This window comes from Cololabis saira, chromosome 15 (genome assembly GCF_033807715.1).
Source record: "Cololabis saira isolate AMF1-May2022 chromosome 15, fColSai1.1, whole genome shotgun sequence".
Taxonomy (NCBI): Eukaryota; Metazoa; Chordata; class Actinopteri; order Beloniformes; family Belonidae; genus Cololabis; species Cololabis saira.
Window position 1 is genome coordinate 18,233,256 of NC_084601.1, and position 251,200 is coordinate 18,484,455.

At 40.8% G+C, this 251,200-nt stretch overlaps 6 protein-coding genes across 8 annotated transcripts in view; 3 read left to right on the forward strand and 3 right to left on the reverse strand.

The window, feature by feature from the left end:
• pef1 (penta-EF-hand domain containing 1) overlaps positions 1–6,630 on the forward strand; it is an 8,684-nt gene extending 2,054 nt beyond the window's left edge. Inside the window, exons 2-5 of the mRNA XM_061740997.1 lie at positions 980–1,256; positions 3,952–4,107; positions 4,632–4,775; positions 4,860–6,630. Coding sequence (XP_061596981.1) covers positions 980–1,256; positions 3,952–4,107; positions 4,632–4,775; positions 4,860–5,089 — 807 coding nt within the window. The 3' untranslated portion in view covers positions 5,090–6,630. The remainder of the gene's footprint in view (positions 1–979; positions 1,257–3,951; positions 4,108–4,631; positions 4,776–4,859) is intronic.
• Positions 6,631–9,031: 2,401 nt separating this feature from the next.
• Positions 9,032–11,224, forward strand: smim12 (small integral membrane protein 12). 2 transcript variants are annotated; one of them, XM_061741929.1, is made up of 2 exons: positions 9,032–9,074; positions 10,154–11,224. In XM_061741929.1, exon 2 carries the CDS (start codon positions 10,175–10,177, stop codon positions 10,463–10,465), a length of 291 nt encoding a protein of 96 aa, XP_061597913.1. In that variant the 5' UTR covers positions 9,032–9,074; positions 10,154–10,174; the 3' UTR covers positions 10,466–11,224. The 2 variants fall into 2 exon arrangements, with proteins under 2 accessions (XP_061597913.1, XP_061597912.1); XM_061741928.1 differs by lacking the exon at positions 9,032–9,074 and adding an exon at positions 9,727–9,923.
• Positions 11,225–19,856: 8,632 nt separating this feature from the next.
• gja4 (gap junction protein alpha 4) lies at positions 19,857–166,285 on the reverse strand. Of its 2 annotated transcripts, none has more exons than XM_061740999.1 (2): positions 166,280–166,285; positions 19,857–22,149 (listed from the first exon to the last, which is right to left on the reverse strand). In XM_061740999.1, the coding sequence occupies exon 2, from the start codon at positions 22,138–22,140 to the stop codon at positions 20,995–20,997; it is 1,146 nt and encodes a 381-aa protein (XP_061596983.1). In that variant the 5' UTR covers positions 22,141–22,149; positions 166,280–166,285; the 3' UTR covers positions 19,857–20,994. The 2 variants fall into 2 exon arrangements, with proteins under 2 accessions (XP_061596983.1, XP_061596982.1); XM_061740998.1 differs by lacking the exon at positions 166,280–166,285 and adding an exon at positions 24,481–24,598.
• On the forward strand, positions 35,953–212,802 carry dlgap3 (discs, large (Drosophila) homolog-associated protein 3). The gene is made up of 14 exons (XM_061741000.1): positions 35,953–36,070; positions 131,661–131,735; positions 185,679–186,620; positions 186,759–186,982; positions 200,611–200,819; positions 202,904–203,006; positions 203,078–203,294; positions 204,612–205,150; positions 206,492–206,586; positions 207,465–207,684; positions 207,898–208,192; positions 208,909–209,000; positions 209,863–210,009; positions 210,566–212,802. The coding sequence occupies exons 3-14, from the start codon at positions 185,753–185,755 to the stop codon at positions 210,869–210,871; spliced, it is 3,315 nt and encodes a 1,104-aa protein (XP_061596984.1). The 5' UTR covers positions 35,953–36,070; positions 131,661–131,735; positions 185,679–185,752; the 3' UTR covers positions 210,872–212,802.
• An 8,122-nt stretch (positions 212,803–220,924) lies between these two features.
• Positions 220,925–227,949, reverse strand: LOC133461145 (tissue alpha-L-fucosidase-like). The gene is made up of 8 exons (XM_061741930.1): positions 227,494–227,949; positions 226,194–226,328; positions 223,789–223,926; positions 223,539–223,644; positions 223,241–223,441; positions 222,920–223,110; positions 221,880–221,979; positions 220,925–221,617 (listed from the first exon to the last, which is right to left on the reverse strand). The coding sequence occupies exons 1-8, from the start codon at positions 227,841–227,843 to the stop codon at positions 221,483–221,485; spliced, it is 1,356 nt and encodes a 451-aa protein (XP_061597914.1). The 5' UTR covers positions 227,844–227,949; the 3' UTR covers positions 220,925–221,482.
• Positions 227,950–230,590: 2,641 nt separating this feature from the next.
• On the reverse strand, positions 230,591–237,991 carry zbtb8b (zinc finger and BTB domain containing 8B). Its single transcript, XM_061741931.1, has 5 exons — positions 237,904–237,991; positions 237,428–237,603; positions 232,983–233,889; positions 232,678–232,856; positions 230,591–231,423 (listed from the first exon to the last, which is right to left on the reverse strand). The coding sequence occupies exons 2-5, from the start codon at positions 237,599–237,601 to the stop codon at positions 231,094–231,096; spliced, it is 1,590 nt and encodes a 529-aa protein (XP_061597915.1). The 5' UTR covers positions 237,602–237,603; positions 237,904–237,991; the 3' UTR covers positions 230,591–231,093.
• Positions 237,992–251,200: the final 13,209 nt, after the last annotated feature.

Genomic DNA, 251,200 nt, shown 5'->3' on the forward strand with positions numbered 1-251,200 from the left:
AACTCGGAATTTGTTGAACCTGCTTCCTGGAATACCCCTCAGTTCAGATCGGTTGATTGCAGACCTTTAGCCTTATAACTAATAAGATAATGAATAAATAAAAATATTTTATTTTACAGTACTATCTAATGTAATATAAAATGTATTGTAAAAATATATTAAACAAAAAAAAAACTCTTCAAACTTTTAGGATTACCCTAATTTGGAGATTATATACTTGAATAAAGGTGGATAAAGTACAAACTCGTGTAAACCAAACACGCTCATGTAAAGATCTACCACTTATAAACCAAGTGCAAGTACTGTTGAGTATCTTTTGATACGTTTCATGCTGAGGGATGTGCCAAAAGCTATACTTAAAGGGGACCTATTATGAAAAACACGTTTTCTCTTGCTTTAACATATATAAAACGGTCTCCCCTCAGCCTGACAACTCAGAGAAGGAGGAAAGCAACCAAATTCTGCAGTGTCTGTACAGCAGCCCGGATGAGCCATCCAGTGTGATGTGGCTTCTACGAGCCGTTCAGATTCTGCTCCCTTTTGTTACGTAACCAAAATGCGATTTACATCGGTTGGCCTCCAATGCGTGAAACCACGCCCACAACTAACTCCGCCGGCCGGAGCTTCCGCCATTTTTTCGTAGCGGTGTATCGCGTCATTCAGGCAGCCAATCAACACAGTGCCTCATTATCATAGCCCCGCCCACTCAGAATCCCTCATAGATAATGAGGTTAGAGAATGGGAAGATAAAGACATGGCTCAGAGGCTGAATTTCTAATTTATTTAGCAAAAACAATCAAAAGCTTGTTTTTAAGACAATCAAGGCCTGTTTAAAATAGGTATTAGATGCCATAATAGGTCCCCTTTAAAGTAGCTTGTATATGCAGGGAACTGAATCATTGAAAACTCGTGGTTTAGCTTGGTTACTGCTTGTGTTTATCACACTTTTAGTGAATAATATCCTTGTTGATCCCTGCAGGGCTATCTCGGAGGAGGCAACCCTCCGCCTAGTGCTCCATACGGCGGAGGTCGGGGTCCCTATGGACATCCTCCTTCAGCTCCTTATGGAGGTGCTGCAGGTCCAACAGCAGGCCATTACGGTGGTTATGCAGCCCAGGCTCATGCAGCCCAGGCTCATGCAGCCCAGGCTCATGGTGGCCAATACGGACCTGGAGTTGGCGCTGCACCTGCTGTACATTACGGGGGCTATGGGGGACAACCTCATGGAGGATTTCACGGACACCATCCTTCTGCAGGTAATGCTGGGATAAACCTCCTGAAGCTCTGCAATCTTTCCCAACATTGTGCCGAGACAAAAACGGGAATATTTAATATACAATAATATTGCATGTTTTCTATTGTTCCCTTTTTTGCTGCTTTGTACTTTTTTTTTTTTTTTTTTATTCTTTTTTTATACCTCACTGTGGGTCAGCGGGTAGAAAATGACTTCTATTCCCAGACCCTCATGTAGATTCAGGGCTCAGTTTGTGCCCTCAGCAGGACCACAAAGCTGGAGTGATGACTCTGGTAACACTGAGTGAGGCCTAAACGCGGTAAGAGACAGATGGGCAAAGAACATGGTTTGTGTGTGTGTTTTCAGCAGCAGCTAAGCCTGCGTAAGTCAGAACCTGATAGTCTGTGTAACCATCTTTACCCTCAGGGACAGAATCCATCAGGGTTCGGCCTTAAATGTCATCTTTCCTTCTCTCCCCATTCATTTTTTCGACAGTCAACCATCCCTCTACTCCTCACCATATTTTCTAAGGCGTCTTTTTTTTATTTTTCATCATGTATTCAGGTGATGCTATTTCCTTCTTGCTGAGGTGACTTTTCCAAGACCTTCAATCAAGTCTTTGCTTTATTTATTGGTCTGGAATATGAGTAGCAGAGGTGTGGAGGGGTTGTCTTCCAGGAAGAGTAACTACTGGGATTATCAGAAAACATTTGTAGTTTACTCAGATGTAATTACATGCTTTTGTTGTAGTAAATGTCAGTGCTGTTAAACTCATCAGGTAACTTGTAACTGGTTGCAAGAATGACATTTTCTGTTTTCATAATATACCATGATGTTTTCCCAAGTTGGCCACTTTGAAACAGCAAAGGCTGAAGCTAGGGCTGGGCGATTTTGGAAAAAAATAAAATCCCGATTTTTTTTTTTTTCTCTGAAAACCCGATTTTCGATTTCGATTTCGATTTTTTTGGTAAAACTACAAAAGACAATGGAAAAAATTGTTTCAAATATTTTATCTTTATTTTTAGAGAAAAATAGCAAACAAATTTCCCTATTGGGAATGAAGTGCAACTGAAAGATACTGTAAATCCTCCTTGAGTTTAGTAAAGTGACAACATTTACAATTTTCTTGACCAAACAAAGATGACTAGACGAGCTCTGTCTGTAATGCAGCCAGCCGCAAAAAAGGACAATCGATTTTCCGATTTCCTTTTTTTAACATCGATTGTGATTAATAAATCAGATTTAGATTTAAAATTGATTAATCGCACAGCCCTAGCTGAAGCTACAGTATGTAGCTTAATTTTAGTTGCACAATGTCAGGCCCTGCATCTTTCAAAAGGATGCAGATTTTGAAAGTAAGTCCTTCGAAGATCACAGGTGACTGGGCGTTGTACCTTCAGGAGAACTTCCTGTTCATGTTACCAGCACTGGTATGTAGGTACTGGTCAGCACTGGAAGCGTGTCTTGTAAGATGGAGGACAAAATTCAGATTTCACATTTTTATTTGTATAGTTGCAAAAATGGAGAGACCACACCACTGGTGTTTGGTCTGATGCTGAGGGGAAAAAAGGGCCTCAGTACATCTGCCATGTCTGCCACATGCCAGTCAGTTTAATGGATCTTAGGATATACTAGGCGGTAGGGCTGCACGATTAATCGTTAAAAAATCGCGATCTCGATTCATGCTTGAACGCAATCTCATTTCCAAATGACGACGATTATAAAAAAATTAAAAAAAATGTATGTTTATTGTTTTTATGTTCAATGTCAGCTGTTACAAAGTTGATGCCAGTCTTTTATCAGGCACCATCATATTTTTTGTAACGTTTACCTTTTGTATCGGCAGCTTCTTAATAGCAGCAAAAGGCAATGGGGGGTTCATCCCAGCCAGAGGAATAATTTGTTGCCTCAGAACTACAGGATCTGTTACAAGTCCCCTTTCTGAAAGGGTTTTCAACTCAGGGAGGAACAAATATTGTTCAAAATTGTTATTATTGTTTAAATTATTCAAAGGTTTGTGTAAAGAAGACAAGAGATGTTTATTGTTATTATATTTTTGTTCAGCTGTTGCAAAGTTAAAGTAATAAGTGCAATAAATTTTATATTGGAAAAAAATTGTGAGAGAATCGTGATCTCAATTCTAAGCAAAAAAATCGTGATTCTCATTTTGTCCAGAATCGTGCAGCCCTACTAGGCGGTGAAGGATGCAACTGATGCAGCCTTCCAAGTCCTAGAATAGGAGGAGTGTTCAAAATGGGACACATTGCATCATGCCACTGTGATAAAACTGACCTTCAAATGCAGGCTGCAAAGTTGCAGCCCGTAAATTGGTTTGAGTCCATTATGGATTTTATTTTCAACTGTCTGACAATATTAAATTTTGGCTTCATCTGTCAATAATGACTTAGTATTGAAAGATGGACATTTCTGTTTCATTTCCAAAAATCTACACCATTTTTTTTTCTTCTCTCTGTCATTATTTGATTTCAATATTTGCTATTTTTGAAAAGTTGGAAACTTAACCAAAATAATAGATGGTATATCTGCTTACATACACGCATATATTTAGAGAATAAATCAAACCAGTTTGCCATTTAAAAAAAGAAAAAAGAAAAAAAAAGTCTGAGGCACCGATCTAAACAACCCATGCTGTGAAAACAGTGAGTCAGAACACCTCTCCTTCCTTCATCTGTCACTGATGTGGTTCCCCTGTGTAGGTGCCATTCCCCCTGGCGTTAACCAAGAGGCGTACCAGTGGTTCCAGAGCGTCGACACCGACCGCAGCGGCTTCATCACCCCAAAGGAGCTGAAACAGGCACTCGTCAACTCCAACTGGTCTGCTTTTAACGACGAAACTTGTCTCATGATGATCAGTAAGTGATTGCGCTGCAGCTGAAGGAAACAGAGTTAGAGAGGTAGTTTCGTGTGAATGGAGGAGATTGAAATGTTTTGGTAGTGTTTCTTCAGGCAAAGTGACACAAATGTAATCCTGTGAAATGCTATCAACAAACTACAGCAAAGAGGAGAGGAGTTGCCTTGAAAATAAAAACGGCAAAAAAAAAAAAAGTATGCTGGTTTCATTCTGAACAAAATTGTAATAAGACTTTTTCATGAGAATTTAGGGGAGCCAGGAGTTATCCTTTAAAAAAACAACAATCGTGTTGTTTTTCTGTGTGATCGTGATCGTGCTTTCATTCCAGTGCTTACATTCCAGTTGCACCTACCGAGCAGTGGCTTATACAAGCTGTTACCATTGAAAGAAATGTGTGAACTAGGCAAGAGTGCTTAGTAAGAACATCCTGGAGTATGTGAGCAAATATTAAAACTGAAGTTTAACTGTAACTGAAAACAACTCTGAGCTTTGTCTGAGCATGCTGCTTTTTCTTTTTCCCGTCAGACATGTTTGACAAGACACGAACAGGTCGGATAGACTTGTTTGGGTTCTCTGCGCTGTGGGAGTTCATGCAGCAGTGGAGAGTGTTGTTTCAGCAGTACGACAGAGACCGCTCAGGATCCATCAGTGGCATGGAGCTGCATCAAGGTATCTCTGCTCGTTGGTGTGTTAAAGCTCATTGTGATAATGTTGTCATCGCTCACCCCATTCCTCCTCCTCCTCCTCCTCCAGCCCTGGCTCAGATGGGCTACAACCTCAGCCCCCAGTTTTCGGAGACGCTCGTGCAGCGCTTCTCCCTGCGAGGCGGGCGCCCCGGCATACAGCTGGACCGCTTCATCCAGGTGTGCACCCAGCTCCAGACCATGACGCAGGTGTTCAGGGAGAGAGACACCAGCATGACGGGCAACATCCGCGTGAGCTATGAGGACTTTCTCTCAGGTGCCATCACAAGGCTCATGTGATCCGCCCTCCATTGACTGTCCTTCTGCACCGTGGATGCGCAGTATCATTCCATGTTCAGGTCCTAGTTTGCTCAGCCTTCAGTGCTTTGCCATAAGTGCCCTCACATGCTGCTCCCTATATCATATAACAGCAGCCAGTACACGACTCAAAAAGCTTATTGTTATAAGTAAACAGAGCTTTACACCATGCACACGAATGAGAGCCAGTGAATATTTCCAAGGCAGTTAAACCTTTCACCGCATGGCTTAAATTTGACCAGGAACTTAACAGCACGCAGCATGTGACTGCAGTTTTTCTTATCTGAATGACCATATGTATCCCCTCTGAACACTCCCAGTTTAACCAGAGATGCCTTGGTAGCTGTGGTAGTTAACAAGCTGCTTGTTTATTTGTACTAGCACTCGATTTCATGAGCAGTTAAACTGAGGTTGTTAAATTTGAAATGGAGTCTATAATCAGTTAATAAAATGTATCAGTTAGGGCTGAATCAGTGTAATGCCTTCAGTAACAATCAAAGTGACCAAAAAGGCGTCATGACTGTGGGGAATGTGAAGCTGATGTCACACTCGATTGAATTATAGAAAATTATTTAAAATAAATCAGCTTTATAGTGAGTTCAGGATTATGGCAAATGTTTATTAACAGGATAGCAACTAATATTACCCACTGCAGCATTGCATAATAAGATACTGATGAATTCAGATGAAAATGTAGGGTGTAGTCTATTAAATGAGCCACAAAAAAAGGTCAGATTTTGTAGTCAGCTTTCAGCATTATTAATTAGCAGCTTTTACATATCATGGATGCAGAACTGTTCATGAGCATCTTTGTAGTTGTAACTTTCAAACTTATATGCAGGCGTTTATGCAGTCTAAAACATGAGGCTTCAGGGTGGGTGATCAAGTCCAGCTGATGGATCTATGGTAGGCTCTTATTCCTTGCTAGTGCAATTAGATTTCTATTTCAAAGGTCACATTTTTCATTTACATCTCTCCCCCTATCTGTTAAATGATCAATTTTTTACCAAGATCTCAGCTAAAATCAGCCAGACCTCATGAGGCAAAAACATTGGCGAGTGCAGTTAACCAGAGACTGATGCAGCTTCACATTCATCTCAGTTTAATTTGCTTGCATGCTCAAAGAGCCAATCCCTGTGCCATTAAGACTATTCAATCTTTTAAACAAAAATTACAGAATGTATTTCCATGCTGTGGTTGCATGTATCATTGCTTTGTAGTTCAGTTTAGAGTATGAACTAAAACTTGGAATTACATCATTTTGTAAAAATATAAACGCATTGTTTTTTTTTCCCATTTGTTTACAAAGAATTGTACATTTTGTCAAATGCAAACTTGTAAAGTTCTGTGAAAAAAAGCTCCTGAATGAAATAACACCTCATGTCTTTTTTTTTTCCGTCCGGTTCCTAAATGGTCTGATTTAATAGAAAATGCACTCTGCCGCGGTATTTATACCGCAGCATTATAAATGTGCCAAATCATTTGTAATTCAATAATGCCAATAAAGTGTTTGTTTGTTTGTATTTATGTGTTCTTGACTGACTTCCATAATGGCCACAGATATAAGTAACGCATATTCTGTCTATAAAGAATAAGCATTGCTTTATTGCAACAGTAATGGCACCTGCTGCCTTGCTGTTGCAGTAATTCAGTAATATACTGCAGTAATGGCTTTTATGCTGCTTTATTTGGCTGGAAAATGTGCCTGATGGTGCAAGTTTGCAACAGTGAAGGTTAATCACCTTTATGATATCTGCAAATGCCTGTCGTATAAAAAATAGGAGCATAACTGTTTTACTTAAGAAAATTATTATAGTTTTTCTTCAACCTGAGGAAAAGTTTGACTTGAGTGTTGTGTTTTGTTGTTGGAACAGAAATCCAGATCCTTGTTGGATCTGAAATCACCAAAAGTCATTATTTTCTGTTGTAGGGTGGAGAGGGGAAACCCTCTCTCTCTTCCACATCTGGTGCTTCTATTTTTCTCACCATCTGTTCCCCTTCCTGATGGCAGTTTGACTCAAGAGCCTTCTACATCATCTGAAAGCACAACCCATCAGATTCACTTGTGAACCCTTATTTCTTTTTTTTTTTCTGGAACTCTTCCACATTCCTCCTTACCCTGCGGTCTAATCCTAATCTAAGTGAAACATTGTTTCATGTGTCTTATTAGTTTCACACCCTGTTTAACGTGTCTGGACCTTTTTTTTTTCTCTCGAGCCACTGATTTGGGGGTTTTGTGGGCCAACAGCAGCAGTCCACCCTTCTTAAAGCTTTCAGCCCAAGGGAAGGCGCGCTGCAGGCTTTTTCTGGCTTATGTCATTCAGCAGTGATTTAACTAAACTCCTGTCATTTTGTATGTAATGAGAAAATTTCCCACTGCTGACCATGCCTGACATCTGTAATTAACTTTTGCAAATGGAGCAGGTCTACAGGGCTTCGGGGTTAGGGGACTGTGACGTTCTGTCAGCCCAAGTCTCTGATGTGGATTGATTAGATGGTTGTACTTTGACATAAATGTTTTGGCAAGTGCAGCTGGAAATCTTGTTGACGAATAAACAGAAACTTAAATAATGTTGATGCTGCCAAGTTCGCTGGTAAAGCAGAACTGGCACAGTGGTGTTGTTAGCCTGCAGGGAATGAACACATTTCTCTATATTTGGCAGGACTGATCTCACGCCAGTCCTGGCAACTACAGAATGGACAGCACAGAGGGAGGAAGTGCTTAAAAGATTTTTTTTTTTTTTAAACATAATCGCCCACGCAAAATCCCATTAATCAAAACAAGTTCAGCAACATTGGAACTAATGATAGCGAATTTGGATATAGCTCCATTTCCCTCTCAGCCCCACTCTTTGCCTGCAGGGGACCATCGAGTCAGAGCTGGTCGTCCCTCCATAACAGGCTACGTTCCAGCCATTATAGATAAACTGTGTGCAGCCCGGCATTGTATTACTTTTATTGAAAACTTTTCAACCATGGGACTAAATAATCAGTGCCACCAATCACATTGAGCTTTGCAAAGTGAACTTACAGTTATACTACCCAGGAACTACCAAAAATAAAGAAAGACTTTCTACCCATGGCCGAGCTTGACAACTAGAGTTTCCTAAAAGCTGAGTGAAATGTACAGTTTCTCAGCTTTCTTTAGAAAAATAACCCACGTCTCTTAAACTGTGTAGCTCTGTGTGCAGTCTTAGAGGTTTTGTATTTATAAATAGGAAATAGAGCTTTTGAACTTAAAGAAATATAACTTGTCATGTAGGGATTGTCAAAGGAAGCGTTCTTGTACTTTATTGTACGACACAATTCTGTCAAACTGTAATGAGGCTTCCCTGACAGGAAGATGTGTGCGACTTCACATTTGATCATAGAACTTTGAACACTTTCTTGTATAAAAGAAAATAGGTCCCTCTGTACAGCATTTCCTTTTTGTTTGGCAGATCTTTTATCATAGTCCTAAGCAGTTTAATGTGTACATAAAACCACATCAAATATATTGTAGTTTACCATGTAACATGGTTAGAAAATTATTCTTAACTATCACAGCATTCATACTAGGGCATGAATAAAGAGTATTTTTTCTTTTCTTTTTTTCAAATAAAAAAAGAATGAAAAAAAGGGTATTTTTTCATAGCCTTCATAGCCTTACTTTCACTTTCATCTTAAATATGACCCTTTTTACTTAGAGATAGTCAGTAGGTCGTCAGTGATAATGCCAATTATTTTTGTGCTTCGATTAAACAAACAAAGAAACAAAAAACAAACCAAAAACAAAAGATAGACATGCAAAGATGTATACTTTTCTTATCTCGGTGTAGTGTGTAATCTGTGTCAGAAGGAGGTGCTAAAACAACAGAGACGAACCTCGAGCTCGATCAGCCAATCAGAAACGAGTTTAGCGATGACGTCAGACCGGAAAGACGATTGGCGGAAGTTGCATGAGAGCAGTCACGTTTTAACTTTAGAGGTGAGTTCACTATTACGAAAAGATCTTATGCCATGGTTTAAATCTAATAAAAGCAAAGCTTCATTTGCTAGTCTCATACGAGCTCTGAAAATGCAGTCCGAAGACACCGTGTTGGTTGTTATGGTTATATATTGATTATATATTGATCAGTTTAGCCGGTTAAGTGTTAACTGCATGGTATTAGCGGTCAGTGCTAGGAGGGCGAACTCCATAACAAATGTTGCTATTTATGTGCACTTTGCTTATGCACGTAGCAAGACCGACGCTTTTCAACTTAAATTCAATAATTCCTTAGTCATAAATGCAAGTTCTTCAGATCGGCTCGCATAAAATTGGTCAAACGATACCGTTTCGTCGTTTTTTAAAGCTAAAAATGATGCAAACCTCACCTAGGAAAACTACTTTTGGGGCTGGTATTTTCAAATTGTGCAGCCTTATGACTGATTGATTGAAGAATTTATTAGAAGAATTGCATAGGATCAGGTACAGTTTCATGACAGTACAGATTCGCTGATACAAAGTCAACTAAAAGGCATTAATCCAAGAAAGCATTACACTTGTTTACATTGGAGACCTTTTTTAAACTCATATAATATTGAATGGCATACGGGTAAGAAGCAGTACTTTGTAGGGAAGATTGTGAAAAGGGGGGAATTACTGTTATTATTTTGACAAAGCTCGTGTCTCAGTTTAGTTTCTCTGTGAGGGTGCATGGCTCCCATGTTGAATGACACCTGATTCTCTGTTAATACCGACTGTTGATGGGTCTTTTGTTCAGACTGAAGAGGAAGAGCACCAGAAAGGCAGACAGGCTCGCTGATCTTTCTGATTGGTGCTCCACGTCCTCTGGTAAACTTGTAGTCATGGTAGAAGTCTGGCAGTATGTGGTCAGATATGCTTATAACCTAAAAAAGTATCTCCATGCATTGTAAAATGCAGTGGAATTTATTTGATGCATAAGATTGTTCATTAATTGATTTAACCACCACAAAACTGTATGTATGAGCGTTGGTCTTTTTTCCTTTTTCTTGAATTGACTTTTGCATTGTGTCTCATTTTTCCTCCCCAACCACACCCAGGAGCCAAAGGGGCGTTTAGTCATGTGGCCTATGGTGTGGGTTGCGATGCGGACCTATGCGCCTTATGTCACCTTCCCTGCGGCTTTTGTGATCGGAGCAGTGGGCTACCACCTGGAGTGGTTCATCAGGGGGACGCCCAACACCCGAGATGAAGAGAGAAGTATCTTTGAACTGAGGGAGGAAAGAAAACTGCAGGAACAAGTGGGTAAAGACAGCACTCAGGTGATCAGCCTTAAAGACAAACTGGAATTCACACCTAAAGCAGCTCTGAACAGGAACCGGCCTGAAAAGAGCATTGGTGTGGCGGATTAGATGTTGCAGCATCACCCAAGGATTGCAAGATTGTGTTCTCAGAGCAAATGGGGCGAACTGGAGACCTTGAGTCACCCAATTCTTTCACTTCTTCACTTACAACCACCTGGAAATATTAGAATTTGTGGATAACTTTTTAGTAGCTGGATCATAAAAATCATATTCTTGTTTTGAATAAGAGCTTCTATGCGTTGCATATGATTCTCTGACCGGTCCTTACATGGTGCACATACTTGGTCCTGCATTGTTACATCATTCAAGCACACCAATTATAACTGTAGTTATTGAACTTTTGGCTGTTTAAGCACGGGTTTGATCTTATCCGAGGTTGTGTTTGATTTAGCTGTCTCCTCGTATAATTGAGAAACCTTTTTTTGTGTATGTCTGTTTTTTGAAAATATATGATCCAGATTTTATTGTGATGTCGTAACGAAGCCAATCATTCATTGAGACAAATGTTTCAAAGTTTCTGTCCTTCTGTAAAATCTGTATGTTCAGATGGAACGTTTGATTGTGGACATGAAAGTGTGGAATAACGACAGTTCTTTGTTGTTTTCATCTCCTGTAACCTTTGATGGTATGTGACTAAATAAACCAGCAGAGTGGGAGCTTTCTCATGAGGAATAAACTGCTGAGGTGTGTTGTTTGAAGCATGCTCATGATACTTTCATTTTAGAAAGTCTGTGTGGGTGGAACACCAAAAGTTTGTAAAATAATTGTATGATGAATAAAGGAGAACTATGTTCATATGCAGAAGAATGTCATTCACTTCTTTTACACGCCAATATCATCTGCTTTCTAATTCATACATAAAGTAAGAGATGTGTTTTTTTTCTACAAAATGAGAAAACGTAAAGCTGTAAGATTTCTTAACAGTGGCTTGAAGGCAACTATTGAGTCATTCTTGTGTCCATTAGTCTATTCCATATTGAGCAGGGGTCATACCAACACGGCAAATGGATATCTAACAATGTATTTTCTGCTGCAAAATGAGAATTAGGAGGATTATTTAAGACAGATAACCGCTTACTGCAATTAAGCTTCCACTAGATAAACATCATAATGTCACACCTTGTGCATTGTACACAGTAATGCTTATTTATAGGGTAGAAACAGAAAATGGTAAACTGTTAGTTCATTAGTGTTAGTTTTCATATGAATCTTTCATTTTGTATCTTTAGTTAAAGATCTGACAGTCAGATTGCATGAAAGCATGCCATTCGCAACATTCAAATATTGAGCAGCAACAGGCAAAACTTAGGTCCTTTTATTAATTTATTAATTAATTGCCGGATTTAAATAGAAAAAAGACTTTATTGGAATTTATTACTGAATTAGGAAAATGAGATGCTGTTGAAACATTTAGTCAGGTCCTGTCCTTTAGCTTTTCCTAGAAGTGAAATCGAAAGTTCTGCAACCTCCCTGTTGTGCCAGGATACGTTCAGCCCCACAACCCTGCCAGTGAAATGAGAAAGATTAAGAGACCCAGATTTCCATTGGCACCTGAGTAGTACATACTGTGCTTTCTGCAGCCGTCCTGAGCCTTTCACTCCCCTTTAGAATTTGCTATCGGTGAAATGAGGCGCTCCATTTCAGTGACCTGAGTTGTGAGTGTGTTACAAGAAACAATTACTTCAAGCTGGTGAAGGTTTCTATTTGAGGATGGAGAAGTGGCGGTGAGACTACAGCGAAGGTCCAGAGTCGACAGGCAGTGTGCTGTGTTTGGGGATGTGAAAGGTGTGTGTGTTTGTATCCCACTGGGAACAATCAGAGGACAGGTCAGCCGTCAAACAATGGCCCAGCTTCTCAGACCTGGACAGTACTGTGGGAACCACTGAAGCTCCTGGGAAAGGGGGGGGTTTGTTGCAAGGCATTCCATTGTTCTTGCTGGATGATGGGGATAATGGGTGTGGGTGATGCTGGCTGTTTCTTTTCTTTTTTTTTTTTAAAGGAGATCCAATCCAACATCCTGAGTGGACAGGCTGGAGACAGCGTTCCCTCTGCTGCATGAACAATAGAGCTGTCTGCCTGCTGGAAGGGTACCACATCGCCTTATTAAACAGCCACACACACATATACAGGCATGCTTCTGTGGCTATCATTTTAAGGACATTCATTCATCATTCATTGAAATTTGACTGGGTGGGGTGCCCTATTTCAAGGACTGGAGTGTGCTTTTCATTCAGTCAGAAGGTTGTCCCTCAGTCATAAGTCACTTAGGATTTAAAATCTGCAGATTTGCAGGATCTGCAGAATTAACATAATAATCCAGGCACTTTGATTCTAAACCAAATGGTAATGATTTCTTCAGGATAATGCTTTAATATTTTCTACATTTAATGGCAGCAGGAAAATCTCATATTACAAATCCATACATATCAGAACACAAGTCGTTGCCATAGTACTTGGCTTCCTTCAAACGTACAAGCCGACACACAAACAGCAGGTGCCCCACTGTTTTTCAGTTTAGAGGAAGAAATAGTCAAAGTTATGACAAAGTTACAGAGTTTTAGAAACTGCTATATGCACTTTTTTTTCTCGCATTTTAGATGAATAAGATTTTGTTAATCTATCACATCTTCACTGATGTGTTCATTCGCTGCTGGTAAATAAGTTCAAAGTCAATCAGAGTTAAGAGTGGTGTTCACTGAGCGACAGCACGACTCAGTGCAGAACAAAAATACCATGTGATGTCCTGAAAAACCAAAACTATAATCTGTCTTTTTTTCCTGGGTTTGTTTTTGCGCTGAAGAGTAATTCACTGCTTTCTCCAGAAACATCTGAATGTGTAGTTCCCGCTCGTGTGTGTATCCAGAAGGAGGACAGCAACGAATCACGTGATTAACCATCATGAAGTCAACTTTATTACTCAGTTGTCGCTTTGCGTTCATTTTTGGAACATATGAAAGTGCTGGATGGATGACGTCAGAAGTGAGATCAAGCTCGGACACTGATGCGATGTTAGTGTTAGCCAGCAGGAGAGACGGCAGGGATATGTGTAAGAAAGAATTAAAATGTTAGCTATCATGTGGTTGATATAATGCTTGTCACTTATGGGTCTTCATGACCTGACAGAGCGGCCTTAATCGGTTGCAGGCTGCAGCCTGTGAGGAAAAGAGATGTTTCCAAGGTCATGTTTCGTGTCCTTGGTTTCTTTCCCAGAAACATGAAACATCAAGGTTTTATGGCTTAAGAACACCACTTGGACATGAGGTATTTTTCCTGCAATTCTGCTCCTGGCTGTACGACCGGCTGAGGGGCATCACTTGCAATATCTCAGGACATTTTTCCACAATATAAGTTTGGTGGTATTCAAATTGACCTATTCTGTCATTGGTCTCTTTTATTAACGTGGTCATTAAAATATCATCATTCTGTAGATCACTGGAGCTTTAAATGACTGAAAGGAAAAACAACAACAAATAAACCGAGAATTATCTAAGTCAACCCTCTTTTTGCATTTTTCACTTTCAATTTTTTATTTTCTTTTTTTCTGACTAGTTTATCGTCTTACCCACAAAATAAGAAAAGAATAAGAGGAATTCTGATGGGGAGATAAACTAAAAGCCAGTTTTTAACATAAATTTAATTAACGTAATGTAATGTAATGGATATTTTACAAGATACTTCTGAGCCACAACATGTGCCATAAATGTTACCATCTCAATAATCCACAATACAGCGTTCACTCACAACAACTGAAAAATATATGAGGTCTGAGTTGATTTATATGATGAAAAGTCCTTCCTCTGTGGGCCTGATTATATGAGTGGCTGTTACTCTTCATAAAACTGACTGTTGTGCCACTATCCACTGCAGGTAAGACACTACCGACTCTTCATTTTTTTAAAGAAAAAAAAAAGGAAAATATCCTTTTAACTGACTTGAACCACAAAGCAGCCGCTTTTTGTCCTTTCCCTCCCACCCGTCACTGGCCCAAGAATGGGCAGGCAGGACATCAGGGTAACGAATGTGTTAAGTACAAAATAATACAACAATGCCCACTGCAGCACCATTGTCAATGTGAACAATCCCTATCTACTAATCCTTGAGGAGAAACGCTGGAACAGGAAACAGATACAGACCTACTTCCCGTCCAGTATATAAATTTAGAAACTGGTCAAAGAATATTTGTGTTGCTTTTGTTGGGTTGAAAGAATACCCAAATTGAGAGCGTGGCACACAAACGTGACATTGTTATGGATACACAAAATCGTGTGTCAGTATTGTTTTTAATGGATGTCAGAAGGGACAGAAATGAGTTGGCACACGTTCGTCCTTTCCTCAAATAAACACACCACAGCGTATCGGTAGACCGAAAAAGTAGTCCTCGCTATGCCAAGGAACATTTTTTCAAACTTCATCCAAGTACTTGGTGAGTGTATCCACCCTGTGGTGGTTATTTTAAGGCCTTTTGGCCCCTACACGATCTGTGCAGATGTGAAAGTCTGAGTTTGGTCATGTTGGTCATTTCTTGAGTGTGTTAGTGCATAAAAGTGAGTTGTTGGCATATTTAGCCAACTTGTTTTGCTGGCAAGAAGAGTGACATTTTGGCCAGGAATGGCGCATAGAGCAGGTGACCCCTTCAGTGTCTGTCCTCAGGTTGCTTCCAGGTACGCCACTAAACCTTCCCCTACGTGCTCAAGCTGCTTTTATGATGCAAAGGCTGGGGCGCCATTAGTAAAGTGGCTCACGCTAAAAATAACAACAATGTTTTGTCACATTTAGCTCTAAATTATTTTCAAAAAAAGTGGTAGGATTTTTGGGAGTCACTTTTAACTCATTTTTAACTTAGAAATATGCTAAATAGTTAAATACAAATATTAAATGTTGTACCTAAGTGTTTAATCTAAACACAAAATCTTAATGTTAAATGTTAAATCTAAATGTTTGGGGTGAAACTAAATATATAGCTAATATGCAAATTCAGGGCAAAAGCTGGAGGATGTCTGACTGTGTTTATAGAATTAAAAGAGTGAATTGAACACAACTTACTGGAAGAAAACATGTATATACATGATTGTTACATATATTACCTAAAGCAAAAACTTGTTTGGTGAAATTACATTTGAAGTGTTCTTTGAGTTTTTCGTGTTTATCGGGCCATGGCAACAATACAATGTACTGTGGCAAGAAATGGGCTGTTGCTCAGTTTGAATGCCAAGTCAGACATGTTAACATGGGCAGTTAATACTTGGCGAGCACATGTCAGGACAGTAAATGGAAGCAAGGACACATATCTGTCTGTATGAAATGGATCAGTGTATTTGTGTACTTAACCTTCGTCTGTTGTTAGGGTCGCCACCGACCCGTTCTTAGGTTTTAAATTCATAAAACTACCACAAAAATGCGTTTATTGCATCAAGGCTTTTTGACTTTGTCAGGAACCTTTATTTCAACAAAATAATATCCAACATTTTTTTTTCACTAAATTATAAAATGCTCTGGTTGAAATTGTTACCTTTTACTTTTTTTCCATTTCCTTGAAGTAAATGGGTCGAAATGTACCCATAACACCATAGATGTTACTATAGTTAATAATATTAAAATGAAAAAATAAATTAAACAAATTTATTTAAGATATGTGTTCTAATACCTCTCCGTAATAGCCAGGTAACACAACAACCTTTTATTTATTCATATGATTCTCTTGAGGCTCATTTTACCAGTTTTTAAAATTGAAATTAAGGGTTAAACTGACAAAAAAAGGCCCAGAGTCCAATACCAAAAATATTAAAACCAATATTTTCATGGATAAGGAAGCCTAACAATGTAACCAAGAGATGAGAAACAAATTCGATGATGGATAATTGCTTTTAGTGTATTTTAGAGATAATTTAAAACACGGGTCAAAACCGACCCGTTAACATCAGAGATGGTAACAGAAAGCTAACACCAGACAAAGGTTAATAACACAGCTCACCTAAAAGGCAGACCGAGGCAACATATCATTCCACTCCCACATCAACGCCACCATCCGGCCTGCCTACCTCCACCTCCGAAACATCAACCGCCTCCGCTCTTCACTCACTCCCAACAGGGCAGCAATCCTGCTTCACTCTCTGGTCACTTCCAGAGAGACCAGGAGGCAGGAGTTCCAAAATAAGGTGATTAACCAAAAGCGCTGCTGAGTAGAGAGAAACGAGAGCGGAGAGAAAAGCCTAACAGGAAACATGGAGGGATGAAACAGTACGGACCAGCAGGGAGCAAGGGAAAGACAAGACAAGATATACACAAAGGGCTTGTGATGCAGACAATCAGGGCAGATGGGAACCAGGGAAGTCAAGGCAGAACTGAAACACAAAGACACGGGTTTCAAAATAAAACAGGAACTAAATAACCAAACCAACATTTTTTTAAATATATATTTTGCCATTATGTCCCCCAGCACTGTTGGGTTCCAGCAGCTGTTGGATTTATGCTCCGACTATGGGGTTGAGTTTGATGTACAGTACAATGCAAAAAAGAGTGTTGTATTGATATGTAAGACCAAGGAGGATCAGATGCTGCACTTTCCAATGTTTTACCTGTCAGGGCAATCCCTTTGTGTATCTAACTGTACAAAATATCTTGGGCACATAATCACTGACAAGATAGAAGATGATGCTGACCTGTACAGGCAGAGACGAATGTCGTATGTCCAAGCAAACATGCTCGTCAGGAAATTCCATTACTGTTCCGATGATGTGAAAGTGAGCTTGTTTCGTGCTTACTGCACCCCTATGTATGCAGCCCCATTATGGGTCAACTACAAAAAGGAGACCCTGCGCAAACTTCAGGTAGCATATAATGACTGTCTGAGGATACTGATGAAAAAGCCCAGGAGTAGCAGTGCTAGTAAACTCTTTTGTGACTCAGGGCTAAGCACTTTACAGGCTCTCTTGAGGAACCTGATGTTTAAGTTTATGTCTCGACTTGATGAGTCACAAAACCGTATTATAATGAAGCTCACAAGCTCGATCAGATATCAATCCTATCTATGGAAACATTGGTATGGGTGCCTTTTAAGACTCTCATGAATAAGAGTATGGTTTTATGTGTTTATGTAGTTGTGTATTTTTTATGTTGTATGTCTTGCTATTGGGTCTAGAGCCCGTAATAAAGTTTATATACAGTATATTGGTAAAACTGCTACATGTTAATTGGGTATAAAAATCAAATGTGTTTCTTTTGTATTTTAGCTGTTGCTTTTCAGAAGTGTTAGATCAAAGTGAAAGAAAAAAAACCTGTTTCATCAGAGGAACATTTAAAAATCTACTTTCTCATTATACATTTATCACAAATACGAAGTTATAACAACTATATTCTCACATGACAACTTAAAACCAGATTCTGTAGAACAGAAATGAATTTATGACTTTACTTTTTAATTAATCTCTTCTATTTCATTCCCTCCTGTGTGGAAATAGATATGAGATGATCATAGATTGAAAACGTAGTATCCCACAATGCATTTCGCAGGGACCAAAAATAATGGATATATTGTTGCTGCAAACTTACGTACTTCAGTTTCGAAACTATCGTTTAAGTACGAGGCGCGGCCTCTTTAACGCAGAGAAACTCAACTCGTGGTGACACTTTCAAAATTCAAAAATTAACACATAAAGCCAGAACTTAAAAACAATCAAATTAACATTAAATTAAAGTACTTTTACCTAAAATAAGACCCGCTGTATTATTGCTCAAGACAAACAGTCACACATAAGAGACACCAAAACCTCAAAGTACATGTCAAATAAAGTTTCTCCAAACAGGTTTTTGTTCTAGGCACTTATTGTCACTATAATAAATATCCTTATGTTAATTTCTCCCAATAAGTTGGTTTCAATTGGTTGTTTTCATTCAGTCGACCTACTCTAAGTTTTATTTTGGTACTTCTGGTTACCGGTTTACCTAATTTTCAGTTTCCCCAAAACATGTATATTTAATATTTAAAACTAATATTTAGATTTTACATTTAACATTTACAGAAATTTACACCACTTTTTTGAACATGATTTGGAGCTAAATGTAACAAAATGTTGCTGTTAAACAGCGTCCAAAAGCAAACAACTATTTTTTTGCGACATGAGTGTACACTCATTCACACGAGTGTAGGGCTGCCTGTCTCTGTGTCAGATGAAACTGCAAGTGGCTCACCAACAGAGCGAGGAAATGCATCAACGGTGACTTCAACAATGTCAGGAAATAGTCACAGGGGCATCTGATCCCTGCAGTTCCCTAAGTAACCTCTGACGAAGACTTTATGGGTACTCTTGATCAATCTCTTCCCATCATTTAACTCCCACTCACTTTATTTTCACAGATTTATAAAAACAAATATCTCTGTTCATCTTTTGTTGTGGCATAGTTTGAAAAACATTCTCAGCAAGCCCATTATAGGAAACAGTCTAGACAGAAATAATAGGCAATCAGAAAAATGAATGGGGGAGTGTCTAATAAATGTCCTATTGTTCTGACAGAGAAGCCACAATAGCTTCAATCAGTACCGTTTAAAGAGTTTTGACAAGCAGCAGATATCCTGCATTCGCTGGTATTCCAACCTGTCTGTTTGTTCTTCTCCCTGAACAGGAGGTGAGAGTTTAGTTTGCGGAAAGAGTAATCTGTGCTTTCATGTGACGCAGCTCCGCTGTTCCGTTGCTGGCTTGGGCTGGCACCAGCGGGCCGATATGGGTCGGCCCCTGCGCAAGCTGTTCCATGACCCCCTGGCTTTTTGTGAAAGCACAGACATAACCAGGCACACTCATGCACACCCACCCAGGCGGAGATAGCAAAACTGGACCTGAATGCCAGCAAAGTTCTTGTGAAAACGGCTTCTGTTTGAATTTTTGAATCTTTCATTTATTTTTCGAAAAAAGAAACTGCTAATTTACCTTCAACTTCGGCCCATAAACCCATTCCTCTGCCAGGACTGTGTTTTCACTCTCCTATAATTATTAAAACTACAAAACATTTTGGAAAACTAAAAGGAAATAGTAGTATATTGACCTTGTGCACATTTCAGTCTGTTTGTTATGAGAGACTGGTTCACTGAAATTTCCCATTAGCCCCCTTTTGCCACCATAACTTCTTACCGTCATGAAGACAGTTTAACATGTCAATGATGAGCCTGTAAGTTCTGCTGTTACATCTCTGAAAAGACATCAAACTGCATTTTATTGTACATGTGCGAGAGCCTTTGAAGACGCCAAGCTCTGAATTTTATCAGATGTGCTATATATATATAAAAAAAAAAAAAGCAGCCAGGCCTCTCTAGGGGATGTTAAGTAAAATGTAAAACACAGCTTCAGCTTGTATGATCTACCGGCATATGAATGATGCAATCTTTTTCTGCATAGCCGGGACCTGGAATGTGAAAACAGGCATTAAATCAAAGCTTTTTACCTCCATTTATTCTCTCAGGAGGCTGTACTCATGATACATAACCCTCATCCCCAACTCTGGATTCCTCTGTTCAATTTGTTACTGTGAGTAATTCAGGTCCTCTTGTTGCAACAACACTCAGAGAGGGGCAATTTGGGCACAAAAGCAATATTTTCTTGAGGGGTACAACTGAAATCTCATCTCATCCCTGCTTTTGCAAAGGAACGTAAATAAAACCATCTATACACAATTTGAAAAGCATGGAGCCTCTCTATGGCATATTTATTATTGTTTCAAAGAGTATAGAAATATATTATATGTTATGTGGCATGTTATGTGAAGATTATGTCATGAACTGAGGATGTAATTGTTAATTATTTATGCTTTGAGCTTTATTTTCTTCAAATATAATAAATATCAGCGCAGGTTTTACTTAACGATGCATAAAAAAGGCTGTTAAAGGAAGTTTTCACATAGTCAGCCGTATCCTTTTGCTGAATTTGTACATTCCTGTACCGCTTTCAGTCCATTCGATGTGCAATAACAATTCTCCCAAGTGCTGCCGTGGTCCTTTCTCCCTCTGTCCTGGTAGCTGAAATAATATGGTCACTGGCAATGATGAGTCACATCCAATCCCACAAATTCCAAACTCTGGCTTCCCCCTTTGCTTTTCGCCTGCCTTTCCCACTCTGCATCGACTTGAGTGACCAGAACTCACTGGGTGAAAGAGGAAAAGTGTATTATGCGAATGCATGCATGCGTGCCTGCGTCCAGGCTGCAATTATCCTCCCGGGAGTTAAGTAGGATCCAGAGAGCGGGACATTCTGTGGTGAGGATAGAGCCACTGCGAGAGGAGGCCGCTCCAAACAGCTCAGGGGGGGGGTTACAGTGCAAATCTCAGGGGAATGGGCTTAAATCTGCATTCCCTCACATAAACACTCCCAAAGAAGGTCCTCCACAGACCCCCGCTAGCGGTATTTATTATTTTTTTCCTCAAGTTCAGCACTTACACTTGAAGCCAAAATGGTTCATTTTGAAGAGATTTGTTTGTCTCTGGGTTCACAGAGGACTCTCTCTCATCTTTTACAGTTTCTAGATAGTATTTTAAAAAGAGAGAGACTTTAGAAGCAGACAAAATGCTTCATGCACATAGACGACATACTGCATCATACGTAATGTTTTTGTTTTGAGTATCCTTTATGAGCATTCTTTGGACTTTTCTTTGGACTTTTCCCAGTGTGGTGTTTCTTATAATGGCATCTAGGGAGATGCGTCTTCCTCATTGCACCCATGTAGTTCACGTAGCTGGGAAGCAGGTCACCTCCAGCCTCTCCAGGTTCCCAGTTCACCTCTATTGTCACATCCTCGTGACTCTCACAGGGATTGGTATCTAATGCGGCCTCATCCTGCGTGGGGAAGCTGGTGTGACTCCCTGGGCCCGTGTAGGCCTGCGGCACCTCCGTCGGAGGCTCCAGAGGCTCATGTCGAGCCGGTACCTGCTTAGGCCGAGGTAGGTAGTCTAGCTGCTTGATGCGGTAGCGTTTCTCCAGCCGCAGAGAAATGGCAAGCATGACCAGATGGATGAGCTCAATGACGTTGAGGAGCAGGGAGATGGCAGCAATCACCTGGATGTAGATGGTGAAGATGGTCTTTTCCGTGGGGCGTGAGACAAAGCAGTCCACCACGTGAGGGCAAGGGAAGCCTGTGCACTCAAACTTGTCCTTAATGAAGAAGCCATCATAGAGGAACCAAAGCCCAGCAATAAATCCAGCCTCAAGGAGAACCTTGAACAGGATGCTGAATGCATATGCAGCCAGCAGCCTCCCTTTTAGTTTAGGAACCTCAACAGAGGCCTTATTAGTTGTTCTACTATTCCCACTGCTCTTGTCTTTCTCCTTTTCTTCTGCATTGCCTTTAGTCACATTGTTATCACTCCTTTTGATCTCAATCTCAATCACTTTTTCCTGCTCGTCATCCTTCCCTTCTTCACTTTTGGGATCCTTCCTGGCCCTTATAGCCACATATCCAAAGTAGAAAATGGTCGGCGTGGAGACGAAGATGACTTGGAGGACAAAGTAGCGGAAGTGGGATATGGGGAACGCTCGGTCGTAGCAGACAGGGGTGCAGCCAGGTTGCTTGGTGTTGCAGACAAAGTCGGCTTGCTCGTCATCCCATGCAGACTCGATAGCAGTTCCCAGCACCAGCATGCGAAACAGAAACAGCACAGTAAGCCAGACGCGACCGATAGCCGTCGAGTACTCTTGGCCGTCCTCCAGCAGGTGCTCCAGGAAGGACCAGTCAGCTCTGGACATCCTCTGCTCCTGAAAGGGACCATTGGCAGATAGGAGTGAGAGGGACATGCAGGAAATTAGATCATATTTAAGAAATGAAGACATTCAAAAATGACTAAGATGACTCTCACTGTTAAGTCTGTTAAAATGACAAAATGTCTAAATATAAATAACCATGAACTCTAACAATAGATACTAAAAGCGCTCGAGGAAATACAACTACAACAAAACCCCACATCCCTGCTTTTCCTACACGTAATTTTCTGATGTGAAATTGAGTTAATGTTTAGTTTTTCATCAAACCACAAACTATTTGACAGGAAAACCGAATCAAAATGAGGGTTTTTGGAAGACCTGCTAATGTTCCAAATATGACAATATTGTTGCAATGTTTTTTGTCTGGACGCCATTTGATGTAATTATTTATACACGGTCTCATGGCTGTTGGTGTACGTGGTGAAAAACAAGCCATCAGGCTAAGAGGCTTATTTGTAGACCTGCATACAAAAATGTGCCAATTCACACCTCTGAGTGTTTATGGCACTAAATCTCAAAATTACACCGACTCCAACTCTTCCAAAATCAAAAATGTTTGGAGGCACCAACAGATTTAACAAGCCAGTCATTGTAGGTGTTTCTGTGGGGAGTCGCTCTTGAGCAATAAGGGTTTTATGCTAGTGAGCAGGCAGATGTTGTTCATCTTTAAAAGACCTGTTGAGTTGTTGATCATGTGAAGAGCAATCCTGATGGATTTGATGGAATGAAGAGTAAGATAATAATTAAACAGCAGATTTGGAGAAATCCAAAGGTGCTCCATATTGACTCTGACTCAACAAAATTACATTAAACTTCATATTTCTATATTAAACTGTCATTAATGTGAATTATTCTCATCTTAGACTGGATGAGATGAAATCAAACTAAGATTTTAGGCTTGAATGGAAAATTGCCTTTAACATCTGAGATCTAAACACCCTCTGTGGTATTTGCTATGGAAGTTTTACGCTTTAGTTTGACACAGCAGCAATTATTTGCCTAAATGCACCATTAAAGCCTTAATAGTTATAGTTTATTTCCATCGTAAAATTCGCCAGGGTTTTCTAAAACACACACTTGCTTCTTCTGTAAGTTTTTCCAACCATTTTCAGAATAAGTGTTTTTTCTTCTTCTTTTTTATATATATATTAACTGGGGCACATGTGCACTGCCGCTCTCTGTTAGTTGTTCCATGACCTCACAGATGTTGGGTGGGGCTCCAGCTCCATCAAGATGAGAGAGGCAAGGCCCCCATACACTAAAGCCAAATGAAATGAAAACATGTGGTACTAAAGTTAGCCTTTAACATGAACAAAAATAGAGCTTGTTTTAACCTTTTAATAGAAAAACTGGAGCAAAGGAATCCAAGAGAGGCTGTTATTAAGTCTACAGTGGTCTGGTCAGCTCTGGTTGATTAAAATGTGCATTTTAAATACAAATGTGTTCGTTGTTGTTACTTGTTTTACATAACGTACTGAAGGCATGTGCACTTGTTCATGGATAACTTCATTAATACTGTACATTTCCAAATTCAATTAACTGTTAATAATATATGACACAGCCGCTCATTGTGAACGTCAGCCCACAAACACTCACGTACGCACACACATGAATAAACATCCTGTGTGTGGGGGAGTTCAAGTATTTCAGTGACACTTGTCTATTTGTTTATACTTTTAATGTTTGTCTGTTATTTCTTCCCCTCAGAGGAGCAGAAAAACCTCTTTATTGGTGAAAATACAAAGTGCTCTGACAGGATGAGACAAGACAATGGGCTGTCAGGGATTTACGGCCCACTGAACAGGCACAGATAACAATAAAATAACTGGACTGTGTGGTCTCAGGGGCTGCTGTTGTTTCTATAAAACATGACACAAAACATCAAGGGCAGACGCTACACAGGTCACAGAGGGAGATGGTGAAAGAAGAAAGTCGGTTTGATGGATACAGAAGTTCATTCTGGTACTATCACCAAGAGGTCACTTTAAAAGTCACACTAGAACTCTCGAAAGCAAGAAAACACTAAAACCACATCTTATTTTTTAGGGTTAATAAATTCTTTTAGCTTCAAAGTTATACAAGTTTAAAGATTCTTCTACTGACTGAAATAAAAGTACCTAAAAATATATTCCTAACAAAGCCAATAAACTATATTATAGTTGATAAAAACGATATTTTATGAACTTGAGGGGTAAAAACCTAGGGGGGAACACGAGTATGGGAATGACTGGAAACTGAACAGAAGAACTAATTCAGTACAAGTGGCAGGACATTTAATGAAGTTATTTTAATTTGATCATGTTTGTCTGTGGAAAGCAGTCCTACCTTTCTCTCTCGTGAAGCTGTGTTGCGTCTCCTTCAGTCTTCCCTTCTCTCCGTGTAGTTTTTCTCCCGAGTCGCGCTCCGCACTGCAGCTGGGCTGCTCTGCCTTCTTTAAAAAGATTCCCTGCGATCGGAAAAAGCTGGGAGAACTTTCCCATGCCTCCTTCTCGGGCCCTCCCTCAGGAACTTCGGCCAGGAAACATTATGGATGAACTCGGGGCAGTTCTGGGTAACTGCGCTCGGATGTGAGGGTATTAACTTGCTCTAAAACACTTCCCATTTGCATTAATTGCGTGGGAATAATATAGCTCGCGTTTACTTAAAGGTTGGAGGTGATTTGGAAGGAGAGCGTGACACCAGTTTAGGCTGAAAAAGATTAGAACTCGAGCACTTTGTTAAATGTCAGATTTTAAATTAGATAATTATTTCGTCCAAACTCAACGCGGAAAATACATGTAACGGTCGCTGTAGCCTACAATTTAGATTAGAACGATATAAATACCACTTTTATTTAAAAAAAAAAAAAAAAAAAAAAACATCCTCCTACCAAGTTCATACATAATCCAAAATAAGATTTTATCCATTTGAAAATATTTTTTGATGGCGTTTATAAGATTTAAGATGTGTTTTTTTTTTATTTCCCACAGCTTTGAAACTTCAGACAATGCAAATATTGCGTTATTTACTGGCCAAGCAGTCTATAATTTTCCGTTGTGCCACATAGAGGCGCCATTTACCACATTATCACGCAGCGCGTGACTTTAATAAAGCGTCTCATTCATGGAAAATTGAAAGGGGAGTGCTTCAATAAATGAATACATCTGAGAAAGAATAAGTGAAAAGAATAAATGACACAATAAAAAAACTGTTAAAGACCAACTACAAGCATTTTAATTAATTTCCACATTCATTTCATCATGTATTTATGTGCATAATTAAACACTTTTTTTTAAGAATGCCATTTATTTGTATTTATCTCTTTAATTTCCTGTAAAGGTTGCTTTTCCCTCTGCCGTTAACTCTGGGCTGATAGGATTTAAGTAACAGTCAAGTGTCTCTGCCATCATTCATACATTATTCATACTTTGATGAATACTTAGTTTGTGTATGTGTTTTATAGTTTTAGTTGATTATTTTTGACTAAGATGAAGATCAGAATACATTTTTATGGTAAATTAGTACAGGAAACCAGTTAATTTCAGTTTAAAAAGGCGTTGATATTCTTTTTTTTTCCAGATACAGTTTTTAGTATTTTGTATTATCTAAATCCTCAGAGGGGTCAAAGCTCGAGCTTAAGACACTAGGTTGATCATAATCATCAGTAAGTCATATAATCATAATAATAATAATAATAATAATAATAAAACATAATTGCAATCATCAAAAAATACATAAAGCAACTCTCCACAGGGCACTCAGATGGGGGCTTGGTTCCCTGAAGATTGTGACAGAATTTTGATGTAGTATGTGTATAAAATGAACTGGGGGTAACATTTTTCATCCTTGATTGGCTTTCTTCCATTGATTGGAAGAAGAGATGCCTTGATTAGGTGTCTATTCTTTGCAGGTTCCAGCTGTGTGTTTTTAGTTTTTACTGCCACACAACATTTCTTTTTTCTTAGCAAAATCAACATGTCCAAGTATGGAGTTCATATTGATAAAACCCTCCTGCAGGATATGTTTTTCCTTGCTCTAAGGTCCACTTGCAGACTTCCCACCTCCTTCCTGTGAATTGAAGGGATTAGAAAATCATTTAGTATGGAAGAGAGATGATGATTTCAAGTCAAAGATGGAGAGAGAATACCATCAATCATAGTTATCACAGTAAATAACACTCAAATTGGCAGTATAGTTGCGAGTGTGACCATGCGTGGTTGTCTCTGTGTGATGGACTGGTGACCTCTGATCTCTCCAAACTATCACTCAATACCAGCTGATAGGCTCCAGCTGCCTGTGGACAAGCTGGGGTGAGTACAGAGAGGATGCGTGGTGGGTTAAGGTCACGTTATGGTTCTGCTATCCAGTTGAGGCGAGAATCACTTGAAAGGCTTACGTGAGTGCATGTGTATGTGGTACACACACCACAAAAGGTCTTTAATACTGATGGCTACAAATGTGCACTGAGCGGTCTGAAAGTTTTATCTGAGGTACGGCCTCCACAGTAGGATGCACTGTGCAAGCAAACTGTGCAGCACGCTTTGTGTAATTACTGAAAGGTTTGTTTTCCTAAATCGAGGCAGGCTGGCAGTGCACAGGCTTTGTTTGCAGATGTGCGTCCATACGCAGCCTGAACAAGCCCAATATGCTGTCAGAGTCCAGATTCTGTGTCTGTCACTAGAATTTCAAATGAATATAATGGAAAACCGTGACACTAAAAACTGAGAAGACAACAACGTCCTTTTCGCGATATGCAAACACAGAGCATACATAATAGACTGCTGGCAGCCAAGATTTTCAATCTTAAATCATTTGTAGCAGAAGCTGGGCGACACGCCGCTATTAGCCTTAAAGCCAGTGCCCCTCTCCCGTCAACAAGAAATTGAAACTGTGATACATTATAAATGAGTGTCTCATTCAAATGTATTCACTTCATGATAAAACAAATTCAAAACCGTTTTTTATTGTCATATGTTGCAGCGCCTGTTCACACGTCTCGTCAAGCCTGCACCAGCTGCGTGTGCCCAGGCCAGTCATCACGTCCGAATGTCATGCTCAGTGGAGAGACAGAGTCGTGTCCTCGCTGTTGTTCCTCGCTGTCACCATGTCATTGTTGCATCAGTACAGAGATTGTAGGACGCAGGCCGGGTCAGTGAACCCGGCTGAAACACAGAGCAGACCTTTATCAAAAGCTGGGAAGATTGAAAGTGAATCATCCTGACAGACCAGAGTCTTGCTCTTTTCTTTGGCCATTACGTCTGTAGATGAATGGCTCGGAGGGAAGTTAGGACAGCAGGCAGACAGTAATAGAACTGCTTCCACTGTGTTCTGGGGTCGGGGCGGGTTCGGGGAGGTGGGATGGAGCACTCCATTCCTCCCCAAATTGCAAGCTTCAGCTTGAATCAGTTCCTTCCCGCAGCACACATTTTACCATTCACTGTTCTGTTTCATGATTGATTCAGTGATGCATATATGAACATAAAGAGGCAAAGCTAACCTAAAGATCAGCCATTGGACCAGGTGGCAGAAGATTTAATCTCTTCGGAGCTTTTTCTTTTTTCTTTTTGTCAATTTTAAAGCCGGAGACAGGGGTATCCTCATGGTTTAAAATGAAACAACAAATGAGTCAATCCATTCACTTGACAGCTTTGGTCGCCTTAGAAAAAGGACAGTGCTGTCAGCCTACAAATCATGCCTGTGTTTGTGTTTTTTAACATGAATAAATAATGGCAGGGGTGCTATATCAGCATTTCTTTGCTAAATGATCAAGTGCAAGCACTGGCCATAGGACAAAAGGCAGTGGACCTTCCACATATTCCTTCTTTACACTCTGACATGAGCTGGTGCAGTGGAGTTAAACTCTATATATCTATATATATATATATATATATATATATATATATATATATATATATATATATATATATATATATATATATATATATATATATATAAAAACATGTTATTAAATATGCCAGCATCTACTTGTTTGAATGCAGGAAAAGTTAATTCATCTCTTATATCAGATATTGCTCAGCTTTTTAATGAGTTAAAGTAAATCACAGTAATCTCGATGCCTGTTGTCAGGACAAGGAAACGTGACCGTTAAAGGAGTGTTTCGAGGAAAGTTTAGTTTAAATGGCAACGTCACAGAAACATTATCAATCCTGATCAAACCCGGAAATATGGTGAACCAATGAATGGGTCTCATTGGATGTCCCTGTGCAAAATGATGTCACTTTAGCTCCTGAGTGGAGTAGATTATTCAAGCAAAGAAAAATGAGAATGAGCTAACATGCAACGAAATAGTGAAACCGGGGGGAAGTATGCAAATAAATCCCTGTTTGAAAGCAAAAGAGTTAGATATATTATTCTCTGTTATTGTCTACCAAGAGTAAACATCCCCTGAGATAGAAAATCTTAGGATGGTTAGTGAATATTTGTATGTTAATCAGCTAAAAGAATCCGAAGACCAAACATTTTGCTGTATGTTGACTACATACAAAAAAAAAAACACATTTGAAAATAGTTTATTTGTCTGTATAGAATCCAAGGATTTAAAGGAAGAAAGTGGTTTAGATGCTGCGCAGCTAAATGGATATCTGCCGGTAACGGTGGCATAACCTGTTATGCTTTGTGACCATGACAACAGGAAAGTTGTCCAAATATGGTAGGAGTTGATTGAGCTTTTTTTTTTAAATATTTTTATCCCCGATTTCTTCCCATTTTCATCACCCAGTGCTCCTACCTAAGTGCACTTAGCTCTCAGGTCTCCTCCTTAACCTGAGGAGTGAGCAGGCCTTGATTGAGCTTTTTAAAGGCTATATAACGCCCAGATCCCGGTGGATTATGTTGGAGAAAAAAACAGAGAGCAAGAAGGAGGAGGTTTCAACCAGTTCTTCTTTGAACCGTCATGAAGAACATGGGGATCACTAGCACATGAAGTAGCTTGGACAGCTAATGAAGACAAATCTATCTATCTATCTATCTATCTATCTATCTATCTATCTATCTATCTATCTATCTATCTATCTATCTATCTATCTATCTATCTATCTATCATGGTTTTGTCACTTCCTGTTTATTTTGAAGCCTGTCTTGTGTTTGAGTTCTTGTTTGACGTTCCTGTTTCCCATCTGCCCTGATTGTCTGCACCTGTGTCTCGTTAGCCCTTGTGTATATCTGGTCTTGTCTTTCCCTTGCTCCCTGCTGGTCCCTACTGTTTGTTCCTCTGGGTTTTCCATGTCAAGTTTTTGTAGTTTTTCTTGGTCATGTTCTTGTTCTGGTTTTTTGTACCCTGCACTGCAGCATTTTTGGTTTTGTTTTGACAAATAAATCACCGCATTGTCACATCCTCACATACCACTCCCTGACAGTATCTATCTAGTATGGTCTAATATTACTACATGTTATCAAGATTTCAGGTGTTTATTTTGTACTAAAATTAAAAACACCCCCAATTTGGTCTTTATCAGTTTTGAATTATTATTACTCTACATTAGGTAAACATTTTTTTAGATATTTTTTAAACTGTATGAATATTCATTGCTATTATTACTATTGATTGATATTTTTATTTTGAACATACACAGACAAAACAATAAATAAAACAGCAGAACAATAAATCAATAACATAAAAAAGAACAATAATAAGCACTTAATAAATGTACCATGGTAAACAAAGTAGAGGAGAATTCATAAATATAATGGCAAATGTGAAAAATGTGAAAAAGGAGTAGGAAGAAGTAAAAAACGTATGAACTCCTACCCTTTGAACTATTTTTTTCAGTGGGACCCTCGTTATTAAATAGGAAAGAAAAGAAAAAACTTGACTTAGGCAAAGGTTGCACAAATCAATAGTAAGAATTTAATAAATATAAATTGTGGTATACCCGAGTATTAATCACCTGAGTTATTTATGAGTCCCTGTATTCATCTATACGTAAAAGCATACATTATTTACAATGTGAATTCATATACAACCGTGTACAATCTTATTCATTACAAACATTCTTACTCAAAGATATTTCTACACACATTAAAGCACACATATACACAGATATTGTTTCTGTTCATATATGTATATTGTTTTGATTGTGGGGGTGGTGCAGAGGTATCAGATTTGTATGTATTAATTATAATACATCAGGCATTAATTGGCTAAAAGGATTGGAGCTGCACTCTGTGAACTGCTTGTTAACTATTGTTGATGTAGTTCTGGACATGCAGGTACGAAGGAACAACGTGAACAGCAAGTGGAGAGTCTCCCAGTCTATGCCAGAATTCAAACACAATGGTCCATCTGTATTCATGGAGATATCTTGGAGATAGTACAGTCACAAGTTTCACTCTGCTACACCTCCAGTTTTACAACAGTTTAACTATTATTTATTGATCGTCAAGTTACACTGCAGACATGTAATTTCCCTGTGGAGATTAATACAGACGATTATTAAAGTAGTTCAGTTGAGTTCATTTCACCATCCCCGAACTTCAAAGTGTTGCAGCTCTTGCTTACAAAAGGTATCCGTCAAACAATCACTGTCACAAGCAACAACAGAAAGGAAACTTAAAACAAAAATAATGCTATTACTTCTGGGGTGATATTAAACTGTGTATTTAGAGTGTGTATCTTTTAGGTGGGTGAGTGCTGCCAGGAGACGGCACAAAAATGTCTCTCACTAAATCAGTCTGTCACGTAAACTGTAAATTTTTCAGCACAGAGAGCGGGGGGCTTCCATCAATGCTCTTGGTTAGTAAAGATGTCAAAGCTACATGAGCTATGGGCTCTGAGCTTTGCAGCTTTGCATGTTGTTTGATGAAATATGCATGACACTGGCAGAGCTGTAGATCTTCTGAAGTGGCTATATGTTAAAGCCTTGTAGTTTGCTGGAAGCGGGTTGATGGGGTATCACACAACACAAATATGGATATTGATATCACGCTAAGCCAACATGGACTCTGTAGCCTAAAGCTGTACACCATATATACTTTTCTTTAGCATTGATTTAACTATTCTTCTCATTTTAAACACCAACAACCTCTGTATTCAGCCTGAGCATTTTCTGGATTTTAATGTGATCTTTGTGTGTCTCTTGGTCTCATTAGGCCAAGGGTCCTCTCACTGACAGACACTATTGATCCACTCCATCTTGGAGCAATGCCAGGAAAGTGCACACTGGCAGCTTATGACAGCTTTATTAGAAAAAGAGGACAGGGTGGATCAGCAAGTGTCCTGACATCATACGATCTAAAGGAGATGAGCCTCAGATTGAGCTCATCATGTTTGATAGGGGATCAATTTAGTGGAGGCGGGTCGATTTGTTTTGTCCAGTGGGAATAGTACTTTGATCACTAGGGGAAGACTTTCTGACTGGTAAGATCACCAGCATCTAATATTTGCTGGTATCTCCCAGCAGAAAACTCAATATAGTGTTCACAAACCTTTTCAGCTGTTTTTAATTATGTTGACTATACATACTAAGATATTTTCAATTGTTCACTAGGTAGGAAATCAGGCCTTCTATGCCATTATCATGATCCTTCACGAGGCTTCACTGTGTTAGAGCAATTTGTTTAAAGATTTCTATGGGTAAATAAAATCACATCTTGTATCCTGTCATGATGGAAAACATCAATCTCTGCCATAATCATGGTGATGCAAAGATGTGATTGTTGATTTCCAAAATGGATTTTAAGTTTTTCTTCAACTGTCATTCCAATATTTTTTTTCTGATATGGAGAATTCCTTGTTTATCCTCAGACTGTTAAGGTACCAATTATACCGACTCAGGTCTGACAAGATTTCAAGGAAAGTACCTGGTACGCAGGAGAAAAAAAAAAATCTACAATATTAAAATCCAAACAACGTGTTGTGACTGGAGGTCATGGCCTTCCAACATTTGGTTTTCATGATAGCTCAGATGAGTTGAGATAAAAACAGATTTGCCGACAGAGCCAAGCAAGTCCTGCAAGTCTCAGCCGTAAACGATTAAACCTGGGTGATGAATGTCCCGCCATGAGAAGCTGTAGCTCATGTTGTGCCATGTTGAAAAAGTGGATATTACACTTTTACCCAGAGTGAACCAATAAATATTCATATGGTTGCCTTCCGATTTGAAGAAGAGTGGGGTTGTTATGAGAAAAAAGTTGGGACAATATGTAAAATGTCAACTAAAAAGAGAAAAAAGTTCTGAATCTTACATTTACTTTGACATGTAATTATTTTCAGACAGTAAGCAACCCAAGATATACATATTTTTTTCCTTGATTGACTTAATAGTAAAATCCATTTTTTTTGTATTTCAGCCTACAGCATATTCCAGAAAAAGTTGGTAAGGTGGCCATTTATTTCTAGTAAGGAGGTGCAATAAAAAATACTGATGTAATTTCAAGCAAGTTATTTTGTACGAAAGCAGAATACGTGAACGCTTGAGTCTTTAAGGAGCAAAGATAGGCTGGTGATCTAAAAAATGCATGAGCATCAATGAAATGTTTAAAAACCAATGTTTCTCACAGAAGGAAAGGGAGGGATTTCATATTTCTCCTTCTAATGAGCAAAACATGATACCATTTAAACAAATCCAGAGGAATTTTGGTCAATAAAAAGGGAACATACCTAAATTGGACACTAGTGACCTCTGAGATGGAACCATCATCATCAATATCTGATGGAATCGCATGGGCAAAACATTAATTTGGGACAACTTTAAAAAAGAAGCAGCCTTATGTTAACCTACAAGCTGTCAAAAAACCTTACTGTCCCAGCATTTTGGGGATGTGCTGCATACCTGACATATAATGGAAGTATATTAAAATGGAAATAACACTCAGGAGAGAAAAAATAAATCTTGGGTTCATACAAAGGAATAACAGTCAAACAAAAATATAAGAACCACTGTGTTTTCCGTTTGTTTGTTATTTGTCTTGTTGTTTTTCTGATTTGAACCTTGTTCCATGGTTGAATGTGCAATTTTCTAGACGTTAGTCTGTGTTTTGCATTAATTTTAATGGAAGGGAATCCTGAACGAATCCTTACAGTAAAAGCTTTGGGGCAAGTGTTGCATTTTCATTGTCCTGCTGTGATGTAATTTGTCAACATGCCCTTCTTCTGCAAACACTGCAAGAGCTTTACTTGCTGTTGGAGCAAGGATATGGCTTATGCAGTTCTCTATCCATCTACTTAATCAGTTCCAATCAACACTTAGATACCTAATAGCACCTGAAGTAATCAAAAGCAACACGACCAGACTGTGTTCATCATGGCAGACAATATGACATGAATACTGTTGAGAGTTTGATGCTACAAATAGCGGTGTTCATCTCTGGTTTAATCCTATTCTTGCTATCACTTTCATGCCTTTACTCACTAATGTGTTGAGAGCATGTAAAAATACTCTCACATATGCATGCAGACAGTTTCACACAGGAGCGTTCTATCAGTGGCACTGACCATGGTGCTGAAACCCAAGACAGCATATGTAACTGAGCTGTTCCTCTTCCACAACTCTTTTTTGAAAATCTAAAAGACTATTTTATACAGGAAGACACTGATCATAAATTTTTACCGATATTTTCAATCCATGGGCACATTCCTTAAAACGATATTTTTCATTATCGCTATTTTTTAACAACTCCAAGATGCTGAGCTGTTGTTGGAATTTCTGCAACTGTAACTTAAAGCGTGGGTCAAAAGCTGCATGATTGCCGGTGGGTAAAAATCACAAGGAAAAACAGCAAGCTATAAAGTAGTATAGTAGAATAATGAATTATGTTTTGAAGGGGGAAAAGTGCTTTAGACGAGGCCTGAGACATTTTAAATATGAAACTACTTATATATCATGAATATTTATCAGCCCCGGAAGAGGAGAACTTGGTTTTGCAAATGAAAAAGGGAACGCGAAGTAGAGATGTTTTTAAACACAAGCCGTTACCAGGAAGGAATAATATGGGAACAATTATCTGAAATCCTATGTGCATTCCGGGTGCACACTTCTCTCAAAACTTAAAGGTGATGGTTATTTTTATTTCAAAAGGCTTTCATTGTTGAGGTAAATGAAACCTAATAGTTGTGTTCTGCAGCACTGGCACCTTACATCCGTCTCAGTGAATTCATTTCTGCTGTATGATGAGAAATTAACTCCAAAGGCACGCTCCAGTGCCTGTGAAAATGAGGCTCTGCATTAGTAATGAAATAAACAAATAAATGAATTAATGAGCAAATGAATAAAATACACTTTGCTAATACAAGAAGCCTTAAAAGGGTGTAGAGCTGATAGATGAGACTGTTAGATGGTGTTTTCTGAGAGCTGAATATAACCATATATTGTATAAGATACCACTCTTGTACAAAAATATCTAGATCATTAAGTTTTCTCATGTGCAATACAACTCTCATGAAATCCTGAATTGCCCTTAAGGCTTATGGAGTATCAATCTTTATTTCCACTGTTGTGATCTCCTCTTTCTCTTCGTTCTGACCCAGTTAGAGAAAAGATTGTTACATTTACCACATGATGTGATGGTATCTTGGGACTGGGCTGTAATATTTAAGTTGATTCATTCATTCGACCCTTTATAACAGACTTAAACCCCTACATTTACTACTCTTGAAGCCTTTTATTTATTTTGTAGTATGGAAATCGATAAAGAAGTATAACTCCCTTCAAAATCCCCCAGTATCATATTGTGTCTAACTAATCAAGAGGGTAGGTTCAAAGTTTGTGAATACTCCAAATCTTTCAGTATTCATGCTTAAGTGAAGACATTGAAACATCTTCAGATTTTCTAAAAAAAACGTCCTAAAAATGGAGATAACTCAGTCAAACAGAAACACATATCGGTCAATATTTTATTAAGGAAAAATGATCCAAAGGAGAATGTAATAAGCCATCTTGTGAGGTACTGCCAGTGTTGTTGCCTGGATAAATTTGATTAGCTTTGCCTGAGAAGATCTTCTTTTTGTCCATCCATCCATCCATCCATCCATCCATCCATTAATTCATTCATTCCCGATACCTGTGCGTTTCATGCCCAGTTATGTCCCTGACCTGTTGCCATTAAAGACGATTGCAAGATGTTTCAGGTGTTTCTTAATTTGTATTATTACTTTTCCAGCCTGTTTTTTCACTCATGGCCCAACTGTCAGTATCATCAATGTCTAAATGAACTAAAATGTTTCACTATTTCAATGGTAAAATGTCTCACTTTCATCTTTGACATGTTTCCTACATTCTGTGAAAAAAATATACATTTATGAAATATGCTAATCCTTCCATCCAGTTTATTTATTTTACATTTTAAACAGCCTCCAACTTGTTGTAATTTATTTCAGTGATTTCTTCATCTTCACTCTGGACTTATAGTGAAAGGTTGTATTCAATCGGAAATGTACGCCAATAACGGGGTTGTAAAACTACAAGAACTACTTTTCTTCTTCCCCACTTAAGATTTATTTATTTTTTGGTCACTGGTATAAATGTTGCCAATCTCATATATTCAAAAGCGCTTTGTACAACCGCACCCTGGAAACACGTGGTGCGCGAGGCTGCCTCTATGCCTGAGTAAAATGGAAAGATAGGTCACTCATTTTTTAATAAAGACAATCCTACACGAGCTGAGACGGATTCATCTGCAGTGTGTTGACCTTGTGTGTTTCAGCGGTCTCGTTTTGGCCCCTCCTCGAGCAGCAGCGAGGGGCAGCCGAGCATCCCTTGGACCAATCCGTTGCCGGTAACATTTCCGAGGGGAGCGAGGGAGCGAGAGGATGAGACGCCGCTGGTCGTCCTGCTGCTTCTCCATCCTCTGTTCTGCTCTACACAGCGACCGGGGAGCTGTGGAATAGGCGTGCGTTACCACCACCACCACCACCCCCCCCAAAAAAATAAAACAATTAAATAACGCATTGAAAACCTCACACCGAAAACTCAACTTTGAGGTAAGGAGACTTTGAAATAGAGGAAGATATGGTTGGTTCTTTATCATTGTTCCTCAAACTCACAGTATCTGTGCATGCAGTGGGGACAGAGATGTGGCTCTGGTCTAAGGTGTGGGAGAACGAACAGATTTGCCGTCAGCTGGCTGACAACTTGACGAGAAAAAAAAAAGAAGAAGTTGTGCAATTTGCATGTCCAGATCGTATCCTTTCAAGTGCACACAATCGGATAAAGAAAGCCTCTTTGGCAGTTTCATTCGAAACGTGCATGGAAAGCAATCCAGTGTTGGCAATCACCGAGTTTCATCCGTGCGTAAATGTGCGCTGACCGTAAAGCCTGAATTATGGTTCCACGTTACACCGACGCAGAGCCTACGCCGTAGGCTACGGCGTACGTCGCACGCGGTACCCTACAGCGTAGGCTCTGCGTCGGTGTAACGTGGAACCATAAATCAGCCTTGAGAGCGCCTCGCTCGAGTGCCGATGTGCGCGTCCCGGAGAGGAATTCGATCCGAATGCGCGAGTTGGTTCGTTTACACTTTAAAACCAAAGCGCACGACAGTTGAATGAATTAAACAGAAGTCGTGCAAGGCGCTTAGAGCAGGGAAAAGAAAGAAAAGAAGAAAAAAAAGAAGATGATTCGGGACCCGCCGGTCCAGGTGGGGGGTGGGATGGTGCTGATGCTGAGGTGCGGGTTTTTTCAGTGGTGCCAGTTCATATCACATCCATTTCACTTGTGTGATTTCACATATTTGAAATATGGTGACCATCTGTTTTCCTCTTAACATCGAGTTTCCCATGAATTTTCTCCCTCCTCACCCCCAACCCCCCCGCCGCTTTATTGCACCGCTTTAATTGGATTTCACGATGTGCCAGAATATTAGACACACCAGGCATAGTACATGGTTCGTTTGATGGTTCCCCCTTTGGTGTGTGATGTGAATTCAGATGACCACATAAGCTAGAGTTGTGTCAGTGAAATGCACATGAAGTTAATTTAATATCTAAGATTCGTCTCTTTTTTCTGTTTATTGGATCCAGGTTGCCGTTTTTTCTTATTGCCTGTGTGTATGGGATGGGTCTGTAGCCTCAGGAAAATGGCTCTGCATCCGCCACACCACGACTCAGAAATCTTATTAAGCTTTCACGGATACCAAGGTGGTAGTGTCAAGGTGGTGTGATTGATCATTCATTCTACAAAAATGCATTACCACAATTTGTAAATAGAGGGGCGGACTTATTATTATCATTTATATTTTAATCTTAAACAAGATGATGTGCAAATTTGATTGTGCAGAAGGAGCGTATAGTTTTCATTGGTGATGCCATCAGTCAGACCTACTTTTTTGCTCAGAATCTATCAGATGTGAAAATAGTGTGATGAAACACTTGTTTCTTTTCTCCAGCTGGACACAAGATTCATCTTGCCTGAACTTGAACAGAAAGGATTTGTTTGACATAGAAATTGAATGTTTTCAAAGAGAAAATGAATCACAGTTTTTACTGCTATGTTTTTACCCACTTTGTTTGATAAAGATTTACTGTAATGTTACACTGACATGTTGTACAGTTACACTTATACATATATTATAAGCTGGAAAAATGTAATGCTACCATTTTGTGTTTGTGTGTGTGTCTGTGTGTGTGGTGGGTAAATACAATCTCTTTAAAACATATCGGCAGTCTTTTTCTGCCAACTAAGATGTTCTCCTTCATGGACCAGAAAAGGCAAGTTAGAATTAAATGACGCTTTCTTTATTTCATGTGGACTAAAAATTACATTTTCTTTTCTTGACACCACCCACCCGCCCCTCCCCACACACATGCACCTTATTTCATTGGCTGATTATTATAGAGACACTCCAAGTTAATGGGGGCAGGATTATGTTCATCTTGCTGTCTGGTTAAGGCCCCTTGCTTACTCATTCTTATACGAGATCTGAGAAAGTGGGAAAAGCAACTTAGACAATGAGAAGTATCAGTATATTATTGCATATGATATAGTCAAAGTGGTTTATAACTTTATGAGTTAATATATAAGACTACAGTACTTATCAGCCAACCAAGGAGTCTACGGCCTAGGGGTACAGCAAGAGTGTGGTTTAAAGCGGTTTTATGTAGCAATACCACTTCTGACCACACGCAGGCACATCGCCCTGACTAAAGGACCGCTGTCAATAAAGTGGTATGAAATTAATAGTGAGTGGCTGGCACATCTTGTAATATAATTTCGTACCACTAGAAGTGCACGTTGTTGTGTCTTACATCTGGACATATTGCATGAACTTTCTTGAGATTTCATATTGATACATAGAATGAGTTTAAGATATCAATATCAACTTGAGAGATTACTCATAATGACAATACTAATATGCTGATATTTAGGGTTTCAATTTGTTAGGGTTTCTATAAATGTTTGAGAATCTATCCGTGGGAAGTTAATTTGGACATTTTGGAATCATTAAAATTTGAAAACAAATTTGAAAACATAGCATAAGATGAAAAAAAAACCAAAACACCTTAAACAAAAATGGAACAGATATATAGTTAGTGAAACAGCTGGAATACCAACAGACGACATGAGAAGATAAGCGCTTCTAAAGGAGTGTGTTAAATCAATCTACAGTGTTAATTTCTGTATGATAAAATAAAGCAGAATAAACAGCTTCATAGTAATGACCTGTCATCATAGTAACTAACGACTTAAATTAAGTTACCTTATATTTAGTGTAGCTGATTTACTGGCTGGCTAACTACAAGCTATATCATATTTAGTATTTATTAGTTAAACTTTAACATAATGGATCAAATCTAGTAAAATCATCCAAACTTATTTGGGCTTAAATATGGAGTACCCACTGATACTTGTGAACTGTGCAGGATTCTGGAAATCTATAAATCTGTGAATCTGATACAAGAGTCCACAGGATAGAAATTCAAGTAGTTTTGATTAAATCTGTCTGTTTTTAAGCAAAATTATAATTTTTCTTTCAACAATCTTCTGCTATAGGTAACTCAGCTCAACTCATCTTTATTTATAAAGCAATTTAAAACAACCACAGCTGAAACAAGGTGCTGTACAGAAATAAATAAAACAACACAGGAACATAAGACAATTTACAAGAAATAAATACTAAAATAATTGTTTATTGTTTTTCAAACTAATTAAAAACAATTAAACAATAACTAAAAACAAACCATACAAACACTAAAACAGGAGCAGAGTCTCATGCTGGGTTGAAAGTCAAGGAATAAAAATGGGTTTTAAGATGAGTTTTAAAAATGGACAGTGATGAGGCAACATGCAGATTTGCAAACATCTACATATATTATTTATGAATTTCTATTGATTGCCAAACGTTCCCATGAGTTCCATGGAAATCGTTTACGCATTTGACTTTTGCACACAGACTGTAGTCAAAGTTTTGTTAACTGGAAGTCCTAAGCCTCAAGTTTGGCGTGCTGGTCACTTGTGTGATGAGTATTTAGGCAGGAAGTTCCTGTATCTGGCGAGCGATCCTTGGATGCTGATTGGACAAAAGCTTGAGGGCATGAGGACAGTCATTTTACAGGAAGTTGGTAAAAAATTTAAAATCTTTCCATGAATTTGAATTTTTGGCACGGTTTGGAAATCACAAACAACACTGAAGTTTACCATGAGCAGATCTTGTGGAGCAATGTGGAGAGATGTTCAGGAAAAAATCCCAAACAGAGGTTGAAAACTTTCTCTCAAAGCCTCAAAAGAAAGCTTTTAATATTAAGTGAGACCATGACTTTTGTACCAAACTTAAGAATCAAAAATGTTCAAGAGATGATTGATTAAATTTCACTTGCTGAAGGCATAAGAAAATATACATCTGCTGTCTTTTCATTTTTAATGATACAACCTAATGATTTTTCTCCACCCAAGAAGCTATTGTGGCTCCAGTAACATTGCGATGTTTTTGTTTTGTTTCTTTTCAATTTATCATGTACGGGCACTGAAATTCCCATCAAAGAAAGGTTTGTGTATTCTGTCAGGTAGAAACTGGAATTGGCCATAACTGTAAAAAGTAGAGAAACTGCTTTTTTTTTAATGGGATAATAGTAATAAAGAACATAGTTTTTAGGTCAAAGCCTACAATATCAGGTTGTTGGATGTCTTTATTGAGCTGGTGAGTTATTATTCCAGCTCAGTGTCCCCTTCATTTCATACCTAAATTGCACTAAAAAAGAGTTCTATTGAGTATTTGTAGTTAATGTCACATATAACAGCAACATTGTAACCCTAGTTCTCTGAGCATTGTTGACAAATGTATTGGTTTGCAGCCCATGCTTGTAAAATATAAAAGCATGTTATCAGATTTTCTTATCATAAATGGCTGCTTTTAGATTTACTATTACTTAATTCTCCAAATATCAGCTGGAACTAATAGAATTTACCTTTCAAGTTCTGTTATCATACAGCAGAAAGCTTAGTGCTGACATCCTGCCGGAACGGGAGAAGTAATAGCGGCCTGCGAGGCAAGGTGAAAGGCTTTGAGTGTTTTCACATCATTACAGCTGCCTCTAAAGCTGACCGCTGCATGGAAACTCAGAGCACAACCGATTGTGTTATTTGAAAGAAAAGCTCTCAGTGTGAATACGGTGCTTTCATTTAAAGTCTGCATGAATGGAAGCTGCTGATGGGAAATTGATACACACACACGCACACACATCCAAGAACATACACGTTTATTTATACACAGAATCCTCATCTCCCTGCCTCAGCCCATGTTTTCTGATTATCTTTCAAATCTTGCAAACCACGTTGAGGCCATTTTGCGTATTCCATATCAATATGGGGCATTTAACTGTTGAGATGGGAGTGTTTGTATGCTGTGTGAATGAATGCATGAACAAACACACCAGGCCAGTCAGGTGTGTTTTATCCACCGCACTTGTGAAGGCCTACAACTGCAGCAGTATCCATGCAGAAGCTGTATCATATCATCAAACCCTCAATTACACAGAGCCCAAAAAATCACAATAAAAAGTAGCGAAACAAAATTTACTTGGATTGATTTCTGCAGCCATTATTCCTCATACTGTACTACACAGCTCAGGTTAGGAGGAGGCTACCATGTCTTATTCATGGTGTAATTTGACTTGCATGCTAATGTCTGGCTGTGGTGATTAACAGTATAATGTTTACCTTGGAGTTAATCGCTTGGTGTAACATTAGTCATTTAAAATGTCGCCTGTCTTGGGGCTGTGTTTTCCTAAAAGATCAAAACAGCAGGGAAGAGAGGAGTTTTTTTTAATTCTTGTCGTTGTGAAACATGGGGGAGCCGAGATGACATGACTAGCTGCTGGAAACATTACTGAAGCTAAAATAAACTGATTTAGTACCAGTGTTTTTTTTTCATATCATATTTTCTACTGTTTTGTACAGTAAAAACATTTTAACTGATGTCAGAACCACACAGGAGGTCCCAAATAACTTTCTGATCTGTTGGTAACACAGGTTAAACAGACAGAAGTTGTTACCATGATTTTTTGTGTTTTTGCTATTAACAGAAAATTCATGTGCATGTTCATATGTTATGTATAACTGATGGCGAAAGAGGGTAATTATTCATGTTCTTGGAGTAGTTTTTTTATGTTTATGTTTCTCTCCTGGCAGAGATTAGTTATTCTGATTCGAATTTGTCATTTAATGCACTTAAGAAATTAAAAATAAGTGAAAAATCATAAGCATAAGTAACAGTTCTCATGAGTAGACTCTAAAAATGAAAAAAAAAAAAATGACTAGGTGATTTATAACTGGCGTGCTGCCCGCTTACTAGGCTGTTTTTATGTGACCATTCCTGCATGCGCCTGGCTGTTTTCCCAACCTTGGCCAGCTAAGTGCATGACTCAAATTGAGGGCTGTTTTTTGTGTTTTGTGTAGTGTCATCTCTCAGACTTAATACTTTCTCACATAGTACCGGTAATAACTTTTACATTTGCATGGAACCTCAAGTCTGTAGGACTGATTTCACATAATCAGTCCTGCATTCGACATTCAAAGAGAAAAGAGGCAGAGGAGATGTGTGTAACACAGCGAACATAAAAAGTATGCACAATTTCATGAAATTGGAGGCTTTTAAAATATAAGGAAATAATGACGAGAACATAAATGTTAGACTTGTTACATCATTAATGTCATATCACAAGCAGGACTGAATTTAAAGGGATTGTGACATGAAAAACACATTTTTCTTGATTTTTTGTGTTTTGTTGGGTGTCTTGACATCAATTACACCCAAAAAACAACGAACTTTTAACATTCAGTGTATTGTGTGCTTTCTGGGATTTTCCGCATAACTATGCAAAAACGGCGCACCTGGTTTGGTGGCGGATCGTTACGTAACGATCCGCTAAATCACCGCCCCCTCCACCCAGCTCCCTGCCTCCTCTCCTCTCCAGTGCACCATAAAGGCTGATTTATGGTTCCGCGTTACACCGACGCAGAACCTACGGCGAAGGGTTACGCGGCGACGCGCACCGTACGCTGAACCCTACGGCGTATGCTCTGCGTCGATTTAACGCGGACCATAAATCAGGCTTAACACGGAGCTGTTTACAGCCTCTTCTGTTCTAATCACCGGAGGAAAACTGCTAAGAAGACCCGCGGCCACTGACTGGACTTAAGATAAGGGGACACTTTATTTACATGCCTTTATTTTTATGATTGTTTGCTGTGGTTCGCCGTGCTGCTTTTCCGTGCATGCTTTGCCTGTCGCTCCCGGCGCCTGTCGCTCTCCGACGCCGCTGTGAGCGTATGGCTGGAGGAGGAGGAGGTTTGGAGGAGGAGCGGAGCAATGATTGACAGGAAAGGGGGGAAAGGAAGCATTTTTCACGGTGCAAAAAAACACTGTAATAAAAAGCCAGGAAAAGAGTACCAGATTGAAGTTTTTCTTGTTACACTCTTTTAGACACATTTGAGGGATGTTGGCCAAGACTTTTAATAGTGTTAAAAGCATGTTAAATAATGATGTCACAATACCTTTAAAGACAATTTACCACAGCTTTATTGTCTAATTCTATCTATCTCTTTTTAAATTCTACCACTGTCTGCTTTGCAAAAAAGTTCAGGGTCCCCTTGAATTGCCAGAGAATCTCCTGCGTACTGCTCTTTTAAAGTCATTCCATAGGTTTTCGATGGGGATGATTGGTTGCTGACTTGGCCAAGATACAGATTTCCTTACCTGAAGCCATGTTTTGGTTGATTTCGATGCATGTTGTGGGTGATTGCCATGTTGGAATGTGAAATTCATCTTTATTTCCAGCTGTCAAACAAAGGACAGAAGGTTTTGCACCAAAATATCCTGGTCTTTGGACCTATTCATTTTCCTACACTATCTTTTGAATCCTGCACAAGAAAAGGCTGTGTAGAACAAGACAGGAGTCATTTCTCACAGAAAAGGAATCAGCAAACCCACCCCAAAAATTAATGAAGTCACTCCAAACCACGTGAGAAAATGTGTTTTGGTCTGATGAGACAGGTATGTTTAGTGCAAAGTCAATACAGGGCAATCTCCAAGGAACGCCATGCCAACAGTGAGGCATGGTGGGAGTAGCGGTATACTTTAGAGCTGCTCTCCTTCAGCTTTGCCAGGGGCACTTGTCAAAATAATCAAATGCAAGGAGTGACCAGTACCTGCCAGTCTGTGCTTCCTTCAGCATTGCTGTTTGCTTCTTGGTCGGCTCCCTGATAAGTTTTCTCCTCGTCCTCCCATAAAATTTGTCGTCTTGATCTTTGCACGTTGTTACAGACATTTCACTAAGACATAAAACAATTGTGCCATTTCAAGAACAAAAGGGCAGAGTCTCGTTTAAAGGGAAGGACACACTGAAACCTGACATGGGAACATCTCTTCCTATAAACACTGAGAATAACTAGCCCCTGATTCATTTAATTTCTGTGTCCCATCACTTGTTTGAGTCAGATATGAAAAAGGAAAAGCATATATAAGTATGTATGGTAGATGGGAAGCAAAGTAAAGATTGCTTCCCTTGCTTTATAGCATCAGAAATGAAAAGCACAATCTTATGTGAAAGCCTTTCTGAATTTGGTCAATATAATCTTTCTATGTTTTAAGCCGTGGTAAAGGTTGTTCAAGGTGGGCCTAATACCACTCTAACATTTCAGTGAGTCTTTTTGTTATTGCTTATTTACTCCAGTGTCAAAAAGGCTTTCCTAGCTCCTCTCTTGCAAAATGAAGCACTGACAGTAGTAAAAGTGCTAATAAAATAGTGAGGGCATGTTTTGTTAATCCAGGTTTAACAGACACATACATGCACATGCTAAGTCGCACCCTTCACACCTTCTCTTTCAGTTGGGTGCACCGTCCCACACATACCATTGTAACCACGGGGGTCCTACTCTAACTAGAGTGTTAGCACCTTGTCTTGACACCTATCCCCCTCTCTGATGGTGCATACATAATCATACCCGCTGTTGTTCTTGCAGGATAACAGGTCCACTCAAAGTCCCCATTAATCGTACAGTACACGCTCACAGTCGATCGAGAGACCTCATAACTTGCTCAAAATGATGTAATGGGTAGAAACAGCATTGTGCAAGCACTAACACTTCACTGCAAATGCTGTGTGTGAATCATCTTGCGGATGGGACCTGAAAGAGAGCTTGCAGGCGAGCAGCAAGGTTAAAGAGGCGAGGGTAATTGCTGTAACCTATCTGGGTGGAAAAATGTTTGCTCGTGTTCCCAGTGTACTGTTCTTTGATGCACTTGGGCATGAAATCGTTCCCCTTTCCACCCAAGCATGCCCCAAGCCTAAGTCCAGCTCCCATCCCTTGCCAGCCGAGGTGGCCTTTCTGCATGCGTGTGCATGTGTCTTTTGTACATCATGATTGTCTGTTTGCTTTCAGTTGCCTTCGTGATTAGTTACTTGAGCGTTTGTGAATGAGTGTGTTTGTCGGGGCTTGAGAGGTGTGGGGGTGGGGCAGGGGTTTGCAGAGGGTGGTTGAGTACTGGGCATCAGCTGGGCCCTTTTCATTCCTTGCTGAATGACATAGTGAGCGCTGCAGTGATTATGGGCTGCAAAGAGAATAGCAAGAGAATCACAAAACTAAAATCAGAGGGAGAACTGGGAGGAATATACTTCAAGTGCTTCCGGAAACATACGAGTACACATTCATTCATTTGCACTGACGAGGAAGTGTGTGTTTTGGGATGGGTACAGTTTTTAATCAAGCTTTCTTTATGATTGATAGACTGGGTTATTCCATTATGAATTACCATGACATGGCAGTTCAGGTCACACTGTAAGGAAACTATGACTTCATCCCTGAATGTGTTTGTAAGTTTTTGAGTTTGACAAGACTAGAATAGAAAAATAACAAACTGCTTCCTGCGGTGTTATGTGCTCTGGAGATGTGTGTTTGCACTGCAGTTACACTGTATATTCTGTGGTGTTTTCAGGAGACATTAACATATTCTGTGCAAGTTTGCCATGACAGTCGGGAAAGGCAAAAGTAAAAGAGGCAGTTGGCACCCAAAAGCGCATTCTTCTTCTGCATGACTGAATAGATACGTCCTACTGTTTTCATGAAAATTGCATACAATGACTCGTCTTCATCAAGACATAAATTGCAGATCTTTACTGGATTTAAAATATTGATAAGTGAAAAAATTAGTGTCTGAAGCCCTAGAAACCATGCGGATATCTCATCCTGAATTGAATTGCTTGGTAGTTGCACCCTTGTACTGCTCTCGGAGAGTATGAAAGGATATGATGCAGTGTGATAAACAGTAATGCTTTCAAGCATTTTGAGTGTAAAACAAAGCAGTATTGTGGTAATGTAAAAGATGACACAATGGCTGTGCTGCATATCACTGGCACATAAGAGCAATGCATAACAAGGGGAGAGAGCACACTGCCAATAACATGGCAAATGTAGAAAATAGAGATGCACCGATTGACCTGCCAGGGACCTGAATTTGACCGACAGATCAACCTCACTTTTTCACCGATTACGTTCCAGTCCATTTTGCACACGGGCCATATAATAAAAATAAGCAAATTAAGCGAGAAAGCGCTGTGTATATAGGAGCAGAAGCAACATGATAATGTGGACATTTTTAATGACCATGAGTTCAAATATTGTTGGAATGATGATCTGAAACGTCACGCCACAGGTTTTCTGAAAAGCCGTTTAGATATCTCTTTTTTGTCGAAATGTGGGGCACGTTATTTTGTAAATTGGCACGTGAAGCCGACTCAAACACGCCCATCTTATGTCAATCAATGTCTGCCGTGGCCACCAGGTCCATCAGCCCCATCCATGACGGAGTAGCTGCTGGCGAACATTTACAGCAGAATTTTCTGATTCAAATATCGTTTTAGTGATGAAATTAGTAATGACTGCTGCGTTTAGGAGACGCCGGGTCTCCGGAGAGTACAAACTGCTGATTGTGTCGCTAAGCTTCATAGCGTGAGGGTGACTGATGAGGAAGAGATGATGGCTAGCCATTGGCTAAGCAGCCTACCAAACAAAAGGCCTTGCCCCACGGTATAAATACATGAATCGCTTTATATTAATTCATTTGAAGTGGTATTAGAGCCTTATTGGATGTGAAATCAAGTAATGAAAAACAAAACTGTTTTTTGAATCAGTATTTATATATGTTTATTTCTGCTGTAAACTTACACATCTTAATATGGAATTCAATAGAGGTACATTTATTTAAAGCAAAAAAATAAATTATGAATTCACCTGATGTGGTACAAAATGATAATAGACAGTAGTCATCATTTGAAGTGGATTAAAAACACACGTTATGAAAAAAAAAATGAATATCAGTTATTGTTACAGGAAAACTTTGATTAAATGTTTTGATCCACTTCAATTGATGTATATCTCAAAAACAACTAGGGCTGTAATCTCCCGGTGGACTGGTCGATTTATTAGTCCATGCGACCTGGCTCGACTAAAATATGATTGGTCGATTCTTTAATTTAATTTAATTTCATCTGGAGGGAAGTACCAAGTTCTAAAGGGAGTGTTTTCAGAGCACACCTCTTTCACAGGTACTGGTCTATCTTTGGACACCCCCGTGTTTTTGCTATTTTGGATTAGCCCAACCCACTGACCAGAGACGGATACACTGTAAAGTAGAAGGACGAGGTCCGGTGATTTGTTGAACTCTATCATGTCATCGACATCTGCAGTGTGGCAGAATTTCATCAAAATAGACAATGGGAAAAAACGTTGAATGCGAACTTTGCAAGCAACCGTTTGGATATCACGGCTCCATGTATCACCTGAAAACGGTAAGCCAACTTGCCTCATCCGTTTTGACAATATGAACATATCAGAATTGTCATGTTTTAATGTTTTAGTGTAATAATTGTTTTGTAACAGAAGGCGCATGCGCCCGCAAAAACGGCGCATCCCGGTGCTGGATGTTAAAGGCTGATTTATGGTTCCGCGTTACACCGACGCAGAGCCTACGCCGTAATAATTCAGGTTTAATAATAATAAGCCTCTCAAACCCAGCTGTGTGCTGTTAACGTAATTAGCGTCGTCTCGCGCTCTCGGAGTGGGACGTTTTATTCAATATATATTCACATTAAAATCTGGCATTTATTTGAGCTCAACCAAAATATGCGTAAGCCCCACTGTAGTTGAACCAAAAAAAACAACAACTAAATACTCGCCGCCACCATACAGCAGTGCAAACTGGTAGTGTCGGTCAATTATTAAAACATGACAAAACAATTGTTTTATATAAATAATGTTGCTCCTATTAATTTCGACATGCTGCGTAATGTTACTCTTACCATTGCTGGTATTTATTATAAATATAAGTTAACGGTTTATTATAAATATAAGTTAACGGTTAACTATAAATATTACTATATACATTGTTCCTGGATTTGCAGGCATTGTGGCCATGAAATGCATCTGCATTTCGTAGCCACAATGTGTGTGAATTTAGGTGAGGTGAACTGTAGAAAAATGTTTATTATAATTTGATATAGGTCTTTTTTTTCATTTTTTTGGTTCAAATGTTGAGACAGGAGGAAGCCTTAAAAAAAAAAATCTGTCAAGTTGTTAATGAGAAACAGGGGTGGGATTAAATACATTTTCTTCTTCCCACTCCCTTTCGAGTGTTGACGAATTAATTTGTATTTTGAACCTGCACCTGATAAACCTGATAAAAGGTATTTGTTTAATTTTATGTTGCACGCAGGTAACTTATGTTATGTTTATTGCTCGAAATAAATAAAATATGAAATGATATGAAATTAATTAGTTCCAGTGCAAAACATTAGGTCAAAAACGATTTAATAGCAAATGGACGATGTCGAAATGTGAGGGCTTCAGTCGACCAATAATTTCTTTGGTTGATTACAGCCCTAAAAACACAGCGGGAGGTTCAGTTATAAAGTCAATATGACCCACTGTTTCTATAATGATGATAACACGTTCCATATAGCTGCAAATAACTACATAATTACTATTTCCAGTAGAAATTATACAGAAACAAATAAAAATATATAGTTTATGGTAAATAATAAAAACCATGATGCAAAAAAAAGTGGAGCTTTAAGTTTAAAAAAAAAATTGGACAATTAAAGTTCCCCCCAAAAAATCGGAACAGGCAAAAATGGCATCCACAGGTCACTCACAAGAAAATTGCAATAGTTGCATATCAGGTAGAGAAAATAGAGCAAGAAATTGAGATGATGGTAAAATAGAGCCACTATTTGATCAGATTTTGACATTTGACAATTTCTGACACTGTAAAACTGTTGATGATGCAAATGAGTGATTATTGAATTGAAACCTGTAAAAAAAACACCAAATTGCATGAGTAATTTTCATTGGCAGGGTGATTGGACATATTTTGATATGTCCCCCTCCATGAAAGGTTGCTAGCATTACTTTATTGGTAAAGGCCTGTTTGAGTAGCCACACTTTCTCCCTTCTCTGTTGCACGCTGGCAAATAAACAGCATTTATGTCTGAAAGCAGCATTTGAAGCTGTAGCCTCACATACCAACCCCATAATTTAACTCAGTGACAGTTTTTTTCTTGCTGTAAATATAAGTTTATGTTGATATATAGCCTATGCTTCCATTTGTGAGGGTGCACAGATACAGTTACACTGAATCATCATTGGAGGAAGGGAGGACTGAACCTTTACATTCTTATGAACAGAATATCTAGAAAAATCTGAATTGGTGAAAGACAAAACATATAAAAATAAACTTATAGATGGGTTTAATTCTGCTCACCAAACTGCTAGACAGAATCTGGTTTTGTTTGTAGTGCTTCTATAATTTGCCATGTTTACAACAGAAAAAGATGCGCATTGCAATTATGCCTCAAAATAAGTGACTCATAAGGACCGTGTGGAAAAATAAATTTTAATATTTTCAATGGACTAGTAACCAAGGCAACTTTGAAAAGATCCAAGCCCAAGAATAAAACAAAGTGAGTAAAAAAGGTTCCTCAAAGGTTGAAGAGTTGGTGGTTCTTGTGACGGAGGGTTTCACATGCACACACACATTTCACATCATTAAGCAAGACTCCAACATTTAAAGTGACATTAATGCTTCTTTTTGAAATCTTGGTGCATAATTGAACATTCAACTTAAAAAAACGAATGTACTTTTGAACAAAATGCAACAGAAAAGAAATTACAGTCTACAGTAACCCATTTTTTGCATCAATTAATAGGTTGAGATTATAAATGATGGGGTAAGTTTTATTCGTCTGAAAAAATGTAATACATAAAAGTCCAGGAGCAAATGTCAGTAATAAAACTGATTTCAACACTGGAATGGGCTTTCAGCAAATATTTGGTGTGAAACATGATAACATTATTAAGGCGCCACATCTCAGAAGTATCTGCTGCTTGGTGTTGTGTATTTTGGGCTCAAGTGATGTATCACATTTCTGAAACTTTTACCTCAACTACATAAAACTGAATTACCCATTTCCTCATAATAGCTTTTTTTTTCTCTCATTGCTGGTTCCATGAAGATAAGACAGGCTGCTGGCTGTGTGCACCTTATTGCCTTTTTTTTTTTTTTCAACGCACTGGACGTGTTTAGTGCAGTGATGTTTTTAATGTTGGATAACGTTTGTTGTCCCAAAGACTTTGGTTGTAACTTCTTTTAGTTTTTCCCCTTAACAAAGATTTCAGTTTGCCATCTTTGGGTATTCTGTACTTGAAAATGTCCAAACTGACATGTTTGACACGACCAGTCAAGCAACTGCATCCTTACTGTATATATGCAGCAGCAGGTTCTGTGTGACGTACTGTAAATGGCACTATCATACGAAGCATGGAAAGTTCTTCATGTGTATCCACATTTTGCTGATTTTGTTCGAACCCTTGGACTTGTCCATGGTCTTGATTACCGGTTAAGATGAGCACGATACCCATATGGGTTATATATTACAGTAAAGATGCCCTGGATTGGAGGCTTTTGGCTGTTATTTCCCAAACCATCATGGTCAGTCAGTCAGTCAGTTTATATTTATGGTATTCATGGTCAGCATCCTGATGATCTTTGTGGAAGACATACAACAAAAGCTGCAACATTATTCTTCCAGTATAAATAGAGTGACTGCAATGAAAACACTTGAAAAATCCTTTTTAGAAAATCAGGCTGATTGATTATTTATGAAATTATCTCCGCTCACGAGAAAGGAAATGGAAATGGCTTTGTGGAAGACTTGATGTTAAATTATATGACTTGCCTGACCGGACAGTTTTGTGCTCCAGACCATGCCACTGATTTGTTTTACCTGCCGATGATGACAGAATGGAGGAGAGCGATCTGGAGGAGGGCAGGAATAAAAGAGGCGGGGATGATAGCCTAATGGAGTGGATGAGCAATTGCATGTGTGAGTCATGATGAAGGGGTGGCAGTCATTTGATGAATGGATGATAGTGGGTGGAATGATGAGACGAGTAGCCTTTAAAGCTACATTGTCTGTTGGAGATTCATTTTATTTACTCCATGTCCTCCTAAAAGAGCTCCTTGCCTGACTTCTGTCATATCCATATTTCCTGTCTTTCAGCTTTTAGTTCTCACTTCACATCTTTAATGCCATGCTTACTCTTCTCTTCCTTTCTGTATAGTTTTCTCTTCTTATATCATCTCCTTGCCTCCTCCCCTTTCTCATCTTCTCTCCTAACATCTGCCTCTTGCGCTGCCTCCATTTACCAGACTTTGCCCACTATACTTCCTTGCCTTACTGTGACCTCTATCTCCCATCCCCCACTCTCCCATACCAATAATAACCTTTCCATCACTCCAACACTTTTCCCCTCTGTGTTTTCCTACCTCTTTTACATGGAGCGGTCTCTTGCCTCCTCTCCGCAGCTCTCTTTCTCTTGTAAGCGGGGCAGGTGGCAGTGAGTACACGCTTTCAGTGGGACATGCCTGTGCTCAGATTTAAATAGATAATGGCAGAGCCTAGTGCTTGTTGGGCCCCTTGAATAATGCAAGAGCTCCTGAAGGCATTGTTGCCAGGCATCACTGATGGTGACATGCATAAACCAGCTCACAAGCTTGCAATATTGATACCTTGCGCGAAAAAGGGACTTCCTCTTTCTCCTATATACTGGCTTTTTACTTTACAATTAAAGTTGGCTTTTATTGTAAAGTTTATTGTCCCCTCGAGACAAGCAGACGTTTTACATGCTTTACCGAAGGGTCATGAATGATGAATCCGTTTCTCCATATTTTGTAACAAAGCTCTAGTATAGTACCCAAAGGAATTGTAATGTTTGCCCACGAGGAGCGGAGAGGGAACTGTTATGTCATTGCTACTGAGCCTGGAGAAAAAGGTTTTTTGATATTTCAGTGGACAAATTAGACTCATACATCACATAAAAAAAAAGTATTTTCTCTTCATGGTTCTGGACTCATAAAAATCTGCATTGTCTGAAAATTTCAGAAAATCATTTTAAAACAGGCATTTGCAAGACTGCGTATCACCACTACACCCCTAAGCTCTTTCTTTAATGTATTATACAATCTCTTTGACATGAAACAAGAGTCATGGTCTCTGAGTTCAATTTTGGGGGGCATATTTAAGTCTTGTTTAGATTGAAGGTGCTTTTAGATTGGATCCCGCTATTATTAAGGGATGATGAACACATGTTTAACCCGCGTTGGCAATGTAAATGCAAGGCGTGTTATTTGTCACCTCGAGCCTGAAGGCGAGTTGAGGAAAAGGAAGGCGAGTCAAGAGGCATTATCCACGAAAGATAAAGTAATCTGTGTGGGCGTGTAGAATGAGGTATTGTCCCAACATCAGCAGGGTAATGTGCGCTGTGAGGACGATGGACGAACATCGGAACGACCCGCGGTTAAGACGACCCTCGGAGGCGAGTTATCTTTGGGGCAGCTCAACACGCCACCCCGCGTTGGTCAGTGTAAAAGGGGCACATGACACGCTAGATCCGCACATTAAACGCAGGGTATTCCTGTTAGTCCACGTTTGTATCCACTGATCAGCCACAACATAAAACCCCTGACAGGTATCGTCAGAAAACATGGCTCGGCTGGGTAAAACTTGCCTCTTGGCATCCATATGAATACAGTATTCCTTCCAGGGTTTCCGTTGTCCGGTAATTGCCGGACTTTGTCCGGTAAAATATGCCGAAGTCCGGTATTTTATAATCTCTCCGGTCAAAATGTCCAGTGAAAATACTCACTGGTGCTGCGGGACTAGAGTCCCCGGGAGTACCGCGGAGGGACACACCGAGCCTCGGTGCCGGGAGGAAGCGGAGCTGCGGCGCCGATATCCACGTGTGCGTTGATTTATGGTTCTGCGTCGCACCGACGCAGAGCCTACGGCGTAGAGTACGCGTCGCCGCGTACCTTACGCCGTAGGTTACGCGCAACGCAAGCTTCTGCAATATTTATTTATTTTTTGAAGTTCGCTCGCGAGTCAATTGACGGGACTTATTTTATTTTAAATACCCTGTTTTTCAATAAAAATACTATTAAATGACTTGCATTGATATCGTACTACTGCATATGATTTATTTTTAACCTCAATACATTCATATATAGCCTATGTGACCGGAATTTCAAACATTTGTCCGGTAAATTGAAACCCTGCCGGTTACATTGTCCGGTGCCAATTTTTTCTAGCGGAAACACTGATTCCTTCCATTTTCAACACCCTCCTAGAGTTCTTTGCAGCTTAATCACACCTTCCAACGTGACAAAAATATTTCCTCCACAGTAAAGCTGCCTCCCCCAGCAGGTCAGCAGAGGGTCCCTCAATAATTTCTTTGGAAGCACTGAAAGAACACAAAACAGTCTTTTGGGACCTGGAACTTGTGCCAGGATGTGTTGCTAACATCTCAGTAACAGAATATCTGAGAGTGTCCTTTTTCCAGAGCCTGAGTGGACAGAGCTGCTTTGGGAGCACAAGGAGGACCTATTCAATAATAAGTGAGTAATTATGGTATGGCTCATTGGCGTTTATGGCCCAGTAACAGCTTCTTACGTGGCCAGCCTGTCCTTGTGCACTGTCATTGCTACCCTGCGTTTCCCGACTTCTTGGTTCTGTTGGATGTCCTTGTGTGTGATGCATTTTCTGCCCAGTAAAGGACATTTTTGCTATTCCTTCCTCCCTGAAAGGCTGTAAGTTGCTCCAGGAACACAGAGTCTTGGTTTAAACTGCTTCAGGTAGAAGGTTCGGTTTCAAACGTGCTGGCTTAAATCTTTCTATCATGAGGTTCTTTTTCGAGTCAATAGAGATGCGTGAGTTATAGGGGTGTAACAATATATCGTACCACGAAATTTCGCGATACAAAAACGTCACAATACGTGTCGTGGAGGTGACAAAGTGTATCGCGATATTGTGTTATTAATATTAATCTATTGTGTTGACTAGAAACGCGCATCCGACCGCGACCACGGCCGCGACCGCATCTCGACCCGCGGACCAAAATCTTACTACGCTCAGAAGAAACTAGTACCATTTTGCGATCCCGTTTTGAGCTCTGAACCTTTACTTATGTAAGGCTGGTGTAGAGTTAAGCCTTACCTTATTAAATTAAACCTTTTTCGGGTCGTGAGTAGGATAAACACGCGGGCAACTTCTGCTGAGCTCCAGTCAGTGTACTTTAAAGTCCGCTCAACAGCGTAGGATTTTAGAGCATCAACACAGCACCTAGTGCTGTATCACTCCGCCCAATCTAAAACATATTAACAACTACAGATAAACTGACTAGTGTCATTATAGTCCCTGATTTACATCAGAATATAAAGAATATATTTATAAAATAATGAACCCTGAATTACCAAAATAAACTTCTTAACAAAAATAAATCTCCTCTTACACTTATAAGGTGAGCATGAATCAATCTTTTTTATGATGTAAAATTGTATGTATTTACTTTTATTTATTTATTTAATTTTAATTGTTAAATTAGAAAGAAAAAAGTCAAATCATACATGAGAGAAACTATTCAGTTTGTGGCAAAATATTTTTACTTGTATGAAACTGAAGATGCATAATGCAAACCTGACATTTACTTTTAGTTCAGTTTGTGGAAAATGGTTGGCCTGACTTTCTCTTTAAAACTTAAACAGTTATAAAGCATTACAAACTGTAACAAAAGGGCAAACACACAGCATTGTTTTGTATTTTGTGTCTTTCAAATAAAAGACAATTTTTTCCAGTCATATGTTCCTCATTCAAGGTTGTTAAAAAAATATTGCTATAATATCGTATCGTATCGTTATCGTGACCTCAATATCGTGTATCGTACCGTATCGTGAGATTAGTGTATCGTTACACCCCTAGTGAGTTAGTTGGTCGACTTGCACTGCATTTGCTTCGGGTGTGAGTTTCCACCATTGTCCACATCTATGTTTTAGTCCTCCAACGTGTCCAATATGTAACCTGCCCCTCACCTAGTTTCAGCTGGGATAGGTTCAAGTGAGTGTAGAAAAAGGATGCATGTATTGAATTGCAAAAACATGTATCATTCGATTTGGCTGTTATGAAAGTAAATGTGCTAATTCTGATGTGGAATTAGTCCTTTAAATCAATCTGCTGTGTGAAATTAGTCAAAAGAGCACGACAAACAAATAGGAAAGTTGGAGGATGGGAGCCACATGCCAATCTCTACGGAAGTCAGGATTCTTAAATTATAGAAAATTAAATGTTGCAGGTTTGTACTCCATAGAAACCAATGAGGAACTTAGCTGTTACTTAGGCTGTTATAAAAACTTAATTATAGACATGATTGTTCAGCTGTGTCCCTTTCTCACGCACTGATGACTATCAGTGTTAGTCATTCTGTCATGATCATTACTCCTCTGAAGTGGGAGCCTGCTCGTCTCATCTGAGATTGGCTGCTTCAGAATATCCAGGCACGATTTGTAATGCCTGTTGTCAGTTCGGGGGATGAAAGAAACAAAACGGGATGCACATAGCTTTATTAAGCGTGACTGGCAATTGTGAAGAAAGTGGGACTTCTTTTGCTTTGCTGTCCTTTCTTGGTTTTTATAATTTGGGAAATGCCTGGGAAAAAAAAGTATTTTAAATGAGGCAATAACAGGAACTGTAAAAAAAACAAAAAACATGTCATTGTTACCTGGCATCCATGCTGCTAGCTATGCACAGGTGCTTGAGGAAAGAAGATGAAATGAAGATTGAAGTTTTTTGTGTTATTTTCTTCTCTGGCTTGTTATTTCTTTTTTTCAGCAATGCTTTTTCCTGGAGGGTGCATCTTAGTCTTCAAGTACACAGGGTTTTGTCCCTCAGGGGAGCATTTTGAGCGTAGCTGCCTTCAGCTGCCTGTCAGAGAGAAACTGGAGAGTAGGAGAGTGGAGACAAAAATGGAGGACAGGTAGCCACTAGACAGTTTGATGATTGGGGTGCTGAGTCACACGACGCTAGGATGACAAGATTGCTGATTTGCAACAAGGAGGAGGGGAAAAAAAGAAGGAAAGGAAGACAAAGGGACTGCCTAAATTAGAGTTTGTAGTTGTAAAGTCTCATTGGGCTTGTTCCTCCTTTAGTGCGTTGCTCACAAAAGCAGGCGCATGTGCAAAATATCTCTTTTTCAGTTTCCCTTCTCCTGCTGTCTCTCCCTGCGGGGGGTCTGTCTTTGAGTCTGTAAGGTAGATGAGGCATAAATCCTTCCATATATCTTGCCATCCATCAAAGGTGTGATACAGTGAGCGCAAGAGTGTCGACTGTCGGCGGCGTTCTCTCCAGAAGCTGACAAATAGGAGGCCTAAAAGCTGCACTCTTACATCTCCAACAATAACGTGTGGCTCGGGCATCATGTTGTGTGTGTGTGTGTGTGTGTGTTGATGGGATTTATCATTGTGCCACATGTTCTCCATGTGCATGTGAGCAGAAATGTCAGTGGCACATTAGCACTTTTCCAGCACGCTACTGCCAGGTCCATCACAGTGATGCTTGGGTGATAGGGCTCCTCAGAAATAACTGTGACAATGGAGAGTGTCATTTTAAGGACATTTTGTGCATCACAAATGTAATTTAAAAAAAACACCATAATAATGTAAGTTTTACATTTTTAAAGAGCTAGGAACTTTGGAAAGATTGAGACGCTTTAATTAAAATGTGGCAAATTTTACAAAAGCATTAAAAGTAATTTGATTAATATTCTTCACCTGACCTGATTCACCAAAACAATAGAATTCATGTATTTTTTACAACCTGACTGAGTGAAGAAGTTGTATACATTGATTGATACAGTGAATATTAGTGCTGGAATGCATATCGACATTTTCTATATGGATTGTGCATAAATTGAGCTCTGAAATTAAATCAAAACTTACATTTAAATCAACAACTGTAGTATAAAGAATAAAACTCACCTGAAACTCATTAAGTGTTTGGTTGATGGTTTTCAAGACACATGCTGAGTGGTTAGCCTACACTAATAATCCTGATTAATTACAGTGGAGCCTGTAGACTGGTTATGTATTATAAACATAAATAAATCAAATGTATCATCAACATGAACAACATTTAGCCCAGAAATTCATATGTTTAAATCGTGTTACATTTTACTTTAAAATATGGCATATTTTGTCAGACTATGGTTTCAAAACTATAGTTGTACGTTTGTTTTGAGAAAGCCTAAAAGTTTGTAATGAATTTCCAGAAAACAAACCCAAACAATATGTCATATATCTAAAGTCACATCAGACACACGCCATCCCAGAGGGGGTTAGGCCTGACTCCAGCTCCCTCCCTCATTTTCCCCCTCAAGTACTTTAAGTGAAAAACAAAACAAAACTAAAATGTGTTCAAATGATTACACATACTCTGTAAAATACATTTTGATGTCAAAAAGAACACAAAAAAAACTTTACTTATTAATTTAGCACGGATCTATCACTTACTTGTGCCTTTGTGAACCAGTTGGATCATCTGTTGTAAATGGTTTATTCCAGCCAGCACAAGTTATATGAATATTTACATAAATATCAAAACATTTAACATAGTTCATGGACAAAGCTATTTTAAGCTTTTTTTTTTTTAGATTAATATGCTACAAAATGTGAGCAGATCTTCATCACATAACGTTACAATAATAGGCTAAATGTGCTTAAGTTCATAACCTGTGAGAAATCCAATTTCCTCATATCTCTACAAGAAGAATTAAGAGAATCCTTGCTGAACCTGCTTTAGCAGCAATAACGTCAAACAAGCGCCTCCAGCAGCTCCGGATCAGACCCGCACAACATTCACGAGAAATTTTGGACCAAGGTTTACATAACTGCCTCTGCTCAGACAAATCTGGAGGATGTCTGGTGTGAACGTCCTTCTTAAGGTCATTCCACGGCATCTCCATGGGGTCACGGTCAGGGCTCTGACCAGACCCCTCCGAAAAAGCAGATTTTCTCTTTCAGAAGAAGTTCTTTGGTTGAATTAGTTGACAGATGGGGGTCATTGTCCTGCTGCATTATCTAACTTCCACTAACCTTCAACTGAAACTGCAGTATCCTGGAGAATATTTTGGTATCTGTGGTCCTGAGGCTGCAAAGCGAGATTAAATCATGATGCTTCCTCCTCCATACTTTACTAGTGAGATGATATATATTTGTAAGCTGTTGCCACACATAGTGCTAAGTGCTCTTCCAGTTCAATTAGTGTCATAAGTCCACTGAATATTTTCTCAGTTTAGTTCGCCAATGCGCTCTTTGGGAAACTTCAGAAGTGCAGCAACGTGTTTTGGGCAATGGAACCCCCCACGGTACTGCAGACATAAGAACTAATGTACTTGACCTTTTAGCAGTCACTCGTGGGATCATTTCTATGTCATCGAGGAAGCAGAATTTTGCCTTTGGCCTCATCATGCTGCACACCTTCTGAAATGAGTACATAGTACTGAAATGTCTCCGTTCATGAATACTAAGTGTGGACTGATGGATACCTGAAATCTTTGAGATTTCTTTGCATCCATTTCCTTAAGCAGATCAGCTGCTCTTGAAAAAAGACATTCCGACTTCTGTAGATGTTTCCAATGAACTTGTGTCTTTTACAAATCAAAGTATCTCTACATAACACATCCAAACATATTTCATTGATTAGACTCCTAATGTGCAATTTATGTACTTTATTTGGCTTTTCTTAAATAATTAGTCTATGGGTTTGATTCCTTTTACCACCAGTACTGTGACTGCTTGATGCATCCTTGATAAAGAACGAGCACATTTTTATCATTTTGAGCATATTGTGCGTATCTGTTTTTGCGATTTAGATGGATATCACACCACATTTTATGGCAAACTAATGCAGGAAACCGGATAATTCCAAGAAGTTCACTTACTTTTTCTTGCCGTTGTAAATACAAAAAGCCCTATTACACTGTGTGTGTTCTTGTCACTGTCTAGGCGACAGCTTCCCCAATGTGTTAATAAGTTTAGAGTTGTTGATTTTTCTGAAAATAGTCTTGGCTGCTGCATTTATGTAACTCCTCGGCAGCAAGCTCATTCAGTCATAGTAATCCTCCCGCACCAGCAGAGCAGCACTCTCCATGTTATCAGTGATTTGCTCCTTCCCAAGGCTTTTTTTCTCTCTCTCTCTCTGTGTGTCTGGTGTGATTTACCTTCTCGCCAGTTATTCCACTGAAGCCCGGAAGGGACAGCTTGTGGTTTCAGATTTTATCACCTAGACTCTGGATAGTCGCAGACTTCATCCTCCATGAAGTGTTTATCACAGACATAAGTGCTGCCTTTTCTAACTGTAAAGTTTGCTGCCTTATTGTGTTCTTAAGCTTCTTGAGACCAAAGTCCAGGTTTTTTATTCCATAGAGAAACTTTAACATGACATATATAGCCTACAATTGTTGTTCTTTTTGGTTAGGAATGCTACACACACCGGACTTCTTTCAGGCTCAGCTTAACTTACAACCAGCCCAGGAACTGGTCTCTGTTGACATTTTGTGAAGTAATTCTCATAATAAGGGCCAATCTAAAGGGTCAATAATCAAGATGAAAAGCGAGTGTGTGCTGAGCTGCGAGCACATTTGAAAAGTGAAGCTCACGTTCACAACAACCTTGCTCTGTAATATGTTTGCTGAAATGGCCCAAATCCTGAGAGAACTACAGAACTTTCTAAGCACTGGAAAGTGTACTTTGCAAATATGTAGTTGAGGATTAGAATCTCCTTCCCAAAACCGATCAATAACTTAACATAAACCAACACAAACAAACAAATTCTGTGTTTAAAAACGAAAAAAAAAAAAATCTCTAACAAATCTGATCCCCCTCAACCCTGTCTGTGCGCTTGCTCAACATGGCACACGATTACTAGTCTCTACAGTCGCTTTTAGAGGCATTGATTGTTTTCTGGAAGCTTTATCCTAGGCTACTACACAGAGATCATGAACTTTCATTAAATTCAATTCATTTTCTTAAAATATATTTTCTATTATTATACAAGTTGTCTCAACAATGGCAGGTAAAAACTCCCCTAGTGAGAGAAAAGCCTTAAGCCAAACAGTGGCAAAGAAAAACCTTGCCACTGTTTGGCAGGGAGGGTAGAAACCTTGAGCAGGACCTGGCTCATAAGGGGGGGGGTGGGGGGAACTTGGTGGGACTAGCTGTTGTTTCTTTTTTTTTGGCACACTAATAATACATGCTGTTACCTGTTTAACAATCGTTAAGACATACTGGTTTTGCACCACCCTAGTATTACCTCAGCACTTGCAGTAATTCAAGAATGACATTCCCACGGCCGTGTTTTACGCTGCCCATTTGCACTGGATAAGCAAAGTCTGTGAGGTGTATGTTTTCTTTTAGATACTTTATTGATCCCCATGGGTAAATTTGGGGCTCTGCTTTTAACCCTAGTTACACAAGGAGCAGTGGGCTGCCATTTTATTCCCGGCGCCCTTTTAATTGTTGTCAAGCCTTTGTGTTTTTAAAACAATTACAATTTAATTGACATAGAAATTGGATTTCAGAAGTGTCTTATTTCAACTAGAATTCAGTGACAACGCGTTACATTTTGACAGGTGGTAAAACCTGAAAATGAAGTATAAGCCCATGTGGTAAGAGATTATATTTTTGCCAAAGATATCATGTCGTAAGTACTTTTTACTTTACAAGTCATAGTTGTGTCTTTATTCGCACTGGATTAAACTCACTGACGTCTTCCATAACTATTACAGATTACAGCACGTCCCCATATAATAGTAGTCCTGTGCAAATAGGGCATAAGTGAGTTGTGACTAGTGACTTGAGATTGGTGGGCGCTCAAATGACTTTCATTTCAGCAAAGTGGATTTCTGATTGCTCGTATTAGATATCCAAGCGTGTATGTGGTTACGAAATAGAAATTCCTGCGGTCAGAACATTGTGCTGCCTGCTTAGGATTTAGGTGCAAATTCAAACCATTTGCACAGCAGTTACAGGTGTATTTGGTATACATTTGCACCTAAATTCTAAGCAGACAGCAAAATGTTCTGAGTGCAAGAATTTGTATTTTGGAACAAAGCTGCATGCTGTGCTACAGTTGTATAGTTGGCATTTTATGGCATTTTCTTTGAATATAACATAGTACATACATAACAACTTGGATTCAATTAACTTATGGGTTTAACAGTGACAGAAAATAAACAATATTTTTACATCCCCGTGTGCATGTCACAAACTAGCTACCGACTTGCAGCAAAGACGTAGCTAGAGCCACCGTCGTCTTCATGTTAGCGTTTCTCGGCTGCTATTCCCGACTGTATTAAAAAACATTCGAGCAACCTCTGCCTGTCAAAGTTCGTAATGAATCTGTAAAATAATTGTGTTTAGCTTCTGCTTTATAATTTCAATTCTCAGTCAAGTGCATGTGAAAGAGGATATTGAATGATGCCAGTAAACCTGCGAAGGGTGAAAATTAAAATCCAACTCGCCCCAACCGGTCAGGCTGCAGTTCATACGCTATGAGGGAAATTTGAAATGCTGTATAAATATGATGACGAATTTAGTTCATGCTATTTAAACCTTTCCAGTTTAGATGGCTGGCATTTCAAGATACCAAAACACAGCCTAAACCCAACTTAAATGACAATCATCTGTCAAATGAGAAATCATATAAGTGAGTACAATCTAAATCAAACATGTAATCCGACTGGGCAAGAGTTAAAAGAGGTCCCGGACATAAGCATTAGATTTAACGCTGCAATTTTGCCAAATGCAGCTTCGGATTGTCGTCTCAAATGACAAGAGACGCATCACTGTCTGACACTACTGTTTATTTGGCTTTCCTGGTGAGAGAACCTATTTAAGTTATGATCATGATTTGGAAGATCATTTGAAGGTTAAATGAAACCTGCGGTGTACAAGCCACAGATGAAATGTGTGGGTTTGCTGTTGAAATCTTTCTGGAAGTAAAACCTTCAGCTCTGAATAACATCACATGACGACTACAGCAAGTCTAATTTCCAGTTTGGGTGAAATGTGGCCAGAGGGCCAGAGACAGCAAGCCTGTGCCAGGAGGAGGGCAGGAGGGTCCCGCAGCTGTCACGCAGCTCTGACCCGTCTGCATACAAGGGGACAAAGATCCAGTGGTATGACATGATACTGCAGAGGACCTGACCTACATCTGGGATGTGTTCGCTTCAATTCATGATGAAAAATACAGAATAGGAAACTATAGTGACAAATGACTGCATTATAACATAATTCTTTGTTTTAATGAAATTAAATGTCAGATTATAGCTTCTTGAAAAAAAAGGAAGTATAGTGTCTTGCAGGTTTTGATACAATAGATGACTCCCCACTGTGGAAACGTGTGTGCAAATGGAAGAAATCAGAAGGCTCTTAAATACACAAGGGATGAGCTCCATTGGGGCACCGTCTTAGCAATTGTACATGCAACTACAAGGGTGCACACACTCCAACCAGTATGACAGTTAGTTGCATTGGCTGGATCCCTGCAGGGCTGCAGGACAGTGGCCATTAGAGACACAAAACAACCAAGTTCCCCCAGCATCACCCAGTAATGGAATACATTTACTCATCCCCGGAGGTGTGTGTGCGCGTGTTTTTTCAGAGTCCATAGTAGCGCAACACTGCATGCACAATATCTGGAAATGCACATTATATGAACTTCATTTGTCTTAATACTTGAATGAATGTGTACCGCCCTTCCAGTCTTGCTGCATGCCCCCCAGCTCATCAGCTGGCTGCTTATCTGGCCTCAGACTGTCAAAATGATCACTGCTCGTGTTTTGCAGAGAGTGAGAGTAAAATAATCTCCTTGAACAAATAATTAAAGAGGAAAAACAGTATTCTAATGTGTCATTTCAGGGTTTGCAAACACTTTTGATTTTTAAACATGTTTTGACATTTTTGAGACCCCAGTAATTAATAAATCCTTGGTTGCATCTGTAATGAAGATGTGGTCATCAAATACGATTATTTTGTTCCAAATTAAGTGGCGTTTGGACGCTTAGATACTGATTGTGATCATTGTTGCATGTTGAGTGCACAAAGCATCAGTAAGCTGTGATCTACAAGCCTTTAATCATTCATCTCACTAATAGAAAACACCTCATCTTCAAATTGCTAGGTTTGCATGGGTTAAGTATCGTTTTATAATGTCAGTAAGAGATATGATTTTTTTTTTTTTTGAGCAGCCAGCAGTTTATAAAATGATGATTGGTTTTGCTGTGTGTGCGTGTCTGTGTGTGTAATTTGAAATTAAATCCCATCGCTCATATCTATGTGTCCAACCTGTCCCATTTATAGATTTCCCTTGTTGTTCTTATTTATTTTAATACGTCTATATGTTTTATACAAGCTACTCTGAGCTCGTGCCTTCTGGCCCATCTGCTCTTTTTCCTTTGCTCTTCTCCTATTCACCATCCTGGTGTCAGAGTCACCGCTTCAGTCCGTTGGTTTTGAAGAGTCTGGGAGTTGATGGACAAGGTGCAGGCCGAGGTAAAGCCCACAGAGGGTTAAAAACAAGGAAAAAGAAAGATGCAAGGGCTCTGGGTGATGGAGAGAGTGGAGGATGAGGGATGAGGGTCACCACGACGAGCTTGGATGAAGTCAGTGGATGAATCGAGAAATGTGGAAGATGTCTGGTGTGAGGGCGAGGTTAAAATAAAGGTGTGTGTGTGCGTGTGCGTGTGCGTGCGTGCGTGCGTGCGCGCAGGGGAGATTTAAGAGTGAGACGATTGGATGTGAACTGTTGAAGAGGGGGGTTAAAGGCAGCAAGATTTTGAGGACAGGGCTGAAATACCGATTTTCTCTTTAAAATATGGCATCGTTTTTTTTCTCAAATGAAGTGGCATAATGCAAAGAGTATTCAATAAGGTTAATTTACATGGAAAGCAGGTAAAATTAGATAAAATTGATACCTTGTATTGCCCATATTGGCTCCGAGAGTGTGACCTTGCACACATGATAACCCTGAGCGTGGGGTTTAAGAGAGTGGATAGTAATGACATTAATCTTCCTCCACAGAGAAAGGTAAACTGCGACGGATCCTGTGGTGGAGGTGGGGGTTTTAAAATGATACAATAACAGCAGTGACTGTGGCAGAAGCAATAACAATAAACCTCTTTCACATTTTTAGCTTACCATAGCAGGAAATGCACTGATGTACGGTAGTTTATAACCTAAGAAACATGCCGGCATTTGTCACAAGTGCACGATGTCCAGCTTCCCTGCGTTGCTCGATGTGTGCACAACTGTGCAATTTTGATCTAAATTTAACTCACTCTTCCATGAAATGTCAAGGTGTCTTGACAAAGACGGTGTTTATTGATCCAACTAAAAGAATAAATTAAATTTAACATTTGAAACAAGTGTGATTGTTAGACAAAACGGATCACAGCCGGTGGCGGTCCAGTCAAAACATCACACGATCAGCTGATTTTCATGAGAGTCATCGTATCAGTTGTGCACAATGGCTGCCTGCATATTTGAAACCACATTGTTACCAAATTATACCTCTCAGGAGAGAAGAGGGATTAACATGATTTCCGGGAGGTTCGTTGCCAGACAGATATTTGAAAAACACAACAACAGCAACAAGAACAAAAAAGCACGATAATTACCTGCTTTGAAGTTGTAGCATTTATTGACATAAGTAGCATATATACATTCAGCTGAAACCCACATGTTGTAGTAGTGACAGCCACATACAACGGCTGCAGAAGGTTATTAGTGTACAAACTGGTGCCAATTTAAACTGGAGAACAAAAGAATGTTTTAGTATGTTGGAAAAATATTACATTGTTTAACTTCTTCATTGGCAGCTGCTGCATAATTAATTGTTCTAGGGATTAAATGAAGTGCCAACACAGCACAGTAAAAGAAATCTCTAATGAAGTTACTCAGCCAGCTGGCATAAATAGGGCCGAGTGTATCTTATAATTTCCCTTAGGGGATTAATAAAGTAGTATTGAACTGTAAAATAATTCACAGTTTACCTGAGGATGTCGCTCTGCTGGTTGAGCTTCTTCGTCTGCCACACTGGCTTTTTTATTTTCTTAAGAAGTTACTCCTTGAGGATAAAAAGAGATATTCACTGAGTGTTGTACCAACTCTGCATACCGGTGAGCAGGCAGCTCAGGACAGCAATGTTATTGCTTCTTTTTGATGACAAGTTGACCGTGGGCTCTGATTCTGTCAACCGGAGTCCATCATTGGAGGATGTATCGGAGCTTTGTCCACAGGGGATGTTATGGCTGAATCTCTTGCCATCGTACTGCCTCATCACCATCTTGGCAACAACAACAACAAAAAACCTGTATGGAGAGTAGGAATGGGTGATATTTTATCACCCATTCCTACGAAGGGTGATTCCTTAGGAAGGAAGGAAATGAGTCTGAAAGAAAGAAAGAAAGAAAGAAAGAAAGAAAGAAATGAGCCTGAAAAAAAGAAAGAAAGAAAGAAAGAAAGAAAGAAAGAAAGAAAGAAAGAAATGAGCCTGAAAGAAAGAAAGAAAGAAAGAAAGAAATGAGCCTGAAAGAAAGAAAGAAAGAAAGAAATGAGCCTGAAAGAAAGAAAGAAAGAAAGAAAGAAAGAAATGAGCCTGAAAGAAAGAAAGAAAGAAAGAAAGAAAGAAAGAAAGAAAGAAAGAAAGAAAGAAAGAAAGAAATGAGCCTGAAAAAAAAGAAAGAAATGAGCCTGAAAAAAAAAGAAAGAAATGAGCCTGAAAAAAAAGAAAGAAATGAGCCTGAAAAAAAAGAAAGAAATGAGCCTGAAAAAAAGAAAGAAATGAGCCTGAAAGAAAGACAGAAATGAGCAAGAAAGAAAGACGGAAATGAGCAAGAAAGAAAGAAAGAAAGAAATGAGCCAGAAAGAAAGAAGGAAATGAGCCAGAAAGAAAGAAAGAAAGAAAGAAATGAGCCTGAAAAAAGAATGAAATGAGCCAGAAAGAAAGAAAGAAAGAAAGAAATTAGCCTGAAAAAAGAATGAAATGAGCCAGAAAGAAAGACGGAAATGAGCAAGAAAGAAAGAAAGAAAGAAAGAAAGAAAGAAAGAAAGAAAGAAAGAAAGAAAAATAACTGTTGATGACGTTTTTGTGTAACAAACATGGTGGATCTGAGAGCGAGATAGATTTATAGTTACAAAGATGGAGTTGAATTGGTATTTTTTTTATCGTTATCGGGATAAATGCCAGAAATTATCGTGATACATTTTTTAGTCCATACCGCCCATCCCTAATGGAGAGTAAAGAGAAGGAGTAATTTAGAAAAGTACAGGAATGAAATAGGATCTAGAACTGGCAATGTTTCTTATGAATTTTTAAGTAGGTTCTAATCTAATATTTACAGTAACGTTATAATACTTGTTCCATTAAGGCATTGCTGTAATGCATTTCTGCATCTCTGTTTATATCCAAAGATGTAGCCAACTTGGTTGCAGTAAATCTACGCAGCACCTTATCTTAGTATTTCTGATTTTAGAGAAAAGCTGACCGCAGCATTTTCTACCCTGTAGGTATGTGCTATCGATTGCCACAAGTAAACTATTGCACCAGAGCAGTCCTGCCTGTTCTGGTGCATTGCTCGTACGTCTCCAGCACACCTGCCGGGCCAGCAGGTTCCTGGCTACGATTTAAGTCCTGTGATGGAAGGTCTTGGAGAAGCTGCTGCAAATTTGTAGACAAGCCACAGCTTTGCATGTTAATCGCTGGCAAACTGCCTCAAAGAATGAGGGATAAGGCTTCACAGCATCACACAAGAGATTTCATTGAATTAGACTTAACAAGAATGAAGTACCTTATTTTTCATTACATTAACTGCAAACAGGTAGCGTACACACCTGTGTCACTGCTGTCGTCTCCGTATAAACCCCTCCACTCTTTCCTGCCACTCAGCCGTTGCTACAGCGGTTACAGCCCCCCCCCACCTTCTCCTTCACACACTTTTCTCTCACTCTGAGGTTCGGTGTAAGTTAAGTCTCGTTTTACTCTTGTTTACAGTAGACTTCGTTGTCACTGGTTGTGGCTTGTGTTGGTCCCTGACACATGACCTTCCTCTCGATATGCTGTCTCTATTTGGTTCTGTCTGGCATTGCCCCATACGGTCGCTTTAACATCGATTACTGCACGTTTTAATAACGCTATGACTTTTACTTTATCTGATAATTAACAAACACTGGAGGATTCAGGTGGACTGATTGTCACGCGCACTTAGGGGCAGAATTACAGGATAACTTATGGATAACGCATCCATACATGATGGATGGCCCATAATACAAAAAAATCAACATGAAGTAATCCCGCAATTAGTGTATTGCTGAATTTCCTTATTTCCTCATTCACTGACTGGAATATGTTAAGCGCTATCAAACTGGCAAGCATCCAGTTTGTTGGAAAACATCCGAGTTCTGCAGCAAAGGGCATGTTTTAAGTCAGTGATTTAAAATGGCATAACAGTGCAACTATGAATATGGAACCAAGCAGTGCATGCAAAGATGTGCACGTTTGACAATGTGCTTTAATTTTTAAACCTTAAGATACTTAAATTTAAGTTTATCCTAACAAATGTTGTTAGAGACCTTAAGAAATGTGCAACTATAAACAGAACCTGAAGTGATGCTCCCTGTGCTCCCAGTCTTCATGCAAGACCAGGATCGAAATGGCAGAATGGCTCCTTTTGCCCATATCTTGTGTTTTTCTTCGAAGCGTGGCATGAATGAGACTGTCAAACACAATCATGTGGTCATTATGATAACAGGTAGCCTCCGTGGGATTAATTTATACCCGTCCATTGAAGCATCACTTCCTGAAGTGTGGGCCATTTGTCCTTGTTTCCTCTCTGCCCTTCTCTTTTTCCTCTCCCTCTCATTTCAGAGTCAGCACAGCCTCGCAGGTCAGTTCTAATTACTGGGGTTCAATTGGAATTGGCTTTTCAATTTTTTGATGCAGCAACGGTGGAAATTGTGAGGAGACAGTCCCGACTTTTTCCCCAACCCGCTGCTTTTTAGCCTCCCGGTATGACTTTATATGCCTGATACATTTCACCTCACTGCACCAATGCTTTGCAATGCAATGCGACTGTGCGGGAGGGAGCAAGAGGAGCAGCGATGAGACTATTACTACGAGACTTTACCATGCCAGGCAAGGCTGTATGCATTGGTGTATTTACACTGTATCTGAATACTTGTGAGTGTGTGTGTAGAAGTGACTTTGTAGAAGTGACAAGTGTACGCGTGGATGATCAGTATGTTACGGAGAGAAAAAACTGAGGGCGAATAGCAAAAAGAGAAAAGAAGCCGTCTCAAAGAGGGATGGGAGTGGCAGTAAGAGCCAGGGCTTTTCTCTTCTGTCTTTCTTTCGGGTCCGCAGTGCAGGAGAAGAGGAGATTAAAGTGGAAACACTGCTTTTGAAGTTGGGCAATGCAGAAAAAGCAGCAGCTACATACGCGAATAGGCCGACACACACACACACACACACAGACACACACAAAGACACAGGAGCTGTTTCCTTAGAGCCGAGTAAAATAAGGGAATATGAATGCTGCTGAAACTCCCTTTGATTTATACCACCATTATGCGATTCCTCACACCATTTTAACATTCTCAACTGCACAAAATAATAATAATCATGGAATTGCATCCCCTATTTAAAAGAAGCCACAGCAAAAAGTCTTAAGTCCCGACTCAGTTGAGTTTGCAGCCGTGGCAGAGGCACACCAGAATAATTACTGGTCCCATATGCCCCTTATTCTCAAGACATGGAACATTTTGGATGCTCCCAACAGTAAATGTAAAACAGTAAACTGTCTACTTTTGATACCCAAAATAAACACAGACCATCTCCCAGATCCAGGGAAGGCCGCCTCGGTGTAAAGCTGGTGTAGAAATGCCAAGAGGTAATTGTAGGAGTAATATTCACACCGGTGAAATGTCAGACTTATCCTTCCATTACTCTCCGACATGCATCCCGATGTCATTCATTAAAAGCGCACGGCCGTTTCCTAAATCAATGGTAAACAACGATCATCGACCGTTTCAAGTTAATGACTGTGTTTCTGCTTTAGCAGGCATTAACATTTTCCTGTACCATCTGAGTGCTTCAGGCACGGGGAGGGTGTGTGTACCCAAGCATACTCGCAGAGCTCCTTCTTCATGTGCGTAGTCGTGTCCGTTCCCAGCTTTCAAATCACTCTGCAGTAAAGGACATCGGCATATGCCAAGAAGTCATGAAGAATGATCAGGCTTTTAATGTCAGATGGAGTCCAGCCAAGAGCCCAAAGTAGCTATGTCCGATTAGTACAACTGATGATTCTCCAGAGCTGGCCAAGGTTATCAAAAGAATGTCCTTGTCTAAGTGTGTGTGTGGGTGTGTGTGTGTGTTCAGAAACTTCAGAAATGTGCAGGTCCCATGATGTAAAAATATTGAAATTTAATGTCCTTGTCATGTCAAATGGTTTCCCATTTAAAATTCTCTGGAGGCGGGTGCAAGTGCACTCCGGAGCTGCTTTCCTACTTGACCTGAAATTCCCCTTTAATGCATGGGAGAAAATAGTGCCAGGCATTCATCTTCTTTGGCCTCATCTTCTTCTTTTTTTTGCACGATGCCCTTCCATTGCTGTTCTCCTCACCCCAGCCTCAGGACAGATGAAGATTTGTTGCATTATTTGGCTACAGAAATCTTATTTTAATTTTCCACCCCTTTTTTCCCCCTGTCTTCCTTTTATATATCCATCCTACCAATAGTTCACACGACATCCAGCTGTTTAAAAGTTTGAGGATTGTACTGTTCTACGCAAGTCCAGACTTAACTTTCATCATGTGTGTCTCAGAAAAAAAACTAAACAAAAGAAACTTTAACAAGTGTTGGATGGTCCAGCTCCAGATTTCTCAATCCAGTCTGTCGTCATCAATAAAACTGTATTGTGAGTTTAATTTTAGCTTCCCAGTGCTCTCAAAGACAATTTCATCTTTAGAAGTGGGGATTATTTTGCCATGTATTTTAGCTTGAGTTGTGAATGTCCTGCACATCTCAAGCATAGAGTTCACTTGGCCATAGTTGAGGGATTCATCCCAATTTTTTGTGGAGCATTGATATTTATTTAAGTAATATTGAGGTGTTTTTTTGGGGGGGGCTAGGATTTTAGTAGCTCTACCTGTTACCTACTATTTCTTCTATTGACCTGAATCACTTTTGTACTGACATTCTGAGCATGACCATAGCCCCATGTCTGGTTGGTTGGAGCAGGGGTACTTAAATATAGCAAATACAACAAAATAATACAGTATAAATACACGCATCATATATCTTGCAACATCTTGTTTCTATCTTCAAAAATGCAGAGCTGTCATATACCTGACATAGCTCTCATGCACCTCATACGGTGTACGCTTTGACAAAAACTGTTTAAATTATTGAGGGCGAAAGGATTAAAATGGAAAGCGAAGAAGGAACTTGTCCGCAAAGAAACGAAGACATAGCGACGGAGGGAAATGAGACTCTTTGGGAATACAAAGAAATGCAGGAGAGGGGCGGAGATGCTGAAAGAGCCAGAGAAGACCAAAGAAAGAAAGGTAGAGATAAGTAGAACATGTAGTTTTCCCCTTGGCTTGTTTGCCTGCTGATGTAAAGAGGAAATGGTTAGATCAGCAGGGGATTTCACCTACACCGAGTAACTAGTTTTGGAAATACACGTGAGGTACACGCATATGTAGATGCACACGACTCATGGGACCGGAAGAGATGAAAAGAAATGCAGGCAGGAGTCGTGCGCTCATGTAGTCCCCATACTCAGGTTACAAGGCTCGATGGAGATGCAAAGGCTGCTGGGCTTTTTGCACTTTGTTAGTCGTGTCAGTATTTATGCATGCAAACGTCTGTGTGCATGTGTACTTTGTATGAGTTTGGAGACAGACTGTGTGTGTGTGTGTGTGTGTGTGTGTGTGTGTGTGTGTGTGTGTGTGTGTGTGTGTGTGTGTGTGTGTGCTGTAAACTGGCAGTGGAAGTCTGACATCCTGCAGTGCTGGCTTTGTAGCACTCAGCTGAACATGGCTGTGGATCAATGTCATCTGAAACACACACACAGACAAACACACACTGCACTCGCACACTTGGACTTGTTTACAGTTTAAACAGCGGGTGGCACGGACAACAGCCACTTAATCCGCAGCCATTTTCACGACCAAATGTGATACCCAGAACTTTTTTTCATCTGCAAAGTACAACATATTCGAAGTCTTCCTGAACTGTAAATTAAACCTATGAGTTATTCAGCATTAAACAGAACATCGTTGGTTAGGTGGTTTTGTTTAACCGAGGGTTCAGGGTAGTTTCACATGGCCTTGGCTGCTGGAATGTGTCTGCAATAAGACATTTTCTTCGGGTAAGTTCTTCGGGTAAGTTACCTCACCGGTGCCCTGAAAAACTGCTTGGTAGGTCGTAGTTTTGACTTGTTGCTGGCTGATGTAGGCAGGAGATGACATTGAGCCTTCTCGATGTTCCCTCTGAGTCTGACTTTTCTCTTCTCATTCTTTACCACCATTACCGCTTGTGCAAACACAATCACAGCAACCTTCTCACCTCCTTACGTGTTTATCTTGTCGATTTAGTTTGCTTTCTTCTGCCCCTCTAGAAATAGGCCTAATATTCCTGAAGCTATCTATCTATCTAGTCTTATTTTAGGTCAAATTACCTGCCAGTGGTGTAAGAAAACATTTCTGGACTACAATTCTTAAAACTAGCAAAGTAGTCTAAAAATTGTCTTCTAATTTTCTTGTAAAAAGGCATTTTTACTTTCTTAGAAATTAGTTTTTGCAGTGTACTTCCGGCCAACTGCTCTCTTGTTAGTTGTAACTGTTTATTGTGAGAAACATTAGCAACGTATCTCAGCAATAGCCACACATTTAGACTGTCCAATCACTTAATAAGTAGCTGGTTGTATACATTCTACTGTTTTATTGTTTTATTTACTTTTAAACAAAAATTATAAGTAAATTAGTTTCTTTCTTTTTTAAATACCAGGACAAAGTCACTGTTTATCTGGCTGGTGCTGTGTATTGATACCTCCACCTGCACCTTGGTGATTGAAGTTGAAGTGTGGGAATGTTTCTGAAAAGGTGTTTTTCTTGGACTGACAACGTCACTTCCACATAGTGAAGGCTGTCAGGCAGCATGCATTTACTGCTGTCCAGCTGTGATGATGCACACACACACACAAACACCCTGGCTGCACTTTCCTTCAGTCCCTGTTCCTGCACCACTGGCCAACGCAGCAGGGTTGCTTTCAAAGCAGTGTGAGTGTTGAGGGGTCAGATTGAGGCTTGCATGTGTGTGAGTGTGTATGCATGCACATGCAGGCTTTCATGCAAAGTGTTTATTGGCAAGATGTTCCCCTCCCACATCTGCGGAGCCCTCATCCTCCGGGAAGCCTCCCTCTCTTTCATCATGGCACATGTTTAAGTGGAAAAAATTAACGGGTGAATGGTATGAAGCAGAAAAGTGCAGATCAGCAAGCAACTTCAGTGACATACAGAGAAAAAGAGAGATTGTAAGTGATCGCGCGTTCGCTAAAGTAAGTCATGTGGCGCGGTGAAGGCTCTACTGGTCACCATAGCAACCCTTTAAAGGCCGATCCCCAATGCAATTAGAGAGGCTTTGAGGCAGCCAGTTTGAGGCTAGAGTATAAAAAATGACGGCAAGAAAGAGTAGACAGACTCAAGGAAAACAACCCAGCTGAATGAATGAAGAACAGCCATTATGAGGCCAAGTGCGTCAGTAATTACACAAGGTAATTGTGGAGAGGCTTCTTTTCTTTCTTTCTTTCTGGCTGTGGGAATTTTAATAATGCTGATGCCACTGGCAAGTCATGTCAATGGGTTTGTAGTTTCACCGTGTGTTTGTGTGAGAGAGCACTGGGGCAAAGAAAAATAAATGTCTTGAGCTACCTATTGCTGCAGATTGAAGACGCAAACTTCCACAAACATGAGGAAAAGACTGAAGGAAAGAGGTAGAGAGAGGAGGCAGAGGTTTAATTCACAGCAGCGCTCAGGGACAAAGTCTTGGCTCAGGCCACCAAAGTGATATTATCATTGGAATTAAACATTCAGAACTCAGTCGCATTATTGCTGGCAATCCTCTCAAACATTATCTAAGCTCATTAAGTACAAAAGAACACTACATATCCAACGTGATAATTATCAATTTCTGTATTTTTCGTCATTATTTTTTAAGTCTTGCTGCCGTACACCACACCTAAACCATGCCCATGCTACTGGCAACACGAGTGACCAGTTTTAATCTTGACAATGTATTCTAATAGTTGGATATATATTGTTTTGTTGATTTTAATTGGAAGAAATTCATTTTTACAGAATTGTGCCAAGTACCGTTGTGTTGTGTAACCATCACAAAGCAAAATAGCTGACTGTTATTACAGTTACAATAATTGTCTACTAGAAAACATGTTGCCCACATCATTCTGCATTATTTCAGTGCTTTGAAGTCTCCGTGGCAACCATTACAGTTTTGAGTCTTCCAAGCTAAGTCTCAGCAGGTGTTACAAAGCTTTGAATGGTTCATCCCTTTCTTTCTGGCATCTTCTCTTCGGTTCTTTCATGAATGACTACCCTTGGGTTTCTCTACATATGCTGTATGAAGTTTAAGTCATGGCTAAGCCACTCACACTGTCTTTGAATTATCCCAGAACCCTTTTTTGGCTGCATACTTTGGCACTGAAAGGTGAAAACACACCTCAGTCTTAGGTTGCAGGGTTTTTTCAAGAACGTCCGAGTCTTCTGAGTCACTTTCATCTCAACCCAACCCCTTCTATTGAGAGGATGACGTTGGCATTGTTGGTAACACATTCATCCTTCCAATATCTATCTCTATGCACTTTTATGAGCCTGCACCTATGCTCACATAAAGCTGCACCTGTCATCCTGCATCCTTGACACCAAGGCAATTGTGTTTCATTTTGAGAGTTCAATCATTGCAATCCAGATGCATCCCCTATGAGTTAGCTATTCCATGGATGCAGCTTAACGCTGTCTCAGACTGCGCCTCGTGGCAGCATTCTTTGTTTTGCTCAAAGGAGGTAGGGGACAGGTTTGTGTGCCAGTAGGCGAAGAACAATACTAGAATAACTTTCACTAAGAGTACCTAAGATAGTTGGGTTTCATTTGCAGGATGAGATGATAACCAGAGAAGCAACTGAATACTGCATTCTTGTTTTTTTTTGTTTTTTTTTTGTTTTTTTTTTTCACAAAATACTTTTATATGTAATTGCATTAAACGGAGGTCTTGTAGTGGGGCTCCTTATACATGGGATTGCTTGATGAATTAATTGAAGAAAGGGTGAGTCTTTTTTCTTCCATATGTATATGCAAGCCCCTCCCATCTTAACTCCCATCAAAAATGCAAGCTAGTTCTATGACCAACATTACACCACCAAGTTTAATTGGAGAGATGGTAGCAGTCAAATATTTTCAACTGCTGGAGCTCTTAAAATGCTGTCGGTTAATAAATAATCTTGTGATATGGGTCATGTGTTTGGGCAATCCCTCCTGCCACTGAAGTTATTTCTAGGAAGGCGTGATATCTATAGGACTGATAAATTATTGGGTGATATGGGAGGAAAACTATGTCATTTTATTAGGTCAGATAAATAAATTAAACCCCATAAATAGATGTAATAAATAAATGAATAAAAATGGTGAAGCTGCTTGCTGACGAGTAGGTCCTTTTAAAATAGGCCGTGTCACCCTCATTACCTCATCTACTGCGCCTCACTGGCAGGACCCAAGGATGGATTTGTGTCTGCCTGACTGGAAACGAGCGCTAACAGTGCAACACTGGATCTAACACAACAGCCTGGTTAGCTTTTTGGGTGGAAGCGGATGAAAACGCTGATGGTGTTTCAAAAGCGTGCTGGGTAACGAGCAAACGAGCAAAGAAGATGGCAGAATTTTGAACAACCAGTCTTAGATCTTTAAAACGTTGTCATGGTAACAAAACAATATGAAGCAGCAACTAGCATCGCTACAGATAAAACGACTACATGGAGTGTTGATGTCCCCGTCTAGCAGGCACATGAACGCTGTAAAAACCATATCTAGAATTGAAAAAATGCCAAAGCTGATGTTTTATTTTTGTTTTGTTTGGTTAGTTTTGTTTTTCTTTTTTGGTTGACATACATACAAGCTTTTAAGCTTTTGGTTGACATACATACAACATACAAGCGGGGCGGCAGTAGCTCAGGTGGTAGAGCGGGTCGTCCAATGAATGAAGGTCGGCGGTTCGAATCCCGCCCTGTCCCAGTTTGCTGTCGTAGTGTCCTTGGGCAAGACACCTTACCCACCTTGCCCCGTGTGAATGTGTGTGAATGTGTATGAATGTTTGGTGGTGGTCGGAGGTGCGATATGGCAGCCACGCTTCCGTCAGTCTGCCCCAGGGCAGCTGTGGCTTCAAAACGTAGCTACCACTACCGGTAAGAATGTGTATGAATGAATAATGACCTCTGTAAAGCGCTCTGGGTGCCTTGAAGGGCGCTATATAAATCCAAGTCATTATAATAATCTAATGATTAATTTAATATAATATAATAGAGATGCACTCATCAGGATTTTGAGGGCCGATCACCAAAATCAGTATCTGCCGATCCCGATATTGCCGATCACTAATCACAGCGTGAAATCCATAAATTCTTCAATATTGTTGTCTCATTTACACAGAACTGACATTGTATTATTAGGTATCAAAATTAAGAGATGAGAAAGTATCATGAATTGACCACTGTTTTGTTGCATGCTGAGGCAACGTGCAATATTTCACACTCTAGAGACTCTTAGAGATAATTTAGACTCATGTAGCTTATTAACTTAAGCTTTCCTGTGGTAATAAATGTGTGTACAACACAACGTGCAGTACACCAACACAGACAACAGTAGACATGTCACTTTCTTAGAGTTGATACAAGTTGTAAACTAATAAACCTTAGTTTTGCTGAGGAAAAAGGAATAAATCTTACAATAAAAAATGAATTATGAATTATTAAGCTTTGTGAAAGCTTTAGCGATAGCATCCACTGCTTGTGTGGAAACTCTTGTGAGTGAAGCACAACTCTTCAGACTAGAACTCCAAATGTCACTTGTGAAGCGACTGACATGATTGTCGACCTGCATAAGGCTTTGGACTGTGTATAGTTTGTATCAGTGAAATAATTACGACGCAGCAGCGCGTACCGGGATCCAAGCAGCTAACGACGCGGCTAAACCCGATGTCTGCTACAATAGAAAGCGGCTGATGGTCAAGGCTTATGAATTCATTACCTTACGATGTAGTTCTTTCTTCTTCTTGCTGTTGCTGCTGTTGTTTATAGGTCTGTTACAGCTGAGTTAGCGGCGTTGCTGCACGCTCCTGTTCTTTATATAGTCCTTGACTTGAGAAACTTTCAAATGTCTTATCAGCTTCGTTGTGTTGAAATTATTTTATAACATTCCTCATCGGGGTATATCCTTTGCACACACTTTGCAAACTGCAAATTTGTTGTCCTATTCGGTAGGGGTGTCACGGTACACACAAGTCACGGTTCGGTACGTACCTCGGTACAGGGGTCACGGTTCGGTACGGGTTCGGTACAACGGGAAAAAAAATACAAAAAGTCCCAAATGTATAAGACGAGTTTTTTCTTCCTTTATTTTGATCATAGCATTTGAAAGTTAAAGTTTGTTCAATTGGCTACAAAACTAAAAAGCATCTCTTATTAAAGTGTAAAATAAATAGAATAAAACATTTAACTTGTGCATTAGTGTTTTTAATTTTACCACGGACTGGTTTATGTGAGCGCGGGATGGGACATTGTAACGAGGCTCGAGCACTTTTAATAAATACTTGAACCCAGGCTCCTCTACTGCTGCATATGGGCAGAGCCGTCTGGGGGCGGAGCATTCTCCATGGGCCCTTTATGACAGTCATTTTAACATTCAACATCATCCTACCCATCAAACTACATTTATTCTCACTTTTATTGAGCCAAGCCTATAGGCCTATGCTGCAGAAAGCAGAGTAAAGTCACAAACTTGTTCAGAAGAACACACACACACACACACACACACACACACACACACACACACACACACACACACACACACACACACACACACACACACACACACACACACACACACACACACACAGGCCTGACAGCTGTCAATCACATGGCTCTGAAAACTCAGGTAGTCACGGACTGACTCAGTTCATTCTTTGATACAATTTAAATACAAAAAAAACATAACTGGTCGAAATTACACAATCTATTTAGATAGATATAGACACAGCGGTCTATAACATAATTTCTGAGCTCTATAACAGAGAATAGACTCGGCGGTCTCGTTCACAACAACACAAGCTCATTAAAATAGGCAGCTGGTCAAGAAACTGATAAATACATTATTTATGAAGGTTACACTCACTCACCAACGGTAGTTGACTCTTCCATAACCCAAAATAATCCAGGTAACGTGGAAAACGGGGTAACATTCAAAACTTTGTACAAATTTAGTCCTCTTTTAAACTTTAGCGCTAATCTCCTTCACTGTGACTGTTAAGGCTGATTTATGGTACCGCGTTACACCAACGCAGCGCCTACGGCGAAGGTTGCGCGTCGCCGCATAACCTCGCCGTAGACTGCGCCGTACCCTACGGCGTATGCTCTGCGTCGATTTAACGCAGAACCATAAATCAGGCTTTACTCCCAATCAGCGCTGGCACATGGCCCTGATGCGTTCAGGACAGTTGTAAATTAAGAATTAGAACATTTTATCGTTATTATAGCCTACAATTTATGATGATATATGAATTGCACATATATTTATTGATATGCACAGACTAGCACACATTTAGGTCTGTAATGGAACGTGACTGTTGATATTTATAAGGGGGAAAAAAAACGATGATTGATTTTTTTTTTTTTTTTTTTTTAACTCAGTCAGACGTATTCGCCGTATGACTGCGTGAACCGAACCGTGACCCCCGTACCGTGACGGCACGGGACGAATACAAATACCGTTACACCCCTACTATTCGGACATTGTAAAACTCCCATACCGGCGATGCCAGTCACGCCCCCTTGGGACACCTCGGTCGGAGGTGTGGGAACGCACGCGCGGGCGGTGGGTTGTTGTTGTAAACGTCATCAGATCGGCCTGCTTTGAACTATTATTTTGACAACGCCGATCAACCGATACGGGCATTATCGGCTGATCCTGATCGGTTGCTGATCGATTGGTGCATCAATATATATTCAATATAACATTTGATTTGATGTGTACAGATACATATCTCATCCTTACACAAGGTTGAATTTGTATAGGTCTTTGCGATTGATAAAGTACTTTAACATAAATCAGTTATAAATCAGTCAAACCCTTTTCTTGAGGGAAGCACTTTTTGTTTTAATTGTGATTTCATATAATGGTGCATTTGATTTTCTGGCTTCATGTGTAATGTGTTTGGATTCTGGGTGTTATTTGCTTTTCTTTTTTATTCAGCAATTAACCAAGGCACTTACATTTGTTTGAAAAGACAAATACACTGGATGCACATGAATTCATTCTTTTCAGTCACAATAAATATATAGATATAGATTTATTTATTTTTATTATTTTTTTTTAGATTTATTAGATATAGATTTCTTATAGATATAAGAAGTATGTATAATTTGGCCAGAGTCACTAAAATATTTGTTTTTTATCATAGAATCTTAGATAATTTAAAAAAAAATTCTTCTGGGTGCATAAACTACAACATATATGAAGATCATATTAGATATAAAAATATGATCTTATCGGTTAACCATGTTGGTATTGGCCATGCAAAAGCACTCTGTTATTGGTTATTTATATATACATTGGTTATCGGTTTTGTCTTGTACTTTGTTGTGCATTCTTAGTTATTTTTTTATTGCTCTTCAACAAAATCGTGGTGCTTTTTTAATTACAGTAGGTCATTTTGACCCACTTTGCTAAACTCTGGCCTGTTTTGGACATATCCTATTGTAATTTGGAATTCCACATAAAAAAGATGACTGCTTTTGAAATTGAGATACAACAGCATTCCATTTTTTTTTAATAAATGTGTAAAAAAGGATGGTATCTGGCATGGCGCGACGACATCCCTATACGTACAGTATGATCATGTGTACCGTCAGAAAAGATGCAGTTGTGCAAGTTTTCCCCTGAGATGTCAGACCGTGCATTTTTCAAGGTGGCATAACATGAAATGGAACAAGATAAAAACACTTTTTCTGACGCAGCACAAGCCCTGCTTGCAGTAGTAGTAGAAAAGTCTCATCATGAATTGCATGGTGAAATATTCTGGAGGCCGGCCTTCTGGGAAGTAAGCTCTGCTGCCTGTTCATGAAGTGAGTTAACAGCAACTCCACTCATGTGAGAAATACTTGATAGGGAAGTGATGAGGATATTTTTTCACTGCACATTCAGGATAAATTGATGGCTTGTATTGCGACCATTGCCTACTGAGTGTTTATAATGTAGCATTTGCACTTCACTGCCCAGATCCTGTGTAACCCCCCCCAGGGGCAATTGATTTCTGCTGCTCTGCTGCCATTTCATGTCTCCATCTTCTCTCGTTATTTTCTCCTATTCCATACTATTTTTTTTCCTTGTGTCCCATCTTCGTATCCCCCTCTGCTCCTTTTTTACTGTTTACGTACTTTCTTTTACACATACATGCCAATGTGTCTTTGATTCTGCTCAGTTTTCATGTCTTCTTTTTTTCCCTTCATTTCATTTGCCCTTTTGCCCTTCTTGCTCCCTCTGGGTTTCCTTGTCACCAAGGCTTGTTTTATTGCCTTATAGAGTTTTTTTTAAGGCCCCCAGCTAGTCTTTGCTTGTCAATTCTTCCCCACATGATTTCCCGGTTCAATCTTTTTGCCACTGTCACTGTGTACTCGGGTTTTTTTTTCTTCACTTTCCTCTTTCCATGCCTCTTGTGTTCACACCCTCCATCTGTCTTATCACTCGATCGCCTCCTTTCAGTCTTCTCTCCCTGTTTGTCTTCTCTCATATTTTATTCGTTGTTTCCAACCCTCTTTGTTTGCGCCTCTACCACCAAGTGTTACCCCTTTTCCCTCTTCGCCGTCTGTCTCTGTGTACTGGGTCCTGTCCCTAGCTCACAGCATGGTTGACAAGTGGATTATCTCTCCAAAGAAACACATAGTCCTCTCCAGACTGCTTTATTTTAGCAGCTACAGCTTTTTTCGTGGCTGTAATTTTTGCATTTGCAGTTTTACTGGCGAGGTGGTACCCCCTGCAAACACCCTGGCCAATATTTACCTGCAGTTTACTCCCTTTTCTATTTGTCCTTTCACATACCTCATCGTCTCTCAAGTGCATCCTGATTACGTGATCTGTATTGTTTAAGGATAATTTAATCGGTTGCATGATTTATCTGCAGTGACTTTCCTTTCAGTCTTTTCCCCAGTGCTCTGTCCATGGCGAAATGTTAATGCGAAGTAGCTGCACGGGGCCCCTTCTGGCATTACGGATATATGAGTTTTCATGTGGAATAAAATGAAAGTGTATTATTCAACACAGGCCCAGATTCGCCCCGGTACGTTATTGGATAGGTTAGCTCAGGTGGTGAAGGCTTTTAAAATGTTGCTCCTGTAATGAATTATTTAGCATTTTCAAAGTGGAACCCCTTCTGTAAAGGTTCAGGCCAGTCACACCTGACCCACACTTCTGTCAGAGAAAAACATCACTTGTGGGACTGTGAACTTTAATTGTGACACTTACTGACATGACATTTTTCACAAGAAGGTACATTAAAGATAAGTTATATAAGTTATTTTATCAGAGATTGACTCTATCGTTGCTTGATTTAGTTTTTTCCACATGGCATGTCTTCAGTTGTTGGTTATGTTTGGTTTTCAGGAGTGTAAAGATTCAAAGCAATATAATAATCACCGGAGTGAAAGCTGACAGTCAGAATGGTGTGCCCCCTCCTTTGGGAGACTGTTATCATATCCCTAACCTTCATCTACTTCAAAAGTTTGGGAAAAGTATTGGGAATGTTGAAAAAGAAAAAACTACTGTAAAAAAGTGGGCTACAGAGTCTGATGGTCAGATAGTCCACTTAACTGAAGCCTTGAGGAATGAGTGAAACAACCTCACATAGCTTATCTGGGAAAAATGTTTCACTTTCTCTTCGACTACAAAATAATAATAATAATAATAATACTGGTATAAAACTGGATGTCACATGTGAATTAAACTGCTGCTCGTCTCCCATGGTTCCTGTTAGCTTCTAGAGAGTAGACGCCAGCTCGCTGAACAAGAATCTGCCTTTTTAGATGCTAAATACTCCATTATGTTTACCCCCCAAAAAGATGTCCCATTTCCTATTATTAGGGCCCGAGCACTTAGAGTGCAAAGGCCCTATTGTATCTGTAGGAATTTTTTTTCCCGTTGTTGTTATCCTCGTTTTTCTTCCGACAAAATGAGGGCCTTTTTGCCCCCTTAAACGTGCCCCAAAAGTCAACAAATTTTGCACGCAAGCCAGGCCTGGCGAAAAATGTGATATTTAATGGTTTGCATTAATGGGCGTGGCCTAATAGCTCAACAGCGCCCCCTAGAAAACTTTGTGCCTCAAGCCCCACAATACGGTTTGACGTACATGAAAATTGGTACACACCTGTATCATGTCGCAACTTAAAGAAAAGTCTCTTGGCGCCATGGCCGAAACTGAACAGGAAGTCGGCCATTTTGAATTAATCGTGTAATTTTGGCGAAATTTATGCCATTCCTTCGGCAGTTAATACGGCCCGAACCGTAACGTACACCCAGGTGTGTTGTACCAGTACATCAAAATGTGCGTCTCGATCCTGCGACGATGGGCATTACTTTTCTCATTCAAAAGCGTTACCGTGGCGACGATAGACGCTAAAAAACGCGCCCCCCCCTTCATCTGATTGGTCCATATTTGATAGTTCCTACTTTCTGCCATAACTTTTGAATGGTTTGACATAAAGACTTGTGGGTGGTGTCATCGGACTCCGTTTTGAGTCCTTGAACATAATTGCTGCCAATAGCCCCGCCCCTTCATCTGATTGGTCGATATCTGATAGTTCCTATTTTCTGCCATAACTTTTGAATGGTTTGATAGAGAGAGTCGTGGCTGGTGTCATCCGCTAAATGTCCAGGCCTGAAGACATCTACATACAAGTCATACAAGCGCTTCCACTGCAGCACGCCTGAACTTGCACCAGGGTGCGAGGGCCGGTTCATCGCTGCTTGCAGCTTTAATTATGATTATTATTTTAGAGTGTTGTTTTATTATTATTTTGTGAAGCTAATTGCCTCAGTCCCAAATTACATGTGTAACGAGCTGAAAATGAACCAACACGGAAACATTGTGATCAAACAGTTAACTTACAGCCTTTATAACTGTGGGTGAATCGACAGATTAAAGTTCGTTTCCACAAGCACGCTCTTTCACAGCGTGAGACGTTGTTTTTGTTTTGCTGACAAAGCCACACAAATAAGCCCACGCTCGCAGTGTAATCCTTGAGTTGGTAAGAGTTCGTGTTTAAAGGACTACATTTACAACAATGTCACAGAACGTGCACATTTTGAGAAATGGACCAGCTCCTTGAAGTGGTCTGTTCAGGGAACCAGCAAATAAGAAAAGGAAAGAATAGTTTCTCATGTTGAAGCATTTTTTTAGGTTGAGATTAAGAATTTGTGAAATCAATTCATTTTATGGAATCCTATTGATTTTTTTGAAAAGTTTTACTCAAGCCTAAAATGATAGCTTTTGTTTTAATAGTATGATTCTCTGGACCCAGACACTCGGATATCCGGATATTTGTCTATGAAGTAGATCGTTTCTTTCTCTATCTTTATCAACTGCAGGGATTCTGTCTTCTCGCTCACCTGCAGCCGTGAAGGCGTCACCTGCGTGCGTTGCTTCAGTTCATTTCAGCTGCTGAGGGGATGACAGCAGGCTGGAGCGCTGGAAACTTCAGCTGGTCGCACACTTTACCTTTAGAGCTTCCACATCAAATTTATTCTCAGAAAAAAATGTTATTTTTACATTTTTTTCCATTGGCATGAAATTTACTTTCCGTGTGGTGCGCTTCTGTTGCACACTCTTGGTCAGTCCCGCACACATTCACACGCCAGGTTCCCTTGGTCACACATTACGAAAAACACAGATTCACATAATCAAGCTCCAGAGGCCATAAATCTGTATTTTGGCCAACTGTTGTGTTCACTGCTGTGCTTGATCTGTTTACATACTCAAATTTTCAGGCCCCACTGGTCTATTTTCGTTAACTGTTACAGTAAAATCAGAATTCCTTCACGATAACTAGGTGAACGCTTCATATCTTCACCTCTGTAATTTGCATACAAGTAGTTTAACGAGCTTCATTGATATATTAAAGCTTTATTTAAATAAATATGTTCTTATCAAGTCCATTCCCTGTTATCTTCCAGCAGGGGATAGGTTTGCTCTCCACTTGATATATGTGATTGTTGCATCATCCTTGGTATTTGCTTAGCACAGCGCACACTGATGTAGAAAATCAAATTCATTATTCAAGAGGAATATTTTCCAAGCCGTGAGACCTGGGGCAGCACACTTGCTCCATGGATTTTTGATACCATGGTTGTGCAGCTCATTGTGTGGGTGAAATAGCGCAACGTGTGGAATTTTTTTTAAAATAAACTCAGTTCGTGCACGTGGAAGTGCAGCAGCGTTAACATTCACAAAACCTTGCAAGCTTTGTCATTACCTAACCACTCCAGCATATGGGTATCTGTGTTAGTTCTTCTGTGCATGCATTAGAGGAAAGGTGGAAGGAGGAAAGAATCCAGCTCAAGGAGCAGAATTTACCAGGAAAACAAAGAAGATGGATAGAAAGCTGCTCGGAATGTAACGACGAAGGAATGCAGAGACCAAAGGATGGAAGGATGGAAGGATGGGCAGGGCGTTTATAACAGGACACAGAGCAAGAGGTATAGACACAAGACCTGTGCTGAAGTCACAGCCTCAGTGAGACAGGCTGTGTGAAAAATTGATGTGCCCTACTTGCAGCAGCTGAGCAGAGACAGGAGCAGCAGACTGGGGGGCTGAAATGATGTCAGATTTTTTTCTTTTCCTTTTAAACTCATCTTTTGTGCATTACATCACAGCAATTAGCTTTTGGGTGTAGGTGTTTGCCCGCGCTCGTTTGTGTTGTATTAACGTGCAGGGCGGGTTTGTTGTTCTGTTTTCTTTTAACGTTGGAGCGTGGAGTTGCCGCGGCTCCCCACTGCCGTTGCCCTATAAATTTTGCAGGCCGAGCAGCAAACCAGCATACATAAAAAAGACTTTCTCTCTTTGACGCACACGTTCGACTGTGGAGTCCCGGGGCACGCAGCTCATTAGCCCATCTCATGCTCTTCGGCACTGTTTGACCAAGCGGAGCCCTTTATCTGCGGCCCTCCTTTTTAAACGAGATGCGGAGAGGAGCCGGTCCCAGAAGGAGTCAGCAGAATGGAAACCGCTGCACGTTAATCAACACTGTCAAACTCCACAAAGGAACAACTAAGGAGCTCGGCCGCTTTAGCCCGTTTACTCCAAGGAATATCTTAATGACCAAAAAGGATTTATGGTGGTTTACACTGCAAGCCGCATATGGTCTGGAGCCTTTGGATTTATGCTGTTCTCAGCAGCCATCTTAATACAGTGGAGTGAAGTGACCATGACTCACCTGAGAGCTGAGATGGCTATCGCGCCAAGCTCGCCCACAGCATTTAATTGTAATTTTCCCACTTGTTAGATAGGTATGAATTCATGGGGCAAATTTATGTACTGTGAAGATTTAGCTTAAAAGAAGTCAATATACTGGATTTCCCTGTCACTCATCCATCCACCTGCACATGGATCTCAATTTTTCACACATTCTCCCACTTCCTGAGTTTTTTGTTATTAATACCTTTTGTGGCCACATGACTGACATTTGTTTGATTGACAGCTCAGTATTCACTCCTTTCATACACAGTTCAAGAAAAAAACATAACCTGGAAACAAACTTTAGGGGGTAGCTTGCCCCTTAAAGCAGCACAAAGTAACTTTCAGCTTTTGTTGAGTTTGGCGGCTCCTTTGGACAAAAGCGGTAGTGCTTTACCAGTAGTGTGGAAGGGTTCCTATCATCCACCTCCAAGTTACATAGTGCCAGTGAAGGCGATACAGACCCCTCAGACCATGACAGAGGTGTCATTAAACCTGTTGTAAGTTGATGTACCATCAATATGACTCTGGAAATATGATATTAAGGTGGAAAAGTTACATAGTGCTGCTTTAAACCATAACAAACATTGTGCCTGCCAATCATCAACAGGGGGGAGGGTTTGTGGTTCTGCATGTGAAGTGGGGAGTGAGAAAGCACTGGAGAGAGGGGGAGGGAGGTGTTAGTGCTCCGTGTTTCAATAGCCCCTTTTACATTGGTGTATACCCCGTTTTTAACGCGCTGGTCGTGTCATGTGCCCCTTATACACTGACCAACTGTTGTGGCGTATAACTGTCCTCTTAGGGTAGTCTTAACCGTGGGTCACGTCTAACGTGGGGTGGCTGATCGTGGGAGGGGTTTGTTGATCACGTAACCTGATTACAGCCCACCTGGAAAGTTTATTTTACTTTATTTATAAATTATTTTATAAAATAAGAAAATGGCCGATGAGAATAACAACAGCAGCAGGACGTCTCAGGTAGGGTCTATATTTGAAGATGAGTTACTAGGGAGACGAGGAGATCCACGAGCTGCTCAACCTCAGAGACAAGCACGCCATAAACCGGCGTATGTCTGGAACCACAAAGGATAGTCCATTTTTTGAACTAGTGGCCACAAAAATGACAAACCGGGGCTTTGAAAGAAGCAAATCAGCCAAAAAACCCTGATGTTCATCCATCCTCATTTTGAAAATGACACCTGTCTGACGGTGTATAAATCTTGCTGATGTGGGGACAATACATCATTCTACACGCCCACACAGGTTTCGTTATGTTTTGCGGATAACGCTTCTCAACTCCCCATCCCTCCCCTTAACTCACCTTCAGGCCCGAGGTGATAAATAATATGCCTTGCATTTACATTGTCGACAAAAATCGATAATCAAAATTGTTGACAATGAATTCCATTGTCGACAATTGTCGCCAGACGTGTTTTTCCAATGGAGTGAGTGAGGCATCTCACTTAAATACAATCTCTGCGAGCGGGTAGCGGTTAAACAAGAATGACGGCGTCCTTTACAGCAGCTGCATGTAACAAAACTTCAAAAGTTTGGGGGCATTTTGGCCTGGATACGGCAAATAAAAAGATTGCAAGGTTTGCAAAGCAGACCTTGCTTATCACGGGAGTACGTCGGTAATGCACGAGCATTTGAAGAGAAAGCAGCTCGGACAGTTGAATGAAAGGGACTCGCCTTGGTAAGAGCGTATTTTGGCTTTAAAAGAGAGCTTTAACGTTATGCCTGACTGTGCCTGACAAAAGTATTTTAAATTAAATGCATGCAGTCCGAAGAAGAGAGCCACCATGGGCCCCTTTCTGCAAAAGAAGCAGACGTGTAGCCCGCAACAGGCGACTGCCCTCACTGAGTCAATAGATGCTGATCTGTGATATGAGGCTCTCCACGGTTGATGGTGACGGGTTTCAACAAATGATACACCAGTTCAACCCAGAGAACGTCCTGCCATCCAGAACCCATTTCACCCACTTGATGGAGAAAAAATACAAGACGTTTTATTTTATTTTATAATTTATTTTTTATATAACACAATTGCCTGTCCTTAAAAAATGAAAAATAACGGACAGAGGTTTATTTATTTATGGATTTATGTCTATACAGACTGATCACTGTGCCTGTCCTTGGTTTATCTATTTTTCATTTGAGTACCCATCTTTCTTGTGTTTATCATTTGCTACATAATTAAAGCAACCTCATACTAAATTTAAGAAAAAATTACTACCGTAATTTTCCGATTAGTCGACTAATCGTTTTAATAGTCGGTGACTAGTCGACTATTAAAATAGTCGTTAGTTGCAGCCCTACAGATTAAATCCAATCAATCCGCAGGTTTAAAGCGGCTAATAGCTGAACTTCGATCAGCTTTGACATGCAGATTTCATTTGTTACGCAAAATCTGTTCTTCCCCTGCAGGGCCCGGCCTGAAAATGTGAACAACTCCATTCACTGACATTAGAGTAATTTCTATTGGGACTTTTACAGGCTGACAAAAGACTAATGTTTCCTATATAACAGCCATGGGCAAATTTGTTGGTACAATTTCATTAAATAAAGTGAAAACTCTAGTTGGTCACTGAAACAATTTGGAAGTTAGCTAGTAAAAATCAATAAAAAATGACAGAATGATACAAAAGATATTATTTGGAAACTGTTAAAGTCAAAATTCAGGGCGTTTTTAACTTCAATATATGATAAACCGTTTTATGTGTCAAGCATTTAGTTGTTAAAGGGTCTAAAGTGGTGACTGTGCTGCTTGGTATCATTCTGTTAACCACACTGAGCATGGACCAGAGAGAGCAGAAGAGAGATTTTTCTGAGGACATCAGATAAAGAATTACAGATAAGACCAGCTTCGTGTCCTTTGACTACAGTAGCCAACCTCCTTGGATGTTACTGCAAAGAAAAATTTGAAGAGATTGATGAACAAAGGCAACAACTTCAAGAGACCCGAGGCAAACTCCAAGGTCAAATACATCAGCGATGTGTGAGAAAGTACATCAGCGATGGTGTGAGATCACACCATCCATCCCTGTTTGAGCGAAAGTGAACAACCGAGGTGGACTCCGTTGTTGAAATCAAATCATGAAGAAATCAGACAGGAATTTGTCCAATTTCCTTTTGACAGGAAACCTTCAAACCTGAGGTAGATGTAGCAGTTTGCTCATGAAGAGAGAGCCAGAATACCTGATACCCATATCACCCATCTCATACCCATACGGACCCCAACAAACAGACTCAGGGACAGCTTCTTTCCCAAAGCTGTGAACTTTCTGAACTCATAAGCTACCTCACACTGTGCAATATTCTTCATCCATTATGTGCAATATTCTTTACTCATTCATGTGCAATATTCTTCCATCCATTCAAGTGCAATATTCTTCCACTCATTCATGTGCATCATTATTCTCTCATTCACTAATTTTCATAGTGCATATATATTTATGTTTCCTGTTTCTCATTTTGTCGTTTACACAGTCGTTGTTTACATTGTCTTTGCATGTGTGCACTTTTACGGAGCTGCTGCCTAATTTCATTGTACCAGTATAATGATAATACAGGCATGCTATTCTGTCTACAGGTGCAGAAGTCTCATTGGGAGTCAAACAATCCGCTTGATTTCGCAACAAAGTATTAAGTTGAGGCGGAAAAGTTGGAAAAGTCATCTAACATTTGAGAAACTTTGGCTTTAAGTGTCCCAGCTTGGGCAAATTCAGCATGTTAGGGGGTACTGGAAGTTCCCAAGAAAAACTTTAAAAAGGAGTGTGAGTGTATCTGAACATCTGTGAAAATGCATCACTGTGCATACATAGCTCAGTTTTGTGCATTTGCTAGATTAAGCCTGATGATATGTTATTAAGTTAGGGTGTTCAACTAGATACTGCATGTGTCACATTGGCCAAATTCATTGGAAATACAATATAGGTTTTTGAAAAAAAACAAAAAACATTTGTAATAGCAATCATAGAATTTTTACTTATGTAATATCTTCAAATTGTTCTCAATGAGGGATTTTCCCAGCAAAACTGGTTTTGGTTAGTTTGTGAAGTTGTGAAGCTGAAGCACAGCAAGGAATCCTCACGAACCTCAATATATCAGTTGATGTACTTCGTGTTGTCAGTTTTTCCAATATTTTCATCATTTGCCAGCTCAACTTCATCAGCTTATTCAGCATTAACTTGCACACTCGTTAAGTCTATATAAAAAACTAAATGATAGAAAATATAACAATATATGCGGCTGTTGTCTCTAGAAAATCTTTATTTGTGTTTTATGTTTGTCCATCTGTGTCTACTTTCAGCGCCCGGTGAACTGGCTTATTGCTCTGCATGTGCAAGGGCATGCTGGGTAATCTAAAGGGGGAAACTGGCACAGGTCAAACAGATAGTGGGGCAGTGTGGAGGGCAGTGTCTGGTGGAAGTTAAACTAGGGATTTATCAGATTCCCAGTGAAAACCAAAAGGCAATGCTTTACAGAGTCCCCCCACCAAAACATATTTGTTCATCTTTAGGTGGTTTGTTTTTTTTATTTATTTTTTATCGATCTGTTTACTTATCCCCACCCCACCCCCCACCTCATGTCTCTTGGATGTACACACTGCCTGTGACTCTAGTCTCAAATATTGCTTCTGTGCACTCGTCCACTGTCCATCGTCCATCTTCATTTGGGCTGTAATAGCATGTGTGTTTTCGATGGGACTTCTATTTGGTAAGTGTATGATCCAATAAATTGCTCTCACAGCAGTCTTTTATGAAACCAAACGTAGAAACAAAAACCCTCCTGGAAAGAAATGTGTTTAGCAGGTCAGCAAGGTTAGTCTGAAAAGCTTTGCGTACACTCATGTTATACACTGCATGGCCAAAGAAAAAAGAAAGAAAAGTGAATGTGTTTATTATTTTTTGGATGACCTTTAGATTTGAATACATTGTGCATCTGCCATGGTAGCACTTTGATGAGCTCATTCAGAGTTGCTTCATTTCTTCTCTTCGATTTTGTAATACTAATGGATGGGTCACACCTCTGAGTAAACTCATTTTTAGCACATCTGGATCCTGAATGGGGTTAAGGTCTGGCTTCTATGGTGGGTAGCAGGGAAGACAAACTCTATTAATTGATAATCAGCTGACCTAGCAAGCAACCCAGATCATAATACTGCCTCCACAAGTCTCGTCATTTAGAACTAGGATACTGTGGAAATTATCTGCTTTTTTCTTTTAAACATTACAGTGGGTTTTAACATCTTTTTGCATGACCACAGAAGCTCGATACTGCAATGCTTTATTGCACAACAACTTTATTTCCCCTTTATTTCATATCAGTTAATGAACACTTTGCTAGAGTAAGACTCTTACCTATTTGATTAGCAAAATCCAGGTAAGGGAGCAGCAGTATGTTCACTTTAAAGAAGGTTTTCGAGGTTGTGGGGAAGACTTATAGGTCTCTGCAAAGAGAGAGAGAAAAGAAAGGTGCAGCCTCAGTTATGTGTGTTATTACTATATTTAACACACACATACAGCGCACCGACCGGAAAGGCGCCGTCTACACACACACATGGCGCGCTGCCTTACAACAACACACACACAAGCATACAAGTGTGCGTATTTAAAAATAGAGCGGGAGCAAAACTTAGTTTGATTGTGCTTTATTTAAAGCAGCACAATGTAACTTTCAGCTTTTGTTGAGTTTGGCGGCTCCTTTGGACAAAAGCGGTAGTGCTTTACCAGAAAGAACACTACATTTCCCATGAGCACCAGCGCGTACTGCCGGAAAGATCCTGTCCCCATTCTTCATTCACTATCAAAACAAATGCACGGGACGGACTTTTAAAACTACTTTTCTGTTTCACCAAGTGAACAGACGGAACGCAAAAAAAAGATGTTAAACTGCTGGAAAGGAACTGGAATTTACTGGGATACCTTAAACAAGGAAGCCAGGGACCGGTATATGGAGAAAATAATGATTATTAACGGTTTGGATCCATATGAAATCCCTACTAAAGAGTGGAGCTCCTCGTCGGAGCTCCCCTCTTTAGTGGAGGGATCTGGCTTAATTTGTGCCGGATCCTGCCGGAACAAGACCCGGTAAGTATTTGATTGGATCCGGCACCTCCTTTTATCCATATTATCTCAGTGTTTTATTTCTCATTGAAGTTACTCATAGATCGCCTGTTTGTCTATTTCGGATGCATTTAATCAGAAAAAAGAGAAGAGGGCCCTTTTCTCTGCGCTCCCGATCTCCTGCGCTGTGCGTCCCGTCACCGTCTCCATCACCAAGCGGTTTCCCAAATCCAACTCAGCCTGGATCATTTCTCGTGTCCTCTGCTTTTTCCCCACATCCAAGTAATGATCTGACATGCTGACATGTTTGCTGCATTTAACACCACACGCCGCTCACCCCACGCTGTTCGCTGTTTGATTGCGTCACCACACGCCGTTATTAATTGTTCGTTTTTTTCCCCACTTATTCCACCGAACACCGAAAGTGTTTTTTTGCTATTTTCGGCCGAACAATTTTGGTTACCGAATATTCGTTACACCGCGTCAATCAGTTTAAGTTTGATTTTTTTGATTGTAAATAAAACTATCAGCCCTAATTCAAATTTCCCTCCATTGAAGGGAAACGACGTGAGTGAGGAGATACCGAGAGAGAGAGAGCCAAGCAGCTGATCAACGCACATTACATGTGCAGCCTATGCATGTTCATGATAATAACTGTGAATAACTGCGAGAAAAGTCGCCGAGCGCCAGCTTGCGCAATCGGGCTGCGGATGAAGCCCAACGGGCACGAGCCGGGCACGAGCGTGCTCCGGTGCTCCGGTGCTCTGAACACTCAGCTGCAGCGCATTAGTTAATTTGTTTATGGGAGTTAAATAGAGGGACTGCTAACAGCTCGTTGCGAGTTCGTCCTGGCTACGTTAGAGAGTATGGTTACTGTTATTTATTCTATTTTTTTTAAATAACTGTAACCATACTCTCTAGCTGTTCTCCTGGTCTCAGCGCGATCGGGCTGCAGATGAAGCCCGACTGGCTGAGTCCTGACACCTCCCGGAATAACAGCAAGCGCAGCGTTCATTTGTTTTACTTCTTTTTTCACATCGGCTGTGAGATGGGCACCCATAGAGTCACAGATCAACAGCGATGGTGATGCGTGGAAAAAACCACAGGGTCACCTTACATAGACCTGCTTCAGCCACTCTATCATCATCTCTTCATCCATCCAGCCCTTTTCATTTGCCTTAATAACTACGTCCGCAAATCACGCGCCCATACTTCTCCCTTTAATGTTCTCATGGTGGCTTCAATTACGTCCGCCTTGCAATAACACACTGGGCGCACTGCGTCATTGGGCGCGCGGCACATTTTGAAAAAAAAATAAGACCTTTATATGCGTTTATATGCGTTTATATGCGGCTAATGGTAATAGTACATGAAATAACTGATTCGATAACACTGTGCTTATGTACAGAGTTTAAACCAAGAATAACATGAACCTGGACAGTTTGAGGTTTAGATCCTGTGCAAGCCATAAAATATGGGATTTGAGTATTTGTAAACTATAGCAGATATAGCAGATATATACTGTGTGTGTGTGTGTGTGTGTGTGTGTATATTATAATAATAATGACTTGGATTTATATAGCGCCTTTCAAGGCACCCAGAGCGTTTACAGAGATCATTATTCATTCATACACATCCTCACTGGTGGTGGTAAGCTACGTTTGTAGCCACAGCTGCCCTGGGGCAGACTGACAGAAGCATGGCTGCCATATTGCGCCAAACTGCCCCTCCGACCACCACCAAACATTCATACACATTCAAATGGGGCAAGGTGGGTAAGGTGTCTTGCCCAAGGACACTACGACAGCAACTGGGATGGAGCGGGATTCGAACCGCCAACCTTCCGATCATTGGACGACCCGCTCTACCACCTGAGCTACTGTCGCCCCTATATGTATGTGTGTGTGTAAGGGATAATGCCCGACGAGGTGTACATTATCATAAATATATGGACGACGCGGGGGCGTGAACCGTCCGACGTGAAGTCCATATATTTATGATAATGTACACCTCGAAGGGCATTATCCTGCTTATACCATACCATAACTCAGTTCCCTTGGTAACGGGAGATATTCTAGTCCGCTCAGCTCCGCTCGGCTATTTCCTTCTCTCTCCTCTTCTGCATCCCAGTCTTCAAAATTGTTAAATTCACCAAATGAATTAAAAGAAATTACGAAATCACTCATGTCGCTGTCCTGCGGTAGCCGGCTCTTCTTCTCTGAATCTCCGTTGCCGTGGTTACCACCTGGCAGTTGATCCAGCGCAATGATATTAATGTTCTCGGGCAATTTGACTGAACTTGTTTTCTAGGTGTAGGTTATCACTTTTAACCTACACCTGCCAGCCAATCAGAATGGAGTTTTCACAAAGACCGTTGTGTGTGTATGTATAAATATGTATGTATGTATGTATATATATATATATATATATATATATATATATATATATATATATATATATATATATATATATATATATATATATATATATATATATATATGGCAGTAACATTTATGACTTGAGTAGTTGTAAAGAGGAATTGTTTGTGTTCTGGAAAGTTTGAACCTGTGAGTATTGTGGCCATCTGTTCATCTGTGAAAATGTGTTTTTGTCATTTTTGTCTTGTCAGTAAGTCTTCTTGTCTATATCACCAGACCAAAGCAGGGCGAGAACTCAAGCTGTCAGTTTTGCTGCCGTCTGATCACAGCTGTAAATTACAGCGTTAATAACACCGTCTTTTCCACGAGTCAGTGACACTGATGTTGCTGAGTAGACCCAGCCACACGTGTACCAAGTTTGTTGTACAGAAATGAAGCAGTATAAATGTCAGCACTTACTCCAGTCAAAGTATTACGAGACATCCTCTTCAGTGAATGTGAGTCACGCTCGAAAGTTGAAATAAAATGTCTTTTATGAGGCATTTATAACAAATACAGCTAAACTGATCACAGGAGCATCCAGGGTGCTTATAATTAATTATAATTATTGAGGTCAAAATATTCGTAGACTTATTTGTTTATTGTATTGTATTGTTTTTATTTAAAAGCCTTAATAATTGTTGCAGTAGAAATGTGGTCCATTAGACACCCTCCCTCTTTGCTATGGGCACCTTGTGACTGTTGCTAGGCAGAAAAGGTGAAGGAAGAATAATTCCTCCAGAAAAAGAGAAAGCAAAAGTTACCCCCTAACCTAACCCTAACCCCCCCCCCCCCCGGCTGATGTTTTCTGCTGGGTGTCAGGTTCAACACACTTTGTGCTGTATGCAGAAATATATCCACATATCTTGCTGTAATGCTTCAATACTAGGGGTGTAAAGATACACTAATCTCACGATACGGTACGATACACAATATTGAGGTCACGATAACGATACGATATTATAGCAGTATTTTTTTAACAACCCTGAATGAGGAACATATGACTGGAAAAAATGGTAGTAACACGGATGCGCGTTACTAGTCAACACAATAGATCAATATTAATATCGCGATACAGTTTGTCACCTCCACGACACGTATCGTGACGTTTTTGTATCGCAAAATTTCGTGGCACAATATATTGTTACACCCCTATTCAATACACAACTCCAAGCAGACACTGCAAGCAAAAACAAAAAGCCTTGTCATCTTAAACATATATTGAGGAATATGCAAGGTGGGTTTGGGAGAGTTTCATTGGGTGTTTTATTCCACAAGGCTCTTTTCTGAAAGCTATGGATTTGTTTTAACCATGTTGAAAACACTCGGGATGGCTCAGAAGAAGCCATTTTTTATCTCCAAGTCCTCTTTAAGCTGCTGTCCTCTCCTCGACTGTTCATTTAAAGATTCGAGGGAGCTTCTTTGAGGCGTGGAGGGAATAATCCAGTGTTTCATAATCCTGTGTGGATGTATGTGCTCAGCTGGTCACTGTCACTCACGTGCATATTGGGATCAGTGCAGCTGCAGATGCACGCCCTCAGACATCTACCTGCTGCACCTGTTTTGCACCATAGACGTGGTCCGTAAGTAAGTGACAATCAAAACATTTTTTTTATTGCAGTCTGAGAGTATTGAGAAATGAATCCTTAAAAGTCTAGCTTTCTATCTCCCTGTGATTATTTTCCTCATAGAAATAAATAAGCCTGTCACTCATCCTTAGCTAGTCACCTACAAATTATATGATTGCATCAGAAATGTTTTTCACACTTTTACTTTGTGATGCAAAATGAATTATTCAAATGATGTCTGAGTGGGGACCCCTCAGGTACTAATGTGTATTTATGTACAGTAAATTATCCTTGAAATTGTAGAATATTGCCAGAAAACTCCTAGTAGTTAACTTTCCTGAATAAATCTGGTCCTGGATTTTGGATAAAGAAAATGCATCCAGAATAAGTTATATTATGATAATAACTATTTATTGCAGCTTTGTAATGCGCAGAAGGTTTTTCTCTTAATTTTCCCTCTTTACTGCAGGATATATGAACCTCATGGATAAGTAGTGTCGCAAAGTTCTGTGAAATTCTCAGTTTTCATGGGTATTAAAAGAAAATATGGAAATTAATGCACATAAATTGGACTTTACCAAAATGGTTAGTCTATTACAAGGAACTTTAACATAGTTGGAAGAAAAAACATCCGTCAGGACGTGCCTGTTTGAGAGCAATCTGGTTGAATTCCCTGGATTGCAGGCAACAATAATTCCTATAATTCTACATATACGAAACCAACATGTAGAAGGTTAGCCATATGACGCTGATCTGCTCACTGCTGCAAAGCTGTTTCTTTTGGGTGGCAAGTTTTCTCATACCATGCAATAACTGTCACGGGTGTGGTTTGTTGAGGACCCATACGCAGGAGAGCAGGAGGCAAGAGTTCACAAAAAAGCAGGGTTTATTCACTTAAAACAAACCAAAAGCGCTGCTGAGCAGGATCAACACGGAGGGAGCAAACCGTACGGACCGACAGGGAAAGACAAGACCAGATATACACAGGGGATAACGAGACACAGGTGCAGACAATCAGGGCAGATGGGACACAGGTGGGGCAGAACTGAAAACACAAACTGGGGGAAATGTCAAAACCCTGACAAGAACGTTGGTTATGGATTGACTTACCTCCCTGAATGACGGGGGGCTCATCTGTGAGTCTCCTATTTTTATTCACTTAAATTTGATCTAACTGTATATCTATGCACAAGTGTTTTCTTTTGTTATTATTATATCAAACCTACACACGTACCCACACTCTAAAAAAGACCCCAGTTCCTCCTAAAATCAGTCAGTTTGAGTGCTAGGGTTTAAAAGTTTAATTGGCCAATGTGTCAGTTGAACAACAAGATGTGTGGACAACTGCAGAGAGACAAAGTGCATCATCCCTGCTGCAAGTTCTCTCAGATTTACGAGCTGTTGCAGTCAAAGATGTCTCTTCTGCCTGATTTTCATCTTCCCTTGTGTCTCTTCAGGGATGAAAACACATTGTGTTGTAGAGGCTGTTCTTTTCTAAGATGCTCACCGCTACTTTCTGTTTTCTACTATTGAAAATAATATGACAACACTCTCTGTTTAGGTTTAAGCTTGAATTAGAATTTCTGCTTCAACACACCTTAATTAGAAGAATGGATCGTCGTCAGCTTGTTATTAAGGCCTGCACAAGTCTGTTTATGACACGGTCATTTATGTCTTGAAGCAGAGAAACATCTAAAACATGAATGCAGCAGCCTATATGATTTTTTTATTTTATTTTTATTTTTATTTTTTTTTACCACGTGTGTTGAATTCATGTAGAGTTTGTTGTTTTCTATTAATTCCCCTCCATACCATGTTAAAATGTCCTACTTTGAATTAGACATAAACATATTTACAGCCTGGTTCTAAAATGATCTTGCTCTCCACATTCATGACGCTTCTGGCACCACTTCAGGTGAATTAAAAATCAATACATTTATTCATAGTATGGGGCATAGCCGTTTTATTGGCAGACAGCTTAGCCAATGGCTCGCCATCCTCGCCTCCTCATCAGTCACCATCATGCTATGAAGCGTAGTGATGAACGGATATTCTGCTGAAACGCCGGCAGCTCCTCCAGCGTTGATCAGCCGAAGGTGCTGGTAGCCACGGCCAACTATGGTCGATTTAGGGTGGTGTGTTCCAGGCATCTTCACGGGCCTGTTTGCCTATTTATCACACGTTTCCCCACATTATGAGAAAAAACAAGCTTTAAAACCACTAACAACACCAGGGATGTCAGTAACATATCCCTCATCCACAAAACTACTTTACTGAACAGGTCTACATTGTACAAAATTGTACATTGTATTTACAAAAAGTATAATAATGTAATAATATTAATAAAAATAATAATAATATGGGTCAGATGTGTTGCAGGCTATACCAGACAAGTTTATGCGACTTCTACTCGTGCAGCCAGTTGGTGTTTGAGCATCAAGCAGTGCGTAAATAACTAGGATTCCCTGTGTACCACCAGGGTTATATAGTGTATTCATACTATCAGTAAGGGTAAAAGACTCATGCATGACTCAACAAAGGTAAAAGTAGATAACCATGCATAGCACTGCAAGAAGTAGCAAGCACGACAGAACCAGAATCAAACGAGAAACACAATTTACAACAGAGAAAGGCTGGATTGATGTTACTACGATATGAGCTTAACGGACGAATGATAGAGAGAATACCTGGGAGTAGCTGTATACAGTACAGTAGAAATTATTATGAAGGCGTAGGGGCGGAGCAAGATGACACGCATCAGTATGGGCTAAGCATTACACAAATAAGGTCACGTGGGGACAAATAAACCCCTCAATTTCTAAATCATAAACAACTGTAAATGCTTGTGGTTTGTTAAGACAAGAGATTGGTGAGTTACAGAGCTAATGGCAATTTAATAACTCTCAGAGCCAGCAGCTACTAATTTTCGCAAATTCCTCCATCTTAAAAGCTCTGCGGCCTCATTTATAAAGTTTGCTTGCACACAAAACAGGGCTTGAAAGATGCGCAAGCCACCTTCTACGCAAAGGTTGGGATTTAAAAAGAAAAAACTAACCGAAAAATCTGCGTATCCCTACGGCAACCCTAACCCTCCAGTAGGAACTTACTTAAGATATGGGGAACTGGCGACGCAGATGGTGAGGTGGTGAAATGAAGCCATATTCATGTCATACTCTTAATAATGTCATCACATATCAGACTTATAATATAATAGCGCTGATCATGTCCCTCTGTGTGTGAAGCTCAGCGTCAGTCAGGACGCTCAGCTGCTGCTGGAGCTGCAGCCGCGGTGAGAGGGCTTGCCACCCGTCCCTTGAAATACGTAATTGTTACATAATTGGGAATTAAAAGTTGCGTTCCGTATTGAACGAATACGGAACGCAGTTTATTCCGTATTTCACAATTGTCCCATGCACGTTTGTCACAAACGCACACACTACTTAAGCCTAATTATACCTAAATTATGGTTCCACGTTAAATCGATGCAGAGTCTACGCCGTAGGTTATGCAGCGACACGCACCTACGCCGTAGGCTCTGCGTCGATTTAATGAGGAACCATAAATCAGCCTTGAGCAGCACTGAGGGGTAGTGGGGCTCCCGTCCCGTCTTCGCACAGGGTGTCTTGATGATTTGTAATTACAGGCTGAGCCTACCGTTAGTTCTTAAACTGTAAAAAGTGGGGGGGACAAAAACATGAGTTTGAAAAGTGGGGGGGAAATGTCCCCCCTGTTCCCAGTGGAAATTGCGCCCTCGCCCCTCACCGCGTTTTATTTTCACTCGCTTTATTTAATACTATTTATATACTATTTATACTTTTACTGTGACCACCAAATAATGTAGTTTTCCTGTCGTCCACCTCATTCACAACATCTCGTTCTCAGTCTCCATGAAATTTATTGGCACGGTGGCTCGACACGTCTCATCATGCGTCTCATTCATCAACAGGCTGCAGGAAGCCGCTGCGCATGCTCAGCAGGCTCATTCATATGCAAATACTACTTTGCATTGCCCATTTATGGTAAAAAGTGGGCGTGTAGAGGGCGGGATATGAGCCGAATTCAGCTGAACAACCTTCCAGCTGGACTGTGATTTATAAAACGAACATTGCGTGCAAGTGTGCGTGCACACGGTTTTATAAATCCAGATTTTTTTTTGCACCCGTCATTTTTGGCTTTTGGCTTTACGTGCACTTTTAGTATGAATCCTGCGCACTCTTTTATAAATGAGGCCCCTGATTCTTTGATGTCTGCGTTGAGTGCAAGCAACTCTACTTCATCTTATTAACCAGTGGAATCTGAATGTTCAAGTGCATTAAAGTTAAAAGAAAAAAACACAAAGAAAAGATGTGTAATTGTTATGAGTGGATGCGTGAGCCTGCAGGGTAAGGTTGTTTACCTTGTGCAGAGCAACATTAAGGTCGCGTATTAGAAACTCTATTCCATCTCATCTTTAGGAAATGAATACTGATCTATTTTTTTCTTTTAAGATGTTTCTGTGTTGTTGTGTGAGCATTTGAGTGGGAGGGCTCCCTGAAGGAAAGAACTCATTCCAAGGCCTTGACTCTCCTTATTACAGCTACAAATCAGACCTCTCACACCTCTGAGAGCACATGCAGCACACGCTTGGGCGCAAAAACATACTCTTGTAGATTTCACTGACCGAGAGAGAGTTTTATTACCAGTCTCAGCCTGCTTCAGCTCCCCTGCTACAAGAGTATTTTCAGTTCTTCTTGCCCCGCTTATTTGATTCATGCATGACGTGCTTGCTTGTACGCGCATGCATTTTTATGTCCGTGTTGCATTTGTGTGCGAGCGTGTGTTTGCACATTTCTGCACGTGTGGGCCCTCTTTGCATTGGTTGGGCCTGTGTACTCAGTTGGGAAAACAGATTGCGCTCTGTCTGGGCAGAGATGTGCAATAAAGCAACAGAGAGGCAACGATCATGTGATATGTTTCAACACTGTTGCCATTTACAGAACATTGCAAGCCTCCCAAATCCACTCTTTCTGTAATATCCCACATGACATTTTGCATATTTTGCACCTGTACAAAAATAATGACATGCAATTTGGCTAAAAGTAAAGGCACCCCACATGTACAGTAGATACTTCCATCAACTATAGTGATTGAGCTACGATTTGCTTACTAAGCCAGCTCTCAGCTCGCCTCCGGATCACAGTGGATTGACAAAAGATCCACCCATAAACCAGGGCGCTAAAGAAGAGGCGCCTTTGTCATCATCGCCCATCTGCTATTGATCCACCAGACCTTTGTCGATCCCTGCAAACTTTTTGTGGTTCTCTGTCGAGAAAACGTGAAGAACGTGAGAGGACAGAAATAAAAAAGTTCATATAAGATGAGATGCCGAGAGAGACCAGAGAAACTGTGTCTACTGCACAAAATTGTGAAGCGGAGTGCCCATTCTGTACTTGAACTGTACTTGAATCTGTTTCGAAACAAAAAGCAGTATTTGTTCTGTCTCTATTGAAGATTAAAAAGTCTGAAAAGTCGGCTGTCTATGGCATTGAATGGTCTGAATAGTGCTCCTTTTTTTCAGTACGCAGTTACAGGCTAAAACACAGGGCTTTCTGCTTCACAGCCATGCAGTGTTTCACAAATGCAGAATACAAGCGTGGTTTTAAACAGAATAATTTATTGGCTAAAACGCTCAGAAAGCTGGCTGTTTGTTGACAGACGCAGGGGTGAGGCTTTCAAAAAGCAAAATTACTTTTTGAAATCACTGAGAATTATTCAACCTCTTTTCAAATTTCAATTTTGTTAGGCAATGCTTCAATTAATAAAGCTCAAAAAGTGTCTGGATAACAGTTTCCAACTTCAATGAAACATGCAAGCCGAGTTTAATTAAGTTGCATAAACATTAAGTGAACTTACCGGTAAGTGTTTCATCTGACTGACCAGAAAGGATCCCTGGCTGGTCCTTGGAGCTGAGTGTGAGATGGTCAAGTACCTTTTACGTTGAACAGAAAGATTTAGTATTATTATTACCGGTATTGTTATTGATATTAAAAAACTGCTGTCCTTGTTCTCCGATATTGGATGGTAGACTTATGATGTGCTGGATGCAGAGATTACACAGACGTCAGTTTTATTTATTTTAAAACACATATCCTTTGGCTCTTGTTCCTGACTTTGCTTATTTATATGCTATTATTATCGAAGCTCACAGTGTCACACGTTTTACTTGAACTTGGCAATAGCAAAACTTTTTTTTCTTTCATTTGTCGCCTCATAGCAGCTGGCAAACAGCTCAGTGTTATATTCCCACGTCAAGAAGAACAGCTTGATTTCGAAATAATTTAATGACCTTTCAAATATTCAGAAATCATTGTCTATCTTTAGATAGGAGCCTGTGATTGTGCTCCTAGAGTTTAAATAAATATGTAACATTTCTGAAATGCATGATTTGAAATGCATTGCCACATCTCTGCGTGTGTGTGTGTGTGTGTGTGTGTGTGTGTGTGTGTGTGTGTGTGTGTGTGTGTGTGTGTGTGTGTGTGTGTGTGTGTGTGTGTGTGTGTGTGTGTGTGTGTGTGTGTGTGTGTGTGTGTGTGTGTGTGTGTGTGATATAGCTAACCTTTCAAGCCTTGCATTATTAACTTATAAATATGCAAAACAAGAGAAATGTTACAATCAAAGGAGGAAGAGCCACCTGTGTGCAGCCACGGTGAGTCCAGTGATCTCCTCTGTCAGCCTGCTGCTCCAGCGTGCTGGAAGCAGAGAGCTGGACTCTGGTGGTTCAGCAAAGTTCTGTGAATTGATTCGGCTAAGTGGTCATTTATTTGAATTAGCTAATAAATACTGCCGCTGAATGGGATGAACACAGTGTTGTTTGACTTCATCATGTTGAGAAACACTTTACTGGGGAGCAGTTTCTCCATTGAAATGAATCCACTACCCCACTAGCTTACTATTGCATGAGACAGTGACTGTGCGTACTATAGTCATTATTTTACACTACATACGAACCATGTATTGAAAGAAACAGTTTTAAAACCATAAACTGTTGGTGTTTGGCATCATATCAGGGACAGGGATGACTGAGAAGTGTTGCCCCAATTAGTTTGATTTATTTAAAATGATCTATTAAACCATTTATTACAAAAAAAACATCTATAACAGGAAGCATTTACTGGACATTATATGGAAAAGGGACAGTACTTTTTGACAAACGTGTTCAGGAATTCTTCATGGCCAGTCAATGTTTAAGATTAAAGGAGAAGAAGGTGATGCCTGAAAATGAGTAAAAATAATGTTACTTTCTAAAGTAGGTAACCAGGGTGCTAACCAGCGTTCTAACCTCCATAAAAGAAACCGGTCCCTGGTGTCATTCCTCCAGGGTAAATGAACGCTTGAACCCACCGCTAACTACAGTTTTCTTCATGTTTCACCTGAGCATCAATTAATCAAATCACTCAACCATCCGTAAATGTGTGAAAAAAGAAAAGGACAGTTACCTATCTAACAGAAATACAGCCGCCATGGCAACACCTTTCAGTGCCTTTTGTTCCCTCATCCACCAACATTGAGGAAACACCACACTAATATTAATCCTCTGTTTCTGTTTCTAATCCATTCTGTTTTGGACTGTAGCTGCCTTGAATGTAGACTTTCTATTTTGACCTGTTTTCTGTGCATAACCGCTTATTGACAACACTGAGTGTGCATGAGATGAATTGATGTAACTACCACGGAAACAAGCAGAAATGGCAGCAAATCATTTATCTTATTTTTTTTAACTGTGCCGCAAGACACCATAAGAGATGATGAGAGAACAGATGATTCTTATATTAATTACAAAAAACATGTTTAACTATTCTTTGCAGGAATGTAAAAAACGTTTTAATTATTTTAATTATCTAAATGATTGTTTTGAAATGATCACCTAATTCAGCATAAATGAGCAGGTGCTAAGGAGCATTTTTTGACTGCTCCTGGAGAAGCTTAGTCGTTGATTATTCCTAGCATGTATCTAGCTGCTCTGAAATTAGAAAACCTGTGTGGATTTGTTCTGCAAAAGCAATTCATCTGTTTGTTAACTCCCTGAAGTCCACGTGTGTGTGTTAACATAAGACAGTAATGTCTCATCCAAAGCAAGCGTGTAAAGGAAATGACAAAGTTAATGGACGTCACCTAAAATGCCAGAGCTGCAGCCGAAGGCTCTGTTCTCCTCATACTACGCAGTATGTACTGCATACTGCTCATGCAGTATGCCACAGCATTCATGGTCACTTTTTGCTTTTGAGAGCTGGAAATAAGCAATAGCAATGGATTACTGTTGTCATCTTTTACTGTTGTTGTGACTGACTACTCTAGTTGTGCTATGTATTATGGGATTTTTGTTTTGATTTTGTTTATGTATATATTTATTGCATACTGCGTGCTATTGTTTCCAACCTGCATACTACATTATCATAACACAGTTTTAAAACATACAATGTGGGAATGGATGGGTGACACTTTGGTCTACATTCATGAGGGTTTGCTAATCTAAGTTAAGATAAACAAAAACAAACTGCAAGTCGGGAAATTATAAAGTAATCTGCTAACACTGGTATACAGTCGTTTTCTTTTTTTTTTGGGGGGGGGGGGTCAATGCTTTAAAACATACTTTAGTGTTTTATTTTACTGTGTCAAGGATTGTAGGAGTTCAATTCTTATTCTGAAAGAGGGGGCGGCAGTAGCTCAGGTGGTAAAACGGGTCGTCCAATGATCAGAAGGTCGGCGGTTCGAATCCCGCTCTGTCCCAGTTTGCTGTCGTAGTGTCCTTGGGCAAGACACCTTACCCACCTTGCCTCGTATGAATGTTTATGAATGTTGTTGGTGGTCGGAGGGGCCGTTTGGCGCGATATGGCAGCCACCCTTCCGTGACTACAAACGTAGCTTACCAACACCGGTGAGGATGTGTATGAATGAATAATGATCTCTGTAAAGCGCTCTGGGTGCCTTGAAGGGCGCTATATAAATCCAAGTCATTATTATTATTATTATTATTATAAAAGATCAACTACAGTAGCAGAGTTGTTTAAACTCTGAGCTGGATCAGTCGCGTGTGTCCTCTCGATATCAACTAAACAGTTAATTCAAAAGGCCACAAATGTCTTTGTAGATTTGAAGAGGTGACGGTAAAGACTGTTTGAGAATGCCTCATAAAATGTGACAGATGTGGAACCAGAAAGGCCTCTGTTGCACGAGCCTGTTAGCACTGACGTCTAACCAGCTGTTCTAGACAGAAAGCAGGTGAACCAAGGCAACGCCTTGTATTATCTTATACACTGACATTCAAACAAGAACTCGGAAGACAGAGTTTGCTGTCCTCTCGGATTCCAGATGTTTAAGCTTACTTGCTTTTGCAAGCAGGTGGAGCAGGAGACCCAGACTTGGCAGAGATTGAGGCAGACGGTACATACTGTACCTCCTTCATAAAAACAGTGCTTCAAAACTTCAAAACTGACACAACCTCACTTTTCAACAATAGGCATAAATAATAGTATGCTAGGAGAGGAAAGAGAAGGGGGAAAGGTAGAAACAGTTGGAAAAACTATATGTGAAAGTGGAATGGAGACAGATTTGGGAGAGCAGATGGTTTCAGCGTTTTGCCTGAGGCACTCTCGCAGAAATGACTACAAGGAAGGAGAGAGATGAGGAAAGATGACGAGTTGAAACACTAAACACACATCTGCCCTTCGTTTTCTCCAGTGTTTTGGGATGGTTGTGAGTAAAGAGGGAACACTGGAGGAGTTTTGGCAGGCATCACCGCGACTATGCTGCAGGCTTCACAGCAGTCATAGCTGACACATGGCATCCATCAACACAGGCCTCACCCTGGACACTTTCTTTCTTTCACCATTTCCTGAACCCATATTCTCAGTTTCCTGTCAAACAGATATGCGACAACATTTAAATGCATGCAAATTTTAAAATGTAGTTGAGTGGGCATTTAGATTGGAAAACAAACTCTAAATCATGCAGCGGAGCTTGGGTTGGAGGAGGCCTTTGACAGGCAGTCTCCTCGCACTCACTTCACCTCAAAGTACGCGCTGGAGAGAAAGCACACACAAACGCGCACAGACACCTCTGTGCTTCCAGCTAAATAAATGGTGATATATAGATGAGTGTGGGGATTCGTTGTGCTGCCATCTGTTCCGACATGAGACAGAGAGCGCGGAGGGCTCACGGTTCATTGAGCTTAAAGTCCATCACAGCATTCAACTCACCTACTGTATACGCTCCACTGACATTGCGAAGGATGTGTGTCTCTGTATGAGAGTGTGTGTGTTGGAAGGACTGTGTAATAAGTCTCGCATTAGAAACAATCATCATTTCCAGCATGGTAATGATGACTCACAGCATTAATCTGTTGCAATCCCAGAAGTTAATCCAAAATCAGTTAGCTGTGTTTTTCTTCTAATTGAAAATCTCCATGTAACGCTGCCACACAGTCAATTTTACGTCACTTGGTTTTGCATTTTCTGCGTCTCTGTGTGCAAGTATACAGCCCAACTGCCTCCCCTTCTCTAGTAAATCCTCGAGTCAGACACCCTACAAACAATCGCCATCCACAGTTACTCTTCGATATTTTATCGCCCTTCTGAGAATTCATGGTAGATGATGGGAATCACATGTTTAGTCGTGTTTTTGGCCCGACAGCAGATAAACGGGATGGAGTTATTGACGGAGACAGCATGATGAAAAGATAAAAGTGTAATAGTACTGTTCATAACTGCAGCCGCATTATTGATCAATATACAGCATTCACAAACACCAGACACACACAAAAGGGGGCTTGCAAAGCAACACAGTCGGATACGAGTCTCATTTGAGAACATGATGCTGCAGTGTTTCTGTAAGAGGCCATCTCCGTCCCCCCCCTCAACTCTTTAGAGTTGGCCTTCACAACAAAGGCTTGCTGCTAATTAGAGACTATGAGTAAGTGACTGGACTCAGGCGTGTGTTTGTGACCATCCATGCGTGTATGAGCTTCTTACACTCAAATGTTGGAGTGCAGACTTCGTTTCTTTCATCATCTCAACCGGACCATTGCACTCTGGTTCCTGGGTGTTCTGCACAACATATGACCTGAAAACATCCGTTGTTTATCTTTCAGGGATGTATTTATCCTTGTTTTTGGTCGCAATTTTTCTTTTCCCACCTCAATAATTAGTTTAGCATATGACTGATGTGCTCGTTTAGTTCTGTTCACATTTTGTCTCCACAGATTAACATCATCAGTTCACTTCAAAAAACCTTTCAAGGAATCTACAGCCATAGACGTTTATTTATTTTTCAAGCTTTTCTAAATTAACTTACTGTGCAGAAGTCCTGTCCTTTCATTTATTGTTGCAGCTACTAGATTTTTTTAATAAGACCAGCCTTTTACACTTGAAGTGTTGTTTTTTTTTGGTGGGGGGGTGGGGGATAAAAAGGATAATGGCTTTCAAAGGACATGGAAACTCCACTTTTAAACCTAATGAATTCATGGCTTTGGGCATATTAGAGAAGAGACTTGGCCAGTTGTAGCAGACGTGAAAAAATAATTACAGCATGCAGTAATGTATCTGTAAAGACAGTTATTTGAAAACACGGCTAAGTTCCAGGATAAAATGACAACTCTCACTGTAACTTACAAACCATTTGAGTTGATATTAGTAGCATTAGTAACTAGGAAGTTCACTTTTTAGCACTGCTTATGAATAGAAGGATAAAGTTGCTCAAAGTGAACACTTACATACAATATTTGAGTAAATGTGCTTATTATTTTCATCCACTCCTAAAAACATTAACACATGGGAAAATGGTCGTCACTGGGAACTTAACTCGTTGCCACAACGATATATATATGTACGTGGTATCTTCAACGGTTAAAAAGGTTATGCCCATGGGACATAATTATTATAATAAAACTCTTTGTAAGACCTAGTCTTACAAAAATATGTGTAAAATACTAATTTTTTGTGGTATTGTTATCAAATTTGAACTTGCACTAGATAAGGCTTCAGGCTGTGGTCTCAGTGTGTTTTAAAGCCAATAAGTCACAGATTCTCTCATCTGCAGACAACTGATTATAAAACAAATTTCCGGCTGAAATAAAAGCCTTCTATTTTAGTGTGTTCAAACTGAGATTACTGAATTATAGTAGCAGTTACAGTGAGTCTGACAGTTGGGGGAAGAACTTCATAGTGTTACCTTTCAAAAGATACCAGAACCATCCATCTACTTCAAACGGTTCAAGAACAGCTTTCAATTTACTTTGGGTATAACTTGGATAGGTGTTTTGGGCGACTTTTACAAGTGCGGGAACAAATGTTTCTTATAATGAGCTTCTTGGCCCTTTGCGGGTATGAAGCCCAATGTTTCCCCAGCGGTTGTGGTTGTGGAGAGGCTGAAAAATGGCCTCTTTTAATTGTTGTATGTTGATGTTCAGCTGTTTCTTGGTCTCCATGGTTGGATTGTTATTTTGCATCTCTCGCTTCATTCAATTTCACTTCTAAGATGTAGGACCTTAAATGTCATTATAACCCGGAGATGCACTAATCTGTAAAAGTCAACCGCGTCTTGATTTACATATTAATCACTTGAATTTCATTTCCTATTGTACAGGTGACTGCACATCTATTACAAAGTAGTATTCAAGGGTGCACTGATGAAAGCACAAATATGAGTACTTGAAGGCTAAAAGTGTACACTTTCAAACCATACTCGTTCACCAAAGATGCATATTCACATTCAAACGCTGCACTTTTAGGTTGGCTTGGTTAGTTTTCCCCTTTAGTGAGTGAAGTATTCCATTATTGAGAGTCTCTCGACCAAATACTCCAAATCTTTTGTGTTGTACCGTCGCTGCAGTGAAAGTTTTCGTAAAAGTTGGAAGGATATACTCAAAAACACAATATGTTCAGCAGTACAAAGTACATCAATTTTGGCACGGGGTTTCTCTTACAAAGAGAGCTTGATTGATCCAATCCTGATGGGATTGTGTGCAGGCTTGTAAAGAAATACCTTTTAGTGTACTTCAAGATGAGATCCGTCCCACTGGATTCTAGTTGATTGTGTCTAAGCGCGTCCGTAGCTGCCAGGAAATGGGACTTGCTGCAACGACAATTGCCTTTGAAAAAGCATGACGCTGCGACCCGGATGAGGACTTTGGATGGCGCTTTAGGCATTGATCTCCCATTTGACTCTCTCACATTGTCTCATACCCTTCCAGGTGAACAGATTGAAACGGTAGAGGACGCTTCCCAAAAGTGAGGAAGATTCTCATTTCATCACGATCCTGCTCTTTAAGGACGCCCGCTGTGAAGTTTTCTGTGAACTTTTCTCAGCAGGATCAACCTTGTCTCAGCTTGAAGCCTGCCCTGGGTGAATTAAGAGAAACTGCTGATACAAAGCTGAAAAAAATAGAATAAGGAAGGTGGCAGGGTGGGGGGTTGGGGGGTAACAGTCTGGTGACTCTGCAATAAGAAAGAAACAGCTCTTGTGTATAAGAAAAGGCATTAATTAAAGGAATGGTAGATACCATTTCCGCACTTTATGTTTCTAAATTGTATTTAAATGTAAAACAGCAGGAGTGGGCTCAATTTAGAGAAAGTTAAAAGCTTCGTGCCTCGGCTGACTGCCAGCCATATGCATATTTGACGGACTGGATCTCCACAGAGGAAGTTATGGGTCAAGTTTACACACTCTCTACAGGGATCCTCAAACACACTCACTGCTTTGCTCCTAGTTCTTAACCTCGGGGCAAGAGATGAGATGAAATCTCTGAGCAGAAGCAGAAAGACTAGAAAAGGTTGAAAGATTGACAAATGCAGACGAAAAAATGTGCAGTAAGCCACATGCTATTTTGTTCACTCACTGCTAACCACTTGCACTTTTCTCCTTTATTCTGTTTTTCTTTTCATTTGATATCCGTTCAATGTCATTTTCTGTCTTTCTTTAGTGCTCCTCTGTTTTCCTTTCTTTAAAAACACAAACAAACAAACAAAAAAATGAATAAAGACAATAAATAACCGAGCCAAGGGCTTTGTTGTGTTGTGAAGGACACCTCTGAGATAGACCCCAGCTGTCAGGGCAGAGCATTGTCAATTATGACTCATGGAGCTTGAAGAGCATGGCTCCTGTTCGATGAATTCATGAAACTGCAAGAGGAAGAGGAATAGCTATGTGGCCTCCAGTATACGGGCTGGATATATAAACTGTGTTGTTTGCATTTTGGATGAAATAATCTAAACCTCTTTATCAATGCATTCCATATTGGGGTGAAAGATTTCATTTCTTATCTGAACTACCACAACCATTTCAGACAACAGCAGCCCAGCAACTGTATCAATTACTGTCCAGGGATTTCAAATAATCAAGTCATGTTACAACATGCAATAATTTAACACATTTCTGGTAGGATTTTGTCAGAAAAAAAGTCCTATTGAAATGGAAACAAGAGACTAAAACTCTGAACACAAACTCTGACAATTCAGAAATGAAGGAGTGCGCATATGTGCAATTTGCGTCCATTTCAAGCCCAGTTGCTAGGCAACCAAACTTTCTTCCAGGAAGTGGTCAGCAATGTTATTTTTGAGTCATGGTCCTTGAAGCATGCTATATTCTGTTCAATATTTTGTCCTTGAACTCGTCACCAAGGAAAATAAAACGTATGGCTTAGAAGATATTGATGAGAAGGAAGTGATGAGCTGCAGCAAAGGAGACAAGAGCATGGGCGGTTCGGGAGAGTTTAAGCTCATCCAGGAACTCTGTTTCTTTCATATCTAAATTTAAATAAATAATATCCATTTTTAGATTTAGAAAAAGTTTGGAGAGGTTTAAAATTAGGACCTTTGCCTGAAAAACAAGACAACGCTTAATTTGTGCAATTGTGAATGAAGTGCAGGTCAGTTTTGGGTTTCCTTGCTCTGAGTTAATGTGAAATAACTGGGAACTATAAACACTGCAGTGTGTGGTTAAGGTTAACCAAGGTTTTTCTCCCACTAGGGGAGTTTTTACCTGCCATTGTTTATGTAATAACTGCTCGGGGGTCATGTTCTGGGTATGGGTCTCTGGAAAGCGTCTAGAGACAACTCTGTTGTATTAGACGCTATATAAATAAAATTGAATTGGTTGTGCCACATAATGTGTCAGAAATGTGTCGACAGCATGGACCAAGCTTCTCTGTTTTCTTGGTTACCAGGGAAACAAATCCCTGCACAGACTATGTAATAAAAGACAATCCTTCTTTCAAATGATCAAAAACAAAGAGTACAGGTTATTTTTTTGTATCTTTTAGTGAGGTTGTGCTTCCTAAACCAAGATCTTTTCCTAAACCTAACCAAGTAGAGTTGGTGGCCGATTCAAACAATTCCCTTATTATTATTGAGCTTCACATTTACATCAAGCCCTAATGTCCAGCTAATGGCTCCTCCAATATCTTTAAACTGCGTAAACATTCATTTTTCCCTTCGTCTCCCTTTGTACTACCACAGTTGAGACTTTGAAAGTAGAGAGCAGTTGCAGTGAGCACACAGTGTTTCCATGGTTCCAACAAGTCATTTTAACACATCTGCCTACATCACATAGTGTAGACTTTTACCATTCCTTGTGTATCGGTGGAAAGACCCAGGGGGATTTGTGTGTCTTATCTAATGCACGCACATACGGATGGGACAGCAATAAAAAAAAAAGGAGTGCAGTACATGATTTAAGCAGTACCCTGATGCTATCGTCGAGAACTGTTCTGAAGAAATTTTGGCAGCGGATGAGAAATGCATGAATTTAAAACAAGCAGCAACATGCAGAGGCGCACACAGCAACCATGGACAGCAATTAGAACTGACAGCTCTCTGTGGCCAAACATACATATTGCATTTGTTTCCACAGAGGGATGTTTCACATCCCAAACAGATTCTTGCCAAGGTCGAAATACGGACTCACATGAGCTGTGATTCAACTGGCTTGTTTGGCCTACACAGTAAGCTGTGAAAATATTAGCCATTACAACGTCCACGCAAACTGTCAAGAGTCAAAAATGGATTCATGAAATGTCACATGTCATCATATTGGAAATCTAAAGTATTTCAGCTTGTGATTGAGGCAGAAATAAGTCCACGGTGTGAGTGACACAGGAGGAAGGGAATGAGATTTATGTGAACACATCGGCGCATGGCTCATGTGGAGTTGCTGACAGTGTGTGGATGTTATCTCTCTGTTTAATGAGCAGATCTCAGGATTAACACAGGAAGATAATGAGAAACAGCATCACAGGAAGAGACAGAGAGTGCCAAAACAGTTGTTCGAAATTTCAGCCCCCTGCCTCTTCGGTTTCACATCAGACTGGCTAGAGCTTCTGTGACCTGCTTTTGGTCCAAAAGGCAAGCTGAGTAGCTGGACTCACATGCGCTACTCATTGCATCATTGGAAATGTTTAGTCTAGCTGAGCATAAACTTTGACGTTTTACACAAAAGATTTACACAAAATGCTTCTCCAGTGCCACGTTTGCTTGTTTTGATTGGAGACTTTTGGTGAGATTGATTTCTAAATCACTATTTCATACAAAGCACAACACTTTCATGCTCTGGCACATTTCACAACAAGATCCGTTTGTTGTTCTCAAATCAGTTTTACAGGCTCCACAATTTCTGATTGTCCCTATAGTTCTACAGTTTACATTGAGCTGAGGCCTGTGTGTGTTTGATCAAAGGCGACCGAAACGACAACTTTGAGTTTTCTCCTGCATCATCAGAAATCCTTATAGCTGGGATGAGTTTTCAGAAGCAGCTGCAGCAAGCAACGTATAACAGTGTAGGAGCTGCTGGTTCAAGTTTGACGTCAAATGAGCTTCTAGGCAGGTATTAGGCCTGGAAGGTAAAACAGCTTTTTTCCATTTTATGTAAGTGTTTTTTTACAAGCAAAATATAAGTCGGACAATGTCACCTGTGAAGCTGTTCCAGTTGGTGTTTTTCTCCTTGCTCACGGGGCAGCCACGCCCCCATCTTTCCCTCTGCGTTTCTCTGCAACAAGGTGAGCTGTACACCTCTAACAAAGTGTTTTCTAATGTGTAGCATTGATGGTCGTTATTTCTGTCTTTAAATTTAACAAAACACTTTATGATGAATTGACTTGTTTTAACGTGATATGTGAGAGAGCAAAGATTATTGGAGAGCGAGAGAGACGTTGATGAGTCCCTGCAGCTGTAAACACATCATGTTCTAATGTCCCTTTATTAAAAGTGGTAAATGTTTTTTCTTTTTTTTTTATTTAAACGAGGCACATACAGCGTATTTCATTTAGTCTGAAAATACTAAGGTTCTTTTCAGCCATCTCCTCCAACAGCAAACGTTTTTATAAAAATCCCTTCAGGATGGAGAGAGAAGAACAGCTTAAACTTGGATATTTAGTAGAAAAATTCTCATGTTCAATTGAAAACACTCAGTGAAAGCTTCATGTTACTAAGTAACAAGGTAGGATCCAGAAATATCGTATTGCAGACAACAGTTATGTGAGAGAAAACATGCCCTCAGTTAGCCCCTGCATAATAACAGGAAATTATAATGCAACAAAGCATTATTCTTGGAACATCCATCTTCTGTTGTAATTGTGAAAGTGTTATTGCCAGGTAACGAGCAGGCAGAGGCAATCCTTTTCTTGCCACCATTGTTGCTGCCATTCTGCATGAACTATGAGAGATCCACAATATGAATTAATAAGCTGAATCCTGTACCTGCCAGTCTTATCAAATATCTGTATCTCTCTCCCCCTCCCTTTTTTCTTTTAAGAGCTTACCCTTAAGTCTTAATATGTTGAGATGGATTACTTTAGATCACATCCAGGTAGTAGAGCAGGAGCATCACAGAACAAATTTTATACTAATCCCTGTATTGCTTAAGGGCAACAAGCCGAGCCGTTAAGATGGAATAGCACAATTGCACAGCCTGCAGATGAATCTCAGTAGGGGAGGAAATGGGTTATATATCTTTTTACTTTGTCTTTTTTTTTAATCCCTGTTCCCCTATGTGTGACTGTCTAAAGTCTTGGTTAACTTCTGCCTTTCTTTTTTCATGTCTTCTAAGCTTTAACAAATTATTTAATGCTGGAAATAACCTACACAAGGCATTTCATCCCCGCAGCATGACTTGACCGGCATTTTCCCGGTTCCTTCACTTAGTTTTGTTCCAGGCACGGTTATAATTTGAAGGGCAGGAAAGCCAAAGGGACAAATGAGTTGGGAAATTAATCAAATGTTTGACAACTGATGGATGTATTGAATATGTGGGAATTAAATTAGTAAAGAAAAGCAGTAAAAAGCAAAATAGGTCATATGTGTATGTGTGTGTGGAGGACACCAATATTGTCAACATTGTCACATCATCTCCAAGGGTAACCGCAGCTCACGGTGCTTTGATGTCAAAGATCACTACACACACACTTACACACACACCTAATGTGCATCAAGACGTTTTGATGTTAGCCAATTAGTGGGAGCGATGGGACAGAAGCGGAGGAAGAGAGATGATGAGAGAAAGATTTTATATTACGACATTTCTCATTGTCAAAACTCTTAGTGCCTCTTTGCTCCCATCTGCCAATTAGTGTTCGGGTGTCCCTCACTTCCTTGCCTTCTGTCTCTCCGCCGGATGTGCATGGAGGTCCTTTTGACATTTACGGCGCAATATAAAGGTTTATAGACTTCCCCATGTTTATTGCTAAAAGCCAAATGTACACCTGCACATGTTGTCAAAAACGTAGGGTTTTTTTTCTAAATGCAGGCAATTTGTCACATTCATTCCCTATTTGTCTCTTTCAGCACGGACCAAGAAACATTGATTATCTCAGGAAAGTTGGAAAAATGTGAGTGAGACACCCTGGATGTGTTCGCATCTATGATGTCCAGTCATGCCGTGTAGGTGTGTGTGTTAGTAGAAAACTGGCGCATCAGTTACCTCACGCCTAACAGAACAGCTGTGACGGTGGCCTTTGGCAAAGCTGATGGAGTGTTTGACATGCTTCGCTGATATGGTGAACATTCGGTCTGAAAGAGCAATAGTCTAACCCAGCAAGGCACTCTCCTAGGTTGATGTGTGTATCACTTTCTTCTTTCCCTCCTCCGCTTAAAGGTCAGCCAGATCTCTGGCTGTCACACAACACACTAATAAAAACACAGACACACTCCAAATCACTGTTCGGATACTCGCCCCAAACAAGCGCACGGTTTTGATGCTTATTAAAGTGTAATTAGACACAGCAACCTATGCAAACAGGAATATGCAAATGGGATTAAAGGCAGCCAGTCCATGACAACTGCTACGCCTTGTGGTTCTGCCGGTGCACCAAACGACAGGCGGAAAGCATGAATGAATAGACTCCCCTGATTTGTTTGTTTTTACTTCTCGTATAGAAGATAAATAAGATAGCTCATCAGACAAAAATAAAAATAAGACAGTTAAATATTCCTCTCAATAATGCCTATCTTCCGATCTGTTTCATCTCTCTCTTTGTCCAACACGTCTTCAACACATCCAACACGTCTGATGAAATACTTTTTGATGATCTGTCCTTTCCCACAACAAAATTTCATGAGTGCTATGAGTGTCTTTGAACACCTTTAAACCTAATTAACACAGGCATACAGAAACTCATTTACTCAGCTACAAATTAGACTGATACGCAAATACACACCCATGTACACACACCTGATTGGCCAAGCTAATTTGCCCAAGCGGGTGCAGAGTGAAAGGAATAATGAGGCTTTGATGACTTCACGTGAAGAGACTCACCAACATCATCTGTGACCTCAGGATGACCCCTCCACACACTCACGCAGTCTCTGCTCTGATTTGTTCACCCTTCTATATCACCCCCACTCCCCCGTGGAAATCATCTCACCTGATTGGCTGATGTTCAGCGTGCTAGATAGAGTGAAAGGGGAACTAATGTCACGATTTGTTGCAGATTGACGCTTGGGAAGTGGTTGAGAGAGGTAAGCAGAGGAAGCAGGATTTGGTGTCATTGAGAGGAACTCAATAGCTGATCCACTCATGCAAAAAAAAAAGGAAAGCACACTTGAAAATTGATATATTTAGAGACAGAAAGAAAAAGATACAGAAAAAAAAAATCCAGTATTTTTTCATTCAGATGAGACTTGTTCAAACGGAGCCAACAAAATGGGCTCTAGTTTAACGTGTCCGACAAAAGGATATATAATAATAATATGAAAAAGCATGAGAAGGTCAGAGTATAAGTTATTCATTTTGCTCATTTGCTGAAAATCAAACTGAATTGAAAAATGTTTCCATCTGACCTGGAAACACCTGACGGGAGTTCCTGTTAGAGATAAAAATAATCACAAAAGCCTTAAAAACTGATGAAACCCGGTTGAAGTTTAATTGCTAGGTACTTAAATTTAAATGATAAAGATAAGTAAGGTTGTACCCCTGGAATGAACCTGTGACATATCAAGGGTATATACCTGCCTTTTGCTGAAGAGAGCTGTGATCGGCTCCAGCAGGTCCCCGTGATCCTAAACAGGAATAATGAGGTATAGATAATGGATGGATCAAAGATAAGTACGATAAAATGAAGATATAATCCGTCAAGATCTTGAGGAGTCTGCTAAACTGTTGTAATAAGTCTTTTCCTGCACATCCATGTGTGAAGATGAGTTTTGTTTCTTGCAATGCTGCAATCTGTCATTTGTCAGTTGCATATCACGGTTCCCACAATATACCGATTTATGGCCTCCTGAAGGTGAGGAACTTGAGGGTATCCTCATCTTGTTATTAATAAATCCCACCCAGGTCCCACCATCTTGCATCATTCTGTTAACATCAGGCCTGGCCTGGGATTAAGCATACCCTCAAATGTGGGTTATGAGGAGGCCAGCCCGACACCAATCTCATGTCAGTTAATGTGCAAACGACAGCCAATGCATTTAACTGGAATAATAAACACGGGGAATCGTGCAATGTAAAAGGGGCTAGTCCTGGTATTGTCGTTTTGGAAGATGCCTGTGTGGTAGTTTAGTATATTCAGGTGGTCAAAATGACCTCATTTGCTGGTACCAATCCATTACAGAAATAACCTGAAACAGACAAAAGGAACATTTCATAATAATTTATTGAAAAGTGACAAATGAAAATCAGACGTTGCTTTTGAGTTGTGATTCAATATAATCATTAAAGCAAACAAACGATGAAACTGATCTGGACAAATGAGTTGGTACCCTCAACTTGATATTTTGTTGTTCAACCTTTTGAGGTGAAGTGATTTCTGTAACTCTCTTTGACACTTCTGTACCTGTAAAAAGGTATTTTGGACCAGCTCCAGCTGTTTCAGGTTTTTTTCATTCCAAATTCAAATCTTTTATTCTCTATAGCAAGCTGAAACCGAAACTTTCAATTAGCCTCACTATTAATTGGTTTTCTTGTAGCTGTTAAGTCCAAATACTTTAAAATGTCTTCCTATGCTGAGTATATGCACTTACTGTAACGATAACCATTGTTGACTTTTGTGCGTAAGATTTCAATATATGTTTTTAGTGATCTATGATCATGATCCTCCAGGAGTTTTATCTGACCGCATTGCTTTGCAAACATATGGCCCTTTTCCACTAGTACCTACTGAGCGCGCTTCTACCCGCCACGCCCCCGTCTTGTGCTTTTCCACTACGGGCCGAGGCGGGTGGAGCCGTGCCAAGCAGATACTACCGAGGCGAGTCGGGCTGAGTAGGTACTAGTGGAAAAGCGGCAATAGTTTATACTGTAACTATGTATCCAGGTTCTAATAATGTTTTTTAAATCGATTTAAATAGTTTTAGCAATATTTGTTTGCTTCATGTGGACCAATACTTTGGTCCTTCTGAGTAACATCTTCTCCACCACCACAGCAAAGAGCCATGCGTTCTGACTCAGCTGTGTAAGCAGAGAGAATAATGGCAGTGTTTCACACTTATTTGGGAAGTAAGATCCAGATTGTGACCTTTTGTTTGGCCAGTCAGTGTATAATCTTTTTAGAAACCATCAAACAAGTTTGCTTTTGCAAGCGTGAGAGTAGTAGAGGAATAGATAAAAGACCATTGTCTTGGGAACTTTTTTTTTCTCAATGCCTTGAACATTGTCTCTTGAACAGGCCCAGGAGATATAGCCAAGTTGACTCAGCCATAAAGCTGCTGGTAGCCTCTGAAAACCCTGTGTATTCTTCACAGAGTGTCATGTGAGATTGCACATAATGGCTTTTAGAAACTCTGAGTTTATAATGGCAGCATTTTACACTTGCAACTGTACGAGCACTTGAAGAGGGATCTCTGTTAGGGATGGACTTGAAGATTGAATGGTGCAGTTCCAACAGCTGAAGTGCTGACTGGTAATGCAATAGTAACAGCTATTGACATGCAGAGTTTAAGTATTTGAATCTCAGTATCAACAGCAAAACGACTGATCCTGTCGATTTGACAATGAGGGCAGCTGAAATGTGGTATTAAATTCAAGCCAGAGACTAAACATGCTTAAAGCATCCACACTGACAATTTACAGCGCTAGCCATACTCTCTCTTTATGGGTAAAAGCATTTTGTTGTTGCAATAACATGGTTACTCTGACAGTGTTAATTACACGTGACCTTGAGTGGACGTTAATGGCAAAGTTGAGCCCTAGCTGTTGTCCTAGTGTCGTATTACCAATTTTGAGTTACTAATGGACATCTTATTCATTACCAATGGCTGACTCTCATGGATGACCTCTGTGCCCATCAGAACACACACAATTGCACATAACTGCACTCATACACACACACGCAGACACAAAAGGGGAAAAACAGCATGCCTCATTCATTTGTGTAATCAGTGCGCCGTCAGTGTATTTGTCTAATGATCCGTAATGCATTAGTCAGTGTGGAACTTGGTCCCGGGTGAAGGGACACGCATAAGAAATTACTCTTAAAGAATCACTCGTGGGCATGCACGCTCTGAATGTGCTCGATGACTCACACTTGGGATGATGATGGATCAGCTGGTAGAGGAGGTTGTCATCTAAATTGAAGGTTAGCAGCTTGATCCTCAGAGCCACTATGTGTTGTAGTGTGCTTTGTAAAACTTGTTATAAATGTGGGGCATTTATGTACAGAAAAAACCCTCTGCATGTCTGACTGACATCAATGAGAGAGAAAGTGGCTGCTTGGAGCCTCTGGATTAACTAATATATTCACCAGCAGATGTGAATTGAATAAATCTTAACTGAAAGTTTTTTCCCAAAAATGTGTTTGTGACCAGAAATAAAAGATAATGTGAGGAGGCTTTTATGGGGCTTTTACGGAGGTGAAGTTAAATTTGAGGTTGTTGCTGTTTTGTAAAAGCAGCTGCCATGTTTTGCTCTGTTGTGTCACGTTTGCCTAACGATGTTGATGTTTAATGATGATAGTTATGGTGACATTCAGCAGCTCCATTCATACGGTCACAAACAGACAAACATTTGAAAAGATCTACTGTACATACATCAACTAATGATATTACACTTACATGGGAATCACATTTAGTTTCATTTCCGTGTGCATTTGACCTTCAAATTATTTCCATTCCCTACTCACAGGAACACGGTGTAAGATTTAGTGGCACCTGGTGGTTAAGATGCACATTGCATCCAATTGGATCCTCCCCGATAATTTAATACCAAATAATCCCCTTAGAATATCAATTGAGAAAATAAAGCTGTAAACAACGAGCAAAGAAAGAGAGGCACATTTACTAACTGGGAAAACTAGCATTTGATTGCTGATGGGAAGTAGTCTGTCAACACTAAACTGTGTAGCTTCGTGTTTGGCGTTATGGTAACAGTTTACATATGTGTTTAAGATCATGGTTTGCCATTTCAAACCATTCATGTAAATCAGATTTAGCATTATATTTTGAGAGGTTGATTCATGAATTTTTCCGGTCTGAGAAAAGCTACGTTTGTGAATGTAACTCGCTTTAGTCACGTTTGGCAACGGTTTTAAAGTAATCTCTTTTCTGATTGATAACATCAGATATCGATGAATTCTTGAAGCAGTGCCATCTGAGGGATTCACAGATGTCTAGCTTAAGCTTGTATCCTAAGCAACCCGAAAATGTATTATTACGCACTGTTGAAGGAATAATATGCAAATTCCTTCCTGTATTTCTTTAAGGAACATTGGTTTTCAACATTTTAATGATTTTCTCTTGCACTTGTTGAGAAAGTGGAAATTCTCTGCCCATCTTTGCTCAGTCAGGCTTTCGTGGATACTGCTTCTGGATGAAATTATTACTGCAATAGGATGTAAATTAACAAATGGAGGTTGGCTACATCAGAAAAAACTTGGGTTCATGCTGTCTCCAAAGAAATAAGTAAGACGGGAGAGGGACTTGACGGAAGATTCAGTGAAAAGAGAGTTGCAGATTATTTGTTTTCAGCAGTTTAGCAGTTAACGAAAGACAAGGAATACATAAGAGCTGGGTTGACAGAGGCAGAAACAGAGGAATAGAAATGCTATGAAAAATGGTGAGCTGTCAGGTGGGTACAGGAGAGCTGAGTGTTTTGCTCCGTCTACAGGGAGTGTGTTTGTAAGTGTGTGTCAGTGCGCCCATGAAGATACATGACCACAAAGCAAACAGCTGCATCTGTGAAATCACATCCGCCTGGCAGCTCCTACGTTTATATTTGCAAAAGCAAACCGTTGCACACAATACCCATATGTAGCAAAGAGGCATTGTTAACTTGTATTACACCCGATGAAGCAGGGTTTTTTTTCCTGCTGTGGCTTTACATTTCCCTAAAACATCTCATCCCATCTGGTTGTGTCCCGTTTGGCCCTTTTCACTCGCCTTTAAACCACCCGCTGCCCTCTTCTGTTCAGCTCAGCAGCGATGCCTTTGATTTATGTATGCAGTTTTGCCAGCTTAAAAGCACCACATCACTGCTGCCTCACTCTGATGTGCAGTGTGACTCTAGGCCTGCCCTGAGCTGGTGCATTCATTGGGTTTGTGTAAACTCAGAGTACAGTCTAAATCCCACCAAAACAAGAAATTGCTTCGTATCCAGGTGCTTGTTTGTGGACTCGGAATGTTTAGTTTGTTTTCTTCTTTCTTTCTTTCTTTAAATTGAAGAATAAATTCAACATAGATTGAACGCTAGTAAGCGAGTCCTGCTAGTGATGGAGTAATCTATAATAAAAGAGTAATATTGATGTTATCTCAAAGTAATGCCAGCAGGTGATTCCATCTGCCAAAACCTCAACAACAAAAGAGGAGCCAAGATGGGCAGAGGATTTGTTTGTGTATAACAAAATGATTTAAGTGTAAAAACTATTTTTTTTTTTTTTTTTTTTTAAAGATCGGAAGGCATGTGCATATTTCTCTTCCTATAATTCGTAATTGTATTAAGCAGTTCAAGGAGTCTGGAAGATTCTTTGAATTGATTAAATCTGGAGATCTCCTGAAATCCTCCAGATTCCTTGGATTAGATGTGTAAAAGGCAGAAGCACTGCATAAAGAGGGTCATTCATAAATAGCTGATATTTTAATAATAATAATATGAACAAGTCTTTTGGAAGAAATGGATTCTGTGTTCTGTGTTTATCAAGAATGTTATCAGCAACAATGATGAAAGTCCAGGTCTTATTGAGGCCCTTGCTTGAGATAAAATACAATTCTGTTCTGGCATCATTCAGTTTTTAGGGTAACGTGTGCTGCCTTTAACACAATATATTTTTGTTTGAAGGAATGATTCACCAAAATATTGCCTGAAACATTTTGTAATTTTGTCTGTTTATTATCTGCACTGCCAGAACATATTTCAAATGTTCTGAGAAGAAAAGGGGAATGTTGCAAAATCTAAAAAAACTCAGCTTCTTCCTTTTTTCTTGGGGATTGTACACATCAAAATCCCTCCCCTCGATGCTTCTTAGGTGTTTGACTGTATCATGCAGCAGCTTACAGATCTGATGGTAAAATCGTCTCCACTGTAGATGATATGCGTCACATCATGCGTGATCAGAGTGTTTGGTTCAAAGGTACAACTATATGAGACAGTTATGAGCACATGTGAGAGCTTCCTCATATGGCTGTTGTCGTCTGAAAGACTCTTCCTGTCAGATATCATAACCCACTCCTGAAAACTTTTTTTTTTATCACCCATCTGCTTCCCATTTAAAAAAAACACCATTCTGCATCTTTCTTTCATTGCCTTTCGTCATCCATCCTTTTCATCTGCATCTGCATTTCTCACGAAGCAAAAGTCAGCATTCCTCATTTTTCTGCCCATATCTTACCCATAAGCAGGCAGGAGCAGAAGGCGTGCATCAGGCTTTTAAAGTATACATGATCAGGAATCGTATTCGCATGATCCTTACAATATGTTTGTATCATGGGCATTATTATTACACGTATGTCTAACTGAAAGATGCTCACTGTTGAAATGCTCACAAAACTTCACGGTTGGCTGGATCGAATAAAATCTGAACATTGCATACACACATACAGGCAATTGTACTTTAGCGTGCCCATTGAGCTCGCAGAAATCCCCTGGAGGGCGTGAGCAGAGCTAAAGTCAGTCTTCTGTTAATAGGATCTAATTGGAAATGACTGGTGTAGAGGAAGTTGCTTGAGTTGTCTAAACCTAATCCTGAGGAAATCCTCTAGAAGTTATTAAAAATCTATGTGTTATGTCCTAAATATAGGACTCTGATTTTCAAATGGAGCTAATCTCTCTGGCTTTTTGGTTTAGCGGCCACTTCAAAGTTGACAATACATGGACATCTACAGTGGTTTTAATAAAAGTGGCCAAAACTATAACTTGAATGTATTCAGGATCATGTCGGCATCAGTATCACGAGATGGAATATCAAGCAGCATTTTTACATGAAACATCATGTCAATGACGGCATGTAGTAATGCAATGTAAATAATTTATACTAATATTTAAATAAAAATAGTTCAAAGACATCATATCAAATGTTAAAACTGAAATTGTTTATTGTTTTATCATATGCCAGGAACATGTTTCAAAGTAATTGCTGCAGAGGGATGTTTGCATCTCTTCCGCTGACATCTCTCTGTAAGTGTTTGCAGAATGAGGAGACTTATTTCTGTATTTTTTCTAAGTAAAACATTTTCTCCTTCTTGCTTGACATAGGACTTTTACTTCTCAACAATATAGACTTTTTTCTTCTTTTTTCCCCCTGTATGTTTGACAATATAATACAGTACACCAAATGTTTTCAGGGGGTAATGGTCCTGAACTGTGAGCATGGCAGTTTAATAAACAGACTTTCACATCCATTTTCTATACATGCGTCATCAGATTGATGGTGACTGGGATTTTAGCTGGAGCCTACAGTACATCAGCTGGCATTAGGCTGTCCATCTCTGAGATCCCTAAAGTGCTCAACCTGTAACACATTTTGAAAAAGAAAAAAACAAAAAAAAAAACCTTTCCAGATTGAATATGTAATCCGGATAGGAGCAATTCTTGAATTCAAGTGTCTCAGGGTTTTACTAACGGCTCAGGAAGAATAGAGTGGGACATCAACAGGGCCCGCTGATATGAGGGGACGTATAGAATCAAAAAACACAGGACGAGATATTAAGCTATCCCTTGTGCCAATAGGTGGTGAGCACTCATTTGAGATTTGCCATGTTGTTGGGTTCTCCGAGTTGTGTGGGAGGTGAGACTTGGCCAGGGTAGAATTTCAGGACAGCCGAGCCAGAGACACATCTTCAGTAGTGTATGCCCTTGCATCATTGGGTGTTTCGGCCTTCCAACACTATACACCCTCCACAAGGGTGGCCCGCGACAGGATGATCAGTCCTCAGCTTGTGTCCCATGCTCAGCCACCACTGAAACCCATCCTGTTCTTATACTGATGTTGGAGCCCAACACGGGTCCTTCCGCTTGAGCCAAATCCACTGGCTGCTTCTTTCAGCCTGCACTGCTGAGACTGCTCTGATGCTCCTCCGCAGAGCCTGGCCGTGGCTTCCGAGTTCTTTCAACAGTCTGATGGTAGACGACGCCACAAATCCTCTGCATCCCACTTCAACTGGATAGACTTTGGTGTTCCAGCCACGCTGCCTCGGATCTGCTGCTAGCTCTGAGTAGCGCAGCTTCTTACGCTCATAGGCCTCCTCAACAGAGTTCTCCCACGGGACTGTGAGCTCTATGATGTAAGCAGTGAAGGGGACCAGAGCACCAAGTCTGGTCTGAGGTTGGTGGAGGCAATCTCAGGTGGGAAGATTAGTTGTTTGCCAATGTCTGCCAGCATCTTCCAGTCGCGGGCCATGTGTAGGTGTCCTGCTTCTGGTTTGGTGGAAGGATGTTTGGGTGTTTCTGTCCTTCTCGGACAAAACCTTGTTGTCTTCGGGGGATTGGTTGTTCTTGGTGGCAAGGCGTTGGTCGCGCTCCGCATGCTCTCTGGGGCTGATGCCAGGCTCTTGAGGACCTGATTGTGCCGCCAGGTGTATCTCCCTTGCGTGAGGCTAGTCTTGCAGCCTGTCATGATGTGTCTGAGGGTGGCTGGAGTTGGGCAGAGGGCGCAGGTTGGATCCTCGCCGTACCATTGATGGAAATTCTTTGGTGATGGGAGCACGTCATATGTTGCTCTGATGATAAAGCTGATCTTATTTGCTTCCATTTCCCGTAGGTCCCTCCAGCTGATCTTTCTCCTCTAAAGATGGAGGACAAAATTCATTTTGAACTCTTACTCATACCTCTGAAGTCTTGCATATACTACTACAATCACTTGCACAGACACATAAAATCAACTCTCACATATACACACGAGCAACATCTTACATATAAACTAGTCAAAATGAACACATGCATACTACTAAAACCTCACACTCATACATACAAGACACTGTATATGCATCTCAATCAGTAATAACAATATTGTATGTTAGAGGTTATACATATGTATGTATGAGCTGATCAGATTATGGGAATATGTGAGGGCACACTAGTATAAATGAGAGGTAAATATAGTATTATATTAGTAGTATATGCATGACCTCAGAGGTGTGTGTGAGAGTTAAAATGCATTTTGTCCTATACGTTCACTCATACGCTGAGGTGGTTTTGGGCATAGAAATGATAAAGAGTAGACGCCGCATTGACCGCTACCACCTATAGGAGCTGACGAGCCGTGCAGCTGCCATCTGGGACCGGTCATCAGCTCCGTTCACTCACCTGTTTAAAAGGAATCAAAATTACCACAATTTACCGGATTCTCAATCGATTTTCCAGCAGTTTTTTTGTTGCAAAAGTCAGACATGTTGCTGTGTTACAGGATGCTTAGACAGTATTAGTAGTATTTGTCTTATAGTGTGTAAAAGATGGATAGAAAACATGGGATATTTACTTGTTAGTTCATGCAGCACCGTGAACATAATAATAGAGCACCTACACCCTTGGGAAAGGTTTACAGAGTTTTATTTTGAGATCAGTCTGCGATACAAAGATATTTAAACTGTGCTTTCTGAAAGCCATGGGTTTCAAAAGAGTACAGAATTAAGTAGACAGTTGTTCCAAGGACTACTCAGACCTTGCGGTACTAGAATGACAGTGCCGCATGACTTGCATACCTTATTGCAAGAGAATGCAAAGTGTTGTGAGGTAATCTAAAAGAGGCCCTAGGGATCTCTATAGCTTTTAAATAATCAATATTTTTTTAAGCATTTTTTTTTAAATAAATACATCTGTTAAACAACTTTAACTTCTTAAACAACTTCAAACTAATGCAAAGTTACCAAAATGCAATCATTTTCAGGATTCCATCCCTTTATTTTGGTCATGAAAGTGTCCAGAGGTTCCATAGGAGTAAAAAAAACAAACAAATAAAAAACACAGAAATTAGACCAAAAAGAAAGGTTACGACAAAATTTAAAGGCACAGCCAAAATCCATCCATCCATCCATTTTCTATATCCATTTTATTCTTTGCAGGGTCATGGGGGTCTGCTGGAGCCTTTCTCTGCACATTACAGGTGAGAGGCAGGGGTCCACCCTGGATAGGTCACCAGACTATCACAGGGCCACATAGACAGACAACATGCACGCTCACACTCACACCTACGGGCAATTTAGAATCAACAGCCAAAATCACCAGTTTTTTTTTTGTTTTTTTTACAAAGTTGAAGAAAAAAAAATGCACGAAAATCCCCGAGGAGGGCATGAGGGTAAAATTTAAATATCGACCTATAAACACTGTAGCACAAATCCAGTTTCTTTTCAAAGGCAAACATACATCCAACTTAATTATTAACCAACCTCAAGATGACCAAGCATTCCTTCTCAGACAAAAAAATCGTTGCTGTCCGTCAGAAAATGAGAAGTAGGCTCCTTGTTTGCTTTTAAAGGAAAACTTAAACGAAGAATTAATAGTAAAACTGTAGTGCTTTTAAATAATAACGTGCAACTTATATTTGTGTACTTGGGATATTGGCAAGCGTAAACAAATAAAAAGCTGCAGTATATTTCACGAGTGTAGCTTCTCTTTCAGGATCAATAAAAGCCACTTTTGCGGCTATTAAAGTCAGGCAGTCCTGATACTGATTGCTATGTGGCTTCTGGTGTTTCTGTGGTCTCTAGTCATTTGGTGATTGCAGTAGTCAGGCCCAACCTCTCCCAACCTGGTATGAAACGACCCCACTGTGGGGTCACAGCCCTGAGGGGAATCCTTGGTGCATGTCCGGCCCTAATTAATGCCCTTACTGCAGTCTCTCATTAGGCATGAAGGAGGGGAGCAGAAGTGTGAGAGAGAAAGTGAGAGAGGCTGGAAAAAGGGACAATCAAATATTGATTGTATTTGCATATACTGCCGCAGTTGTTTACAGCCCTGCATAAGACCACTTGCTCTGAAAAATAAAGACAAACCGAATGAAGAAGAAAAGAGGTGATTAGTCAAGTCAAGAGAATGCGTGCCTCTCCTGCAATGCGACAAATCACAGTCTTCTTAATGTGGTCATTCCGAAGGCTACACCGCAACCACTCTTTGTAATTTACACTAATTATTGCTCCATTAGAGAGACCACTGTAGGCCGACAGAAGACAATAACACATCTCTGTTGACTTGGTCTTCACTATAAGAGGTTGGATAAAACTCCTAAGGAGAAGAAGGCACTTTAGTTGACTTTGGCATTTAATAAATGTAACCTTTGAAGGAGCAACTAAGGGCAGTGGTAGAGGAATAAAAAAAGTTATTGCTTTTCTCTTTAAATCTATGGCTTCATCCCAGCTGGTCTCGTCTCACTACCTTAACCTTCAGTGATTCGAATCCTGGTGACAGTGATTTTGGAGATGGCAGAATTAAGTTTGAAATGAAAGAAGAATCTCTGAGTCAGCATGACTTTGAGCAAAGCATACAGCAGCCTGGTTTATATGCAGTATCTTATTAAATTAAGCAGAAGTTCCGGTAATCAATTACTCGAGTTGCTATATTTTTGAGAGAAAATGAATAAATAAATTGAACTAGAGAACTGTCTGTCATGCTCTATTCCCTTGGAAATCTCAGCTTTGATCTCTGACTTGGCTGAACTTCCTGCATACTGCCCAGCCCATGCCTGATCGGTAGGGATGGGAATCGAGAACCGGTTCTTGTTGAGAACCGGTTCCCAGTGTTTCAATTCCTTGGAATCGTTTGCCTTTTTCCCAAACGATTCCCTTATCGATTCCAGTGGGCGTGAATGACGTCACCAAGCACGTTGCGCCACGTGCGCATTCGCACCCAGCAGGAAAACACGGGGACAAAGCGGCATAAACGCTCTAAAGTTTGGTTACATTTTACCAAAAAGGATGACAACAGGGCGACAATTCTTGCAATATGGACATTTACACAAAGGGGGGAAACTGTTAGGACTCGGCCGGCTGATGCGCTGGGAGCGCAGAGTCAGCCGGCGTGTGGTAAGGATGATTTATGGTTCCGCGTTACACCAACGCAGAGCCTACAGCGTAGGGTACGCGGCAACACGCACCGTACGGCGCGCGTCGCCGCGTACCCTACGCCGTAGGCTCTGCGTCGATTTAACGCGGAACCATAAATCATGCTTTAGAAGAGCTGCGCCACGCGGATGAGCCGGGCGCTCCGGCGGACAGCGGAGCTCCTGACACAGCTGCAGCTAGGGTTGCCACCCGTCCCGTAAAATACGGAATTGTCCTTTATTTGAGAAAAAAATGTTGCGTCCCGTATTGAACTAATACGGGACACGATTTGTACCGTATTTTCATTAACTTTTACACCATATTCTAGTTGAATTATTGAAATAAATTAACTTTTACACCATATTCTAGTTGAATTATTGAAATAAATTAACTTTTACACCATATTCTTCACCTGTAGGCTATATTACATCTGGGCTGATGTGGACATACGTAGCATAGGAGGCTATTTCAGTTGCTAGTATGGTTGGCTGTCTGTACAGTCATGCAAGTTCAATGCTATTAAAGCACTTTAAACTTTAAATCAAAGCATTTTGTTTTTTCATATAAAATAAACACATTTTTATTCAGTTTAGAAGTTTTGGGGGGTTTTTTTTGGCTCCTGCGCTGCTGAAATCAGGGCGTCCTTATTTCTATTTCTGAAAGGTGGCAACCCTAGCTGCAGCTGATCAACTCATCTATGGAGAAGTTAAAGAGCTTCTACCGCTATTCTACAGAAGAATATTTATTTTATATTAAATACATATTTTACTGTATATTACAATTTGTCCCCACAAAATGATTTGTAATTTACAAATCATTTTGTGGGGACCCCCTGGCACCATCGAGGAGCCCAAGGCTGGGGGCGTCTTAAGACCTCATATTTTTTTTGTTCAAAGATATAAAAGTTTTATATCTTTGAACAAAAAAGATCGGAGAAACAAAGAAACAATTTTAGTATCAACTTTGTTTTATTAAAACAAAGTTGATACTAAAATTGTTTCTTCTCCTTTTTTCCAAATGAGAATCGATAAGAGAATCGATAAAGAATCGAATCGATAAGCAGAATCGATAAGAGAATCGGAATCGAAAAAATCTTATCAATTCCCATCCCTACTGATCGGTCACCCATACTGGGAGCCATTTCAGGACCCTCAGCATCAGACCTGCAATGGTGCTAAATTAATGTTACTACTTACCCACCAGGGCTACATAGACTGTATAGTATAATTATTATGGTAGGTTGTATCCAAGCCCTGAGTGCTCCGGTTACCACTGCCAGCAGTGTTCTCTTAGCTTTCTGAGTTTACTACTTTCTCTTTCAACTCTTGGTATTTTCGAGCCTCTTATGTTCCTTTTCCTTAAGCTTCCTGTCACTTGAGATTACTACGTCTATCCCTACTGCTTTCATGTGGAGTTTGTTGACTACCCAAATGTCTGGTCGATTAGAAGTCACCAGCTTTTCAGTCTGGATTTGAAAATCCCACAGGATCTTGACACTATAATTTCCTGCTACCCTTGAAAGTATCTCCCATCTTGACTTTGTGACCTCCAACACATATAGGGCAAACGTGTTCCTGTACGCTATTCCAGCTGCTTGGTTATAGAATACGTCCCCGAGTTTGACACCTTGCTGGATGTGCTGGATTGTGTTGGAGGACACCCAGAGACTTTTTTGGTGTGGTAGCCTCTACTACTCTTGTATTCAGGGCCCTTTATTGCCACTTCTTCTATCTTTCCGTGATGGTTCCTCCTTTTTCTTTTTCTTACTGGGCTGCTGCTGTCGAAGAACTTGACTTAGCACTTCAGTATTGGGCCCATTGTTTCCAGATGTATTTCTAGATCTTTGTTGGTTTATCCTGGATGGTGGCTTTGATGCTCACTAGTCCCCACCAGCATTTCTTGTGCTTAGTGTACAGTGTTAGGCTGGACTTTGGGTGAAATCCTCCATACAGCTTGAGGACCCTTTTGTCTTGACATTATCGGCTTCCATCTCTTTTTGTGGCCAGATGACTATACCAGCTGGGTACCTGATTACTGGTATGGCATATGTGTTAATGGCCTGGACTTTGTTCTTCCCATTCAGCTGGGTCTCCAGGATCTGCTTTACTCTTTATACAGGACTGTCTCAGAAAATTAGAATATTGTGATAAAGTCCTTTATTTTCTGTAATGCAAAAATGTCATACATTCTGGATTCATTACAAATCAACTGAAATATTGCAAGCCTTTTATTATTTTAATATTGCTGATCATGGCTTACAGCTTAAAGGAGCATGAGGCTCCTTTTAAGAAATCTCTAGCGCCACCCTTCGCCACGACGGCCGTCGGGGGTACTGCAGCCAACAGCGAAGCCGGCACGGGAGAACGGGGAGAACGTGCATGCAGCGTTATGTGACGTCACATCCGCAGCCCAGCGCGGGAAATTCGGGACCGAATTGCAGCACATTTTGCAGCACACAGCCTGTTCAACGAAACGGAGAGATACATTAGAGGGCTCATTCTTTTGGGTTTGGAACGCTTCATCTGACATTATTACTAGAAAACTTAAAACGTATACAAATTTTTTTCATAAATCCTGCCTCAATCCTGCCCCATGCTCCTTTAAGAAAACTCAAATATCTTATCTCAAAAAATTAGAATATTCTGGGAATCTTAATCTTAAACTGTAAGCCATAATCAGCAATATTAAAATAATAAAAGGCTTGCAATATTTCAGTTGATTTGTAATGAATCCAGAATGTATGACATTTTTGTTTTTTTAATTGCATTACAGAAAATAAAGAACTTTATCACAATATTCTAATTTTCTGAGACAGTCCTGTAGGTACTTGGCTATGTTTGAGTTTTTGGAGCTTCTCTGTAGTTTCTATTTGCTTGGAGCTGTATGTGGAGTTGTTCGGAAGACCTTTTATCTTACCTTCTGGTAACTCAACCACTTCAGTTGTGATTGTTCTACATCCCTTAGATATCATTCAAGTGGAATGGTATCATCTTCTTCCATACCAACATCACTTGGTGTACACCATTTTCAAATAAGTGTCTAAATAAGCGTATCATTTACTCGTTAAAACGTTTTCTGGTAATGTTTGTTCATGTATCCTTATTAAAATAAACTATTACTGTTTTACATTTCCGTGTATATAAATTATTAGATGTACACATAACAATAGCACTGATGAAAAACTGGGGAAATTTACATTGATATATTGGAAATGTTTACATTTTGGTATAGGAAGGACATTTCCGTGCTACTTTTTAGTTTTCCTAAATATTTGTTTGAAGCACACCCAAGGCCCTTATGCAGGCCTTTTCATTCTCCGTATAGGCCTATGTATTTTTGCGTATGAGCCATCAATCAGCACTTGTGTATGTGAGAGAGGGAGAATAGAAAGTTAAACTTCGTCATTGTGTATGAGGGAGAGCAGGGCTGATCAGTGTCCACGCTGAGGGCTTTGTCACAGCTGACCTATATTAGATGAAAGCAGCTGGATTGGTGGCCTGCGGGGACAGCAAAGGAGTTGTGTTCTAATTATCTCTTCTGTTAGCTTGCGAGACATCGCACCCCTGCACACACGTGTGCGCTTGCCTTAATGCGCACACTTACACACTTTCCAGCAAATCGATGCAAGCTCATGAGATCATCTGCTATGCTCCACCATGAGCAACAGTGGCATATCCTCTGCTGCAACTAGGCAAAGCCTCATGTCACACAATGCATATTAAAACCTTTCTGTGATGACTGTGGCCTTCGTGGCCTTGATGCATCTGCACATCACATAGCTCTGTTCTGCTTAGCGATGCATAATTACTAGGTGATCACAGCTAAAGGGAAATCAGGATGTTGTAGTGACATTTGGGAGGTGAAGGAACACATCTTCTTGTGAGTGACTACTCAGATGGATTCAAACAGTGTCAAACTAATTTGGGTAGTGGCTACTGTTGCCATGGAACTCAAAACTAACACACAGCAAGGACCCGTGTTAGCTTTAATGAGGCACAGAATCACTGCGAAGGAAAAGCCTGGGGAGCTAATGCTAACAACTAACACTAATCAGTGTACTAATGCTAAGGCTAATGGAAAGGTAATAAAGCATGTGGAACCCTGCAGCATCCTTTAATGCACTTAGCTCACTAGCATTTGGCACTCAGCAAAAACAGACGTGGCAGGGATGAATGTACTGCACAATCTTCCAGCTTTAATCTTATTATCTCTGTGTAAATGAGCAAAGGTAAGCAGATACATGTTTTCACATCAAGTAATATTTATAATTATTTTATACCATGTTTTGGCCTGTGTGTATTTGTTTTTCTCTTCCTGGATTTCACGTAATTTCACACATTCTGCTACCTTTAGAAGGTAATTGGATGCAGCACTCACTCAATTATGCTGTTTCAGTCTCCCACTTCTGCTTACTTTCTTTCCTTTTTCACTTTTTTTCCCCCTATTTCTTTCTATCCTTCACACACAGCCCTTTATATCCATGATTAATGTCACTCTATCCACTGTTTGCTCCCTCCTCTCAACATATCTCCTCATCATCCCTCCATTTGCGGTTCTGAGGCTGATAGCACTCCAAACGGGGGAGCTGATGTCAGCCAGGCAGTCTGGGATACTTCTTGTTTTGGGACCGAAAGAAAAAGCCGCACATTTTCCACCACATTGCTAGTGCCGCCAGGGACCCATTTACAGGTCAGAGCTTGCAGGGAGGGGTGCTTTTCCCCCAGCGTAGGCAGGAGGTGGAAGCACGCTGAAGGATGAGCGAAAACTAGAGCTAATTGCTTTCTGTTAGGTACAGCATGATACAGTATGATACAGTATGACACGGATGGGAGGTTTTTGTAGCTGTGGCCCCTCGTAAACTATGGCTTTGTCTTTTCCTTTCTGCAGACTGATTGGGACTGAGTTATTTGGCTGCCCTCTTCTACATAAAGACATGGAGAACCATTTCCTGATGAGACTGTGGTAAGTACCAAGTTATGCACGACCACACATATGCACAATTGTAAATCTGGCAGCTACCGTTCACCTGTGCTCTAGCACATGCATGCTTAAAATCCATCCCCTGGAGGAGTGTGAGAGGGGAGTCTCTTAAAAATTACTCCATGTCAATGAAATGCTTTAAGAAAGTGGGAATAAGAAGCATGTTGCTTAATATTTCACAGCATGAAGTGTGTGTGGTTTCTGATCCCACATTTGTTGTAATGTTGATGTTGCGGTTATTCTCTGTGGATGTTTTGTTTGAGGCTGTTGCCTACAGTCATGGCTGAAGACTGTTCAGGCGACAAGAGTTTGAACTGTGCTTTTGCACGAGGATGCAGGCACTGAAGCACGTTGACATGAAAAAGTTGCCATACCATAGGCCCCGTGTTTGGAAAAAGAGTGAGATGCAAAGAGAGGAGAGAAATGATAGACAAGAGATGGTTGGCACAGTAGTAAAGTAAAAAATAGCACGCAGGGCTGACCGATTGTGCTGGCCTGAGGTTGTACTGCTATTCTTAGACTCAGTCTCCTCCTTTTTCCTCCCTCTCTCCCCCCTCCTTTGTCTTGAGTCTAATGTTACTATTTAGCTACAGTCCACCTGGTGTTTGAAAATACTCTGGATGACATAAATGTATTCTGTCTATCTGCTGCCAAATTATTTCTCTCTTAATTTATTTACCTCTCCTATTCATTTATTTATCTATCAGAACTCGAGCGCTAGAGTTGTATGTACCAGGCTAACGCTTCCACTTAATTATAGAAGGCCACTAAAAGGTGTGTGTGTGTGTGTGTGTGTGTGTGTGTGTGTGTGTGTGTGTGTGTGTGTGTGTGTGTGTGTGTGTGTGTGTGTGTGTGTGTGTGTGTGTGTGTGTGTGTGTGGTAAAGGTAAAAAAACTGCATCAAAATGGTCCTGTTAGAATGGAAAACAGTACTTGCAATTTCTACATGGGCAATATGGTTTTGCACTGTTGCCATAGCGATATACATCTGCCATCGTATATCACTATGGGTACAGGTTCCTTCCTCGCTATAACAGTGTGGTCTTAAGTATATGACTTTGTATATGAATGTGCTTTGAATGCATTCATAAGTTGTAAACACACAGCAATGCGTTTTTCTCTACGGAATGATTTGGTCCATTTTCAAAAGAAAGGAAAAAAAAAAACATGCAGTCCAAAGCTTTACACGAAGATCTCCAGCGTGCAACAGACAGTAAATAAAGGCAGCATTGGATCAATTTACCACATGAGAAAAAGAAATGCCTGCTTGAGACATTAAAACATAAACCCATTTTTGTGTGTCCTCTAATAAAATTTTGAGCCTGGTGAGAAGTATTATGTTGATGCTCAAACAACACGGGGAATTCTGTTAAAAGTGCTCCTGTGAGAAGTCATGTGAGAGTTATTTTACAGTCGTCAGATCCTTCCCCTCGTTTCTTCCTCCCCTTCCGGTAACTCGGTGTTCTCTGCGGGGCTGTAGACGCTCTATTGGGTGCATGTGTGTGTTTGCTTCCCCGTGCGTTGGTCGTGGCTTCATGCCCAGTCCAGCCTTCAAACAGCATAAAGTTTCTGGACATAACTTCAAACAGCAGCTTTTTGCAGCACTGATGGACAGCATCTCATTAAGAAGCACATTATGGTGTGCGCGGTTTGATTTGTGTAGCTGCGATCATTATCTGCAGTGCAGCTTATCAGGAGCTGATAAAAGAATTACAGCAGCCAAATCTGAAAAGTCGGGCTGGGATGAATACATATTAAAAAATTCTACTCCTATTTCAAATCTTCAACTTTCACTCATTAATACACGTTTTCTCTTGCATTTTAATCCAACAAGAGGGGTTTTAGACCAGGGCTGAGTTTTAAAGGCTAGTAGGGAGTATATATACTGTGCATCTTTCCCAAGAGCCAAAACAGAAGTGTTTAAACATAAATGTGCCCACATTCCTGTTGTAGCATTACAATATGCCTACTTTTTAAACTATTCAATATGCCTTTCTTTTTCTGTCCTTGCATGTCCTAAAATTAAACAGATCAAAGATGGGGAATTCTGTAAAAAATAAATTTGATGTTACCGACTGACAAATTCATGTTAGAAAGAAAAAAACATTTATCTGAAGTATTTTGTTTAGATTATGTTTTTTTTGTTGTAAAAGAATAGCTCGAGGTTTCCTTGATTAATTTGCTGGCAAATTCGAAAGAATGATGAGATGCATTCTTGAGTGTTTGCAAGCCTGGGTTAATTAAATATATTCAACTAGATTTAATGATTTGTCGTTCCAACTGCAGGATTTTCCCAAAGCGTAGCCTTCTAACTGAAGGACCTATAACTGGAAATTCTGAGAAATATTGAGAAAAAAAAAAAAAAAAAAAGGATCCTTGCATCATTAGTGGCCCAATCACCTGCATGTGTCATATGTTGCCAGAAGCAGAAACGCAGGGCGCTGTTTTCTGCTCCAGCCTGACAGCTAGATTTGTTTGAGCAGGTGAATAAATAATAGTTATGACAAACTTTCTCTTGATGTTGTGCAATGTTGCCTTAGCTGTCTTGTCTGAGTGATAGTTTGTGAGAGCAATAGCAGCACTTTTATAACACTTCAATGTGCCGAGTCTGATTGGATTCCTTCATTGATGTCTCATCTCCAGCGTCAAAAACCTAGGAAAACCAACATTTTAAAAGGCCGACATTTTTTAAACTCATCTTTACTTTTAGAGAATTCATATTTGATTATATATATGTAGGCCAAACCCATTGTTTTAGCATGTGCTAATACATTTATCATTTTATTGTCAGTCCGTGATTGTACTTTAGCCAATAGCTTTTTTCTTAGCTGTGAGCACTCAGTCCACTGACCAGGTACTGATATCCAAAGCAAGGGATGGTGGGATATGGGTCAAATTTGGTTTGAACCAAATCTTTCATAAAATATCTATAGTACCGTTCCTATTCACATATTCTCTGGTACAAAATGTACCGAGCCAATTGGTCTGTTACAGTGACTCATAGAAGAGCATCCACTACTCAAAATAACCAAGATGGATTCCTAATAAAGCCATGGATCAACACATTTTTACTACCAGTGTCATACACCTCTGCAAGTCATGTTCAATGTCTGTAGTTGACACTTGTGTGGCTGTTTTATCTGCACTAAATCACGTTTAATTTCATGAAAATGTAGTATTGTAGCAGGACTTATTTATATTCCTAATCTGTTTTGGATAAAACGGGTGTTTTGTGAATATAATTAACAAGACTAGAGACATGCTGAATGAAGCTGTTCACTGTTTTACCATTAATGAGGTGGACTACTCAGGCTGTTGTCAGTGTCAGCTCTAAAAGCAGTGTTCTCTGACGGCGTGGGGTTGCTTCAGTGGCCATAGCCTGGATAATTCTACTCTTCTGTGATGGCAGCTTTAATGCATCAGTACAGCAAATGGGGAATTTTGAAACTTAAAATGCGTTTGGATGAAATAACAACTGTAGTGCTTCATCACATAGTATCCTAAGTTTTAGAACACCCAAACTGTTGTGGTATAAAACATCATAGATTGATAGAGAATCTTATTTTTACTATATAAAAGTCACTGCATTTCTAGTTGTCTATCTTTTCTTCATTCCTAACTTCCCCTGATTTGGATTTGCAGTCAGCTTAAAAGTCTACCATCTTTAAACGGGACACATATAGCTTTGACTTTTTTATACATTTAAAGTAGAATGCTGCAGTTTTTAGCTTGTATAAGTTATTGTTGCTCTTCATATTTTATCCACACGATCTCACGAGGGCTGTGCGTCAGAAATAAGTCCCACTTTGTTTTATTGATACAATAAAAAAAATATATAAAAGCATGTAATAGAAGTGTCCACTCTTTAATATCACAGCGTATTTAGGGTCTATCAGAACTGTGAAACTTGAACTCAATAAAGCTGCCACATTTATTACCAGGGAGAAGTGTGGAAAGTGTTTTTGTGGCAGGATGATTTATTTTAAAATTAACAATAAACAAGTATCATCACTTGGGAATATTCAGTCCTCTCTTATTTTCCGCGTATCTAACTCTATCTGTCCACTTTTCATTTCTCATTTAATTTTATAACTGTCAGTTTCTTCCCTGTTTCCTCCTTCCAGATGATTTATGGATATCTTTTATCACCATTGAAAGCAGGGCTCATCTGTTCTGAGCTACTCAAGTCCCAAACCATAGTGGAAGGAGAAAAAGAAGTTTCAAACACATGGGGATGTCAAGCACTCTGTGTGTATGTGTATGTGTGTGTGTGTAGTAGAAGAAAAGAGAGAAATGTAGCTGAACAAAAGAGGTGGAGGGAGCTAGTGACGGTCCAAGACTTCCTATGATTTAATCAATGCCATCCATCACATCTGGATAACTAGACAGCAGCATGGATCGCATGATCAGAGCCCATCAGTTAAAGCACACACACACACACACACACACACACACACACACACACACACACACACACACACACACACACACACACACACCACAAATGCACACCCTCTTTTAGGTTTAAACAAATTTATCACAGCTAAAAAACAAAGGAGGAAGGTCTCGGCTCGGTCAGAGGCTCAACACTTTCTCTGTGTGTCCACTGTGAACTACGCATTCCACTCTGCAGCAAAGCTCCGGCAAAGCTGGTATTTTCAGGGACGAGCTAAAGATTATTGGTCCCTGTCAGTGTTGTTGGTTTGTTCATGATAGCTATTTAATTGCAAAGCATTAGTGCTGGCAGCTGGACTCTTCTGCACAGTCTGATAACCTAGACACAGGGCCTCACTGGAGAGACAAAAAGTCATTCAAATCTCACTTGTTAATTATTCTTGTGACGAATTCCTGGCATAAGATTGCAAAATTGTTCAGGATGCATTTGTTCGTGTTTTATATCAGTTTAAATAAACACATATGTGCCATGGTGAAGAGCTTACTCATATTGACACGTTCACACATTCAGACAATGTGTGTTATCATCAATTATTAACTCCAAAACCGCGGTTAAAGCCCTGCACGCACATAAAACGCTGCTTTTGTTTCAAGCGTCCACAAATATGGCCTTGCAGACTCTTTTAACACGAAGAAGATGGACTCGTGTTGCAGGTGGGGAGGAGGGTGGGCAGAAGCCAGTGGGTACATGGGATCCAGGCTCAAAGGAGGCGTGACCGCGGAGTTCTGGTGTGCAGGTCTGTCAACTGCTGCTGGGAAAAAAGAGACCCACATGGTGTCTATCTCTGCTGATGTGAATTATGTGACATGGGAATTAATGTAGATTTTAATGAAGATTCAGGCATTATGATACCTGTGATGACAGGTTTTCAGCTTGATTGGCTATGGCCAGTGACTGGCCAGTCAGTCTCAAATATATCCAAATCTGTGCCAGTTAGAGTTACACAGATGAGCCTCAGATACATCATTTTCCTGTGAAGACAATAATGTTTTTTAGCATGACGGACAATAGGGCTGGGCGATATGGACCAAAAGTCATATCTCGATATTTTCTAGCTAAATGGCGATACTCGATATATATCGATATTTTTTCTGTGCCATAATTGGGGTTTCCCCCAAAGCATTATAGCATAGCATCTCTGTTAGCTTCATTTTTTTCTGAGGCAAACCCTTAAAAAAACAGTCAGTTTTAATACAAAGCCTCGTGCCACACAGGTACCTTTATTAACAGAGGTCTGCACAATATCAAAATGTATAAAACAAATGAAATAAAAATAAACTGCCTGCATATATAGAATAAAAATGCTTCTTGAATAAAATAAAACAAATATCCCTTTCCTGCATAACAATTAAATTAAAATACACTGTGCAATTAATACAATGTAGACAGTAACAGGCAGACTTTTCCACTGAGGTTGACAGTTGTGCAAATAACAAAACATTTGTGCAAATCTCAAATAAAACATTCAAGTCAATTTGTCACAAAATAAGCTATATCAAAATCATAAAAAATAAAAATAATATATATATATATATATTTTTTTTTTTTAAATCGATATAAACGATATTGTCTCGTACCATTTCGCGTTTGAAAATATATCGATATATATTACAATCTTGATATATCGCCCAGCCCTAACGGACAATTTGTTCACAAGTATTGATTAAAATCAGAGGTCTTATGCAGTGCTCATCTGAGTGTGAGCGAGGCAGATGGGGCAGTTGTGTTGTGTTTTTGTCTACTTTAACAAGGACTAAACCAAAAAATGAAGGTCATCTGAAAGTGAAGCTCTTTGCTCATCTGTGATGGCAGGTAATGCAACCGTTTGTGCTTACTGAGCACTTCAGATGTCTTAAATCTTATTTACCACTGCTCACCAAGTCAACAAGATGGTAGATGTTCAGAATCAATGGCCTCTGTGCAGCACATGGTGCAGCCCGGCCCCAGCGGGTGGACATGGAACACTATTGGTTGTTATAATGGAGTCCTGGTGTGACGTAGAAAAGGGACCAAATTCTCAGTGGCTCGACTTCTCCCATTTGTCTCGACTGTGGCAGCTACTCAACACAGACTGAGTGGTTTTATAAGATGTTTTTATGGTCTGGCAGGCTCCCCAGATATCAAACATTCATGCTCAAGCGTTAAATAGGTGAATTTTCTATAAAATGTCCCCTTCAAGTGGCTGTCACGGAAGGTTGTAGCGATCACCCTAACTTTCTGCTACACTGAGAAATCTGGCCCTGCCCTTACTTCTTCATCAACTTCATATTCTTGTAATGACTCCATTGGTTAAGCTTTTTGTCTCTTAATTTACTCTCCAGCAACACATTTTTTCTTCATTTTTACATGTGACAAATGCACATCAATAACAATTACACATGCAAAACACAAAAAGTGTGCAAAAGAAAAGCTGATCCTCATTTGCTGTTATCACCTCATCTCCTCCTCAGATGGCGCCTGTCTCACTGCATTTCATTTTCAGTTGTGACTAAGTTGTCAGTGCAAGTAATAAGATGGATTGCACCTAAAACAGACCGCATTTGTCACCGAAAGCAGCTGGTAAGGTGAGGTGAGTGAGGTGCAGCTCTGAGACTAAGAACTCGCAGACTTGCATGTCCTTTGTGTGTATGTGCATGTGAATGTGTTCTCTTCAAATGTGTGTCTAGATTTATCATACATGAGTAACTGTGCACTTTCTTGGGGAAAATAAAAGTAGTTGTTAACTCTAGACAGTCCCATTTATCTTCACAGTGACTTGTACTGCCAGTCAACAAAACTAACAAATAGGACATTTACATAATATGTTAATCTACCAATGTATCAAGTATGTTTGTTTTAGAAAGTATATCTAAGGAAAATTCAAAATCCTTTTACGTGTTGACTCATGCCAACATTTAGGTGCCATTGATGTTTCACAGAAGTGGAAAACACTATCCTGCACCAGACGCTCACCTGAGAGGCCGTTTGCTTTTGCATATTTCTTTCCAGTACGTGTTACATACCACTGCTGCATTACCGCAGTACTTTTCTCTGATTTAATTTTTGTGATTTTAAGTGCACGCAAAATGAAGTAAACTATGATCACTTGTCCTCACAATTCCCTGCCCACCATTGGATTAACCACGATATCGGCATGAATGTCGATACGATACGCATCACAATACTTGAGCCACGATACGATACACATTGCGATATCCCGATTATGCGATATCCCGATTATTATATTCTACATAGTTCGCCGAAAAATGTAAAAATGCATTACACATCTTAAAATCCAAGTTGTATATATGTACATCAGATGATAGTGATGGATCTTAAAATCCGAGTTGCACATTCATCAGATTATAGTGACAATTCATGGGACAAACTGAGTCAAAACAATGTTTTATTATAACTATACAAGCTAAAGTTACAACTTTGTATATGTTTTTCATATTATTTACATCATATGAAATTAACATTAAATTTAGTATGAGGTTGCTTTAATTATGTGGCAAATGATAATAAACACAAGAAAGATGGGTACTAAAACCAAGGGCAGGCACAGTGATCAGTCAGTATAGATATAAATCCATAAATAAATAAACCTCTGTCCATTATTTTTCATTTTTTAAGGACAGGCAATTGTGTTATATAAAAGATAAATTATAAAATGAAATAAAACGTGAAATAAAACTTGAGCTCAGTGCAGGGCCCTCCCAGGGTTGGTAGAGAGTGGCAATGCCCAGGACTGTCACTTAGGTAGGAGCACTGGGTGATATAATGGGAAAAAAATCGGGGATAAAAAATATTAAAAAAAAAAAAAAAAAAAAAATCGATATTCAAATTGTTAATATCGATATTGAATCGGCTGGAAAAGTATCGCGATATATTGCCATATCGATATTTTTGCCCACCCCTATTGAACACATAACCTCTTATTATGCTGCAGGGGTTATTAAAACATTTAATTTACAATGAAGAAATACCTTTTTTGCATCTGATACACCGCCGAACCAGAATCACTTCTGACGTCCTCGGACGTGACTCCTTGCTATTTTTTCTGTGTCAAACGCCTGAACTAAAGTTTTCCACTCACTGGCTACTTGATGATTCAGAAATGCTAAACACTAACCAGCCCCAACATAGCTGGTTAAGACTTGACATGGTGACAGTAATCGAGAGCTTATGATCTGGGGAGCAAAATCATCAATTATAGGAATTCAAATTTGTGTGAAAAAAATTGTATGGCATTGGACATTTACGTCTTTATTCTTAAAATGGAGAATATTTACTAAATGAGCTAAGACATAGCTACAGCGGAGACCTTGTAAACAAATAGACAAAGGTTGTAATGTCTTGTTTGTAGCTATGGTTCCCAAGTTTAAAACCAATCACTGCAGATAACTTTTAAGTGACTGCAAAAGGACCATTTGCTTTCAAGCTTCAGTGTCTTGGTATATTTATGTGAACAGGAAATCCACGTAAAAGGGATATAATGTGGCCTTTTCACATTGTACAGATGTGCAGCCCTAAGAGCTAATGGGGGATATAGTTAAAGTAAAAGTGTTGTTATATACGGGCCACTGGGTGGCACAGTGGTTTAAGCAAGCGGCCCGTGTACTGGGCCTACATACCTCCTGCAGCGGTCGCAGGTTCAAGTCCCAGCCTGCGTCCCTTTGCTGCATCTCTCTCTCAACCCCCTTCCTGTCTACAACTTAAATAAAGGCAACTAGAGCCACAAAAATCTTTAAAAAAAAGTGTTGTTATATCACATTATGTAGTATCTGTCATTATCATTTCTTATTTTGTCTTATTTGATCACTTGACAGCTGTTTGATTTCCATTTTGTAGAGGACTCTCAGTCATTTATGCAGCTGGATTATCTAAAATGACATCTGAAACAGAAGTCATTGGATCCATGTATTGAGGGTGATTCTTCTGTGGTTGTTCTGTTATGTAATGACAATATTAATAGTTTTAAGGACATTTTATAGTCCCACACGTGAATATTCAAGTGTACCTTGACACATGCAAACCTGTCCTTCTACATCTTAACTGTATTAACCTGCAGTCCCTGCTATTATAAGATAATACTGAAGGAAGGCCAGATATGCGGCTCAGCGGCTGCTACCTAAATTTTATTATCTGTCGATGACAAATGAACAAGTAAGTGAAGAGCGAGAGAGCTCACGTATAAAGTTAAAGCCGCAGTCAGACCAAGGAGAGCTAAACTAATTAAACAAATCAATATCCTTAATAAAGAGTATAAATAAATAAAGTATGGTCATGGTCTGCAGTGCACTGGCGACCTGCCTCTCGCCTAAAGAGAGCTGGGATCGGCTCCAGCATCCCTGTCACTCTAAACACAATAATGCAGATAAAGCTAATGGGAAGATATTTTCTTTTTTTCCAACGCTATGCTACAACTATATAAATGTGTTTGATTGACTACTTAATTTAAGCGTTACTTTTGCCACTTTTCCTGATAGAAATTCAAATAATTGCAACAGTACTGTGTCATTTGTGTTAAATGTTCTGAGAGAATAATGCAACAAAATCATTTTCTTTTTTTTTTTTTTCAGTTTTTTCACCTTTTGTAGGGATCGCTACAGCGGATCACGGTGTTCCCCGTTGATTGGCCATAGGCTTTATGTCAGATGCCCTTCATGGCACAGCTCACAATTTATGAGTAGCTGGTGAAATGTAAACAGACTTAATGTCAGGAAAGGTGGAGTCGTTGAGGAGCCCAATTTAGAAACATTGTAAATTAAAGAGAAACAAAAAGTGCAGCTGAAGCAAGTCATTTCAAATCCTAAGAAAAGTAAAAAGGCACATAGGGAACCCAGAACATCCAAATAAACCTTTACGAGGATCAATCACTGAAGAAAGGAAACCTTGGAGAATTGATGATAAGGGAAGTGCTCAATATTACGATGCAGGTGTCGACCTCAGTGAAGGAATCCAGGTGTGATATGTGAAACACAGCTGAGAGTTAAACTAAACAGAATGATCAGGGGAAGGAAGATACGACCTAAAAGAAAAACAGTTTACAAAGTAAAATGTAAATGAAACAGACGAGAACATAAGAACAAGAAACTAATGTCAGTGCGGACTAAACGCAGGAGAGAACAACTTAAGGAAGCCAAGACAAAAACCATTTAAGAAGATCTCAACAAGATAAAACTTCAGAACTCATAAACTTTAACTCTTAAAGAAAGTTTATATTGTAAATAGTAGCATTATTACAAAAACAGAGCAGCAATAAATTCAGTTATAGATAAATCAACTAGCAATTCTATACAACGTCCTAATTGCTCGGTTAACAGTGTAACAGGTGATGCAGTGTTCCTTAAACTACTTACATTCTAGAAATAGCAAGTAATTATTATAAACAGTACTCTATAACTCCACAGTTGCTTATATGCAACGTATTCATTATTGTTAAAGTGAGAAAAAGACAGGATTCTTAATAGGACTAGCTGTTAATATCCCTAACAATGTATCAGCACAATAACTCCTATTGGACAAGTCGGTGGGGTGGGGTTTGGACAGGATCGCGGGGCACCACCAAATCTACACGACATCAGTTGTGTGCCTTGTCTTCATCAGGTGTTTCGGCCTCTTAACACAATACACCCTCTTCCAAGGTTGGCCCGCCACAGGCTGATCAGACCTGGGTGTGTGTCATATGGTGGCACCCCGTGGTCATCAAACAGCCCATGTTGCATCCTTCCGTTTCAGCCACAGCCAGTGACTGCTCCGTTCGGCTGCAAGTTCTTTTATTGCTGTCCGCTGGGCCTGTCCTCTGATCCCAACTTCCTTCAGGAGCCGTGTGGTGGAACTGGCTACAAAGCCTCGGCAGCCCACCTCCACTGGCCACACCTTTACATTCCATCCCCGCACCTCAGCATCAGCTGCTAGGTTAGCATAGCGCAGCCTTTTTCTCTCAAAAGCTTCATCGATGGTATCCTCCCACGGGACAGTCAGCTCCACAATGAAGACACGACGGCAGGACTTGGACCAGAGAACCAGATCTGGGCGCAGGTTGGTTGCTGCGATTTCTGGCGGGAAAGTGAGCCTCTGGCTGAGGTCGACCCGCATTTCCCAATCCCGGGCTGTGTCCAGTGGGCCTGAGTTTGGAGGTAATGGCTTGGTTCTCCGTTTCTCCCCTTCTCGGATGAATGTTGTCTTCCGTGGGAGGGTGGTCTGGGTGTTGAAAGGCATGGCGTTGATGGTGACCCTCTTATCCTCAAGTTCGGCAGCCAAGCACTTCAACACTTGGTTATGGCGCCAGGTGTATCTTCCTTGAGTCAAGCTGGTCTTGCAACCCACCAGGATGTGTTTGAGGGTTGCTGGGGCTGCACACTGCAGGCAGGCTGGGTCCTCTCCATACCAGAGATGTAGGTTGGTTGGAGAGGGCAGGACATTATAAGTGGCTCTGATGATGAAGCTCAACCTATTAGCCTCCATGCTCCACATCTCGTTCCACGTGATTTTCCTCCTCTCCACACCCTCCCACCTCATCCAGCGTCCTTGCTGGGCTTGGGAGACTGCCTTAGCAGTATACTGTGACATAAAACTGACTTGTAGCAAATACATTTCCAACTGAGCTGCCTTTACTTCGAGGGTGAGCTTTGGGCTCGCGACTTCTTCCATCAGTTTTCTTCTCACAAATAGGCTCATAGAAAAACGTGATGTATTGTATACCTTAAATCAAGGTGACATTAACACGCGGAGGGTTAACGTTTCATCAGCGTTGGGTGTTAAAGAACAGGCCTGCTCTCATCAAACATTTACTCAAGACCGTAGAATAGGGCAGTATGTGCTAAACTGCTATCTTCTCTGGAATAATGTGATGACCCGCAGGTGGATTATAATTACCACTCCAGTTTGTTTTAGGGAAGACTAAATATGAAAAGAAAGCAGATAAAAGCAAGTGAAGGATTCTATTAGGATGAGACGTGAGCGCTGAGAGAACTGTTGAGCAGAGGAAATGCATCACTGAGCCAACTGCATCCATTCCTCTTTTCTCGCTCTTATTATACATTCTCTCCCTTTCCACCGCCACCACGTCTTCTCCCATATCCCCTCCGTCACTCCATCCTCAGTTTTTTATCTCCGTTCCCCTGACTGTGCCCTGACACTCCAAAGCTCTGCTCTCCTCATTAACTCTTTTCCATGGCTCTGCTGATGACAATAATTTGTTTGAAAACAGGAGACAATGGGATACAAGGATTATTCCCAGCTCACGCTCACCACCACCTCCCATCACCCCACCCAGTAGGACGCGCATCTTCCCTCCACTTCCCGTCCATGCTTCTGTCTTTCCTTTCATGTGTTGCGTGTTGTGCTTACTCTTTCCACCCCATCGTGGCCCCTGAAATGCTGTCAGACATATTCCTCCACCGTCTTGATCTGTGCCACACTCATCTCCTCATATTCCTCTCTTCCCGAGTTTTCACCCAGCTCATCCTTCCTCTTTTTTCCTCGGCTGTGAGACGGAAACGTCACGTGTTCACGCCGAACCAGAGGTGACATTACTGACACGCAGGCAACGCACATGCGCACACACGCAGGGAGAAAGGCAGTTCTGTGAAATGATAACGGCATTTGATTAAAAACTGTGACTGATGTTAATGTCATCTTCCCAGGCAACGTATGAACCTGTGAAGATGGAAAATAGAACAGAGGGGAGGAGGGTGAGATGGGAGGCAGGTGTAGGAAGGGGGCAGTGGGTGAGGAGGGAAGGGTGGGAAACACACCTCCTCATCATCACCATCATCATCAACATCATGCAGAGTGGAAGAGAACTGTTGCTGTCATGCTCATCCTCACTCACTCACTCACTCACTCACTCACTCACTCACTCACTCACTCACTCACTCACTCACTCACTCACTCACTCACTCACTCACTCACTCACTCACTCACTCACTCACTCACTCACTCACTCACTCACTCACTCACTCACTCTGCCTTGCTGCACTTTTCCTTGTAATTGTATTCCTGCATCACCTTCTCCCCATCTGCGTCTCCATGCTCCCATTTGTATGAAAGCTGCTCCCTGCACCGCGGAGCTTATCCCGCTCTCCATCTCTTCCATCCTGCGAGGGCTCTCGGGTTTCAGCCGTAACTGCTTTAGTGTAATGGATAATGTTCGGTAATTCACTCCCAGCTCCTCTCTCCTGGTCAGAGGTCTGCTCATGTACAACAAGAGCATAACATGGCGTGTGTTTGCATTCGCGTACGTAGTGATTGTACGACCTTTTGTCTAGTAATACTGTGCTTCTTCCACTTTTATTACACACATACATACATATTCATTACATGCAGCATTATGGTTGAATTTATGTCAATACTTCCTGCCTGAGGGGTATGAACTCTTTCAATCATACTTTATGTGTTTACAGTCTGATGGTGTATAGGCCAGGGATCAGCTAGGGTGTTACGTAACCCCATGTAATAATTACATTTACTGTCCAACAACAAATAAAGAGCGCGCACACACACACACACACACACACACATACATATACACTGTTATGTTGTGGAAAAACTACAACAACCCCTCCATCCCCTCTCTAATGGCGGAGCACGACTCCAATACTCAACCTCCCTGGAGTATGAATAATAGAGGGATCCCATATGTGTCAGCTTGTAAAACTAGATCACCAACTGTGCGCCCAAGGACGTTTGGTAAGCTCAAGGGCACCCTGGGGCATCTGGGGTGGTGGGGTCCAGGCTAAGAAGGACTAAGCAGACTGTCCACTGTGCGTTGCCCACCTCGGGGCAAACTGAAGGGACTGCAACAATCCCAAAGAACACGACTGAGGCTAAATATATCTGCTGCATCTTCTCTCGTACTGTAGGACTGTATCCGGTTTTACCATCTTCTGAGTTTTGTGTTGATGTATTTCTGGCTACTTTCAGCAATTGTAAATTAATACATGTAGATGGAATATGTCCTGTTTTTTTGTTGATTTATTTATTGCCAACTATAAAAAGCTGCTGTAATAAACATTTATTTGATTAAAATGCAATGGGTGACTTGTACAGCCATGATCCCAGGCAGGAATTACTTTTCTCTGTGGTTTGCCTCAGAGGAAAACCACAGTTAGCCACTTAACAAGATTAAGTCTTATAAAAAAACATTTAAAAAACCCACTCCATTTTGGCTAATTGCTCTACACCAAGCAGCCGAGGAAATTTAGGAGCATATTTTGCTTCATACACACCTGGCATAAAAATGCATCCTAGAGGCCAATCCTACGGTCTGAACATATTCCATGATGGCTTCAGGTTCGATACTGAGGTATTTTAAGTGGTCCGGGACAGATTCAGGGACTGTCTACTAAAGTAATATTGTCGGTCTAGGCAATAACTTGTGATATTGTGTGATCAGAATAAAATTATTGCCTGAAGCTCTTTTATGTTGGATTTCCTCTTCAGATTTGTTTATAGCCAGATTTATACTGTATATCTACTTTCCTGATTGAAGTTGGGGTGACAAAAAAGTACGTTTGAGTTTTTTTGCTTTTGTTTTTTTTCAGCGAGTTACGCCTAATTATTTCCAGCTGCTGCCCGTGGCCTTTAAAACTAACAGTACATTTGGTATTTGCAAACAGAAATGCCAGTCATGTTTATTTGCATACAGAGCAGGAAGATTAGATCTGATCACTCAAGATGCATTTGGGTACACACTTTAATGCCAAGTGTGAACAGTTGCTAAGTGTTGGCCTCTTTCGTCAGGATGTATGTTCATGAAAGGTGTAAACAAGACTTGAGGGTGACTGGCTGCCTTAAAAAAAAAACAAAAAAAAACGTATTGAAGCAAAAAGTCATAGGCAACAGCAACAGAAAGCACACGTTTTTATATAAGGCAAGGCAAGGCAAGTTTATTTATATACCACAATTCAACACAAGGTGATTCAAGGTGCTTTACTTCGACATTAAAAGCAGCAAGACATAATTGTACAGTAAATAAAATTATGAGAAAAGGAGGTAAAATAATAAAAAGCACAAGCTGTTCAAAATAAGGGCAGTGGAGTACAGCAGGTAAGTTTAATTTAAGAGTACGCTTCAGTAAACAGTAATGTTTTTATCCTGATTTAAAGGAGCTGACAGTTGGAGCAGACCTCAGGTCTACAGGAAGTTTGTTCCACCGGTGAGGAGCAGAATAACTGAACGCTGCCTCAGCTTGCTTGGTTCTTGTTCTTGGGAACCACAACAAACCAGCTAGCTCCAGATGAACCTCAGGGGTCTGGGAGCTTCATAGGGAACTAACAGATCCAGCATGTATTTTGGTTCAAGACCATTCAGGTCTTTGTAGACCAGCAGTAAGATTTTAAACTCTATCCTTTGACTAACTGGAAGCCAGTGTAGTGATTTCATGACCGGTGTAATATGGTCCAGTTTCCTGGTGTTTGTAAGGACTCTGGCGGCAGCGTTCTGGATCAGCTGCAGCTGCCTGATAGATTTCTTGTTAAGTCCTGTAAAGATGCAATTGCAATAATCCAACCTACTGAAAATGAATGCATGAATACGTTTTTCCATGTCTTGTTTAGAGAGAATCCCCTTAATTCTAGCAATGTTTTTTAGGTGGTAATAGGCAGATTTAGTGATAAACTTTAGATGGCTATTTGGTGGTTGGGGTTGTTGGTGGTCACGCCGTAGCCACGATCATATACACTGTTCTTAAATGTAATAATAATAATAGTAACATATTCATATTTATTTTCATTTATTGAAATAGTAAAAACATAAAATAAAAACAAAACAAACAAAAAATATAGACAACTGAGGAGTCAAGTTCAACATTATTAAACAAAAGTCCAGAATGCTACAAGTGGTGCCCACCGAAAAAACTAGGGATACACCGAAATGAAAATTTGAGACCGAAACTGAAGCCGAATAAAATTTAAAGACTTGGCTGAATACCGAGTACCGAATAGCCTACGGAATGCAGTTGTTCACAGTTTTTCATTTATTTTGCTATTTTTTTTTCACAATTGCATAGATTAAATTGCAATGACATTATTAACAACAAAAACAGTAAACTAATGAGTTGAGCCACTGTCAAGCAGCTGGCGATGCTGTTGCTTAAATTGACCAAAAGGTGGCTCTCTAACATCACAGTTTGTGTACTGTGCGTGACTCTGACGGTGTCACATTCCTGGTTAGTAATTAAGGAGTTAAAACTCACTCGCCACTTACGGGACTCAGTAGCCAGCAGGCGAACTTATTGCTCCACCAGAAACAGCAGTAGGAGCATTTATTACATTTATTAACTGTACACCGCTATTATGAGAGGTTATTTCTCACAGTATTAGCCTAAAGGGACTTATTCACTGCCGCAACATGTTGCCTCCAGTCATTTCAATGAGAAGGCGACGGCACTCGCAAAACACCGCATTGCATATTCAGCGCCGCACAGAGGCTCCCAAATGGAAATGATTATTGATTTCTGAATGAATGGATAGATACGTCGCTTATTTTTGGCACATTATTTTTTTATTTTCTGGCCTGGCTGGGGCTCTCATTGGCCTGGCGCCCTGACAAGCCTGTACAATTGTAGGGGAAACACTGTATTAGCCTAAGTGTGCCTGCGTAATAGGCAGGCTATATTAATTTCTCAGACATTTGCTTTATTATTATTATTATTATTATTATTATTATTATTATTATTATTATTATTATTATTATTATTATTATTATTATTATCACCATCAATATCTACTCTATATATTATTATCATATCATTATTATTACAACAACATATTGCATCTTCTTTTATTCATTAGTGTAACTAATGAAGTGTATGAAAATACACTCTCACGTGTCGCAGGTGGTGCTAATTGAACGCTTGAAGAGAAGACTAGATTACCGGTAGAACGTTTTGGGCTTAACGATGCGATGCGTTCAGGCTTTATTTTGGCGTCTCTCTTTTTAATGCGAACCGATTAAACTGATTACATTTTGTAGTAGATAGCCTGAGTAAGTAAGGACGTACCGTTTTTATGGTGACAAAAGAAGCATCATGGTGAGCTCTGCTTGTTGCCTCCGAGTTCCGACACATTCACTCCGCTGAGCGCGCACACACACACCGCATGTCAGGGCCGCGGAGTTTCTCTCAATGAAGTCGGCGGTGATCAGAGTAATTTGTGGTAATTATCAGTACAAGCAGAGCGAATCACAACTTTAATGAGTGCGGTTCAGTTTGACATTATTGTCAGTCTGTGAGAAAAACATTTAATTTTATTAAAATCGAAAAATAATATTTATAGCCTATAGGCTATTAAAATAATGTTCATTACAGTTTTTCTTGATTGCCTAAGCATGATTTTCAAAACAGGGCCCGTGGTTTCAAAACACTACACACAATTAGCACAACAACACACCAAATTAGCAAAACACTACAGATCCTTTGCAAAATTAAACACGCTTGTAAAAACTATACACTTCTTTTTAAAAACCACACTTTGTTACCATATGAAACACACACGTTTCACATTACTATACTCTGTTTGCACGAGTTACACTCTGCTGTGATAAACCTAAAACACTTTTAGCACTTCTACGTCCCTATGATTAGAGTAGGCTACTATCAACAAAGTACAAATATACAGTTTTTCTTGATCGTTTTGGCCCATTTTTCCATTCACAGTTTACTTTTTCAAAACAGCTCACACAAAGCCCTTAACAGAAGCTGAAATAACCAAAACACTTTATGATGTTTGCAGAATGACACCACTTTCTCAAAAATTGTCACACATCCATCAAAACCAAACTTTTCCATCAAAACCTAGAATTTTTTCTCAATTGAACATGTATGTTTTCTCATTTATTTACTGTAACGATGGATAACAAAATTGAAACCACAGCTATCAATATCAACTTTTGTTCAACACCCTCATAGTATTGACTATTTTACAACTGACAAAATACTACAATTTGGGTTTTGTATTGAGCACTCTAACTTAGTTATATAACTTAGAAATATACTGTCACAGAGTATTTACAGTAAAATCAGAAAATGTGTAAACAGTAAAATATTGTAGATCTGTTTTTGTATTGCAGTACTTGTCACATGCACATACTGTAAGCAATCAAAATGACAGGGTTCAATATGCAGTACAACAAAGGTCAATTCTCAAAGAAAGTACTGTAAATGAAACACAATCAAATGAAACCCTGTAAAAATGAAAAAAATAAAAATACAGGAAAACTACGCATTGTCGACACGGGCCTGACGATCAGGCCACATGTCCTCGTCCACGTCCTCCTCGATCTATGCTTGGTGTCAACTTCAAGCTATTGACGTCTTTGATAGGTTGAGGACTACTTGCTTTGTTTTGCAAAGAGAGTTCACACAGGTGCTGATCATTTTTAGAATTGAGAGAGCAGTTCCAATTGGCTGCTACAAAGTGTCTGCAATGTGTTGCCATGAGTAAATCAGTTATGTTTTGTGTCTCTTTGTGAGAAGTGTGTTAACTGTTTTGAAAAGTGTATTACAGTAAAAGTCAAAGAAAATTGTGTGAAAGCAATGAGAAATAGTTAACCGATTCGCCAGAGAGGACTCTTGCTGTGCAAAGAAGGTGTGAGCATTAGATAAAGTTGACCCATGATGTGCAAAATGTGTCAAAGCAATCGAGAAAAACTGTAGTCTTTCTCTGACTCTTGTGCTTGGAGACCAATGAGCTCACCTGCTGCTTTCTATAGTGTAGATACACCTGATTGGTGTGTCTACATTTAAGCAAACAAGTGTTTGCACACCTGATGACTGTGTTGAACCAACTGGTTGGACGGTGTGCTAATTTGACAGTCAGTGCTTTGGTATTGCAAAGAAGTGACTTTATGATAGATTTTTGTGTCTAATGTACGTTTAGTGTGTTTAGTGTTTTGAAAATCACTGTGTGTAGAGTTTTGCAACAAGTGTGAGGTTGACAATGTGCTTATAGTTGTGCAAATATGGGCTGATGTTTTGCTTCTTGAGTGTAAGGTTTTGCTAATAGTGTACTACTTTTAATTTTAGTGTGTAAGCAATCGAAAAAAACTGTAAAGTAGCCGGCTGGACTTAATTGTGTAGTCGGCTATATGGCCGGCAGCCAGCGCTTGTGGAAAGCCCTGTATAGATGTTGAATAGAAGCGGTCCCAGAATGGACCCTTGAGGAACCCCACATGTGATCTTGGTTCTCTTAGACTCATGGTTTCCAATTGACACAAAAAAGGCCCTATCTTGCAAGTAAGATTTAAACCATTGAAGCACAGTGCCGGTTAGTCCCACCCACTTTTCCAATCTGCTGAGAAGAATGATGATCAACCGTGTCAAATGCAGCACTGAGATCCAGTAATACCAGAACAGAGGATTTGCCTGCATTATTATTCAGATGAATATCATTTAAGACTTTGATGAGTATAGTCTCAGTGCTGTGGTGTGGCCGAAATCCAGACTGAAATGCATTAAAGAGGTTGTTTTGCATCATAAAAGCATGGATTTGTTGGAAAACGACCTTTTCAATGATTTTCCCCAAAAATGGCAGATTTGATATTGGCCTATAGTTACTAAGTGTTGTAGCATCCAGATTTGATTTCTTTAGAAGAGGTTTTATTACTGCAGTTTTCAAGGCCTGGGGAAACGTATTATGATTATCTGCACTACATCCGGAGCTATGCAGTTAAAAACTGTTTTAAAAAAGTTTGAAGGCAGAATATCAAGACAACATGTTGTGGGCTTTAATTTTGAAACCGTTTCCGTTAGGGTTGTATAATCTAAGGGGCAGAACTTTCCCAGCTTTACTAGAGGATGGGAAGGCCAGAGTGTTATCATTCCTGAGCTGGAGCTGCACATTGCTTGTCTTATCTGTAATATTTTGTTTACTTATAATAGTGTTGTTAGCTTTGACATGTCGTGACATTCACGACATGTCAAAGCTTTATCCAAGTAAAGTCCCATTATTTTCGCCACATTTTGAGTGAAACGCCTGACATTGCAGCTTTGGCTCATGGAGTAGAACAAATCCCGAGATGGCGCTGTGGGAATGGGAAATGTGTGTGTGTGTGTCTATATATCATCTATATCTATGTGTGTGTGTGTGTGTGTGTGTGTGTGTGTGTGTGTGTGTGTGTGTGTGTGTGTGTGTGTGTGTGTGTGTGTGTGTGTGTGTGTGTGTGTGTGTGTGTGTGTGTGTGTGTGTGTGTGTGTGTGTGTGTGTGTGTGTGTGTGTGTGTGTGTGTGTGTGTGTGTGTCTAATGTGCTAAAGAAAGTCAAGTAAGGACTACTTTATCTGCTAATTGTAGGTTCAGCATAGCGGTAAGAAATCACTTCTGTTTTCTGTTCTTGTTAAAAATCCAAAATTTAAAGTGAATGAGAATAACTGTACCACTATCACTTCTGAGAGTTGAACATTTTTTCTGTGTTGTTTGTTTATACCATTTCAGACAAACCATAGTCAGAAGTCGAGCTTCATTTACAAACTACCTTTTATACCAACAGCTGTACAGTTTGAAAGTGAAGCACAACTGCAGCTAAAGGCCATTCCCCCATGACTTAGTGTTTCTTCCTTCGACCATAGCCTGTGTGAAACCAGTCCTAGTTGTTATCTAGTCCACTCGTCCTCCATCACTATGTAGTTATTTATACGTAGAGAATTATGTCCTGATTTTATCACCTGAATTCATTTTCAGACACCTCTGCAATAATTGTTTCAGCGCTGTTCACTGCATCATCTCTCCCACACATGCAAAACATAGCTGATCTACTGGTATTATAACTGCATAGATAGACTATTTTAATATGTTCTCAGATAAAGTCAAATCACAATGATTTTTTTAATGTAATATGATCATCTTTTCAGTGCGCTGCATAGTCACTTAAGAGACCATACATTTGTTTTCAGATCAACAACAAACATCGCCATCAAAAACAATATTATTTTTTCTTTATGATAGAGCCTCTTTTCAGCGTTTCAAACATGTTATCTGCTTTTACATTTTTATTCAATCAATCTTTTAAATAATTTTGAGTCTAAGAAGATGAATTATGATCATGGATTATGAGGCAGACTCGAAACGTGCTGCTGCTGAGCGACCCGTTTATTTACAACAAAAATAAATGGGACTTAGTATATTTCCCTTAATTGTCTGTATACTGCTTCACAAACCACAATGCACTACTAATCTGTCTAATGAAAGCCTTATATGCTTAAACATACAGAATTTTCTCGTAGTTGGGTCGAATCAAGGGCCACACAACAAACAAACCGCACGCAAGTGAACCGTACTCATCGGGTCATGGATACCCTGCCAGTGTGAAAACACCCTTAAATGCACAAGAGAAAGATGAGTCACAGTTCCCCATGTTTATTTCTTGTAAAGGTTTATATTCAACCACCCTATGGTTAACTGCAGGCTTACTAGCTGTTTCATTTTTGCCTGACCTGCTACAAACGTTAACGTTACCTATATGTAACACCTAGACCTCAGAATTCCATCTCTTTTTTTAATTCTCAGAAAAAGTTCAATTACATTCAAATAAAAATATTTTCAAGACCCACATAAGGATTCTGAATGAATCAACCTCGATGCACAACCTAAAAAAACCCCACTTTAGTAGGTTCACCTGAATCTCCTAATTAAATTGTGAATGTATACATTTTTATGTAGATATATTCATACCCTCAGCACTTTATTAGGCCGTAAACCTGGTGTACCTAATAAAGTGGCCGGTGAGTGTATTTAAAGCACACTTTTGGGACGTGTCTGAATGCAGCAGACCGTGACCATTCATACAGTGCACTAACATCTACCTTCCTGGTCCATTCACTGCTCCACTGCACTTTTGATTCAAGCCTCCAGATTAATTTGCTTTCCAACACTTAGTGTAGTTATCAGGCTCTGAGATGGCTGTGTTGTCACCGTCGCTATGCCGGTCCTTCTGTTGGCAGCGAAAAAGAGGAATGCTTTATTTGGAGAGATGTTTTCAGCAATTCAATTTTCTCCACCTCTGAGGAGAGCTGGTTAGACCATGAGGAAAAAAAAGAGGACATTAAATGAAAGGCAGTGGAGCCCATCATGTGCTCCATTCTGAGACTCTTCTTTTCCTCTTGTGTAAAACTCTTATGTTTGTGTGCGTCATGATTGTTATAGCAATGGTCTTTTTTTGGATGATCTATCCATAAAAGACTGTTTTGTGCACAGTTGGTATTTTCTCTCAGTCTGTCTCTGTTTTTGTCCCTGCCTCTTCACAGAGCTGCCTCAGATTTGTCCTTCAAAATGTCATTTAAGCTCTGCCATGCTTTCAAAAAGTGGTACCTTGGTGATGTTTAAAAATACTCATGAAAGGTCTTAAAATGTCTAAGAATAATCACATCTTTATATACATTTCTTTGTTTTGTGTTTTTTCTTTGTTCATATATATCAATTTTTGCATATAAGGCCAGCACACATTGCAAAAGTAGTTTATATTGGGGCAATTAAGTCCAAGTAAGGAGTTGGGGGGAAAAAAAAGATGTTATTTTAAACAAGTGATATCACTTAGTGATTGGAATGATGATCGGGCTGGATCAATTTGTGCTTCTTAAGTACAGTATGCAACATTAAAGGAATGTGAAATAATTTGAGTGTAAAGGGAAAAGGCACAAGCCTTTGTTCTTTAGATGGACATCTGTGATCTTTAGTCCTACAGCTGGAACTGCATTGAGAACCAACATTCATAAATGACTGTAGTATCCACATCAACAAGTGATCTCTCAGAGAAACCTTTTACAGGCACTATAATATGGAGCTAATACCATCAAATTCAACTTAAAATTTTAGAGGGTAAAAAGAAAACCTCATATCAACCTTGTCCAGAGTGTGGTGGACCTTGTTGAAGAGCATTTCCACTTCTGAGCTTGCAGCGTTAATGTTGAAGGTTACACTGAGATTTAAGGTCTGCCTTTGTAGCTTTCAAAGCAACATTCTTTCCATATATATATATATATATATATATATATATATATATATATATATATATATATATACAAGGTACATTTACATTTTGCTTTTTTAAAACCTTCATTTCAAAGACATGCCTGGGGAAGAACAAGTTATGGTAGTCCTGACCTGTACTCAACAGAGAATGTGTTGAGTATTTTGAGGGTCTTTTAAGCATTGTAAAAAGGAATGGAGGGAAAAAAACTTTACTGTCCAACCTTTTTATTGCAGGCCTGAAATATAAAAATGGATGTATATTAATAAGTGCACTGAATTATTGTAGGTATACCCTGTTTCTGATTTGGGGTTTAACTAGAAATAGTATTTGAGATTTTTACTTTGAAAAGTAATAAAAAGATCCACAGGGAACCACATTCAATTTGGTGGTTTGTCCGACTGATTCTTCCCCCAATGTGTCAAAGACGTGAGACCCAATGAGGGTTTTTATTAGAGTGTAACTAGGTCTGACTGAACATTTTGGCTGTCATTTTGGCTCGAGACGAGATGCGGAGTCACGCTGCATAATTCAGAGGGGATGGAAGATTATGTGCCATCTGTGTCCATATCCCGATAGCCCTGTCGGCATTGATCCACAACCCTTGACCTTTTCCGAGGGCTTTCCACCCGCTCTGTCCTGTTTGCATATTTGTGTGCAGGCATGGGGGTCTTTGTATTTTGGTGTGCTGTGGGCATAAGTCGGCCTGCTGCTAGATAACCTTTCAACTAAATTACAGTGCAGGTCAGAAACACACAGAGAGATGTTTTCTCTGCTTTTTGTTCTTTTGCCATCAAAGGTCAAGTTTTCCTGCTTGAATGAGGGATTCTACACTGTGTGCTAAATAGGTCATGTGAAATAAACATTGTTTTTTTTCTCCTTTTTTGTAACTCCCCCTGTTCAGAACGCATACGCGAGCGCATCATGGCCGACACGCGTATCCTGCATTCGTTTCACGCATCGACATGCACATTCTCCAAAAGACAATGAGCGCGTATGCGACCTGCAGTTCCCGCTCTGCCCGCGAGTGGCGCTGGTCCAGGTCAGAGCACCAGCTGACCACAAGTGACTTGACGCGGAGGTCGGAAACTTGCAGACTGTTTTGAAGAGAGGCTGAGCAGCTGTTATCCTCACATTTATGATCCACATCGCCACTGCACAGTGACAATGCGTGTCAAAACAGCTGCGGCAGATCAACACAGTCCTGTGCAGATTCGTGCTCGTTATGTCCGTGCTGGTCGGTAGATGCAGGGCAAACACATTGATGATCGGTGGACAAAATACTCCACCAGCACCATCACCGAACTACTGAGCTGGATACAGAGGTTCTTCAGTCATCGCTCGACCGACACCGACTTTGCTCCAGATATTTTGGTAAATGTATCTCCTGATGACATGCGCGGCATGGTCCAACTGGCTGCTACAGCTCGTCCCTGTCGCAACGTAGCGTAGGATGACAGCCAGCTGCTCTGCTGCGGTCACAGACTCGCTGTGTCTGGTTTTGAGCTGAATTAGTGGGACAATCCCATGTAACAAGTCGTCAAACGAAACGGAGGACATGCGAAAATACTGCTGCTGTTTCTCATCATCAGTTGCTGCATCGGTAAGACGAACGAGGTCTCCAGTCTCCCGACGGCTCTGGTTGAACGGCCTGACGAATCATTTCTGATCACTCCATTTTCTTTACCGACATCACAAGAAAAACAATGCAGTGATCTCCTCTTCATCCAGAGTTGCTGTCTTGTTTATTTATACGTTATTCCACCAGCTGGTTTATTAAACTACTACCAAATATTTTATTACTTTTCTAACTCTGCTCTGCATACTGCCCCCAATCGGTTACCTCTGGTACAACACGCTCTCTTCGTGTGCTACACGAGCGAGGATGCAGTTGGTTGTGAACGCGAACGGATGCGAACGCTCAAACAGTAAGTATATTCACCCCTTTAGATGGGATGATTGATACACCTGACGTCATTCTAGACCTTGTCCACGACAGGCTCATTTATACAGGTCAATGTATCAACTGTTTTCTGCAGACTTTTGATGTTCTTTGATGTTTCTCTATGGCGGTGCGTCACAAGCCGGTGATGAACGATATACCTCACGTGCATTTCAGAGATGTAAAATAGTAGCATCTGACTTCATGGGAATGAGGACGATCTGGTCCAGCAGGTGAGAAAATTCCCTCTGTTTGCAAAGAACTGTATGTAAGAAGAGATGTGAAATTCCATGTGAAAATATCTGCACAGTATTATGGGAGCTTTCACAGTGAAAAGCTTAGTGGAACCAAAAATGGATTTTCCAGCGTTAACTCACCCATGATGGGATGATGGACTGGGTGTGCCAACTTGGCCCAATTTATGTCCCGTCCATCAGAGTTACACAGCCTGCAGTGAGCCAGCGTTGTAGAAAATATGCCTCTGCTTTGGTTAATTTATTTACATCCGAAGTTCAAAGGGACAAATCTCAAATTAATGAGACAGTTACCTTCAAAATGTTAGAATAAATACTCATAGGACTGACAATATTTGGCACCGGTGTGTCAGTAGATGGTAATATTAAATACAAAGCTAGTTTGAAGGCATGTCCCTATGCATTTTTAATTCTTTGTATATTAAAGATGCTGTGGAACTAATAATGTTTTCTTTTTTGTGAATACTGGTCTGTGATGGGATGGTGGATGTACAGGCCGCAGCCCCCTTATAACCCTGTAAGATCAAAGTGTGTTTGGAAAATAACTGAATGACCTGTCGATCAGGTTTACTTGACCAAAGATGAAGTCCTTGCCTGTGTTTCTGTGGATATGCAACGACATGATTTATTCTTGTATTTCTTTTTTTTTTTTTTCTATCCTTGCATAAAAATATTACTTCGTTTTGAGAGTCATTTTTCTATTACAGATCAGTACAAACCAATCAGGAATTCTGGCATCAGACATTCAGATATATGTAACTGCTCAATCATGTTAAACCAATCTAGTTTCGGAATATGAATGTAGAATTGTGAACTAAAAAAAGCAATGACCTTTCATATTTATTATTGACTCAGTAAAATATGTATATTTTGCTTGGGAAATCAGTGCCTTTGACTTTGACTATAGTTAAATGTTCTTTGGGAAAATGGGCTGATTCTTCACTTAAGCACAGTCAAAAGCACAGCAAATCAGCTGTGTAATGAGCTTGAGTTAAACGACTATCTTACTGTAATTGTCGCGAGGCATGGGGATGCCTGAATACCAAGTACAACATGAAAGGCCAGAAGCTTTGCTCACACATAGAAGACATCAAAGACCAGACAGGCGAATGACACCAAGCTTTCCTTTGATCCTTTAGGAGTCAAGAATGGGAACAAGTGGTTGACAGTCCTCCTTAAATCGCTCCCTACCTGAGTGATTTCCTGACTCCTCTCAGCCACTCTCACTCCTCTACCCTCAGCTTCTGTGATTTCATCTTTTATTAGTTTGTCTCAGTTTTTTTCCCAGTCCTTGCCACAGCTGGTTGAGAAGTTAAGGCTATAAGGATTGGTATAGATTTGATGTGCACAAATCGTTCTACTTTCTTGGTGCCCTTGAAACCTAGCGAGGTCTCAGCCCCAGGTGCCACAGGCACAGGCCTGTGCAGAGAACCAGAATGAAGTAAGGCCATTCGCTATGTGTGTGCTGTCAAAGAGTACGTGAATTTGCGGGATGTCTTGGCAGGGCTAATTTGTTGTAGATTCTTCTCTGATTGTATTTAATTAGATGATGACAAGTGTGTGCTGACAGGCTGCTTATTCTGATTAGAGAGAGATCAGCTTCCTGTGAGAGGGAGAACTGATGAAGCTTATAAACCCCGACACAAAGCTTTCTTATACTTCTGAACCTTGCATGCTCTCTCCTTGCAGAGTGTGTTATCTGTCACTTAAATGTCAGAAATGGGCAGATCCTTGCTTCTCGGCAAATAGACATGCCCTATATATATTGTTATGAAGTCAGTTTGATACACTATATAACTGCATACTGCAAATTTGTTTAACCTGTCTATTTGTATGCAGCTCTTTAGATCCAAATTAAATTCACCAATTTGTTTCTATCAAGCTTCTCAACGTGGATGTGAATCCATCACTTGCATTTAATAGACAACAATGGTGTGTAGTTGATGAGCAGTGCTGAGACAAAACAATGCTGCTACGATAAAAGCATCATGGAGGGCAACTTGGTGCACATCAGTCAGTGGAGTGATGGCAAAATAAATAGTAGAATCCATACAGATGTAGTGATAAATACAATTTGATTACTTACTGATAATATTTCTCCTGTCTCCTTTGGATAGAATTTAAAAACGTATTCTTTACTCCAGCACTCTTCTATGCAGCTTTCATCAGGGAAGACGGAGAACAAGGAGGAGGGACTTGGCTGCTTATAGAAACCACATATGTAATCCAGGGAATGTTACTGTGAAGGAACGTCCTTCCACCTCAGATAAAGTCTGAAAAATATAAGAATTTAAAATGTTGCTCCAGAAATAAGTGTTGTCAGAACTGAAATGACAACTAGCGAAGGCCCAATGGGACCGCAGTCACTCAGGCTACTGCATGTGTGGGCAGGCCGGTGGGCAGGTGACACTGAGTGTCAGGCAGAGTGATGGTGGGTTCCAGGGGACTTCCACTAGTTGTTGTTACATGTCTGCCAGCAGTTGTGTTGTTTTTACATTCAAAAGAACAATTAAAACCTGTATGTTAAGGAGATATAACGAAAAATGTTGAGTTTGATTGACATACCCGTAGGCGGTGGTAATTTTATTTAATGTTATTTTAATTTTATTTTAGTTGTTTTTATTCACTTAGTTTTTTGTTTTTTAATTATTATTAATTTATGTTATTTGTGAAAGGGGCAGATCAGATAAGATTCTTCTTCTTTCTGCTCCCTTTTCATTCATAAGTTAGGAACATTTGTATTTGTGTTTGTATTAAATTGTTTTGTTTTTTGAATGAAATAAAGAATAAAATGAAATGAAAATGAAAATGAAATGAGTTGTTTTGGATGTCATCAGCTAGTTTTGTCCAGTTTGAAAGGATCCTGAAACGACTCAACGAGAGTTGCGTGTCCTGAGTGCCTAGCTCAGGGGTGTCCAAAGTCGGTCCTCGAGGGCCGGTGTCCTGCATGTTTTAGTTGTTTCCTTGCATCAACACACCTGATTCTAATTAACGGTCGTCACCACCTTGTCATCAAAGTTTGGATAGTTCTGTTGATGACCAAGCTCCTTGAATCACGGTTTGATAAAAAAAGGGACACATCTAAAACATGCAGGACACCGGCCCCCGAGGACTGACTTTGGACACCCCTGGCCTAGCTGTTGCAAGAGGTAAGAAGCTAGAGGAGCCTGCTCCAGGTTGCTTTGCCTCGCCCTTACCGCTGGACCCTTCAAGGCCAAGCTAAAACCGGCAGCCTCTTAGTACAGATGACAGTGCAACGAGCCATACTACCTTTAGAATAAAAATGACTTAGTAGTAATCAGCCAATGAAGACTGTCCCACTAATAATGCTTAAACTTGTTGCGCTTACTCTCATATTATGCTTGTTTTCCCACAAAACCACCAAAAAAGGACATCATAACATACAATATAAAACAAAAACATTGATGCTGTTTTATATCTAAGAGTCATAAAAGGGATTACTTTGTCCTTGCAGGGTTCTTACGTGTTATCTTTGAAGCTCAGCGATCAGTGCAGCAAAGCACGACATTTGATTTCTTTTTCTTATCTGTCATCTCGTTTAAAGTAGAAGATTTGAAGGCCTAAAGATTTTTCAAAAGTGAAAATAACCACTCTGGCTCATGAAGTTGGGTAGACTCCCATGCAATTGTTTACATATGAGTTGAGAGGGATTTACTTTGTGTACAGGTTTTCGCAGTTAGAGCAGACTCGCTCATCTGTTGTCTCACAGATGGCTTGTCAGTCGCAACGTCTCCAACTCACCAGAGAGTCTCTCTATAACTCTAACTTTCTTCCTCTGTTTTCTGGGTACTTGATAGGCCATTCTTGCTATCTTTGTGACACATAGAAATACACATTTAAGGCTTGTGAAGCTGTGAGACATCAGAAATGCAGCGAGCAATACAGCTCCTATAGGTAGAAGTTAAAACAGATAGAAAACACAGAAAAGTGAGATTAATGGAGCACAAAAAATATTTCTGGTGTGCATATTCTCAAAAACAGACTGCCATTTATCTGTTAGAAGCACACTAATCACGAATGCATTGTCTCCCATTACTGAAAGTCAGACAGGTAATCAAGTGGCTGTTTCCATGAGTTCTTTCCTCATTAGGTCTCATTAGTCTTCCCCTCTTCACTCCACTACTTCCATGATCCTGATTAAAGTATCTGCAGATCTCCAGACGTTTGTTCAACAAGAATAAAAGCCTCCTTAAAATGAAGCAACAGAGATAACAGATAACAGACTTTTTTAATTTTGTTTTCCTATCATTTTTGTCATAGTCAGGGATCACTTACGCAGATAAGTTAAGACATATCACGCTTTTGAGTTTGTCACGGTTTTTGATTTTTTTTTTTCCCAGTTTTGGTATTTAGGTTCCTGTTTTATTTTGAAACCCCATGTCCTTGTCTGTAAGTTATCTCTTGACTTCCCTTGTTCCCATCTGCCTTGATTGTCTGCACCTGAGTCTCATTAAGCCTTCTGTGTATATCTTGTCTTGTCTTTCCCTTGCTCCCTGGTGGTCTGTACTGTTTCTACCCGCTATGTATCCTGTCAGGTTTTTGGGATTTTTGCCAAGTTTATCTTGTGTTTTTGTAATTCTTGCTCAGCAGTGTTTTTTTTTTTTTTTTAAGTAAATAAATCACGTTCGTCTGTCCCTGCTGCCTCCTCGTCTCTCCTGCACCTGTGTCCTACTCAGCCACACATCGTGACAAGACGAGATACAATCAGAAGTAAACCTGTTGTGGATTAAGGAGGTCATGTGCCTGCGAGACACGTTAAATGAGACATTTTGAAGACTAATTGGAGTTACTCCCAGTACCAAGACGACAAACTTGGTGGCTTGGTGGTTGCAATGGAATTATTAGATAACTAAATCAGCCACCGATCTGCAGTTTAGATAAAAAATTGACAGACATGTTTTAAAGTGTTGGGAAAAATATTAAAATTTATTTTTAAATTTTTTTTATTCCTCAGATTCTATGGTTTCTTTGAAAATTCAGTACAACTCCTTGATAGAAGACATCCACCATCAGCATTAGACAGAAGATCATAGAATACAAAAAAAGAAGTATCAGATGTCATGACGTGAAGAATGCCATATGAAAGTTATTAGGAATAGTGTATATCTTATTTACAGTGAGCATGTGGAGTGGTTTCTTTTTTAAGCCCATTAAAAGAAAAGAAAGAAAAAAGAAAGAAAAAATGGAGAAAAACTAAGAAAAAAACCAAGGTATTTTCATAATAGGTTAAAAGATGTTTTATATAGATTATGTGTTATGCATGAAATAAAACTTAAAAATAGAAAAGCATTACCTTTAATCTTTATATTTTCTAACTCTAAATTAGCTTTAATTGACTCAAACGAGAAGAAAACTATGTTTTGTTTCATTTTTATTTATTTATTTTGTTTGTCAGGGATCATGTACAGAAAACATTAGACTCAGACGGCGTAAAGATGCTCTGTACCAGATTATGGTTGTCTAATTAATTTCCATGTCCACTCCCTGTGGCAGCCAAGAAATAGATTAACAAGATTAGGAAGGTAAAATAAAAAGGAAACACAGGGGAAGGAAGGTATGAGACAAAATAGAAGAGGGATTAAAATGTGCAAAGAAGGTCAAATGTAAACATTGTCACATCGTGTAAAAATGCGGCATCAAAACACACAATTACAGAAAAATCACTTACTTGATTTCTTCAGATTCATATTTTTGATTTTCTTGAGAATAATTTGTTTTGGTTCTCACTTCAAGTTTGTACCATTATCGTATGCCCTTATATGAATATGCTGTTTGTGCGAAAGCAGTCTTTTGTAGTGGAATACCAATGTGCGAAGTCAAAATGACTAAAAAAACAAACATTTTAGTCAAGAGACAAACTGAATGGAAATGTGTTTTTTTGTGTGTGTTTTTTTTAAATATTTTTCTCCCCGATTTTTCTCCCATTTTTCACCCCAGTGCTCCTACCTAAGTCAGTCCTGGGCATTGCTCACCATCTGCCAACCCCGGGAGGGCCCTGCACTGAGTTTAGGTCTCTTTACTTGAGGAGTGAAATTTGTCATATTTAACACTAGTTTACTTGCAAAGCCAAGTTGATGTCATTCAAATCCAGTCAAGAAAACCAAAAACTGGGAAAGTGCAGTATGAAAGATGTTATTTGGTTGCCCCGAGGGGGAGAGTGAAGTTACTGGTTTGATTATGAAAATGTTCTTCTTTTTAGTCACATTAGCATCATCAGCAACTCAACAACAAATGTGTCCATTATTCTCAAAGGATCATAACTATGATATTTGATTTGTCAGCAAAGATGTAGTATCAAATATCAATTTGGTATTTCCTTTTCAATCATTTTTCATTCTATAAGCACCTTCCTAGTTTGGTTTATGCAAGTCTCTGCTCTGCTTTTCACTAAATCCCATTTTTCTTCATCGCTCTGTTGGCTCCCTTTAAAGTAAGAACTATTTGACCTTTGTTACAAACATCAGGTATATTATCCAACTTCCTTGTTCTTCATTTTACCTCCCGGCCATGCTGCCTCAAAAACCTTACCTTTTATAAGCAAACCTTTTTACAACCGTCCATGCTGGCCTTATAATATATTATACTAGCTGCAGTTAGTGTGGGCATTTAGGCCCACACTTATCTGTCATCAGCAATGATCCTGAGCTCACCAGCAAGGACTGACTGAAAAGGGTTGGATGGAAAACTATGGATTTGCCAAAAAATGTTCATTACGATTGAAGGTTACAGACATACAGACATTAAAGAAAGTGGTTTTAAATTATAAGAAATACCTTTTAGCAGGTGCTGTTGTGCTGAAAGGGGCAATACCAGTATATCACCATTATAAGTACTCTTTCAAAGCAGGTCCAATGTTAGCATGTCCATATGTGTCATTAAAAGCCAGTTATTTCCCCAGAATAGTCTCACTTTTACACAATGGCAGTGTGGTGGGTAGGTTGCATAGGCAGAACATAATGATTTTCATCTCATTTCCTGTGTGTTGATTAAAGATTGCTCACCGGCTCCATCAAACTGCACCGCAGTCACGTGTTATCCAGAGTTTCTGTCCTGTTGCCCATTTTTTGTGCATGAGGTTTGGCCAGGGAAACAATTCTCAGCAAAACGCACATCTGATATATTCACCGATCAATCATCGATGCAGAAATCCACACACCACGCCGGTGGGACTCCAGCTTACATACAGAATTATACCCTTTGACACTGCTGACTTTTAATGCACTCATCATGCCATCATATTCATGACATTTTCAATAATAAAGTCCAAACACTAAGTCTGCCTTTTGATCTGAGATTTATGTCTAATATTGTCCTAAAATTGTCCTTCTAAGCAATAAAACTCAACTTCATCAAAAGAAAAGATTCTCACGGCTTATTGTTTCTGTCACTGCTACTCAGCTAAATATATGAAGAGTAAGATAACGCAGTGTTGTCGCTGTGTGAAGACTTTTATAAGCCCGCACAGAATATGTCAGTGATTGAATCAGTCCAAATGGAACAGACTGGCTTTTACCTTTTTAAAAATGTCACTCCTCAGTGTTGCGGTCTCTGGCCGCAGCTCGTCTTCATAGCCATCTTTTTTTAGAGTATGTCAGTCTATTAACCCGACAGAGAATTACCAACCCTTTCATGTGATATAAACGTTGATTCAGTAACATGCTGCATCTCAGTAAAGGTGATTTACCTTTGAGAACAAAGATATATTTTACAAAGTTAAACATTGCTGGTGCAGAGGAGCGTATTTGACTGTTTATGCTGCCTTTAGCACCCCACACGTAACGCTTAATAAAACTTGCTTTCTTCTTGGATCTTTTCTTTGACAATTTTATCAGCTGAGCAGACTAATTTTCATTGTGCCTGGGAATGTTATCTCACTAACATTATATTGAACTGGCAGTTTTCATTGCTATAAAAATCAAAGACACAGCGAGCCACTAACAGCAGGGAGACCTGGCTCTTCGCTCCACTCCTGCTTACGGAGCTGTTCTGTCAAATTGATTGCAAGTGCGTACCACCTGTAAATTTCGCTGTGTGAGCAGGTGAAGATATTTGAATTGCTTCTTCATACGCCTTCTTTCAGTCTGCCCATCAACTCATTTCAGTGTGGTAGGAGGTGTAAAAGTGTCTAAAATCAGACATTCTTAAGGACATCTCGCTGGATAAATTTGTATTGGTTGCAACAATGGTATGATAAATGAGGGCTTGTATCTGCTCTGATTAATGAAGTCTTCTTTATCTCCTGCTTCCCACGTCTTTTCATTCTGGCACTCGTCTGGTCTCATCACTTTTGCATGGTTGAACTTCACTGATTTTTCACTTCGTAATGGAAGTGGCAACAATACGGGAGTATTTCTTCACTTCTCCTCCCGAGCGATATGTGTTCTTTTGTCTGGATCCTCGTTGGCGGAATTACTGAACTGCTGAATGTCACCCTTTTTATGTGTTACTCTTTCTATGTGAGCAACCTTCATTGATTCTTAAATGTAAATGGCAAGGAAAATTATTGGCCTTTCTATTTATAAGACAGCAGACATTTCCCCCTCTGCAGTTTGTAAATGCCTATAGACACCCATTCATAAAATTCCATTGTTGTGCATAAGTGATTTTAAATTACATCAATAAATGGATTCTGTCTTTTGAAGGATGCAAATGCTAAATTGAGTCTTGTTTGATAGTATCTGTCACAGAAATTAAATTACTCTCATTTAATTCCATCCGGATAATATTAGGCTAATAGAAATGCTCCGTGTTCTGTGTTGAATATGAACTGAGTGAGCAGATTCAAGCATTTCTGAAGCGCACAGCTGCAACCTCTGGATGGGAGAATGGGCTGAAATTCAAGTTACTTTTTCCTCCCTTTGTTTGCTATTCCACTTTCCTTCACTCCGTCTCCCTTCCCTTTTACCTTTCTCTCTCATACAGACGAGTGGAATAATAGCAAGCACCCACCACAGTGCATCAGCGATAAATTCATTGCTAAGTGAAATTGACTACTTTTTTTGGGGTCGGTGCTGCACAAAAGTGACACCGTAAGCGTTGATTGCCACCAAAAAAGAGTTGTACACAAAGTTGTAAATGTGCTTTTGTTTATGTGTTATTCATGTAACGCAATAATACGTTTAGCATCACATGAAGCGCAGTTGTGAAATGTTCTGGATCTGAGCGCTGTACATTTCTTCAAAGTAAGTGGACCCTCGCTGCCAGTGCTTCCTTCACAATGTGTGTGGTCATCAGCAACATGCTGTGCGCCATTTTGAAGTGATTATGCTTCCACTTTAGCTTGTGGGATACAGTATAGAAGGTACACGGTCAGCTGCACACTGGAAATCATCCCGGCGGTAGCACACCATCAGTGTGTATTTTTTTTACATTTTCCAGATTGTGCATTTACTCACACGCTGCACATTATTGTAAAAATAGTATGAACCTGTTGTATATGATCCTGTTTCCAAATGAGACTTGGCATGAAATCCGTGAAACTCCACATGCTTTGCCTTTGCGCCGTCTCTCCACTCCTTTTTTGGGTGAAAACAACTCATAATATTTTAATGACGATACAGCCGTTGAAATCTTTGGTAATATGAAGGTGTTCATTAAGACTATATTGTTGCTTTATAACTATTTGGTGACTTTATCATAAACCAGGTTTTTGTTTTTTTGCCAAGCTACAATAATCAGAATTTCGTGGATAAGCTTTTATTTATTGGTTTGCCACCAAGGTGCCACCAAGGGGTCGGGGTGTCTTTATCCTGACATAAATTACCTATTAGTTCTCTAGGTGATGCATTTTACATACTATCCTTTAGTCCTTTAAATGAAGCATCATGTTTGACTACTAGGAATTTTAACATTAGAATTGAATAAATATAAATATATAAATATATTAAATAAATATAATAATACATTAACATTTTTTTCCCTCATTGTATGAGCCATACATCCTACAGTATACTGCCCGTAATTTGACTTTTTTTTTCCACCCTAAAGGGATGACCCCTTTCCACGGACATATGTGATGTAGATCAATTATCCATTACTTAAGAAAGAAGCAGTCTCACAAGTAAAAACCTAACCCAGAATGCATCAGGGCATCTGAAACTCTCATTTGTTTTAAGTCAAGGTTAAAATCTTTTTTATTTACTGATTCATTTCAGAACTCCACCATAATGCACTACAACCTTTATTTCTTGCATCTCATTTGTTTAATTATTTTTCACTTATGTCTGTTTTAATTCCTGCTTTTAAACTATTTTACTTTTTAATGTTATTTTAATCTTTATGTAAAACAACTTGAATTATCTTGTACAGGAAATGTGGTATACAAATAAACTTGCCTTACCTTAAAAACCTCCAAAATAGGAATCAAAGAATAAGTCAAGAGCTTCATTCATGACAAACAAGGCAAACTAGGCAAAATGTATGTCATTATGGTTGAAGGCACAATTTAAATATGTATTCTGAAAGTGTTATTGTTTTGCACATACCATGTGGTCAGGATTGGGATGTCTTTCGCTGGCTGATGAGTCCGGGCTGTAATCAGCAGATTTTTCATTGGAGCTTTTGCATAATATACAGCTTAATTAATGGCACTCCCATCTGTGTATTTAGTGCTTATTAGCAGATGTTTTAAGCTAAATGAGGTGAAAGTTATACCTGCTACATACTGTGTGTTACAACTAATGTTGTTGGAGCAACATGAGCATTTAGCATAGACCAACGATCAGTCTCAACAGGGCTGTTAGCATCGTGCCTGTGGCAGTTTTGTTATTAACTATCTCCCATGAGGCGGCCAATGTGTTCATCATGACGTTTCAAAGCAATTATACTACTCTGATACTGAATTAAGTTTAGGTTTTAATTCTAGCTTTATGCAGCTTCTGTCAGCTACCATGTCATTTCCAGCAACATGATTTGTGAATTAGAAACTGAAGTCATCTTGAGGTCTTAACATCCCCTTAACTTGAACATTATTAGATTTCAAATAATCTGCAGAGGTTTCATTCATTCCTACATCGTACCAGTCTAGAGTGGTTTATCTTTTAAATGAAATAGATGTAAAAACATTCATCTGTTCTTATTCTTCAATGTATCTTTCTGTCATCATAATCAAGTAATGACATCTGTGTAGCTTACCAGGTCATATATGAATAGTAGAACCAACTTATGAATTCATTGCTAATGTTTATTAATGAACAAGTTGGACTTGGTGTTGATCTAGATTTAGTTTGACATATTTTTATTCTTTGACTAGAGAGAGTACTGTTGTGATTTACATGATGATATCGATGTCCCATTTTGTAGTTTGCAGGTTTGATAATGTTATGCTAGATCGACGGTGTGGATCAGTGAGGCATTTGCAGTCATGCGGGCTCTTTACCAATCTGTTGTGGTGATGAGAGAGTTGAGCCAAAAGGCAAGGCTTTGTTTACCGGTCGATTTACGTTCCAAACCCTTACCAATAATCATGATGTATTGCTATTGATCGAAAGAATGAGATCGCGGTTACGAGCAGCTGAAATGAGCTGAAATGCGGCTGGAATCTCGTTTAGAGATTGATGAGAAGTTCTGCCATTGAGGAGGGACTCGGAGTAGAGCCACTGCTGCTCCACATGGAGACAAGCCAGTGGACCTGGTTCAGGGATCTGGCTAGGATCCCTGGAGTGGAAGTCCTTAATCACAGAAAATACCTGGGAAGCTAGTGTACTCACCCTCCCGGAGTCGCTTCTTACTCTTTGGATGTGGGTGTTTGATGGTTGGTGATGTTATCCTGATAGCGGCAAGTTTGTATTACAACTACAGATAGCAAAATAAAACAGTACACACGCTATTTCTACTGGAAAACATAATGTATTTACTCTTTTCCTTCCATCTATTGCAAAAATTCACCCCGTATGTTTTACCCGTGCATTACATGTTGTGTGCATTCATGAAAAAATAAAAAAATGCATCCAGCTATCGACTTATGTATCATCTGGCACAGCTGCGAGCTGGACCCGCCTTTTAACTTAATGATGTACAGTATACACTCACCATTTAGCTAAGCGATTGCTTTTGCACCTTGATGACATTAGGTGTCATTAAACCTCTTCCATCTGTTTACTGGAGTTCAGCCGCAGTCTGTTTGATGCACTTTAACATTGATAGTTGGCGCGAATAAGGTTGCAAGGAGAATAAGAGATGTGAATGGTGTGATAGGAATGCTGAAAAGTAGGAAAGGAAAGGAAAGGAAAGGAAAGGAAAGGAAAGGAAAGGAAAGGCCTGGTATCTTTGCAGTGGCTTTTCCTTCAGATGTACTGTACATGCCTTCCCTACATGAAAGCACCGCAAAACAGCTGCCACACACATACATACTGTACCAACATTATGCAAATGCATGCACAGATTTGCAAATATTCTTAATTTGCATTTCAAATACACTTTGATTTTGATGTCAAACATTTTCAACTAAACATACACACAAATGATCCAAGACACATTTCTGACATTGTTGCACTGATCACCATTACTGGTCCCAGTAGAGAGCAATACTCTTATTATTCTGAATTATTCATCCTCTTCTCTTCCTCATGGTGCATGAACACCCATGTGAGACTTATGCAGATGTTTTACATGTAGCAACTCAGTTCACCAAGTAACCTAGCAACACCAGAGTCAGCTGGTTAGAAGTATGTGCATGTCCATCCCTCTCCCTCTTGTCTATATATCTATTGTGTCCTTGCATCTCAGCTGCTGTCAGAATACATATGCATTTAGAGGACACAGAGATGTTTATATTCTGGGACTACGCATACAACCTGGAAAAGTTGAAATTTTCTACCAGAACACTCCGCCACACTGATGTTAATGCGTGAGTCATCTCTTCGGATATTTTTTTCTTTGCTCTCAAACATCTTGCTGTAATTTTAACTTTGATAACTGAACTGTTGCCTCTAAAGTTGGAATAAAACATTGTTTAGATCTGTTCATGAAATGATTGCAATAAAAACTGTATCTGAAAACAAAATTATTTTAACTTTATGGGCAACAGTGTATTAAAACAAATGGACAAACGCTCTTTGATTTCACCCACAGGTTTTCTTTTTTCTTTTCTTTTTCTTTTTAAATCCATGGGTTTTCTAGAGAGTGGTTTTCAAGCCCATTTCTCTGAGGTATATTGCTAGCAGCTGACTGTTACAAATGTGAAGGGGGTGGAACAAACTAGCCTGGCATTTGGTTGAAACACACAACTCAATTACCGCAAGCTATAGTGATCTATTTAAACTGAGTTTATTTCCTGCTAACCTATACCGGAAACATGTTTTTCCTTGCATTTAGTCTAATCAAATGTATCCATCCATCAGTTTCAGATGTTGCTGGTGAGATTGCCAAAGCTCTGCTGGAGCTACAGCTCTCATTTGGCCGCTCAGCGAACAGCCAATCCTGCCCAGGGTTGGCTGGTCACGGTTCTGCTAGCCAAACACGATTAAGCCCTAAAGGGTCCAGGTTCAAAAGTGGCTCATCCAGGGATGATTGTGGCAAAACTGGCTCAGCCACAGCAGCTGGTAGCAGCCTTTCAGATCAACCCAGAACGTTATGTTAACAGCACAACAAGCCATATTGAAATAGATGTTGAGCTTCATAAAAATTCACCGGCTGTTCACGGTCATGGATGTGTAATTTAGATAGACAACAGAACTTCTTTTGCAGCAGGTTTTAAGTATGTGTCTTTCGGCTGTAATATTGGACATTTAAGTGTAGGGGTCCATGGAAATTGAGTCGGTCCTATGATCATTATCATAAAGCCATACACAGGGATATCAGCGGTACTATTGTCTACAGGAGACCATAGGGCCAGGATGCTCCCCCTTGTGAATCCCCTTGTTGTTAAACAGTGCAAAAACAAAGAAATAAGAACAATAGATAAAAAATCAGATAAATTAGTCGTTAAAATATGGTTAAGTTAAGTTTCAGGACTGCAGATTTAGAGCTTTACTCGAAGGCAGCTGAGAACAGGTGAGTTTTCAACCTGGACCTGTAATCGTTTCTCTTTGGCTTCAAAGACAATTACATCATGTTTTTTTGTTTAACTGCAGAAAGTTGTGGTAAATCCAGTTATTAATCTCAATGCATTAAAGGGCAAAGAACATAGGAGGAATTAAAGGTGATTTTTTTTTGTGCCAAGAATGGTACTTGCAAGGAAGTAAATCTCAGACGTATTTCAGTGGTTCAGGGGTTCACTGGTGGTACCTCGTGATACCGGAAAAATGGAAAGATACTGCTGTTGAGTGCTTATGTCTGAAAGAAGGAGAGCCAGCCCTTTGATGGAGTAAGAGAAAGCTGGAGTGAGTGATAGATAATGCAAAAGAAAAAGTTACATTTCATTCACCTTGCTTCCTTGAACCCTTTTATCCTGATTCACCTGTCCCACTGCCAAAATGTGGCATCTTCCAAACTCTTGGTGATGAAACATTTATTTTCAGTCATTCTGTGAGTTCAACATGAGTGCACTCAGTTCAGACCAGAACTGTGTCTGTGCAGTTTGGGTTAAGTTGTCTTACACAGCTGCAAAGAAGTTTCCTGTAAAACTGCTGTACTGCCAACTCTCTTTTTACTTTTGCCTCGAAACTTGAGATGTACGTTTTGGCCGTTTTGCATTTGCATTAGCCACATTGCCCAGTCTCAATTTTAGAGTGCTGTTACATTATTTCAGTCTTACTCAAATATTACACTCACTTAATTGTTAAAATGTGCTCATGCAGAGGTATCAGATACTTTTTTCCACAACACTCTTTATATGCATCCATGCAGGGTAAACAGAAAAGGAATTTATAAGAGCTTCAAGACAGAAGGCACAGGCAACTCCTGCATCTCCCCGTCACCTCTACTCTGGAAACGAGCCAAGAAGAAAAGATGCAAGTGAGGAGGCAAATTTGCATAAAAGACTAAAGAAAGAAAGGGAAAGATGGAACACGAAGGATTCAAAAAGGAGAGATAAAAATCGAGATTTAATTGCTCAAATTAACTTCAAAAGATAAGCAATTGTGAATCCATTATCCTCCAGCACCATGCAGAACTGCTTCGGGTTGCTAATTATCCTGCTATCATGAAGGTAGATCTAGTTGAACTTTAGGCTAGTTTCTCTTAGCGAAAATCCCGTTTATCATAGCAAGACCTCGGCCACTGGCACATGGTTTCATTACCAGAAACCACCTTACAACGAGAATCGTTAAGAACTTTTACGAGGCTGAGACAAGTCCTTGCCCTCTGGTAGGTACTTCAGAATAGTGCTGAAAGATTGCTGGTTGTGTTACAGCGTTGACTTGGTGCTGATCGGGTCTCTTCTAGGCAGCAAATGAGCTTCAGCCCTTTCAATGTCCCCTTTGGTTTTGAGTCTCTTCATTCGTCGCTTCGATTGTCATGAACGCAAAGCAGTCTAACAGAAAAGCAGGAACCATCTGTCCTTGTCATTCTAGTTTGCTTTTCACCCCTACTTGGTGCTTATAAACATTTTGCATTGAAATGATGCAAATGACTACATGAAAGGTCCTGGGAAGAGGTGGGCTCTGTTAACACTTGTGACCTCCTAAGTTTTAGCTCGGACCTCCGCCAATGGAAACTTGCCTTTTCTCGAGTTGAGGATGTCTCAAAATCCATTTCAAAGTCTGCCGAATCTTTCTGAAAGATACTCCTAGAGACAGCTGTGACTTTTATAGATGTTTTTGAAGGACAAAAAAATGTTGTTCAGTTGTTATTTTTATTGTTCATTTGTTACGGTTCCTCTCCATTGTGGCAACTCCATTCAGTACATGAGTTGCCACAATCCAGTTTTGGAGTTTAGTTGCTTTATAATCCTGAATGGCTGAGAAAAACAGAACTCATGTTTCCTTTCCAAACATTTGAGCTTGATGTTCAAATAGATTCAAGCTCATTGTATTAATGTATAAGTAGAATATTTGTGCTGAATGACTCGCTGAATGAACCTGGTATGCTCTTGTCTCATCGCCTTTGATTTCTGTTTACCACTCTCCTGCTATAGGCTAAGAGGGAAAATGAAGGCCAAGTACAAGTGAGCAACATTCTCCTCAGTACTGCTAGTATTTTCTTTCTCTTTTTTTTTTTTACATATATGAGGGGCTAGTGCCAAGGATGGCAAAAGAAACCCATTTTTGTGCAATTTAATCTTGCAGCAGATGTACGTTTTCTTGTGAATATGCATGCACACCTTCATCAATGCTAAAGTATCCATCAACCCGGCTATCTTTATGTATTTTATTCTGACCTTTCTCCCCTAAAATTCTGATGCTGAAATGTTCTCATTCCAAGAAGATATGGAATAATAACCCGTATAATTTCTTTTTACTTATTCCACATCAGCCTTTTTCTCCATTTGTACAGAGCTAAGGAGCTGCGGTCAACCGGCTCAGCACTGCAAACATGTTTCAACAGTTTCTCTGCCCTGGAACACCTCTAATATATTCACCTTTCCCATCACCGTTGATTCTCCCTGGATCATAAAGATTTAGTTACGCCAGTCACCCGGCTGCCACAGAAGAGTACGTGGCGCACTTGTGTGTATGTGTGTCCATATCAGAGACAAACAGTGGAAAAATTAAAATAGATAATTCATGGTGAAAAAACTGAGAAAAGCAACTTAGTCCTTCTGCCAATTTCTCAGCGTGCATATCTTTGGCTGGCACAGAAGGAGCAGCACGCCAGCAGAAAGCTGAGCCAACCCCATATTCACACTTTTCATTATTGCCTGTTCCACTCTCCATTATGGGTTAGCACTGTGCCAGCGGTTAATAGAATCTTTGGAGTCTACTGTACTGGCGCATATGGACAGATACAAGTCCGATGAAAACTTTCCCATTGTCTGACTACAATTCTGTGATAATTGCTGTGTAGGTTACCCCATCCTCTGCATAAATGGCTTTGACATATCTGCCTCTGACCACGTTGTCCCTGAGTTCATTGTATCTGCAGTCGAACAAAGCTCGTATTCAGTCACACAATAGCCACAATACCCCTCGCAACGTTAGCCCATTTCAATAAGGGCCAGGATTGTGCTGGACCCGTCCAAATTATTGTCTGTCATTGTCACTAACTAAGCTAAAGTCTTGTAGCAAAGAAGAATTTTTTTTTTTTTTTTCGTACCAAGTGCTACATACAACAAAAAAAATGTAATGTAAAACATAATGTGGGTTAAAATAAATTATATCTTAGTTTTTCTCTAGTTGAACTTAGTTGAAGGTCACACTCCATGGATGTGGTTACTTTTGGAAGCAGCCGGCACTCTTTATGCTAAGCTGAAAAGCGGTATGTTGCATCGTCGCAAAGAACAAGAAGCAAAATTCTGTTGAAAGAAAATCTGGATGAGCAAGTGCAAGATTTCATTGGAGAGTAAAATATATGGATCCAAGAATCCCCGGATGCCTCCAGGGATGGTTGTGGCTGAATTGCTTTCTTCTGGACTAGATGTTTCACGGCTGTTGTTGTGAGGATTCCTCACCACAGTAGCCTCTGAGGTCATTGCCAAAGAAGAACAGCTCACAACACCAACACAAAACCAAAGCCAAACATCAAAGTTGGCCGGTAAATATTTGAAACATGGAGATTATTTTGGAAGTCTGCCTCTGGTCTGATGAGACCAGACTTAAGCAGTTTGAATAGATGGACGTGGCCTTTGTTTGTGAGAACGTCAATCCAAAAACACAGTTACAATGAAACATGGTGATTGGAGCGTAAGGCTGGGGAGTTGTTTGGCAGCTTCGGACTGACTGAGCTTTTTCCCGGTGCGTGGGATTATGAAAAATAGAAGAGGTTTATGCTGATGTTTTAGGGAATGATGTAAAGAAATCTGCCTTAGGTCAACAAGACAGCGTTTAAATTTGTCCAAACATTCTTTGAATGACTCCAGAGCATTGAGATCCGGGCTTTCCAGAGCCCAGATTTCATTCTCATCAATAACTTGTTGGAGGAGCTCTGGGTTCATATCTATGCTCAGAAGCCACGCCCTTTGATTGAGCATATTGACACATTTCCTGTTTGTTTGTTTGTTTCACCTGAGCTATAAGCCATTTTGGTGATGATCATTATGGAGAAGTTCATGTTCTTAATGTGATTTTATAAAGTGGGCTAATAATATGGATTTCAACAGGATGCAGGTGACCATTTCTAAAAGCAAATTTATGTGTAAGTTATTGTTATTTGTTTTATGCTCTTTTCATATCACGCACATACAATGAAAAACGTGGTAGATGTCAAAGGATTATGATTCATGGAGGGGAAAATAGCCAAATGTCATTTTCACCATGTGGATGTTTTTGTATGTGTGTGTGTGCTTGTATATTTGTGTGTAATATTTGAAACATTGGGCAGATTTGGGGCCTTGGTGTCGGATGGTCAGAGTCTCAGTTGAATCTGGGGACAGTTATTAACTTTTATTCAGCCAGGGAGAAAAGGTTCTGCTGTTGATAGGTATCACATCCTGTCAGCACACATTAGGGCAGCCAACAATAATGCACTGAGTATAGGACTCACAAACATTGCTTCTCATACTGTCACAACACATATTCTTCTCAAGCAAGTCATGAATGATGCAGCTCGTACTTCCTCAAGACCCTGGATGTCTTAGCTGGCTCTCCTCGGCTATGGCCACGAACTGTGGGTGACCAAAAGAACAAGATTGAGGATATAAGTGGCTGAAATTAGCTTTCTCTAAACCAGCCACCCTCTCACGGTGGGTGGGATGCCCCCCGTCGTCTGTCCGGCACAAGACTGATACCAACTGCACAGAAGCAGCAACAGGCAGGTTTTTACTCATGAGGAAAGTGATATATCTCATATGACCATCGGTTCCCTCATTTAACTTTCTGGCTATATACACCAGAACATGATGTCCATATCTTCTTTTCTGCCTGTGAGTTACTGCGGCAGGATTTGAGCATCTTTGTTTCTCAGTTTGAAAGACTTTGGGACTGTTAGAGACAGGAACAATTATCTTATTATCAATTTATGTATTTATTGTAGAATAACAAATGTTTGGAAATGGGGTTTCAGCATTGGCTCAAGCTGTTCTGTGCAACGTTTTCATTTTGCTTTGAGGCAAACAAAAACTAATTAAAGAAAACATCAATCAAGTCCGCCTTTCCAGATGTGAAGTTTACAGTACCCCACCAATGTGAAGCACCTTTGTGAAAGCAGTGCTCGCAGAGACGGCTGATAGCAGGCAGACTTAGATGTTAAAGTAAAGTGGGTCAGAGCAGCTGGCAGGATCACATGATTATTTAAAATGAAACAGCTCCAGACCGAAGCGAGTGTAACAATTAAACACTGGAAGCACGTTGAACAGCTCCAGCTTGGCAGCTACTGAATATTCCTGCTCACACCGAGGGAGACGCTTGTCCGCAGAGCGATAGAAATGTAGGAGGAAAACAAAAAGAGACATGAACCAGATAAGGATGGCAGAGGGGATCACTTTGAATAATGGAAGTGCATTTGGATTGTGTTCTGAAAAGATGTGCAGATATGGAGGAAAAGTAAAGATTAGGTGGCTAAGAGAGAGAGAGAGCGCAAAAGAAAAATCTTGAAAGTTGTAGTTTTTTTCAATTTTATTGTAAACTCTATCTATGTCTATCTAGAAATGCACAATAGACAATACTGATGGGCGGGCAATAGAACCCATAGACCAGTAGATATGAGATATATACATACAGCGGCAGATGGACTGACAGATAAAGTAAATGATAGAATGAGAGCTGGAGAGAGAAACAGGGACAACAGACACAAAGATGGACGTAACTAAAGACATAAAGAAAAGCGACAGCTGTCCCTTCAGCTTTGTGTGTGTGTGTGTGCGTGTGTGCGTGCGTGTGTGCGTGTGTGCGTGCGTGCGTGCGTGCGTGCGTGCGTGCGTGCGTGCGTGCGTGCGTGCGTGCGTGTCTGACAGCTCCAAAGCCAAAGACTTAATAATAAACAGAACATGGTTTAATTTACTCCTCCAGGCAGAGCAGCACTGCTCACTTTACTGTGTATTCATATCAAGGACACACTCACTCGCACACACACACACACACACAATGGTACAGCACGCAGCAAAAAAAAAAGATCTGTCACAACAAGTTATTTGATATAGTATTCAGACTTGCAGCAGAGTCACAGTAAAAACTCTGAATGACAAATCACCCTTCCCAAATCATGTTTACAATTTAGTTAAAATTATATTTGCTAGGATTTGGTGCTTTTGGACTTAACACTTGTCAAGGTAGGATCTAAGTTTATTAGGGCCCGAGCACTTACAGTGCGAAGGCCCTATTGTATCTGTAGGAATTTTTATTATTCTTTCTTTTTAGGGCCCGAGCACTTGCAGTGCGAAGGCCCTATTGTATCTGTAGGAATTTTTCTTTCTTTCTTTTTCTTCTGACGAAAGGAGGGCCTTTTTGCCCCCCTAAACATGCCCAAAAACTCACCAAATTTTGCACCCAAGTCAGGCCTGGCGAAAAATTTGATATTTAATGGTTTGCATTAATGGGCGTGGCAAAATGGCTCAACAGCGCCCCCTTGAAAACTTTGTGCCTCAAGCCCCGCGATACGGTTTGACGTACATGCACGAAGATCGGTACACACCTGTATCATGGCGCAACTGAAAGAAAAGTCTCTTGGCGTCATGCCCGAAACCGAACAGGAAGTCGGCCATTTTGAATTAGTCGTGTCATTTTGGCGAAATTTATGCCATTCCTTCCAAAGTTAATTCAGCCCGAACCGTAACGTGCACCCAGGTGTGTTATACATCAAAATGTGCGTCTCCATCCTCCGACACCACGCATTACTTTTCTCTTTCAAAAGCGTTACCGTGGCGACGCTAGACGCCAAAAAGCGCGCCGACCCTTCATCTGGTTGGTTCAGACAGAAAAAACTTTGCGCCTCAAGCCCCATAATACGCTTTGACGTACATGAACGAAAATCGGTACACACCTGTATCATGTCGCAACTAAAAGAAAAGTCTGGCGCCATGGCCGAATCCGAACAGGAAGTCGGCCATTTTGAACATTCTGAATTAATCGCGTAATTTTGGAGCAATATGAGCCATTCCTTCGAGAGTTAATTCAGCCCGAACCGTATCGTGAACCCAGATGTGTTATACATCAAAATGTGCGTCTCCATCCTGCGACTACACGCATTACTTTTCTCTTTCCAAAGTGTTACCGTGGCGACGCTAGACGCCAACAAGCGCACCCCCTCTTCATCTGATTGGTCCATATTTGATAGTTCCCCAAAAGGCACCAAATTTGGCATGCAAGCCAGGCCTGGCGATAAATTTGATATTTAATGGCTTGCATTAATGGGCGTGGCAAAATGGCTCAACAGCGCCCCCCGGAAAACTTTGTGCCTCAAGCCCCACAATACGGTTTGACGTACATGCACGAAAATCGCTACACACCTGTATCATGGCACAACTTAAAGAAAAGTCTCTTGGAGCCATGGCCGAAACCGAACAGGATGTCGGCCATTTTGAATAAATTGTATCATTTTGGCGAAATTTATGCCATTCCTTCGGCAGTTAATTCAGCCCGAACCGTAACGTGCACCCAGGTGTGTTATACATCAAAATGTGCGTCTACATCCTGCAACACCACGCATTACTTTTCTCTTTCAAAAGTGTTACCGTGGCGACGCTAGACGCCAAAAGGCGCGCCCCCCCTTCATGTGATTGGTCCATATTTGATAGTTCTCCAAAAGTCACCAAATTTTGCATGCAAGCCAGACTTGGCGATAAATTTGATATTTCATGGTTTGCGTTAATGGGCGTGGCCTAACGGCTCAACAGCGCCCCCTAGAATACTTTTATCTGCCATAACTTTTGAATGGTTTGACATAGGAAGTTGTGGGTGGTGTCATGGGACTCTGTAATGAGTCCTTAAGCTTCGTTGGCCTTAATTAACCCCGCCCCTTCTTCTGATTGGTTGTCCCGATTTTCTGCCATAACTTTTGAATGGTTTGACATAGAGAGTCGTGGGGGGTGTCATTTCTGATATGCTTATGGGGGGCGGTGGACGTGAGTGCGAGGGCCCGTTCATCGCTGCTTGCAGCTTTAATTTATTCTTTCTTTCTTCTGACGAAAGGAGGGCCTTTTTGCCCCCCTAAACGTGCCCCAAAAGTCACCAAATTTTGCACGCAAGCCAGGCCTGGCGAAAAATTTGATATTTAATGGTTTGCATTAATGGGCGTGGAAAAATGGCTCAACAGCGCCCCCTAGAAAACTTTGTGCCTCAAGCCCCACAATACGGTTTGACGTACATGCACAAAAATCGGTACACACCGTAACGTGCACCCAGGTGTGTTATACATCAAAATGTGCGTCTCCATCCTGCGACAACACGCATTACTTTTCTCAGTCAAAAGCGTTACCGTGGAAACGCTAGACGCCAAAAAGCGCACCCCCCCTTCATCTGATTGGTCTATATTTGATAGTTCCCCAAAAGTCACCAAATTTTGCATGCAAGCCAGGCCTGGCGATAAATTTGATATTTCATGGTTTGCATTAATGGGCGTGGCCTAATGGCTCAATAGCGCCCCCTAGAAAACTTTTCTCTGCCATAACTTTTGAAAGGGTGTTGATAAAGACATGTGGGTGGTGTCATCGGACTCGGTTGTGAGTAATTGACCTTGGTGCAAATTAGCCCCGCCCCTTCTTCTGATTGGTCGATATTTCATAGTTCCTATTTTCTGCCATAACTTTTGAATGGTTTGACATAAAGAGTCGTGGGTGGTATCATCGGACTTAGTTTTGAGTCCTTGACCTTAATTGGTGCAAATTGCACGTGCAAGGGCCCGTTCATCGCTGCTTGCAGCTTTAATTCATATTTTATTTGTCTAAAGGGGTCTTGCTGAAGAGATTTTATTTCTCAGCTGCCTTGAGAACGTACTCCCATATGGTTTTTGAATCATTTTTCAAACCAGTTTCATTCAGACAGAGACTTACTGAGGACAGTACATCATTAAGTTGAGAGTAGAGAGAAGAGGGAGGTATACTGGGGGGGAAACAAACTGGAGAGCAAGCACTAGTTGAACCGGGATGAAAACCATCACAGACTTCAAGCAGGTGAATCAAACAGGGGGAAGTTCGGACAGATGCAATTAAGTGGACATGTTCTTCAGCAGGTTCGGCTCAGAAACAAGCTCAGCAACTTACCTTCCTGCAGCCTGCCAAACATGCCTCTCACCCTTTCTTGACCCACCGCTTCCCTGTTGCACCTCAGCTGTGTCGTCTTTCATCTCCTGCTCCTTTGTTGTCTCCAGTGAGACTGGGGGAAGTTGGTGCCTCCTCCACCGCTTCCTCCAGCTTGTTTGTCTCTAGCAGTCATGTAAAGAGACGGCTGAATACACTGAACCAGGACAGGACTACAGGTGATTAATCGCATTTGGGATAATGTGGCAATATCATAAAATGCGATTTTGAAATCGCAATCTGAGCGATTTTAGGGTCGTCATGTGACGCGAGCACTCTGATTAAAACTATTAGTACTCTACAGCGCAATCCGGATTTACCTTCTTTTTTTTTTTCCTTCACGTGAGTCACAGACGTCACTCCTCAGGCTCAGTTCACAGATTGGTATTAAAATATTAGTCATTTATCTGCCCTTGAAAAGAGCTGCTTAAACGAGAAACACCACCATATCTGTTTAAAATGTCTTTGATCCTTTTGGTGAGTTTAACTCTCCCACTTCAAATTGGAGCAGGAGCGATCTGTGCTAACATCAAAATTCTTTTCTGAATCTTACAAGCGGAAAAGACACGATGCTGAAGTTAGTTTCTGAATCGCAGCAGGACCAAAGAACCGGCCCACCGCATTTTAGAGGAGAACAGGTCTTAGACCCGAACCAGTTCAGAAGCCACTATAATTAAACTGCTCAAACTAGGATTGAAATAACTCTTGGACACATTCAATGTCTTTTATTATTCAATTTGTGAAAAACTTAAATCAATGTTGCGAGGTTGGAGTTGAAAACATTATAATACACCTCCTTCAACAAACACACTGTATTCTTGACAATCCAGTTAGTGTTGTAAGGATTAATAAGAGAAAATGCATTTTTTTATTATTCTATTTCATCCCTGTGTTTTAATTTGACGTTCTTTATTGCTGAGGCCTCCCGGGTCTTTCAGGAGGGGCTATGACCTCCCAGAGCTGCTTGTTATTTTTTGCCATGACAGACTAGTTGCCAGCCTGTCTGAAGAAACTGTCCTTCAGCCAATAACTTATATATCTGCCTTCTCTGGCTTTTCTATAAAAGAAAAGCTCTCTTTCTCTCAATTTGGTCATCTCTATTTCAGTCTCATCAACACATATTTTAATGCACGTTTTCCATAACAACGATCATGTTGTTTTATTTCTCCAGTTAATTTATCACAATTCAGTCTTGTCTACTATGTAAGAAACTGCGGAAGACACAGGTGGCTGCCCGAACAATCACCTGGAATACTGACTACCTGACAAACAGACCACAGTTTGTGAAAGTGAATGTGTCTGACCAGGTACAGGAACACCACGGGGGACTGTCCTCTCACCATTCCTCTTCACGCTGTCCACCTCAGACTTCCAGTGCACGTCAGTCCTGTCATGTGTAGAAATACTCTGGTGGGCCGCTTTTGTGGCACGGTGTGAGAACAATCATCCCACCTTGAACATAAAAACGACAGAGGATGTTCATTTTAGGAGGAGCAGGAATAAGTGTGGAGAAAATATTTTAGGTGGTGGAGGAGTATAAATACCTCAGTGCTCACCTAGACGCCAGACTGGAGTCGCAAAGGTGATACCCAAGAAGGGACAGGTCTGACTGTTCTTCTTGAGGAAGCTCGGTCCGTCAGTGTTTCCACATGATGTTGTAAATCTTCTATAAGTCTGTTGTGGAGATCGCAAACACATCCGCAGTCATCTGTTGGGGGAGCGGCATCAGAGCCAGTGACTTAAAAACTGAACAAACTAATAAAGATGGCTGGCTCAGTTTTGGGGCCTTAAAGGTATTGTGACATCATTTTTAACATGCTTTTAACACTATTAAAAGTCTTGGCCAATATCCCTCAAATGTGTCTAAAAGGGTGTAACAAGAAAAACTTCACTCCAGTACTCCATGCCTGGCTTTTTTTATGACGGTGTTTTTTGCGCAGTGAAAAACGCTTCCTTTTCCCCCTTTCCTGTCAATCATTGCCCCGCTCCTCCTCCCTTTTTCCATAATTATGTGGAAATTCCCGGAAAGCACACAATACACTGAATGTTAAAAGTTCGGTTTTTTTGGGTGTAATTGATGTCAAGACACCCAACTAAACACAAAAAATCAAGAAAAATGTGTTTTTCATGTCACAATCCCTTTAAGAACTGATTGTGGAAATAAGGATGGTTCATAAAATGGTGAATAGTAATGGACAACAGGAAGCATCCCTTAACAAGACAGCCATCCATCAACAGAGGCTTCAATCAGAGGATTCTTCAGATCCCCTGCAGCACAAACTGCTACAGGAGGTCCTTTCTGACGACAACATTAATCGTCTAACAACTTTTTGAAGACACTTAAATAGGGACATTCACCCGGGCATTACCCATCTATTCCTATTTAGGGTCTGCTGGAGCCTATCCCAACTGTCTTTAGCTGAAAGAGAGAGGTTGAAATGACAAAATAACTCGATTAATTAAAGTGTGACTGGATTCCCTCACAGCACCGTTTTCTTTTCCTGAGTCGTCCTTACAAATGCATTCTACCATCGTCAAAGAAAAAGGTTTTTTAGGAAATTTGATTATTTTAGTGGATCCCTGAAAAACAGGCAAAAAAAGTTCTGATTTTTGATAACCTATCATGTAAATAAACAAATATCAAATATAATAGCATATTCAAAGAGGGGGAATCATAATAGATACCAACATGGTCTTTTTGTTTTGAAATGTTTTCAACATGCTACAAAGAATATAAATTCATGATTTTTAGAAACTGCACAGCCTCTTAAGGAACGATGGCCCAGTCCAGCCAGTTGCCACGGCTGTCTGAAATCTGTTCACGCTAGAATTTGACTTGGAGAGGCGCGTCGTCACAGCTACACCGATGACACAGCTAGATGTGGGTGAGCTTTCTGGGTGGCGGCTCTCATCCACCCAATCAAGGCAAACAGGCCACGCTTTATTTAACGATTATCTCAAGCATCTGTTGCTCATACCTCATATTTAAGTGAAAGCCGGCGAACATAAATGCAAATATGCCTGCAGGAACCCAGTGGATCTCATCCAGCCACGCAGAATCTCGAACTGAGCTCTAATCAAGTGTTTTTATCCCAGTTTAATTCAATTTAGTAATGAAGGGAAATGCTTGTAGGCATTATGAACTAGTTGTTTGCCCACGAGTCATTATATAGTTAGCGAGGAGATGGTTAATAGAGGATGTCTTTACAGCCAGAGTATTTCATGTCACTCTAATAAAATACATTATTACCACAATTAGAATGTATTCTGATTTGTTGCCTATGTGCTGAAGAAAATTCAATCCTAGAAGTCTACTTCCTGTTTGCACATTTCATTACATTATTTATGGAAGTCAAAAAGGGGAGATGATAAGGTTTACGTTATGTCACGTTCTATTTGAAGTCTAATAATGTTCTTGAATCTTGTATTATCTTTTCTTTGAGAAGATTATTCCATTCACTACTTATTTTTTGGGGTTTTGGAGAATCTCAGGGTACACTGTGTGAATGTTGGGCTTATTGGAGATTATGAATCATCTAAGCATGAGCATGCAAGATTGTTTAAGGTTTGAGTGGCTCCTGTCATGAACTGGCAAAATCTCCAGGGCACACGATTGTGGTTTCCCTGTGATCGTTGCTCTCTCTGATATCATTGTTTGAGTCCCTTGCAGCTATATTGTAAATTCATAACTCTGAGTTTTCCTGACATATTGAACCTTTCAGATCAAAAGCATGCAATGCTAGGAGTGCGTAAGGCTGTCATTGTGCACATGATACACTTGCGAGAGCTCGGCCTACAGTTTATTAGTCAAAGCTGGTCCTGTTGAAATTTGGCACTGTGTCAGAAAAAAAATACTAACGTTTACATTTTAATGAATACTAATGCGTTCTTACAGCTAAACCTGAAACAGTCTTGACATATGATCTATTCCTTTTTGTGCACAGACAATATTTTCACAGTTTTTCCATATGAATAGATGCAAAAATAGCTACAGGGACAAACTATAACAGAATGTATTGTAATATTCATCAAAGGATTATTGTATTACTGTTTAATCCTGTTCCAACCAGTAATGTTGGAGAAATTTTGTTGTTTTTTTAATTTGTTTGCTCTCTTCATGCTAACTGGTTTATTAAAGGTAGACACAGAAAACCTTTTAGTGGAAGTTACTTCAAGTAAATATGATTAGTCCCATTCAAAGTACTTTGTAAAAGTTGTTATGTTGCGCTTCAGAGCCAGATTTGGTCCTAAAGGAGCGGTGCCACTCTGTGAAGGCTTGCAGATATTTTTAATTATGAATTCATTCACACAGCGATATAATACACTATTATCTCATCTGCGTTAAGATCAATAAAAACACCTCATCTGTAAATGACCAGAGCGCCCAGAGAATCCCCTGCAAGTCTGATTAAAACATTAACAACAGTCTGGAGTCAGAGACTATGCAAAGCTTTGAGAAGTGCTCTGAGCAGGTAGACATAGAGGTTAATATCCTTGATTTATTTCCAAAGCAGTTTTTGAAATGAATGTGAAGAAAAAATCTGTCGGCGATTACTTATTACAGCCTTTGGGGGTGAATGTTCACTCCTGCACTATTTGTCTCTGAATGAGAGAAAATGAAGTATAATATCAATAAAAAAGGTTTCTCGATCAATTCATGGGTTCAATTCATGGAGGACAAGGAGGTTTGTAACAAGTGAAGTTTTAAAAAAGTTAGAGTTCTTGCTAGGCAGATTTTGAATCTATAGATTATATCAAGAGTGTTTTTTTTTATGCCCTTGCCCTTTTTTTTTGGGCTCTAGTGGCCCTTTATTGGAGATGCAGACTGGAAAGGGGTAGAGAGAGAGAACGGGGGAGACACGCAGCAAAGGTGCGCGGGCTGGATTCGAACCTGCGACCGCTGCAGGAGGAGGACTGTAGCCTCAGTATATGAGCCGCCGCTTAACCCACTGCGCCACCGAGCAGCCCATGCCCTTGTTATCTAACAGTTCTGTCAAATCATATGTCACCAGGATCTGGGGTTATGTAGTGACTATTTGCATTCATGAGTACTGTGTGTTTACAAGGTTTTAAATAATGATTTCCCTCTTTCCACCAGGTGAGACCGGTGCAGCCCTGTCACGCCCACAGCGCCCCCTTTCGGCCCGGACGGCCCACCACGCCCCGGCGCCTATGAAAGGGTACCATGTCAGCCGTAGCATGTCTCAGCATTCCTCCGGTGGTGGCGGAGGAGGCTCCTGCCACTGTGGCCCCGAGGACTGTGACGGCCTGGGCAGAGAATACTACCAGGGTCACAGCGACAGCCACTACTACCCTCCGGGAGGAGCGGCTGATGCTCTGGCGCTGGAGAGGCATCACTCCCACTCTCACACACGCTCACACTCCCACAGCCACTCTGGGGGGGGCACCTTCCCCCGCTCCCACCCCAGCCAGCACCCACCTCTCCATTCCTTTGACTCTTGCGAAGAGTGCCTGACTTCGGGACACGGAGGGAAGATGCACCGCATTCCCCCGAACCTGATGGACCAGTTTGAGAAGCAGGTGCCCTTCCACTCCGACGGCTTCCACACACTGCAGTACCAGCGTACCGCTAGTGGGGGGGCCGAGCCACGCAGCGAGAGCCCCTCACGGATCCGTCACTTGGTCAACTCCGTGCAGCGCCTCTTTGCCAAGTCCCACTCCCTGGAAGCACCGTCCAAACGGGAGTTCAACGGCACAAGAGGCGGAGGGGACTACCGAGGTGAGAGGGGGGGTGGGCACCGGAGCGGGGGGGAGGAAGGCCATTACTCAGGCCACCAGTCTCGCTCCACCAGGAGGAGCAAATCCCGAGAGCGGAGCAAAAGTGGAGACTCGAGGCATGAGTCAGGCAGACGCCACCGCAGCAGGACTGCGGGCTGGTGGAGCTCTGACGACAACCTGGACAGTGACAGCAGCTACTTAGTCAGCGCCGGTAGGAGGGGGTATCCCAGCGGGCACGAGAGCCTTGATGCTGCCATTCAGGAGCTCACCATGAAAAAGCCTAAAGACCGAGGTGGTGGACCTGGACATGGACCAGGACCTGGACATGGATCAGGACCTGGACATGGATCAGGACCTGGACATGGACCAGGACCAGGACCTGGACATGGACCAGGACCTGGACATGGACCAGGACCTGGACCTGGACCTGGACCTGGCTCCGGCTCTGGCGAGTGCGTGGCCTGCACCACCATTGCTCTCGCTGGGAGTGAAGGAGCTGCACACCACGGGCATCACGGTCACTCCCTGAAGAGGAGCACCTGGTCAGCCATGACAGTGAGTCAGGCCAGAGAGGTGTATCCCTCCACCAGAGGAGGAGCTTATGAAAAAGCCCTGGTGCCCATGGAGAGCAAGTTGAAGGAGAGGACCCTCCACTATCTACAGGTATGTATGCGCCTACGTATCAAGTATTTGTCAGAACAATAGTATATTTATCCATTGGCCAACTCACGATGGGAAATATTGTGCTGTAAAATTAATTTTTATCAGGGGATACTTTCCATCAAAGTTATTCATCGTTGTAACTTTCAAATTCTTGATCTGTATTTTCCGTAGCTGTGTGTACAAACCCTTAGATTAGGGCTGTGCGATTAATCGATTTTAAATCTAAATCGGATTTATTAATCACAATCGATGTTAAAAAAAGGAAAATCGGAAAATCGATTTTCCTTTTTTGCAGCTGGCTGTATTACAGACGGAGCTCGTCTAGTCATCTTTGTTTGGTCAAGAAAATTGTAAATGTTGTCACTTTACTAAACTCAAGGAGGATTTACAGTATCTTTCAATTGCACTTCATTCCCAATAAAATTGGGAAATTTGTTTGCTATTTTTCTTTAAAAATAAAGATAAAATTATGAAATATTTGAAACAATTTATTCCATTGTCTTTTGTAGTTTTACCAAAAAAATCGAAATCGAAATCGAAAATCGTGTTTTCAGAGAAAAAAAATCGGGATTTTTTTTTTGTCCAAAATCGCCCAGCCCTACCTTAGATATTTAGATGAGCAATACAAATGATGGGTTTAAAAGATGGAAAAAAACAAGGAACACCTGCAGCGTGAGAGCAGACCGGAAAGCGATGGACTATCTTTGTATTTTGATGTCAGTTAGAACATCACTCATGTATTATTTATCTATCTCGCCAGAAAGAGCATGGCAGCATGCCTCTCTTGAAACAGTCCGCCTCCCACTTCTAGTCATATGCTGCAATCTCAAAAATGTTAACATTGCCAAGCAAATTACAGCTGCAGTGCACGTAAAAAGGCAGCTGAGAGAACGCATGAGTACACACACACAGATGTCCAGCTGTGTCGAGGTAGAGCTGCCATGCAGGCCGTGTTTCTACGGAAACAGCAGGTAGCCACAGGAGTCCCTGGTGTGTTTCCAACCTTCATCCTTTAGACACAGCTGATGTGTGCTGATAGACATGAAAGCAGGGCTGTGTGTTGCTCTTCTCAGAGGGCAAACCTTACACAATTTGCCTCCACACTTAAGGCTACTATCACATCCAGACTTTAGGACACGAAATGAACTTCCCTCCTGCAGTCTTTGTCATTTCTCCAGTCGTGGGCGAATATTGTGCTGTGCTTCAGTGTGCTGAGACCAGCCAGACTGATCCACGACTTCAGAGCTGGCGGCTGCCTTGAGCTGTGGACACAGAGCTGTTCAGATCTGTTCCACCAGGACAAGAACTGGTGGGAAGCAGGAGCACAGGCGCTAGATTAAGGCAACAACTCAAAACTATCTTAGATTCAAATCCAGATTCAAAACTACAAAAAAAAACAACTTGCAAAGTTTGTATACCAGAGGCTTTATTTTGGGGGAGAAGTTCAATCATATACATACAAACCAAATTATAAAATGATATATATCATTTTGTTCTGACTTTTTGTTTAGTTCTTGAGGTCTTTTAGTTGATCTTGCATCGTTATCACTTCTTTGGTAGCTATAGAGGCTAAAATATGTGACGGTAACTTGCAAAGAAAACCAGATCAGTATACAACATTTCTGCATGAAGTGGGCATATCAGATATATCCAGGTCAACACTGTTCCCAACACTGTTCTGTTTCTTCTGGATGTAGTGGTTGGCTGGGTTGGACACGAGTTGCCACCTAATGCATTCTGCTTTTCCAGTGACTGACTTCCATTAGGTTTTACCTTCTGCTGGGTTTACAGTAGTTTTAACTTCATCCCTTTTACTGCATCATACGTTTTTGCTTCAACTTCAGCTTCCAAATCACACCTTTCGTGCACTTTTGCTTAATCATTTTGAATGCATGCGTTTGTTCACATTAACAAGTATGTCTTTGTGACGTAGACTGATAGTACCCCGATGCTGCACTCACAACGGTCAGAAGATTAAGTGTGGAACACTGAACACTTCATGCACTCAATTGTCGCCATCTTATTGACATATAAGATGTGGTGAGAGACTCACCTTCTTGTTTTCAGTTAAACTCTTTAGGGCCATCAATGGTGCAGCTTTAAGCTCTTGTAATGAAGGGAAAAGATTAGACACATCACTAGGAAAGTTTGGTTCATTTAAACGTATAACAGTGGTGACTCAGGTAAAGTAACCAAAGAAGAAAGTTAAGCCCTGTTACTTCCATGTCTCGTTTATTCTTTTATTACCCTTTTATTGTATTGGAACATGTGCATGTTAGTACACAGTGTAGCATACTGTTTGAGCAACATTACAAAAATATTCCATGTACTGTATGTATGGGACTTGTATCTGCTGTGTTTGACCCTGTGATACTCACCCTCTGCAGATTTACAGATCCAGAAGGGCCAGCTGCTTATATTGTCCTGTCTTCTTTATTTACATTTCATTAAAACCCTGTATATAGCAATGCCACTTCTAACCACATGGAGGCATGTACAGTGGAACTCCTGTCTTGACTAAAACAGGCACTGACAACACCGTCATACAACTTTGCCAAGACCCAGAATCTGTAACCAAGCAATCAGCTGAGAAAGATGGTTCAAAAATGGTGATGTTGAAAAACTGATGGTGAGAAAAGTGTAACCCAGAACATCACTGTGTTAGAAATGTTTATTTCTTGGTCACAGATTCTGGGTTTAGATTCTCAGATTTTGGGTTTTGATTTTGTAACAGGTCTCGCTGCTACGGGGGTCACAGACAGGACAGCAGATACAGGGATGTGTGCTTAATTCTCCTTTTGGGAGGCAATACGTGCACCAGCACTTCCAGCAGGGCTTCGCTCGCGCTCTGCTCTGCTTAGGTCCTCCTCCGTCTCCAGGGCCCGCACACCTACTGAAATACACAGAGAGTGATTAGACCCACCTGTGTACCATCAGCTGTTCCAGCCGCGTCACCTGTGCGACACTCCTCCGCACTCCCTCTCTACCCTGCAGACCCTGCCCCAATCCTGCACCCTGCCACATACCCCCATCGCCCGACTCAGGCCGCGGACCGTCCGGCCTAGCCAACCCCCCCCCCCCGAGCGGGAGAGGAAGTCAGGGACCGCCATCTGAGCCCCCGGCCTGTGAACCACTGAAATTAAAGGGCTGTAAAGCCAGATACCAACGTGTGATCCGCCCATTGGTATCTTTCATGCGATGGAGCCACTGGAGGGGAGCATGATCCGACCAGAGGGTGAATGGGCGTCCCAGGAGGAGCGCAGGGACCCGACCGCCCACCGAATGGCGAGGCACTCCTTCTCCACCGTGCTATACCGCCCCTCCCTCTCCGACAGCTTGCGGCTGATGTATAGCACGGGGCGGTCCATCCCCTCCACCTGCTGGGACAAAACGGCCCCCAGCCCTCTGTTCGAGGCATCAGTCTGCAGAACAAAAGGGAGAGAAAAGTCAGGAGTATAAAGGAGCGGCTCCCCACAGAGGGCCTGTTTCACCCTCTCAAACACCTGCTGGCACTGCTCCGTCCACTGGACCGGATCTGAGGCACCCTTTCGGGTCAGGTCAGTCAGGGGGCTGGACAGGTCAGCAAAACCCGGAATGAACCGCCGATAATACCCCACCAGCCCCAAGAACTGCCTAACCTCCCTTTTGGTCTTGGGTCTTGGGCAGGCCACAATCGCAGCTGTCTTATCTACCTGGGGACGCACCTGCCCGCCTCCCAAGTGGTACCCCAGATACCGTACCTCCCTCCGTCCAACCACACACTTCTTCGGGTTGGCCGTGAGCCCCGCCTGTCTCAGCGAACTGAGCACTGCACCCACCTGCCGCACATGCTCCGCCCAGCTGTCACTATAGATGATGACGTCATCTAGATAGGCGGCAGCATACACAGCATGCGGGCGCAGCACTCTGTCCATGAGACGCTGAAACGTGGCAGGGGCCCCGAACAACCCGAACGGAAGTGTACGAAATTGGTACAAACCGTACGGAGTGGAGAAAGCCATAATCTCCTTAGACTCTGGAGACATGGGAATCTGCCAGTAGCCCTTGGTCAAATCCAGTGTCGTGAAAAAGCGAGCCGTGCCCAGCCGATCCAGGAGCTCGTCGACCCGAGGCATCGGGTACGCGTCAAAACGTGACACCTCATTCACCTTGCGATAGTCCACACAGAAGCGTATAGACACGTCTTTCTTGCGCACAAGAACGATGGGGCTAGACCAGCCACTGTGGGACTCTTCTATTACCCCCATTGCCAGCATGGCGTCCAATTCGGCCTTCACCACTTTGCGTTTGTGTTCAGGCAGACGATGGGGACGTGAGCGCACCGTCACCCCCGGGCGTGTCACAATCTGGTGCTCTATGATGTTTGTGCGTCCTGGTAAGGGAGAGAACACATCAGCAAACCGCTGTTGCAACGAGGCCAGGTCTGCCCTCTGGGACGCGGAGAGCTGGTCCCCACAAGCGAGCGAGGCTGGATTCGCCGAGTTTGACACCTCAGGCCCCAACTCATCTCTCTCTCTTACCTGCGTCACCAGAGAGACCGGCACCGCCTCCCTCCATGCTTTAAGGAGGTTGACGTGATACATCTGTGTCGCTCCACCCCTGTCAGGACGCACCACCTCATAGTCCACGTCCCCCACTCGCCGTGTGACCACGAAGGGCCCTTGCCACTTGGCGAGTAATTTGGAGCTAGAAGTGGGCAGCAATACAAGCACTTTATCTCCCGGAGTGAAATTTCTCAGCCTGGCTCCTCTGTTGTACAGCCGTTGTTGCCGCTCCTGGGCTGAGAGCAAATTCTCCCGTGATAGCCTCCCCAGTGTATGGAGTTTGGCTCTCAGCTCCAAGACGTGCTGAACCTCATTTTTACTGGGGCTTGTACCATCCTCCCAGTTTTCCTTAACCAGGTCCAAAACCCCACGCAGTGTTCTGCCAAACAGCAGCTCAAAGGGGGAAAACCCTGTAGAGGCCTGGGGAACCTCACGCACTGCAAACAGCAGAGGATCAAGCCACCTATCCCAATTCCGAGCGTCCTCGTGAATGAACTTACGGATCATGGCCTTAAGCGTCCGGTTAAAACGCTCACATAAACCATCCGTCTGGGGATGATAAACGGAGGTCCTAACCGACGTAATGCCCAGCAATCCGTAAAGTTTCCTCAGTGTTTGTGACATAAACTGAGTGCCCTGGTCCGTCAGAATCTCTTTCGGGATCCCGACGCAGGAGATGACCTGAAGCAGCGCCCGCGCCACACTCATTGCCGAGATGGTGCGCAGCGGCACTGCTTCTGGATAACGTGTTGCATAATCCGTCAGGACTAGTACAAAGCGATATCCCCGTGTGCTCCGCTGAAATGGACCGATGAGGTCCATGACGACCCGCTCAAATGGAACCTCCATTAATGGCAACGGCTGCAAAGGTGCTTTTTGGCACAGCCGGGGAATTAACTAGCTGGCATTCGGGACAGGAGGCGCACCAGCGGCGCACATCCCCCCAAATGCCAGGCCAATAAAATCGGTCCATTATGCGGGCCAGGGTCTTGTCGCACCCCATGTGACCAGCCATCGGGTTGTAATGAGCCGCCTGGAAAACCATTTCCCGGCGGTTCTTTGGTACCAACAACAGGGGTAATAATTCGGCCAGATTTAGTGTCACGGCTCACTCGATATAACCTGTCCCTATCCAATGCAAAGTGCGGATATGTGAGCGCTGCATCAGTGCGCACCTTGTGACCATCAATTCGTATCACTTGGTCGAAGGCTGAGCGTAGAGTATCATCATGAGACTGCTCGATTGGAAAATCTTCCATAGAGTGCAGCGGGTCCCGCCGAGCCTCCGCCGGAGCCTCCGCGGGTCCCTCTCCCTCTCCGTCTGCAGCGTCGGACAACCTTGCGTCACCACTGAGCACAGCGCACATACCGCATGTCCCTGGCTGCCGTGATTGCATCCCCACACACTGACTCACCAAATTTCCGAACCCCGGCCAATCGTGTCCCAAAATCAGAGGATGCAAAAGGCGGGAGCTAACCGCGGCCTTTACTCTATGCTTTTTCCCCTTGTGTCGAATTTCCACTGGCACCACGGGGTACTTGTGCACATCACCGTGAACACACACAACCTCCACCCAGGACGACACATTCATCAAAGCCTCGGGTCGCACCCGGCTTTGGTGAATTACCGACTGCATGCAGCCAGAATTCACCAAGGCAGAGTGTATACCCCCACGGATCCTTACCGGCACCCAGTACATCCCTCCTGAGTCTGGGGAGGATGCTGGCGGACCGGCCACCCGGATCACCTGGCCCACCTCCATCAGCGGGCACTCCCGCCTGATGTGTCCGGGCTGGCCGCACCGCCAGCAGCCCTGCCCAGGCGTTTGAGGGGCCCCCGTCGGGTCAGTTGGCGCGGGCGGAACCGTGTGCGAGCTCTGGGGAGGGAGAAAAGGAGAAGCATTATTATTCCTTGTCGGCGGACCCCCGGCCGCGGCGAACCTCCGGCGCGGCGCAGGAATGGGACGCGCTGCGGGTCCCATTCCCGCCGGATGGACCACCAGGTGGTCCTGCGCGAGGGTGATGGCCTCCTGCCGGTGGCCCCCAGCCCCCAGCCGGTCCATCACCGCCCACCGCACCTGGGCGTAGGTGGCGCGTGCTGCCGCTGGGAGGGCGAGAGCCGCCATCTGCGCCTCCCCTGACAGGAGCGGCAGGAGGCGCACCGCCCACTCCGCCGCCGGCCAATCACAGGCCTCCACCACCGCCTCAAAGGTGTCTAGGAATGCTAGGGGGTCGTCCGCCCCCGTCATTTTCTGGAGCGCCACCCCCGCGAAAGGAGCGGGCGGGCGACCCCCCCCTGCCTGCCTGCTGAGCCGCCAGCGCATCCAGGGTGGCGGTCTGCCGCTCGGCCTGGCTCCGGAGCAGGGTCGACGTCTCCGCCAACATCTGGGCGAGGGACGCCACCGTCCGCTCCATCTCCCCTCCGCGATCTGCCGTCATTATAGTGCCCCACGTTGGGCGCCACTGTAACAGGTCTCGCTGCTACTGAGGTCACAGACAGGACAGCGGATACAGGGATGTGTGCAGAAACGTTTTATTTTCACGTTCTTAATTGTCCTTTTGGGAGGCAATACGTGCACCAGCACTTCCAGCAGGGCTTCGCTCGCGCTCTGCTCTGCTCTGCTTAGGTCCTCCTCCGTCTCCAGGGCCCGCACACCTACTGAAATACACAGAGAGTGATTAGACCCACCTGTGTACCATCAGCTGTTCCAGCCGTGTCACCTGTACGACACTCCTCCGCACTCCCTCTCTCCCCTGCAGACCATGCCCCAATCCTGCACCCTGCCACAGATTTGTTATACATTAGTAGAGGTCAGAGCGCTCTGTGTTGTGTCTTACACCAGAGGAAGACCAGTGATGTCTTCTGATATGCTGCCACCCTGTGGTTGGAATATGTTTTGTTATATAGTGTGGCTTTAAGAAACTGGTCCAGCTATTTTTACAATACATCACATAACAAATTATTTTTAAGAGGTAATCTGAAGAACCCAGATCAAACACAACACATTGACAATCCTCATCTGCTGTCTGCCTAGCTGCAATCTACCTCTTTTGTGTCACATGTATACAGCATCTAAGGGTTTACTGACACTGGTTCAAGTTTTCTGAAACAAGTCAGAGAAAAAAAGGAAATTTTCACAAGTCGGAATTAAAGCAGTGAGAGTCCCGATGACAAGTGCAAGGTTTTTTCCCATGGCTTCAGCACCAATCACAATGTGTGGCATCATAACCCTGTGCTCTCCATTCCCTCTCCACCCCCTTCCCCTTGGCCTGTGAGCGATAGATAAGGAATGATTAAAAAATTGAGAATATGGAGTGAGAGTGAAATGAAGTCAGAGGGAGGCGAGGGAGAAAGGGGAAACGATAAAGGGCGAGGAGCGCAAGGTAGAGGGATCCAGAGATAGGACAGCAAGCTCTGGGATAGGAAATAGATAAAGGTGGCGATGGGCGCCAAGGGGGCAAACGGAGAAGGCGAAAGAGAGAACCGGATAAGGAAACGAGAGAGATAGTGGGAGGCCACTGGGATGTAGAGATTAGCCTGAATCATCTTTTAAGTGATGACCTTAAAAACACACACTCAACTGGATGTCAAACTCGGTGGGGCCCTCACTGTGTGTGTGTGTGTGTGTGTGTGTGTGTGTGTGTGTGTGTGTGTGTGTGTGTGTGTGTGTGTGTGTGTGTGTGTGTGTGTGTGTGTGTGTGTTTTCTTTTGGTCACATGCTTGTTTGAGACTGCAAACCTCGCACGAAGAATGAAAAGATTTACCGGTAGACGGGCTTTAAATAATTAACCACTGTTACTTTGTTTGAAAGTGGGATCAGGTGGAGAACATGTGAAGACACATTTACACATCCAACTGTGTGGTTCTTCATGACATCAGAATATTTTGTCCGGTGTTAATGGATACACTCTGGTCACATTCAACCTTCATCTGGCAGCCAGCTGTTTTCATCAAAAATACTGCTCAATGTTCTCCACAGATCCTTTCAGCTGGAGAAGACAGTCAGATAGCTAGGCCTAGATATGTTATTTATTCATTATGCTACTAATAATAAATAGATGTTCTAGATTATTTATTTATTTATTTACTCTCTTATGTCTTAAGAAGTCCCCTCGAATGAGCAAAAACTAAGCTTCAGGGATGCAAAAGAACCTCATATCTCTATAGTATCGCATATGTGTTGATTCAAAACATTCCGAGTTTGGACTGATTCGATACATCAGTGTCGCGGTTCGATACATTTTCTACACAGAAAAAAATGGAAATGCTGGAAAAATGTTCTTGATTTTAAAAAGAAGTGTTTATTGAAACCTTTAATCGTTGCTTTTCTCTTTTTCTTAACAATGACTGATATCTGACCCGTAAGAGACCTTGGATTTTTTTTCCGCCGCACATCAAAGAATAAAACTGCTCTATAATAATACAAACATAATCAAATATTATCTTCTCTTTTTAAGTTTGAACATTGATAACAACAATGAGTCATTTTTTTAGTCATTCTTTCCAGCAGCAAAAGACTAATCATTATAGAAACGAACATTTCGGCAGGACCGAGACATTCTTTGAGTGGTATTGGCAGAATATCAAACAAAAACAGCTCCTTATTGAAACTAAAACCATCAGATGTGGTCATATCTTTCTAAACTGTGAACAATGATGGAACTGTACTTGACTTATCTTCTGAGCTGAAAAAAACAATCCTGCTTTTTCGATAGGGACTGCAGAGATCTTTTTGATGTGACAAATTCTCCTGTGGTGGAAAGTGGTCATGATTTTTTCCACCATTCCAGTGGATTGGCATCCAGGGGAATGCAGTGCATGACTCTTTATAAAAGTGTTCATCACTTTCATTATGTCCACAGACTTGTCACTGCTTTAGTCTCTGTGGAGCAGGCCACCTCTGTGTTGCCTGCTGCTTGGCTCTGAAGAAATATAGACAGCAGTCATATAATCTGACAGTAAAGCCAGCGTTAGAAAAATACACAGTATATGTATAGTAACCAGCAAAATATCAATACTACAACTACTACAACTACTGTCAATAATACCTGGTGTTCAGTGCTTCTAATCTCTGTGCTGAGACCATCACGGCCCCTCGGGGATGTGGCAGCATTCAAGTGCAGTGGTGAGTAATCCTGAAGGGCAGGCTCGGTTTACCTCTCCTGCAGATCAGTTCAGATGGCTGTTGTGACATCTCTCACTGCGGGGCTGTCGTCATTAGACAGTAACATGGTTTTCAGGACCTTCATTTGCATTGACAGGATCAAGGATGCAGATGGAGAGGACTCAGCGCACATGAGGGTTGTCAGAGTTTTCAGGGGCTTAAAAGCTGTCATGTCTTCGGCCAGTCTCATCTCAATCTCAGACAAATGCTCCATCCTACTGTCCCAGATATCTTTCCATCATATCATAGCTTGAATTCCTCCTACTTGGTGAATCTGGGATGAGTTTGTGAGTTGGGACCTTTAGCAACTTCGGCTTTGTCTTCAAAACATGTTTGTGCTTCTATGAAAGGTCAACATCTTTCTGATTTATGCACAGAGGCAAGATACCTGCTGCACTACCAATGCTTTTTATGATGCTAATTTGAGGACATGGGCAGAGCAGACCTATTTGTGTCCAGTAGCATTTACAATGCCTCTGGCTTCGTGTGGTAACAGGAAACGTTACATTAACCTGCTCCAACTTCCACATTTCCACTGCATCTGTCACCCTGTAGCCAACCTCTCCATGTTGCTTCTGGCAAGGGGCTATGTTTGGAGAATGTGGCATTTTATTTCCCATTCAGCTGTAAGGTATTGTACAGTTACAGCCAGCTGGCTTATTGTAGCTCAGAACGTCCATGCATCTGTAGTCGGTGCAACAGCAGTTGCTCTGGACAAGTCATCCCTCTATTTGGCTTTTTGTTTTGCTCTTCAAACTTATTAAACTTACTTACGAATTATATTCTGGCTGAAATGCGCTTGTGAAGGAATGATGCAACAGGGCTACTTTACAGTACATGCATCATGTTCCTTAAGCCAGCATTCTCAGCTCCAGAATAGGGCTATAAAGGGGCCAATAGCAATGGGTTATTTATTTTGCTTTGTTTAAATTACTTGGAAAAGGCTGCCACTGGCAAAATGCTGCATGAATGGTTTGTTTGGTTTGTCGGTCCGTGTACTTCGCGGCCATCCGTTTTTTGTTTTGAAATGAAAAAATAAAAATAGAGAAATAATCCAAAATAATCGAAATTGGGAATTAAAACAGCAAGTGGAAAACTCTTTTCTCTATTTCCTATTCGTTTCCAAGGATACTGAAAAGAAGGATTGGACAAATGGGGGGATTGCGCATGCGCAGTAATAAATTAAGAAAGTTGTTTCTGGTTCTTTTGTTGATCAGATTGAAAATGAACAGTTTTAGATTTTTTTTAATGTTGAAACAGAAAATAAATCAAATATGAAACATGGGAGTGAAACATGAGTTTAATCTGTAATCTGTCTTCACTCCGTCATGAAACTGCAGTGATGTTGTGACAGTCCGTTCAGCTGCAGCGTCCGATCAATAACATGTACTGAACTCTAACATACTGCCCCCCCCCCCCCCCCCCCCCCCGTTTTCGATCCTTGTTTTTGTCTTGATCAAATTCAAGGTCAAGTTTCACCTATTTGGATAGTGTCGCATAAAGTCATGTTTGTACTAACTTTCATATAAAAGATAGAATACTATGTTGGGGTTTTTTTTATCCATTGGATAAAAATAAAACAAAGTTTGGGCAATGTAACTTATTGGAGGATCTTCTATTTCTTTTCTCCAGGTGACGCAGAAATTAGCGGCTGTAGTTCGATGAGCTTCCTAACTTTTGCATTCTTCACCGTGGCCCCGGATCTGTACTTGAGTTGAATGTTCTTATTTGGAGATGGCAGGGGCAAAGGGCATGTTGCAACGTTACCATGTTACCTGTTGCATCGCTTTGTTTGCATCAACATGCTGAGCTTTGTGGAGATGAATGGGGAATAAGGGAAAACAAAAAGGAAGGTGGCACAAACGACTTTTTTTTTTTTTTTTTTTTTTAGCTTACCAATATATACAAATAAAATCTGGATTTGGAAATCTTACAGCATCTTTGCTTATTCATTGTGCACCACCCTTGCAGGTATGTCCCACCTTGACTTTGGGACCTGTAAACCCTACTCAGTACAGACGTCCCTGTACACTATGCCAGCTGCTTCGTATTGTGGTGCTCCTACTTGGTGACTTATGGCACTTTTCTACTAGTACCTACTCAGCCCGGCTCGGCTCGCCTCCACTCGGTTTGGCTCTTTCCCACCAGGGGTCGAGGCGTGCCGAGTAGATACTTTTTCTGTAACTACTCTGTCGAGGTTCTAAGCTGCATCTCGGCTGCATCTGACGTCATCACACTACACACCACCGATTGGTCGGGGGGGTTGGAGTCAGACGTCTGAGTTAGGAGGCGGAAATCAGTGAAAGAGCGACTCGCGGCTTCTTGTTCAATTTATTCGACAGGCAATGGCAGCGCAAAAGTCTGTTTCACGATCCAACTCTGAGGTGCAGATGTTCATAAACCTGGTGGCTGAGGAGAGAATTAAAAAGGGATCTAGACGGGCGATAAGGAACGACCAGATCTACCAGGAGCTCTGTCAGTTCATAGCTGCCACCACCTACCAATGGACTTTTCAACAGCGCCGAGACAAACTAAAAATATTAAAAAGCTTTGCTGCTTGAAGCTTCTCTCACTCTCATCTTTTAACTTGATATCGAACACAAGCCACAGACCCAGCAGCACATATATCATCTCCTCCATGTTCTACATCTGTAGTGTTGTTGTCTTCTTCGTTTACATCAAACAATCAAATAGCTTCGCTCCAAACCTCCTACTTCTGCTCCAGCTGCTGAATTGTTATGGAAAAGAAACCAGGCCAAGTTGAGATGAGTAGAGCCGAGTAGGTACTAGTGGAAAAGTGCCATATGATCTTTCATCCTCTGAGAGCATATCCACTCTTAAAAGAGAGGTCATTTGGTGAACTTGTACTCATGATCTCATTGTTTTGGTTCCTCTCCATAGCTCATGACCAGACGTGAGGGTTGAGCTGTAAATCGATTGGTAATTTGAGAATGTTGCCTTTCAGCTCAGCCCTCTTCACCACAAAAGACGGACTGTATATCTCCCGCTCCAAATGATACTCAAGGATACTTCAGTTGTTCCACCTGAAGTAGCATCTCATTCCCAGCAGCAGACTCAATTTAGAACAATAATGCGTTTTACATGTGAGGCCCCAGTATGAAGCTGTCAGTGTGATTATTTAATTTCATTGCATCTCCTCAGTGCTCCACGTGTCATCTGCCTTTTTTATGTTTTTTTCTTAAACATATTGCTGCTCGTCATTCTGCACTCCTGTTATATATTTTTTCCTCATGAACATGTTTTGTTGTAATTTGCATTCATTCTGTCTGCTGTCCTCTGTTCTTTTTATTCCCGCCGTTCTGGTTGTGTGTTTATTTTGGCTTCTGTTTGTCAGTTTATGCTGTTTCTATTTCTCTGTGTCAGTGCTTCTCAAGCTGTCAGAGTTTCTCTGTCTCTGTAAGTCCCGTTGCCTTTCTTTCTCTCTTCCTTTTTGCATCATCCCCTATATTTGGATACAGGTGCATGTGTATTTGCTCTCATTGTGTGCATGAGCATGGTTGAGCTCGCCAGTGTGCTTAACAAACAGATTCTGTGTGCTAGAGTGTCCGCTTTGTATTTTTGTATCATCTATGTCCTTCTGTTTGAGGTGCAAAATATTTTTCAGTGATGAAATATATTTCTGTCTTCAGACTGTAAGAAGAGATATTGGGAAGTGGAGTGAAAACACCTTCAATATCTCAGGGCTCGTGAATAATTGCCTTCTCCTTAACAGATGGTGTAGAAGACGAATGCATACTCACTTGTGACATATTTTAAAAGCTCAACACAATAACATTACTAAAAGTTTCCTTTACATGAATTTTTACATGTAATTTCACACCATGTTGTGTTTTCAGATCAATCCATCTCGGTCTTTTTTGTGGTCACCTTTGAGAATGTTTGGATGCATATGTCTCAGGTCCCGTCAGAAGATTGGGGAGGTGGCTATGGCGGCGCATCGGACAGCGGAGGGGAGATCCCATGCCGCCGAATGCGGAGTGGCAGCTACATCAAGGCCATGGGCGACGATGACAGCGGCGACTCGGACACAAGCCCAAAAGCCTCACCTAAGTCCACCCTGATCGCCCAGAGGGATGCGTTCAAGCGGTCTATCAGCATGGATCAAAGGTCATATGACAGAAATAAGCTGTCAGTCCAAAGTTTTTTCTTTTCACAACTTCAGTTTTACAGTATAAAACAGTAAAAAAAAGAAAAAGATTTTAAACAGAGGAGCCATACACATCACACAACTAATCAAAATTATTCTCAAAACCAAAAGTTTAAAGGTCTTGTCTCAAACAAATTTACATAATATCAATTGTAAAAAGCTCATCAACTTCCCAATAATTGTAATTACGTTTAATGAAGTTTTCATAAGGGCAGATGAAAATAACCAAAACTGAACCTTCGTCCTTATTGAGGCCAAACCTGCAAAAATACTGCAGTTTACATTTCCAAAAGCATAGTTGTCTTTCATCAGATGCTTGGAAAGCACCTTGTTTTGCAACCTTGACAAACTTAACTTGTCATGCACATCATCTAACAATATCAGCAGTGTGAACTTCAAACACATAAGAGACGCACCACCCCACCCCAGTTTCAAAAAGGAGTTTCATCTCAATGGACCTCATTGGATTAGAGCAACCAATGGCTGTTTAAAAGTTCTGCACTGGACGCTTCCTTGTATCTTGTGAAAATCCTCAAGGAGGTGGTCATCGTGGTCGTATCCGCTCACAGGGTATGATCGGGGTCTCAGGGGGATAAGTCTTGACGAGTCTCCAACCAAACAGAAGAAATCATGCATAAAACTTCGTCCAATCCATTCTCATACGGTGCCCTTGTGCACTGGGGGACCCCCAAGTGCTGGTGTAGTTTTAAGCCTTAGGAACCAGATAAGCTAGGAACCAGAGATCCCTAGAGTTTCCCTTGCATATGACTGAGCAAGGATATTTCAAATGGACGAGTTGTCCACACGTAATGCCGTTAAGTAGGATTTGATAAAAGGTTTCGCCATTGGACACCGTCCACTTACATACCCTTAGTACATTTAAAAGGTATTGGAAGTGGACACCATGTTAAGTTCTCAGATTAGCTTCACACATGAAGCACTGAGAGTATAATTGAAAAAGAATGCTATTTTCCAAGCAGTTTTGCAGATATGAAAGAAAACCCGAGTCAATGTTGAAATATCACAGATGGGCTCAGGTGTCTTTTCTGCATTTAATCAAGGGTACTGGAGTGACCATTGTTAACAAAAGAGCCAAGATTTGCTTCAAGGTTGAGGCAATGGTAGTATATTCAAAAGGTTTTAGAGAACCTTTTACACCTTGTAAACAGTGTAAGTGGACGCCATTGTCCACTTCAAATCCCTTCACACTGGTTACAAGGTACATGAAGTGGACATTGTACGATGGCAATTAATTTGTATTGGGTTTTTTTTGTTCATGTTTCATAGTAGGGCTGTTCGATTAATCGATTTTAAATCGTAATTGCGATTATGTAATTAGAACGATGTTAAAACATGAAAATCGTAAAATCGATTTTTCACTTTTTTTTTTTTTTTTTTTTTTTTTTTTTTTACCTTGTCTGCACACATATTAATGATTGATGGAAATACCTCTCAATACCTGCGACAAGTGCCCCATTACACACCTCTACCTCCTTCATGGGTTGCATTATTATTTAGCATGCAAAGACCCAGTTTAGTTTAATTAGAAAATGTCTTGTTTTATTTAATTGGAAATATAACTTACTGTATGTTTGCAAGTGCTGATTTGGTGATTTTCTTTTCAGAGATAAAACTTTATATTTTATTATATTTTTTAAAACTTTTTTTCAACTTATTTTACAGAGTTTTGCACTTTATTCATTCATTTTTGGTTTAATAAGAGCAAAGTTTGCACTTAAAACCCAATGGGGCAAATGTTCAATAAAAAAACAGCATATTTGAAATCATTTCTTTGCCTTTTGTCAATTCACAAAATAATCGTAATCGTAATCAAAAATCCGATTTTGAGAGAAAAAAAATCGAGATTTTATTTTTGGGCAAAATCGAACAGCCCTAATTCATAGAAATTATTGCAGTTTACAGTATAACATGAAATATTTGACGCAGTGTCTTTAAATTTGACATTTTGGGTTTTACTTAATAAATGGTTGGTTCCTCATTGACATGCAGTCAACAACAACGTTCATTTTCCTGTTTATTCCAGGTACTCTTGCAAACAGTGCACAGACTCCTACCCCAACAGTCGAACCACACCCAAAACCCACACCCGCTCTCGCAGCTACACCCGCTCTCTGACCAGCTCGCAGGTAACCGATCACACGGTGAGTTAGCATAGCCGTTTGATAGATATCACAGACCCCCTCTTTCTTTTTTATAGCTGGGAGAAACGTTAAACCATCAGTTTGAGGCCGTGTGTGAGACCATGTTCGGCGAGGTGGAGTCTCAGGCCGTCGAGGCTCTCGATCTTCCGGGTGTCTTCCGCACTCGCAGCCACAGCTATGTCCGTGCCATCCAGGCTGGCTGCTCCCAGGATGATGACTGCCTCTCCGTTTTCTCCATGTCTGGCCCTCAGGGGAGCATCAAGGGCGGGGCCGGTGAGTGTGCGTCGCGGCCCGACGGCGTGCTGCCTGGGCGTGAGGCAGAGGAATGTGGGGTTTCTTTTAATGTGGCAGCAGCCTGGTGGGAGGCACACTGGGAGAAGGGATTTGGTGGCAGCATGTGTCAGCTCACCTCCCTCTGTGTACAGCTGCATGCAGTGTGCAACACTTGCATCCATTTTTAATTTTCACCCTTCCTTCTTCCTCATTCCTTCAGTTTCTAACGATCTCCTTTTCCTCCCTAGTTTCACCTCTTCTGCATCGGCGTATGTGTGCAGGTTATAGGCACAGACTTGCATGTATGTATTCGTCCATGCTCTTTGTTCTCGCTCGTCTCTCAGGCTCTCTTGTGTGAGGGCAGGTTTTTCAGGCTTAGTAATAGATTCAAGAGCTGTCGTGATTGTGATGGAAGCTCAGCATCTCCTCCTTTCCTTCTACATGTCTCTTTTCCCAGTGACCCTTGTGTGGTCATGTTTCTTTGCCTTCTCCCTTCCTATCAGTCTTTTTTTATGATAATGCATTCCAGTAATGCTTAAGGCTTGCAGGACATGCAGTATAGTCCTTCAGTAGATATAGCATGCATCAGTAATTTGGGATTATGTGATTATGTGTGTAGATGCTTTTATTTGCTGATGTGTTTGTACAGTGGAGCCTTGTTAGTCCCTTGAAGGACTCAGATTTCTTGACTTCCGAAAAATCCCCCTGAGACTTATTAAAAACTCTATGAAGTATGATCTAACTCAACCACACGTGCACTATACACAGATGTGCAAACCTATGTCGGTGTACAGTACGTACACATGAGGGGGTTAGAACTTGCAAGCATCTTTACACTTTGAAAGTGAACCGTCTGCAGCTGTGGGGGAGGGTGAAAACCCAGAATCTCTGTGATTCATTTCAGTATTTCTTTCAAGAAGTTGTTTTATCTGCTTAAGAAGCTCTGTTAGGTTAGCTCAGGGGGAAAAAACGGTTTCTTTTGTCTATGTCATGTATGTCGCCTTCACCTCTTGGCTCTCTGCCTCATACCCAAAGGAGTTTTTTTGTTTGATTGTTGGTTTTAATCAAATAAAATATCTCCTTTGAGCTCCGTTAACAAAACTTTGTGTCATCCACTGTGTTGCCAATTTTTTTCTTAATGGTTTTCATTTTTTTTCCTTTTGATTTCCATGCTGATTCTCCTTTATGCCGACCAAATCCTTCTTTCCCTTGCTATATTCTCCCTTTAGTCTTTTTTGTAAGTGTCCACGTTGACGTACTTTTAACTGCCATCTATACTTTCTGTCTTTCTTGTCCCCTCCTCTTCTTACACTTCAGTCTTTCCTTATCGTAAAGGTGCTCCTCCCCCTCTCCCACCTCGCATGTCAAAGTCTTCGCTGTCAATGCGAGCCCAGAGCAGCACGGAGTCCACCCAGGACGCCTACCTCCAGAGCGGCGGGCAGATGGCTCCGATCTCCGGTCCTGGGCGTCCCAAGCACCACAGCAACTCGGTGGACCTGGGCAGCACCGACGGGCCTTCGGGCCGCACCTCCAGAGGAGGCTACTACACGAGCAGCGGCCCCGGGCGCTCCCGTCAGCACAGCAACTCTGCGGAGAGCCTAGACGGGGTCAGGGGTTCCAGGGAGCTGGTGCCCTACGGAGGGGGTCCCGGCATGAGCGTGAGGGCCAAACATAGCTGCTCGGCTGACAGCCTGCTGGAGGGGCCGCCGAGGCCGGCTAAGGAGAGGGACAGCCGGGTCGGAGGCAGCCTGGGGAAGTCGGCCTCGCTGCCTCAGAACAGCATCGTGCTGAGTAAAGCAGCAGGGCAGGAGGACGGGCGTGGCGGCAGGAAGTGGAGGCCATCCATAGCTGTGCAGGTAGGAATAAACACTTTCCTCTCTAAAAATTGTGTCTGCAAATTAGGGATGGGCGGTATGGACTAAAAAATGTATCACGATAATTTCTGGCATTTATCCCGATAACGATAAAAATGACGATAAAAAAAAAATACCAATTCAACTCCACCTTTTTAACTATAAATCTATCTCGCTCTCAGATCCGCCATGTTTGTCATCAACGGGAATTTATCTTTCTTTCTTTCTTTCTTTCTTTCTTTCTTTCTTTCTTTCTTTCTTTCTTTCTTTCTTTCTTTCTTTCTTTCTTTCTTTCTTTCTTTCTTTCTTTCTTTCTTTTTTTCCTTCCTTCTTTTTTCCTTCCTTCCTTCTTCCCTTCCTTCCTCCTTTCCTCCTGCTCTTTCCTTCCTTCTTCCCTTCCTCTTTTCTCCCTTCCTTCCTCCTTTCCTTGTTTTCTCCCTTCCTTCTCCCCTTTCCTTCCTTCCTTCCTTCCTTCCTTCCTTCCTTCCTTCCTTCCTTCCTTCCTTCCTTCCTTCCTTCCTTCCTTCCTTCCTTCCTTCCTTCCTTCCTTCCTTCTTTCCTCCTGCTCTCTCCTTCCTTCTTCCCTTCCTCTTTCCTTCTTTCCTTCCTTCCTTCCTTCCTTCCTTCCTTCCTTCCTTCCTTCCTTCCTTCCTTCCTTCCTTCCAAAAATCAGCTTTACACAAAAACACCATCAACGGGAATTTATCGTTTTTACTGCGACATGACAAATTCTTATCGTGAGGAATTTTTTTGACGGTACATCGTGAACGGTAAAATATCGCCCATTCCTACTGCAAATGTCAGTGTTTCAGTTTTTATACATTTATTTCAAATAATCAGTAATTATGGTGTGAGAAAACTTTTTTTCTGAATTTCTTTGGTTTCCACACTTTCCTTTTTGTTTGGAGATTTCCGAAATGTTCCGCTGGTTTAACTAAACTTAGCTCATCCCCTCCCGTAGATCACTATTTAGCATAACATTTCAAGAGGCATCAATTTTTTGGTAAAAAACTAGAGTTTTGCATTTCAGAAAATATGCATATTCAGGTTCTTTCATAGCTTTTAATGAGAGAACCCGTCTCTCTTATGCAGCTTTTACATTTACAAGTACAGTCAAAGCTGCGTTTACCTACAGTAAGCATGGAAGAAACCACCCAGACATGATTCGGACAGTCTTTTGATTACAAACTCATCACAAATTTATAAGTTACAGCAATATATAAAACATGTGAACTTCACCTTCGCATTACCCACAACGTTTCTTCTCCTGCGGGTGTTTTGTTGCCTTGAGGTTGTGTGTTGCAGCACTGACTGTTGTAGTCGTTGTTACCCGTTCTCCTGCAGGTGGACAGCTCAGAGACTCTGTCAGATTCAGACACGGAGGGAAAAGCTCTTACAGAAGTTCACTCTATAGGAGTTCAAGTGGAGGATGAGAAAAGGTAAAGAAAACAAATCTCAGCAGTAGAAATATAATTTTCTTTAAAACTGTTTTCCAGCTTCAGTCATTTTGTTTTGCAGTTAACTTTGTCATTAGCCATTTTAATTAACTTTTTAATCGGTCTTTTCCCCAAAAAGTGTTGCTTCATCAATAACCATTGAACTTTGAATCATAATTTATATGAATAGTTTTAATTTATTGTTTGAGAAATCATGATTTTTCCTAGCAAATGTCCTATTATTTCATTTAACATTTCATCAGACGTCCCAGCGTGAGCTCTCTAACACTTTGTTCCAAGAATGCTTTTCTCTGTGAGCGTAACCATGACTACTGCAAATTATGCTCTCAACACGACTTTCACACGTGGCTCAGCGCTTCTCCTAATTATATCTAGCATTGCTTACGTAAAACAATTTGCACACGTGCGTCCAAACACCCGCATCATTGCAAACTTCCAAATGTTGAGGAGTGTGATGCTGCACCTGTTTTAATAATTCCCCCACCCACCAACACACCTGCCATAGTCATTAAAGATGATGGCAGGACGTTAGAGGAGAAAACAGTAGGCCAATAACAGGAAACCGACTCACACTCCAGGCTTCATTAGATGGGAAAGACAGATCAGGGAAGGTGGGATTTAAACCTGCAAGCGAGTAAACACTCATCAATGAGCTCACTGGCGTGACATTTGCACATACTAACACGTCATATGCCAGAGGATTTAGCAGGGCTTTTCACGAGCAAGCCAGTTGCAGGGACTGCAGTGATGCCACAGTCCTGCTTCAAATGGAATCTGCAATTATTAAGAGACAAATACAAATAAATGAGGAAATGGGTGAGATGCTGGATTTCTGTGAGCCTGCTGTCACTGTCTTACAGGCGTGCTCGCTTTAAACGCTCCAACAGCGTGACAGCCAGCGTGCAGGCTGACCTGGACCCTGAGGGCTTCTCGGGGCTCAGTATCGCTGTGCCGACGCAGGACAAGAGCCTCCAGTTCGGCTGCTCCTTCCAAAGACACTCGTCAGAGCCCGAGTCTGCGAGCCAGTACTCGGAGTGCCACCGAACCGTGCACACGCAGGGCCAGTGGGCGTACAGAGAGGTGGGTCTGCGCTACATTCCTCTCCGTTGTTAAAGCAGCACGTCCACATCTGGTGCTTCTCACCAAAACATCCCAGTGTGCTGTTAAGGACTGACATCTGGGCTGGAGACAAACGTAGACACTTTCATATGTCTTATGAGAAATCGTGCTCATCCTTTTGTGAGATCGGTGCTCGTTATTGACTAAACCAAATAAAACTCATGTGACATTTAGGACCTCATCCAGGGTGGCTACACGGCAGAGGCTATCCAGCCAGACTCCAGGCCCCACCAACACCCACACTTGCCTCCCCGCTCCCACTCTCCTTTGCCCATTTCCTCTGAGCGAGCGTGGGCCGGGACCCCGTCCTTAGAGGGGCCCCGGAGCCTGCCGGACTCGGGCCGGGCCTCCCCCTGCATGAGGGACGGAGAGTTCTTCTTACGCCTGCTGCAGACGGAGGTGGAGCGAATGGAGGGCTGGTGCCAGAACATGGAGAAAGAAGCAGAGGAGCACGAACTTCCGGAGGAGAGTAAGTTCTGAAAGAGTTTCAGAGGTCAATTCCAGCAAAGAATAACTTAGGGCTGGGCGATATATCGAGATTTAAATATATATCGATATATTTTCAGACGCGATATGGTACGAGACAATATCGTTTATATCGATTATTTAAAAAAAAAATATATATATATTTTTTATTTTTTATTTTGATATAGCTTATTTTGTGACAAATTGACTTGAATGTTTTATTTGAGATTTGCACAAATGTTTTGTTATTTGCACAACTGTCAACCTCAGTGGAAAAGTCTGCCTGTTACTGTCTACATTGTATTAATTGCACAGTGTATTTTAATTTAATTGTTATGCAGGAAAGGGATATTTGTTTTATTTTATTCAAGAAGCATTTTTATTCGATATATGCAGGCAGTTTATTTTTATTTCATTTGTTTTATACATTTTGATATTGTGCAGACCTCTGTTAATAAAGGTACCTGTGTGACATTTGGCACGAGGCTTTGTATTAAAACTGACTGTTTTTTAAGGGTTTGCCTCAGAAAAAAATGAAGCTAACAGAGATGCTATGCTATAATGCTTTGGGGGAAACCCCAATTATGGCACAGAAAAAATATCGATATATATCGAGTATCGCCATTCAGCTAGAAAATATCGAGATATGACTTTTGGTCCATATCGCCCAGCCCTAGAATAACTATTGGATTTCTGAAAGGTACGCTTTTCCCCTCCTAGTTCTCGAGCTTATCAGGAATGCGGTTGGAAGTGCCCAGATGCTAATGTCTCAAAAAGTCCAGCAGTTCTTCCGCCTCTGCCAACAAAGTGTCGTAAGTATATGAAACCGCATGCAAAATGATGGCGATGCATGCGTTGCCGTTACAGGCCAGGGGCCAGATTCACCAATATGTTCTTAAGAATGATCTTAAGAAATGTCTTAAGATCTAACGTTAAGAAGTTCATAAGAAAGTTCTTAAGTGCAATTCCTCAATATTTTCTTAAGAACAGTCTTAAGAACTGTCATTTCTTACGAATTTCTTATTTTTCCTACTTAAGAACTTCTTAAAACATGTCATTGCATTGCACGCGCCAACAAACAACATTTATACAGGTAGTTTGGGTCTTAACCGTCAGTCACTCACTAAACATGGAGAAGGAGAAAAAGAGATGCAGGAACTTTTCAAGGTTATGGTGGATGAGATTAATGTGCGAAAAAAAAACTACCACGCTAACTAACATGCTAACAAACAGATAACAGGCGCTTTGTGTAATTAATTACAAAGTATATCCTCAAACTATGACCTACTAGTCTAAACTTGTCTAAAATGTGTTGAAAAAGGTGATATTAGAGGCTTAGCTTTTCACAGAAGAAATTTTAAGACAGGTCAAGGTTGTCTTAAAGTTAAGAAAAAAGTCAAGAACAAATTTGAGAACTTTTATTTCAAGAATACCATTTATTCTTAATGTTTTTCTTAAGAAGAAACATAAGAAAGTTGAGAAAATACTTAAGAACTTTTTTGGAGAATATGACTTCTTCTCTTTTTTCTTCTTAAGACTGAACTTAAGAAAAAAAAGGCACTTAGGAAGATTTTTTTTCTTAACAATGTTTTGGGAATCCGGCCCCCGATTTGCTCAGCTGAAAACGCTCAACGGTGCATTTCACACAGCAGTGGTTTACTATGATGTGTCCAGGACCCCTCGGCCTACCCGCAGCCCACGTATCAGGACCTGGCAGCCTTCTGGGACCTGCTCCAGCTCAACATCGAGGACGTCCGGGTCAAGTTTCAGGACCTCCAGAGGCTCAAGGACTCTGGCTGGAGACTCCCGCCTGAGAAGAAGGTGAGAGGCCCCGGGGTCCAAACAATCCTTGTTTCGCGACAGCCCTCTCCCAGAACTAAGACGGCCGTGTGCAGACGAGTATCGCAGATGGTTGTGGCCTCCGTGCCTTTGCAGGTCGGGAAAATCCAAAACAGCAAGAGGAACTGAGCACAGATACAGTCAATACGGTGGATTTTGTCCATTTTTTTTTTTTTAACTTGAATTTATTGTTGTGGAGTAAAAAGAATGTGTGTTGCATTTTCTTTTTTTTCTATTAAGGTTAGTCGTCTCACTGAACAACTGGACGTTTTTGATAACAAACTAACAGGTGCTTTTCTTTTTTTTCCTCCTTTTTTTTATCTTGCCTCTGTTGATCCTTTATTTATCCCTGACCGTTTCATTTCATATCACCCAACGCCAATGCATCTCTCTCTCTCGTGTTACTTGTCTGTCGCATGGGATCCCTGTTACGTCACCTTATAAAACCTTTTTTTTTGTTATTTTTCTGTCAAACACATTACATGATAAACCCACTCCATGGTCATTTCATATGTACATCTCACAACTGACGGGCTAGGAGGATAAGAAGCTCCCTCCACCCTTACCAAAGAAGCCAGCAGGTGGGGTGAGTGGCAGCCTCCGGGCCGACAGTGTAGCAGACGGGGGTGCTGGAGTTGGGTCGGGCGGCCTGGTGGTGCCGCGTATGGGAGGGCACACCCTGCCCATCAGGGAGAAGTCTCTGGACCTCGGGGACCGTCAGAGGACGGAAGCGAGGAGGAGGCTGCTGCAGACCAAGCGCACCGCCTCCTTCCGGCAGAACTCAGCCACGGAGAGCGCCGACAGCATCGAGATCTACATCCCCGAAGCCCAGACTCGACTCTGAACACGAGGCGGAGGCGCCCCGATCCCCCGCAGCCGCAGCCGCCCCCCCCGGGATCTTCTCTGTGTTGTTATCGTTCATGCGTTGCTCCCCCTCAGCAGTTTCCATCGTATGAAGTTATCACACTTACTAAACAAGCAATGACAGCCATTTTAGTGTCTTGAAATCCTGACGTTTTACTGACACAGAGGCCTAGACCATAAATGGTAGCTATCAGAGGAGTCGCAGACATTTTTACTTCACCGTTTCCTTTTTTTTTTTTTTTTTTTGACATTTTTGTTCTGACTGAGAACAGCCACCTTTTTTTAGCAGTGGTCAGCAGAGGTTCACGCAGTAGTAGCATGCCTCTGCGTGTCACATCTCCATCACAGAAAATAAAGGGCTTAACAGGCATAAAAACCTCCGACAAAATCTCCCCCATCCGGACACCTGATGCCATCTGCAGCCGAATCACCTCCATGTCACATTTGTGGGGTTTCTGATTCATGACATATATGTATCTGTACTTTTCACTGATGCTGCCAGTACGTAGAAATCAATATGGACTCATTCTATGGCATCAGATTAAATGCCTTTAAAGTCATACGGTTGTCAACCCCACCCCCCAAAGACAATCCGCTGAAACATCAACGGATGAACAAGTAGAGCCGGCACCTCCTCTGTGGGGACAGAGGCGCCATCCGTCTGCTCAGACGCTCAAATAATATGAAACTACTTCACGTTCCCTCTTCTCTTTCTGTGAATCCATCCACCACCCCTAGCATTCAGCAGTGACACTCGCCGAATCTGCAAGTGCTATTTGTACATGGAGCGCACGCTCATGTTTGCCAGTAGAAGCTTTGCAGTGTAGCATCGCCGCCCCGAACAACAGAGAGAGAGAAAACAAAAACTAAAGACGAGAAAAGCCAGAGCTGTTTGTTTTTAAGAGGGAGATATTCTGGAGGCTTTCAGGACTTTTTAAAGAAGCCCCTTTTTCACTGTGAGACTAAAGCGCCACCAAGTGGTCAAAAGAACCATCATTTACACCAACGGTCCGTAGAGGGATGGAGTCATCTCAGTCAGGAACAAACCCTAACGAAACAGCCATGAACAGAGGATCCGTTTATTTACCGCTATTTATTTTGTTCTCAATCATTCCTTCTTCTTGAATATTTGTCTGAGTGGATTTTGCCATTGTTTATTTATTAATTAAGAGGGCAGTGGATGTCACAGGAGAGGAGGATCACCAAGTTTTCAGCAGGAGGTAAATTGAATTCCTCTCAGTTTCTCGCAGCTCTAATGAAAGAAGGAATGATTACTCAAGAAGTAAGGAGAGAAAAGGAGCCACACACAATGAGAAATCGCTCCCTCTTGTACTCGTCCAAAGAATCGTCAAAGCTCATCCGAGACCATCAGAGGGGAAAATCAAGGAAAAGACGGGACACTTGAGGGGACTGAAGCTGCGTCTGTTTGTTGCCGTGTGTCCTCTTACCTTAATGATTTCTCAGCGTGACAAATCATCGTATCAGTTTAAAGGTGTCGCAAATTTACGTCGGCGCAGATCATCCTCATTTCCGTATTTTGTAGGCTTGTTTTCTAATGGCTTTTGTGTGAATGAATGCACTGGATTTACTGACTCTGAAGGGCTTGTACGGAGCCCGACGAATACTTCAAAAGTCCAAATCTGCCATTTTGATGAGAGAAATTACACAAAATATTACAATTTTTAAAGCATGACGTTTTGTGGATGGAATGCGCTGGCGAAATGGGATATTTTAATGGAAGATGTATATTTTATGATATAATCTACATTTCTAGATGAGTAGAGATTATTCAGTACAATATATGTACAAAAGAAATCATATATCAAATGTGAGATACTGCAGTATTATTAAGATTAGATTATAGCATTTTGTTCTGTGTGACATATCCAGACTCCGACTACATGTGGAAAACAGTTTCAGATGGCTATTATTATTATTATTATTATTATTATTATTATTATTATTATTATTATTATTGATCTTGAATTTGTGAGTCAGGTTCACAGGGTACAACTGGCAAGAATGTTAATTGCCAAGTATGATCCTTCTTAGGCCTACTGTATATCTGTCTATGGTTCTCACGACATGTTCTGTTGTATCCCTCCTGTATTTCCTCTTTAGAACCAACTACATGTGCCTAACCAGCTATATGTGGAGGTTTCCTTTGAACACAGTTTACACTATAAATATATAGAAACGTATGTAAATAGGGAAGTACGAGATCTGCAGAGAATACTGTTAAAGAAAATGTTTTTATTGTCCTGACATCCTTTAACTCCACCTTGTTCACTTGCAATACACACACACACATACACACACACACACATATACACACGCATACAAGACTGGCACATTTTGTTGATGTTAATACTGCATGTTTTATGACAGCCTCCTTTGAAAGATTAAGCATAACCTCCTTTTCAGCCGATACAAGGACAGCAAATTTTGTATCCCAATGATCTTTTTTTGTGATTGAAAAAGGAAAAAGAACAAAAAAAAAGATTGAATTTTACAACACAGTTATTACACTGAGTGTTTGTACACCTTTTAGAGACAATGTCCCTGATATCCTTGGGAATGAGCGACTGGTGTTCCGGGGTGTTTTTTTTTTGGACCTCAACGGATCAATTTAAAAAAAACCTACTTGTGAAGAAAGCTGCCCTGACAACAAGGGAAGGCGGCGTTATATCTAACTCACCTGAAGCGGTGCGGCTTGCAGAGCAGCCTTGTATCCCTCCGACGTCTTCTCCTCTGCTACCCTGAAACTTGACGATATCTCAGTGGTGTTTGACACAGCCCTCATCAAACAAAGCACAAAGAACTGCTTTAATACTGTTACACCACTGTGAAGGACTCTTTAACCCGCCATGAAACTCACGCGAGAGGATGCTACGGTCTTTCCTCTACAAGTTGGCCTATAGGGACACTAAGAATCAAAGAGGCTTTAGTTGGATATTTATCCACAGTAGCAACTACAACTTCTTCATGCTAGCTGACTTTCTTCTGTGTTCTTTTTTTTTCTCTTTTTTTTTGCCACAAGTTGAGGTGTCAGCCAGCCACCTTGCCTTGAAACAGGTCCACTGCAAACACACTTTTTGTGCTTGTGACTTCCATGAGTTCCATTAAATTGCACAGTATAAACCTCCACATCTGGGTGTGTAGTAATAATAATAATAATAGTAATCTGAGCACTCACTAACACAGCAGACAGACTACCATCTGAACCCTTTCTGCTCTTTCTAGAAGTGCAAAAACTCCACATGGACAAGCAGACAGACAAGTCAACTCCTAGTACCTCACTTTCTAGCAGCAGTGTCTCTTATCCCGAGCTGGGCCTTCGTCCTCAGGGGATTCTCTAACACCACAGCAAGACACTGAAAAAACACAGGGCCAGATACGATCCTGCAGGACTGTTGTTCTTTTTCCCAGAGGAAGGGGAAGCCACTCGTCGTTTCAGCCCAGATTCTCTTTAAAAGCTTTTATTTCTCTCTTTTCTTTTCATCTTTCTCCAAAACTGGAAAGCAGCATGCAGCGGCGGGCTGCTGAGGCAGCAGCCTAATTGTAGCTGACACATGTGTTTGCTGTATACTGCGCATCTGTAACAAACCAGAGCTGGAGAGGTGTAGTAGCAGCAGATTTGAGTTTTAATTTGACATCCCTGTGAGGGAGAGCTGCTCTGGAGGATAAAGTTAGCACATTCCTCAGTAGGGGAAGGCTGTTGAGCTTTTTGTTCATGCAGAGTTAAAAAAAAAAATCCCCAGAGCTTTCACTGCTCTTGTTCCACTCTTCCCAGCAATATTTTAAAAAGGGCACAGTCCTTAGAGGTTATTTTATGAACAATCACTCATAACCCGCAGCATTTGGGTGCTTTCAAGCAGCTTGCAACAGTTTTTGGTAGCATAAGCTGTTGCATTTCATACTCATGATCATGATGAAATGCATTTTTACTGTCATTTAGGTCCAGGGGTATTTTGACAAAAACAGAGTTTTTTTTAAAGCTTTGCCTTAATAAACCAGCAAAATTAATTTCATACAAAACATTTAAGGCATGATCAAAGTGTAGACATTAAGTTACATCTTAAGAAGGTTTACAAAAATATGCCCTTTAGCATTTAGGAATTGCAGCCTTTTGAAGCAAAGTACGGTAACTCCATTTTCAGAGACTCAAAAGTATTCGAAGAGAGTGGTGATGGTTGGTGATGTAATTTGAACACTTGGATGAAAATCTTTTGAGGTCAGTTACTGCCTAAAGTCTGGAGCGCCTTTGCTGTTGAACTACTTTCACTATGTTTCGGGTCATTATCCACCTGCACTGGGCAGGACAGTCCATCAGTTTTGTAGCATTTGGCCAAATGTCAGCAGAGAGTTCAGCCCGACACACTTCATAATTCATCTTGTGAATTCTGTCAGCAGTCACACCAGTGAGCCTGCTCTATTGGTAGCCATGCACGCCCATACCGTTACACTCCCTCCACCATGTTTTACACAAGATGTGATGTTCCTTCAGCTCCTTTCTCTTCCGTGATTAATCTGATACAAGTTTATACATTGTTTCATCTGTCCAAAGGATCTGACTCCAGAACATGGAAGGCTTTTAGATTTCCGATGCTGATACACCTCCACCAGAGTTTTCTTGACCTCTGATGATGTTATAAATGGGTTGTTTCCCCTTTTCATTTAAGGAAAGGTTTCTCCGATCATCTACTCTAGTCTCCCTCCATGGTTTTCCAGAGCTTCTGATGTTGTTGAGCTAAACAGCTTGTTAAAAATGTAGCAAACTGTTATTTTGGCCACACCTTAGGCTTTTGTTAGCGCTCAAGTAGGTCTCTGTTGTTCATTCAGGGTGATAATGACTTCCTTTAATATTGCTAGCTCCAGTCAACCAGCTGCCAAATTCCAACTCCTGCGCCCCCTGAAATAAACGCCAGTCCTTTTGTTTGCTTCAATTGTCCAAATATCTTTGAGACCTTGAAAATGGAACTACTTTGCTTAAACGTCTGCAGGCCCTAAATGGTAAAAGTCCTATTGTAGTTCATCTTGATGAGGTATAAAGGCAAACTCATGACAACTCTGTCACTGGACCTAACAGTCATTCAGTTTCCTCATCCCTTGCAAACCTTTTTTTTCTGAAGTGTCTTAGTGGCACCCAGAAAAACAATTGTGGCCCCGAATTTGTTTACGATATGACATAAACATAGAAACATGCCTCACGGGGCTCATATCGATACAGAAAAGTGTGCATGATTACATACAAGCATCACTGCCCCTCAGTCCCTCATCTCTCAGTAAGTCTGTGAAGTTTGCGGGTTTTTTGGCAGAAGAAGTCACCAGAGAAGGCAATTACAGGCTGTAAAAGTAAATAAAACAGTGATTTTTGCAAAGCGCCCAGCTTAATGAGCATCATCTGACTTCATGGATATCTAAGGAGTCCAACTTTAGTTCTTTAATTCACGCTTTGATTAAACTTCATTAAAATCTCTTCGTTGACTTGAGGTTTTCTTCCTTACTGGCTCCAGAGCAGTTCAGACCTGAGCAGATGTTGAACTGAAACTCCAATGTGCCTTTAGCGATAAGAGGTGTAATTCTGTCTGTGCGTGTTCGTGCGAACATATGTATTCAAATTGTAATGTGGCTAGACATGAGGGTCAGACAGCTGAGCAATTACTGTGTAATTAACACATATATTCCCTGCCACCGTCATGTTTACAAACATGTATATATCCTGTTACCAATGGACATCGCTCTTCTCAATATTACATATATTGTTATTACAATATGATTATAATTAGTATGATTATTGTCATTAAAGAGATGAATTATTACCATTGCTTTCATTATTAAAAGTGGTGTTGTCAATTTTAGCTATGGGTAAACATTGTTCTGTAGGCTAATCAAGAGCGAGTCTTGTGCATAGTGACAAAAGTATATAGTTAAATTTATGACTTCCATTAACTGCTGCTACTACGGAGATGAAGTTAGAGGAAAAGCAAGCTGATACTAACTCTGGGAAGATAATTTTGGGATCAATGATGCATGCTCCTCCCTGAGGAGTGAGGGATTTGTGAAAGGGATATCCAAACATTAGACCTTCTGTGTCGATGCTTTTGTTCCGCTTTGAACTCTTAGCGCTGTTGGATGAGGGAATAAAAATGGACATCAAACATATACAAATGCTCCACTCACCATATTCTACTGTATAATGTAGCAAAGTTGAAATCGCCCTTTGTTCTGTACTCTCTACTCCTCTTTCATCTCTTGTATTCTTGCTCAACGGTTTGATTTTTCATCCCACTTTTTTTATTTCTTCCAGCTCCGATCTATTCACTTGTTCTACTCATTGTACATGCGAGCATTCTGCTCTTGCTTTTCTTTTTTTCTCCTACAATGAGAATTGTCTGCAGCAGAGCAATATAGTCGCCATGAGATGGAAACTTTTGTAATACCAGGAGATGCGGGAGAAGATGACCGCGGAGACCAGGAGGTGCAGTCTGAACACGTGCTGGATGATCACGGATGACATCACACTCTTTCAATCGGGATTCTGTCCCTCATTTTGTAAATAGCTGTTTATTTGTTGAGCTTCTATGTTTTAAGGGTGTCGATGTGTCAAACGGAGCACGTCTTACAGTGCTGAAGCCCAGAGCTGTGACGTGGTCTACCCCAACACAGAATGTAACAATATCAACATTGTGGAAACATTTTCTAAAGGCTAATATTATTACTATTAATATGATTATTATAAAGCTATTTTAGCGAGTTAAATGAGGCGGTGCTGCGTCTCTTTTGTCTTTCTTGTGTGTTGATTCTTTGACTTCTGAATGTTTTGGGAAATTAGTCACTGAACTCAATTCAACATTTATGACTAAATTAGCAACAGTTAGCTTTAGAGAACACTACAGGAACACTTTTATGTTGTGGCCTTTGAGTGAAAAGAGCTCAAAAAAGCCTTGAATGGTGCAAGGTAATAGAAAAGGGATGTTTTCTAAAATGCAATTCTGACTTAAATCTGTAATAAGTATAATGCCTTTATTTAACAAATATTTGCAAAAATGAAATTCTTTTCAGGGTTTGCAGTGACCAACTTTATTGTGTTCAGAAAATTCAAACTATATGCAGTAGCCTAATATCAACATTAAAATAAATACAATTTAGGAGAATTTGGGAGAAATTTAGGGCAAGTACACTTTTGAATTGTTTGGGAACCGAAGGAGTTTTGCAAAAGATATGTGTCCCTTCTTGCTGAGTACAAGATATCAGCTGTTCATGTCCATCATTGCACCATTTTTACCTTTGCAGCTCAAAGCACACATTACAACAAGAGGGCAGGTCTCTCCCTGCGTTAATACTGAAACCAACTTTAAACCTAAACATTTAATCACAATGCGATTTGAAAATTAACAGTATAGCAACATATATGTAAGTAAACCTTGTAACCTGTATTAACAACTCTTATTGTTACGTTATACATTTTAAAGGAATCTTCTTGCCCTGTTTACTGTCGGAGATGTCATGGAAGCAGGTACTGACTCTTTATGAGGAGCAGTCGGCTTCCATGAGTGTCCAGAGGGGAATCCTGAGGTGTTGACTAGACCTCATCCTCCACCTGCCCTTCAGCGGTGGACAGGGTCCTATTTAAGCATTACCATGCCATTGTTGTGAGGGCTGTGGCTCATTCCCCAGCACCAACCCCACCGGCCTGTGAACAACCCAAGTGTATGCCTTCACAGATGGTGGGGAAGAAGCTGTAGGGCGGTGCACTGCAGATCAGGTGAGCCCTAGCGCTGCTGAAGAAAACACTCCTGGATGATGATATTGATCCATTGCAAGTACAAAACCTTGGAATTAAGGTCTAGCACTAGTGCTGCTGCACACTCTGGCCACTGGCCAATCCCCACCGAGGTCTGAGCCCAGCAGTGGACCGTTTCCTGCTGCTGGTTCCACTAGAGTTGCTGGGGCTCAATAGATGGCTTGTACTCACTTTCATTGGATCCCCCTGCAAACCGTGATGCAGCCACCCTGGAAGCAGTCTTCAGCCTGGAACCTGAACACTTCCCCTTCTCATGGCTGACCACCACACGGCATCAGCATTGTGGTGAAGCTGTACCCATAGTAAAATAATATTAAAGTAAAAAAGAATATGCATCTACTGCTATATCTGTTCATTTTTCACATCGTAACCACATAATTCATAGACATTATCTTCAAATACAGTATGTGATTTAACTGTCCAGTTTTATTTAAACAACTCATCTCTAATATAAGTAATGATATAATACTGATGTGTTTAATTGAAAGAAAAACAAATATGTGAAGGCCAATTATTAGCCTCCTGACAATTAGTAATCAACAGTGTAGCATTTATGACTTACAACCTACAACAGTCTTATATCGGTCTTAATTTAGCACATCTTGATGGATCTTAGCCACCCATTCAATGTCAAATTGTCCCAGCTCATTCAGATTTTATGATTTTTCGAGCATGGACATCAATCTTCAGCATCCCTCACAGAATCTCCAAGATGATTTATTTACATTTTGGACTCACTTTTAAACAAGAATTTAAGAAGCGCCTCTCTCATCAAGTGCTGAGGTGACACGTCCCTTGACTCAGATTCATTTAAGTAAGCTTAATCTAAGTATAGCATTAGTGCTAAACAGAATAAAACCATTCTGAATAATGGTCCTTTTTAAGATGTAAAGCATTTTACTGTTAACATCTGACCTGCAGTCCTCCATATAGGCCTAAACAATTTAAAACTACATTGCAAATGTCTATCGTAAGGTGTGAACCTGGCCAATCACAAAAAATGAACCGCTGCCATGCATATAACCACCACTAGAGGGCAGTATTGGCCACAGATTGAACTTCTTGTATCATGGTACCGCAGTCGAGTCGAGTGATTACAGTCCACTTGTCAAGCACTCAAAAAAAAAAATATATATATATATATATATATATATATATAAATAAAATAGAAAAATGGTTTTACTCAAGTACAAAGATAAAGGTTTTATGCTCTGGTGTAGCACCAGCTAAACAGCTGTTTAGTGAGAAATCAGGACATGAATCTCGTTTCTTATACAATTCATAAAATTGATTTTAGAAACAGGTTTATTACTTCTCAGATGCACCAGGAAACCCCACATGATACTAAATCAGCACACACCCAAATACCATAGTTTCTATGTCGTTACTAATTAATTATTTCTTCTGGAAGAATAAAATTCAAAATACGATAAATGTTTTCCACTAAACCTACTGCAATATCTACAGTAACATTGTAGTAAGATACAAATAATTAACTATTGTAGTCACTTTTCTGTCTTAGTGATGAAAGCCTTTGGCTTTAACTAGTGATGAAAAATTATAATTCATTTAAGAGATGGGATACATTGTATGCTTGTAGTCATGCCAATCACATATATTCCTGCAGAAAAGTAGCAAAACTGAAAACTATGCAGCAAATTATTCAATAAAACACAAAAATAAATCTAATCAACATCACAAAAAGTGGGATCTATATTTTAACACTGAATGTGCCGGTAGCAAAGGAAGCTGCTTTTGTTTTTAATCTGAAACCACCAAAGATGTACAAATCTCATTTGTGTGGAGAAGAAAGGGTTTAAAATAATAATGAATACAACTAATTTGTAGTAATTTCAACATGATTGGAGTTAACTCAAAGGAAATCATGTCAAGATGGCATCTTCTACCTCTGGTACATCATTTACAATGGAATCATGTCTTTTAGATATTAACTGAAGATCACCTTGTTCCGTTATCTTCGTCTTATTTTTAAACATTCACGGGTGCAGCCTCAGCAGTCATGCCAGTTCACAGGCAAATATCTGAACGCAGTGGCATTCCTGATACAGTTCATCACAGCATTTGTTATGGTGAGGTCCAGTCAGAAACTCCCGTGCCATTAACAGAACTAGTAATTTGCTTGGGGTTAGGGAACTTGGTTTAAGTATTACTGTGTTTGGTTAATAAACAGTTCCTGTACATGTAGGCAGAGTCAAAAGAAATCTGTTTTCTATAGAGAAAAAAAGACATTTATATTTATTTGAATAAGTTAAAAAAGTACAAATCATCAAATCTATTTTTAAGAATGCAATCACACAGGATGACTGCTCCAACTGCACAATGATTCAGCTCTTGCATCACAATTATAAGGTCATTACAAAACAAATGTTTACACATTTATTCATCATATGAACAAAGGCATTAGAGAAGCATCTTAGATTCTTTCATTTATCAAAAATAGCTGAACCATTACACAAGTACTTTCCCTTCAACCATAGTGCATAAATTTCCCCTATTACCGTGGTAACACATTAAACCCACTATGTGTAGCAATGCCACTTTTGGTCAAATGGGGGCAGTATAGCACAGAAGTTTATTTCCAACAGAACAACCGCATCTCGTGTGGGACAAAGTGGCATTACAAGACATGCCAGACATTAGCACAGTAATGTCAATGGATTTTATGTCAACAGGCTTCTGTGTAATCAGAAGTGGAGTGGCTTCAAAGAACCTGAGTTTACCAAATTAGAAACATTCATAGTTGTCTATTCAACAGTTGAAAGCTCAGTGGACACCATCCAGTTTAACGGTCCATGCACGACCCGGAGTGCAAGGCAGCTCGGGCAAAAGGACGTTGAGGCCACCGCTGGGGTAAACGGGGGCCCAGGGTAAAGGTGTAGGACTCCCCAACAACGTCACCTGGGTGAGACAAAGACCCTGGTTTTGTTTCATACTTTTCATCAATAACATCACACTACCTTTTACATCTAATGTTTGGGATTGCCATTTTATTCATAGGACAGAGAGAATACATTAACAGATCTTGACCGCTTTGCAGGTTGCTGTGTAATGAGCTCTGCACCGCAAAAAACCCCAGCGAGTAGCAGTGTTTCATATTTGGTCTTACTTTATTTATTACTAAAATGGTAATATATAAGACCGTAATCTTTAACTTCCTTACCGTTGTGGTTGCTGACGTTTTGGGTATCAACAGTTGCAGTAAAGGCTTTGATGGTTTTTCCGTCACAATGGCATAGACCGTGGACCCTTTAGATGTATACCTAAAGAAATGTAGAAAGGAAAAACTACATTAACAATCAGTCTTAGAAATTATTAAATCCAAAAAATTTTTATTGTACATTTAGGCCCAGAATAAACCTTGGTGACGATAGACAAAAGGACCACAATTAAACATACCCTAACTGACAAAGATTGTGCACAAGCTTGAATGTTTGCACCATTTCTCTCTCTTTGACACTTAAACTTACAGTTTCTGATCACATTCATGTCCAAATGCTCCAGAATCTGAACGTTCTCCTCTTTTCTCATGCCACGATTAGCTTTCATAGGAGTTGCTTCAGCTGCCGGTTAGAAGAAAATAAAAGCATTGCATCCCCTCCACACTGTTTCACTGTGGGTTAGGGTGTTCTGGAGCAGTCTCCCTCTTCTGTGAACAACACTTCATGAACCAACATCCAAACAACTCCATTCCCTCTTCCTTCAGTCAGAAGAGCTGCAATCTGAGGGCCCGTCTTGGAGAAGTGATCAGCATCCATTGAGACAAGTCTCCGCTTGAGGGGATGCTACCAGACATGCTCAGATACATGAAGATGGTCTTGACTGGTTATCCCTGAATAACAGCTTCTCATGTCACCATTTAGGGGTGAGTTTTACCTTCCTTGTGTCTCCTTTAGGATTTTTAGAGTGGTACTTTTGGTACTGTTGGATTAAACTTTGTGCTTTGGTTCTTGAAAACCCCTGATTATGGCTTTCTAGTCTCTCCCAGTCTTACGCGCTACATGCACGATGACATCCTCAAATGGCTCCCTGGCTTTAGCCATAACTTATCACTGACTTACAGATCAATGTTTAAATAAGAATAAAATACTTTTGTCAACAATAGGAACTTCATTGGACTCATATAAAGCTAGACTAATCAATATAATAGATGCATGATGACACCAGCACAAAACGGAGCATTAAGATCAGATTCCTTCTTACCAGACCGGGACAGTGGTGTTTTCCATCTGGACTCTCCAGGGTTTAGAGGCGTAGATGGCCTCGCCGTTGACCTCCAGCCAAGCCCCGACACCCCTGAGCCTCTCCTCAAACACAGCAGGGATCGTCCCATCGGCTGTGGGACCGACGTTTAGAAGGTAGTTCCCTCCAAGAGCCACGGTGCTGACCAGATCCTGTGATTTAACAAAAAGTCAGTCAATCACTGAGACATAGTAATCAAAGTGTCAATATTGCTCCCTACTACTTTAACATTCTTTGAAGATACGGTACAAGTTATAGAATATTAAAATAATGCATCCTTGCCTCAATAATTGTGGGTAAATCCATAAGTTCTTTCATCTTCATGTTGCGACGATAACCCCAGGAGAAGGTATCTACTGATGTGCATTTCTCCCACTTGTGCTTGGGCAGCTCGCCTGGAGTATACTTGTCTTCGCAGTTATAGTAGCCGCCGTGTTTACAAGCACAGCCGGCTCCCCAGCGGTCATTGGTCACAACAGTGTCCTAAGACAGAGGACAAACGTTGAAGCACGAGATGAGACTGTGGTGAAACAAATACAATCAGAATAACTCATGCATACTAGCGTCTCCTTGCACTTACCTTAACAGGGCTGTCGTTGTAGAGCCAGGCCAGAAACTGGGTGGAGTTCCAGTAGGTGTCAGGGGCCTCCCAGTCCCCGTCAGACCAGATCAACTCAGGTCGGTACCTGCGGGGAAGCAGAAACCAAAGGTTTAAAACATCACACTACCATGCTATGGCATCAGAGTGTTTGAGTGCATTATATTTAAAGAAAAATAAATAAATAACCACAAAAACTCTGATTTAATGCTGTAAGTGAAATATCACAGACCTTACAACCATGTTGTAAAGCTCTGGAAGGAGTTTATTCATCACAAATTCCTGTGTTTTGAATTTATTCTTCTTGTCATTCAGGTACAAGGGGTGGAACCACTCATACAGCGAGTTATAGAGTCCATAGTGCAACGACCTAAATGAGGAAACAACAAAGAGAGAAGCATCCAGAATATGAGTCTGTCATCACAATACTTAAAAGGATACAAGCAGGATGAAGGCCCAAGTGCAAATAAAAACTGTTATGTTACTCAACAGCAGAAGGCTAACAGATCTCTGTGGATCTGTGTTAACGCACCAACCTCATAGGTCATATATTGACACAATATAAGAAAAGAATGAAGTCCTGCAGTCCTGAGCTTTGACCACATAAAAGAAACATAAAGAAAAACACTCTACAGTCACTGTTTATTAGACCAGTGTTTCCCAACCCTGGTCCTCAGGGACCCACTGTTCTGCATGTTTTAGATGTTTCCTGGCTTCAGCACACCGTGATACAAATACCTGTGTCATCAACAGGGCTGTGCAGACCTTGATGACAAGCTAATGAGGACCTATAATTAGAATCAGGTGTGTTGGTGCAGGGAAACATCTAAAACAGGGTGTTCAACCCTGGTGCTCGGGACCCCTGTCCTGCATGTTTTAGATGTTGCCTTGATTGAATGAATGAATGAATGAATGAATGAATGAATGAATGTACGTAAGCCTTATTCCGAACATGAGAAAACGTAAAAACAACACACAAGTCAAAATAGTCAAAACAACAAATAAAATAAAACAATGTTACCATGTCCAAAAAGGAGTAGAAAGAAGCATGTGCTTATTTAATCCTACCCCTTCTCCCTTCTCATATATTGCGTACCAACACCTCATGAATATACATAGTTACATATTTACATATGTACATATTTACAAACAAAGAAACTAAATAATGTAAGTTAACAAGTGACTAAATGATCTGTGGAAACACATGGTGATTGTCAAAGCCCTTCATCCTCCCTGTACCCTGTGAAAACCATATTTTTGTACCGCTGTTTGAACTGGCTCATGCTTGGACATTGCTTGAGCCCCCCACCCAAACTGTTCCACAACTTCACTCCACATATGGAAATGGTAAATGTTTTTAGTGTTGTGCGACACAAAGATGTTTTAAATTGTTCTCCCCCCTCAAATTAGAATCCCCATCTCTGTTAAAAAACTATTTTTTAATATTTCCAGGAAGCATATTTTTTGCTTTGTACATAGTTTGTGCTGTTTGAAAGTGAACCAGATCAGTACATTTTTATGTTTTGGATTTTAAGAAGAGTTCATTTGTGTGATCCTTGTAACCGGCATTATGAATGATCCTTATGGCTCGCTGCCCCCAAACCTCCGCACAGTAATTTAAATATGGTAAAACCAGTGAACAATAGCGAATGTGGAGTGATTTGTGGTCCAGAATATGTTTTGCCTTATTGATTACTGAGATGCTTCTTGATAGTTTGTTTTGTACATGTTTTGAGTGAGATTTCCAGTTTATTTTATCATCTATTATTACACCAAGAAACTTATTTTCATGAACTCTTTCAATATCCATCATCGCGTGGGGGTGGGGGGTGGGGGGTGGGGTCGTATGGGATGTTTTAAATTGTGTTTTTGACTGTTATTTTATTCTGCAAGTAAAGCACCATGTGTTGCATTTATATTGTATGATTTGGTGCTATATAAATAAATAAAGTTTAAAGTATTCTCCAAAAAAGTTTTTAAGTATTTTCTCAACTTTCTTAAGTTTCTTCTTAAGAAAAAACTTAAGAATAAATGGTATTCTTGAAATAAAAGTTCTCGAATTTGTTCTTGACTTTTTTCTTAACTTTAAGACAACCTTGACCTGTCTTAAAATTTCTTCTGTGAAAAGGTAAGACTCTAATATCACCCTTTTCAACACATTTTAGACAAGTTTAGACTAGTAGGTCATAGTTTGAGGATATAGTTTGTAATTAATTACACTTTTTCTTTTTCTCCTTCTCCATGTTTAGTGAGTGACTGACGGTTAAGACGCAAACTACCTGTATATATGTTGTTTATTGGCGCGTGCAATGCAATGACATATTTTAAGAAGTTCTTAAGTAGGAAAAATAGGAATAAAAATAAGAAATTCGTAAGAAATGACAGTTCTTAAGAAAACATTGAGGAATTGCACTTAAGAACTTTCTTATGAACTTCTTAATTTTAGATCTTAAGACATTTCTTAAGATCGTTCTTAAGAACATATTGGTGAATCCGGCCCCAGGTCTGCACAAGTCTGTTAATGACACAGTCATTGTTATCATGGTGTGCTGAAGCAGGGAAATATCTACAACATGCAGGACAGAGGTCCTGAGGCCCGGGGTTGGGAAACACTGTATTAGACAAGGATAGAGTCACCTGTTGCGCACGGCCTCTCCCAGCTCCCCCACCAGGTCCCTGTAAGGACCAACATCAACAGAGTTCCAGTTCCAGGAGTTGGGAGACTCCCAGTTCGTGAACCCTTCATGGTGCTTGGCGGTCAGGACGACATACCTGCGGAGAGAGTAGTGCACAGGTGAGACTCTGCAGGTTACCCACGTCTGTGAGGAGTGCAAACACGTTAAAGGAAAGTCAAATTCCTAATCACATTTTTTGACATAGTAGAATTCCAAACTGCACAATTCATGTATAAAGCTAGGAACAACGTATTACCATCTCACTTGCAGGAAATGTTTTATGACAGAGAGGGGGGGTATAATTTAAGGGGTACTCTAAATTGTAAGACTCGTAGAACACGAACAACTATGAAAAGATTTTCTATATCAGTCAGTGGAGTTAAACCATGGAACAGAATGGATTCAGAATTAAAACAATGTCCAAACATTAACCACTTTAAAAACAAATATAAAAGCATGATTCTCACGAGGTACAAAGAGGAAGGGGTTTAGCGGCTTTTAGGGGCCTGCAGATAACACTAGTGGGTGAATGGGTAGATCTGTGTATATTTATGTACAGAAATGGGCAGCAAAGTGTGTGTGTGTGTGTGTGTGTATATCTATATAGTGTAAATAAATATATTTATATAAATATCTATACGGGCATATGTGTAAAAATATATAGAAATATGCAACTATGTGTATGTATGTATGCATGCATGTATAAGGATGTGTGTGAGTATAATTACAGTATATAATAGTAATAATAATAATAATAATAATAATAATAATAATAATAATACTGTTACTTAGCAGTGTGAGTACAGTGTGTGAATATTTATAAATACAGGTTAAATGATCAGTGAATGGGGGTAGGACTAAATAAGTTTACACTTCTTCCTACTCCTTTTTTGGCACATGTAAATCAAGTTAGCAACTTTTAAAAGATGAAATTCTTTTAAAGTTTAATAAATTAACCGATACAGGACATGTGTCCTTTACATCGGTATCAAGAATAACTTACAATAAATACATAGGACTAAAATTGACATTCAAAACATTTCATAAAATCACACACAGATTAATTGATCCATTTTGCATCACCTATCAGCTCTAAAATCATACAAAAAGTCTTTGTTTGACCAGAACCTATCCAGGTTCTTTGTTTTGTTTTGTTGTTGTTTTCTTGAACTTCTCATGAAGTGTTGTTTCTTTCTTTTTTTTACATGCACAAAAATAAAACAAATCAAATCAAATCAAGAGAGAGAGAGAAAAGCGCTGACTTTGCCCCGGAGGCTTGCAGCAGCTCGGCCCAGTCCTGCGGCTGGAAGAAGCGTGCGTCGAACTGGTGCGCGAACTCCGGGTAGCTGAAGCCGGGCGGGTAGTTCTCCCGCATGTAGGACACGCACTTCTGGTCCGGCGGCTGCTGGCCCTGCCAGTGCCACCAGAACCACTCGCTGCCGAACCCGGGCACCGAGAAGACGCCCCAGTGGATGAACACGCCGACCTTGGCTTGGTCGTACCAGGGGGGCAGCGGCCGGGAGTCCAGGCTGCTCCAGTCCGCCGTGTAGCGAGCCGCCGCCGGCCAGGACAGGGACAGGGAGGCGGCCAGGACCACCAGCGCGGCTATCATGGTGGGAACAGGTCCGCCCGCCTTAACCTCACACTTTCTCACACAAATGCGTCTCGTTAAGTCAGAAACTGTGCGGAGCAGTCGCCTACTACCGGCCTGAATTATGGTTTTGCGTTAAATCGACGCAGGGCCTACGGCGTAGGTTCTGCGTTGGTGTAACGCGGTACCATAAATCAGCCTTTAGGTGTTTACCTTCGTCATGTGACTGTGGTCACATGATTGTCACGTGACTGTCACGTGACTGTGGCGTTTCGTAGTAAAATTAAAAAAGAAAAATGGTTTACACCAGGGATTGTCAACAGTCCGTGGCGGTATTGCCAGTACTCGAGTTGTAAAATAAAATCAGGGGGGATGGTGGATTTTATCATATGGGGACAGATAATTTGTGCTGATTACAAATAATATAATATATTACAAATAATAGCACTGACCAAAACAATGACAGAAAAGAATTACATAGCAGCAGTTAAATGCAGCCTTCTGTAAGCTTTAAATATCCACTGGATTTACATCAAATACATCAAAACACAAAAATAAAAAACAGTTTTTCTGAACTTATCAATATGATTCTGTCCTTCACAGGATAAGTAAAATGGATCACTGCAAAAACTCAAAATCTTAACAAGAATATTTGTCTTTTTTCTAGTTAAAATGTCTCATTTTAGTAAAAAAAATCTCATTACACTTAAAACAAGACTCATCACTTGAAAAAAAAAAATCACCGGTTTCAAGTAGATTTTCACTTGAAATAAGTAGAAAAATCTGCTAGTGGAACAAGATGTTTTTGCTTGTAATGAGAAGATAAATCTTGTCCCACTGGCAGATTTTCCTACTTATTTCAATTGAACATTTACTTGAAACAGGTGAAAATTGTCAAATAAGTTATTTTTCTGGTGTTATTTTTCTGGTGATGACTCTAAATGTTGAAATAGCAGTAAAACCACATTCATTGATGAAATGACATAAGGGATGGAAAGGAGGGATGACATTTTTACAGGGGGGATGATTTTGACCGTTTTTATTTCAGGGGGGATGCCATCCCCCCTCATCCCCCCTCAACTCCAGTACTGGGTATTGCAGGTGGTCCGTGAAATTGTAAATGGAAAACAAATAATTTAAAAAATATATATTTATTCTTTAGACTCAATTTATTTTCCATTTATTATTCATTTTGGTGAATAATTTATCCATCCAAATGATGTCAAATGAGTGAGAGTGAACTTTGTAATAGCCCTTGTTCATTTTTTTTTTTTTTTTATAGCAAAAGGTGCAAATAAAAATATACACTGATGCAAATAAATAGCCTATACAGGCCCATACTCTTATTTAAAAGCAAGGTGCAAATTAAAAAACATACCCAAAAGCAGCGGTCCCCGAGTTGCTTCTGGGTTATAATGGTGGTCCCTGGGACAAAACCAGTTGAAAACCTCTGGTTTACACTATGTAAATGCTTTTTTTTAGTACCGGTAGGTCTAATGTTGTAGAGGTATGGAGAGTATTGCTTCTGATTTCTATTTGTATTTCTATTTGTTACGCGCTGTTTAACAATAGTGATCACAACTCACAACTCATATGGAGGACCAAAACTGACGGGATTTAAAAAAAAAAAAAAAGTAGTATATTTTGTTTTTCCTTTTCCTTATATGTGCATTTTTGTCAAAAAAAATTATATACTTTGTTTTTCCTTTTCCTTATACATGCATTTCTTGTTGTAGTGACTAACAAAAGATAAAATTGTAGTCACCTGCAACAGGGTGTCAGGGAGATTTACGCGTGTCCACTTCTAGACTACATAAGAATGTCCAAACAACTTGCCTTTGAATTGATCCGTTTCCATTATTTTTCTTCAGATGTTGAATTTGGCAGATGACACAACACAGGGTTGAGATTATTAATGATGCTGATATTCAGAACATTGGTGAAAGAATGGATTTAAACAAAAAACATGAAATCAAAAATACTGAACTCATTGTCACCCATTATTACATTCAAAAATGTGTGTCCTTCACCGTGCTCCATTCCCTAATCAATACACCTGTGATACTTAAAGTAACCTCACCTGACCAGTGACAGTTCACCTCCCACTCTGGTGCAGGCAAGCATACCATCGTTATCTAGGGGCCAATACCATCAACAAAGCAAAATACCAAATGGCTCCTACCCTTGTTTTTACATTCCCTCATCTCCTCTTTATACTTTACCTTATGCAGTTCTGCCTCATTATGCAAATGAGCAGCACTGTCCTTCTTGGTCCAGCTCCTCTACTATTGGTCAATAAACAGGGAGGATTCTGCTTCATCTGAATACCTATATTTTGTTCATCTGTATGGTATGTGCATTCAAAATGAACTCTATTCTTGTTCTTTTATTCCCTAATAGCGCTAATCTAAATAGTCGTAGTACTGATAGTGGCACTGTTGGACTGAGTTTTAATCGAGGTACCTTACTCATTTATAACTGAAAAGTGTTGTTTCATAGGCACATGTACATAATCTTAATCACCCTGTCAACATGTAGGAATTTTGTAATTTTAAGTTCAAAAATATTAATATCATTATTAGCACGGTCTGCAATACTATATTATATATAAATATATATATATATATATACACACACACACACATATACATATTAGATTATATTCATAATATAAATATCAATTCTGTAATAAATGAAGACAAAAGTTTGGCTTTTAAGCAAAAGCCAGTGATTTCAGTTTCTAAAGTCAAAACTTTTAATAGTATGTATTCCACTAGATGGCAGCACAGCCAGGCAGAAAGGACTATTTACTAACCCATATAAAAGTAACTAAATAAATAAGCAGAGAAAGATAAACAAAGGTTCTTTATCCACAGTTACACTATATTTATTGCAACATTCCCCTACGTTGCCCCATGATACCCACAAAGCCTATTCTTTACGCTAATACTTAAGTATTACTGAACAAAACAGACATGTATCAGGGAACTTATTCAATAGTTTTCCATTGACAAGTGATTGCCTTTATGTACATTACAGACCGAGAAATGTGGTTTTAATCTCCAGTGCAAATGTATTTTGGGGAGATGTAAAAACACATCCAGGATTAAAACCACGAATACTAAATTGGTTTCCTTCTAAGCACGTTTCTGTTGCACAGTATCTCAAAATCAAGTGTATAGTATGGATATATATCAGTCAATAAATAAGCCATCTTACAGTCACGGTTCAATGTCGATAACAGTGTGGCCACATTTTGTGGAAAGGGTTTCTATTGGACACTTAAGTTCACAGTGTGACCTACATCAGTGCAGACAGCCAGCTGCCTTTCAAGCATCTGTTTCTCCACCAAGTCCTCCACTCTGCCGACCTCCACCTCGTCCACGTCATCCATAAAACTGGACCAATCTGTGCCTCCGTCTGAACGCTCCATGGTCTCCTGGGGGTTGGACGGGTTAACTGGCGCAGAGTCGTCGTGAGTGGTGGTCACACAGTTGCAGCTGTCGCAGATGCCGAAACGTCGGAGTCCTGGGGAAACGCTCGATCCAGTGAAGGTTCGCCTGCAGCTCTTGCACGACACTGGCCAGTAGTGTCTGTGGACCTGTGGATGTAAACACAATGAGAAAATCTTTGCAAACTTCCAGATTTGTGTGGGTGTGGAGCAAAAACAAAGAACACAAGGGTAGCTATTGCATTAAGACCGTCTCGAGTCAACAGTTCTAGTGTGTATTATGTATTATATAGAATGTATGGTCGTGTATTACATTACAATGAATCATGTTTATATGTAAATACTCCTATACCAGCTCCTACAACAAAACTACCTGGTTATAAATCATATCCATGCCACACTGCACAAAGATGAATATAGAATCTTTGATAAGAGCTAGGGCTGTTCGATTTTGCCCAAAAATAAAATCTCGATTTTTTTCTCTCAAAATCCGATTTTCGATTACGATTACGATTATTTTGTGAATTGACAAAAGGCAAAGAAATGATTTCAAATATGCTGTTTTTTTATTGAACATTTGCCCCATCGGGCTTTAAGTGCAAACGTTGCTCTTATTAAACCAAAAATGAATGAATAAAGTGCAAAACTCTGTAAAATAAGTTGAAAAAAAGTTTTAAAAAATATAATAAAATATAAAGTTTTATCTCTGAAAAAAAAAAAATCAGCAAATCAGCACTTGCAAACATACAGTAAGTTATATTTCCAATTAAATAAAACAAGACATTTTCTAATTAAACTAAACTGGGTCTTTTAGGGTCTGCATGCTAAATAATAATGCAACCCATGAAGGAGGTAGAGGTGTGTAATGTCAGTCATTACATTTGCTGTTCACATTTGCAAGTTTTTTGCAAGGAACACGAGCCGGTCTACTGATCTGGCTTGAGGGATGCCCGGTGGCATGTTACAACGCCCCCTCCTACACTAAAGAGCCTCTCCGATGGGGCACTTGTCGCAGGTATTGAGAGGTATTTCCATCAATCATTAATATGGTATCAATCATTAATATGTGTGCAGACAAGGTAAAAAAAAATAAATAAATAAAAAATTAAAAAAAGTGAAAAATCGATTTTACGAGTTTCACGTTTTAACATCGTTCTAATTACATAATCGCGATTAATCGAACAGCCCTAATAAGAGCTAATATTTGTTTATTCGTTGGAAGTGAATATTTCAAAATTACAAAGGAAATAATCTAAACTTGTTCAAAGAATAGCAAATCAAAGCATTAAGGAATTAACTTTCATAAAATGTCAGTATCACAACCTGCTGCAAAATTAAAAAATAATTTTTAAACTGTGCAACGCTGTCAACTCTGCAGACGCCACAGCAACGGTGAGTTCTTACACTAAGGGCATGGGTCCGAAGGTGCTCCTGCCGCGTGAACCTCTTGCCACACATGGGACAGGGGAAGGGCCTCTCTCCTGTATGACAGCGAATGTGTCTTTTCATGATCCCTTTCTGCTTGGCAGTATAAGGGCAGAAAGGACACTTGTGGAGTTTCACTGGCACTACCAAGCCGTCACCTGCAGTTGGAGAAACACAGCAGTGCTAATTTAAGTCCACTTCAATCTCAGGTGCTCAATCACAGTTAGTAGCAGCATGGCAGAAGTGTTGAATGCGACCACAGTCCACTTGATAGGGTAAATTACCTGTGTCTTCTCCAAGCCAATCAGTCTGGATCTCCATAATAGACGATCCCACAAATCCTAAGCTTTCATCAATTCTGGCTCCTCCTGAGCTGCTACCCAGAACTTGATTAAAGCGCTGAGGACTGGGAACCCTAGGACCTTCTGTTTTAGTCAGCATCTCCATTAGCTGCCTTGAATTAAAGGAAGGGCTGTATCCTGATGGAAAGCGCTCATTGGAGGGCGAGGGACTTGGGGGAAGTAGCCTAATATGATGGGTATTATGAAGAGAAGGCCCAGGATACAATGCAAGGTCTTTGGTGTCAGGGGACTCGATAAGTTCCTCATCAGGGTCATACTCTATCTTGGGGTTCACCAACTCTGGAGTCAAAGCAGAGGATGAGGATGATGACAGATTAGTCTGATCCATATGTCCCTTTTGTCCTTCACCCCCAGAAGCAAACCCCTCCCTCGACGAATAGGCACTATCCACATCCCCGCTGGAGCCTGGAGGGGTGGTGACTGTAATTGTCAAGGGGGTCCTAGCAGAGGTCACTGGCTCTGGACCTAAACCTGATCCTCTGTTCCCCTCTGCAGCCTCTGAATTGGTCTCTGCAACCTCAGCACCACTGGAGGTTGTTGCGGCAGGAGTGCCACTGTCTGCAGGACCCATGGCTCCCTCCTGTGGCTTGCTCTCTTTTCCTGTGGTTCTCTCCTTCTCCTTGCTGCATATCTCCAACGATGAGCGGATGTATTCTTTACAGAAGTTAACCAGATCAGTCATCTGCAGGTAGCTGGCGGCCGACATCACCTCGATGACATTGCTCCTGTTAAGGGCCAAGCGTCCAGAGTAGAGGAAGTCCAGGATGATGGAGAAGGCATCGGCTGTTACAATATCCAGCGACGCTGTGCTGTATCGCTGTCCACTGTCCTGAAAAGAGATGGAATCAAAATATTATTTTTCTAATCTTAATTTAAGAGAAAAATAAGTACTCGGCGCATTAACAGTTCTGAAGCTGCACTACAACTCGACAATCATCCTGTGTTGCCATTTGCTTCTCAGAGACCGTACCGAACCCACTCCCTTTGTTTCAGCAGGATATTTGAGTGGAGAGAAGCCATAATGGTCACACATGAACTGCAACACGTATGAATGGCCCTTTCAGACCAACCCACACAAAAGGTGCTGGACTGGTACCACATCCACTTCAGAAGTGGTTAAAAAAAAACCTGAGAAATATTTTTCATTTCCACACCAAGTGTACTGACCCAGGTCTTTTCAGGCATTCAAACATATGCTGCAATATGTTGTTTGTGAACGTTTATTTTCTATTTCTGCACAGAACCACACTCCAAGGAGTAAATTTACCTTCACCGTGTTTTCCCATTTTTCTAATATCACCAATTAGGTTTAAAAAAAAAAAAGTCCAATAAAAAAAGTTTGAATTTGTGAATGGTTAATGCAACGATGGCTGGTGTTAGCAAACACAAATGTAACTGCAAATACTGGTCTACAATCAGTTGGTGCAAAACTGTGACTGCTGCTCGAATAGGGAAGTATTCGCCAAGATTCATTGTTATTATTAAAATGCTGAAATGTGGGAAAATAAGAGATATGTCATAGCAATTTGTTTCTGTTTGTTAGTTTTTTAGACAAACTCTTGGTACTGGAGCTGAAAATAGTTTGTACTTAACAGCAGCATCCAAGGCCATGAAGCAATGCTTCTGGTGGTCAGAACAGAAAGCACTGATTCGAAATCTATATCCACACCAGTACATTTTCATTTGAAACTATGAAACATTTATTAGTTACACCCAGTATCCACACTACTTTGGTGAATCACATCCTTGAAAACAGTAACATTTTAATTTTCTATGCATCCTGTTTCAGTTTGTAATTGCATCTTTTGTGGCCTAATGTGGATGGACAAAAGTGTAAACATTTGTAAATGATGATGTAGTCAGTGTTTCCTCAGCGGCAGCACTCTGCTTCAGGGGCTGTTGGCTCTTGTTGATTTGCCGCTGGCCCAAGGTCCGCTGGTCCATGGGTTGCAGTGGGGTCCATGCATGCACCCTACAGTGTTGGTATTTGGCACAGTGCCGTGCCTGGGGTTGGGTTGCAGCCCCCTGCCAGGCAACTGGGCGTAGAAGCCACCTCCCGATGTAGACGGCTCCCTGTGATAGTGTTCTGGTTCTTCCGCGCCTACATATAACCATATTTCTTAATATCTTTGATCACACATTTTATCATTGATAGGCATTAGAGATGGAGGGGAAGGGGGTGGGCAGATGGGCGAGAGAAACTCTATTTTTTTATTTTGTAGAACACATTGTGTTGCAATTTATTGTAAGAAAAGTGCTGTATGAATAACGTTTGATTTGATTCGTTTTAGTGGCACCAACTTGCTTCATGATTATCTATTCTGGGTCATTACATATCATGCCCTGATTCACCAAGCCTGTAGCCTGTGACTATTACCAAACAATAACACAAAGATCTGCCTTAATGACATTATACAGAACAGCTGATTTTCTTGTCTTTGCTGTCAGCTGTTATTCAGCCCAAGTCTGTATGTACTGTATTCATATTGGATTGGCTTACATGCAGAGAACGGAAGCTATTATGATTTTATAAGCACAATCTACAGCAAAGTTTATTAGCTACTATGTTTTCAGTCTGTTCTTACTTGTTTGCATAAGGATGGACATTTCACACAGGTTTACAGTGGTGTTAATGTGTATGTTGGTAGAAATACACATTAGTTTGAACGTAACCTAGGTTAAAGGGGACCTATTATGGCATCTAATACCTATTTTAAACAGGCCTTGAATGTCTTAAAAACAAGCTTTTGATTGTTTTTGCTAAATATATTAGAAATTCAGCCTCTGAGCCATGTCTTTATCCTCCCATTCTCTAACCTCATTATCTATGCAGGATTCTGAGTGGGCGAGGCTATGATAATGAGGCACTGTGCTGATTGGCTGCCTGACGCGATACACCGCTACGGAAAAAATGGCGAAAGGAAGCTCCGGCCGGCGGAGTTAGTTGTGGGCGTGGTTTCACGCATCGCACCCGTCATTGCGTAACGACGGGAGCAGAATCTGAACAGCTCGTAAAAGTCACATCACACTGGCTCATCCGGGCGGCTGAACAGACACTGCAGAATTTGGTTTCTTTCCTCTTTCTCTGAGTTGGCAGGCTGAGGGGAGACCACTTTATACATGTTAAAGCAAGAAAAAACGTGTTTTTTATAATAGGTCCCCTTTAAGTGATAGAAACACAGATGGGCTGTGTAATCACAGCATGTGTGTAAATATTGGCTGATTTTAACAATATGCATGTGTAATGAAACATTCATTGTGTGCTCAGTATTACATTAACTAAATAACCATGTTAAGTTTCAACATGTCTGGGATAAGCTGTGAATGAATGAATTGTTGTTTATTAATTTGTCATACACAGTACTCGAGTTGTAAAAGAAAATCAGCGGGGATGGTGGATTTTATCATATGGGGACAGATAATTTGTGCTGATTACAATAATATAATATATTACAAATAATAGCACTGACCAAAACACCTGCAGAAATACTGCAGGAATGACATAGCAGCAGTTAAATGCAGCCTTCTGTAAGCTTTAAATATCCACTGGGCTTACATCAAATACATCAAAACACAACAATAAAAAACAGTTTTCTGAACTTATCAATATGACTCTGTCCTTCACAGGATAAGTAAAATGGATCACTGCAAAAACTCTAAATAAGAATTTGTCCTATTTCTAATTAAAATGTCTCATTTTAGTAAAAAAAAAAAAAAAAAAAAAAATCGTATTACACTTAAAACAAGACTCATCACTGGAAAAAACAACAATTTCCACCTGTTTCAAGTAGATTTCCACTTTAAATAAGTAGAAAAATCTGCCAGTGGAACAAGATTTCTTTGCTTGTAATGAGAAGATAAATCTAGAATAGAATAGTAGACTTTATTGATCTCCCAGAGGAGAAATTCAGTAAATTCAAATCTTGTCCCACTGGCAGATTTTTCTACTTATTTCAAGTGCAAATTTACCTGAAAAAGGTGAAAATTGTCACATTTTTCTGGTGTTATTTTTCTGGTGATGACTCTAAATGTTGAAATAGCAGTAAAACCACATTCATTGATGAAATTACATAAGGGATGGAAAGGGGGGATGGCAGTTTTACAGGGGGGATGATTTTGACTGTTTTTATTTGAGGGGGGGATGACATCCCCCTTCATCCCCCTTCAACTCCAGTACTGGTTATACACCTCTAAGGTGCCCAGCCTATCAGGGCTTACAAGACACAGCTGTGATTGTCCAGAAGAAAAGTATATCCAAATAATAGTTTGGATTCACAGTCCAAAGCTTAGCTCAAAAAGTCCTGATCTAAACCAGATATGGGATTCAACCATGAATGAACACCAAAGTGAAGCAGGTTCCTCCTCACCTGCAGGTAGTGGACCAGCAGAGCCCGGAAGTAGCCGCTGCCCGCGAACAGCACGTTGCGGTGCGCCTTGAACACCCGGCCCTCCACCAGGATGCTGCAGTCGCAGAAGAAGTCCCGCTTGCGCTGCTCGTTCAGCTCGAACAGCAGCTTGGACGTGTAGCACGGCACGTCCATGTCTCTGAAACACACCGCCGTCTGTCTTTATTATGAAGAGGAAACAAAGAGTCTGCTCTCTCATCAGGGTCGGTACTACAGCTGTTACAATCAGATGAATAACATCACCAGATGTGTGATACGTGTTGAGCTTGTGGTGAGTTATAATCGCGTAAGGACAGAGATGTGAGTGTTTGTTATGAACCTAAACGGAGCTGGATTCGGCTAGTCTGGTGCTGCTAGCGCTGGTACTTCACCAACAACAAACATTCAAATACGGAGTGTACTTCAGGGAGCATCCCCCACACAGGTGTGGGGCGTACCTGTGCGGTCCCTAGCGGAGCTCAGCTCGGAGACTCGTAGCTCGCAGCTCTCAGTGGCTCATTGTTCTGCTCTTCTCCCTCTGGCTCAAGCCTGATTTATGGTTCCGCGTTAAATCGACGCGTACCCTACGCCGTACGTGCGTGCGGGTCGCCGCGTACTTTACGGCATAGGCTCTGCGTTGGTATAACGCGGAACCATAAATCAGGCTTCACGGAAACACAGGAAGTGTTCAGCAGCTCCCTGCACACCAGAGCACAGCGCCTCCTGCTGGCAGGGAGCACCAGCTTTAGGAAACTACAACCAAACTAAGGCCCAATCCCAATACACCCCCTACTTTCTATCACTAGCCCTCCCTCACTACCCCTAAAAAAGAAGGGACAGATTTTAGGGCACTTGAGATCTTCCCAGGGGCCTGTCCTAATACACCCACTACTCCTACTTTCAGCACCACCCTAAAATCAGGAAGCTGAGAGCCAAAAGCTGTTTTTATTTCAGCTGAAGCGCTGTTAATATCCCACTTTATTAAGTTTTTATATTTTTTCAGGCGTAAAAGTAACCGTTAAGATCCCCAACCTGGGCTCAGTTTATTGAAATTTGACCAGATGTTTTCGGAGATGATAAGAGCTGCCGGTCCGGGCGCAGCAGCAGCAGCAGCAGCCGGAGTACAGACGTGATCACCAGGTCAACCTGTGCCGTCATCCCGGGGGAGAAACCTGCAGCTCTGTTGAGAATTACCGCTGGCTGAAATAAATCATTTAGGAAGATAAATGTTGGAAATGTAATCAAAACGCATTTTTATGCAGAAACTAACTCAAAATATTGATTTTATTCACTAAAAAATAAGAAATGTCCGCCATGTTGTTTTATTTTTTTTTTATTCAGTCCAAAAATGACGACGAAAAGCATTCTGGGAAATGTTTCTGTCCCTAGATCAGCTAGTCAGCATCGGAAAACACTCCATCCGCAGGGCCAGATTCATAGCCACTACACTAGTTTTATACACTACCCCTAGGTGGAAAGAGGAATTGGGACACCACTACCCTCACGGGAACGCGCAAAATTTAGGGGTAGGGATGAAAACTAGGGGTAGGGGGAGTATTGGGACAGGGCCTTAATACAATCATGACTCTTTATTGTATAGATTGCGAGACCTCAGCGCAATTTATGTTTAAAATAAACAATAAAACACTTCCTGACAGTATTCAGAAGCTCTTCCAAAGCAGAGTTAGCCAATATGAACTAAAGCCTGAATTATGGTTCCGCGTTTAATTGACGCAGAGCCCACGGCGTAAGGTACGGCGTAGCGTACGGCGTAGCCTACGGTGTAGGGTACGCGGCGACGCGCACGTACGGTGCGCGTCCCGCGTACCAGCGTAGGCTCTGCGTTGGTGTAACGCGGAACCATAAATCAGCCATTAGGGGAACATATGCATAGGAAAACAAAGGCAAGAACCAACGTTAAACAACGATGCATCTCAGTGACAGGAGTTAATCTGTGGAACAGCTTAGATACAGAAGTGAAAATGGGTAGCACGTTATTACAATTCAAAAGCACCTATAAATACAAAATGATTAATAAATATAAAACAAAGGGATAATACATATGTATGTATGTATGTATGTATGTATATAATATATATATATACGTATGTATTTGTATGTACTATTGTATTATTGCTTATACAAATACTGTATGGAATGATATTTATTAATGACATTGCACTAGTTTATAAAAGCTAACATTTTTTTGTGAAAACGGTAGGCATCATAAGCTTAGGCTTCAGTCTACACCTTTTGGTCCTTGGTTTGTAGTTAAAATTGTATACAAGTGTGTGTGTGTGTGTGTGTGTGTGTGTGTGTGTGTATATATATATATATATATATATATATATATATATATATATATATATATATATACCAAACATTATATATATATTTTTTTGTATAACACTGACCAATTACACCTGTACTTTGGGTTTGTGGAAATCGAAAGGACCAATAAACTAAACAAAACTAAAAAAAACTAAAAGACCTCCCAACCCTGTTTTCCCCCAAACATTGAAAAGGAAAGACTGAGTTATTTTGTCATTACACAGGTATAGACTGCAGTAAAGTTACCGGACAAACACTCTGTCGTCACCATAGGTGTTGTGAAGAATGATCTGAAGCCTCTTTTTTCATACTTCTCAAGAACTAGTTCAAATTTCAGTTCATATAGTTTAAAAATGAAAATTTCACATTCATAGTTCACCATTTTCATTTTGAACTAATAATAATAATACATTTTATTTATAGGCGCCTTTCAGGACATTCAAGGTCGCCATACAAAAGGACAATAAAAACAATCAATAAAAACATGGCAATCAATTAAAAACATAGCAAAGTACAATACATAAATAACAATAAAGTGCAATAGTGAGGTAATTCCAGTCCCAAGATTATTGTGAGTATGCATGTCTGAAAAGGTGAGTTTTAAGGTGGGATTTGAAGGTGATGATAGAGTCTGAAAGTTGACTGTCCTGTGGCAGTTAGTAGTTCAAATTCAGTTAATTTCATAATTTTTAGGTGAGAAGTATGAATGAAACGCCACCCTATCCTAAAACTGTTCACTGTATACATTCATGTATTGTCCCAGTGGCTTTCAACTTTACTCAGAGGCTGTAAATCTCCAACAATGTAATCCATTATCAATGTTTCTACCTGTTGCTGGGAAATCAAACCCCTGAAGGCTGCATCAGTGGGACTGGGGTCGTTTGGGACTGTTGGGTCTTCTAGGTCTTTCCTGATGACGGTTTTTGATGGTCAAGGACTTGCAGATATTTTCTCACACTGGACGGATCGTCTTGTCAAGAATTTTAAATGTGCGTGCCACCCGCTGGTGAACTGAGAAGGATTATTCTGTAATAGTTGGACCTAAACAGTGAAGCTGAAACTCACGATATCTGAACAGTTCAAATTCTAGTTCGTGATCTGCAGATCTGAACAAGTTCACGTTCAAGTTCTTTATTTGCAAATATGTTGCGTTCAGTTCAACGTTCTCACAGAAATGACCGTGGTCAATGAACGTGTTCATGTGAACTCATTCATGCACAACACTGCCCCATAGTAATAGGCTATCTGCAAATGTGCAGACATTTAGAGCAGAATAACCCATTTAACATGCTGACTTGATGATGAAATATAAAAAATACTGCTGAGTTTAGCCGAGTCTGTGTTAGTACATTCTGCTGATTGCTTGACCATTACAGATGAGGAAGTGATACTGGCTTGCCATTGGCTGAGTTGACTGTCAATCAATCATATTTTACCAATCATATTTAGACACAACTTGTGTTGTAATTATTAAAACACAAGTTGTGTCTAAATATGATTGGTAAAATATGATTGATTGACAGTCAACTCAGCCAATTGCAATGTAATAGGCGCTATACAAATACAATATTAACGAATATTGAATATGAATATTAACAATTAATGTATTGCTTTAAACAAACTTAAACGTATATAAATGATCCTGGGTGGTCCCCCCCCCCCCCCCCCCCCCGAGTTGTCATGGGTGTGAAATTAAACGATTGAGACCAAATGGTTTTTTTGAACCAAGATGTAAATATGTTTATTTTTGCTCCAAAGTTGAACATTTTAACGTGAAAGTCAATTGAGCTTGACTTGCTTTTGCAGCAGCCTTTAGCATCCAGTCTACTACAAATCTTAGTTGCACATGAGCCTTAGTTAGGAAGTTAGATGGTTGGTGCTTGGTTGAGGTTATCTCAAACAGTTGGATAAGGCCCCCATCTTTTTCCTGTTATACCATAAGTTAACCCAGGCACATCTCTAGGTGGGAAAATTGCCCCTAGAAGAAAAAGAAAAGGACGCCAGTCATGACATCACCATTTCAGTCACCTGACTTTAAAACATTAGAACTTAACAAGGACAAGCTTGGTTTTGAGGTTGAACCATGTGAGCAGCACTTGAACAAGTATTTTGGAAAAGTGAGGTTAGAGTTTGCCGCAGACCAGATTTTAGGAAAATAACTGCTTGGATGGTCAGAGTTAACAGAGCTGTGTTCAAATCTAAAGGTGGCTATTTTCAGAGGTCAATGATCACATTTTTGTAAGCCTGAAGCTTTGAATTGGGTTATTCTGCTCAGTATATGCGCTTTTGCGTTTACTGGCGGCGGTAATATATGTCACTAAACTTTATCAAAGCAAAGTTCCACAATGAAGTCTGAAGATTTATGGATATTTTTTCTCTATTAGAAAGTGTGGGTCTTGCAGAATATCATTAAAAGACTTTCAAGGATTTAAACACATTCTGTAGAAATCTCTGTGCAAGGAACCCAAATTACAATTGAAAGGCTGTGATCTTTTAGTCCTCGGGCAGGCACTGGATTAAAAACAGGCATAACTTTGTAGTGGAAATCTTTGCATGAGCTCAGAAACACTTCCAGTGAGTACTTTCAGTGAGCTGCATCCAAAATGCAAGTTAAATCTCTGCCATGTGAGAGAAAAACATAAAACAGCACGATCGGGATGGACTGAGATGAAATGGATAAGGTTTCTCTGCACGCGCATTTCACTTTTAAAAACATAGCAACTGTAAAAACAACAACTTCTACTCTAATGAATAATGCAGATTATAGTGTGGGCTCCAGTTCTCCAGTGCTCAGCCTCACTGACATTAATAACGGCATGGATGATGGTGGTGATGAGGTTTCGGGGGAAAACCTTCCATCTCCTACCAAGTCCGGCATGCCGCTGCACAACCACAGGCCGCTTGCGCCTTCCCATATTGTCTGCACAAGAATACTTGTTTATTTTCCTTCCATTTTGGAGAGAAAATAATTCCTTTTTTTTATTTTCAGACACAGTGAGAGTAAACAAGCAGTTCCTTCAGAAGAGCGCCACACCCTCTCAGCACAATCCATGGCTCTTAGAAGTGTTTTTACACTGATGGGTGCCGACCAGGCAACTTATTTGTTTCAGATATTTTCCCATGGCAAACAGGGAGAATACAAAGGCTTCGTGTTGGGCTCGAGAAACCGCAGGGTAGGCGTACACGAGCCTACACACTCACCCTATTTTTGAAAATGAACGTTATGGCACCCCATAAAATCTCTATTCATGCCTACAAGCGCTAAATATAAATTATTATGAACCAGCGGCATTTTACTCAGTTCTTGTGAACTTGACCTGCATGGAAATGTTGTTTCCGGCTTAAGGCATGGCCCAACAGCCGATGACCCGGCTGCCCAGCCCCAACACATGTCCATCACAGAACAAAACAGGGTTGAGAGGAACTTTGAAGCAGCTGTGCGTGCCGACCTTCTTTCTCGCAATGACTCTGAAAACACAAAGCCTTTGTTTTGGTCATTTGTTGACTTCATAGAAAGAACCTCCCTTGCTAAAGACTTTTCACAACCAAGTAATCACCCTGAAGTTTCTACAATACTGCCCTGTCTGTGTGACAGTGCAACGCTGGTTCACACCCAGCCACCCCTCAAGGAACAAATACCATTGATGATTTACGATTGGGTTTTGACTCTCGCCTATGATTAAGATGGTATATGATTTACTGATGGAAGCCCCAACAAAATGTAAATAGATGTAGCAATTGCTGTTATGTAAGGTTGTGCCCAAGGCCGGGACCTCAGTCATTGTGCATGTTAGCCACTCTGGGACCCACGGCTGGCACGGAGGGCTCCAGCAGCACCTCTCTGGGCCGCTGCGGTCTGCGCTTCAGCACATAACAGCCACTTAGGCCGGCATTTTCCCAGGCTGAGACAACACACCACGGTGGCAGCGCGAGCCACAGAAAGGGACTGATTAAAGACTAAAGACAATGGCGGGAGAGTGAGCTGGAGACCGTGGTGGCATTTTCCATCTACGCCACTGTCTCCTGGGGGGACCAAGTATGTGCCGTGAAATGTTTGAATTACACCAGAATCTCTGGAATTCAGACAGAGGCACCGCGGAGAGGACCCTCGACCAGGGATCAAAGAGCTTGGAGAGGAGTGCGGTGGACTGGTGGTGAAGTCGAGTGTGTATGTGTGCGCAAGCATGCTTTTGTGTTTAAGAAAAACTAACTTCAAAAACATAAAGACTGTTTCTGAACTTGAATCATAATTTTTCTTGTATGGGTTCATGTGTATAGATGAGGTTTTTTTGTTGTTTTTTTTTTTTTAAAAAGGCCATGTTTGACTTCTGAGAAGGCAGTGATCAATGAGCAATGAAACACTGTTGCTGTCCTTTCATCCCTTGTGGCATTAGATAATGTAGTCATAGCCAATCACTGGAGGCCTAATACAGTGGGCGCCCTTCTTTAGTTTGGAGATGCCGCTCTCTGTGGTGGCAGAGCGAGAGGAAGAGAAAAGCAAGAAGGGGAAACCTCATCTCCCTCTGGCTGTCGATCTCTCTGTAATTATCACTTAATGTTCCTCGGTAGTCTGAAGACGTCTGTCCCTCGCTCCATCCTTTCTTCTCCCACTGGAGAGGAAATGTATGAGTCTGAACTAAATTCGCCAGCCTTTTTATCATTGTATATTTAGCCCCAGAACGGAGCAGCAAATGAAGCAGTCCCAGACCGCAAGCTTCCGGTAACACATGGCCTCAGCGCTGGCTGGATGTCTTTGCCACAGCCAAGTCCAAAGATCAAAGCTCCGGTACTATATACAGTCAGCTCTTCAAACAAGTTTTCATGTCTGAGAAAGACAGCACGTCTTCTATACACGAGTGTATACAGTTGCTTCATTGTAGAAGTTTGCCTCACAATTAACCAGTTCCTCAGGGTGTGAATCATGGAAATGTTTGTGAGTATTTGCATCTGTGCATCCCTTTGATATATTCCGTCCTCATCAGAACAATGCTTGTGTTTGTTGAAGATAAAAAACCAAAACCTGAAAGTAAATTTTTCTTCAGAGTTCAATCTGAAATTCTCAGTACTTTTAATCCACAGAGCCGGTTGTGGTTAATTTCTGTTTTCAAGTTGAAACCAAACATTCAGTGCTAAAGAAAAGGTAGTTACAAGCCTGGTACAGAAGCAGCACATTGTAAATGCATCGAAAACCATTTTCACTTGAATTACCATGAGATTTCTAAATTCACAAGTTCAAAATCTGCTTATTTATGACCTTATTCTGGATTGTGCATTCGTCCAGTTCCCCGTCAGAAGTCCTCTGAGAGCACTGTGGCCCGTACAAGAATGAAAATAAAGAAATTAATACATTAGAAAATAAAGAAAATAAATTAGAAAAGATTAAAATACACCTTTAATACTCTAAATGTCACACATTTAACCTTCAAGACACCTGCTAGAATACAAAGTTACCACTACAGGGAGGATGTTAGACTTTCTTTATACTTTTACACAAACACACATTTTTTTTCTTTATGTGCAATAAATTCTATAAATAAATGTATAAATGTAATAATCATTTCTTAATAGTGTTAAATAACCCTGTTTATAACCCCTTCAGGACAGTGTTTTTGAACCATGGTCGTGCTGATGAATTTGAGCTCATCAGTGTTTCGGATTTCTGTTTTTACTTAGGCAAATTACTATTACTTAAAAAGGTTTAGAAAAGAGACGTGTGTCCCTCTTTTTACTTCCAAGATTAATTAATTATAAAACCATTTTTAATGGCCTTGAAGACCATTAAAAATGTGGGTACAGATGAATAGATGCCCATGTTTACACACATCCTTCCCTCTTCAAAGTCTTCCCTTTTTTCCAAACACAGATCGCCCTGGTCCTCCTCTGGGACCACTAAACACGACCCAGCGGAACACTGGCGGCAGGTTTTTGTGCGGGTTTTCAGGGGCTTATACTTGCTCTTTACAGCTGCCGTCAGAAAGAGGTGTCGGCAGGATGCCTCCCCTGATAGGGCTCTAATCTGAGGTGTAAAGTTATATGAGGGATTTAAGAAAGTGAGAGGCTGTCAAAGCGCAACAGTCTCAGTGTTCCGAGCTGATTAAAGAGGGGATGGAGCAGCGACTTCTTCCTGTCTGACTTTGTCCTTCTTGACCAGAAATCTCGAGGAGCAGCTGCTTATGTGTTTAGTTTTGAACATGTCTTTTAAATATATACTTTCTAATCGTTCTGCACTGAGCAAACTCTCCTTCACTGGCAAGAATGAGGAGCTCAGACATCATGCAATAAAAATGTGTCTCCTCTTCAAACTTGAGTATGCTTCGAATTAAAAAAAAGAAAAACAGTATTGGTTTTACAGTGACTAATATTAACAGAGAATTAAAATCCCCATTCATCAAATGAAGCAGTCACATGTGTCTCCAGGGGGAGGCAGGATGGATTAATCTTGAACTCTTTGATTTTTTTCCCCCCACTTTCCTCTTTTTTGTCCTCAGCTTTCTCTGTGACTCATAAAAGATTGCGTCCTGTGTGTGATGTGGCGGAGGAGTGCAGTCAGTTTGGCCTGATTACGGAGGAGCGACGGCGTGCCTTTGAGTCGTGGCACCAAACTACATTCTTCACAAGCTCAAAAATAGTAACAGTCGGCTTTTTTCAGGTTTGTTTTTCTCATTGGAGGACTTTGGGGCATCCTCTGTTAGCTTTTTATGAAACTCAAATCATAACCAGATTCTTTTTCCTCTTTTTTTTTCTTACACTCCCCACCCCAAACCCCTCCTCCAAATTTCTTTCATTTTGTCATTGGTTAGTTTGTTTAATCTTATGGAGAAAATTGGCTTAGCGTGGGAAAGGCTAGAATTCTTTTTGGGGAGAGGGTTTCTTCTTTTGGAGTTGTGTGCGTTGCTTTTTTTTTTCCTGCACAGGAAGAAAAAGTGCCAGTTTGTGCCAAAACCTCATGAACTAGAGATAAAAAGGAGCTGAGTGAGAGGGAGGCCACAACACCACGACAAAGATACGGGCTGTCTAAGCAAAGAGCTTAACAAATGACAATCTCCAGGGGGAAAAACAGGGGAGGGCAACATGAGAGGGAGGTGAAGGGGAGAAACAAATCTGGATGGATTGGTGGGAGGAGAGGGAAGATGGGTTTGGGGGGAGGAGGAGGAGGGGGAGAGGGGGCAACGCTGAGCAGCATTGGTTGGGGAGGGGGGAGAAGATGAGAGGGGAAACATTCCCCCTTGCCCACATTAGACATAAAAAAGAAAACAAACAGAAAAACATGTCTGACATAAAGAGGCTGGTTTCCGCGGCGACAGCACAATGGCTGCCTGTGGCTCTCGGGGCCCTCGCCGTCCCGTCTGGGGCCCGGCACCAGCGAAAGTCACCGCAGTCACAGGGCCCATCAGCGTGTGTGTGAAACATGGTGAATGTCATCACAGGCCCAGTGCTGTGGGAACTGCCATGAAAGGGACCCCACTCGGAAGCCACAAAAGCTCCTTTCTGCTTCTTTTCCTCGGCTTTTAGCCTCTTTATTTATATTTGTGTAGAGGGGGGGATGAGGAGGGAGAATTCACTCTGTCTCTCTGTGTTCTCCTTCTATATCAGTGGCTCTCTTACAGACGACATGACCCATGGCTGCAGCCCTCCTGCCCTCCTGCCACTTTAAATCACAGTAGCCAGCCACTGTCTCAAAAATATATACTTACTGTGCTGAACAGTGTCTCTCTCTCTGGTAGTTTATTCACACTTCATGTCAGCTCAATAAGATCATAAAACTACAATGTGTCTCTTTGCAGGCAACCAAGAAATCTGGCTCTCCAGAAATGCCTCATATATTTAGGTAATCCATTGCGAAACATGGAGACGGCCAGACTGCCAGTGCCACAGGTCCCAAGCATTCCTTATGCGTCTGAAGAGAACATAATTCCTTCATGGGTCCAACTTGGAGAGTGCCAACCTACTCCAGTGCCAGTTCCCACGCCAATCCGATCTTGATCTCAGCGACTGAGCAGCCGGTCCCAGACTGAATATTATAATAGACTCATACTAATAAGGAATCAAATGACTTTGAGGGCAGATGTCAGAAGTGCTTGCATGCAGCAGAGCGCCACGCTGAGCTTCTTTGACCACACTTGGCCTCTCAGAAGGCCTTCTAGACAGTAAGCAAACATTTCATTATTGCTTAATGGAATCTGAAGACCTTTGTTCCAACCCGGTTACAAAGCAAAGCAATCAATGTTCACATAAATTAATCTACTGATTTATTTTTACAGACACGGTTTTTATTGCTAATGGACATAAATATATCACAGACGTGTATGTATATATATATATATATATATATATATATATATGTGTATATACAAATTTATGTTCACATTGTTCTGTACTTAGTAGGATATAAAGGGATCTAAAATTTGCACAATGCAGTTTTATGCCTCAAGTTTTTGTTGTATTTATTTCTTAGTTGTCTTTCTTTTTTTTCTTTTTCTTTTGGGACACATGGACAAATGATTTTAGGATAATGCACGTCAACATTTTCAAGTGACAAATGCCACCTGTTTTAGGGGGTGGGCTGCAGTAGGTGACAGGCGTATGTCCAGAAACAAACTTTCTCAATTTTTTTTAACTTTAATCCATCACTTGTTATTTTTGTTTATTTTTACATTTTATTTCATTTCACATTTTTTTTTTTTTTTTTTTAATTCTTTGATAATTTGTTTGATTTCAAAATGAAGGATTTTTAAAGATGAAATCTTGGTTTCAAGTGAGGAGAGAAGCTATATGTTAGGGTCAAGAAAAAAAAAGCACTATCATGAGATTAAATACCAGCTTATTCAGCAGTAAATAAAGCCTGTAGGCACTGTGAGTATGCATTTAAAAATGCCTTTATCTCTAGAGTAATACAATCTTTAATAATTTGTAACTGCTTTTAGAGAAGTTTTCAAAAACGCTTTTCCCCGCTCAGATATACTCAGGTATTAGACGGCACCCCCTCCACCATCTTTATTTAGTTCACAACATCTGCTTGGGTCATTACAGGGACTAAAAACTACAAACATCATTGGCATGTTTCCTTCTGATCACTGAGGGCCAAGAGTCGTCCCTGGTTAATGACTCCCTAGTCAAAGTTTGCCAGAAAAAGAAAATGGGGCCTTTTCCAGGAGAGCTCACTGAACTCAGGTGTTTATTACTGTGATGTTTTGAGAATCCAACTCACCTCATCAAGTCATCTGTAAAATGTCTTCTTCTCTTTTCATATCTTCACCCTCTTAATGTTGGCTTCATTTCTTATTTTTCTTGCTTAGGTCTTATTACTCAAATACATTCACTGAACTTATCTGCACCTGCATTGTTTGTAATATTCTCTGTACTGATCTCTAATCATTCACCACCAGTTTAAGATTCTGCTGAGACTATCTGTATTTTAAACAATAAATTAAAAAAACAACACACACATTTTAGGGAGAGATGGCTCTGTTACCGGAGAACATGGAGAAGAGCGGATCAAAGTCAACCGAGCAGCTGGACGTATCTGCATTAGATCAGTTCTTCAGTTTGACAGAAACGCAGAGCAGAGGACACGACCACATCTTCTGCTGAACTAGTTCCATCTCGCAGACCTTCGAACAATAGCAGTAGTCATGCATCAGAAACAATTATTGCGGCCAACTGTTTGTGCCTTATAAATTGCAGCTACACACTGTCCAGATTCGTGTGAGGGAGTTGCATGTGTGCTTGTATGAATCACTTAACGGCCTTGTGTGCGTCTGCGCCCCTGAGCGTTCACACGTTCATATATGAGCAATGCGTGTGCGTGCAAATTGTAAAAGTATGAGCTTGTTAATTTCAGCAAGGGACTTCGCCTTGTTGTGGTTTGGCGGGATTGGAGGGAGAGGACTTGAAGTGGCCAACCAAGATTGCCAGAAATCTCCCAGAATTCCATCCCACCAGCCAGTGCCAGCTGTCTCTCTGTCATGTTTACGTCCATCACCCGCTCTTCAGTCGATTTATTTATTTATTCTTTTTCTTAATTAGTTTCCACTTCTTGTATGTTTTTCTAATCCAGTTTGCCTCATTGTGGAGCAACTGGGAAGTGTTGCAATATACAGTTGGAAACCAGTGAGTTATTATCAGTATTATTATTGTTTCTGATACGAAGATTCAAATTGCGTTTCTATGTGATTTTGTGCTTGTGTTGTTCTCTCAGATGTAAGTCGCTTTGGATAGAAGCGTCTGCTAAATGACAGTAGTAGTAGTAGTAGTAGTAGTAGTAGTAGTAGTAGTAGTAATTAAACTTTGAAGCAAAAGAGGGACGGAAGTGTAGTATATAAAATCATCGTGGCCTCTTTTTTCAATCACTTTCCTCCTTGACTTTTCTGATGTGAGAATGAGATCCAGACCTGAATCAATGACTGAATGGTAATGAAAGGACATGTGGATGGGGCGGAGGGAGGGGGAGAAGGACGGCTTCATCTTTGTCCTGATTCACACATGACCACGGTATGAGCACGCACCCGCCACCGGAGAGATGACAACAATTACTACCTACACTTGGGAATTACTAACACGCAATAATGCACTTGTTTTAATTTAATTTACAGGTACGATATAGCAAAATCCTCAAAGTAAGACTGAGATGAATAACAAATAAAAAGAGCCACACATATGTTGGCAATATGTGTGATATGCAAATAAATACAGAATGTAGTGATTTGCAAATAATTTGAAGCTTAAAATAAAATAAATGTTACCAAGTTTTACAAATGAAAAATAAAGGATAATTTAGAATTTGATGGCAGTTTGTTCCTAATTCATACAATTGGAGCTCATTAGAACCCACGGCACAAAATTAAGTAAAAAAAAAAACAAGAAGTTATTTGCTTACCAAAAAGTGCACACAAGGATCTTGCAGTCATGCATTGTAGTATGTTTAAACTAACACGCCCTTCCAGTCTGCCAGGCAGGAAGAGACACACTCAGCTGGGCATTGTGTGGAATGGGACATGCCACTTGGCCTCTTTCCATCTTTCACACACACACACACACACACGAGCACAGTGCAGGGTCAGTCAGACGTCGCTCCTGACAACCGGCGCCCCGGTCTCACGTTTCCATGGCAATCTGCAACAGCAATCTTCCCACGGTGGTGGCGGAAGCCAGCGCTAAGTGTCGCAAGGAGCCGTGTGTGCGAGTGAGTGTGAGTGTTTGGAGAGCGCTATCTTGTCCAGTGAAGAGCCCAGATGTTCAGACACTCACTGGGCTGATTCCTCACTTGACCCCCCGCGCTACCTGCCCTCCTCTCTGCACACACTGACACCCACAGGAGGCTGACGGACACAGTCTGGAAGAAGCGGGGCGTGAAAGCCGTCTTTTATCTGTGATGTCAGATAAAAGGCAGTAAGGACTAAATTAGTATCCAAAGTCAATATGTGA

Excerpts from the sequence above, each read along its gene's own strand:
- gja4 (XM_061740999.1), bottom strand. The coding sequence starts at position 22,140 with ATGTCCAGAGCTGACTGGTCCTTCCTGGAGCACCTGCTGGAGGACGGC.
- smim12 (XM_061741929.1), top strand. The coding sequence starts at position 10,175 with ATGTGGCCTATGGTGTGGGTTGCGATGCGGACCTATGCGCCTTATGTC.
- zbtb8b (XM_061741931.1), bottom strand. The coding sequence starts at position 237,601 with ATGGACGTGCCGTGCTACACGTCCAAGCTGCTGTTCGAGCTGAACGAG. Across the intron at positions 233,890-237,427 it reads TGCTGGTCCACTACCTGCAG|GACAGTGGACAGCGATACAG; the intron begins GTGAGGAGGAAC and ends ATCTCTTTTCAG. Across the intron at positions 232,857-232,982 it reads TTGGCTTGGAGAAGACACAG|GTGACGGCTTGGTAGTGCCA; the intron begins GTAATTTACCCT and ends CTCCAACTGCAG.
- dlgap3 (XM_061741000.1), top strand. The coding sequence starts at position 185,753 with ATGAAAGGGTACCATGTCAGCCGTAGCATGTCTCAGCATTCCTCCGGT. Across the intron at positions 203,295-204,611 it reads GAGCATCAAGGGCGGGGCCG|TCTTTCCTTATCGTAAAGGT; the intron begins GTGAGTGTGCGT and ends CTTACACTTCAG. Across the intron at positions 210,010-210,565 it reads GACTCCCGCCTGAGAAGAAG|GAGGATAAGAAGCTCCCTCC; the intron begins GTGAGAGGCCCC and ends CTGACGGGCTAG.
- LOC133461145 (XM_061741930.1), bottom strand. The coding sequence starts at position 227,843 with ATGATAGCCGCGCTGGTGGTCCTGGCCGCCTCCCTGTCCCTGTCCTGG. Across the intron at positions 226,329-227,493 it reads CTGCAAGCCTCCGGGGCAAA|GTATGTCGTCCTGACCGCCA; the intron begins GTCAGCGCTTTT and ends CTCTCTCCGCAG. Across the intron at positions 221,618-221,879 it reads AAACGTCAGCAACCACAACG|GTGACGTTGTTGGGGAGTCC; the intron begins GTAAGGAAGTTA and ends TGTCTCACCCAG.